This window comes from Monodelphis domestica, chromosome 1 (assembly GCF_027887165.1).
Source record: "Monodelphis domestica isolate mMonDom1 chromosome 1, mMonDom1.pri, whole genome shotgun sequence".
In the NCBI taxonomy this organism is placed as follows: Eukaryota; Metazoa; Chordata; class Mammalia; order Didelphimorphia; family Didelphidae; genus Monodelphis; species Monodelphis domestica.
This window is the reverse complement of record NC_077227.1, coordinates 143,957,933-144,246,290: the sequence shown is the minus strand read 5'-3', so window position 1 is coordinate 144,246,290 and position 288,358 is coordinate 143,957,933. Positions and strand designations below refer to the sequence as shown.

Sequence of the window (288,358 nt, the reverse complement as noted above, 5' to 3'; positions counted from 1 at the left end):
TGATTATCCCTGGTTGGTTGCTTGAAATTCAGCTTGACCATAAAAGGAAACAGGGGCCAGGCCAGACAGTGGGTAGGAGCTAAAGGCTTTGGCTCTGTTCAACTACTCGATCATCTTCTAAAACACTATTAACACACTGCCATTTGGTTTCTTGGGCGTTTCACATTCAGGAGAAGGGATTGCCTGTGGTTATTAAATGAAACCTTTTCTCTTGTTCCTGTGGTTGGCTTGGCACCACGGGACCTTCCTAGACGCTAGATGTATAGGGTTTTGTTTCTTTAATTAATTTTTTATCTGGTTTCTTACTGAAGCACTGCCACACTTCTTCAGCTTGCTAAGCTGGGGGGGTGGGGTGGGGGGTGGACCCAGGTAAGGAGATGACAGTTTTATTTAGAGAGAAACCTATTGCCTGTGACTACAGAATCCTAGTTTGGAGCCTTTACTGTCTACTTTTTCCTCTCAATTTTAATGGTTACATAGAAGCATAATTCTAGAACTGGTGGGGAACTCCGGTGATGATGATGATGATGATGATGATGATGATGATAAATTTATATAATCTTATAAGGCTTGTACCTTGTAGTTAGGTAGTATAATGGTTTGGTATGCTAGATTTGGAAGCTGGAAGACCTGAATTCAAATCCAGCCTCAGATATTTCCTAGTTGTATGACCCTGGGCAAGTCACTTAACATCTCTACCAGCTTCAGTTCCCTCTTTTGTAAAATGAGGATAATAATATCTACCACAACAGGTTGTTGAGAAGATAAAATGAGATAACTCTCATACAGTGCTTTGCAAACCTTAAAGCACTATCTATTATTATTATTATTATTATTATTATTATTATTATATTACTTCATTTGTTCTTCCCCAAAGCCCCATAAAGAAAGGGCTATTTTTTATTTTATAAATGGGAAAACTGAGGCTGGGAGAGGACTCATAGGACCATACAGCCAGTAACTTAGGCAGGATTTAAATTCTGGTCTTCCTAACTCTAAAGCCTTCTTAGTTCAGCCTCCTCACTTTATGACTAAGGAAACAGGGCCAGAGAAGTTTAGTCCAAGATTGTCAATGTTGAGATACCAAGCTAAGATTATACCTAGGATTTAGGACCCCAAATCTAGCATTCTTTTCATTGCTCTATTTGTATTGTCTTGAGGTCATCATGATTGAGATGAAGTAGATCCCAAAGGAAGGGAGACATCTAAATGCAATAATTTTCAGCCCACAAGGACTCCTATAATTTGTTGTTCAGTTGTTTTCAGGCGTGTATGACTCTTTATGACCCTATTTAGATTTTCTTGGCTATTCTCTGAAATAGTAACTAAAAGAATACAGAGAAGTCTCTTTTTCTCAGAAATCTGTATAATAGGAAGGCTGGAGATTGTTTATCAGTAATCCCAGGAAACCCAAAAGTTTTGACCATCTCACTTTTAAACGGAACCATAAGACATAGAACTTCTGGGAAGAGAAAATGTGGAATTATAGAAAGAGACCTGGAAATGGAGATGATCTATGTTAGAATCCTCATATTCTTCATGTGATCTTGAGCAAAATGCTTTATAAATGGTAATTTCCTCATCTGAAAAAAAGAAAGAAAAATATTTGCCAGGATATCTTAAAGATGGTTTGGCCTTTGTTTCTGGGAATTACAATTTTCTGAAAATAATCCAGTCTATTCTTCAGTTTCTGTATAATTCTAAGTCTTCCTCATTAAGCATTTTTTAATCTAAATTAGGGAGATAGATGGGCAGGCACAGATATCCTGATGGGATAGGTTATCCATCCCATTGTATGTCATAATATGGACAATCAACATTCTTAATCCATTTGGTAATTCATAAATGGATGATTGGATCAAACTCTTTTGATTTGTTATTTATCTCTTTCAGAAGATGCTATAATATTCTGGAACTTGATGCAAACAAGAACATCTAGTTGTTGCTTTTTTAAGAATACCTTACCATTCAGAGGGACTCTGTCTTCAACTTGGACTCCATGATAGATTTTCTTCATGACACTGGTGAATACTTTTAGTAATCTGATGTCTTCCTGTTTTATGGCTTGCTTTGTATTTATACTCAGATAGTCATTGAATCCTCTCTGTTCTTATATCTTCCAAGGAATTTTGAATAATTGTGAAGGATGGATAGGAGACACTTTGTTGGAAGATAGCCTAAAAAGGTTTTATTCTACCAAATCAAATTAATAAAGAATAAGCAGTGAGATTTATATTCTTAGCATCTTTCATTTAGTCTTATAATGCTAAAGATGTCAGTCATATAATATATTAAACATTTATTAATTAAATCAATTAAAATTTTAAATTAAATTTAAAGTTAGTTAAAAATAAATATTAAACACTTATTGAGCATTTGCTATGCGCTAGGTACTGTTAAGGACTAGAAATACAAGACAAAGGCAAAAATAGCCCTTTTCTAATGGCAGGGAGCAACTATATAATAACTGGGTAGATTTCAGAAGGGAAGGCATCTGTAGCTCTAGTCTGCTCTGAAATACTATTTGTGAAAGCCTGTTCTCTACTGTACCATTATTAAGAATAACCTCAATTCTTGCGTAGATTATTCTCATAAGAATTTTATAGAACTAGGGAAAGGATGTGACTTAATTAACATAGGGAACTTCTGAGTAAGAATATTCTCTCTCTACTTATGTAGGTCAGTATCTTCTCTGCATCTTGAAAGCCCTTAGAAAGCACACCTGTATGAAGTATTATAATTGGTGTGTATGTTCTTTTTTCTGCCCAGTTTTATTCCAGTTTTAATTATCAATAATTTATATTGAATGGAATTATTTTAATTTCTAAACATACACACATATATTCTAATTTTTCTTCTTTCTTATGGTTCTATGCTCATCCTGATCTTTGTTCTAACAAATTAGTGATCTAATCATTCATGGATAGGAGATTCAGGAATTATGCCCACATCAGTTAAAAAGTTGTTTCCTATACGTTAAAATGCAATCTTTTCTTTTCTTTTGACGTGTCATTTTATTTGATATTTGCCAATTCCTGATGGTTCATTTCTCCAAAATTGTATTTATAATATAAAGCCATAAGACTTCTGAATAATCTCCATGTGTTCATTCATCCCTAATTCCTGATCTATATTTTTCATTATATTTCTCATCATACTTCTCTATTTCAACCTTTGTATTAAAGTTACAGTCTCAAACTATATATTGATTTAAATTGGAAGAGCTTATCGAGTTCTTTGAAGAATTTATGTAATTCACAGGCCTCTATGACAGATGTTGGTTCATAGGTCTTTTTTAATATAGAGCTGTAAATATTTATCACATATAGCTTGGATTTTATAAAGCATATATTAAATTTAATATGGTAGTACCAACATTACTCTGCTTGGATGAGTCCTCTTTTGAATTTTCTCTTGTCCTTCCAGTATATTTTTTAAATGCTTCACTATATTCATTTCTTTCTTCTTTCTTTACATCTCTATTACAATTCCTTTGGACATTTCTTATGACAATAATATTCCATTATGTTCATTTACTACCTTCAGCTATTCTTCAATTCATGAATACCCACTTTGTTTACAGTTCTTTGTTACAAAATATTTTTAATATACAGAAATATGAATATATTTGTACATATGGGTCTTTTCCCTTTTTCTTTGATCTCTTTAGGGTTTAGATCTAGGTGGTATTTTTTGGCCAAAGGTTATGCACAATTTCATTACTTGGTGAGATATAGTTCCAAATTGCTTTCCAAAACCTCTGGGCTAGTCCCTGGCTTCATTAATAGTGCGTTAGTGTTGCTGTCATTCCAGATTCCCTCTAACAATGATCATTTTCCATTTTTTTGTCATCTTTGTTAATTTGTAGGATATGAAGTAGATTTTCAGAGTTGTTTTAATTTGAAATTTTACAACTAATGTTTGGAATATTTTTATGTGGTTGTTGATATACTGGATTGCTTCAACCATTCATCTATTCATGGAATAGCTTTTGTTCTAATATATTGGTATTAATTTCTAACATATCTTGGATGTGTCTGAAAAACATGAAGTTATTTTATTCTAGTTTTCTAATTACCTTCTAAATTCTTCCTTCATTGTGTTTGTTTATGCAAAAGAATGTTTCAATTTTATGTAATCAAAATGATCCATTTATATTATGTAGTCCTCTCTATCCCATATTTCAAGAGTTCTCTCCCTATCCATCGCTGTGGAAAGCATCAATATTCTCTTCTTTCCTAATTTATTTATGATATAAATTACATTTAGGCCATGTGTTAATTTGGAGTTTCCCCTGGTATGATAATAAGATGTTAAGCTAAACCTGATTTCTGACAGATGGCTTTCTAGTTTTCCCAACATTAAAAAGAGTGAAATAATGGGTCCTTTCCCCATTAGTTTGTGATCTGTGAGGTTATTGACCAGTATGTTACTGTGTTCTCCATTTTATAAACCTCATCAGTTCCACTGATTAACTTTCTGTGGTTTTTTTTTCAGCTAATACCAAATAGTTTTTATTTCTATTCCTGTATGGTATAGTTTGAGATCACATATTGCTAAGCCTCATTTTTTTCACACTTTTTTTTCATTATGTCTTGAGGTTCTTAAATTTTTTTTCTTATAGATGAATTTCATTATCATTTTTATTAGTTCTATAAATAGCTCTGGTAATTTAATTGATATGGCATTAAATTTGTAAATTAATTTAGATAATATTATGTTTTGTTATATTGATAGCAAAGGCAATTAACATTTCTCCCAATTAGTTTTCATTTTTGTAAAAAGTGCTTTGAAATTATATTCATATAATTCCAATGTGTCTTGGTGGGTGGTCTCCCAGATATTTTATATATTCCATAAGTATTTTGAATGGAATTTCCATTTTGTCCCTTGGTTCAGGTTTTGTTGATAATATACAAAAAGATTGATGATTTGGTTTTTTTTTACTTTATATGCAGCTATTCTACTGAGGTTATTAATATTTCAAGTAATTTCTAATGAATGTGGCAATCTCTATGTAAATATCTACAAAGTAATAATTTAATTTTTCAATGTAAATATTTATTAGATCAGTTTCTTTTTCTTGTCCAATTGAACATTCTTGCCTTAACCTTGTTTTTATCAGAAAAGTCTTTAATATTTTCTCATTAAAGATAATGTTATCTCTTGATTTTAAATAGATACTATTTACATTACTAAGAAAAAGTTCATTTATTCATACCCTTTTAAATGTTAACATAAATAAATGTTATATTTACCAAAAGTTTTTCTGCATCTCCTGATATAATTATGTAATTTTATATTTTATATATATTTATATACTTAAATTTTAATTATCTTGTTATTAATATGATTTTTCTGGTTATAGTTAATGATAATATTAAACCAATCCTGCATTCCTGATATAAATTTAACTTGGTCTTAGTGTAGAATCTTTTTAATATGTTCCTATAGACTTCACTAACATTTTATTCATTTTAAAAAAAGTGTTATTTATTAAAAATTTTGTCATATATTTTTTTCCTCTGCTTTACCTTTCTCTGGTTTAGGTATAAGGAATATATTTGCCTCATAAAAGGAGTTTTATAAGATCCCTTATTTCCCTATTTTTGAAAACAATTTAATATTTGAATTAATTGTTCTTTTATATATTCACTTATAAATTCATTTGGTCCTGGAGTATTTTTCCCCTTTAGGAGTTCTTTTATTAGATTTCTTTTTCTGAGATTACATTATTTAAATTCTGTTTAATGTTCTATTAGGCTGAATGTTATACTTTTGTACATGTTAATACATTTTCTAGAAATATATAAAGTTCTATGTGTCCAAAAGAGAATTTATTATCTTTCTCTCCAATCCCTTCCTTTTACTCAACCAGCTCTTATTTTTCAATCAATTCTATTGCTTTCAATTATTTGTTTTCAGAATTTTCATTTTTTGTGTTTAGTCTGGATTTTCTGTTTCTTGTTTTAGTTTTTTTGAGTACTGTGACAGAGGCTGGCACATAAGAAAAGTGCCAGGCTGAAGAGTGTGTGAAATTGATCACCTCAACAGGGGAGGGGCCCCAAGAGTTTGGAATCTTGAGGAGGAAAAGACTCTGGCTGGTAGAGAGTTGGTCTCTCTCTGTCTTGAGAAGTCAAAGGGAAAGGGTGAAAAAAAGACTTTCTCCTGAGGGTTACCCACTTTTCCTGCTGGTGACTGGAAATCTTTCCCACCAACATTTCCCAATTGAAGGGCCTTTCTGAAGAGAAACCTGAGCAGACTTTACCTCCGCTCCTGTTGCCCAGGGGTGACTCAACCTGACTTTCTCTCAGGGGGCTCAGGCTGCCAAGGCCCAAGTTCCCCCCAAACTCAAGGAGGGAGGAAAAGGATTTAGATAGAGACAGGGACCCCTTTTTCCCACATTCCTTTCCCATTCTTCCCTGACTGTTATTCCTTTTGTATTACCTGATTGAGTTGAAATTAAAAATTATCTGTTCCCCAAGCTGAGTGAGTGAACAGATCAAGGGGAGACCCTTTGGTCTCAAGTAGTGGAGGGGGGACAAGAGGGACAACAGTGAATTGGGGAGAGCAGCTTTAGCTAAGGAGGGAAGGCAGAAGGGGAAAAATCTTCAAACCCCCTCTCCTCTCTCTGAGCCAATCTTAAACATCAGCTATCTCCCCTGAACCCCATTTTGAGAAGGGAGGTTCTCTCCTCTCTTCCCCCTCTCTATACTGAAAGTCTGAACCCCTTGATTACAAATTAACCATCCCTTTATAATACAGAACCAGAAAGAACCTATTTTAGTTCCCTATAAACAGAGTTTAGAGAGGCATTTCCCCCTTAAAGACTTCTTTAGCTGAATCCAAAAAGTTTTGGTCTGTTGTCTCATTGTTGTCATTTTCCTTGGTGAGATTTTCTATTACTCCTATGATGTGTTTTTTTTTTCTTTCCCAAACCCTTACTTTCCATATTAGAATCAAGCAGAAGAATGGTAAGGGCTAGGCAAAGGTGTTTAACTGATTTGCCCAGGGGTCAAACAACTAGGAAATGTCTGAGACCACCTTTGAACCTAGGACCTCCTATTTCCAGGCTTGGCTTTCAATCCACTGAGTCACTTAGCTGCCCTCTATTACTTGTTTTTTAACCAACACTTTCTTTAGAATTAAATTACATAGACTCTATTTAAGTTTGAATTCTTTCTTCAAATACATGCTAATGATTATACTTTTTATTGCTTTGTTGGGATATATATATATATATATATATGTATATATATATATATTCAATATTTCTACATTCTTCTGTGTCAGAAGTTTTTGTAAAGGCGCCATGTACATACTACCTTTGATTTTCATTCAAGAAATTACCAGAGATCTATCATATCTTTCATTCAAGAAATTACCAGAGATCTATCATATCAAACTTTTCTAAAGTTCTATTCAGACTCTTAATTTTTTTCTTGTTTATCTTTACATTAGATCTGTCCAAGTCTGAAAGAGAAAATTGAATTGTTTTTAGAATGGATTTTTAATTCATTGTTGTCATTTTTTTGAGTACCCCAACCAATTTATTGATCTAGTCTTTCTCTTTATTGTTGATGACAGTGTTTAGAGATATACATTTTCTCCTAAGGATTGCTTTAGTTGGATCCCAAAAGTTTTTGTTTGTTGTTTCACTGTTGTCCTTTTCTTTGGTGAAATTTTCCATTATTTCTATGATTTGTTTTTTAACCTACTCACCTCTTTTCTTTAGCTAGCCTAGACCCCAATGAATGGTTCTTCTGCTTTTTTTTAATTCCCTGCTTCATGATCCATTTTCTAAATTTGAAGTTTGTTTTGCTTGTGACTATCTTTTTAAACTCTACACTAACTTTTTTTAAACTCTTATTTTCTGTCTTCAAATTGATACTAAATATCAGTTCCGGGGCAGAAGAATGGAAATAACTGGGCAATTGGAATTAAAGTGATTTGCCCAGGGTTACAGAGGTAGGAAGTGACTAAAGCTAAATTTGAATCCAAGACCTCCCATATCCAAGCCCGGCTCTCTACAATCTCTTTTAACCCTACCTCTTTTCTCTTGTTCCAATTTCCTGATAGAATTTAATGTATTTATACACTGAACATTTTGTATATGTATTCCACTATCCTTTTGCAGTTCAGATAAAATGAAGGTTCATAATATGCATGGATGACCCCAGTTCCTTCATATTTTCTTATTTTTCTTACTCATTCCAAATACAGAACAGAATAAGCTCTTCCTCTCTTCTTCCTCATTTTTCCTGCAATATAATCTGTTTTCCTTCCCTATTCTTTCCTTTTAAAAACCAACAAAAGAAAATCATCCCCAGATTCTAGGTTTGTTTTCCTTACTTCTTTATGGGAACCTTGAAGACAGTGAGATTCAGAAGAAACATTTCCCTTAATTAGAAAGTAAGGACTTCATTATCATTTAGACCCTTTCAATTGCTGAAATTCATTCATTTATTTATTTATTTTTGGTTTCTCATGTATCTTCTCTTTGTGTTTGAAAGATTCTAAACATCTCTCATGTTTTCATCAGTAATACTTGAAAACCCTCTTCTATTAAAGATCCATTTTACTCCTGAAGAACTGGAACAAGTTTTGCAGGACAAGTTATTCTTGGTTGTAAACATTTACCTTTTGGAATACCATATCCAACATTTTCACTTCTTCAAGTAGTTGTAGCTTAGTCTTGTGTGACCTTGACTGTGGTTACTTGGTAACTGACCTCTTTTTGATTACAGTATTTTTTCTTTGACTGGGTCTTTAGAGTTTCTTTTAGAAGATAACCCATGCCTTCTTTCTTTCTTTCCTTCTTTCTTTCCTTCTTTCTTTCTTTCTTTCTTTCTTTCTTTCTTTCTTTCTTTCTTTCTTTCTTTCTTTCTTTCTTTCTTTCTTTCTTTCTTTCTTTCTTTCTTTCTTTCTTTCTTTCTTTCTTTCTTTCTTTCTTTCTTTCTTTCTTTCCTTCCTTCCTTCTTTCTTTCTTTCCTTTCTTTCTTTCTTTCTTTCTTTCTTTCTTTCTTTCTTTCTTTCTTTCTTTCTTTCTTTCTTTCTTTCTTTCTTTCTTTCTTTCTTTCTTTCTTTCTTTCTTTCTTTCTTTCTTTCTTTCTTTCTTTCTTTCTTTCTTTCTTTCTTTCTTTCTATTTTGCCATTTCATTATATACAACAAGATAGTTTTCTTTTATATTTCTCAAAATCTGATGTCGAAGTTTCTAATTTGTTCATAGCTTTCAGGAAATTTGATCTTTCTTAAATCCTTTCTTTTTGACATGGCAACAAGTAGGTTGTTTTTCTCATAGTAGATACCATTTACATGTTTTTTATTTTAAATTCTTTTGACTTTGCTCTAATAATTCGTATTTTTACATGGAATCATTTAACTATATTTTTTTAGGAAGTCAACTATTTGGGTAAGATTTTCTACCTTCTACGCTAAGCTCTTTATTTATTTCTGATTTCTTCCCTAGGAATCCTAATTTCAATTTTAATTTCCTTTTCTTATTAAACCTTTTGTTTTATTAGAGTCCTTGTGGTATTGTCTTGGAAGCTGTGCTTTTAGGGTGGTTTGTTTTTTCTTTTGATTTAATTATTTGGATTTCTTTTAAGCCAAAGTATTTCTTCATTTTGATTAGCAATGGAAAGGGAGCAGAGAGGAAAACAAATTTGAAGAATAGGAATGGTTGTGAAGGAGAAATCATAAATCACTACTGCCAAATTCAGAAGTGTGTTTTGTTTGTTTTGTTTTTTAATTCAGGGCAGATTGATATATCAAGAGCACAAGCCTAGAAATCAGGAAAGCTAGATTTTACTCTTGGTTCTGTCCTTCTCTGATTGTGTGATCTCTGGCAATGGCATAACATTCAACCTCTCTGGACTCTTTTTCCTTATCTGTAAAATGATAAGATTGGAATCAATGATTAGTTAATTCTACAAACCTTTGTTAAATTCCTTGTCAGGCATTGTGGTAGGTAGCTTAAGAAGCTTACATTCTCTTGGGATACACATACTCACACACACATACATATGTTTAAGTAAACACAAAATATATAGGAAGTAATCTGAGGTACCACTAGCAAATGAGGATCCAGGAATCAAGAAACACCTCAAATAGGAGATGGTACTTGAGCTGAGATTAGAAGAAAGCCAAGGACTCCAAGAGGCAAAGGTGAGAAGGTAATGTATAAGGATAATTTAGGGTTGTGACCTAATCTAAATTTGATTTTTGGTCACCAGGGGATATCCCAAATAAAATACCCAAGTCAGTTTGGAAATATATGGTGGTTTAATCAATATATAGGGAAAAAATCAAGGAGAAGAGAGAGGGAAAAGGTATAGGATTTCTCCCACCTGACCTGTGCCAGGTAAGTTCAAAGTCCTCCCCCACGAGGTCCTTGAAGATTAGAGGCTTTCTCTAAGAGGATAGTATTTGGAAGGTAAAGGAGAGAAAAATCAGCCTAAACTCTCCGAGAGATCTCAGAGAAGAGCCTCACTGAACTACGTTACTAGGCTTTCTCCAATATAGTATCAAGGAAAATTCACCGCTAAACCCAGACAATAGCAGCCACCACGCCAAGATGCCAACACGCTAAGCAAGCTACCACCAGTCATCTCTCCGCCATCAAAGAGGATGGAGAGAGCATGTGACGCTAAATATATAGATGGTTTTACATCACTTTCCTGCATCTCACATGTACCAATGATATCTTAGGCTTGACTTAGGACAGCTCAGGAGTCTGTCAGTTGTTTCTGATTTGTCATTTGCTAGCACATGTCTGTCATAGGCCATCCTCCTAAATACTTAATCCTTAAGTATGGTTGTAGACATTCCTGATTTTGTTAGACTAAGTAGGGTGGAGTAATCTAAAGTTCACAAATGCATTCTAGGGATGAGGGATAATCTTTGTAAAGCCATGGAGATGGCCTAAGGAATATTATGTACAAGGAAGAACAAGTGAGTTATTTTGGCTAAAATGTATGGTTTTTGCTGGTATATGTATAGTGCATGAAGGAGAATAATATGTGATAAGCTAGAAAAGTGGTTTGGAGCCAGGTAATGGAAGGGCTTTAAATACCAAACAGAGGAATTTGTATTTTATCCTATATGCAATAGATAGCCACTGGAGCTTTGTGAGTAGAAAAGACATATAGTTAGAATTGAGTTTTAGGAAATACTCTAAAGTCCCTTCCACTTAGTTCTTATGATTTTATGGATTTAATTTACTATCCTAATTTTAAGTACTTTAAAATTATATTTGTGAAGGCAAAATTAACCTTTTTGGAGTACTTTCTCTAATTTACTTTTGAGCTCTATTATTTTATAATTCTAGCCCCATTGGAAAGTACTCTCAAAAGTACGTCCTTAAGAAGTTTATGATCTGATAATACATATATGAGATCAAATTGCTTGCTGGGTCTGGGAGGGGAGAGGGAAGGGAGAGAGGGAGACAATTTAGATCATATAACTTTGGAAAACTTCTGTGGAATACCTTTAAATAATATAATACCTTTATAATAATAAAAGGAGTTTATGATCAATTTTGAGATGTAAGAAATAAATGCAACAATTGAGAAACAATAAATTTATTTTATGTTATGGGTATTTTGGTACTAAACAAAAGTGCAATATAAGAGTGAAAAGAAGACTGAATTTGGAGTCATCGGACCTGGGTTCAAAGTCATTTAACCTTTGTGCACCCAGGCTCCTCTATAGGTAATATGAGGAGGTTGAATCAGATAGCCTGGGAGGTCCCTTCTATCTCTAAATCTATGATCCTATCAATCTGTAATTCTCTACTGCAGCAAATTGCACTCTTCTGCACCTTAGAATGAAATGTTCATGAGTTGGTACAGCTGAAAAATTCATCTTGTGGTGACCCAGCTTCTGGTGATGGGCCTCTCTCCAAATATGCAGAGCATTTGTCACAACTGTAATGGAAACCTTTCTAGCTTCGGAGTGCCTGCTGGACCTTGAGCTCCACTGGCTTTGCCTTTGAGAAGCCAGGGTCCCCTCCAGGCCCTAAGGAGTCACTGAAGGACTTTAGTAGAGGCTAAACAATAGCATGAAACAATAATACAATAGCTGCCACAAGGTAGCACATTAATTTTAAATTATTTTTTTGGTTCAAATTTAGTAACTATTGGCAAAAATAAACACTGAAATGAATGAACTAGAATTATTTTGTATTGCATTGAATTGAAGCAACATTTATGAAATGACAGGCACTATGCTAAACGCTGAGGGTACAAACAAAAAAATACAATCCCCATCCATAAGGAGCTTACAATATAATGGGGGAAAGACAACACACAAAGAAGTTGGAAAGGGGGAAAGGGAAGACACTAGAGGGTACTTGGGGGAAGACTGGGCTCTTTCATAGAATGGAAACCAAGCAGAGCAGGAGACACAAAAGGGAGTGAGTTGGAAGTCCAAGATCTGTCCTTATAAAAGGAAGATTTGGGAGAAATTTAATATTCTAGCTTATAGCCCTTTAATCAGAGGAGAGAAGGGCCTGAGGGAAATCATGTCCAAGACTTGTATTTGCAGCATGGTGGTGAGATCAGAAGTAATGAACTTATACTGAGGGGAGCATCTTGTTCCATGGCGCTGAAACCAGGCAGAGGTGCAAAATGGATAAAACCAGAGACTCCAAATTATTTACCATTTGCTTAAAAGGCACATATCAAGAAAAATGGCCTATTCTGTTTGATTTTGTATACTAGCCAAAGGAATGTCCATAGATAAGAGTCCAGTGTAGGGAGAAATCACTGTGGACAGGCATGGTCTGGGAAGGCTCCAAGAAGGAGGAAGCCCACCACTGAAGTGGGCCTCAAGGGATGGAAAGACAGATGGACAAAGCAGAAATTATTTCAAGTGGGAGTGATAGTGTGAGCAAAGGCATAAATTTGGAAAGCATATGCTATCTTTAGCAAATTATGACTTATCCCATTTTTTGGAGAAGAATTTTTGGTATTCATAAGATTATATTTTGGTCTATATTGTATAAACTGAATATGATAATAATAAAAGTTTGCATTTTTATAGATTTTTATAGTTTATAAAGAAATGAAAGAGACATTTGTGGTTCAATGGTGCTCTGAATTGGCCCTGACAGAGGCCAGTCTCCTGATAGTTTATGTTTAGTTTTAGAACAAAATGAGACACTCCTAGGTCATTCAACATAAACAAAGTTTACTTAGCCATAGCAGGAGAAGGATATTCAGCAAGAATGTGCATTGAGAGCCCCTTGAGTTGATTCAGCTGAAGAAATCTCCCTTGCCTAAGTTGGCCATCATCCGCTGCCAGCCAAGCATAAGAAAGTACATGTTGCTTCTTGGCACTTTTTATACTTAAGCAGGAAACAATCCCCATAGCCTGAACCTTTAGTCCCCTTTAGAACCTGAGATAATTAAGTCTCAAGGATGAGTTTGATGTCATTTAAGGAAAAAAACAAATCAACCCATACGTCATAGCTGAGATTTCATGTTTTATTCTGTACCCCTGGTTTATAATCTCAAGGTAGAGGCATGCTTCCTCATTAGCCTTCTTTTTAAATTATTCATCTACGATTGTTTGTTCAGCTATTCTCTAATTGGTGGGCATCCACTTGTTAAAGTTCTTTGCTACAACAAAAAATAATGCTATAATAATCTTATGAACATGGACCCTTCCCTTCTGTCCTTATGCCCTTGCATTGAACTATGTCCTAGTACTTAACATAGGACTTTGATAAATGTTTGATGATGATGATGATGTTCCCTGGATGATCCAGGGGATAAAGGAGACTGTGACCCAAAGTTCTGAGTAGATATAGACCCACAGAGTGCCCTTAAATTGGGGTCATACTTTTAGGGGCCCCACATATAAGAGGAGTGTTCTAGGGGCTCTGGATCAGTTTTGTTCTTTATATCCCAATTATTTCCCAATATAGTACCATCTTCTACCTCTCCTCCTCTCCATTTTTGCCCCTCATTGAACTCTTCCTTGTAATAAGGAAAAAGTGTTAAGTAACACAGGCTGACTCCAATTTGATAGCCCAAGAAACATTCTGTACCCATCGTCCCCATACATCTCTATCAAGAGAAGAATTTCTTTAGTGGAGAAGAGGAACATCAGGTAGAAAAGTTAGGCTGGAGCCAGGTCAAGGAGGGTCCTGAATTCCAGGCTAAAGAATCCAGATTAGTACTGCTGACAGTGGGGAGCAAAAATATAAAACATAAAATGAAAACATTCTACATGCTATAGATATGGACCTCTAAAAAATGTAGTGGGAGTGCCACCTTACTATTACGTGAACCCTTAGTCTAAAGATCACAATCTTGACCACCATCAAAACTAGCATTCCTTGCAAATACTAATAATATGGAAAAAGATCTTGATCAATGACACATGTAAAACCCAGTGGAGTTGCTCGTTGGCTACAGAAGGGGGTTTGGGAAGAGGGGAGGGAAAGAACATGAATTATGTAACCATGGAAAAATATTCTAAATCAATTAATTAAATTAAAAATTTCAAATAAAAAACCTAGCACTCCTATTGCATTTTCCGTTTTGCAAAGCATTATACCAATATTCTCTTATTTTATTCTCACAACCCTGGTAAGTAGATTTTATAGATAAGGAAACTGAGACAGGCAGAAGTTAAGTGAGTTGCCCAGGGTCATACAGTTAGTAAGAGACTCCTAAGATCATAGTTGAACTCTAATCTTCCTGATCCTAGGTCTAGCATTCTATCCATTGTGCTACCTCACTGCCTGGAAGATGGCAAATGCCAATTGGGCAGATTGGACAATGGAAGGCTATAATCTTATTTTCCAGTGTATCTAGGGGGTACATCCTTGTGTGTTGGGGATGAGGTGGGTAGAGTGAACACTCAGAGGGAATGGGAAAGGTACAAAGATTATCCCTCTTTCAGCAATACTCAGTCAACTTAATCCAAGGGCCTCCTCAAAAAACTATTATGGGAAATGAGAAGGGGAACAGCTGTTAGCCTGGACCTGGGAGACTTTCTAACACTTATCCTTTTCCAGGATGTTATTCCCCCTCTAATAGCTATAGGGAGGAGCATGAGACTTTCAAGCTGTTTCTTGACCGCCTGGACTCTTGTTAAACTATCCTGTGCTACATGCTTCTGAAGATAAGCTGACGACCTGAGATGGGACAGCAGGGCCATTGATACTATTGAATCACAAAGTCTTTGTTCTTGTCTGCCCCTCCACCTGTTTAGAACAGACTCCTACAAAATTGAGGCACTATAAAAATCTGCATTGAAAGGTCCATGTCATGAAATATGCATGAGATAATTTAGAAACAATAATTCAGGAGCTCTTAGGTGGCAAGGGAATAGGTAGGGGAAATCGCTCAAAAACAGTTCTCTGGTTTGGGAAGATATCTTGATATGGGATAGATTATTTTTATTGACTAAAATTTCTTTGGAAATTATTGGAATTTCCAGCTTAACCCTCCCACCATAATCCAAAGAATAAATAACCCTCTAAAACATCATTATTACTAGCATCACTATTGAAATGTAATCATTAATCTTTTATTTGAAGGGTGATGCTTTGACTGTATTGATATACAGAATTCTTTGCTGTGGAAGCTCTTTTTTAGGGATAGAGATCATCTATAATTTAGAGCCTCAAAACCCTGCACAAGCCACAGAGATTTTAAGTAACTTGTCCACGATCACAAAGCTAGTATGTATCCCTGGTAGGACTGGAAGCCCTCTCTTCCTAACTGCAAAGCTGGTGCCCTGTTTGCTATCCACGAGGCTTCCTTTTATTATTACTAGCAATAATCAACATTTCGTTGGATTTTGAAAATGGATGCTTTTGCTTCTGATTGGTAGGGCCAAAGTTGCCAGTGTGTTCTGAACTCTCCTTTCATGATTTCCTTCAAGCAATTTGTTCCAAGAACAAGACATAGATTCCTAGAAAAGATTTTGTCAATAGTTAGCTTTGTCGCAAACAGGCTGCTGGCTAAATAAATAGAAATCTATTTCTATGAGTGAGTGTTCCTTTTTTGGTGACTCAACAAATATGTGATTCAATAAATGCCTTTCTTTGCTTCCTTGGCTGATAAGGGCCTTTCCTACTCCAGCATTTCATGATTAATGGAAAGAAGCGGCCGTGTGTATTACCTCGGAGTGATTTATTTGGAACATTAGACTACATTATATGATAATAGAATAGAGAGAGTCAGCATGGCCTACCTAGGAAGACCTGGTTTCAAGTACCAGCATTGCCACAAAATGATTGGGACTCTAAGCAAGACTTTTAACCCCCTCATTGCTTTATCCAGTTCTGTCAACTCAAATAGAAACAGATCCCAGTAGTCTGCATATTGACTTTGAGACCCTCAGATTAACATTTTCTATGTCTTATTGTTGTTTTTATTTAGTCAAATATTTCCCAATTACTTTTTTTTTAAGTTGTTTACCCACCTGAGAATTTTACAGGTTATAGATAGCCTTTGTGTTTCAGTTTGATACCTCTAGGGGTAATTTTCTTTTTTCTTTATTAATTCTTTTTATTTTGTTAAGTATTTCTGAAATACATATAAAACATTTTAAAGCAATTACTTTATAAGGTTTGGATTCTAAATTCTCTCTCTTGAGCCCCTTCCCTCTTCTTAAGAAAACTACATATGGGCCAACATTTCATGCCACAATCCAAGCTAAGGTCAAAATGGATAAATGATTTAAAGACATATTTAGTCATAAATAAATCAGGGGAGCATGGAAAAATGTACTCATCATCTATGGACAAGGGAAGGTTTTATGACCAAACAAGAGAAATAGGAGATTACAAAAAGTAAAACAGATAACTTTGATTATATGAAATTTTTAAAAATCTTTGCACAAATTAGAAGAAAAATAGGAAAATATAAATAAATTTTTATTTATAAATATAGGAAAATATAAATAAAAATAGGAAAATATAAATAAATATTTATTTATAAATATAAATAAATAAATTTATCTGATAAAGGTTTCATTTCTCAAATATAGAGAGAACTGAGTCAAATTTATAAAAATAAGAGCCATTCCTCAGCTGATAGATGAAGGATATGAATAGACAATTTTCAGAAGGAATCAAAGTTATCAATATTCACATGGAAAAAGGATATGAATCACTACTGATTAGAGAAATACAAATCAAAACAACTCTGAGATATCACCTCATACCTATCAGATTGACTACTATGACAAAAAATGAAAATGACAAATGCTGGAGGGAATATGGGTAAATAGGGACACTAATGCACTATTGATAGAGTTATGAACTAATCGAACAATTGGAAATTATGCCCAAAAGGGTTATAAAATGTGCATGACTTTGACCTTTCAATATTAGTACTCTAGGTCTGCATTCCAAAGATATCAAAGAAAAGGGAAAAGAACCTATTTGTCCAAAAATATTGAAAGCATCTCTTTTTGTGGTGGTAAAAGATAGGAAATTGAAGGGATGCCTACCAACTGCAGAATGACTAAGTTGGGGTATATAATTGTGATGGTATATTATTATGCTATAAGAAATAATGATAAAGATGGTTTCAGAAAAACCTGGGAAGATTTCTATGAATCAGTGCAAAACGAAGTGAACAGAACCAGAACATCTTACACAGTACCAGCCATATTGTAAGAATGAGCAACTATGAAAGACTTTACTTTGATCAAGACAGTGACCCAAAGGATCCATGATGAAAAATGCTATACATCTTCTGAGAGAGAACTGATAAACTCTGATTAAGACATACTTTTTTTTACTCCTTATTTCTATTGTTTTATTTTGCTTGTGCTTTCTTTTGCAATGTGGCTCATATGGAAATATGTTTTGCCTGACCTCATGTGTATTATTGAAATCAAATTGTTGTGGGCAACTTTCTAAAACTATAAGTTGCAAAGAAGATTCTGACCTACATTGAAAAATGGAGTTTCTACACCTGAGAGCTCTGATGAACCAAAGCAAGGGCCCTGAGCTGGCTGCTTCTAGGTCAGACAATAAGGTGATACACTGTCCATAGTGAATTTAATAGCAATAATGAAACTATCGAAAAGTCATTATTATTGTGTGCTTGCAATTAAAAAAAATTTTTTTAAACCCTTACCACCTTCCATCTTGGAGTCAATACTGTATATTGGCTCCAAGGCAGAAGAGTGGTCACTCAGCTGAGAAGTGTCTGAGGTCACATTTGAACCTAGGACCTCCCATCTCTAGAGCTGACTCTCAATCCACTGAGCCACCCAGCTGCCCCCATGTGTGCTTGCAGTTTTAAAGACTATCAGTGATAAAATCATCCTGCTCAGAGAAATATTTTGTTGGTATAAGTTTCTTCAGAACTTGCTTTAATTCATTTCTCTCCAAACACTGTGGTATTATCTAGTCATTTGTTTAAATAGCATTTATGAATTAAACAATGTTAAAACAGTGATCGTAAAGACAAAGAAATAGAGCTTGAGTTATTTCAAATCTGTCATTCTATGAGACCATTGGAGTTTTTATTTGCATTTAAAATTTAAAACATGGAAACAGTAAGAATCAAGAGGTGTAATGTTTTTGTCTAAGGGCAAATTTTCTTTCTCATATGAAATATTTTTCTGAATTTGAATAATCTTTTTGAATATGGAAATGTATTCTCCTTTGTTTGAAAACTAAAGAATGCACCAAGAATACAAAATATATCAATGGTACGATTTAGTAGTTGCCATAATTGTACTTTTGCAGATGTTTTGTTTTCAATTCCCTTATAAAACAGTATTTTTAATGATTCTGTTCCAAAGTTACCCTCATATTTAAGACTTTTCCTGATTATTTGTATATTTGTTGCTTCCTACAAAAGAAACTAAAAAATTAAAATGAATAAAAACCTATATCAACTACAAAGATAGATGCATGTGATCCATTAAACAGAACTATGAGAAGATCAGTTTTGATGGTCATTGAGAAGTTTGCAAAAATTAGGACTCTAAAACGAAATGTTATTCATTACTCTGACAAATGAATATGGAGGTATGATTTTCCCTTTTTAAAACATTAACATTATTAAAATATTAATCTATTACTTTTTCCTTTTTTATACTGTAATATTTATATTATTTTATTTTCACATTTTCAAACTGGCATGATTATATATGTGAATTTCAAGAGAAGAAAAATTTCACTCTGCATTTCCTTTCTATTATTATTAGTTTCATTTAATCACAAGTATTGAAAATAATTTTCTTATCTAGAGGAGGGAGGATATTAAAAAATGATCTGCTATTAGGTGTCAAATATGGTGGGTAGAACACTTTCTGAGAGTTTCCTAGTTCAGTGAAATTACAGTATGTTGTACTTAATTAGGTTTGGTCAGACTGGCCTTTAACCTTGGGGTGGGTTTGATTTTGAGGTTACTTGGTAGTTTTTAGTGACCCCAGATTATATTGTTATTGTCATTCAGGCCTTTTAGTCATGTCTTACTCTTCATGATCCCATTTGGAGTTTTCTTGGCAAAATACCAGAATGGTTTGCAATTTCCTTCCCAAGCTCATTGTTCAAATAAGAAACTGAGTCAAACAGGGTTGAGTGATTTGCCCAGGGTCAAACAGCTAGTAAGTATCTGAGGCCAGATTTGAAATCAGGAATGTGATTCTAGCTGCTCCCACCCTATATTTCTCCTCAACTTTGCTGCTGCCTGAGATTCCTTTAACAAAGTTTTTCATTCTATTAGGCTTAAAATACAATATTTCTGATATTTAATGCATTTACTTAAATTCATTCACTCAGGTTCTCATCTTCAGATTCATCTTTCACTCTCCTCTACATCACTCAACTCTCCCCCTACCAGTCAGTTGCCAAAGCTCATTGATTTTATTTCCTTTTGTTCTACTTAGCTATATATTTTTATTATAAGGGTTTTGTTTTTCTTTTTTTTTAGATGGAAGAGGGAAAGAAAACAGATTTTTGTTCATTTAAAAAATTGCATTAAAAAAAGATTATGTCTCTACAGTATTTCTTCCCTATCCCTTTCTCTCCATTCAGTTACCAACTTATTTCAGTTCTCTTTGTATTTCTCCTACACTATTTAATTGTGTCTAATTAGTCTCTTAGCTTATATTCTCTCTCTATCTTCAACCTATCCTCTAAATAGATGCCCAAATAATTTTTCTGAAGGCATAGATCTGATCAAATCACTCTCTTGCTCAAAAGTCTTCAGTGGTGCCCTATTTCCTCTACAATAAAATACAAATTCCTCATCCTGGTATTTAAGGCCCTCCATAATCTAACTCTTGCAGTCATAATTCACATTACTCTTCTTTGAACAATATAATGCAGCCAAATGGGTCTACTACTGGTTTCCTGAACCTGGCATTATTACATTTCCTCTCTCTTCTGTCAACTAGAAAAAACACAGAACTATTAAATAGTCAAAATCACTCTTTAATCAAGGGAAAAGGGGTTAGCGCTGCTACTACGACAACAGAGCTGATTTCCAAGACTGCACCGGAGTCAAGACGCTCTGGTCACCAGCCCCTGGGAGTGCCACCGACTCAGGATGGACTCCAGGAACAAAAGAACTTGGGGAACCTATGTACCACTCTAGATGACCTGGGGGCTTTAGGATTAGAGGGACAGTTGATTGACTTTACAATGGTGAGAAAGGAAAATGAAGAGTTCCAGACAGGAATAATAGTGAGGGGCTGGGGCCCCACAATGGACACAAAAGGGAAAGACTCAGCCTAGGGCTGGGTCACCTTGGTCGTGGACTTTAGCCTAGGGGGAAGAAACCATTGGGACAAAAGGGATGTTTAACATTGGATGGGATTTGCTGTTCCCACCCAAACTACCAGGAAGTTCACTGTCTGGTGAAGAGGGACCTTCCCTCAGGGGGAAACTCTCCTGTGAGAAAGTCAAAACCTGGGATTTCTATACTCCAACTAAATAAACTGGGGATCTCTAGATTTCCATGTTGACACTTCATAGATGCATAAGCCAATCTTCATGCCTGGAATGTATTTCCTCCTTATCTCTCTTGGATCCTTTGTCCTTCACTTTGAAGCTTAGCTGCCAATTCTTCATTCCCTTCCCTTATCCCCCAAGAGTTAATGTTCATTCTTTCCTCAAATGTTAGGATTAGGACTAGGTTGTTTGTCTTTATACCCTCAGCACCTACATAATGCCTTGTATATAATAGTTTCATTCATCTATCCTTCTATTTGTTTGTTTGTGTGTCTATTTATTTATTTGTGTGTTTGTTTGTTTGGGGAAGCCCAGTCTCCCTGTCCTACCTGGGCTAGAAGAGCAATGGCCATTGATGGCCAATCCCAATGCTGATGGAGAAGGGAAGAGAAGGGTAAAAGTACCTATTGAACTTCTACTTTGTCCACTCCTAGATGACTACCTTGTTATGGCAAAGGAGCTTGTGGCTCAATGAGACTAGATTACCCAAAACAGACAGAGCTCTGACAAAAGGTGACCCACCAGAGAAGAACATGGCAACCACTCTAGTATCTTTGCCAAGAAAATCCCACAGACAGCATGAAAATGCTAAAATATAACATTGGAAGATGTGCCCCTTGGGTTGGAAAATGTCCAACAAATGGGCTTGGTATGTGTGTGAAGGAAACTATTGAGGGGACTTTGATCAAGAGGATAGAATGGAAACTCTTATGATCCCCTTTAATACACAGTGTGCTATGAAGAGTCAAACACTACAGAATGGCTGAACAACAGCAATTTGCCAGGCACTGTACTAAGAGCTTTACAAAATATCTCATTTGATCCTCACAACAACTCTGGGAGGTAAGTCTATTATGATCTCCATTTTTACAGTTGAGGAAACAGAGGCAGACAGAGATTAAGTCACTTACCCAAGGTAAATATCTGAGGCTAAATTTAAATTTGGGCCTTCTTGACTTTAGGTCAAACAGTAGCCATTGCAATACCTAGCTGTGTAGAAGCTCTAACTTGGTCCTATTGGTCCTTCCTTAATCAGCCTAGTGACCCTCCAATGGGGGGTTGGGGCAAGTTGCCAGAATTGGTACAAATTCTCTATTGGATTTAACTCTGTTGTTGCTCAGGACTCTTGAGCTCAAGCAATCCACTAACTTTAGCCTTCCCCTTGTAATAAGGATTATAATCTATAAGCAGAGGTATAGTGATAAGTGTTTAATCTGGGGGGCAGGGTGGGGAATATGTATATACACTTTTCAGCTTCTGAATTATTAACCTTTTCTTCAATTTTGACAATCAATGAAACAACAAATCAAGACCTGACTTGTAGCAATTGAGAGTTTTGTGAGATGTGCACACTCAGTCAGAAAATTTAACAATTGTCTTTCCTTTAGAGTTGGCTCCAGCACACCCCTGAGTGGAAACCTAATTAATTAACAATTATTGAATTAAATTTACACTAAGATAAAAGTGACTAATATCGGATACTTTACTGAGAAATTGTATCCATGGTAATGGGTGAGACATGAAGGTGGAAGGGAATAGGGGGAAAAAGGGAAGGGAACAAGTCTAGTATGTGTTGAGTACTGTACTAGGTATTTGACAAATTTTATCTCAGTTGAACCTCACAACAAGCTGAGAGGTAGGTGCTATTATCATCTCTATTTTATAATTGACGAAACTGAGGCAGACAGAGCTTAAGTGACTTGTCTAGGGTCACACAACTAGTGTTTGGGGCTAGATTTGAACTCAAGTTTTCCAAACTCCTTGCCTATATCCAAAGAACCCTAGATGACAGGGTGAGGTCACAGAAAGAAGAGCCTTAGAGAATTTGAAGACAAATTCCATCTATTGCACAAGCCTGCCTCATGTTACCCCCTACTGGAAATTCATACTTGAAATTTCTTTGCTTTTGCTGGGTTCTCTGAGCAGTGGATGGATGACATAGCAGCATACTTGTGGTTAGGGAAAAGTCAGTTGGAATTTAAGATATGAAGTGGACAGCCCACCAAATAGATCGGCCATATGGAGAGTTGAGAATTGAGTCTACCTAGGCCTTCTTAAGGACTTCAGTAGGGCCCCGTAAGCCTTGAATTACCGAAATAGTGGAGGTTTCCTGTTTTTCATAGGTATTAACGTGACTATATTAGGGGAGTTCTGGGAACTTTTATTAAATTCTGATAGATTCTAGCATCATCTCCATAAAGCTGGGGTATTTGGGGAGGGAATGGGGAAGAAGGAGCAGATCCAGTTCTCAGAGGACAGAGAGTGCCTTGTCTTTCCACCTCTGTCTTAGGGTTTCAAACCAAACCAGATACCTTTGGGGCAGGTGGGTGACTCAATGGATTGAGAGTCAGACCTAGAGATGGGAGGTCCTGGGTTCAAAATAGGCCAGATGCTTCCTAACTGGGTGACCCTGAACAAGTCACTGAACTCCTATTGTCTAGCCCTTATAGCTCTTTTGCCTTAGAAACAACATATATTATTCATTCTAAGACAGAAAGCAAAGGTTAAAAAAAAAACAAAAACAAAAACAGATGCCCTGAGGCTGCACCATCAGTTTTTATTGCATTGAAGTGAAGATACACCAGAGATCTAACTAAAAGTAGGAAATCTCTTCCTGTCAGCAGTATGTCCTACATCCTTAGCTTAAACACTCAGATCTTTCTCTGAGTGCCAGGAGATTTTGCTTGCAAAATAGATTAGATTTGAACATTTAAAAAAAAAAAAGGATTTCTGGGTGTCAGATGCAGACAGGTCAAGGCTTCACACACTTCCATGTACGACACACACAGCTTTATCTTCAAAGCGTTTGATTTTCAGATTCCCAGAGGTGACACCTTAGATGTTCTGTGTTGCCCCCCCAAATTCTTTGTGTTTGTGTTTATGTGTATGAAAGGATCACAGAGCTCTAGAAATGATCATATTCCCATGGGGGAAGAGCTGAAGAGTTCAGCTGTTAGGACAGATTCTAGAGTCACCTTGAATAAGTACATGGTTATCTTCTGCTTTAGACAGAAGGATAAAATGATAGGGCTAGCCTCAGGCTACCCTCAAGAGATTAGAGACATGGGAGCTCAAGGATGGAAGAGAGGAATAGGAAAGCAGCCCATCCCTCCTCCAACACTGGGTTTTGGCACATCTCATTGACAGGGTTCCTTAGAAAACCGTGCAATTAATTCCTCCTTAGGTGATTTTAAGAGAGACAGAAAAGAAGTAGGCGGTAGAGAAGGGAAAGGAGAACAGGGTATCTATATATATAGTCTACTCCCTGGGGCAGGAGCTCTTTATAGATAACAAACTCTTAAGTGGAAAGGAGCTGTTTTATGAACATACTTTGCCTCTTGGCTTTGGGCCATGAGAACATGACAGTAGGCAAAATGGCTAGGGATAGAGGGGAGGTCAGGGTGTACAGGGGTATTGAGATCAGTCTACAAGCCCTGTTCTATGCCAGGCCCTGACCTAGGTGCTAAGGGTACAAAAACCAGAAAAAATGAGACAGTCCCCGTCCTCAAGGTGCTTACCTTCTCTGGGGGGAACAACACATATACTTATAAGCAAATACCATACAAAGCCATCTATGGGGAGGGGACTCACTAGCATTTGGGTGATCAGGAGAGGAGGTCTCAGGAAGGACTTTGCAATTGAAGCTTTATAGGAAAGCTAGGGATTCTGAGAGGGAGAGGGAAAGAGGGAGTGTATTCCAGGTATGGAACAGTAGGCAAAAATCTCAGAACTGGGTGTGAACTGTCTCCAAGCAATCCTGATATTCCACCTAGCCAGAGAAGCTAAAAGATGGGTGACATTGGTGTTCGTGGACAGCAGTGACCCGATGTGGGTCCTTTGTTAAGTTTATCTTTATTTCTTTTATTATTATGTTATTTTCTCTTGTATTTATTTATTTATTATTTTTATCATATCTTGTATTTATTTCTTTTATTATGTTATTTTATCTTGTGTTTATTTTATTATTTTATCTTGTGTTTATTTCTTTTATTATGTTATTTATCTAGTGATTTAAGGTTTTCAAAGCTTTTTACCTGTATTTTGTGATCTGATAAGAGGTTTTTAAAAAGAAGATAACTGATGGCTAACTAGCCTATGCCCAGGAGAACAGCTAGCAGGGACAGCACTTTCAAGGAAATATTATTTCTACAAGAATTATGTTATGGATATATGGAATATATACATACATAGAATAAATATATATTTAGATAGAATAAAGCTTTTACTTAAGGATTATGTGAAAATTGGATTTGTCTCTCCCCTGATTGTAACAATGTAATTTATAACAATTGTAACTTAGCTTAGCCAAGTACCTTCATTGTTACAATCTGGGGAGAGCCAAATCCAATCTTCACAATTACAATGTGCAAAATACAGTGCTAATTACTGGGAATAACAACAGAGAAGTACCATTGTCCCTGTACTCAGGGACTTCACATTCTTTTGAGGGAGACTACATGGAAAAGGTTTTAATTTCAAGTCAAATGGTAAAGCCCGGAGGTCCTTAGGGTGCCTCAGCAAAGGGGATGGTAATGCTTCTTCTTTTAAAGTCATTTCCCCTGATAAAATCTTTTCCATTTCTAATGTGGTAACATTAAGGACTTTGGTGGCAAGAACTTCCGTTCCTGGGCCTTTGGTTGCTCTAGCTGTGGCATCTGCAGAAGTTGCCAGGCTGTATCTCCACCGAGGTTGTTTCCCAGGTTGATGGGCTGGAAGCATTGCTACTTCTAATGCTCTTGGCTTCAGGGTCCCGGGCTGCCTACACAGGGCTCTGAGGAGAGATGGCAGTCAAGGTGCCAGTGGAGGCCTGACTTTGCTACCTCTTTTTTCTTCCCAGGGTGCTCGCTACTTCAGCTCTGCTGGCTTGCATGCATTGTGGGTGGCAGTTGGCTGGCAGTTGGTGGGGATGACGGGTCCCTTTTCCACAGGACTTGCCTACGTGGAAGATGGCTATGAGAGCTGGTCTGGGCACAGGACCAGTGATCTGGGGAGGGCTTTCACCCCCAGGGCTCCTGTGCTTATCAGTTATGAAGAGGACAACCAGTGACTTAAGTTGTAGGCAACGTTATGTGAGGTATGCTTGATTTTTATATGTTGTAGTAGGAGAACCCCTTCACTTTACAGATGATGAACTCGAGACTTCTGGAGAGTAAGTGACTTGCTCAAGTTCACAGTGTAAGAGGCAGAATTCAAACCCAGATTTTCTGACTCCAGAGACTCATTCCATGATACTACCATTCATAGCAGAAAAGTCTTTTCCATATGATCATCAGAGGTTCAACTTTCCAAGTCTGGAGTATTCTTTCTTTTACCTTTCCCTTAGCTAACACAAAAATCTCTTTTGCTTAACCAAAGGGCAAATGTCTCCTTTTGAAAACCCCTTCATTTGATTCTACTGCCTTCCTAGCTACTTTCTTATTTCTTTCCTTCATTTTTTCAATCAAAATTTTAGAATAAATGATCTATACTTTCTTCTCTGACCTCCTCACTACCAATTTTCTTTTCAGTCTTCTGTAACCTGCTTTGGGCCCCTTTCACTTTATAGAGTGCTAAACCTAATGACTTTTCAAAATCTTCATCCTTTGATCTCCTTCAAGATTTGCTTGACATTGTTGTTACACAATCGATTCTTGAAACTACTGTCTCTCTCATGGTTTAGCAATGCCCAGTTATTTCTGCTTCTCATTCTAATTGACCTCTTATTCAGTCTCTTTTGATAGATCATCTTCATTCTTCTCTCAAAGCTCCCTTTGTGGCCCCACTTCCACCACTGTAGGGATTTCACAAGTCTTGGTCCTTAAGTCCTCTGCTCTTTCCTTTCTCAAACTCTTTCTTTACTTAGTGATCTCATTAGAGTTTCCCAAGCTTTCCCTCCACCTTCTCACCTTTTCCCAAACTCTTTATAGTTTTGGTGGGCATATATTAGGTACTCAATAAATATTTTTTTAATTGATCAACTCACAGCTGATTGACAGTTTCCCAGAACCTCAGACCCTGTGTTTTTTATCTTCTAGAAAACTGGATTTCCTGCCTCTTTCTGCTCAATACCCTGAACCAGAACAATGAATCAACTGCAGAGTGTCCACTAAGCCTCTCTATATTGGTCGATATTGCAGAAGTTCTTCCTTTCAGTCTTTAGGCTTGTTTTTTTTTCTTTTTAGATTCAGAGTCTTTGCTATCTTTTAGGCATTATGCTATTTGTTGGTATAAAAATACAAGCAGCAAAAAAATAAAGGCCCTGCCTTCAAGGAGTTTACATTCTAATGGTAGAAGACAATGGTTGTCCTTCATATTTAAAAAGGACCAAAATGATATAACTGGTGATCACATCTTTTGACTCATGTATAAATTGAATTTAAGTGAGGCAAATTTGCACAAATTTGTCAGCCTCACACTCTCTTGTAGAGTTATCAAAGCCCATTGGCAAAGCAGAAGTCAAGCCAATTAATGATGGCTTAGATTTAGCAGATAACCTTGACCTCTGATAACTAACCAAATTCTAAGTGCTCCATAGTACCCACTTCCACAGTCTTCAATGGCAATTGGAACAAATTGTTCTCCACCCATTTTGCCAGGGAAGTCTTCACATGCCTAAGATAGACACTCCCCTAAGTCACCAATGGGTTTGAGGTCTCTCTAAACCTGGTTTAGTCAATTTTTGAGATGGTCTACTGGGATGTGGCCACTGTGTGTGCTACAGCGTCTTGAAGCCATAGGTGAGACTTAGGTGGCAGGTGGACACCATAAGAGGAAAGCAGACCTGAAATAGGTTTGGTGAACTCTCACACCAGTGGTGTTAGTCTTCCCTGAACACCCCATAGAGCCCAGTGGTAGAAGACAATACTCCAAAGAGAGTTGAAAAGAGGTGAGAGGTACCAAAAAGGAGGCTTAGTGAAATTTCTCCAAAATGGAAGCCCTAGAAAGACCAGGCTGCTAAGGGGATCCATGACTTAGAGATGGTTAAGAACTTCTGCTTTTAAATAAAACTACTAGAAAGAAATAGACCCGTGAACATATCTAACATTGTATCTCATTTGGACTTCCAGCAAGAGTGTAGGGAGGATCCTTACCTCCTTTTCCCACCCCTCCTCTCAGCCCATCAAGCATATTATATAAAATACAGATGCTTCATCAAGGGACCAAACCAAATGTTCACAAAAAAGAGCTAATGCGTTTGCCTAATTCCATGAGAGGTACTCCAGTTCAGCAGATCAAAGGCACTCCCCTGTTACCAGTTAAGATGGTGAAAGATGGAGCTCCGATAGTGGAATTAATGACATCATCTATTAATGGGGAAGAGGGATTTTCAGGAGTATTGGACCTGACGGGCCTCAAAAGCACATTGGGATTTTTTGTGGTATGTCATAAAAGACTGGCTCTGACTGAAACCTCTCCAAGGTTCTTGTTCCTAATGGTCATGCCCAGATGTTGGTCACCAAAACATTTATGACTCATGATTTCCAAATAGTCCCACATCTCCCTGAGATGCTTAGTTTCTGTTAGTATTCCTTTTTTGAGATTGGACGAATTCTCAGCCTATAGGTTTCTTTATATCATGGTATCATGTTGGAATTCCTATTTAGGAAATGATTTGGGGGGAAATGGATGAGGTATGGAGAGGGGTGTATCTTTCCTTATTTCTTCTGTTTATTATGCGGTTCGATGATCAGATGGCTGGTCTTTGCAAGAAGTATTCCTATTGACTGCTTTCTTTTATTTCTCAGTCACTTTGAAAGCTGGGTAAAGGAATAAATATCTCAGAAGGCATCCCATTTGTTAAATTCAGTCTCCTAGAACTTGAACTGGGAATGGTGTTTATATCTCACTGGCATGGTAGCTGTTCTCTGTGCTACAGTCCTATTCTAGGAAAAGAATATGAGAGATAAGAAGTAGATCTTAGGTCACAGTTTGGGCAGAGAATCCAAGGTCCAATGTTTCTAGCTTTTCTTTCTGTTTAAGATGGGCAGAGTTCTGGCATCCCAGGTATATTTTAATCTTAAAAGTATTATTGATGTATTAATATTGCAACCTATGTGTGCATGTACCAGACTCATGGGCATATTATTTCTTGATCATTTTATTTAATTGGTACTCTAGTAATTCTGACCACTCTCCAAAACTACAGTCCAAAAGTCAAGGGAATTCCTGGACAGGGCATTAGCTACCACAGGGTCCTAGCTCCTACCTTGACAGACCAGATTCCTTAATTAACCTCCTCCTCTTTGATCTTGTGGTTGTCAGTTGAGCCAGTGTCCTCAGTTCATTAGCTACCTCCCATTCCCCATTCCTTAATTCTCCAATACAAGATTGGGGACACATGTAGCTCACTCTCTCTTTTCCACCATCAGAGGAGCATGCACGCTGGAGCCCATGTTGTTGAATCTCTCTCTCTCTCTCTCTCTCTCTCTCTCTCTCTCTCTCTCTCTCTCTCTCTCTCTCTCTCTCTCTCTCTCTCTCTCTTCCCTTCACCTATTATCTCTCAGTTTCTAACTTCCCTTCTCAGGTGTCCACCCATGAAAATATTAATCTGTGGCTACAGGCAGTCACAAGAGTGATCCACCTAAGGGGTCAGCACCCTGGGCCAGAAGTATGTGAAAGGCAATAGGAGAAACTCAATCGAGAACAGATGAAAATTAGAGAAATAAGATCCATAATTGAGGGGCATAGACAGAGCAAAGTTTAGTTTGCACCACTATATCTCCAGGCTTGCTCTGCTTTGCCTCTTGGTGACCTCCCCAGGAATGTGGGTAGGGTACTAGTACTATTGCTGGAGGGAAGTTGCTGGGATGCCTGGATGATTGTATTCACATTCCCTAAACTGAGACAGCCCAAGGCTTTCTACTCTCTCTTCCCCTTTTGTTCTTGTCCCCTTTGCTCTCCTTTTCCTTCCATCTCTGGAAGCACAACTTGAATGCCACTTTGGCTACCTGTACTGCTTCTTTGAAGGGAAGGGAAGTTGACTGTTGCATTAACCAAAGTAGATCAAAGACCCATCTCAGTAGAAATTGCTATTGGACAATAAATCAAGCTCCTATACTTTGGAGGGCACATTTTCCTAAATCCTTGAGCTGGTGACTATAAAGAAGATGGGGAGTCGTGTTTTTATGTTTTTCCTTTAGAAATTCTTGTCTTTTGATCTGCCAGTACTGTGGAGGACCCTGTTGCATTTTAACTCTTGGACCTGAATCACTCAATTCTCTTACTCTAGGCTTGATCCAGAGTAATGGGCCTCCATCCTGGCACCATCCCATTATGATATACAATTTTATCTAGAATTATGTTTACTTCTTGGGCCAGCTAGGTGGTACAGGGAAGAGTATTCGGTTTGGAATCAGGAAGGCTCATTTTCATGAATTCAAATCTGGCCTCGGACACTTACCAATTGTGTAACCCCAGACAAGTCATTTATCTCTGTTTGTCTCAGTTTCCTCATCTGTAAAATGAACTAGAGAACAAAATAGCAAACCATTCTAGTATCTTTGCAAGAAAATCCCAAAACTGGGACACAAAGAGTTAGGCAGAACTGAAATGACTCAATAACAACATATTTACTTCTTATGGGCTTACAGATTTAGAACTGGAGGGAACGTAGCAGCCGTTAACTCCAAGTTCTCATTTTACAGAGGAGGGAAACTGAGACACCAGAGAGGTTACGTGACTAAAGGTAACATAGCTAGAACACGTCTAAGGATTTCTCTTCAGGGTTTCTTGACTCCAAGTCTGTTGTTCTATATACTTCAGGCAGTCAGGTAGAGTATTTATAGATGAGCTCCAGCTTGGTCTCATCACATCTGGGACACATTAATTATATGCCTCTTGCTTCATGGATCATATATGTTAGAAAGAACTGTGGCTTAGTCATTAGGAGATCTGGGTTCTCCAGCCTCTGCCTCTTATTGCTGGCCTTTTGACTTTAAACAATGGTTCACTCTTTACCTTTGACCCTTGGTATCCTCATCAGTAAAAAAAAGAAACAATATTTGCTTTACAGGATGGCTTTCAGGATCAACTCAAGGATTAGACCTGAGATTTCCTTGGCATAGGGAGCTTCCAGATAAGAAAAGTCTTTCTGCCAATGTAGGTTGGTATCTTCTCTGGACCTTCGGACTCATCACTTCTCTAAAATTTAACTAAGATAATGAATGGGAAAACACTTCATAGCTGTCTGGTGCTATACAAATGTAAGATAATATTATATTCCAGGTTGGTTTTTAGTTTGCTCCTGCATAAACTTCAGTCTCAAAGCTTGTGAAATTGCTTTCTGGCAATGAGTCTTTTTTTATATTTTTGGAAATTTTTTATTAAATTAATTAATTTAGAAGATTTTTCCATGGTGTAATAGTTACACAGATTTCCATTTCTATTACAATGGTTACAAGATTCACGTTCTTTTCCTCCCCTCCTCCCACCCCCTTCTGTAGCTGACATGCAATTCCACTGGGTTTTACATCATTGATCAAGACCTATTTCCATATTATTGATATTTGGCAATGAGTCTTATAGCACAGGTAGTATGAGTGGCACAAGCCTTCCATTTGGATTCTGAACAGAAAAAAGTGAAGACAACTTTGTAGGACTGCCCCAGCTCTAATAGAAGCCTGTGAGTATCTAGGAGGGTCTAATTAAGTGGTTATCATTAGTGAGCTTCACTCAACAAATAACACGTTTTAAAAAATGTTCTTTGCGAGGAGGAGTCATTCCCCCAAGCCTCTTAGGGTTCTGATGACTCTACCACTACTTTGGAGCCTGCTTCTAGCTCTCAAAGGATTTCATATTTTATATGCCATGGTAAATCCTAAGTAGTCCCTCAAAGTGACAGGGTGATAAGGATTAAGTCAGTGAAAAGAGCAGACAGCTTCCTGCTTGGCCTCTTGGCAGCGATTCTCCTGTGAGGCAAATAGTTTACTCTTTGCTATGACCTGCCATGCAGAGGGGGGAAGGGCTGGGGATTACTCTGTCCCTTTCTCACTGCCCTTTCCATGTAAAACTTGGACGAAAGGAGCCCTGGGCCCCTGACAGCCTTTTCTGATTTGTGTTTTTCTGCCCTGATTAGATGTTGATATTCCATTCCCAAGGTGGACGTGTCTGCATTTGGAAGTGACCTGTTGAGTTCTAGAGGTTCTGAAGTCAGGGGTCCAGTGAGAGGAAATAGTTTTGGCAAAGGCAAGGAGAAGAGTGGAGGAAGTATGGCTACGAACAAAAGGACTGGCTCAAATCTGGCTATTTTCCAGCCCACATGCTTGGATAATCCTGGGCCAAGGTGAAATGTAAAATGCTTCATTAGAAGTGCTGCTAACGACTTGATGTTCTAATGAATTTTAAGTGTCTGTTTCCTAGCAAATTGAAAGAAATAATTATAAGTTAAGTCACTGAGTCCCGTTTAAGTGTATTTTTGTTAGTCATGCTGGTGAGGATCCTGGGCTTAACATTCCTTTTGTGTGTAGGAGTAAGTTTACCTGTCAGCCTGCACTTGGAATATCTTGTTTACTCCTTCTGGGGAAGGCCCTGGAGCCAACAATAAAGTCTTCCCTGAGGGATGATTTTACTTTACTCATTTGGGGTACTGACAGCCAGAGAGTATAAGCAGGAGCCCAGCTTCCCTCATTAACTTAGCCATGAAGATGGTGTCCACTTTAAAACGGATTTTTCGAGATTTGGACCTGGACAAACTGCATGCCTGGGTTCAGAACAGGGGGCAGCATGGGTGTCCCAGCCTTATGGTGACCCAACATTGGTTTTTCAAGCTTAAATTGTTCTCTTATGAACTTAATCATTAACAAACACAAATATTTCAGTGTACATACACAGAGAAGAAGAAAAATAAACCATGAGCTTACATATACTTTGGTATTTTTTAAGGTATATATTAAATTTAACAAGGTAATAAAAATTGTCCAATTCGTGCCCCTGCCTGAACTTTTTAAAGCTTTTTTTTGAGTATATTAAAATATTTTATTAATGCTCTTTTCTTTTTTTTTTGGCATTTTAATTACTAGTCACTAATTCACACCCCCTCAGAACTCTGCCTATATAACGCATTTGGTCAAGCAAAACAAAAGAACACATTGGCCATGTCTGAAAATATATATAGCAGACTTTTCATTTCTAGATCATCCTCTCTCTGCTGGGAGGTGGGGTTTGCTTCATCATTAGTTTCTTAAGGTCATGAGTTATATTGCATAGATCAGAGTTCTGAAGCCATTCAAATTTTTCCTTTATACCACTCTGGTCAGTGTCTAAATTGTTTTCCTGTCAAGTACTGTTTTTGGTTTTTTTTTTTAACCCTTATCTTCCATTTTTAGAATCAATGTTGTGTATTGGTTTTAAGACAGAAGAGCAGTAAGGGCTAGGCAATGGGGTTAAGTGACTTGCCCAGGGTCACATAGCAAGACGTGTCTGAGGTCAGATTTGAACCCAGGACCTCCCATCTCTGGGCCTGGCTCTCTATCCATTAAGCCACCTAGCAGCCCCCACTGTCAAGTATTTTTAAGCACTGATTACATTGCAGGCTACTGTCCTCTTGTCTTCCTATGATACCAGAACTTGCAAATTCATTCATTTCCTGGGGTTGTATCTAGAGAAGATTAAGAAGAGTACAATGATAAAAATAAAAAAGTTTAATAAAAGAATAACAATAGCAATACCTAGCATTTATGTAGTATGCTGCTTTGAGGTTTGTAAAGTTGGCAAATATTATCTCATTTGATCCTCATGACAACCCCAGGAGGCAGGTGCTCTTATTATCTGCATTTTACAGATAAAGATAAAGCAACCACATTAAATGACTTGTCTGGGATCCTATGACTAAATGGCAGAGGTTGGATTTGAACTCAGGTCTTCCTGGCTCCCACAATTTTGTATCCATTTATATCATCTAGAAGAGAGAAAGAAAAAAAGAGAGACCATAAAGCTGAGCTGCCTCAATTAAGGAGTATTTAAATTAGAAACCCAGATCATCTTTGACTGATCAACCTGAAACTAAGTTTTGATAGAAGATGTCACTGCATGGGATGCAAACTGAAGAGAAAACAGATAGCTTTTGTCTCAGGGATAGGGGAAGAGCAGGGGCTAGCGAGGGAGATGTCTGGCTTGCTGTAACATGCTAGGGAAATCTCAGTGGCACATGGGCACACCCCATCACCCCCAATGTGAAGAAAACACCAAATTAGATCATCACTGTCAGCACTGAGCGCTGCCAAGGGATGGGATTAGAGCCCTGGAAGCTTTAGAGCTTAATAAGTACTGGAGTTTGGAAACATTAGAACTTATTACACTGTTAAAAAAATACACACACCTTTAAAACCACAGATTTTGGGATCTTCCCCAAGGGAAAAAAAGTTACTCAACAGCATCAGTTACTATAAACAATGGACTTAGAAATCAAACCTACCAACCTCTTTTCATTCTCTACCTCTGAGTCCACTCAGCTCCGGTCACTGTCTCTCTCCGGTGGGGACTCCCATGATGTGACATCAGCTTGTTAGCAGCCTCACACTTCATTAACAATTGGAAACCACCAACGAGAAGGGAAATGTATTAATTCATTCTTTGGAAAGTGCTATTGGGGTTGCAGGTGGGTGGTCGCTCCCAATCTGTCATTCTGCCTTGGAGAATCCCACTATTAGGCAAGAATAACCTTATTGAAATGATTGTAGAGTCTTTTGCTGCTTTTCCTGGGACCTCCTGGGGCAGCGGGGGGTGGAGGGGAATAACATATCCTATCCCCTAGACAAGAATAGAAATGTGATGGAGAGCAGAGAAGTAAGAAGATCTCCCAAGGAGGAAGCCCTATGCCTAGACCTTGATTTGGACAAATCCCAGCCATGTCACTCTGTTGGAAAGCTCAGTCATTACTAACCCAGTTTTCTTGGGGAGCAGAAAATAGCTAGCCAAGCCTTGAGTCCTAGAGCAAATCTTCTGGACTGGAGCTGAGATTGACTCAACCACTGGAGATGGATTGACTTAGGGAAGATCTGTACTGGAATCTCACACACCAAGTAGATTCTTCATCCATAAAGCCATCTTATTAATAATCATGGCTTCTCCACATTTCCTTTTCCTCATCTGTAAAACAGGCAATAATACCTATAGGACCCACCTTCTGGAGTTGCTTATTTGTTCTGAAATTTTTTTGGCCATTGGGCATGGACTTATAATTTCATCAGTAAAGGGAATTTCCAGTGTGAAAACAACTTCTTTTGGTGTATGCCAGTCTAGACGATAAATGCTCTTAGGATGTTGCTCAGGACTCTGAGAAGTTAAATAACTTACCCATGTTCCCATAGCTGGTATAGATGAGAAACAGGACTTGAAACCCAAGACTTTCTTTCATCATGGTTGGCCCTTTATCTACAATGCCAGGCTACTTTTCTGTGAGTAGTTGTGGGGTACAAATGATTTAATGCATATAAAGTACTTGGCTAAATGGAAAGAACCATATAAATGTGAGTTATAAGTCTTATTTTCCTGAATATTTTCAATTAAGTTTTGTTATAAACTCATGGAAAAGTATATTCTTTTCTAATTAATATTCTGTACATCATTTCACAGATGGATGAAATAATTCATTATTATCATTTCTCCATCAGATTGTAAGCCCCTTGAGAGCAGAGAACTTTTTTTGCATCCCCTGCCTTTAGCACAGGGCATGGCACATAGTAATAAATGTTTATTGATGGACATTATTTTCAATTTTTTTGCAATGGGATTTAGATGGAAATGGGCCTGAGAAAAAGCACTATCCTGTGGGTGTTTTTTTCTATTTAATGTTCTCTAGATGTTGTTCATCCTTCATTTTTCAAGAGGACTAATGACATCACTGGATAGTATCTTGACTTGAGAGTGAATGGATTTAACTGAGTCAGAGTTGAACAATGTCATCAGCCTCACTTTCCCTTCTAGAGTCATTGAAGTCCAGTGGTAAGACAGGAGTGGAGAGGATTGGTGACAGCACAGGACATAGGGGATGACCATGGATTTGTTGGATATCTGACTAAATCTCTAAGCACTCCATAGCATCTGTTTCATTCACTTTCATGGCCAACAGAACAGGTTATTCTCATTCACCCATTCCACCAAGGGAAGCATCTAGACACATGCTTGGGATAGACATCCCTATTTAGCTCACTGATGGGTCTGAGACCTGTCAGTTACCCTCAAATTGCTTTAGCCCATCTGCAGAGACAATTTTACCGATGTGGCTGCTGCACATACTACTTCTTCTTGGAGCCACTAGCAAGTGTTGAGTGGCTGATCAAAGGTGGATAACTAGCCCTGAAAAGAGCTCAGCCTCATAAAAGAGGTGTTAGTCCTCCCTAAATATCCCATCTACCCCCATTCTATAGACATTAAAGTGGATAAAATAACTTTTTTGTAGTTGGACAGAAAGATATAAACTCATCTTCTTTAGGTTCACAGAAAATATCTTCAGCATAATTCTAGTTGCATGCAGGATAGATTGCCTCATTGGTTCCCACGGAATCTTGGTCTTAGCTTAGCTAGGTTTGCAATAGCTGCTTTGGGGTTGGGATATGAATTGATTAAAGAGAAGCAGAATGATAGCCTTATGACAATGATAGTGAATTGATGAGGGAAGTGTAGAATGATGACATTGTGGCTGTATAGTTAGAAATTCCTGAACCCCTAAAACTACATTACCCAAAATTTCTTTTTGTATTACCCAGCATTCCTTTTCCTGCACCTCCACATTTGCAGGGCCACACTATTGTTTTATAAGTTCTGTAGCTCCTCCCCCTCATGCTCTTCTCTCACAACTGGCCTGGGTTTAGGTAGTTCTTATGCTTTAATTATTATTAATAAAACTTTTCAAAATATACCAGTCTATTGGATATTAATTTTACTCTTTTCATGGCAGTTAACATTAGATAACATATGGAAGATGAGAGTGCTAATTGAAAAAATCCATCTTCCCACCCCACTTAAACTAGGTGATTACAATCATAGGTTTTATTTCCATCCACTAATGAATAAGTCAGTCATAAGCTTTATACTAAGTGACCAAAATCCTCAGGACTGAAGTGATGCATAGGAATTGTGTTCTGATTTGGCTGAGGAAACTTGGTCACCTCCTAACAGACATCTAGGGCAGAAAGGTCAAACACATGGCCCTCAGATCACATGCTACCCACAATCCTCCCAAGTATGGCCCAAACAATATGAAAAAGTAGTTCTTCTATGATTTAAAAGTACTATGTATTAATAAAAAAACAAGAAACCTAAATATGTGTGATTTTCTAAGTCAATATGTAGCCTGCAAGGATTCTCATGGGTGAGTGGCCCCCATTTCAATTTGAGTTGGACTCTACTGAAAAAAATGAGAATTTAAGTACCTTCAATGTTCCAGAAACTATGCTAAACACTTTATAAATATCACCTACTATCTTGGTTTTCATAACAATCCTGGGAGGTAGTTGCTATTATTATCCATATTTTACAGTTAAAGAAATTGAGGTGGACAGAAGTTAAGGATCACACAGCCAGTAGGAGTCTAACGACTAATTTGAACTCAAGTCTTTCTGCCTCCAGGCCCAGAGCTTTATCCACTATACAACCTAACTATCTTATTTATAAAATATAAAGAAGCTAGTTCAGAACTGGACTGGAGAGAAAGGCCAAGTATCTCTCCATCCTCTCACAACTTTGGCTAGAGGTAGACCTTGTTAGCCTTAAAGGACCTGAAGGATTTGAGACTTTTCATATTCCATCAGTAGGAGCATCGAGGTAGCTCAGTGGATAAAGCACTGGACCTGGAGTCAGGAAGACCTGAGTTCAAATTCAGTATCAGACTCTTACTAGCTGTGTGACTCTGGCCAAGTCATTACATCTCTATTTGCCTTAATTCACTAGAGAAAGAAATGGCAAACTACTCCAATATCTTTGCCAAAAAAATCCCATGGACAGTATGTTTCACGGGTCACAGAGTCAGACATGACTGAACTACCACAAGTTCTATCAGTATCATTGCAGTGTCCAGAGCAGCTGACAGCAGTATCTACATTAAGAGTCAAGGAGAAATTAGACACAGATGCACTGCTCTATAAGGGACTCCCCAAAGAATCATGCCTAACAGGAACTTCTTGAGCATCCCACAAATGAGAAAAAAACACCTTATAGCTATCAGAAACTATAAATGATCCCTTTATATATATTCTCTAAGTTTGAGCCCACTTTCCCCGAAAGGCTATATGTACCAGCAGAAGAGACTCAGAGACTTTTCAGAGACATATTCTGTAAGAACCATTCTTACTCTAGAACCTTAATAAATACTCCTTTCCAAAAAAGCTACTTATTGACAATTTATTCTCAGTGGGTAATCCTGGAAGGAAGTACACTCAGAGGGGCTTGTGAGTTACTGTGTTAGGAAGATAACCCCCATACTCCAGGAGTACCTCTAAAAACCCAAGGAGCGCTAATAGCCAAGTTCTGGGGACCTGACTCTCTGTGGGAATTGGAGTTGGGAATCAAGGTACCAGAGCATGCTATACATAACTTTGTAGTGAACCCCATCAGTCCAGTTTTTATGATTTCCTCTGACTCCATTTAGCACAGTGTGCATGAGAATGAAGGAGGCAAATGGGATTAATTTATGGTTTGGATTTGGCAAGGCATGATTATCAACAGGACAAGAGATTGAAAAGAGATGATAAAGAAATCATGAAGGTAAAGTGCAATTTATTTGTTGAATTCTCAGTTCTTATTGTTGAATGTTTGGGGACTTATATGGATAGTATGGGAATTTTTTGTTGCTTATTTCATAAAGGAGAGCAATCTTTTGGTATATGGTTCTAAGCACATGATACTCTGCAAATGTTGAAATTTTGCAATTCCCTATAATGTTATTATCCCCATCATTTGTTTATAATTACTTAGATCCAAATTAACTCCCTCAGAATTGCTCTGTGTCATTGAGTCTATAATGTCCTCTATCTTCATTTTCTCTGATGAAAGGTGGAGCTCCCATTTTCAGGTTAATATATTTGGCTTTTAGAAATGAATTAATGTATGTAAAATACTTAGCAAACCTCAAAATTCTACATAAATGTCAGCTATTTTTATTACTGATGAAGACAACTAGTCTGGGAAAAGGCCTTGAATTGAGGGAACTGAGGATATTTAGACTGATACCTCAGGGAAACCTCAGTATCTTGTGAAATCAAATAGCACTGATATTCACACTTCTTCAATACCTACCCTCTCATCCTCTGACTGGAGGATGGTGATGAGCTCCAAAACCTCCATTTGAGGAAAGGATCGAAGCCAGCCCTCTTTTCTTTTCCTACCTGAATGCACTCCTTTGACTCAATTTCTCCCTCATGCCCCCAACCTGGATATTTTCTCCCTCCCCTACCCCCTTTTCAGTTCTCTCTTGTGTATTGTTTTCCCCATGACTTCACTGGCTCCTTAAGGACCATCTTTTTTTGTATTTGTGTCTCCAGCCTTTATTCAGTGCCTGGCTTAATAAATGCTTATTGAAGACTCAGGGAGAACTTGACAGCTTGAACTACTTTACAGATTTTCATGAGGAAGCAGGTAGATTTGTTCTTCTTGGAACTGCAGGGAAGAACTTGGAACAAGAAACAACAACAACAATAACAAAAAAAGGAACAAAAAACTACCTAGCATTTAGAACTATCCAAAAGTGCTTTAGGCTGCTGCTGGAAGCAGTGGGTTCCCCATCAGAGGAAATTTTTAAAATGAAGGCTGGATGACCAGCTGGGTATAGTAGAATGGGAATTCCTTTCAGGTAAGACTTGGGCTAGATAGCTGCCAAGATCTCTTCCAGCTTTGAATTCTGTGATTCTTTGATTGTTTGAACAGGGAACCCTTTCCACAATGGGATGTGGAAGTAAAGTTACCCTTAATGTGCAATTGATTGAACATTCTTCTTATGATTCCATTTATGTGTCATACTTTGATGAAGGCTCAAACTTTCCTTCAGTGTTAGCAAAAAAATCAATATTCTAGTTAATGTTGAAAGCAAAGTAGAAAGCTGTTTCCAAGTAAAGATTTCCAGTTCCAGGCACGTTTGGCCTATAAGGGAAAAAATCATGGCTTTTTCCATGCCAAAACCTCTTTTGGAAGGCAATGAAAATGAAGGCTTAAGATTTACCAGAGCATCTTTAAAATGTGCAGACCCAGCTTGTGAGGCAAAGGGACGCTGAAGCATATTGGAATGTCTCCCTCTGTGTTCGGCTGGCTTGGACATTTCTTGGATTTCATGGCTTTGATATGGGTCTTGACAGGCAGCATAACATAGTAAATACAGGACTTGGAGATGCATCTTTGGAGTCAGGAAGGCCTGGCTTCAAGTTCTTCTTCTGATAGCTATATGCCCTTCAATATTAATCTTAACCTCCCAATACACCAGACCCCCAGTCTATAACTTGCAAGGGTTGGGTAGTTTCCACATTGAGTTCCCCCACAGATTACAATCCAGAAAAAATTATAAAAAATAAAATATACAAGCAGAATCTAGAATAAAGAGCTTTTACACATGGTATGGGGACACCTTGTTTAGGGGTGTGTAATACTATTCCTGGAGTCAGAGAAACCTGAATTTAAATATGACCTCAGACACATACTAGTTGTTTGACCTCGGGCAAGACCCTCAACCCTGTTGCCTCAGTTTCCCTATCTGTGAAATGAGCTCAAGAAAGATATGGCAGACTACTCTGGTATCTTAGCTCAGAAAACCCTAAATGAGGTTAGAGAGTAGGATATGACTGAACAGCAAACAACAATACTACTCTCTCTGGGCTCTTTCTACCCAAAACTTGCAAGGAGGGTGGGTGGGAAGGTGGTGGGAGGGAAAGGTATGGGGGAGTTGGGGGTAGAACACAACTAATTCAGATTCAGAATCATCTGCTCCCCGTGACTTTGGTCATAGTCTCTGCAGATTCCAGCTTGATGCAGCTCTGTAGAAGTCATTGTCCAGGATACTGTTATGCTTCAAGCGAAAGCAGACATCCTTCCCCTAGGACCAGCAAAAGCCAGCCTGTACCGCCACCTCCCCCTTCCTTTGGTTTCCTCAGAATTTTGGCCCAGAGGCTTCTCATATCCTGAGCAGGAGATTCCTAGTCCCAGGTGCCAAGCCTTTTAAAACAAAGAGAGGGGCTGTCCCAACAGACAATTTCCCTCCTGCTCAGATTGATTTTTCTACCCCCCTTTCTGGTATAGAGATCTCACTACAACTCACCAATGGTGTCTACCCTACATCCTTCCTAAATTTGCATCTCTGAGGGCCAAACAATGCTTATTTTCCCCATAATCATCAAACAGTTCCAGTATTCCTGGATCTTCCCTTCTTTTTTTGACCAGGTATGTGAGTAAGCGAGGGAAAAGGGAGATGGGGAACACCCCCCACACACACACACCTTAGGAGACAAGCTCACTCAAGACAAGCTCAGTTAACTGTTCAGAGAAATTCCTGACCTTTCTGTGTACCTGTACTGCCACTAAGTATGAAAGGGCCAAGTCTGAAAGGGGCTTCCCCTTCCCCTTTCCTCTCCCCTCTACCCCATTCCTTTCTGGGCCTATCCACAATCTTTATCCTAGACTGACCTTAGTGAACATGGCAGCCATTTCTTGTAATATATTTTCTTAAGGGTGGAATCATCAGTGAGATGAAATATTTATTGATCAAGACAGCAAAGTGACTTTATTGCTTCTTGAAACTGCTTGGTGGAGTTTCTTTCCCTTTTTCACTGATGTATTCTTGGGGTACCCAAAGGGACTTCCCCCCACTCAATAAATTCCATTGCCTCTCTTTTGCCTCCAAGGTAAAATATGAAATTACTTATATGGCATTCAAAGCCCTTCATATTCTAGTGTCCTCCTACCTTTCCAGTCTTACACTATTTGCCATTTGGGTCATTTCAGTTGTGTCTATCTCTTTGGGATCCTATTTGGTATATTCTTGGCAAAGATACTAAAGTGTTTTGCCATTTTCTTCTCCAGATCATTTTATAGATGAAGAAACTGAGGCAATCAGGGTTAAGTGACTTGCCCAGGGTTACACAGCTAGGAAGCATCTGTGGCCAGATTTGTACTCCCGTCTTCCTAACTCCAGGCTTGGTGCCACATCATATACTCTTCGAACTAGTGCCTGGCATCCTGGCTCTTCCATAAACAAGATACTCTCAGCTACAGTGATTTTCTCTGGCTATGCCCCAAACCTAGAATGTGCTCCCTCCTCCCCTTTGACTATTGACCTCTCTGGCTTCCTTTAAGTCCCAACTAAAACAGTACCCCCAATACCTCTGAATCCCACTTCCCTCTATTAATTATTTACTATTTGTCCTGGAAATACCTTGCTTGGTATAGATTTATCTCCATAGTATCTCTCCCATTACATTGTAAGTTTCTTGTGGGCAGGAACTGTTTTTTGCCTCTTTTTGTATAAGCAGAGCTTAGCACAGTGCCTAGCACATAGTAGGCACCTAATAAATGTTTATTGATTGATAGCATCTTTGCTAATGTTGCTTCAATCACATTGACATAGATATAACAGAGTAGGAAAGTTGATGATGTTGCAGACTGGGTCTGGGTCATCCTGAGGCTCAGTAAGAATACTCGCAATCTCATTTGTCAGGCAAAAAATTTAGTAAAAACTAAGGCAGCTCTGGCTTACCCATTCACCTCTGGAGCTTCCACCTTGCTGTTTTGTCTTGCCGTTTTCATTGGCTCACTTGTCCAATTCCAGACAAAGCTCATTCTAACCCTACTTCCCAGATGCCTCATTACAGGTCCCCTTCCTCCTTCTCAGTTCTAGTGTCAAATATCTAATGAAATCAGCCTTGCCATTGCCCCTGGGAGGAGCCCTAAGGTGCCCTCACCATTCCAGTAATTTCCCAAAACAAGATACCTCTTGTTGGCCTCCATTCACTTAGTCTTACTTGTCTCTATCTGATAATTAGGTTATATCCTCACTTAATATATATTTTTTCATTCCTTCAAGAATTTGAATGTTGTTATTTTTTGGTCATGAGTCAATTTGGGGTTTTCTTGGCAGAGATCTTAGAGTAGTTTGCCATTTCCTTACCTAGGTTATTCTACAGATGGAGAAATAGAGGCAGAGTTAAGTGACTTGCCCAGGGTCACATAGCTAGTAGATATCTGAGGCTGGATTTGAACGCAGGTCTTCATGTTTCCAAGTCTAGTACTTTAGCCACTGTCCCACCTACCTGCCTAGAAGTGCTTAAATAGCAGATTTTTAGCTGAAAGAGATCTATAAAGCATCATGAGGGCGTAGTGACTTGCCCACAGTCATATAGCTAGGGACAGACAGAATAGGGATTCAAACTCAGTTCTGCCAACATTAAGTCCAATACTGATTCCACTAGAACACACTACCAGGCACACATAATGGATGATATAATCATACAACATTGACCTTTTTTTCCTTTCTTATTTCTGCTAGAATTTCATGTCCTTGAGGGTACAGACTGTTATGTTTTTTTATTTTGTTATTGTCGGTCTAGCATAATGTTGGCACATAGTAGATGACTAACAAGAGCTTTCTGAATTAAATTTAATTGAAACTGTCGTCATTCTTTCCACCTCTTTCTCTATCAGTCCACCACCATTGTTAAATCCTCATCCTGTAAACTGAAAGGATGAACTGACTTAACACTCTGTATTGTCTTCCTCTTCTTCTTTGAGACCAGATTTGAACCCAGGCCCTCCTGACTCTAGGTCTGGAGCTCTATCCATTGATCCACTTAATTACTAATTTTCTTCTAAAGCTTTGTCAGAGTATACATGCTCTGGAGGAGGATCCCAGCACTTTAACCAAAATCCTGCCTTAGCATGAACAGGGGTTTCCTAGACAACTTGAAGTTGGGATAGCTTCTTGTTTGACCTTCCTTGTCTTTCCCCTTTACATATTCTTTCCCCTCTTTTGGGGTGGCCCCTTCACGAGCTTGTCTTCTGGTTTTCTCTCTCTCCTTCCTACTCTGAAAAGAACTCAATTCTGCTGATGAAAGCACTAAACTGGCACTCAGGACAAGAGAGTTCTAGTCCTGTTCCTTCTATTAACCAACTATGCATTCTTGGGCAAACCACTTGATCAAGAATTTAAATAGACTTTTCTTTTCTTTTCTTTTTTCTTCTTTTCTTTTCCTTTTCCTTTTTAGTTTTTACAAAGAATTATTTGCTTAGAAGGAGCCAAGGTACAACACTTTCTGAAAATGGATGGCCACTGTCTTGGTCTTTGGAGAGAATGGAATTAAAGTGGCTGACAATAAAACATTCCCCACAAGCAAATTCACTCCTGATTTTGGGAAGAGGGATCTTCTGAGGGTCCCTGAATCATACTATGCATGCTATAATGCCTCATATTATGACCCTTTGCCTAATATTAAGGCTGGCCCTGAGCTTCAGCACTGGGCAAAGGAAGAATCATTTTATTTTCTGGAAAGTATTTTGATTTGTCAAATATAGAAAGAGTAACACCAAGCTTATATCATGGAGCTATCTTAGTGGACACAGGGTGCTCTGCCATTGTTCCTAGGCTATGCCCTACATATGAGATTTTCCTTTTAAGGATCAAGAACTTTCATTTCCAATAGGAAATGCAATGGAATGAAAGAATAAGTTTCTACCTCTACAAATACCTCTGGAGCCCTTTTTAGGTCACTTACAGTCAGTTAGACCTCCCACTGTTCTTTCTTACCAGTGTGACCAATTAGTCCTAATGCCAAATAAGCATCTACAACCAGCAACCCCAGGTGGGGTGAAGAGTGGATAAGGAACAAATCCATATTCTCAGCTGCCAAACTGCCTGATGAGAGGCAATCTGAGCAGCAGAAAAACCTGTGGTTTTAATTTTCACATAAGCTGTCTTTATATACATCTTTATATAACTAGGGCCTGGCATGACGGCCACCAAGAGAATCCAATTGTCCTTCTTTAACAATCGAGTCAAATTATGTTCGTTCAGGTGCTTCACTGAGATACAGTGAGAGATGTGTCTTGTCCCTCTCTAACCACTAGTTTGGGTTCTCCTGCTTATTCTGCAGGGAATATAAAGTGGTGTAAGACTCCCTCCTTCAAGAAACTGCCATTCAGATTGGAAAGGCAAAAACAAATCAATATAAAGCCTCTTGGCACTTACTCGCTACACTGTTCAGTGTTTGCTGATTATATGTGCCATGGGAATTCAGCAAGTGAAAGATCTGTGTGGAATGGTATAAGGAAAGAGGGTTTTGGTCCTTGCCTCCCAGCTCAAACCATGAGAACAGTCACAGGATATTAACATAGATGATGAGGTGTTATTGTGTTAACAAGGTCTTCATCCCCCTTTATCCCTTTATGTAGTGAGAACATCTCTCTGCCTGAGTAAGTTGGGAGGAAGAAATATCACTGGTTGGACAATGCTCAGACATGTGCCAATGGTGACTCTTAAAAGACAGTCAGGCTGTTTGAGTCACCTGGGATTTTGGGATCACTCTGTGGAATACAATCTTTGCTGAGGAAGAGGAGACCAAAGAAGGGAGCCAGTTATGGCCTTAAGAGAGAATTAGACCCAGATATCAGAAGTCCTGCTTCTGCCAGGAACTGGTCAGCCTGAGAACTCTCTCTCTGTATATATATTTAAGATCCCTCAGTTGTGCATCTATATAATGCCCAAGCATCATTTTACTCTAAATTTGTGTCCACTTTTTCTGTGTATATTGTGTGTATTTATGTGAGAGTATGTCCTAGGCTTACGAGGGCGATATTTTGTAGCTACTCTTTTTACTGTGCTATTTTAATAAATGCTTTTCTTTTTAAGTGATTCTAATGGAAGATAGTTAAAGAGACACATACCAGTTGGGAGTTTATAAACACCCAGAGAAATTCTTTCCTCTCAAGTAATGAATTATGAACTTGTTTTAGTAGTGCAGACTTGCCCATAGGGAAATCCTTAGATTAGCTACCCCCTGGAGACTCCATATACAAAACTCTACCAAATTGGGGTAGGACCTCCAAAGGAGGATTGAGTACCTGGCTTAAGGCCAGGAAAACACATCTTCCTGAGTTCAAATCTAGCCTCAGACCCTTAATAGCTATGTAATCCTGGGGAAATCACTTAACCCTGTTTGCCTCAGTTTCCCCATTTATAAAATGAGCTAGAGAAGGAAATGGCAAACCACTCCAGTATCTCTGCCAAGATATCCCAAATTGGATCCTAAAGAGTTTGCTGTGGGGTGGGCCAACCTCCCACAGGGGATGGGGTCTTGGAGGTGGGACAGTGTCAGTGAAATGATGGATGGGACACAGCTTTCACATTCAATCCACAGTACAGGTTTCACAGGATAAACTACTCCACCTTGGCTTAGGCCTGGCTTTATTTTATACCCTTATGATCACACATCTACTTGGCACACAGTTTCATTCTCAACATACATATTTCCATGGAACCTAACAACAGACAGGAAGCCTAGGGAGATAGTCAATGAAACATTGTTGCTAAGTGCAGGATCAGAGGGTATAATCAACATGACACAGATATAGGTTAGGGAATTCAGAGCACAGGTTTGCCAGAAGTTTTTATGCCTAGACAAGAGGGTCCTATCTAAGTGGGCATATAAGAATCCTTAGGTTTAATTTTGTAAGTGTGCTTTCTTGGTAATATCCTAGGGGGACAGAGTGGGACATCTGTATTAACCCTGCAAGCATGTTGCTCTCATCTATTTTTCCTGGGACTAAGTAAGAATAATAATCATAGCAATTCCAATAATAAGAGGATGTTAATAATGAAAGCCACTTAGGGGGATTTCAGTGGGTGTTTCCATCCTTCTTGGGGGCTGCTTTGCAATCCACTGTTTCCCTGTGGACCATGTAAAACAACATGGTCTTTGATGGCTCCCAGCAAGAGTTGGACATGACTGAACGACTGAGCTGGAAACACCCAAAATTAGGAGCTATATTGGTATAAGTTGAGAAGACAGGGCTTAAGCTTGGTATGATGGTAAGATGAAAAATAAGGGAAAGGGATAAGCAAAGTAGGAAAGAAAAACTGGGGGAATGAGAAAGGGTATATGAAAGGAAAGAGGGTTAGAGAAATAGAGAAAGTGGGAAGGAGTATGGAACTGAAGAAAAATTAGACACTAATTGCTGCTGATATTTTCCAATGCAGCCAAGTATCCAGGTTTGAATCAATAAAAATTTTTTAAATGTTCATATCTAATGGTGAGAGCTCAGGGCAATTTTATTAAGTGGTGACACCCTTGGTTGAATTGAGATCATTTTGCTCAGTTAACTCAAATTTCTTTCTTTCTTTCTTTCTTTCTTTCTTTCTTTCTTTCTTTCTTTCTTTCTTTCTTTCTTTCTTTCTTTCTTTCTTTCTTTCTTTCTTTCTTTCTTTCTTTCTTTCTTTCTTTCTTTCTTTCTTTCTTTCTTTCTTTCTTTCTTTCTTTCTTTCTTTCTTTCTCTCTTTCTTTCTCTCTTTCTTTCTCTCTTTCTTTCTTTCTCCCTTTCTTTCTCTCTTTCTTTCTTTCTTTCTCTCTTTCTTTCTCTCTCTTTCTTTCTTCCTGGAACATTTGAATTTGCTTCATCATCTTTCCTGTTAGTAGGAAAGTGTGTACAAGCCCAGTTGGACTATTGCCGCTTCAGCCGTCTGAGGCGACTACAGTCCTATTTCGGTAAAGATGTTGGATCATGATGTGAAATCACCCCACAGCTCTGAGAGATCCTAAATCTGCAGAGCAGAGGAAATACGGTGTCTGCATCAACAGTCCAGGAGCCAATATTAGGCCTTTCACTTCAACCCTCAAAAAAAAAATAAAAAAGGAAGAAAGAAAATGCAGTAGCTGTTAGAAATGCACAGATGTTGGAGGGAAAGGGCTTAATCCTTTCCTCTCAAGTAATGCATTGTGAACTGGTTTGCTCTCTTTCCTCATAATCTGGTTAGTACAGCAGGAGCTAGACCAATCCATTTCTTAGGACTTTCTCCCTTGCTCCTTCTGCTCCTTAACTCCTTAGCTGATGTCTCCTTCTGCAGACAGAATAAAGGCGGCTGTGTTTGCTGCAGTTCCCAGGGCCTCCTGCCTGGGAATGGATTGTATGGTTGCTGATAAACGCAGCTGCTAACAGCCACTCAGATCCTTTCTTCCCATCTGGGCCCCAGTGAAAAGGGCAAGCTCTCTCTCTATTTGCACTTCCAACTTTTACATGTAAAGAACATTGGTCCAGCAGCTTCAAGGTCTGGAAGATTCAATTCTCCATTTTCTCTGGGTCACATGGAACCACTGACCTGTTTGCACCTGTGACCTTCCTGCACCCACCCAGGACTTAGACATTGTGTCAGAAACAATTAGGGGAGGAGAATAGTTGGGTGAGTAGTCAAGTCATAACCTCCAAGGCTGCCACTGTATTTTCGGACCCTCCCTGGGGAAGTCTTCTACTCTGAGCACTTCCTCTTTCCTGGCCTGCTTGCCCACTGGAGTGCCTAAAGGCAGAGATCAACTTGACAAATCTAGCTTTGGACTTTGGCCAGAATTATAGTGTTCCCCTCTGAAGACCTCTCTTCTCTTGTTTCCCCAGAATGAACACTGATTTTTGCCTTGGAATGTTCCACCAGGTAGTTTTCTCTCTAATGAGAATATAAAGGCTTTAAGTGATTGGCAGTAAACCCTTTTTGGCTACGGAGGCAGAACTAATGTTACTTTCTGCTTTGTTAGTCACTAAATTAGGGGAAAAATACACTGCCATTTAAAAGTAACCATCACCTGCTCAGGTTTGAAGGCCCACTCCCACCCCTACCCTGGGGAAAATAAAAAAGGGGATGGAGAGAGGGCCAATAAGGTTCAGAGTGCTTCTTTGGACCCTCTCTTCTTGCCTCACCAATGGCACCCCAGAAACAATTATCAGATCCATGGAGAGGCCGTGGAAGTGTACAGTGAAAACAGGTCAAATTTTAGAGCCAGAAAATCTGAGGATTCCAGTACTTAGTAACCATGTTACCTGAGACAAGTTACAACCTTTCTAAACTTTGGCTTCCTTGTCTGCAAAATAGGAGATAATGTTTGCATCAGAAAGATGTATGTGTCAGAAAAAGAAGATTGGTCTTGTAGACAGAGATACTCTTTGGAGAGTGTCTAAACTTTATTGGGATGCAGACAATGGCCAGGTGAAGATTCTGAGCCCAAGAAGTAAGTCCTCTAGAGAAAATTTGGAGAAGGAAAGATAGATAAGATTTGTGCAGGAGAATAAGTTGTAGGATTGTAGTCGTCTGCCATTGCAAGGATATATAGATGAGAGTCAGATTTAGAACTAAGGTGAGGCTTTGTCCCAGGACACTGGCATGGGCTTTCTTCTTTTTTTCTTTTTCTGAATGTCCTAAGATACAAGATCTCTAGATGTGACCTTTCTCAAAAGAATTTGCTCCAGTATTCCATGTAGCATGAATGAAATGGAGGATCTGTTTACTTCTACTACTTCAGAATTTGGGTGAATAAAGTCATTTGTAAACAATGAGTATGTACACATGAGTTATTACCATTAAAATATGGGAAACAGACTTCTGATAAGGTCAAGGCATCCCTAAATGGAGCAATGTCCCAAATGCTTCATTGTAGTTCTAAGTCTCATCTTCCCCCACCAGTGGAGACAGATCAACAAACCCTATTTTTGCACCTACTTTCTCTGTAGCCCAGCTGTGCATCCAGACTTCTATTGCAAGAATTTACTTTTGGAACAAATAAGACTTCTATGATTGTGATGGATCAACCCTTCCAGCCTCTGACAAATACAGACTATGTAACCCTGGACAAGTAACTTCAACTCTCCAATGTTCTACACAAATCTTTATTTTTTTTTATACTTTCAAACATTATTTTTATTTGGTTAATTTCAAACATTATTCATTAGATACAGAAATCATTTTCTTTTCCTCCCTCCCCTCCCGCCAACCCTCCCATAGCCTACACGTGATTCCACTATCACATGTGTTCTTGATCTGAACCCATTTCCATGTTGTTGGTATTTGCACTAGATGTTCATTTAGAGTCAGTTCCCAATCATATCCCCTCAGCCCCTGTTGTCAGGCAGTTGCCTTTCCTTGGTGTTTTTACTCCCACAGTTTGTCCTCTGCTTGTGGATAGTGTTTTTTCTCATAGATCCCTGAAGATTGTTCAGGGACATTGCATTGACACTAATGGAGAAGTCCATTACGTTGGATTGTACCACAGTGTATCAGTCTCTGTGTACAGTGTTCTCCTGGTTCTGTTCCTTTCGCTCTGCATCACTTCCTGGAGGTTGTTACAGTCCCCGTGGGATCCCTCTACTTTATTATTCCTTTGAGCACAATAATATTCCATCACCAACATATACCACAATTTGTTCAGCCATTCCCCAATTGAAGGGCATTCCCTCATTTTCCAGTTTTTTTTTTTTGCTACCACAAAGAGTGCAGCTATAAATATTCTTGAACAAGTCTTTTTCCTTATTATCTCTTTGGGGTACAAACCCAGCAATGCTATGGCTGGGTCAAAAGGTAGACATTCTTTTATCGCCCTTTGGGCATAGTTCCAAATTGCCCTCCAGAATGGTTGGATCAATTCACAACTCCACCAGCAATGCATTAATGTCCCAACTTTGCCACATCCCCTCCAGCATTCATTACTTTCTATAGCTGTCATGTTAGCCAATCTGCTAGGTGTGAGGTGATACTTCAGAGTTGTTTTGATTTGCATTTCTCTGATTAACAGAGATTTAGAACACTTTTTCATGTGTTTATTAATAGTTTTGATTTCTTTAACTGAAAACTGCCTATTTATGTCCCTTGCCCATTTATCAATTGGAGAATGGCTTGGTTTTTTTGTACAATTGATTTAGCTCTTTGTAAATTTGAGTAATTAGACCTTTGCCAGAGGTTTTTGTTATGAAGATTGTTTCTCAATTTGTTGCTTCCCTTCTGATTTTAGTTACATTGGTTTTTTTTTTTTGTACAAAAACTTTTAAATTTGATATACACAAATCTTTAAGAGGACAATTAGAGGGAATTTCCTCTTCTGAGAGTTTGCTCTATCAGTGAAATCACTGGTCCTGGCCTTGGGCTCATCCTTTTTGAGGTCAGAAGAATGGTTAAGTTGTGAATAGGAGAATCTCATTTCTCTGTTCTCACCCTACTTCCTTCTCACTAGAGCTCTCTCTATATTTTTAGCAGGTTTTTGCATGCCTCACCTGAGACCTTTTAATGTCTCTTAATTAAAGTTTAGTTGAAGTTCTTCCTGAAAAAAGGACTATATACATGAGAAATAAGTTGACTAGTAGTGGCTCTGAGTCTCCCCTGGGCTGGGCTGATGCCCGAGGTGCTGATGGGAATATCAAGGGCAAGTTCTAACCCCCATGGAACCCTGGGAAATTTCTCCAACACAGTCTAGTTTCTCAGCAGTGGATTGACCCATCAAACAAGGTCTCCCCTCTACAATCCAGGCTGCTTGGAAGGCAGTCAGAAAGTGGAGTTCACTCATCAGAACCCTTGGTTTAGGTTGGGAAAGTTACCACAGGCTGAGGGGCCTGGCTGAGAGCCCTTGTCAAAGGCACAGTTCCTGTGTTCTGTGAAGATAAAGAAAAGCTAGAGATTAGTTGGTTTGTTGTTATTTCTTTAACTCTTAAAGGAGAATGGGAATCTAGGAGGTTATGAAATCTCTAGGTAAAAAAAAAGTCATGAAAAGCAGACAGAATGCTCAGGGCCCCTAGCAGTGAGAAAAGGGGACAGGATGTGTAAGACCTGTGTGTGGTTTTCTGAAGCTCCTTTTAGTCAGAAAAATTCCCCCTCTCCAGATTTGGGGGATCGTGGGTTCTGTTTAAAAAACAATAACAAACACATTTTTGAAGCATGGATGGACTTTCAGCAACCTTGAAATACCTGGGGAGCAGGTAGCAAGGACCCTGGGTCTGTGAATTAATTTCCGAGTTGATTTAAGGGGAAACACTAAAATTCAAAACAAAACAGGGCAAGCCACTGCACTGGCTGAGAAGTAAACTCTTGGAACTCTCTAAGGGGTGACTTAAATGGCTCCAGAGGGAGGCTAGGAGAGGAAGAAGGGGAGGGGGTGGAGAGGGGCTCTTCTCAGCCCCTACCCCACAAATGGGGTGTGCGAATGTGCCTAAGTCACCTGAGCTGCATAGTCCAGCACTAATGGTTCATAGGAGAGATGTATGAGCCAGCTGGGTGAGTTCCTAAAGCTTAGGGAACCCTCCCTTGTTCCCTCCCTGCCTGCCCCCATGCCTGGCTTCTTAAAAAAGCAGGAGCTCTCCCTAGCACAGTGAGACAGGAAAAGAAGGCTCCAGAAAGAAAGCCATGTCTAGAACCCAGTCATTAGGCAGCTCTCTCTCCATTGAAACTGGGAGACCTCTCTCAGAGACTACTGGAGAAGTCTCTCCAGAGACTTCCAGATCCTTGACTCATTTAAAATGAAGGAAGGAAGCCACTGCCTCACAGAGAAAGAGAAGGGATGGGGTGGGGTGGAGATGAGGTGGAAAAAATGTTGGATGAGTGAGAAGAATGCTAAATTTAGATTCAGAAGACCCAAGTTCTAATCCCAACTATGCCACTTACTGTGTAACCTCTGACAAGTCACTTATTTGGGGGGGAGCCTTAGTGGGATTTTTTCCCTTCTTTTTTTTTTTTGTCTGTAAGAGAAGTTGGACTAAGTCCCCTTGAGGGCCCCCTTCTAATTCTAAATCGATGATCCAATAAGCATAGATATGACAATAGAGATCAAGCTAAAAATTGATCGGCAACAAGTATTTATTAAATACACATATTTAAACATAAAAATGTATTTATTTAAAGTATTTCTATATCAGGCTCTGAGATCAGGAAATGATTCCCACTTTATGGGTCTGTGCTCAAAAGAAGTGCTCTAGCACTGAACTGACCCTTGCAACAGAGAAGTCAAACCCTTCCTGAAATGCTTTTCCTTTTCAACTTGGCCTACTAACTTTCCAAGTTTTCTTTTAAGTTCAAGACATTTAAAATCCCTCTTAATTCTAGTACCTTTGCTCTGCTGATTACTTCCTCTTTATTCTGTAAATAGATCATGCTTTGTATCTATTTTGTTCTGTAATAGGTAATATTGAGGGGGTATATTTGATGGGTACTTGACAACTAATAGATCAGGCAGCTATCTTTCTTTTGTCTTACCCACCTCCCTCTTCCAATCTCTCTTCCTCCCCTCTGCTACCCTTCCCCCCTTCTTCTGCTTACTAAATTACTCAGGGTGAGTTTGTGCTGTCTCAAATGAAAATACTTTCTATCTTCTTTGATCTCAAGTAAGGGTTTATTTGGGGAAGACAGGAAACGATGGAGGATGGAGGCAAGAGGGTTGGTGTTTTCCCTATTATCTACAGTGAGTCTTAGGTTGGAGGATATTGAGAGAAATGGCAATTCAGACACTACCATGAATCAGAGCAAGTCAGAGAGAGATATAGGGACTATTGTCCTTTTCCTTCTTCTGCCTTCAAATCAGCCAGCCACCTCCAACTTGATTATCCCAAGTCCCAGAGATAAACCCAGCTTCTTCCTTCAAAGGCACCACCATTAGCCAAGAAGCCCAGAAATCAGTCAGCAGTTGGCTCTTGCCTTCAACTGCTTCCCAGTAGCATTCCAAATGGAATCTTCCTTTGATTGACAGCTGATCAGCCTCCAGCCATTTCTTCTTGTCTTGCTGCATGCCTTATAATTTCTCTCTTTCACAGTTCACATATTGTCTCCCTAGTTAGATTTTCTGATTCTTGAGGGCAGGGATTGTGTTTTTTGTCTCTTTATAGCCCCAGCCCTTAGCACAAGGCCTGGTGCATAATAGGTGATTAATAGATAGATGTTAATTGATTAATTGATAGCATCAAGTGCACTGGAATCAAATCAATTAAGTGGTGAATGTTTGATGAAATTTAAAAAAAAATAGAGTAAGACAGGTAATACCATGTTTATATATATATACATACATATATATATATATATTATGTTATATAAATATTTAAACTCTTGCTTTCTGTCTTAGATCAATAATGTGTATTGGTTCCAAGGCAGAAGAGCAGTAGGGGTTAGGCAATGGGGGTTAAGTGAAATGACTTGCCCAGGGTCACAAATCTAGCAAGTATCTGAGGTCTGATTTGAACCCATGACCTCCCATCTCTAGACCTGGCTCTCAATCCACTAATCCACTCAGTTGCCCTCAATATTACATTTGAAAACTAAGTCAATAGGCCACTAACAGCAGAGATCTTTATGTATGGATCATTCTGCTAATTCTATTTGAGTCTGACACCATTACTTCAGAAATAATTGGTAAAAGGAGAGGCAAGTAGGTGGTTTGGGTTCAAATTTATCCTTAATTTCCTAGTTGTCTGAACCTGGGCAAATCACTCAGCCCCCACTGCCTAGCCCTTACCACTTTTCTGCCTTGGAACCAATATACAATATTGATTCTAAGATGAAAGGTAAGGATTTTTTTTAAAAGAAGTAATTGGGGGGGGGATATTTTAAAAATATGGTCATCTGAAGCTAGGTCAGTCACCGAATTTAGAATAAGGACATTTCATTTCTTCTTGATTTGCCCTTTATTGAACAGTCTGTTCTGCTAACATCTTTCTGAAGACTTGGAGGCAGGAAAAAGGGTCCATCCTTAGTACAAGTGTCTAGCCAGGGTGGACCTTCCACAGTTTTTATTGAGGATCAGTCAACAAAATGCCTACCATGTGCTAGGCATTAGGGATAGTCAAAAGTGAAATAACCCCTGACTGCGAGGAGTTTATATTCTATCAGGGAAGTACCAGGAAATAAGGGCTAAGGGAAAGGCAAGGAGGTGGGAGATGAAATTTCCTATGAAAGCCACAGTAAGGACAGTCAGATAGCTTAATGGATATAGTGTTGGACCCGGAATGGGGAAGACTTATTTCCCTGAGTTCAGATCTGTTCTCAGACCCTCACTGGCTGTGTAACCCTGGGCGATTCACTCCAATCTGTTTCCCTCGGTTCCCTCATCTTTGAAATGAGCTTTGGAAGTGTAAAGGATAATTTTAGCAATGTGACCTAAACTATATTAATTATTTGGTCACCATGGATATCCCAAATATTAAAAAAAAAAAACCATACCCAAGTCCGCTGGAAATTTATGGTGATTTAATTGATATAGTGGAAAGAAATTAAGAAGGAAGAAGGAAAGGGTGTAGGATTTCTCCTGCCTGGCTTGTGCCAGGAGGAAGACCAGAGGCTCTAGTAAGGTTTTGGAGAGTAAAGGAGGAAGGAATCAGCCTGAACTCCAAGAGGGCTCAGCCAAGATGCCTGAACCTGAATTAGCTCAAGGGCAAACTCATCACCAAAACCCAGACAAATAGCTGCCACCACGCCAAGATGTCAGAATGCTTAGCACGCTGCCAGCCAGAGGTGCCTCTATGAGAAAAGAGGGCAAAGAGAGGAAGTGATGTGCCCTATGTAGATGGTTTTACGTCACTTTCCTGAGTCTCATCTGTACCAATGTAAGCTTAGCTTGACTTAGGACAACCCAGGGGTCTGTCAGCTGTTTCTGCACATGTCTGTTGAAGGCCATCTTCATAGATACTTAATCCTTGAGTATGGGTGCCGACATTCCTGACCTTGTTAAACTAAGTAGGGTGGAACAATGTAGAGTTCCCAAGACCTGATTCTGTTAGACCAAGTATCTCCATTGTTACAAATCAGGAAATAGCTAAATCAAATCTTCTAAAGTATGGTCTGAGTAGGGTACAGTAGTTTTAAAATTCACAGAAGGAAATGACAAGCTACTCTGGCATCTTTGAATGAGAGAGGAGTTTGTCCTTGATCTTAGAGATTTTAGAGGGTTATTGGAGTTTAATGAAAAGAGGGATGACAGGGTTAGATCTATAATTTAGGAAGGTCACTTTGGTAGCTGTATGTATAAAAATGGATTGGAAAGACTTGAGGCAATGAGGCAAGTTAGGAAGTTATTTAGTGCAATAATCTAGCCATTCACATACTCTCTGGGCACATACATCACCTAGTGTGGAAGGGATGGGAATAAACATGTCTGTTATGTGTCAGGTACTTTAAAATCATTATTTCATTTGATCCTCACAAGTCTGTGAAATAGGTGCTATTATCATCCCTATTTTAATTTATAGTTGGAGAAACTGAGGCAAAGAGGATAAGGTTCACATTGCTACCAAGTGTCTGAAAAAATGGATTTGAACTTTGACTCCAAGTCCAGAACTCTATCCACTGTGTCATCAAGCTGCCTAGGTACAAAATAAATGCTTCTTCACTAACTAGCACAAGGATGGTTCTGAAGGGAAGAAAGAGAATTATCTCTTTAAAAATTTTGTTTTACGTTAAGAAGTGTTTTGGGGGCTGCTAGGTGGCTCAGTGAATAGAGCCAGGCCTGGAGATGGGAGTTTCTGGATTTAAATTTGATTTCAGACACTTCCTAGCTGTATGACCCTGGGCAAGTCACTTAATACCAACTGCATAGCTGTTAACCATTCTTCTGCTTTGTAACCAATACTTAGTATGGATTCTGAGACACAAAGTAAAGGATTAAAAAAAAAGCATTTTCTGTTTTTCAGCCCCCCCCCATTAAGACCAAAAAGGAAAAAAAAATCCTCATAACAGATATGCATAGTTGAGCAAAACAAATTATGCCATTATGCATGTCTAAAAATATATGTCTCATTCTGTAGCTTGAATGTCTGAGATGAAGTGGGTGGCATTAGTCATCATATAATCGTGACTATTCATTGCAATGATCAGAGTCCTTAAGTCTTTCAAAATTGTTTGTTTTTATAATGTTGTTATTTTTAAAATCGATTCTTCTGCTTCCATTCACATTTCATGCAAGTGTTCCCAGATTTCTTTAAAAATGTCCTTTAAGTAATTTCAAATGGCACAATCATATTCCATGATGTTCATATGCAATAATTTGTTCAGCCGTACCCAATTGATGGTCATCCCCATTGTTTTTGGTTCTTTGATTTCTTTGTGGCATAGGCTAGTATTTTTGTTTCGTCATGTCTAACTCTTCATGACCTTGTTTAGGGTTTTCTTGACAAAGATATTAGAATGATTTGCCATTTCCTTTTCCAGATCATTTTACAGGTGAAGAAATTGAGGCCAACAGAATTAAGTGACTTGAGCAGGGTCACACAGCTAGTAAATGTCTGAGGCCAGATTGAACTTGTCTTCCTGACTCTAGATCAGGTTCTCTATCCACTGTGCTATCTAGATGACTAGGAATAGTATATCTACCTCTTAATTCAATAAGTACTTATTATGTGCCTATTGTAGAGATGGCCCCAAATGAAGATACATCCCTGCCTTTGTAAAGATTATGGTTTAATAGAATAAGACAGACAGAAACACATACATACACATGCAGGCATGCACACACAAATATATCTGACTGATATAAAATATAAAATAGTAGCTAATAGGCACCATTCTTTAAAATTTATTCACTATTTGGTTTGCAATCTTCATTGATGAAAAATGCATGATACCACCATCTCAGAAGAATCAGAATTGTAGATAGCAATAGTCTGAATTATATTGGTAAGAATTACTTACTCAGGAAAATGTAAAGTATGACATGTTTCTTTTTTTTTTACATTTTATTTAATCATTTTAGAATATTTTTCCTTGGTTACAAGAGTCATGTTCTTTTCCTCCTCTCTCCCAAGCCCCTCCCATAGCTGGTGCACAATTCCACTGGGTTTTACATGTGTCCTTGATCAAGACTTAGTTCCATATTGTTATGTTTGCACTAGGATGTTCATGTAGAGTCTACATCCCCAATCATATCCCCATCAATCCCCGTGATCAAGAAGTTTTTTTTCTTCTGAGTTTCTACTCCCACAGTTCTTTCTCTGGATGTGGATAGCTTTCTTTCTCATAAGTCCCTCAGAATTGTCCTGGATCATTGCATTGCTGCTAGTAGAGAAGTCTACTACATTCCATTGTGCCACAGTGTATCAGTCTCTGTGTACAATGTTCTCCTGGTTCTGCTCCTTTCGCAATTCCTGGAGGTCATTCTAGTTCATATGGAATTCCTCCAGTTCATTATTCCTTTGAGCACAATAGTATTCCATCACCAACATATGCCACAATTTGTTCAGCCATTCCCCAATTGAAGGGGAATTTTCCCTCATTTTCCAATTTTTTGCCACTACAAAGAGCGCAGCTATGAATATTATTGTACAAGTCTTTTTCCTTGTTATCTCTTTGGGGTACAAACCCAGCAGTGCTATGGCTGGATCAAAGGGCAGACAGTCTTTTAGCGCCCTTTGGGCACTAAAGATATAATGATATAAGTTTCTTAAGGGCAGGGACTTTTCCCCCCTCACCTGAGAATCGAGATGGTGTAATGAATAGATTAATGGGAGTGGAATCTGGTTAGTGGCATTTGTTAGCTTTGTGATCCTGAGCAAGTCACTTAACTTCTGTCTCCCACAGTTTCTTCAATTGTAAAATGGGGTTTATAATAATACCTACATGGATAGAATACCAGGCCTGGAGTTGGGAGGAGCTGGGTCAAATCTGGCCTCAGATACTTCTTAGCTGTGTGACTCTGGTCAAGTCACTTAAGCCCTTGACCTTCTATCTTAGAATTATTCCTAAAAAGTATGGGTTTTAAAAAGTAATAATACCTATATCCCAGAGCTACTGTGAGTATCAAATGACATATTTGTAAAGTGTATAGCACAGTGCCCAACAGAGTAGGTACTTGAAAAATACTTGTTTCTTTCTTTTTTTCCTTTCCCTGGGCCTAACAGGTGCCTAATGTTTTCAGTAAGAAGTAGCATGAAAGGCAACACTGAGGACTAGATAAGAAGATAACTGGTCAGTTGTGAGAGTGAGCAGTAACAGGTGGCCAATCTGAATGCTATCCTGGGGTCCCTAAATATACCAGAGGAAGACTTCCTGGGCAGTAGTCAGATGCCTGGATTAGGGTCCCACAAGATGAGATGGCAGAGACGGTTGCAATCTGCACCAGTGGAGGGAGGACTCCCAAGGATGAGATTGCACATCCATCAAAGTAGGCACAGCATAAATCAAGAGATGAACAATACTGCCTTGCATTGCCCAGGGCTCTGTCAAACAGATCTTATTTCTGCCCAAATTACTCATAATTACTTCATGTCTCTGTTAAACTGTGCCAGGGGACAAAGATGCCACTACAAACTGACATTTATATAGCTTGATTCAAGGTTTGCAAAGCACTTTAAGCCCATGGTATATGACAAGCAACTCTTCTAAGCATCAAGGTCACAGATACAAGCATGCAATTTGGTATAGCAAGAGGAGCTTTGGTTTTGGGGTCAGCAAGCCTGAGTTCAAATCCCACATTTGGCAGTTACTACTTGTGTGATCTTCGGCAACTCACTGAATTCCTCTGGGTCTCAGTTTTGCCACCTATAAATGGAAGGAGTTGGGTTAGATGATCTCTTAGGCTCCTCCTAGCTCCACAGCTAAGATTTTATTAAACAAAACTGCCCTAAAGGAGCTCTCCTTAATAGCAGAACACACAGAGAGGAGTAGTGGTCAGAGAAGAAATGCTGAAATGGTGTTTGAGGTCAGAGATCAACTGACCAATACATCCATTTCAGGGATGATGGTGTTGGTGTTGATTCAATTATGGCTATGGTTGTCAGAATTAGTTATAAAATTGGGTGGGTGGGGGAAAGAATACATGAAGCAAATGAAGAAGCCAGGAAGTAGCAGCATAGATCTAGGATCAGCTTTGGTGAAGAAGTGGCACTTGTGCAGAACCAGCACTCAAGGAGCTACTCTGTTCTCCCTCTTCCCAGCCTTAAGACATTTTTTGTATGCCCAGCCCCTCTGTCCAGCAGCCCAAAGTAAACACTTTCTCCCTCAATTCTCTCCTGTAATCTCACAGACAGCTTGAATTTACCCTCTGGGCACTCAAACTCAGAAAAGGTTAGCCAAGGAGGAAGCCTAGGTCCTGACAAGCAGGTGAGTCAAGTCATTAACCCAAAGCTCAGGGTTCCAGAGTAGAAGTTAAATTCAGGGTCCATAGTGGAGTCTAGAGTGTTTGGACCATATGAACTTAAAGAGATGCTCATTTGAGGTTCTAACCAGTTCTGGGGATGTGGGGTGGAAGGGTCTACAGGGTTTTTTTTTGTTGTTTGTTTGTTTTTTAATCTCCTGAATCTCAGACATTTAACCTACCTAGTAAGGATTGGAAGCAAGATTGGAACCCAGAACTTCCTGACTTTAAATCCAGCTTCTCATCTACTTTATCTAGAAGTATGTAATTAATTTGCAATTTTGATTGAATGGTTGGTACAAAACTCTATCTGAACACCAGAAAATGAACTAGAACAACTTATTGGTCACAGGGCCATTTTATATTCTTATTGCCAAAGAAATTTAATTTATGTGGATTATATCTATCAGTATTTGCCAGATTAGGAATTATAAGATTTTAGTATTATAATCATTTTGACCTCATAGATCCCTTGAAAGTCTTGGGAACTCTCAGGGTAAAATCCTTTCTAATTTTATTGTTCAGTCATGTTTAACTCTTTGTGACCCCATGGCAAAGATACCAGAGTGGTTTGCCATTTCCTTCTCCAGCTCATTTTGCATATGAGGAAATGGAGGCAAAGGAGATTAAGTGACTTGCCTAGGGTCACACGTTTAGTAAGTGTCAGAGGCCAGATCTGAATTCAGAAAGATGAGGTCTGACACTATATCCACTGCACCACCTAAACAACAATATATTCAGTCATTTAAAACAAGTATGTCCTCTCTACCTCAGTGCTTTCCAAATGAGACATTATTAAGCAACTGAAAAAAAAAAGAATACCAAGGCAATTCATTAAAATTAAGAACAGACTTGCTTTTGGCATAGTTAACAGGCTAGGATTATAGGAAAGGATTTTAGAGTTCATCTAGTTCAACTATCCCATTTTATAGGTGAGAAAACTGAGACCCAGATGCCATGTAACTTTGCCAGGATGAGAGTGGCAAGGGCCAAGATTCAAATTCTCTGATAAACTTATCACTCTTCTCACTATGTCACATTGCCATTCTTGTCCAACTTCCTGAAGCAGACAGTTAGAATCACACAGAAGACTGGTTCCAGAGTGATCAAGTTGATGCCTGTAAGTATGGCCCTGTGGAAAGGGATGTAGGTAGTAGGTGTGATTGTCAGCTGACTTAAAAACCCCGGCTATTTTCATTGCTGCAATTACTAAAGTTTTCAAAGCAATCAAAGCCTGAATTTCTCCTTGAAGAATAAGGAAAACCAAATGCTGGCCAGAAAAATTCTGTTTGCTTGGGTTGCATTTGTACCATGAATGGGCAAAATTGGGGAGAAAAGTAAAAAAAAAACCTAAGTGGTTCACTTATGAAAGGACCAGCTTTGAGTCTGGAGTCTTTTGTTCACCCTAAAGGACATCTGATAAAAGGATCAGATTGTGAAAAGAAATCCTGTAATTCCTGTTTCACACACTTTTGGGGGGAATAGCTATTAAGTGAGTGGGACAGAGATTGGGGAGATATCATGTGTCACCCAGGCACCCCTCCATCCTATATCCAATATGTTATCAAAGCCTGTCTATTTCACCTTTGTAATGTCTCCCCAACTGGCAACCTTCTCCCCTCTGACACTGCCACCCCTCTAGTGCAGACCCTCATCTCCATGCCTGGTTTATTGCAAAAGCTGCTGGTTGGTCTATTTGCCTTGTCTTTTCCCTTTCCAATCCACTCTCCTTTCAGCCACTAAAGTGATTTTTCAAAAGCATAGATCTGTCCGTGTCACCTCCTCCCACTGCCTCCCCTCACCTCAATAAACTCCAATGACTTCTCATGACCTCCAGGATCAAATACAAACATCCTTTGTTTGACAACCAAAGCCCTTCACAACCTAGCTGCCTCCTACCTTTCCAGTCTTCTTATATATTACTCCCCGACAAGTACTCTTTGATCCAGTGACACTGGCCTCCTCCGTTCCATAAACAAGACACTCCATCTCCCTGCTCCAGGCATTTTCTCTGGCTGTCCCTTTTGCCTGGAATGCTTCCCTTTTTCATCCCCACCTACTGACTCCTCTGCTTTCCTTTAAGTAGCACCTAAAATTATATCTTTTATAGGAAGCTTTCCCCAACCCATCATAATTCTAGGACCTTCCCTCTGGTGATTATTTTCCATCTAGTTTGTATATAGCTTGCTTTGTATTTATTTGTTTGCATGATGTCTCCCATACTAGATTGTGAGTTCTTTGAGAGATAGCGACTGTCTTTTGCCTCTTTTTGTATCCCCAGAGCTTAGCACAGTGCCTGACACATAGCAGGTATTATTAAATAATAATAATAATAAATAATATTGATGGATTGATTAATGTCAACAAACATTTATTAAATACCTACTGGGTGCAACACCTAATTAAATTACTTTGACCACAAGAGACTATGAAATAGAAAATTCCCAAAGGTTTTTGGGATAGCAAAGGAAGGAATCATGGACTTGCTCATTTTTATAACACTAGTTTTGCACATAGTTGGAGTTCAGTTGATAGTATAATGAAAAAGAGCACTGGTTATAGTCAGAGGACCTAGGTTCATGACCTCCCTCTTATCATTATCTGTGTCATCTTGGGCAAATAATATTACCCCTCTGGTCTTTAGTTTCTATATCTATAAAACAAAGAAGATGACCTATGATGACCCTCCTAGGTCTAAATGTATGATGTAGTTATCCAAACAATGTTTTTGAGGATGGGAAAAAAAGGTTTTTTCTCTATTTGTACAGAATGCCAGGAATGTGCAGATGCAGTGGACCAATAGCTGCTTTGATTGCGAACTCTCTAAGTTTCTACTAGCCTTGGTGCCTATTTCTTGTACCAGTTTTTTTTCATATCATGTGGAATATTTTGTGTTCTACCAAATATTTACACTTTATTTAGTACTTGTAACTTTGTATGGAAAAATGATGGGAGAGTTAGCAAATATTGTAGAGCTCTCTAGCCCTGGGGGCTCTTGGATCTTTGAGCTGTTTCTACAAGGATTCTAGTACTCTTCCAAAACAAAAGCAAAGATCTAGGAGATACTGTATGGTTTTTGAATTGGTCTATATAATTAAATCTCCCTTCAGTAATTTGTAGAGATTATAGTCCTTGCTGAAAAAGGTCATCTGCTCAATTTATACTAAATTTATGTAAAGGTTATTGTGTTTTCAAGGGGCAAGACAGTGGAAATACCAAATCAGATGGTTTTTAAAACAAGGAGTTACTGTGATTGCTAATTCTCAAATTCCAGGGGCGAAGAAGTACATTACTATCTATCTTCTAAAGGAGACCAACCCATGATTGCACCTCAGAACCTGTACTGATAAGTCTTCTTTCTCTTAAGGTCCCCTTTTGCCTCTGTGTGTTGTCTCCTGGCAGTCAAATTGTTTTGTTCCCTTCCCAATTTGGAACACTGGTTCCATTTTAGAAATGAAAACAGGATACACATAAACACCCTAGTATTGCCAATGAATCCACCCCCTCACTGCTTAAAGCTATTTTCTAATCAAAACTCATTCAAGATGAATCCACCAGCAGTTGTGGGTCATGAAATCTCAATTCCTGTAGTGGGCAGAGCCTGAGAGCTAAAAGTCTCTTTGGATTCCAGACCCAAGTTGTTGATGGAGTCAACTAGTGAAGATGCATTTATTTAAATGCATAGTCTGTGGCAGGCTCTGTATTAAGCATCTTGATTTTAAGAAAAGCAAAAACATAAAAACTCCAAAAAAAATACCCTCCAAAACCCTACTCTTGAGCTTACAGTCTATGAAACCACAGGCAAACAGTTAAGTGCAAACAAGAATACAATTAAAATAATCAACAAAAGGAAGGCACTAGCATTAAGGGGAATTGGAAAAAGTTTCTTATAGGTAGAATTTTAGTTGGAATTTGAAGGAATTCAGGAAATGGAGATGAGTAAGCAGAGTATTCCAGGTACAGAGGACAGCAAGAGAAAATGTGTAGAACTAGGAGACAGGGAATAGCATGGACACAAGCATTGTTACTGGACTAAAGTAAGTGGAAGAGAGTAAGGTGTAAGACTGAAAAGGTAGGAAAGCAGCCAGGCAGGCTATAAAGGGGTTTTACAAGGTAGATGATTTTATATTTGATCCTAAAAGGTGATAGGGAGCCCCTGGAGTTTATCGAATGACATGGTCAGACTTCACTTTAAGATGGAGAATGGACTAGAGTGGAGGCAGAGAGAGCAGCACCTTGAAGACAAAGAGCCATGAAGATGTGTAACATGATGGTGATAACACTGTAGCATTCCTTAGAAGGAGGAAAGATACTAGAATTACAATAGAAATCACAGATGCTTTACTCCTTCCACATCTAGATCTCAGAGGAAATGTCCATCTGCTCTTCTCTTCCCAGGCAGGAGAATTTCAGTGTTCCATACCCCATTCCCTAACTTAAACTGCTGGGCTGAGTCACTCTACTAAATTTAGTTCTTCAAAGCTGATCCCTTTGCTTCTCTGCTGAGATAAACAGCCTGCTCTTCCTCAACTAAGGCCTCTTGGGCATCTATCACAGGAATTCCCAACTAGAACCATGGAGAAAAGCCTAGGCTATGCTAAGGTAGAATTATGGGTTAGAACTTTTGCCAATGGATACCAAACCCTTTATTTAGGGGAACAGAAAAATATGGGTAGGGTCCATTAGCAGACAGAGAATAAATAGCAAAGTTAGAAGATCCTCCTTAAATTTGCAGGCACAAACCAGTGTCCTTCAAAATATCCAGATTTCAAGTTACAGCAGTTTCTACCAAGTAAGAAAGGCTTTCAGTCCAATCCCAGGAAAGGACTAAAATATAGACCCATTCTAGATATGTGTGAAGAGGTTCCATATCAGCAAATTGATAACTAATTGATGAATTCATTCCTTATGATTACTTCTTTCATAACTTAAATTAGATACCTTTAAAAGTACTGTTATTTAAAAAAAATTTTTTTTAAACCCTTATCTTCCATTTTAGAATCAATACTGTGTATTGGTTCCAAGGCAGAAGAGCAGTGGGATTAAGTGACTTGCCCAGGCTCACACAACTAGGAAGTGTCTGAAGCCAGATTTGAACCTAGGACCTCTGATCTCTAAGTATGGCTCTCAATCCACTGAGCCACCCAGCTACTCCCATTACTGTTATTTTTTTTTAAGATGAGACTTGTGACTTTATTGAGGTCTGCAATGTCCTGCTCTGTAACAAAGTCTGACGAGAACTTTCCCTGGTGTCACTAAGAGGTACAATGACTTGCTCAAGGTTATATACTAATGTGTCAGAGGCAGGACTTGAATTCCAGTCTCCAACTTGTGAAGTAAGCTCTCTATCCACTATACCACATTTTACTGCTTAAAAACTCAAGTTACAACTACAATTGCTAAACCCCTTGAATGGAAGAAATGTATGGAAAAGGGTACTAGCATTTTTAACTACACTCTTTCTTTCTAGGTAGAACCAAATTTGATCTGAGGCAAGTTTAAGAGAATATTTCAAGACACAGTCTAACAGCATTGGGATTAGTGGGCTTTAGACTAAGAACAGCAGGGATCATCCTAGAGTGGATGTTAAGTCAGAATCTGGGATGACCAACAGATTTGGCCCCCTTTGTTTTAACAGGGTTGAATCTTTTTTATTCAAAATGGATGCATCATTTTAGAGGAATATCCAACAATTTTACTCTGATTTGGTTTCTTGGCTTTGTTAATATTCTTTATGACTCTGTTAATAAACTAAGGAGGCAAAGGGAGAGCTAGACAGACAATAAAATCATTTTGTACCTTTGTTCATTTCAGAGGTTGCCATGGCCAAAAGTACTCATTTGTCTGCTAGCCAAACATCTGGTGATAAGCTACATATATGTATATGTGTGTGTATATATATACACACACACACACATACATTTATACAAATATGTATTTAAAAAAAAAAACCCTTACCTTCCATCTTGGAGTCAATACTGTGTATTGGTTCCAAGGCAGAAGAGTGTTGGTTAGGACTAGGCAATGAGGGTCAAGTGACTTGCCCAGGGTCACACAACTGAGGAGTGTCTGAGGCCAGATTTGGGCCTAGGACCTCCCATCTCTAGGCCTGACTCTCAATCCACTGAGATACCCAGCTGCCCCCTGTGTTTTTTGTTAATTAGATGCAAAAACAATTTTTAACATTCACTTTCTAAAATTTTTGAGTTCCAAATTCTCTTTCTCCTTCCTTTCCCTCTTCCCTCACTGAGATGGTAAGCAATATGATCTAGGTTAAACATGTGTGAGTTAATAAACTTTTCCATACTAGTTAGGCTGATCCTTGATCCCTGTCCCTGGGCCCATGCATAAAGCCTTTATAGCGTAGCCCTGCCTCTCTCTGGCTTATTTCCCTAATTCTCATTTGCAATGGTGGGGCTATGGACTCAAAAGATGATTATTTCTCCCATCAGGATTCTATGAGTAACCATGAAGAATTGGGAGTTTTAGTCATGGAGTTTAGGAGCCCCCATGCAGTGTGTTCCCCAACAATTATCAGCCAGAGTTCATTGTTGTAGGAACATTTTCCCATATTGGAGGCACACTTTTCCTTGTGTATACAAGATCTCTGGGGAGAATAAGCTCCAAATTCAGAGAGCTCTTGTGACTAAAGGGTAAACTTACAACTCCTGATCACTAGAATGAAATTCCCTTAAGGCATAACTCTCTGCTGGGCTCTGACAGTCCTAAAGCTTCATTTCCTTAGTGTGTCTAGGCTGTCCTCAGTACCCCTCTCTGCTCCTGATGCAGATGCTATTGTCAGCTACTGCTGCTCTGTTGACATTCCTCTAAGCTCTAGCTGCTAGTGGAATTTATCTAATAGCACTGATGGATAATTCTTCTGAGCTCACACAGTTGCCTGTTGGGAGAAGGTTTCTGTCTTCTCTAAAGCCTCATGTAGTCTGACAGATAATCTTCAATTTATCACAAAATATTCCCTAGATGGCATCATCTACTTTCATCCAAAGACCTTTCTATCTCTCAAAATAATTTAGAACTTATTTTATAATGTTGATTGATTCAATCAACCCATGGTTGGGTTTTGATTATTAATGTGTTTAAATTCACTGGGGTGAGAGTTTCTATCCTCATCCTTGTGTCATTAAAGACACAATTTGTAAACAAAGTAAAGGTACTTTAAAAACAAAGCCTTGGAGAACCTTGGGGACACCTTCATGTCATGATGAAGCATAAAAGCAAAACTACTATGGGAGAAAATGAAGAGAGTCAAAGGTTGATAGGTGGCTCAGATGCCTCTTTTCTATAAATCATTCATCTTTTTTTTTTTCACAAGAAAAAAGTTGGAGAGTACATAGCAAAATTCAAATGACAGAGTAAAAACAAATTTGACTACATTTTAACAGACAGGAAATGACTGTTTATAGACATAGTAGTCATTTCAGATTATACTGTCTGTACTGTCAGATCATTGACTGGTTAGAGCAAGGTCAGAGTAAATATCAAATTAGCAGAAAGGATAAATCTGACATAAAGACATGGCATGCAATTACAGCAGCCCTATCCTGATTTGTTCAAACAAGCTGTGACCTCGGAAAATGGAAAAATATACAAAAGTAAAATGTGATTATCACCATTTCTTGGAGGTTTAACCAAAACAAAAATAACAAAAAGTTATTACAATGAGAAGGCTGAAATAGACCTGAAACAATTTTAGCCAGCAAACACTTAAACTCTTTGCTATAAAGACAAGAAAACCACAAGCAATTGAGGGCAACATCAGTTTTGAGTACAAGCTCATTTGTTAAACACATTGTGAAGGATGCTGAAGGAGTGCAAATGGCAATGCAACAAAAAAACTGAATAACAGTTGAAATGAAAAGTGAGAGAGCTTCATGTGAGATCTATCTAAGTCAGATTCTCTAGAGCATCTGTAGATAAAAGCAAGAAAACAACAAATAGATGTGAAATGGATTGTTTTCTAGTGTTGTTGTTTTTTACAGCAATTTGTCTCCATGAGGACAATAATGGAACCACCACCACAGGACTCTGCCATCACAGAACCCACAAGAGAACACAAGGAAATAAAAGCTAAACCAGCACTTGTTGGATTTGTTATGATGTGTATAGACTGGACAAGATGGCCCTTGAGTTCTCCTGTTCAAACATTTTTTGTTGCGTCTTTACTCCTTGTGACCCTATTTGGGGTTTTCTTGACAGAGATACTAGAGAGATTTGCCATTTCCTTCTGCATCTCATTTTACAGATGAGGAAACTAAAGCCAACAGGGTTCACAATAGGGTTGCTTAGGGTCACACAGCTAGTGTCTGAGGCCAGATTTGAACTCCAGTCTGCTTTTCTCTTGGCCTGGTGTGGTATCCATAGCACCGCCTAAGCACCCTATTGATGTCTCTAACATTGAAAATCTGTGAATCTGTGAAGTTAGTGGTCAAATGCACACAGAATTCCATGCTGAAACTGCTACAACTTTTTGAGACATTAAAACTGTTTTTCAAGATATCTCAAGTGAGAAAGTTGCAAAAAAAAAAATCTCTCAATGTTTCTACCAAAGTTGAAACATTTTTCAGTGATACAAGGTGTCAGATAGGGTCTGACCAGAACAGAGTATAATAGCAGGATTATCACCCCCAGTGTACTGGACACTGGGATGTTGAGTGAAGAAGTGAAGACTTTGGGTGGATGGGTATCTGTATGTGTGTGGGCCCACGGTACTGAAAAGATGCCATATGGAAGAATTCTATTCTTATCCCTGGATAGCAGATTTAGGATCCATGTAAGAAAATCTTTTCTAACAGAGCTACTCAAAAGTAGAATGGACTGCTTTGGGAGATGGCGAATTTCTCTTCATTGGAAGCCTTTAACTGAAGTCCAGATGTCTCCTTTCTGGGGATGTTTTGAAGGAGTTTTGCTCAGTTATGTTCAGGTTGGATTAGGTGTTCTCTGAAGTCCTTTCCAACTCAGAAATTCTGTAACCTGCTTTTCTATGATCATGCTGAGTGAACACCGCTTGCCTTTCTAAATGCTCACAAACCCTCCCTTTAATAAGATGCCATAATTTTATATGAACAGAATTTATGCTAATAAGCTTAATGTTTGCCTTCTTCTCATTTCTAGAACTGGAACATTTATGCTTTTCCAGGATTATGACACCTTTTCCAATAGCTACAGTCTTTCAGAAATCAGTAATGGCTACTTAATAATCACAGTTCGCAATTCCCAGGAACGGAGTCATTTGACACTGAGCTCACCAAGAGCTAGTTTCTATTTTGCTATTTTCCTATTTATCTTGGCTCTCACTCAACTTTTTGTTTACCATTTTGTTCTACTATTTCCTACCTGGAAATCATTCTTCTTGATAAAGAAAACAAATGTAAGTTGAGGGTGAGGCATTCCATTCCCCCATATCTATTAATGTAAATACAGAAGGATGAAACACCTGAATTGAAGCAGATAATCAATCAATGGGTCCAAAATGTTACTTTTCTGTAACTCCTGCACAATTTGTGAGCTGGTCCTTTAGCAAGTTTTGGTCACTGGATAAAGATAAATAATACTACAAAAAACATCTTGTGATTGGTTGAGAGAATTATACTCTATAGCCTTATTTATAGAAACAGCAAGTCAAGCATCCACTAATCTAGTGCCAAAATAGTTTCAGTTTGGAATTTGTCAGATTGAGAGTTGGGGTTAATGGAAGGGGGAAAAGGCAATGAATTGCTCTGGGAGCACGGTTGGAGAGGGGTGAGGAATGGTCTCAGAATCTTTCTTCATTTCCTGGCTTCCTCTCCATATTACTGATTATGTTACTAGGGAGTCTGGGCCAGTAAGAAACAACACATCCAGGTGGGAGGAGATAGATACACTAAAGGCAGACAAATTCAAAGATAGTCACCTGAAAGTGGTGGTGGGTCAAAGAAGGAATGTGATTATTTCTAGCAGAAAAATATTGATGGACTCAAGAAAGGACTTCCAGTTCCAGGAATTATTAATTACTGCTCCTGACATGTGTGCCTCATTGCCACTGTATTCTAAGTTTGGGCTCATTCTTTCCATGGATGCTCTATTTGTGGGAGAGTGTGCCCCAGATTTTAGAAAGAAATTATTTCTACCAACTGTTCTTGGTTCTTAATGGGAAGCATTCTAGTAGGGGCTTATAAGACATAGTGTTTGAAATGCCATCCCATAGCTTACCTCTAGGACTCTTATCAGCTGTACTTTGGGGGATCCAACCTTTGGATCTGAATACAAATTGGAGGAGGCAGTACATAAGCAAAATGAGTCGAGTGGTTCTTTCTTCTATCATTGGTTTTATTCCATCTTTCCCAAGCTTAGGTCCTATTCCTTTCTTTTCTTGTCCCCAAAATAGTAATAACACCACCACCACCACAAACCAACAAGGTCACAACAAACACAGGCTATTTTGTTGCCTTTGGCATTCATCAACAATCTCAGTTCAATCTGAGCTTTAAAGTTTCAGATACTTTTCTTACAATAGTGCCACGTTTTATAGTCCTCCTTTGCCATTCCTTGATCCCCTATCATTCATATCTTTTGGTAGCTTCCTTTTCCTTCCTCATTGGATTTTTGTTTGTTTGCTTTTGCCCCAGAACACCATAAAATTTTTTCTAATGAAATTCGTTTCAATGTAAATAAAAACAATGTGAACCAAACCCAACAACCACCACCAATCCTATGGTCCAGACTGTGATGTACAGCTGGACACGAATTTCATTGAGCTCATTAATCATAATATTTGCCTTAGACAGGTGCTGCAGATGGAAAAGAACTCAAACCTAGAACTGATTAGTGGAAGAAGATTGGTCTGCATCACATTTGGGAAACTACAGTGTTTTCAGTCATTCCGAACTTCTAGATGCCACAAAAGTCCATTTCTTGATCACCAGTATGTTACTAATGATGATATATGGCTACGAATCACAAAATCACAATTTTGGAAAAATAAGGTCTAAGTATTTTGAAGGGCATTGAACTGTGGAAGCCTCAAGACTCCTCCCCTTTTTTATATTTTGACAATGGCCTTCTTGAGGTAATATTCCTGATTTTTCTTTTTAAAAATGGGACTTGGAAGAGTAAGTTTAAAGATAGGAATTTCAGGAAAGGAAATAAGAGAAGAAGGCAATATGACACACCAATAAGAGAAATATTTTAGAATAAGCAGAGGCTAATTGTCCTATTGAGACCATACCACCTACACAGAGCTAGCTTTGAAGATCAGGAACTGAAGATGGAAGAGGTACATTTCAGTGACATAAACAAACAAGGACTGTGTGCAGAATGTGATATAATTATCCCAAGCTGTCAACAAGAGATTAAAAGTCATTACCTCATTTTTAAGTAGTCTGTTTATTTTCAAATAAATGAAATTGTCCCATGTCAAATCTTATTTTATTTTTTAAAAAAGTCAACAGTTGAACCAAAGTGTAATTCTCCCATTTCACTTTCTGGTTCTGTGTCAAGCAGCCTTGAATGATGAAACTGAGTTTATATATATATACACTTATGTATATGTATATATATATATATATATATATATATATATACACACACACATATATATATATGCATATATATGTATTTCCCACATTAAAAAAGTTATATAATATACACACAAATTCTCTGTGAACTAATTTACTTTTTACACTCTACTGTACATGCATGCAGCATCTTAATGTTTATGTAGTATTGTGCAACCCAGAAAGATGAGAATTCATACCCAAAGGGCTAAGAGAGATATTAATTTTTTAAAATAACAAACAGGATTATGTACATACAGAGCTTTTATATTCCAGCTGTGTTCAAATTTGCTTTTAAAAAATATAAACACACAGGCCTATTTTGAAATGCCACTGATCATTACTTCTTCCTTTTGTCAACTGGAAAGGCATCAGGAACCTTGCAAATGCGGAAATCATTTGTCCTCTGGATGACACTTCCTCTTTGCTTCTTAGCCACAAGATTTAAAGGCATTCTTTCATACCCTAGGATTGTGCAATGTTGGTCACCACAGTACATCTGGGGGTTTATCACAGTGATACTTTCTACATTAGGGAAGATTTTTATTTAGTCTTAGGTATATCAGTGACTTTGGCCAACCCTAGGAACCTGCCTTTGGGGATGGCAAAAATCTTGGATCAGGTTGCAAGCCTGGTAAGTAAGCATAGAAGGAAAGGTCATTCTCTATCATGCCCAGGCTAGCCCTCTTAGCTGAGAAGGCATAGTGTAATTGTAACAATGATTTAGGGCATGGGAAGAAATATAAAATGGGAGCAGGGAAAGGATGCTGCTCCATTATCATTGGGAAAGTCCAAGAACTCTTGTTCAGAATCTGCATATCCTCTTCTTTGTGTAGATTGAGAAGGGAAAAGGAGAAAGAAATCTAAGGGACTGATTAGAGTATGAACAAGTTCTCACCAGGCTTTCTTGTTGGAGAATGAGGAAGGAAAAGGAGAAAAAAAGGATATCCAAATGACTTGCATTTGAGAAAAACAAATCCTTCCCTCCCTTCCCCAAACACACTGCACAGCAGATAACTTTTCAGTAGTTCTTAGCAGCAAAATGTGAAGAAAGAAAGAAAAGTCCTCCTTCCTGGTACATGGAGCTTTCCAGATGACAACACCAAAGGGTGTCAGTTGATATTCCTTGGTCTGTTCATCCCTCAGACTCAAGTTCCATAAGAATTACCTTCTTTTTCGCATACCGGCTTCAAGCCTTCCTAGCTCTTCATAGGACTGGTAGAAAGTGTCAAACTCTCTGGCCCCCCAGCCTCTCCAGACAGCCAGGCACCATTCCATGTTTTCCTGTTCAAAGCAGCACACAACCGTGTCCTTTGCTACAACAGCGGCTTCAACCAGCGTCCTGGGGAATCAAAGGACAGACCTTGAGAATGGAGGTAGAACTCGTCTAAGAAAACACATGGCATCACGAGAGGAGGATGCAGACAGAAGGTTCATTTTACAGTATTTTCTGTAGATTTTTAGAGTGAAATACTGAAAAGGTGAACAGTTGCAGCATTATAACCTTCCATGACTAATATATTTGAAATGTATATAAATATATGCACAAATATCTTGTGTATTTATATATACACACATATAAATTATGGCATATATACATAATTCAAACTAACTCTTAGTTAGCTCCTTAAATGGGTGTATATGCACACACATATTTTCCTACATATATTATAAAAATAATATATAATATTGTCTCTCTCTCTATATATATGGGTAGCTGGTAAAAAGGAAGATTCCTCTTTCTGAGCTCAAATCTGGCCTCAGACACTTACTAGCTTTGTGACCCTGGGCAAGTCACTTAACCCTGTTTACCTCAGTTCCTCATCTACAAAATGAACTGGAGAGGAAAATGGCAAAGTGTTCTGGCATCTTTATCAAGAAAATTCCAAATAGGGTCATAAAGATTAGGACATGACTGAAATGACTAAAGAGTAAAAACAAAATATATACATATATAACTATATACATACAAACTACACACACGTGTGTATATGTATATATGTATATTATATGGCCATAATGCCTTGTAACAGTATAAAATAGGGGTCAAGAGAGACAATCTAGGGCATGGTTTTTATTCTTTTTTTTTAAAACCCATACCTTCTGCCTTGGAACCAACACTATGACTGAAAGTCCAAGAACTTTTGTTCAGAGTCTGGGTATTTTCTTCTTTATGTAGATAGAGAAGGGAAAAGGAGAAAGAAATCTAAGGGACTGATGAGAGTATGAACAAGTTCTCACCAGGCTTCCCTATTGGAAAATGAGGAAGGAAAAATATTATGCATTGGTTCCAAGGCAGAAGAGCAGTAAGGGCTAGAAATGGGGGTTGACTTGCCTTGGGTCATCCAGCTAGGAAGTGTATGAGGCCACATTTGAACCCAGGACCTCCTATCTCTAAGTCTGGCTCTCAATCCACTGAGCAAGCCAGCTGCCCCCCCCCTTGGTTTTTATTCTTAATGAACTGAATTATGATAATTTTAGACATGTGAGTTAGAAAAGGCATTTTCCTTAAGCCAATCAAGACCCCTAAAATAATGGGACAATACCATCAAATTTCTGATTCTCTGTTTAAGGATTAGCAATTTTCAAATCTCAAGTTGACTCCATGCTGCCAGGAAAAACACTTTTAGATATCTTACCTTTGTCCTCAGGGATGGAAGCATATTGTATAAGTGCATATTTCTATGTCATTTAAGTTATACAGAAATATATGATACACTTATTGTATGCTAAGTTGCACAGTGGATGAAGTGCAGTGCTAGAATCAGGAAGACTCAAGTTCAAATATGACCTCAGACACTTATTAGTCATATGACCCTGTGGAGGTCGCTTAAGCCGTTGGGTCTTAGTTTCCCAATTTGTAAAATGAGTTGGAGAAGGAAATGGCAAACCACTCCAGTATCTTTGCCAAGAAAATCTCAAATGAGTTCACAGAGTTGAACATGACCAAAATGACTGAATATATAACACAAACATACACATGTATATGGTGTGTATGCACATGCATATGTATGTATATAAATATACCTATATGGGCATACCTTTTTTCTATTGCACTTTGCAGACATTGAGGGTTTTTTTAGTTGAAAGTTTGTGGCAATCCTGAGTTGAGTAAGTCTATCAGTGCCATTTTTCCAACAGCATGTGGTCACACTGTGTCTCTGTGACACATTTCTGTAATTCTTGCAATATTTCAGACTTTGTCATTATTGTTATATCAGTTATGGTGATCTGTGATGAGTGATCTTTAATATTACTACCGTAATTTTCTCAGGTACCATGGACCACACCAATATAAGATGGAAAATGTAATGGATACTTTGTGTGTGCTCTGATTGCTCCACCAACTGGCCATTCCCTGTCCCTCTTCTTCTCCTATTCCTTGAGATCCACCAATATTGAAATCAGCTCTTTTAATAACCTTATAATGGCCGCTAAGTGTTCAAGTGAAAGGAAGAGTCAATCAGTCTTGCAAACTTCAACGTCACCTTATTTTAAGAGATGATCACAGCCATCCCAACCCTCAGGAAACACCAACCTGATTAGTCAGCATCCATTAGCATCAAGGCAAGACCCTCCTCCAACAAAATTATTACAAGGCTTAGATTAGATGATGGTCAGCATTTCCAAGCAATAAAATATTTTAAAAATTAAGGTATGTACATTGTTTTCATAGAGATACTACTATAGCACACTTAATAGACTACACCATAATGTAAATATAATTTTTATACGCACTGGGGAAAGAATTTGTGTGACTCGCTTTACTGCAATATTTAATTTATTGGGGTGGTCTGGAATCAAACCCATGATAACTCTGAGGGATGCCAGGATATATTAAAATATACATACTGGACTATATTCTATGATTTCATCTGTATATGGAGCTTCAGGTGAGGAAACCCCCTTGATCAAAGTTGACAGGCACATTATTCACTGCACTTTTGGTCTCAGAGAGTTGCCCTAGGCATTGTGAAGTTAAATGTCTTATTCAGAATCTTAGAGGCAGAAACAAAATTTGATCTCAAAATTTCATAATTCAGAGGTCAGCTCTGTATCCATTGCTTTATTAATGCTTCTCGAAAGGCTATATTAAGGCTTGCCTATGCCACATACAATTAGGCAGATAAAATCCACTACAAAAATTATGATGCAGCTTGGAACTAAATGTAAATGACGTTGGGATTCTGCCTAGTTTTGGTCCATTGTGCAGCTGACTGTCAGAGAAGAAGCATGGTCCAATGAAAAGAGCATTGAACCTGGGAGTCAAGAAAAATGGGTTTGAGTCTTTTGATTACTTACTAGCTATCTGACTTTGAGCCTCAGTTTCCTCATTTAAAAAATGAAAAGGTCAGACAAGAAAACTTTTAAAGCCCTTTCTAGTTCTAAATAATGATGATCTTTCTCTGAGAATGGTGTCAGGAGGGTTAAAACTCATAATGAACTGAGGCTATTGAGGAAATACAAAATGACAAATACTGTTTGTTATCAGGGAAAGAAGTGGCTCAAGGATGACAGAAGATGAAATGCTGTTTGAGATAAATATCAACTGATGTCAGGGAGAAGGCAGACCTGCTCAGTTTATTTTGCTTTTGCATTTTCTGATGAGTAAAATTATTTTTGTCCAGGAAAGACAGATAAGTGAGGAGATAGTAAGAGAACAACTAGCTATCACTCACTGGAGAGTCCAAGTCACCAGGAACAGGTGAACTAGCTCCTAGGATATACCAAAAAACTGGCAGATGTAGTTACTGGGACACTGTCTGTAATCCTCTGAAGGACTATGAAAATGAAAGTGGCATCACAAACTTCAAGAAGGCCAAATATCCTAAAGAACTGGAGAGAACAAGACCTATAAACTATAGGCCCGTGAATCTGATTTAATTATTGACAAAATTCTAGAATAGATTATTTAAAGGATGCTATAATAACACCTAGAAGAGGAGGCAGAGATCACAGAGCTAGCATATCTGCATCAAAAACAGATCATATAGTGGGGCAGCTAAGTGGTTCACTGGATTGTGAGACAGTAAATCCTAAAGATTGGAGGTCCCAGGTTCAAAACTGGCCTCAGATCCTTCCCTAGCTGTGTGACCCTGTGCAAGTCATTTAACCCCCATCGTCTAGCCTTTACCACTCTTCTGCCTTGGATCCAATATATAGTATTGATTCTAAGATGGAAAATAGGGGTTTAAAACAAAGACAAATTATCTCATGGTAATCAATTTGATCTGTATTATAACTGCATTATCATGTAAAACATACTTCCATATTGATCATTATTATAAAAGCACAGCCATATAAAACCAACCCCCCCAATAAAATCATAAATAAACTAATGTGAAAAATAGTATTCTTTGATCTGCGTCAAGACCCCAACAGTTCTGACTTTGGAGGCAGATAGCTTTCTTTATCATAAGTCTTTCAAAATTGTCCCAGATCATTGTATTGCTGAGAGTAACTAAGTCTTTCTTAATTGATCATTATACAATATTGCTTTTGTTGTGTACAATGTTCTCCTGGTTCTGCTTATTTCACTCTGCATCAGCTCATGGAAATATTTCCAGCTTTTTCTGAAATCATCCTGCTTACCATTTCTTATAGCACAATAGTGTTCCATCACCAACATATACCACAATTTGTTCAGCCATTCCCCAATCGAGGGACATCCCCTCAATTTCCAAATCTTTGCTACCACAAAAAGAGGTGCTACAAATATTTTTGTACGAGTAGGTCCTTTCCCCATTTGTATAATCTCTTTGGTATACAGACCCATTAGTGATGTTACAGGCTCAAAGGGCATGTAATTTTACCACTTTTTGGGCATTATTCCAAATTGCCCTTCAGAATGGTTAGATCAGTTCACAACTCTACCAACAATGCATTAGTGTCCCAATTTTGCCACATCCCCCTCCAACATTTTCTCACTTTCCTTTACTGTCATTTTGGCCAATCTGATAACTGATCTCAGAGTTGTTTCAGTTTATACTTCTCTGATCAAGAGCTGATTTAGAACATTTTTTTCATATGATTATTGATAGTTTTGATTTCTTCAACTGAAAATCATGTGTTCATATCTTTTGACCATTTGCCAAATTGGGACTAACTTGTATTATTATGAATTTGGTTTAGTTCTCAAATTTGAGAAATAAAACCTTATTCCGAGAAATTTATTATAATTTCCCCCAGTTGTTGTTTTCCCTTTAATAACTTATAGCCTTAAAGAGTTTTCTGGTGTACTTAGGATTGGGGAAAAACAAACAAACAAACAAAAAAGCTTTACACCAACTATCTCTGATAGAGCTCTGATATCTGAGATATATAAAAACATAAGAATAAGAGTCATTTCCCAATAAAAAAAGTAAAACTATTTGAACAAACAGTTCTCAAGAGGTGAATTTAAGACTATTTACAAATAGGATTTAGACTCACGGCATGAGTGGGAGAAAGAGCAAGCTTTGACAAGTGAGTATGTGAGGTGAGTAAGGAAGAGAGGATAACATTATGGTTCTGAACCTGAGAGCCTTGAAGAATTGTTAAGATGCCTTAACAAATAGAGAAGTGTGAAAGAGATGGGTTTGGGGGGAAAGACAACAAATTCTGTTTTGGATGTATTGGTTTTGAGATGTCTCCATGACATTTAACTTAAAAATTTCCAATAACTGGCAAAGAATGATGTGGAGTTGAAGCTCAGAGTTAAGATGAAAATTTCATGCATAGGAGCTTCTGAAGTCACCAATAGTGAGTGTAGAGAGTAGAGGGACCTCTGATAAAACCCTGGTAATCCCAAAGGTTAGAGGGCATGATCTCAATGATAAACGAGGAAAGAAGACAGCAGAGAGGTTAGACAGGCAGAAAGAGAACCAAAGAAGAGAAGCATCATAAAAGCCCAGAGAGAAGAGAGTGGTCAAAAGCAGCAAATATATGGAGGATAAATCCTAAAAACCCTGTACTAGATTTGGTAATTAAGAGGACATATGGATTGAGGAAAGAAAGCAGAAAAGGTGACAAGTGAGCATATATATACTTTTATTTAAATATTAAAAACCCTTACCTTCCATCTTGGAATCAATACTATGCATTGGTTCCAAGGTAGAAGAGTGGAAAGGGCTAGGCGATGGGGGTTAAGTGACTTGCCCAGGGTCACGCAGCTGGGAAAGGTCTGAGACCAGATTTGAACCTAGGACCTCCCATCTCTAGGCCTGGCTCTCAATCCACTGAACCATCCAGCTGTTCCCTATATATAGCTTTAATATAGTATATATAGTTTAGTTGAGAAAGGAAGAATAGAGAATTAGAAAAATAATGAGGTATTGGTAGGGTCAAGTGAAAGTTTTTAAGGATGAGATAAAGATGAGATAAACCTGAGTATGTTTGAAGGCACAGGGAAGAAGATAGCAGTTGAAGATAAAGAAATAGAGATGGGGTGAATGAGGGTGCAATCTTCTGGTGAAGATAGGAGGGAATATGATCAAGGGCACATATAGAGGATTCATCTTGGCAAGGAAGAGAGAGGGGCAGCTCATTGTCAGATGCTAAGGAAAAAGAAGAAAGTAGAGGATAATGTCAAAGGATCTTGAGATGGAGGGAAGGAGAGAAGAGGGAGCTCAAGTCAAATGGTTTGGTTTTCTCAAGGAAGTATGAAATGAAATCCTCATCTGAGAGAGAATAGGGAAGGGGACATATGGAAGGCTTAAGGAGATAATATAAGGTTTGAAAAATGTTTTTTGGGGAGGATGATAGGGAATAAATTAGGGAAAACAAGAAGATTGCCTTATGACAGAGAAGCCTCAGTTATAGAGACCAAAGTTACAATTCTTGGTTTGAATATGGATTCTTAAACCACTTGTAATAACTATGCCTTCCAGAATTTCTGTGGCCTATAGGTTAGGAACCACTATGCTAGGTAATTATTTTTATTAGAGATCCAGGGATCTGTTCTCTATTAGAACTCATCTAAAAGGGCTAAATTCAAGGCAACTCTAATATAGGAGAATAAAATTGGAAACTTGATGGACTCAGGAGCACGTCTCTTATTTCTAAAATATAATCATTTACAAAACAAGGGTCATTAGCTAAAAAAGTGACTCATCTTGGAAAGCTCCATGGTGACGAGTGCCAGAGGTTGATTCACTGCAGACATTTCCTTTGTCATCATTCTGCTCTTAGGGAAAAAAGTGAAATGGGATTTTCCCCTACTCTTGCGCTTTAGGAAATACCAAAGCCAATAGACTCTCCAGAAGAATCAAATTAATGTAATGTGGAAGTGACCCAAAATATATACAAAGTAGAATTTGGGGACTTTTCATACAAATAATTTATTACCGGAGACTCGGTAGCTGAAGTGAAGAGATGTAAACATTCCAGGGTGTTTGAGTACACCAGGAGTTGCAGCCCAGACCATAATTAGTCATGTTCTGCCTCAGCCTATACATTTCTCCAGCTTTGTATATAATGTCCTGGACAAACTGTTCTTGCTCCTACTTTATTCTCACAGTGAAGCTGTGCATTTCTAGTGAAAACAGCTGGCATCAGAAGTGGAAGTCACAGAAGGATGCCAGAAAGGGGCAGCAAACCTTGCTGCAGTAACCGGGTACTTTTGTAGGCAGCAGTAAGTCCTAGGATGATAGATTAAGAACTGGAAGGGACGTGAGAGACTGTCAAGAACCATAAGCACTGCTCTTTGCAGATGAGTCTTCTGAGGCTACCTGGCCCAGGCACAAACTCCATGTCTCCACTATTATATCAAGCATATAACTGAAGGACTCTGGGCTGCAGCAGGGTTTCTGGGTGGGGGAAGGAAGGAGGCAAAAATGAAAAGGCTGCTTGAACCACATGGATAATTGCTTCAGCTCCCAGCTTAATGAACGCTGGCTCCAGTGTGTTTTTCACTATGACCTTCACTGGTCACATGGAAAATGGGATGCACTAACAACTGAGTCACACATTAAGTGATTGCAGGATGGCTAGGAGCTTCTTAGCACTGTCTTATGCTATGGCTGAGTTGCTCCTTTTCGGGGATATCAGGAGATAATTTCTTTTAAAAATCCATCACATGTTGCAAGCTGATAGATGATGATGATGGAAGGGTTGAAATGAGCTTTTTATCAAATGTCTACAATGTGCCAGCTAAGTGCTTTACAAATATCTCCTTAGATCCTCATAACAATCCTGGGAGGAGGAAGCTATTATGATTCCCATTTTAAAGTTGAGGAAATTGAGGCAGACACAGATGAAGGTCACAAAGCTAGTAAGTATCTGAGGTAGATTTGAACTTGGGTCTTCTTGCTTCTGGACCCAGTGTTCTATTCATTGCATTGCCCAGATGTCTCATGATGCTTATTTACAGAATAAAAAATATTTTCTGAATCCTAAGATTCTTGTAAGTGGAAGGGACCACTGAAACCAATTCCCTCACTGTACAGAGGAAAAACTTAAAAAATGATTTATTCATGGTCATACCAGGAATAAGTAGGAGAGTCAGTCTTGAACTTGGGCCCTCTGACTATAAGTCTAGTTAAAGAGAAACATCAATAAACCAAAATGCCTGCATTATAAGAATGCCTTGGATTCCTTTTGTATATTTTAAGGCTCAAGAGGAGTTTCTAATTCAACCTTACCCATATGGGGCCAGTTCTCTAGCCTTTAATACAGCTATTACTCTACCCCGCTGGGTACCAGATTCCTTCTCCAGTCCAATGACGATAACATCTCCACCTTGCCTAAGAAACAGAAAGTGGGAAGAATTTTACTCACATTAGTAATCTCCAGGGTAAATTGATACAGTCAGCGGAAAAGCATTTGCAACACATATATAGTTTCAGCTAATGTATTAAATTACTGAGATGGCATGACAGAGAAATGGTAGAACAGAACTTCCCCAAAAGGAAATTTAATCACAATGAAATCACCTCCTTTACTGCATTGTATCTGATAGGGGGACCAGGCTTAGTGCTGTTATTATTAGATTTTCCAGAGAGAAGAAAAAAAGACTTAGAAGCAAAAAATACTCGTTAACAGAGCTATTCTCTTCATCTTTCAATGAGAGTAGTTATAAAAACTTGTCCTTAACTGTAGCCCTAAATGGGATAAAACCAAAAATAAAGACATTAGAGGATATGATATCCCACCCCCCCAAGAAGTCAATAGGAGATTCCTCTTTTTGGGGGTTGGGGGTGAGATGTATACCATGTAAACCTATTTAATAGAAGACTTTACCTGGGGATCCAAATGAGGTCTTTTACTGAGAGGATTTTGACTGCTTGTAGGTGTGTAGATGCTTCGCTGTTCAAAAGAGGCCCATCCTTTTCAGATCCATCAGAGCAAAAATTGGGCTCATGAAATTTGTCAGAGTCTTCATAGTCAGTGGGAAAAGGAACAGTAGAGGAGCTCATGGGTAAATTTGGCAGACTCGAGAAAGACCTATTGATTCTGTTGGAAGGGGAAGATGAATATGAGGACATGGAGCAATAATCTGTAAGAGAATTTTGGTGGTTTAATATCTGAGTCCCAAGTTCTTCGCTAAAGATTATGCTCACGTCGGCTATACAGTCCCCCACAGGATGCTTCTGGCTGGCCATATCAGCAGTGGAGAGTCCCAATATGGGCTGCTCAACTGGAAATGTATCTCTGAGTGGGCTGCAGTCTCCACAAAAGTACCGTGCACATAACTGATAGGTGGCAGAAAAGAACATCACGACAGAGTTGTCTTTGTCATCCAGGCACCAGACCACTTCTTCACCATGGCACTCCGAGTTGACCACCATTGATGTTATCATGGAAGGAGGAGAATAGGGATCTAATCGTCTATTTATTTCCAGTGTGGCACAGTCTATAATTAGGATGCCAGGACCATTGCTGTACCAGACCTCGGATCCACTGTTAGCTATTTCCATGGTTCTTACAGGATAAGGATTTTGTCGGGGATCATCATCGGTGATGTTGAATTTGGATCTGTTTGCAGTATGTGAACATAGATAGGAGCAGTTTTTATCTGGAATACCCTGGATCACAGGAAACACTGCCACAAGTCCATCAGACATACCAGCCAAAACGAGGTAGGAATTCTGCTTAAGGAGAAACAAATCCATTCTCAGTGTAAACTACGAAATTCTTCTTTTTCCTTAAAATATTTATTTATTTAAATTAAAAAATATTTTTTATTTATTGCCAATTACATATTATAACAATTTTCCATACAAGTTTTCCAAAGTTATATGATTTAACTTTTCTCCTTCCTTTTCCCATCCTGTGTGCTGGCAGTCAATTCAATCTGGGTTATACAGGTATTATTATGCAAAACATATTTCCATATTTGAACTTTAAAATTCTTACCAGTTTAGTTTCACAACTTTTCATAAAAAGCCTGCAGTATTATTTACTTATCTTAAGGACAGATCTTAATGGCCATCTAGGCTCTCCTCCCTCCCTCACAGCCCAAGCAAAGGGTCATTTTCAGGGCCATAGACTTCTAAATTGGTTCCCTCTGTACATCCCTCTTAATGAAGTAGTACATCATGCTGATCAAAAGGAACTTCCTTCCTGAAAAACTAATTCCTAGAGATAATTTCAATGTGTCAGATCAGGCAGGCGGCATTGTCTCTGTTTCTATTCCATTTTCCCAAAAGACGGAACCCTTCCTGATGTAAGTAGGATGTGAGCTGACTTCTTAACTCATATGAATGCCTTCTGGGAAGGGCAAGAATTTTCACAGGGAGCTGACTTCACGGGTGGCACGATAAATACAGGTGAATGGCATCATTCCATTCTTTTCAACTCTTGTTCCCAATTCGATGCAACTTTTTAATCAAAGGATTAGTTAGATACACACCCATGTATTTTATAGGGGTCTATATTTGTAAGCTACTAGGACTGAGAGGGTTATTTCCCTTTAGCTATGAAAGCAATTTAGGTTTTAGGTCACTAGGTATAGACCAGAAGAACAATGCCAGTGTCAGGTGCTTATCTTTAGAATTTGGCTCTCAAACTGTTCATCTCTTTAGGTTTGGCACAGACCCTCTGAGCCCCCAAACTGGGATGCTGAATTCATCTTTCCTTAACAAACAAACAAACAAATAATCAAAGATGACCAGCTCAGGTTGAAAAACCCAAGACAAAGCAGAGGCAGAAAGCCACGTCCTTGCGCCAGTGAGGATGAAAGAACAGAAAGCCACCTCTCAACTGGGTGTTAGAAGCTCTAAGGAGGTTTGACTCAAACTGTCAAAGTTAAAACAGTGACCTGACCTACAGCTCAACAGCAAAGTCAATAAGCCCTTAGTAACTTTCTCAGAATTCATTTTCAGTATTTTAAAGAAAACAGCCAAGGAAAACATGAAAATAAAACTGCATTTGAAAGCCCCAGGCTGTCAGCACTCCAGCTGTGGCAGCAATCACTGGCTTCCAATGGGAATGCGTGCTGGGCAATCCATACTAGAGTTCCACTCTGAGACATTCTGCTCTCTCCAGCTACAGGACAGGACAACGTCTACCGAGGAGAGGCATTCATCAGGTCCAGGTAAGCCAACAACACAGACTATGCTTTATTACCTTGCCCCCATTCTGGAGGCTGCTCACTTGGCACAGAAGGGAGGGCTTTTGACTGGCAGAAAACTTTAAATAACTCTTTGTTTCATGTTTTCTAGGTCTCTGATGAAGACTGTGTCCTGACTGCTCAAATACTTATCTCCTTTATTTCTTTGGGGGGCAAAGTTGGACCTGAAACTTAAAGCTAAGCTGAAGATTCCCTGCCTCCCCTAATGCTCTTATCAAAGACAGAGTCATCAATGTGGCAATTAACATTTTCAGAGTTAAAAAGAGCAAATCAGGTCCACTCTTATTTGGACAAGATGCCTCAGTTCTAATAAAATCTGTATATTCAATGAAAAAAGAAAGTATTGGAAAACTGGAAAAGGACATAGCACAGTGCCTGGCACCTAGTAGGTACTTAATAAATACTGACTGATACTAAGCACAATTTAGCTTTCCAACCTGAAAAAAACCCAAAACAATTCACAAAGCACACATATTTAAGTTTGCTTTGTGAAAAGCAGACTTTCTATATTGCCTTTAGTTTTGTTATCAGTCCCTTTACTAAAAAGGCAGAATAGCTGGTGACTTTTCTTTGAAATTTCTTCATTTTTTTCTTTCTTACCTTTTTCATAACAGGTACTGCCAGGAAGCAAGTGACAACAGCTGGGGTGTCTAATGCGTTTTGGGGGGCATTTAATGGGCACATACCCTTTAAGCTGTATATGTAGATCTTCTGATCCTGTGGACAAATATGAAAGTGGTGAAATTTGTAGCAATAAATTTAAATTTTGTGTGGGTGGGCAAATCAATTAAATGGCTTTAGGTAAAGAGTAATGTGAAGAATTTGATATTTCCCATTTTTTTACTCTTACATCTTCAAGGTTACTGTTTTCCAAACAAGTTCTCTTTAGTGCGTGGCAGATTTTACAATAGCAAATGATGTAATGCATCATCTGAATTTCAGTCTCCTTTGTATTACACAGATTTCATTTCCTTGCCTTGTATTCTTGTCTTTTATCACCACCTTCTACTTCACTGATAATTACAGATAAATGGTAACCTCCAGATACACATTGGGGTGGTGAGGTAAAGATGGAGTATCACTAGCCAGCTACCATCCCAGATCCTGGTGGTTTTAATTTCCAGCTTTAACAAGTAAGCCATGAGCCTGGGAACAGGTGTCTCTATCCTTCGGCTAAGTAATAGGCTGTGGAACCAATGTACCAGCGAGAAGGCAAATGTAGCATTTGATTGACCTTTCTACAAATCTGCCGCAAGTCTGCTCTTAGCCCTCCCAGGCCTAATTGACTATGCTGATGACTAGTTTTATGATGCACATGAACAAGAGAGCTGTGAAGCGACCATCAGCCAGGGCGTTGGTGATGGTGGGCAACAGTAATTACCTCAGTGGCGGTCCACAGTGCACTCTGAATTTTTAATTGACAGCTCAGCTTCATTCCCAGGCAGCTCATTCTCTGTACTTCTATAAGTCCTTTCTCAGTGTTTACCACTGTATAGTTCCTAAAATCAACAAGCAAAATTCTGCTGAAAGCAGCTTTGAAAAAGAATATACATTGAGGGTCAATCAATAAAACATGTATTAACTACCTACTATGTGTCAGGCACTCTGCTAAGTGCTGACATACAAAAAGAGGCGAAAGACAATCTCTGCCTTCAAGGAGCTTAATCTAATATATTTCAAGCCTCTCGTTTTCATTTAAGAAACTGAATGAAGTTTGCTCACATTTAATGATGCCAAGTCCTATCTCCCTAAGCCAGGAGTTCTTGACTGTTTTTGGTGTCATGGACCTTTTTTTTTAAACAGTCTGGTGATACCTCTGGACCCCCTTCTCAGAATATCTTTAAAGGCATAAAATAAAATACAAATTATTATGATGGAAACCAAATATTTATTTATGAAAACCCCAACCTTCTGTCTTAGTTTTAAGTCTAAGAGAGAAGAGTGGCAAGGATATAGGGTAAATGCCTTGCATAAATACGGTTACATAGCTAGGAAGTATCTGAGGCTAGATTTGACCTCAGGTTCCTCTCACAGCTCCAAGCCTGGCACTCTCTCCACTGTGATATCTAGCTGCCCCTGAAACAAAATATATTGAAATATAGTTATAAGAAATTTTTTTAAAAGTTCACAGATTTCAGGTTAAGAATCTCTGGCATAAACATTGGGACACTAATGCATTGTCGGTGGAGTTGTGAACTGATCTAACCATTCTGGAAGGCAATTTGAAACTATGCCCAAAGGACTATAAAAGAATGTATACCCTTTGATACAGTAATATCACTACTAGGTCTGTATCCCAAAAGAGATTTAAAAAATGGAAAAGGACCCGTTTGTACAAAAATATTTATAGCTGCTCTCTTTGTAGTGGAAAATAATTGTAAATTAAAGGGAAGTCCCTCAACTGGGGAACGGCTGAATAAATTGTGGTATATGATGGTGATGGAATACTATTATGCTATAAGGAATGATGAACAGGATGATTTCAGAAAGAGCTGGAAAGACCTAGGTGAACTGATAAAGAAAGTGAAACAAGCAGGACCAGGAGATCATTATCCACAGTAACTACAATATTATGGAATGATCAAATGTGATAGACTTTAATACTAACAGCAATACAATGATCCAAGACAATTGAGGGACTTATTAAAAATAATGCTCTCCACCTCCAGAGAAAGAATCATTGGAGAAGAAATGAAAATGGAAACATAATTTATCACTTGTTTATTTGGGTTTATGTTTTGGGGTTTTGGTTCTATAAATTATTCACTTATAAAAATGGATAATATGGAAATTAAAAAAAAGAATCCCTGGCATAAGATAAGCCCACCCTCTCCTGCAGAAGGAAGAAATGAATGCCTACTATGTGTCAAGCACTGTGTTAAATGATTTACAAATCTTATCTCATTATATCCTCACAACAAATCTAAGGAAACTCAAGCAAAGGTTAAGTTACTTACCCAGTCATAGTTAGTAAATATCTGAGGCCAGACTTGAACTCAAATTATCTTCCTGAACTGACTGACTGCAGGTCATAGTGCTCTAATCACTGTACCATCTAACTGGACACGTGGAAAGCCAAAATAAGCAGAATCATTGTAGACTATAGTAAAAGTGGAGCTTTGCTTTTTTAATGGTATATGGGTTTTTTTTTTTTTTTGTGGGAAACAGGGCTAGAATGACTAATTTTCCAACTAATCATAAGCATTCTCAACATCTATCAAGTTGGATATATTCAATTTCTCTAAAGGTACAAATCTGATAAAAGAAGCCATAAAAGGAGGCAGCAGAATCAATTAAATTTGACTTAAGTCTGCTGCCCTATTTCTTTTAGAATATATTTCAGTGTTGGCTAATCTGTATCCCAATTATGCCAGTTAAAACAGTTTTCATGCTATGAAAATACTCTCAGCCTTTCCCCTCCCCACTAAAGATTATCATATGAATTATATGGGACAGAAGGCATACATCAAATGGAGAAGAAACACTTAAAGAAACATGCAAGTAGTTCTGGAATAAAAATTCAGGATCCACAATTTTAAGGTTGAGCAGTTAATTAAAAGAAAACCTCTTGGGGATTTGGTAGAACCAGCAGAGTAGTTTCCATTGCAGGAGAAAACTCCCATTCCATAGGAAAATATTTATAATTTTGTAATGCTAATTGGATACTCATCAAAGTCTTAGGGAGCACAGCTCATTATGCTTTACTGCTAATATTTTTATTAATTGAAATAGCTTTCTATAATGTTGCAATCTGTCTTCCTGAAGTTCCTATGTAAGTGTAATTCTGTGGCAGGAGAAAGGGTTAAAAAATTCTTTCAGATAATACTCTCTGATTTAGTTTCTTCCCCCAACTCAAACTCTTTTCCTCTCTGGGTTTTCTGATTTATTAATTTTTTAAAACCCTTATCTTCCTTTTAGAATGAATATTTTGTATTGGTTCCAAGATAGGAGAACGGTAAGGGTTAGGCAATGGGGGTTAAGTGACTTGCCCAGGGTCACACAGCTAAGAAGTGTCTGAGGCCACATTTGAATCCAGGATCCCCCATCTCTATGTCTGGCTCTCAATCCACTGAGTCAACTAGCTGCCCCTTCTTATTTATTTTTATATTCTTTATAGACTCTTCTAGATGCCTCTCAGTATCCACCACATTGAAATTTCTAAAAACTACTGACCTGTTTTCCTCTATGATGATTTCCCTTGGGTCAAAGGACATGAATTCTAATTCCGTATTTTCTTTTGCCACCTGTGTGGCTGTGGGCAAATCACTTACTGTCCTCTATCTCTTCATTTTAAAATACAGGGGCTGGGTTACAGTCTTCAGAAGAATCAAGTTCTAGATCCATGGTTCTCAGTTCTAAGCTTCTTTCCAGAATAACACTAATTTTTCTTACAAATAAATGTTTGGATTTTCAGTAAAATTTCATGTTTCATGTCAAATAAAATCTTTCTTCAGATAAAAATATTCTCTCAGATGTCTACCAATATCTGTTAAGTCTAAATTGGCCCTTCAGTGCCTTAATTTTTAAAATTTGTTGGTATGTGAGGTTGTAGAGCAGGGTGCCCAAACTATGGCCCATGGGCCACATGTGGCCCCCACGGCACCTACAGAAGGGGCACCTCTTTTCATTGGTGGTCTCTTTTTTTTTTAACATTTCTCTCAATTATGAATGTAGGTAATAAACAAAGCATGGCATTGCTCAAAATACAGTACTACTTCTGGTGACATAATCCTTTGCATGGCGCCTTGTTCTGAGAGTAACTGAAAGAGAACAAGGTGCTGTGCAAAGGATTATGTGGCTGCACAATGGAAGACCTCAGCATGGTGAGCTGCAATCTGGGGGAGGGAATTCTGCACTGTGTATACTGCTGCCTGGTTAGGGTTAGAGTTAGGTTTTTATAGTCTGGCCCTCTAGTAGTCTAAGGGACAGTGAACTGGCCCTCTGTGTAAAAAGTTTGGGGACCCCTGCTGTAGAGTATAGGGGAGAATTCAGGCTCTAGAGTCAGAAAGGTATATGCTAAAATGCTGGTTCTGTGAATTTGAGGAGGTGACTACCTCTCTAGCCCTCAGTTTCTTCATCTTTGGGAGAGCATTGGTTTACATCATTTTTAAAGTCTCTTCCAGTTATTAAAGTAGCTTCCTGGCAGCCTCTTCCAATTTATAAAATGTCCTTCACATTGGCTTTAACAGCAAGAATAGGAGGACCTTTGTGTTTCCTCTATTTCTGCGGCTACTTCTTTACAACTAGCCTTGGTTCCTTTTCCCACTGAATTCTAAGTGAGCTGCTTTTTTTCTGATCCTACTCAGTTAATGGTGACCTTGGATGCCTCCTCTGCACTTTTAATACTTCAATAAATCTGAACCCTTCACTGCCTGGATGTGCCCTCCAGTGATGAAGAATGAAACCCATCCCTGCTTGCTGTTGATCCTTTGCAATTTCTGTCCAAACTTCCCTCATTTCTAGGACATCAATATGCCAAAGAACCATCCCATCTAGAGGAGTCTTCCTCTGGATTCCTCTAACATTTCATGGATGTGTCACTAGTCTCTCATTTTTTTTTTGTGATTGACCCATATTTATTTCCCCATGCATAGATTCCTGTAGAGCAGCTAGGTGATTTGTTAGATAAAATGGCAGACTTGGAATCATGAAGACCTGAGTTCAAATCAGGCATCAAGACTAGCTGGGTGACTCTGGTTAAGTTGCTTAACTCTGTTGGCCTCAGTTTCTTCATATGTAAAATGAGCTTTAGAAGGATATGGCAAAGCCCTCCAGTATCTGTGCCAAGAAAATCCCACATGGGATCACTAAGTCAGGCACAAATGACTGAACAACATATTCTTCTAATGACATCCTTTCCAGAGTCACTCTTCTCATTTGTAATGCTTTGTGGTTTTCTTGTCCCCATCATATTCCTCTAGACTGTTTCTGTGGGACCCACATTTGCAATTCTTTAGGGATGGTATTATTCCATGATTCACAGTCATACAGTATTCCTGAAGAGAAGACGGGTCTTTGTTTTAAGGAGAAGTAAAAGGACTTCTGTCTCTCAAAGACCACCTAGCCCTCTTTCCTCTTGTACAATATAGGGCTGAGCTCTATGTCCATCTGTCATGCTGTCCCAGGAATACATACTGATGAATAAGTTAGACTTGTCTGTCCAGTTGCATAGCATGGTCTAAAACAGATGCTCTCCACAGAGAGCTTGAATGAGGAAGGAACTTTACATCTTTTTTTTTTTAACATTTCTCTCAATTATGAATGTAGATAATAAACATGATTCTGAAAAGGGGGTCCACAGGCTTCATCAGACCCCCAAAAAGGAAAAAGCCCCAAGACCAGACAATGTATATTTTTTAGTCATTTAGCTTTACCAGTGTGAAAAGATAGGTAGAACTCTACCTTCTGTGTGCACTGTCTGCTTATAGTCCAGGAGTCTTTTTATGTTCCTCTTTGTGCATACAATGACTTTTTGGGGCCCTGTTCAAGGTATAATAGAATCATAGAATGTTAAATTTGGAAAGAATCTTAAAGATCATCTAACCAATTAATAAGATTTATTAAACACTTCCTACACGGCAGGCACTGTGCTAGGTGATGGGGATACAAAGGTAGAAAATGAGACAATCTCATTCAATTCTCTCATTACAGAGATAAAGAAAGTGTTTGGAAGATCACTGTAGAGTGTAAAGGTTCAAACTGTGTCTTTTCAGGGGTCTGTGAGCTTTGCACACCTCTGGGTAATTAAAAAAGCAGCAAATGAGGGTTACCTGGATTCCTCTTTTCCATCCCAGAACACGACAGTATATTCTTGTCCCGGGGATGAGAAAAAAGAAGTCTGCTTCCCACAGTGCAGCATGTACATGAAAGTTGCAAAGGTGGGGTCCTTCATCTGGCTAACTACGGAAACAGCCAAAGGTCGCTGAGAGAAAAGACATCCATCCAATTGTGTGAAGAAGGGTTTATGGCTCATTAATACCAAAGATCAATGTCAGTTAGCAAAATATTACATGTGAAATTAGCTTTCATAAAACCCAGGGAAGATGCTTTGTCGTCAGATTTCCTTGTTCAATATCATAGCTTTGGCCACATTTTAGAAAAATCAGGCAAGAGGATAAAGAGACTTTGAACATGGAAGGCAAACCTTGGGGTTTTTCCAGATTAGTGTAGAACCAACTTAAAACTATTTTAGTCACGGTCAATTTAGCATTAAACTGCTCATATTGACCTAAATTCCAAATGTTCCAACTTTCATATTCAGGGCCATCCAGTCTTCTTGAGACTCTTTCTTAGACTTCATTTGGCTTCCTACCACATTCTAATATTTCAATCTAATTTTAAAATAGCCCAAATTTAACCCCGGAACCATTGCACCCTCTCAGGAAGGTTATTTTCAGAAATTATAATATGATCCACATTCCTCATGAGAAAACAGAATTGTTTTTCTTCCTAACATCTGAAAAGAGGTCCTTGCCTCTTTTTTTCCTCCAGAAAAATCAGAATTAACTTTATTGCTATGAGAGCAACTGCATTTTTTTTCTGGCTATATAATTACAGAACTAAGATTTTTCATTCTTTAATTTTTAAAAAGGGAACCTAATTTCTTTAAGGCAATAATAAAGATAATAAATGAGAGATTAAAAATTAGGAGAAATGAATGAAGGAATTAAAAAACATTTATTAAGCACTTTACTTCCTATGGGCCATACACATACTAAATATCCCATTCTATGACAGATGACAAAAGGTACATCAAATATGATGACGTTGGCCAAAAAATTGGGTTCTCCATGGTTGACTGGATGAGTATATATAGTCTTATATATACATATAATGGAAAGCTTTAACTAACACTGGGGAAGTCAGGATGCCTGAACCTTTCCTTTCCCCTTCCCACTTCCACTAATACCCTTTGTCATACTATTCCTCCTCCCAGGTACCTTTTCAGGTTTGGTGTCCCAACACTCCGTCATGAGTGCCTGTAGTCTATGGAACTGTACTTCTTCTGGCTGCCCCAGCACTGGACGAATGCCCTTGGATAGCTTCTTGGCAATCTGAAGTTGATGATGACCAAGCACAGGTCGCTGACCTGAGAGCAATTCATAGAGCACCATTCCATAAGAAAACATGTCCACCTGAGGAGAAAAGTCAAATCTCTTCAAATGTAGCCAATCACATTGAGTAAAGAGCTACAGGTTACCTGGTATGATGACTGATGTTGGGGGGAGGACATAAAAGGAGCAGAAGACATAGTCCTTGCTTTAAAACTACTTACAATTGAGCACACAAACTATTTTTACTTAAAAATTGTTAACTGTCACAAATCGTACTTCATAAATAACAGGCATCATCAAAACCTTATAATATTTATATATAATTTAGTTGCTATTGGAAAAACTTATAACAAGTGGTTAAGAAATGGCATCTTCAGCAAGGAAATGGATATGGGGTGTAATATGGAGGGATCCCCATGGCTGTGAAAGCCTCTGTCGTTTTGAAGATGGATGAGAAAGAATAGAGAATTTTTATAGGTAGGAAGGCATAATCATATAATGTTCCCTTCTTTAAACATCATCTATTTTAAAATACGATGAACCTATATGGCTACTTAGAATTTCACATTTCAGTTTCCACTCCTAAAGTCTTATCCTATCTTGGGCAATTTCACAGAAACTTAGAATTTCAGACCAAAAGTCCAAGAAAGGACTTTGGAGATCATAGATTTATCATCTGGTATATGAGCATTTAGGAAAACTATTTTTCTTATTCATAACACAATTTGTCAGAGACCCATCTACTAGGGTCACAAAATAATAAGCTGTCACTGTGACCAGTACTATGCAAGGTGCTATTTCTATGCTGAATAATAAATTACTACATAAGGAGATTTAGGAAAGCTACAAAGGCTATGTTTTTGTCCTTTTCTGTGCAAGATAATTTCTAGTTGTCTTGTGTCTCTGTAAAATGAAACTGGCAAACACATATCCAAATCGATTTGGCCGTCTCCCTGTTTAGGGTGAAAGAAGCCAAGAGGGAAGATAAATATTTAACTATAATCAGAGACTGAAGCTGGCCTGCATGTGAGCTGATGGCTAACTGCCTGAACTTAAGCTTTGTTTCCCTTGGAATTCTCTTTCCTCAATCTTCTTGGCTTAGGAGAGCTACTTCACAGGTGGTTAATACACAAGAATTTCCTGAAGGAGTAGAGGCTATCATTTGCCAAATCAAAGTCTAATTGCTTGAGCCTTCTTATCTTCAAGGTATTTATCTTAGAAGCCACTATAGCTAACTCAGTCTTTTTGTTACCAGAAAGCTACAGGATGGACTGTGGGAAAAATAAAAACAAAACATTTAAACTTTCATTTTGGCGTGAAAAAAAGTACTTAATACTCCCTGCTGATAATCTACTAAGATTGAAATGGGAAAATAAAAAACATCCAGGGAAATTTAGGCAACTTCTAAAAATACTTCTAAAGTCAAATCACTTTATTATTGACAAATATAAATAATATAATTAATAAATAATAGATTAATAATGTAATCTATGTTATTCATTATATAGTTGGCAATAATTATTATAATCACATATGTATATGTAAAATCAAGTTATATATTAATGGATTGTCAATACTGAGAATAAAAATAAAAATATCTATAGCATTTTAAGGTTTACAAAGTGCATTATCCATAAATACCCTGTCAAGAAAATAAGTAATACAATAATAATTATTATTCTCATTTTGTGGTTGTAGAAGCCACAATCAGGAGAGCCTATATGATTTGTACGTAGGGTCCTATCACTTATGACAGACTTGGAATCTGAACCCAGGTCTTCTGCCTCCAAAGTCCTATGTACTTTTTACTATATGACTTTGGATAAATAAAACCTCAGCTCTTCAGAACTATCTAGTCAGTCTTGGACTAGAATTCAAGCCTTTCACAGATAGGAATGTTGAAATTCCAAAAAGAAGAACTGACACCAGGCTCTTTCTACTGATCTATAAAATAAAGGTTTGCCTTGGAACAGCATCAGTTACCTTTTCATCATATACAATTCGAGGCCTGATCTCGGGGGCCTGGTAGCCAGGGGTCCCCTCTACTCCAAGAGCTCCTTCGTGAAATGACTGCCGAGAGATTCCGTAATCAGAGAGTTTGATGTTCATGTGTTCTTTGACATCAAGGGACCAAACTAAAATGTTGTCCGATTTTAAGTCGCAGAATATGATGTTCTTTTTATGCAGGTAGGCCAGGCCTGAGACAATCTGATAGGCTATTTTCTGTGTAAGCATGTGCCCCAGGGGCATAAAGGAAGAACCTTTTCAAAGAAAGGAAAAAAGTCAAATTCATTATAGCAAATATCTCTTTGCCCACCCCTCACCCACTCTAGTAATTTATAGATTACTAATACAATAATACCGACTGTTTGGTAATGAAAGCCCTTTGTCACTTGACCTCAACTTCTCTCTCCATCATTACTCCATTTCCTGCATTCTGAAGTCCAGTCAAACGGATCTTCTTACTGATCTTCACATGGGCTCTCCCATGTCTGGGCCATCTCCAGCTGTCATCCATCCCTGGAATGCACACCTACCGTACCTCTCAGAATCCCTGGTTTACTCTTAGAATTCTTGAAAGCCAATTTTCATCTACATGAAGCCATGCCTCGGCACCTATTAGCGCCCTCCCCATCCAAACTGCTTTGTGTTTATTTTGTGGGCATTTTCTATATATCCTTATGTATACCTAGTGTCTTCCCTAGTAGAATGTAAACTCCTTGAGGATGGGCTGTTTGATTTTTGCTTTTGTATCCCCAGACTCCTAGAATAGGCATTTAATAAATCCTTGCTGACTTACTCATATAACTACCTCCTTAGTGTCCTCCCAAATATCTGACCTCAATGTCCCACAAGTCAGAAGACTCCAAAACATCTCACTGAAATGTTACTTAGCACTGAATTTTTTGGTTATTAGCATTTCATTTATGAGATATGATACCTCTATAATATCAATAAGTCACAATTTCTACAGATTAACCAACCTCAAAGGCTGTATCTTGCCATACTGTAAACATTCTGTTGGTATATTTATGGATTTTCATCAAAACAACTTTAGGTGAAAAATCAATTTGCATGCTACTTTCTACACTTCAAAATACAAAGAACACTTTCTCAGCTAGTTTTAAGTTTAGAGTTCTCTGTTTCTTAGGATGGACTAGTGATTTTAGGGTTATAATTAACCACTAACAAAATCACTAACTAAAAAATAAACCTACAAAGCATACTTCAAATGAAAGAAGTATCTCCTCAGTTATGTTTACTTCACATTACAAGAAAGATGGAGAGGGAGAGGGGAGGGGAGAGAGAGTAACAGAGAAAAACAAAGAAGTGGGAGAGAGAGTAGGGGAGGAAGGGAAAGGGAGGAGAGAAGAGGGGGAGAGAAAAGGGGGGGGGAGAGAGAGAGAGAGAGAGAGAGAGAGAGAGAGAGAGAGAGAGAGAGAGAGAGAGAGAGAGAGAGAGAGAGAGAGAGAGAGAGAGAGAGAGAGAGAGAGTGTGAATGTGAGAGTGCTGGCCTCTAAGCCAAGAAGATCTCAGTTCTCAGTTCAAATCCCACGTTTGGCAGTCTGGCACATACTGACTATGAGTGCTGGGCAAATTTCAATACTTAAATGCTCTAAAAGCTCTCTAAGATGAAGTTGCAGAGAAGGTACCGATCTGCATTGGTAGAAGGAATTCTATCATATGGAAGTTCTCTGAACTGAAAAAATCACGAGTCTGGTCCCTACCTATGTCTTGATGCCTATTTTAGTCCATAGGACTCTTAGCTCTTTATAACTAGAGGATGTCATCCCATCTGGGACTTTTCTGAGGGGCTTACTTTCTCTTTCCTGTTCCCTCTTAGGAGACTAATGTATTTTGCTAGGTTAAAGATGCAGCCTATGGCCATGGAAGAGTAACAATACTGCCTGATTCTCACTGGCCTGACTGAATACTTTAGCGCTTCCCTCTCCAAGTCAGTGTATTTCTTAAAGGTGAAGATACTTGGCTGAGTAAAAGCAATTAAATTATTACATACATTGTACTGAAGGAAAGGAGAGACTCTTGGATGTTACCTTTGGACTTTTCAGAAAGCACAGTGGTAAGACTACCCAAGGGGGCGAGTTCTAAGGCAAAGCAAAGAGGATGGATGCTAATCCCAATCAAAGAAACAATACACGGATGTTGTAAGGAATGGAGCATGCTGGCTTCTTGCCGGAATTCTGAGAAATTCTTCATGGCATCCATGGCTCGTAGATGCTTCAGCATGGTATCTGACACAGACAAGGTGAAAGTCTGCTTTCAGTTAAGCAAAAGACAAGAGAATAGTACCAAAATGCCAAAAATATCCACAAAAGTCCAATGACCATATAAATAACAATATTGTTCAAAATAAGTGATGCTTACATTGGATTATGTTACAAAATAAGTGATGCTTACATTACATTCTGAAATAATGGTTTAGCACAGCGTTTTCCAAAATTATACTGAGGGATGACTTTAAGGGGTTTGTAGCTTGACCTCCAATGGTAGCGACCAAATTAATGACTGTGGAAAGATGGGTCACCTCCTACTTCATATCCATAGCCAATGTGGGCATACTGTCAACACAACTACATCATGCCTTCAACATTCTCTCATTGTTTCCTCCTAAGGTTATCCTCTTCCCTCTACTGCACTGGTTTTGGCCCCTCAGAATAATTAAAACAATCCAGATACCCAAAGCAGCTGAACAGTCCAATTTCTCTTGGCCATTCCCACTCTTACAATGTCCATATCCTATCTTCGGGATCATTGCAACAGCTGGTTCTGCATTTAGGACAGTGGTCAGTAATGTCCACCCCTTTTGTACACACATTTATTTGTCACTGGGAAAGAGAAGCACAGGATTCGCTGATACACTGCCCTTCTCCCTAAACCTATACTTTTTCCAGAATGTCTATTTTTGATGAGGACTTCACCACTCTTGCTGTCTCTCAGGTCCTCATCTCCTTGACTCCTCATTTGTTAAACTGACATTGCTTTCTTCAAAGATAACAATCACCTCTTAATTACCAAATAGGATATCCATTCTTCAATTTTAAGTTTTCTTGACTTCCCTGTAGCATTTGATACTGTTGGCATTACCCTTCTCCTAGATATTTACTGTCTTCTCTGAATTATCAGTCTGTCGCTCTCTCATTCATAATCTCAGCATTATCCTTGGCTCCCCGTTCTTCCTTACTTCCATTTCTGACTCCATAAAATCTCTTGCATGAGTCCCCTTCTCTAGTAACATAGCCACCAGCCTATTTCAGAGTCCTATTACTTCTCAATGATCTATTGCAATAGCCTCCTGATTGGTTTCTCCACTTTTTCCAATTCACATTCTATAGGGCTACCAAAGTGATTTTCCTGAAAAGTAGATCTGACAATGCCACTGCCCTATTCAATAAACTCCAGTGACTACCTATTAACTCCAAAATCAAATATTATTTCATCTTTATCTTATCCTTTTTCATTTCTAAGTTTTACAATGTACATACTTGTTACTACAATAGATTATAGTAACATAGCAGACAGAGCACCAAGTCTGGAGTTAAGAAGTTCAAATCAAGCCTCAGGCACTTACTAGTTGTGTGACCTGGGGTAAGTGACTTAATCCCATTTGCCTCAGTTTCCTTATCTGTCAAATAAGCTGGAGAAGGAAATGGAAAACCACTCAAGTATTTTTGCCAAGAAAACCCCAAACAGGGTTAGAAAGAGTCTCATAGACCTGAAATGACTCAATAACTACAAGTTTATACATGTAATTTACAAACAAGTAAATTATGAATAATGGTGGGGAGTTTGCAATTTAAAAAATGGGTTATATAATCAAAAAGGTTTGAAGACTAATGGCTTAGAGGCCTAGAATTAAATTTTAAATCCATTTTTGATATTTTGTGTAGTTTTAGTAATTGCGGGTTATCTATATGATGGTACTAAATGATATTCCATAGAAACTTAACTTAGTGGTTTTGTTTTTTCCTTACTGTTGCTACCATGGCACTGAATCTTTTATTTCTTTCCTTTTTTCAGGTTGTGAATTTGAGGATGTTCATAAATTCATTCACCTTTTCTCAACACTTATTGAGCACCCACTAAAGTAAAAGGCAAGATTTTAGGTACTACATTGAGAGACATGGAAACTGAGTGACTTGGGTTCTGCAGCACTGAAAGATTATTTAATCTCCCAGGATTCTCAGTTTTCTCATCTGTAAGAGAGGAACAATACTACCTTATCTCTTTTAGGGTAGTTATAGAATCAAATAATGTCTATAAAACATTTTGCAACTTTTAAAGTGCTTAAGAAAATCTCCCATTATAAGCCTTGTCCTAAAAGAGTTAATGAAACAAACAAATTAATTAATAAAAAAAAAACCTACAAGGTCTCTCTAGTGGCAATAGGGTTGTGCTTTATTTGAATCTTGGACTTGCTAATTATCTCTGTAAAGTTGGGCAAGTCTACTTAATATGTCTGGGTTTCAGCTTCCTTAACTGAAACAATGAAGGGTGGGTCTCTAAGGCTCACTTCAGCTTTAAACCTATAATCTCAAAAAGAAGAAAGGACCTAGTTGGACAAAAATATTGATAGCTGTTCTTTTTGTGGTGAAAAAGAATTGGAAATTGAGGGAATGTCCATCATTTGGGGAAAGACTGAACAAGTTGTGGTATATGATGGTGATGGAACACTACTGTGCTGTGAGAAATGATGAACAAGATGATTTCAGACAAAGCTGGAAAGAACTTCATGAACTGATGCAGAGTGAAATAAGCAGAACCAGGAGAACATTGTACACAGTAACAGCAATATTGGGGAATGATCAAATGTGAAAGACTTAACTACTCTCAGCGATACAATGAGCTGGGACAATTCTGGGGGACTTATGACAAAGAATGCTATCTACCTTCAGAGAAAGAACTATTGGAGTTGGAATACAGATCAAAGCATATTATCTTTCACATTAGTTTAACTACATTTTTATTTTGGGGTTTTGGTTTTATATAATTATTCTGTTACAAAAATGAACACTATGGAAATATATTCTGCATGATAATACATGTATAATCCAAATTGAATTTTCTTGCCAACTCCAGAAGGGATGGGAGAGAGGGAGATAATTCAGATCATATAACTTCAGAAAACTTCTGTAGAAATTTGTTATTTTATATAATTGATAAAATAACTTTACAAGAGATCTTATGAATTAAGGGATTTTATATTTTGATAACTGATTTAACAGTGGGAAAATCCACATATAATAAATATCCTCCAGTGTAGCTAGAGGCCTTGGGACACTATACCTCAGATAAAATAGAATCCTGTATTTTTTCACAAATATTTGTCCCTAAAGTGATGAGAGATTAATTAAAAAAAGTAATAGAGAAAATATGTTTTGATTGATACACTACAGAAATGAGAGCCTAGACTTCAGATTTGTCTCAAAGGAAGCTATTTAGAACTGCAATTTGATCTTTCCAGTAAATATTCACTGTCTTTTGTAAGAATTACATTTTGTGACATCAGTCTGTGGTCAAATTTTTAGACTAAGGTTAAAGAGCTGAAAAACCTTTGGTTCTGAGCATTCTTCAAACAGCACTAAGGAGTATGTCGGCTTTGATTTTGAGTCACATTTCCCCAATGGAATGTAAACTCCTTAAAAGGAAAGATTGTTTCTTTTCTTATGTTTGAATGCCCTTTTCCTAGCATGGTGCCTGATATATAGCACTGCTGTCCTTACCTGATTGATTGGCTAAAGGCTAAGGCATAGTTCAGCTCCTTCCCGGACCTTCTGTTGACTACACTTAACAATAGAGACAACTGCTATTTTAATTATTTTCTATATGGACTACTGTCCACTACTGTATATTCCTTGGCAATCATTTTCTATGATTAGTGGTCAGCCATGAATTCAGACCAAAAGAGTTAAAAACTTTGAACTGATTCCCTCAATGAGCTAATTCCTATATGTACAAAATTCTGGCAGAGATAATTAATGAAAATCAGCTTTGTAAAGATGATATAAGCTGACTTGGGAGATATAAGAGATGAGAAATCATACTCTTAAAATGGAAATAAAAATACTTCTTGGAAGGCTACATTCCTCCCACTGGATCCTAAAGAGTAAGACATCCCTGGGGTGTGAAGTAAAAATTTCCATTTGAAGAATGCCATTTAAATGCAAATTTCCTGTGGGTGAGAAGAATATTATTTGTATTCAAAGGGAGAAGAAAAATCTATACTCTTTTCCATACCTAAGCTCAGATCTGGGACATTTACGACATCAGTCTGTGGTCAGATTTTTAGACTAGGGCCAAAGAGCTGAAACCTTTGCTTCTGATTCTTCAAAGAGCATCAAGGAATCTGGCTGCTCTAATTTCTATGGTTTTAAAAGGCTCTAAGCTCAGATTTGTGATGTAGAGTAAGTCATTTTTCATCTGTAACCTCAGTTTCCTCATCTGTAAAATGAAAGAAGTCAAGTTTATATGATCTCTAAAGGTACTTCCCAAGGCTAACATTCAATGACTAACCTACTTATCATTCTATATTCTGAAGGGGAGAAATCAGAGATTGCTTCTTTCCCTAGGCTGCTGTGTCTCTTTAATTTGTGTGGTACAGAAGATGGTGTTGAAGCAGTGGATGGGGAAAGGGGAAGACCTTGGCTTTTAGTTCCCACTTCTGATCCATTAACTTCTCAGTGCTCTGGGCAACTGTCTAAGAATATAAGTTTCAGAGCAAGTGCTGAGGTTTTCTCACCTTAGAACTTTTTATACCAAAGAACTTGCTATAAGAAGTCCAATCCCTGTTACCTTTTCTATGTAAGTGCTGGCTGAGAAAGAGGTAAATAATTCAAACTCTGAGAATGAAATATTCACATTTGTTTTGAAAATCCTGTTGACTAGTCAGTCCAGCCTCAGACCAACTTCTTAAACTTAGATCCACAGGGAAGGGAACTGAGGCACAGAGAAATGAACTTGCTGTGAGCTCAGAGTTAGACCATCAACTGGGGGGTCACAATCAGACTCCCTCAACATTTTAGTGTTTACTGTCCAGGATCCCACATCCAGTTGCTCAGCAACAGAACCCCAGGCCACAATCTAATAGCACATTTACCATTCCTACAGGCTATCTTGAATCCATTGTGTATAAAGAAAGCGTCCCCCTTCACCTTCATATACTCTCCTCTCCCTCTCCCCCCCCCCTCACACACACACACACACACACACACACACACACACACACACACACACAGTCTGCCCATTTTTGACTATTTATACAGCTGCAGGCACTGCTTTAAGGAAAGGAGATGATTTGTGGTATACACTGTTCTCTAAGGGGAACAGATATTTGAAAGAAAAGGATACTGAACCAAGATCCCTTTTTACCTGCTGTGGCATTAGCAAAGTTCTTGAATTTTTTGAGCTGAAATCTCTTCACGGCCACTGGTTTCCCGTGGTACTGAGCCTGGTATATAATGGTTCCACTTCCACCTTGGCCCAGAACATTGTTTTCATTTTCACTGCATTCTAACTTGCTATTTTCCAGAAATAGCCTGCCATGAACATAACACAAATGATTAGTCTGGGAGGAATTACACTTTAAACATTTCTCTGTACCGCCTCCTCAGGGCTCCCTATATTTGGAAGATAACCTGCATAAAGTGTGAAGTATACTGGATGTGTTATGCCCACGGCTTAATGACATAACTCTAACATTTCATGGAGCCAAGTGAGTTAAATTCAAAAATTAATTATTCATGTCAGGGACCCTGCTAGATATGGAAGATACAAAGACAGAGACACAACAGATCTTGCCCTCAAGGAACTCCACTCCTTCAACTTGTATTCTGATCATCTAGGGAATAAAGCTATTAGGTGATTAATGAGTATCCATCCAGAAGGGGCAGGAAGAAATCTTCTAGAATAATGGATATTATATGTGAGTTATTTCAAAGTGATCAAGAAAAAAAAAAACAATTGGTCTTTCTTTTGCTGGGTCCTTCCTTGGGGCATTCTTAAATGGCTAAGTTCTATCCTTAAGGTTATAGATAGGGTAGAAGAAGGATAGAGGAACAGTACAGAATTTCATTCTATTTCATTTTATTGTAGACAAATTCTGAGGACTCTGACTCTCTTGCATCTACCACCAGGCTTGCAGTGCCAGTACCATTTCTCCAAGTCCTTCCTTTAGGTTCTCTTATATGTTATTTTGCATTAGAATGTCAGCTCCTGGAGGGCAGGGGCTGCCTTTCTTTTTCTTTGTATTTGTATCCCTAGTGCTCAGCACTTTAATAACTGTTAGTTGTGGAAGTTAGGTGGCCCATTGGATAGATAGAATGCCAGGCTTGGAGTTAGGAAGACTCATCTTCCTTTATTCAAATCCAGCCTTAGACACTGGCTGTGTGACTCTGAGGGAGTCACTTAACCCTATTTACCTTAGTTTCCTCATTTGAAAGATGAGCTGGAGTAGAAAATGGCAAACCACTATAGTATCTATGCCAAGAAAACCCCAAATAGGGTTACAAAAAGTCAGACACGACTGAATAACAAAAAAATGTCTGTTGACATGAATACTCTCCTCAGTTCTTCCAATTTCCTGCCCAACACTGATTCATTCTCCTTCCTTTCTTTCTTCTGGAAGGTTGGTAGGTAGAAGAAGAGAACCATTTAAAATCCCTTTTCCTCCCTCCCTCAAGTCTCATTGACAATATAGCATATACCTACATGTTTTAAAAGGCTTTATATTTGCTGCCTTTTCCAGATTGCCTCACCATCAAACCAATATTGTATAATTCATGGAAAAGCCATGCTTTAATTTCTGACTTTTCCTTCTTGATGCAACTGAACCAACCTGCTGTTACTTATGATGCAATCCATCATTTTCCATTATTTTCCTGAGACAGGTCTTACAGCTGCTCAGACTTCAAATAGCTCAACTACACTATGCACCGGTCAAATAAAACTAACAAATTACCTCCCTTCCTCAGATTCTCAGGCAGACATGCTGGGGCTGTTATCCTAAATGCTTACTAATAACTACCTGGATGAGAAAGATACAGATTATTAAAGGGTCTGATGTAGCTAGCAGGCAGAGTTATGGAAATACTAGCAATTTACACTGAGGATTTTTGAAATGTAGCTTTCTGTCATGACTTTACAGAGCCTGGAAAGTGCTCTCGGAGGAAATATCCCCAGAGATTTACATAAAGCACTCACACATGGAAAAATGTTGCTTGACAAAGTTCAGGCATGATGGTTTGGTGGATGCCAGCATCTTAGAGGCACATGGTTTCAAACCTTAACACTGGGCTGACAGCTCTGGACTATCAAAGTCATCAGTTGACTGGTTGTTAATGTTTTCAACCAGTTTATGTGATACAATATTTCCTGTGGGGTTATTAATTTTGTTTGTATCATTATGGCTTTTAAAAAACTCCCTATCAAGTAATTTTGACTTTCTTTCATCTGGGAGGGCGTCAGGAAGAACACATTGGAAAAAAGGAATCATTTAAATTCCCCTCTTCATTTCAAGCCCAATTCATACTGCAGTATATGCTTGCTGAGGTTTCACATTTGTTTTCTGATCTATGATGCCTGACTCACAAACCAGAGTTGCCTGATTTTTGGAAAAGCTGAACTTCTTTATGGAACTGACCCAAATTATTGACTTGGGACTAGGCTTGAGTCAGCAGTGACAAGCTTTTCTCCTCCTATTAAATTAGATAAACTGAGTTTCATGCAAGGTAGGCTTTTTCAGATGAGATTTGAACCATGATAAAATTGCAGTCTTGAAATGAAAATGTACCCCAAATGAGTTCTTGCCCATTTAAAGATGTTTGAGACCAGACCTCAAAATATGGAGGCCAGATGATTTTTAAAGAACAATGGTGATTCAACTAAAGAAGAATTGGGGGAGAGGGAGTGCTACATGGCTCAGTGGATTAAGAGCCAGGCCTAAGATGGGAGGTTCTGGGATCAAATCTAGTCTCAGGCACTTTTTAGCTGTGACACTCTGGGTAGGTCACTTAATCCCTATTGACTATGCTTTTTTGATTTGGAACCAATACATAGTATTGATTCTAATATGGAAGGTAAAGGTTAAAAGAAATTAATTTAGGGACAAAACACTGTATAGCATATATCATTCTACAATACCTTGCTTCTGAGATCTTAAACATATTCTCTCTACAATCTACTATTTTAGAATTTAATCATTCTTATCTGTGAGGCCTTTTGAGATATTCCATGAATAACAGAAACCTGAAAAAAATTTTCTAATATTTTCTAAATGTCTTTGCTGATTCTACTGATGATGAATCTGGTAAGTTGAAAAGACTTATAAAAAAGACTTGCTCAAAAGCCTGAAATTCTTCTCTAAGTGGAAAACTTAGAACCATGGATTTTGAACCATGGTTTTGCAACACCCAAGCATATCCCCTAACTATTTGGGTGTGATGGAGACAGATCCTGAAGAGTAGTCAAGTTTTCAAAAAACATGAGAAGGTATCAAGCACTATTATGATTCAAAATGAGAAAGAAAATAGGTACAGTACATGCTTTCAAGGAGATTACAATCTTTAGTGGAAATGAGATGTAGATATATACATTCTAATTTATGTCAGAATGAGACAAGTTCTTAGAAAAAGTCAGTAAGAGTGATATAAAGATTCTGAGGAAGAATGAATCAGCTCTAGCTGAGAGATCAGGGAAAGCCTCAAAGGGTTATTGGGAAATCAAATAAGAATGTCACAATTCAAAAATTGCTGGAAACTAATGAGCAAGGCCAAGTCATCAAGAAATTATTTTTATTGACCACTTTTTTCTGGATGATCTGACAAAACGTTTTATACGGTCTTCAAAAGCTTATTTCCAGTATTATTATCTTAAGGTAATAACAGACACAATTACCTTAAAGACTTAAGAAACTGAAATATTCAATCTTGAGGTAGCAGTTATAAAAGTGATGTTTGAGAAAAGGAAAATGAAATCAGATTGTTTGGAACCTTTCCGATTCAGATATCTGCTGGAGACCCATTCTAATTTATCTTCTGTTTGTTGAGCAAGCAGCAGTGTAGAAACTGGGACTGAGAGCAAGCTCAGCAGAAATATAGTTTCAGCTTATTTATCAGAAAGAAAATAGAATACACCCAGGATACTGACGGTTTGACTTTCAAAGGTGATCATTTTTCCTCTGGCTTTTTCAGTAGCTTTCCTTCTCCAAGAAATGAAAACAAAATAAAAATCACTTGCTTCCTTTGAGAGAGGAGATATTGGGCTAAAAATGTGGAGGGCCATCAGGGGTCTGATTTCAATGCTGATTAGGATGAAACCTTGAACTTGCTCCATTTTTCTGACTTGGGCTGGTTTACCCTTCTTTAGCCAGCCTGGTGGCCCTCTGCTCTCAGAGTTTTGCCAGGGGTAGACTTTCTGTGGACATCTGGCCACCAGTTAAAAACTCATGAACTTAAGCAATCAAACAAGAAGCTGAGAAGCTCAAGAAGAATTTACTGAATGATGATCAAGAGAACCTATTGGTATGACTACTGCAAAACATAATTTACAGTGTTGTTAGAATAATCTGGTTTGGTTAAGACATGGCCAGAGGTGATACAGGTTAAGCATTAGCAGAAGAGTCAGATTGGTATCTACTTTGTAAAAGAATTTGCTGAGAAGGTAGATAACATATCTGATTAAATGCTGCCTATTTACATTACCTTGCTGGAAAATCAGTCATAAATAACTCTGGGACCAGCTCTTGCAAAGGAACAGGAATATCTGAATGACTGGGACATGTAATAAAGTCTTGCTCGATTGCAGTCAGGACACAGTCCTCCATATCAAAGTATTGCACATCTTCTATTTTCTCATTCAAGTCATTTTGTAGAGTTCTTGAAGACTCACAGATGGGGCATGGGACATATTGCTCCATGAGCAAGGTACCATCACTCTCAGTAGCTGTAAGGGCTGGGAAGAAACAGATATTGGTTAACAGAGAAGTGGTGTTTAGGGTTGTCAACTGGCTAGACATTTTATCACAGAAGTCTGTTCCTCATAGTTTCTTTTTAGAATATCAGTAACCACAGTTGCATAATACAATCTGTGATGTCTGACCCAAAGACACCCACAGTAGTCAGGTCTACACTGCATTCCTAGTAGATCAGATAAATTCAGGTTTTGACCCACAGGGCAATGTGTTCTTTCTCAGTATGCTACGGAGCCACTCATGTATGTTACTAGTCAAGATATGGGCCACTGGTCATTATTTTAGGAGCTTTAAAAAGATTTATACTCATGCATACACTCTCTTGTACAATCCACTTTGGGGATCATAAGTCTGGGGGGTCTTGGGGAAGGGATGTCTGTAGAAGACACAGTATGTGACTATATAGGGAGTAAATTCAGACCTCATTAGCACTTCATACTAACTGCTCATCCAGAATCTCAACAATTTATTCTATAACAACTTTATAAAAACAAATGACTTTGAAAAATTGAAGATTTCTGATCAATGCAATGACCAACTACAAACACAGAGGACAGATGATTAGAGCATGCTATTCAGCTGTCTAGCAGAGGTGATGGATGCAAGATGAAGAACGGGACACATATTTTTGGATTTGGGCCAAATTTGGAAATTTTCTTTTCTTGATTATGCATATCTGTTACAAGGGTTTTCTTTTTCTTTCTTTTGAGGGAGAGGAGGAAGAGAAAAGAATACTTAATGAAGAAAATTTTAATTTTTTTAAAAAAGAAACTGTCCATGACAAATTTGTGCTGGTCCACAAAACTCTGACTACTAATTCAATTCAACTAGAATTTATGTTAGTATCATGTGCAGAGTCTCCAAAAGGCCTAGATTAATAAGGGGGGACCCCCTAATCTAGCCTTCTTTTTTAGTCCTTCTCTTCTCAATCTGAAATGCTTCTTTCAGCATAGAGCCTTGCTCTGCCCATGAGCTTTAGTAAGGTTCTATACCTGAGGTTACAGAGTTAGATGGTCTAAAGTAGAGAATTTAGATAATTTTTTAAACCCCAGTATAATTTGGGTTAATGAAACTCTTATTTTAAAACAATAAATACTTAGGAATCTTTGGGTGGAAAGAAAGTCTTATTTATCTACACCTATTTTTGTGTGTGGCAATTTGGCATGCTTTAGTAAGGGAAGGAATCTGAAATAGGTTAGAAGCCAGAAATCATATGAGCATATTCCTACCATATTCCCCTTTGGGTGACTTGTCATTAAATTTGCAGGCTTCTGCTGCTCAAATTGAATGAGATTCTTTTTTCCCTTTCCATTAATCAGGCAGTCATTGTCTTACTCTACTAAATGATTCCATATTCATTACTGAGCTAATTCACTTAAAGCATCAGTCAGCCAGGCAGTCAACAATGTCTCACAAGCACAGGACCACAGTGTGTATGTAGACCATTGTACTAGCTGCTGGCAATAGTTACACCGTACCTGGAAATAGAGATGCAAGAGGAAGGAAAGCAATGGATTCTAGCAGTTGACATAAATGAAAATATCTGCCTCTCAAGGACAACTCACCACTACAAAAAGCCCCTGCATCATCCATGTTGTAGACACCCCCCACCCCTTTTCTGGTTATTCACCATGACCTTCGAGTAGGGCAGGGAGCCATATAATGAATGACATCTACAGATTCCAACTGGAAAAAAAAAACATCCTGACTCATTTCCACTAAATCATCAAATAATGGCATTCATTGTTCACAACAGCCTTTTGGAAAGCCTATAAAACACAGATTTCCTGGGACAGTCATAGGATTATAAGATCACAGATAAAAGGGCTGAAAGCAGCCTCAAAGCATATATATCAAGTCCAACCCCCTCATTTTGCAGAGAAGAGAGCTAAGTGTTGGGCAGTGATTTACCCAAAGTGGTAAGATGTAAGAAGGTAGTAATAATGGGTAGTGTCAGAGGTGGGATTTAAACCAAGGGCATCCAACTCCAATCTTTTCCCTTCTCTACACATCACTTCCCTGTTCATGGATTTCAACACCACAGGGATCTAGAGTTGGAACAGACCTTAGAAATCTACCCTGGTTCCTCACTTTAGAGAAAGCCCGATTCCATATTTTTTTAGTGAAAATTTATAAAAAGAACATTGTTTTACCAGACCACATATACTTACATGGGCTCAGACACTATGGCCACCATAATAGAATCTTTCAGTCCTGCTCTTTATATCAACTCTTCCAACATTCCCATCATTTTTAAAAAAAATTTTTGTTTTTTAAAACCCTTACCTTCAACCTAATATCAATTCTAGGACAGAGGAGTGGCAAGGGCTAGACAATCAGGGTTATGTGACTTGTCAAGAGTCACACAGCTAGGAAATATCTAAGAACACATTTGAATTCAGGTCCTCCAACCATCTTACTATCTAGCTGTTTTAAAACTATCAGTTTTATCTGGATCAAATTGCTTGCCAGTTCTGGGAAGGGGAAGGGAAGAAGACAATTTGGATCATCTAACTTCAACTTCAGAAAACTTTTATGGAAATTTGTTATTACATGTAATTGGTAAAATAAAGTATCTTTATAATAAAAAAAAACTATCAGTTTTAAAACTCTTCCAGCTACCTTATGGATTCCCAATGGTTGTACCAAAACCAAGGCAACACTATAAATGCTTGACTTCAGGATGTTGTTTTTTTTGGGATGAAATCGTACAAAATAATGATAATGATAATAACTAGCATTTATATAGTACCTACTATGTGCCAGGCATTGAGCTAAGAGCTATACAAATGGGGATAATAATAGCACCTACCTCCTAGGGCTACTGGGGAGCTCAAATAAGGTAACTTTTGTAAAGGGCTTAGCACAGTACCTGGTAGATAATAGGCACCATATAAGTGTTAGGTATTATTATTAATTGTCTCATTTGATCCTCATAATAATCATTCAAGGTAGGTGCTATTATCCCCATTTTACAGATGACAAAACTGAAGCAAATAAAGGTTAAATGACTTAATCAAGGCTACCCAACTACTAAGAGTCTTGAAGTCAAGTAAATGATGTTTACAATGAAAAGATTCCAAAGCAAACCTTATAAGTCAGAATGCACACCATGGAAGGATAAAGTAGTGTTTGGTGGTGGTGGGGGGGGCAGAGGAAAGTAGTGTGAAAAAGTCCCAAATTAATTCAGTTTTGGGGCTGGAAGAAAACTGAGAGATCAGCTAGACCCACCTATCCATTTTACAAAGAAGGTCATGGAAGATTAGAGAGATTAAATGTTTGTTGACTGAATAAATGTTAAAAATTAGCAATTTGATAATGACCTCATCAAAGACTATTTCAGTACTCTAATTACTGAAGGGGTGTAGCAAAGAACTAACAAAAGGTGGGTGTCTTCTCACTGCTTGGGATGCCAGGCCAAATGGATCCCAGTGAAGAGGTGAAGTCAATTGCAAACATGAGCATTGGGCAGACCTCTCTATCTATTGAAACTTTCTTCTCCATTTGGACTCTGCTGGAAATCTTCCATGGCAAAGGCAAACCCTTCTGGGGAGCATACATCTCTCTCTCTCTCTCTCTTTTTTTGTCTTGCTTTATATTAATATCAGAAGGTTGCTGAATAAAATTATCTGTTGTTTTGGCCTTTAGAAATCATGTAGGATTTAAAAATAAGCAAGGGAGATTTCTTGGTGGAAAAAACCTTTAAATAAAGGCAGCTCTTTGCTTTATCAAACAAGTCACCCTAAAATCAAATAAATACATTTTTGCAGTTACTCTTCTCTATAAATTTTAGCCCTTTCCATCAGGACTGTATAAATAAATCAAGTTTTAAAGGCTTATAGACATCTTCCTTTTATTACATTGAGATTAAAATGTCCGCTTTTCACGAACAACACATATAGGACATTCACATGGAAACCCCAAATCCCACATCGATTTTCCCTCCTTTCCTTTGGCTTCAGCAGGCCTTCCCTCAATGAACTATTGGAGGCTGGGTTCTCATGTAGTCAGAACTTCCACCAAATGGTCCTTGCAATGGTCTCCCCTGATCTTTTATGCTACCTGAATGGAGTCCAGAGAGAGTTCTTGAGATGGTGCAATGGAAGAGACACTGGACTAGAGTCAGGAAGACCAGATTTCAAATCTGGCCTCAGATACTTACTAGCTCTATGACTGTGAACAAGCCACTTCACTTGTTTGCCTAATACTTTCATCTGTAAAATGGGGATAATAAAGGTACCTACCTCACAGGGTTGTTGTAAGGACAAATAACCTTTGTAAAACACTTAACCAAACTTATAAGTGCTATCTGTAAAAATGATAGTTATTTTCATTTCATTTCATTTTACTGGAAGGAGGGAAACGAGCATTTATCAAGGAGTCTTATATATCAGGTATTGGGCTAATTTTATAAATTTATAAGTTTTATAGTAAATTTATTATCATTATTAAATATTATTAATTGTTGCAATATAACCATATAACATAATAATCATTAAATATTAAATTAATAAAATTTATAACTATTATCTAATTTGATTCTCATAACAGCTCTGAGAGGTAGGTGTCATTATTATTCCCATTTTATAGCTGAGGAAACTGAGGCAGGTAGAGGTCAAATGACTTGCCTGGGGTTACATAGCTAGTAAATGTATGAGGCTAGAGTTTAAAACACCAATCTTCCTAACTCTAGTATCACCTAATCGCCTCTCAATGGATTTGTGAAGTTGCTAATATGGATACTCCTTCCATCAGTGCAGCTCATAATCTGCCCTTAAAGGGCAGTGAGATGTAGAGGAAAGAGTCTGAACATGCATTCAAATTCTACCTTTGTCTATCATTTACTATTTGTGTGTCCTCCTTATCTAAGGGGCTTTCACCTAATCCCTTGAAATGAGGGGATCTTTTGTCAGCAGTCCCTCTAGGGATTGGATTAGGTAACATTTTAGGTTTCTTCTAAATCTAAATCACAGATCTTATGCTTTCTGCCTTTTGAACCTTTGAGAATCTTATCCCTGTTCTCTAGCAAATCATCCAAGAATTTTAAAAAATCACTCCATAGCAAAAATAAATAATATGGAAATAGGTATCAAGTGATAACATTTGTACAACCCAGTGGAATTGCTTGTTGGCTCTGGGAGAGGGGAGAGAAAGAAAATCAATCATGTAAACATGGGAAAATATTTTAAAATAAAAATTAAAAAATACATCCAAGAGTATCTACCCATTGTTTAGAGGCCTTCTATTTGGTATTTTTCCATCTCAGTGGCACTAATGCGGAATTCAGGCTGCCCACAAGCTGTTCCTCACTCTTAATGTATGACTGGTCCTTTTTATGATCATACCTTTTCTTCATGTTATTCCATATTCCACCTCTTATTTATAGGTTATTTTTAGAACCATGCTGCTGTCTATTTGAAACTCTTCCATTGGCATTTAGGTCACCCACAATCTTCTTTCTTTGGAGGCTGTGGTATGCCAAGATTCAAAACCCTATAGCATCTTTGGGAGGGCATCTGTGCTAAAATGATCAGTTTTTGTGCCAGGGAGCAGTTCTTGATTGACTGTTAAAAGGACTTCGTAAGAGGACTTATAATTTTCTAAATGAAATACACCCTACTTTCTTCTTTCTGGTCAGCTCTGGACCCAACTCACTGTCTATCTGCAATGTAGGTCTCTGAATTATGCACTGATGGTTTGACTCGAGAAAATGACAGCCCTACTTCATGTCACTGTCTAGACAAGTCATTTTTCATCCACTTGGTTTTTCCTGTGTGGATTATTAGCCTGACTTCTGAATAAATATGGATTTCATTGTGGAGTTTCATAATATCCTTGGACATGAGTTTTATTTTTTTTTTTAAGGACTGGATTTCTCCATCTTGCCCAAGCTAAGAAGTACAGGGGCCACTTATGGGCCCAATCCCATCATTGATTAAGTATAGAAGCTTTGGCTTGCTCCATTTCTAGCCTGGGCTGGTTTGCCCTTTTTAGGGGACACTGGGACCCCTATTCCCAGAGGCTCAGGGTATTAATATAGAACTTAGTCTAGACACCCTATTAGAATACCCCACTACATTTCAGTACTCCTATGCACAAGAGATCCAGCAGCCTCAGACTACATAGTAGAAGAGATTATAGACATGGGCTTGAGTTTTAGTCCAATAGGAATTCTTTCTAAATAAGGCTCATTAAGATAAAATTATGACATAATTCAGTAATGACTTCTTACCAGGAAACCACTGGTCTATCAAGGAATTGATATGATCAGTGATAAAAGCCATGGCTGAGAAATCTCTCACTTCTGATTGACAAATTATTTTTATTCCTCCACTTTTTTTCTTCTTCCAGTTGACATCGGAGGATTCTACACTACAATTGAGAAATGAAAAGAACCATGTTATCCCTTGCAGTTTTATTTATATTCATATATAGATGCCTTTCCATGTTGCTAGATTTCTAACTGTCTACCCCTCTATTCTTTATCCTCTCAATATTCTTCAAATATCTCTTTCCCTTTTCTATTCCTTAGTTATCATATTAAATTAAAATGTTTAAAATGTACAAACAAATCTTACTTTCAATGAATGCAATAGATATTTTAAATGTAAGTTTAAAATTTTTAAGTCAGATGAATTTAACTTTTTAAGTTTTTCACTTAAAAACCTTTTATTAAACCTCTTTCACCCACCCCATCTCCCCAAACCCAAATTATATATAAAGTTATTTTCTTTTTTCTGAAGTGTGTTGTAATGGAAAGAGCACTGGACCAGAAGTGTTGATGAATAGTAAGGAGTCTTAGTTCTTCTAAGGCCTAGATTTATGAACCTGAACAAGTCATTTAATCTCTATTCCTCAGTTTCTCCAAATGAGGAAAAGTAGAGGAATGTGGACCAGAAGATTTCTAAGATCACTGTTGACTCTAAAATTAAATGAGACCAAAAATTACATGCTCCCCCCCACTCTGTGCCATGGGTCAGTGGTCTTCTTCAATAGCTCCTACTTCTTACTGGAGTGAGGGGGTCCTTTATACCTGGTTATCTATTAACCAGGAGAGATCCAAAATGACTTAAGCAAAGATTTTGTTCCCCTTCACACAGACCAAATCCAGGCACATTCATTTGCCCATTTTGAACTAGAACCCTAAAACCACCCCCCCAAAAAACCAAGACAAAGAAAAACATTTTCCCTGGATCCCAAAAATATTTTTCAAAAGTGAGAAGCCCATACTCATAAGAGAATTGGCAAAACACACCTACTGCCCTTGAAGACCAGTTGTTTACTGGTGATTAGTCCCTAAAGGGGGCTATCTGCCTTTGTTAATTATATCTGAAGTTTTGTTTTTAGCTCACAATTTAAGGACATTGATAAGCTTAGAGAACATCCAGAGGAGGGTCAACAGAATGGTTAAAGGCCTTGAGCTTATGTTATAGGAGGATGGGTTGAAGGAATTGAGATGTTTAAGCCTGAAGAAGAGAAGCCTCATGGAATACGGCCATCTCTGAGGATTTGAAGAACTCTTGCTGTCATGCAAAAAAAGGATTGGATTTATTCTGTTGGGTCTCAGAAGGTAGAATAAGGAACAATGGTTGGCAAATATGGATTTTATGTCAGAAAAAAGTCTTTTCTGTGTGATAAAAAAATGCATCAATGACCATCTTTTCTTCTTTTTGGGGGGGGAAGAATCTTCTCTCTAAATCCATCTCCTTCCAATCTCCCCTTAAAATTAGAACTAATCAATAGTAGGATGGGAAGCTTTCAATGTTGCTCATTAAAAGTCTTCAAGCCCAGGCCAGATTGCCACTTGCCAGTTGTATTATAGTAGGGAGTTCTATTGGGTATGGGGTAGATGAGATGGATGGTCTTTGGGGTCCCTTCCAACTCTCAAATTCTAACCTTGGGTTTGAGTATGGCAAGCATCCTTAAATGGCACAAATGAAGAGAGAAGCACAGAAAAAAATTTACCATGTTTCTCTGATTTAAGCCATTTTTCTTTTTCTAATATATTGCTCCTCCCCTTCCCCATTACTCTGGTTAATGAACCTCTATTAGAGAAGTCTACTATGGGGCAGGGTGGGTGGAAGTCTTCTAAATATTTTAGGTGAGTGCTCTCAAATTTCTATTTGGCTAGTAAAACTTACCTTTCAAAACAGAAGAACTTGGGACTTAAGGTTAGTGACTACAATCTCAGAACAAAGATGTTTAATATTTCACCCACATTGTTTACTCTCATAATACCACCTAACCTGAGGGAAATATATTGAGTTAAATTAAAATATATTACCTGAGGTAGCCCCCATCAAATGTGACCAGGAGACCTTCTTGCCAGTATATGGTCTGGTTTCTTTTTACTCTAAATGTGCTGCAACGGTTTCTCTGGCTGCCCATAAAACTGTAAATGGTCACTTTTCTATTCCTGTTCTTGGTATTCTTCTTGTTTTCAAAAAGCTGAAAAAGATAGAAAATGACACACTTATGTAATTCTATCTCTAAGTTACAAATAGAACTTTTTGTCTTAAATTGGTAATGGCATTCACTTTCATATTAGGTCATTTTGGCATTGTTGATGGTTGTCAATAAACACTGGCTGAACTTTTGATGAAGGTCTGTCACTAACTTGATGCACTAGGTTCAACTTTCTCCAGGGGAAAAAAGGGTCTGTGTACCACAAAAATGTATCTTTGTTTTATAACTGTTTCTAGATGTGTTTTTGGTCATTGACCAATGTAGCTCCATATTTAGTCAAATTAAATGAAATAAAAATGTATTAGATAACCACTATTAAGAGTTGGAAAGAAGTGAAAAGCACCTAGTACGATTCACATGTAAAGAAGAATTCTCTTATGACCAACAAGGGCTAATCTAACTTTTATTTTAAGAATACCAATAAGAGAGAACCTGCTACTTCCCAAGGGACATATGATTTTTTAAAATATTTTTTTTTGGTTATTTTTAAATATGTTTTCAGTTGTTAGGAAGTTTTTCACTAACATCAAGATGAAAATTTCCTCTTTGTATCTTACATGTATCACCCTTAGTTCTGCAATCTGGGGCCACAGATAATAAGTCTAATTCTTCTTCAACATTATTGTCTTTTTAATATTTGAAGACATTAATCATGGCTCCCGAGTTTGGTCTTCTCCAGCTCAAACATCCCCAGTTCCTTCACCTTATCTTTACATGGCATGAACCTGAAGCCCTTGACCATTCCTAGTTAATCCAACTGATTGCTTTGGGTAAAGACTAAATCAGATATAATTCATGCTATTGTAGAGACTATAACATAAATACTCAAGAGTGGGACAGGGAATATGGAATAAGAAGTTGGGAATTGGGTCAGGTTATTTAAAAATCTTTGCCTATCTAAAAAAGCTTGGAGAGATGAGTTCTATCACATTGAGTTCTTTTAATCAGTCTACCTCCTTGACATTAAAAATGGATCCTTTCTCCTGTTAAAGTACATGTTAAAATTTATGATTTTCAAAGTTAGCTCTTGTACTCATTTTCTTCATGCTTCAGCAATCCTAGTAGATCACAAAGCATTTTTCTTTCACTGATTAGGTTCAAAATACAGGAGAAGGAAATATATCTTGGTTTTCTTATTGAAGGAGGGGAGAAAGAAAAACCTTTTCAGGACAGAATGGTGGGCTGGTGGGTGGGATATTGAAGCGACCCCAATATGAGAACTCTACCAAGATAATACAATTTAACAGTATAGTTATACTTGGAAGTAAAATTCTAATGGTAGTGTGAATTACTCAACAACTAGTGTTGCATGGAGAAATTATGTAATGACTATTATCTCTCATCAAATTAACTTAAATGGACAACTATCATTCTTTTTAATAGCACTAAATATGCCCACAACAATTCTTGATGACCACAAATAGCATCTGTCCCTTAATAGACCTACTCCTGGATTCTGAATGAACCATTTAGATTTAAGGAATGACAAAAGGCAGTTGATTTGGGATTTATGGAAGTCATCCAAATGAACCACACTAGTAGAAAAGTAAAATAGCCACCATCCCAAGCCACCTGGTTCACATCAGCAAAGGCAGTCTTTATCAAGTCAGAAAGGGACATTTTCAAGACAGGAAGTAAAAACCAAGTCCCATCAACATCAATGAAACAATGTCTTGCCATATGTTCAGTTGTATATGGACACTAACTTACCTGGAGATCCATTTCTGCCAAACTAATTAACATCCGAGCTATAAACCTTTGCCAGAAGCCAACAGGAACGAAACTCATTTTAAACACCCTTTGAATTGTGTTTGCAGCCTGGTGCCGCAAGCCATGGGTATCTAAACCTGGCTTGGCCGGAAGAAGATGTGGTAAGAGGTAACTGAAACAAATCAAATGTGATAAGTCAAATTTTTATCCCAGTCTTCGCAGAAGCCCTAAATCTAGATAACAGCCTGGTTTGCAAGAGTAAGCTGTACTTCAGACATTTAAGTTTTGGGTAAGTTCAAAAGACATCTATCACAAAAACTTTAGAATTTTATTATTTGTAATAAAGCCTGACCTGCTGAAAAGAGAGCTACATTTCTTATTTTTAGTTGCAAGTGAAAAGAAATGATTTTATTGTATAAATTCATCACGTAAGAGTAATGTAAAGTGAAGAAAATGGATTCTAAAAGCATTATGGCTAGAAAAGCATGATCAGACACAACATGAAGATTGATTAGAGACCCAAGGGTTTTTTAATGTTAATGAAGGTATAATAGTAGTAGTAGAGTTTGGGGGTACACTACTAGAAATAGCATTGATTTGGAACTAGAAGACCCAGGTTAAAATCCTGTCTTTGACGCTTACATCTTGTCTGACCCTGGGAAAATCACTTCTTGGATTTTGGTTTTCCTCTTTGTAAAATGAAGAAGTTGGATTAAATTACCTTGAAGGCCATTTTCATTTCTAAAGTCTTGGAGGGTTTGAAATGAATACAGCGGGGCAGTTAAGTGGCACAGTAGGTAGAAGGCCAGGGTTGGAGTCAAGAGGACCTGGGGTCAAACCTGTCCTGAAATGCTTCTTACATGTATGACCTTGGCTAATTCATTTAATCTTGTTTACCCAGCTCTTCCCTTCTGTCTTGAGAGTTGTTACTAAGACAGAAAGTAGAGGTTTAGAAAAGGAAAGAAATACAGCTTTGAAAGTCTGAGAAAAATATAAAAATCACGTAGGGTAGACTCTCAGTAGCAGTTAATAGTTTATTCTTTAATATAGTTTATTGTTTTAGTCACCTGGGACAAATTTATGTGTCCTAACAGCAAGATTAGGTCCGTAAAAGGTTTTGATTTTTTTTTTAACTTAAGAAAATACACGCTTCCAATAAGAACATTGCAATGATGTATCATTTCATCTTCATCATTTTATGATGATCACAGTTGAGAACTGTTTTTTCTAAAGACCCTCTGCTGAAAAGATACCATTTTTTAATATATCTGTGCGTGAGACTACATTATAAAAGGCTAAGGAGGGATAAGATGCCTTCTAGGAGGTTACAATGGAAAGATAACAATACATCTTTGGGATGTTTAGTTAATAGCAATTTAATAAAAAGTTGGAATTCTGCTCTCCTGTAGGGGAAAATAATGAATTCTTAAGAAAAAACCTCTAAGGTTTAATATGATTAAAGTTCAAGAAGTTCAATTTAAACATCATACCTATCATGAGGTTATAGAACCTTTTATGAGATATCCCTGAAAGCATTTTACAAGGTAAATTAGCCCTGTCTAAAACCACCTTTGATGTGTAAAGCCCTGCCAAGCAGAAAAACCTCAAGTTTTCAAACACATTATGTAAGCCAAGATGATATCAAACTCTATTCATTGGAGGCCGTTTGAGCTCTAAAATCTTGGGACATAACAGTAAGCAGCAATATAGCAATTTCGTGTCATAAAACTAATGGACAACCTGTTGGACAGCTAATAAATTAGCCTTGGAAGATCTCTAAAAACACCATTCCAGAACTGTAGGTAACTTGAAGGTCAATGAAATATGATGGACAACGATGTCTGTTGGGAAGATAATAGAATTTAGAGCTGAAAGAGACAGTAGGGAAGATCTTTGTCCTCTCCCTCACTTCTGCCCTCCACATCTAATCAATTGCCAAGTCCTATTGATTCTTTGTTTGCAATGTTGCAATGCCTTTCATATCCATATTTCTTCCTTTCTAGTTCCACAATTACCACCCTAGGGGATCAGAGCTGGAAATGGCTTTAGAGTTCATCTATTTCTTTCCCCTCCATTTTATGGATGAGGAAACATGAGACCCAGACTGGCAAACTAACCCGCCTGAGGTTACACAAGGCTGAATTTAAACCCACATCTTCTGATTCCAATTAAGGTGGCCTTTTAATTCCACAGAATCATGGAATCTCAGAGGACGCTCAGTTAAGCTGATATCTGAACAGGGATTCCTTCAGTAATACATCCAACAAATGTTCATGCAGCCTTCACTGGCAGATCTCCAGAGAGAGGAAATTCACTACCTCTTCAGTCTATTCCATTCATTTTTGGATTGCTCTAGTAATGAAAAAAGTCATTCTTTATATCAACCCTGAATCATCTTCTCTGCTTCTTTTTTTTTGCCCTTACTTTTGCTCTTGAGAGCCAGGCAGAACAAGCCTAATCCTTCATCATATAGCAACATCTCAAACACTTAAAGAGAGTGATCAATAACACTGAGAGATAACTGTCTCTCTTGTTCTGACCCCCATCATGCCAAGCCTCTATGACTGAATTATCTGATTAGTTTTCCTACCTTCCCATTTCCTCTTCCCTAATCTATGAGGGCATACCATAAATAATCAGGTCTGCATTTTTATCAATAGCATGGAGAAAGGTGTTCATGAATTGGAAGATGCCACAAATCTGGGGGAGAGAGCTGTAGCATGGTAGATGACAGTCAGTATCCAAACAGATCTTGGCAGGCTAAAATATTATATCTAATCTAAACAGATAAAGTTTTAGAAAGATAAATGAAAGGTACTGCACTAGAGTTTTAAAAAAATCCATTTCACAAGTACAGGGTATGAGAAGTGTGTTTGGGCAATATCTCAAATGAAAAAGATCTGGGAATCAGGGTATATTCAATAGGAATCAACAGTGACACACGACAGCCAAGTGATGAATATTATTCTCTGTAGCATTAAGAGAGATTTTGTGTCTAGAACATAGGAGAGATAAGGCCTGTATTCCCTACTCCATTCTGTTGGAACACAAGCATTATGTTCAGTTTTGGCCACTAAATTTTAGGAAGAAGGTCTACAAAACTGGAGTGACCAGAAAAGAACAATCTGGAAAGTAGTCAGCTAGATGGTGCAGTGGAAAGTGTTAAATCTGTAATCAAGAAAAATGGAGTTCAATTCCTGCCCTATATGCTACTAGTTATGTTACCCTGGGTAAGCCACTTACCCTTTGTTTGCCTCAGTTTCTTCATCTGTAAAGTAATTATATATAAATAATTATAAAATAATTATACTTAGCTCCAAGTGTTGTTGTAAGAATAATTTGCAAAGTTAAGTTTTGAAAGAGAAAAAAGATGATTACAAGAATTTGGACCTGAATGTTTGGTGGAACCACTAAAAGAAATCAGGAAGAGGACAGATAGGTAGCTCATTGGATTGGGAGCCAGGCCTAGAGTTAGGAGGTTCTGGGTTCAATTGTCACCTGGGATACTTCCTAGCTGTGTAAACCTAGGCAAGTCACTTGACCCCCATTGCTTAGTCCTTATTACTCTTCTGCCTTAGTTAAGGTTTTTTTTTTAAAAGGAAGTTGAAAGGAAGGATTTTGCAAACCTTATAATGATATATTAATGCTAGTTATTATTATTATTATTATAAATCACTGTTAAAATACCTGTGACTTCTCCCCACTCCCTACCCCTAACCACAGTTCTAATTATTCTTTCTTACCATCCTAGTTAGTAATATCCAAATTTACCAAATCAACTTACCTGTCATTAGCAACTGGCAAGGCAATTTCAAATTTGGCTAGAAACTGAAAATACTGTTCTTCTGTTTGTTCAGTGAAGCCTGTTCCAACTAGCAGCATCCTGAGATCCTCTGCTCTAATCACTCCATTCTTGGCCACTGACTTGGAGCTCTTAATGTTAAAAATCCTCTGCAGACATTCTGATAACCAGATTGGATCAAGGAAGTAGAGGTTTCTAAGTCCATGGCTAGTGTCCGGGAAATGTAAGAGGGTTCCTGTTTCAATGAGGAAGCTGATAGCTAGAGAGAGAGAGAGAGAGAAAGAGAGAAATTGAGGGGGGGCACCCAAATAACAATATAAGAGGAATTATAGTAATATGGGATCTAGGAAAAAGCTTTCTAGAAGCATCTCCATTGACTCTTTCCCTGCTGTCTTCCCCCCCCCAACCAATCCTTCCCTTGATACTCTCCCATCAAGTCCTTGGCTTTATCACCTCCTCTTCACTGGGAAGTTAGCTGACTGTGAGACCTCAATTCCTCTACATCCACCAAATGTCTTAGGTGTGGCTTCTGTTTCTACTGAAACTGCTTTCTTTCAAATCTCCAATGATCCTCTATTTGCCAAGTCCAATGACTTTATCTTAATCCCAATTCTCCTTGACCTCTCAGTACCTTGACTCTGTTGACCATTCCCTCCTTTCTGTATGCTTTTTCATTGGTTGTAGAGATGGCTATGAGGATAGTCTCTCCTTATTGCTCTATTATCTATATATAATCACTCTTCCATCTAGATCCTTGGTTTGGGAACTTCCTTTTGGCTCCAAGTATGGGTGTCTTTCAAGGTTTACCTTCAGTAGAATGTAAGCTCTTTTAGGGGAAGGATGGTTTTGGTTTTGCCTTTATGTACAAAATGTCTGGTATATAGTATGTACTTAATAAATGGATGCTAAATGAATAAATGAAGCTCTTTTCTCTCAACAATCTCTACTTTGGTGATTTCATTCATTCTCCCAACTTTGATGGGTAATGACTAAAATTGATATCCAATAGACTAAGGATTATATTTTTTAAAGTTTTAGTAATAACTAAAGTAAAATAAACTACCTAAACCACCCATCTCAGGTTGTGAAAAAAGAGAGTGAGAGGGCAAAGCTACAGAATTTCTAAAACAACAACTTGACCACGCAAATGTGGAGGCACAGGAAAAGGGAAAAGGATTCTAGGTAAAGGATTTTTGGGTAATGTAGTTTTAGGGGGTTCAAGAATTTCCAACTATACAGATGACTATTAAAATAGTTCTCACATCAATATATACACAACCTCAATTACCATCCATCCATCCCCTGAACTCAAAGTACATATGCCCAAATGCTAGATGGATATTTCCATTTGGATTTACCTCTGTCCCCTAAAACTTAACATCTCCAAGAATGATTCATCATTTTTCTCCCTATATCTGCCTTTCCTTTCAACTTCCTCATTTCTTTTGATTGTATCACCATCATTAAGGCTCAAATCCCTGGAGTCATCTTTCAAAAACCCACATTTAACCATTTTCCTGGTGCCAAATAATCAACCTCTTTAAGGGAATCACACCTTCTTCTACTATTCTAGTGCAGACAGCCTCCTACTAATCTATATGACTCTAGCCTCTCCCTTCTACAATTTATTCTTTACACAAATGCAAAAATAATTCTCCTACTGCACAGGTCTTGCCATATTGGTTCTTTACTCAAAAACCTATAGTTTCTCTCCATTATCTAATAAGCCAAAATAAAATGCCCATAACCTGGTATTTATGATCTTCCATAATAGGGTTTCCAACTACCTTTCCCATCTAATTTTACACTACCTTCCTACTTTATGCTCCAGTCAAACTGGCCTACTAGCTACAACCTCATCCTGTACCTTCCTCACTAACTTCATAGATTTACCTTTATACCTTGAATACAGCCTATCCAAAGACTTTTCCTTTTTTAAGGCTGAGCTCAAACTGTTTCTTGGAAAAAAAACAAACAACTTTCTGGGTTCCTCTACCTGAAAATTATTTTCTTCTACACATTTCCCCAGAATTCTTTGTCTCACTCTTTCTTCTGTCCTACTACAGTCTATCTAGTATTAGACAGACACACACACACACAGAGGAATATTTTCATTAGCCTTTAAGTTGATAAAGGATAGAGATTGCTTTACGCTCATCTTTGTATTATCCAAACCTCCACATGATTTGTTGTTGTTGTTGTTGTTTTTGGTGGGGGAGAAGAGACAGATCTATGATTTCATTGGTATAGAGAATGAATTCCCAGGGAGGAAATTCTTTCTACTCTAGGTACACACCTTGTATGCAATTTAAGACTCTTAGGGAATTATCTAGGCCACTGAGAGATGAAATCTTGTTCAGGAACTCAGACTCTGTATTCGTCCGAGGCAGAACTGGAACTTATATTTTCCTAATATCACTGCCCACTTTTGATCCATTATGCCATGTTGCCTCTCATGTGCTTTGCACACTAAGGGCTTAATGAGTATCTTTTGAATTGAATGATGCCCACAAGAAGATGCAAAAATAATAAATTTGTAATAAAAATGAACACTTCAAAAACTAATAGACTGAAGTGTCATCTCTTAACATTAATCTATAGCCCTCTTACTATGATGCCTTTTTCATAGTGTTTCATAGAGGCAGGTACATGGTGTAATGGATAAATCCCTGGACTTGGATTCAGGAAGACAATTCAAATTGGGCCTCAGATATTTACTAGCTGCATGACCCTAGGCAATTCACTTAATTTGTCTGCCTCAGTTTCCTCATCTATAAAATGAGGATAATAAAGATTGTCGAGAGGATAAAGTGAGGTATTTGTAAAAAGCTTTGCATGTCTTAAAGAGGTATATAAACACTGGTTATTATTACTATTTTATCACCTCCCTCAGGCTACAGTGGGTTTTTAATTAGATTATCAGACAGTACTATTGGCTCACTTAAAAAAATTCTCCATTCCTACTGAAGGGCAAACTCTAATTCCCCAAGATCACTCCATTTCTCTGAAGTGCAATAACAGGAGGTCAGACTTTCTTCGTAGGACGCCCCCTTCTATCATAGCCTCACAGTTTCCTTCCTGCCTCTCCTCCTTCCCCAGTCTGAGCATCCATCAGTTAGTTCTTTCCTCTAAGATTTTAGGACAAAATTCCAAAGCATACCCGACTGTAAGTCTTCATAGTCGTTGATGTCATTTCCTGGTGTCTGTTCTATGATTTGCTCTATTTGTTTATCTGTGAGATACTGGACATCATCTGCCTGATTTCGTCTCTGCTGCTCAGCTATGACCGCTTCTTGGAGACTGAGGTAACTCCTTGGTATCTGTGAATTAGGTCAGACAAAGGCCTTGCCAAGTTACTGTGGGAAACATACCATTTCCAATTAATTAGCTGTGACCTAAATCTGCTGCATACTGACTGTGACCTTGGAAAAATCGCAGATTCTATGGGGCTCCCTCATCTCCCCAGCCTCTCTTGATTCTAATGCCTTCTCATGCTTTCTTCTGGTGCCTATTCATTTTTTCCCAATTATTTCATATATATTTGTTTGAATGTTGTCTCCCCCATTAGAATAGAAGGTCCTTGAGGGCAGGGTCTGTCTTTTTGTTTATCCCCAATATTTAGCACAGTGCCTAGAAAGAATTAGACACTTAATAAATGTTGAGGGCAGCTAGCACTGCAGTGGATAGAGCACCGGCGTGGAGTCAATTTGGCCACAGACACTTACTAGCTGTGTGACCCTGGGAAAGTCATTTCATCCTGTTTACCTTAGTTTTCTCATCTGTAAAATGAGCTGGAGAAGGAAATGTCAAACCACTCTCCTATCTTTGCTAAGGACACTCCAAATGGGCTCACAAAGAGTCAGACACAATTGAAGTACAAGAAGAATAAATGTTGATTGCTTGATTATTCTATCCATTTTCTTTATTTTTTATTCTGAACTTAGCAGACAGTAAACAAAATGAGCATTTCCACATATACTGCAGAACAGAAGGCCAGGACTATAAATGAAACCAGGACTCTCTACCATGTAGACTCTGCTTTTCTTTTTAGATATATAACAAATTCAAGATGCAACTATTTCTGCCCATTTTATTTTTTTCCAGTGTAAACTTAACAAACCCCAAATAAAAGGGGCATTTCCTCATAGACTAAAGAACAGATTGCCTCCTTTATCAGATGGGTTGGTGGTGGTGGTGATAAAAACAATATTCCCTCTCTGAAGAGAGGAAACTGGAATTGATGAAGTCTTGACATCCTTCCCAGTTTTAACATTTATGACTTTATAAAAGGTCTATTTGACAATGATCCAGTACCATTCTGAAGGACTTAGGACAAAGAATGCTACTCACCTCCAGAAAAAGAACTGTTGGAGTGGGAATGCAGATGAAAGCATATGCTTTTTCACTTGTTTATTTAGGTTTATGTTTTGGGGTTTGGGTTTTATGAAATTACTCACTTAAAAAATGAACAATATGGAAATGTCTTGAATGATAATATGTCTATAACCCAGATCAAATCGCATGCCAGCACCAGAAAGGGGAAGGGAAGGAAGATAAGTTCGATCATATAACTTAGGAAAATTCATGTGGAAATTTGTTATTTCATATAATTGTTTTTTTTTTAAAGGGGGGGGGGGGGGAGAAAAACTCCATGAGGTCAGTAAATTTTCCCTCTTCCCCTCTCCAATCCCCCATGGAACTAACAGAGATATAAGCTAAGTGTCATGCTACACATTACTTTCTAGCCAAGAAAATCTAAATGTTCAAATCTCCAAACAATGGGAACCAGGCAGGATAAGATATTTTTTATGAGATGAGAAATATACACACCAGTCTCCCTGCAAGTTTCTGAGAGCCGATTGTGCTGCCAGTATCCTTCATGTTACACGTAACGTGAAAAATCAGCTGGCGGAGCCCTTCTTGGCCTTCCAGACTTTTACAAGAGAGTTCACTGCAAATGGAAAAGGGAAGAAAAAAGGAGTAACATTTACTCATAAGTAAGACTAAACTCCTCAGTGCATTACTATTTCCATTCCTTTGTTCCTTAAGCAGGCACTGGATAGTCTAGATTACTTGACCTTGAGGGAACTTTTCCCTACGTGGGAAGAGAAGGTGGGGGAGGAGGGAAGGAAAGAGAGAAGGAGGTGGCTGGCGGCAGGGGGTGGGGACAGATGACCCATCAAAACCAGAGTCCATATTCTCTATCCAGTCAACGTGTACTGCAAGAAAATGGAACTCAATTCCATAGTAGGAAAATCTACAGCAGGGAATCAGGGAGCGTGCCAAGAATGTGGTACAGTCTAAGCAGGGATCGTCATTAGGGAGAGGTGGAAGCGGCTGCCAGTACTTCTCTGGCCAACACAGAATCTATTTTATCCTAGGAGACAGGGGCCTGGGATTTCCTGAAGGGGGCCCAAGTCATCCTCCTCCCCCAAAAGGAGGCTGTCACCTCCTGGTATTATTATTGTGAAAGGAATCCAAACTTGCAGAAAGGGATCTGCTTGCCAAGGAGCCTTTGTTTACCTTAATGTTTAACTGATTTTTAGTTTAGGGTTGTGTGTGTGTGTGTGTGTGTGTGTGTGTGTGTGTGTTTGGTAAGGGTGGGGGGAGAAGTGACTTGATTTTTAAAAAGGCACTAATCCTGTTTCTCTGACTCTTCTCATGTGACTCAGGGGTTTAGATGAAATGGACTTTTGTTCTCTTTGACTCCAAGAAAAACTTATAGCCTTTACAAGTCAAGAAATGTTTCCATGTGGGAAAAGAAAAAAAAAAGAAAAGTAACCCCAGACATTCAGGAAGAACCTGCTTGCTCCAAATAAGGCATACCCACCCAACTGCCTTTTCTGCACAATGCAATTTTAATAGTTTGTTTCACTAAAATTGGGCTGTACAACCTCTGTACCACAAAGATTCATTCTCACTAAATCCTTTTCCCCTTAGGGAAAAAAAAGTGTGGGGAGGGGGAAAGCAGAGGGTGGTGGGAAGAGAAAGTTTAAGAAGTCTGATTTGCATCAGCAGCCTAGGGTCAAACCTGCTTTAATCAGTGGGCAGTGGAAAGAGCCTCAGGTATCAGCTGTGATAAGGGACTTTTTGTATTACTCCACAAAGATTCCCAAACAAGACAGGGCAATTGTTCACCATGCTGTGGCAGTCCTGGATTTCCATTCAGTGAAGTGGGGTTCCTGAAAGCTCTAGGAGGATTGTGGTAAATGTGTATCATTAGCCTGATCATCCATGGATTTTGCAACAGCCATTGCCCCTGCTGACAAATTCATAGAATGTAGCCCTCTCCATCTCTGCAATCTTTCCCTCCCTCCCTAAGGGCAGAGACATTGGAGAGATTCTCTACCCTTAAAAAATGGGTTCCTAACCAGGGGTCTGTGGGTCAATTTCAGGGAGTCTGTGAACTTGGATGGGAAGAAAATGACATCTTTATTTTCAGTAACCTTCAGAGTCCTTTATTTAATGTCTTTTAAAAAAATTATTCTGCAAAGAGGATAGTTTTTATCAGGCTGCCAAAGGGCTCCAAGATACAAAAAAGGCTAAGAATTCCTAATCTGCAAAGTCCTGTGGGAAGATAAATTAGCACATGGAAAAAAGGACAAAAAGCTAGGCAGAACCCCAGTGAATTGTTGGATGAAGAGTAGGGCCAGTGAATAAGATTTGCACCCAGGAGAGGGCCAGTGAGTGAGTACCTGCTTTCACTCACAACCCAGGGCCATGACAGAGAGATGGACACTGAACAAGAGAGGGGACACTCACTGTAAGTGTTTAAATGTGATATCTGGAAAACCAGTGGCTCTCGAACCTGAGGGAGATCGACAAAGTGCCAGCACATATGCTCTCAGTGTAGCAATCCTTTCAACACGAAATTTAGTCTCGATTAAGTCCAGGTGTGTTCCCACCACCAGCACTACTGAGTTTGGGGCCTTTGCCTGCAAGGGAAAAACCAAGGATGTACATCACCTTTTATGTCCTCAAATGTAAAACAAAACAAAACAAAAATTTAAGAGATGATAAATGGAGGAAATAAAGGGCTAAATTCCTTGGGAGCTCCCATAATTCCCAGAATCTGTGACTTGTTTATAAATTCTCAATTGTGAAGACCTCTGGTTTAAAACATTTCTTTTTTTTCATCCTGATTTAATATCTGAAAGTAGAGTTTTTTCCTATACTTGTTAGCAGAAAGGGATGTTTAAGAATGTTCAGCCAACTAACGGCGAAAGTATAAGGGGTAGAAAACATCTTGCCCTATGCAGGTACCTTAGAAAACTTATAGCAAGGCAGCTCTGTGCCTACTCTCTTACTTTGTTTTTATTTTTTTTCTTATTGATAAACTTTCTTTATATTACCTTTCACTCCATTATATTACCTTTCATCCCTCTACCCTGTCCTTACACCTATTCCATAAAGCAAGGATCAAAGGGGGAAATGGCAGTTAGAAAAATCAATGGAGTCTGACAGTATATGTAATATTCCACTTCCATAGTTCCTTACCTCTGCATAACAGGGAGGGATAGTCTTGTTTTTAGAGTTGTAATGGAGCTCCTTAATTGTCTTTTATTGTATGATCCCAGGCATTCTCTATATCTAGATGCTGCTTTGCCCAGGTCTGTTTCCCATATTTAGGACCTTTTCTGACTTTCTCCCTCATCAAAATTTATCTCTTTATTTATTTATTGAGCCTCTTCCTCCTCTCCCCACACTAGAAAAAGCAACAACCAGCAAAATATATAGATTATACTCTTGTTTCCATTTCTCAGTTCATTCTCTGGAGGTAAATGTTCACAAGTTTTTCTTTAAATATTAAATCTATAACTATATAAAGTTCTCTTGTGATATTTTTAAAGTAGTTAATATAGAGTCTGGCACATTGTAGGGGCTTAATAAATGTTTTGTTTCCAATGGATACATGAAAGCTACAGAAATGAATAATGGTAGAACTTAATTGTTATATTTCTGAGACTTTTCATCCAGAGCATCTCAAAATCAAACTGTCTTTTGGAGTAAACAAACATACGCTTAAGAGAAACGGTACAGTCCCATCTTCTATTCTTGGATTCCTAAGAAAGAAAATGGTAGTCACTTCTTACCTCAATATTCAACAGCCAGAACTGAAGATTTGCAACTGCCTCTTCCCCTAGCGCTAAGTTCCAAACCACCACATACAAGGCTTTGTCCGTGAAGAAACACTGATTGACTGTGGACATGCTGGCTGGGCCACCGATATCCCAAACATTGAACTCCACAGAATCAACCTACTTGAACAACAACAACAACAACAATAAAACATTTTTACAAACTAGAAATTTTACACACTGAAAAACTGTTTCAGTAAATTGCAACAAGATCATGGTGAACTTATTACCAAAGACTTGGGTGTTTGGGGGGGGGGGGAAGACATTTAAAAAGTTACAATGTTCCCTTTGTTCCTCTTGGAAATCAGTCATCAGTGGGGGACGGGGGGAGAGGGCCCAAACACTCATCCTGGTGATGAGAAAGCTGGGATGTCTGATGGTGGGATTCCAGCAATAATTTCTCATCCCAAGGATGGAGGGTCTCTGCCATGACCAACACCAGCTTCCTCCGTGGGACAGTGGGAGTTTTTATTGATCTTGGTCTGAGAGGTCTGTTCAATCTGGTTCTCTACTAAAAATGGTTCTGAGAAATTTAGCTGGAGGAAATCCCACTGTTTAGCACTCAGTCATCAAAGTTTTCCCTGGAGGGAAGCAAGCTCCTAGGAGCCTCTGGCCAGTGAACACCATCTTCAGGGGATTCCTTAAACCTCTGCTGACATGAGGAAGGTAGAAGCAAGATGGAATGATGGATTTTCCTAGGACAATAATAGGCAAATGGGTTAGGTCCACACATGAAAACTGAATTGCATTGAGAGGGTTCAGCTTGAGTTTCAGAGGCCAAATCTACGTATCTGGTCCCTGATTCAAGAAAGAGGTCATTTCTTACAATTCTCCCACCCCATCTCAGAGACACAGTTTGAGTTTCTACCTTTATATAATCAACTAAGAGGCCATCCTGTTCCAAAGGTCAATGTCATGCCAAGCACAGCTTTATAAGAAACAAGCTGTTCAGTTTATTCAAGCATTCATGATTTTTCCTCTAATTAAACGGGAGGAGGCTTCATTTTGGTGACAGAAAAGGGCAGGGAAAACTCTAAATGAGAGTAACCCAGTAATGGGCCCTCAAGACCAATAAATCTTAATCACAGTTAAGGGAATAATAATGGCATTAAGTAATTGTTAATGACTGAATCCCAAATGTGGTTACATTAGGAAAAAAACAACTTCTTTCATCAGAAAACTGCAAAGTCCTTTTCTGATACTAATTAGCTAAAGCTTATGCCTTGGCTACTCTGGGGGGCAGGCTCAGTATTAATTAGCAGGGGAAAAATGTTTTGACTGTTTTGACCCTCAATGATAGAACTCTGTTCTTGGGAGGATTAGACTCTGTGTCCTTGTCAGGACTTAAATCCAGTTTAAATGCCTAATTGCTTGAACTAGATTTCCTCAATTCCAAAAGTGATTCTATGCAAAGGACTCAGCAAAAAGAAAGGCTTCTTTCTGCCATTGAATGATTCATTGGAGAATGTTCTGGGGAGGATGACTATTGGGAAATTCCAACAAGATCTGTACATTAAGACACTCGAAATTTTCCACAAAGAAGCTACCATAGAGTGCCCTGTGGGTACAAAAAGGTGACAATACCCAGGACTGTGTATGAAGAAATTATTTTCATTTCTGGCATGTTAGCACTGGGACTGGATGACATGGTTCGATGTGGCCTCTGGCACTTGCTAGCTGTGGGACCCTGGGCAAGTGACTTTAGTCTGTTTGCCTCAGTTTCCTCAATTATAAAATGGGGAAAATAATAGCACTTAACCCCTAAGTTGCGGTAAGAAATCAAATTAAATAATCATTGTAAAGCACTAAGCATAATGCCTAGCATATAGAAAGCACTATATAAATGTTAGCTACCATTATTATTATTGTTGTTGTTATTACTACTTCTCAATTAGCCTTATAGGAGAAACTTAAATTCCCTGTATGGATATTCTAAGGACAAAAATTTTTCTATTACTCTTTAGAGTAGCAAACATACATATGTATATTCACATACCTATATAATACATATGGAACTTTTGGTATTGAAAAAAACTCTTTTAAACTTCATTATTTTGAAACTGCAAAGAGAACATAATTACTAACATATACTCTCAAGGTCAAGCCTTAAACAGAGTCTGAAAAATTATAATTCAGGGTCAGCTAGGTCGTATAGTGGAAAGAGTACCAGTGCTGGAGTTGGGAGGACCTGTGTTCGAATCTGACCTCAGACATTCTCTAGCTACGTGACCCAGAGTCAGTTACTAAACCCTGATTGCCTAGCCCTGGCTACTCTTTTGTCTTAGAGTTGATACTAAGACAGAAGGTAAATGTTATTAAAAAAAGAAAGAAAAATGATAACGCAGGCAGATACTTGCCAATTTCACTGCCTAAATTTCAGCTTCACCTGGAGTGAGAGACAGTGAAGGGACACTAAGAAGTTTATTAGTTTTGAGAACAATTTCATTTGATCAAAGCATATAATGAAATGGGTATTATGGGAGACACACCTTGGCAATGTCTAATTCTATGTTTAAGGATAAATCTGCTGTGTTGGAGAAGAGAACCAAATGAGAAATTCCTTTCCACCCAAATGAACTTTTAACTCTAACCATCATTGACCTTTGCTTTCGATCCAGGTGGTTTTTGTAGCTCCCATTTGGAGGTCCTGATAGTGGCATCACTGTGCATCATCTGTGGCGGTCTCCCAGTCTGTAAAATCTCTAAGAGAGTTGACTTGCCCTGTCTTGGAGGACCCACAATAATCATTTTCATTAGCTTGCATTTTTCTGCTTTCCGTAGTTGAGCTCTCAAGTAAGCTAATATAGTTTTGGGGCCTAAACAAACAAACAAAAAAAATCATAAGAAGGAGGAAATCAGTATACCAGATGGTTAACAAATAAATATATTCAGAGACACCCAAATAGTACTTCCAATTTTTACTGCAGAAGAGGGGGGAAAAAGCCAAAACAATAAAACTTCACAAAAATTTTTTTTCCCAGAATTCAAACATGGAAATGATACTCATTGAGAAAAGGAATTAAGGTTGAGTTGGAGGAAAGGAACACCACTGATGACCTGTATGAGTCTTCAATGAGTTATAAGCAAAAAGAAACAAATTTTTTTAAATTATGAATAAAATATTTTTATATTTTATAGTTTATATTTATGGGAAATTATTTTGGTTTCAAAAAAGAAGAAATGATTCTTAAATCATTTTATTTTTGTAAATGATTTCTGTAAGTAACCAAAGCAGAGTTTGTTTTTAACTACTGAATACATGAAATTGAGAAAGTTATCGCATGAATGATGAGTAAATTTTTGTTAGTAGACTCAGAGGATGACATAGATAAAAAAGGCACAGAAGACAGATAGGCATAGATATGGATGGCCACATAACTGGAGGAAGCAATTCTGCTGATGAGATCAGAGCTCCAATAGAATACTGAATATACTGAATCATTTTAAGTTGGGGAATAATTTTTTTTCCAACAAGGAAATCTAGTCAAAACATGGGCAGTAAATGGTCTACCTTCTTTCTGGATCTCTGCAGGAACATTGCTGATATTCAGTTCTTCTATATCTAGCTGCCAAAGATTAGCCAGCTGACCAAGTTCTGGAGGAAGCTCTCGGAGACCTGGATTACTGAAACACACACACACACACACACACACACACACACACACACACACACACACACACACACATATGCAGAGACATCAATGCTGGGGTGACTACTGGATAAAGACTATCTTAATTCACTACCATTTAAAGTTTCCAGTTACCAAAATAAGCACTGAATCTTTGTTCTATTTTTCTAGTGTTCCATTGCTTATTTTAAAGTCTTTTCCTTTGGAAAAACCAATGAGAGAGAGAGAGAGAGATGGAAATTCTTTCCTTTAGGAACCTTGGGTCTCAGAACTATGTTCCTCTAAGTTTCCTTCTCTTCTAATTCTATTACCATGAAAGATTACAGTTGGAAGATGATGAACAGTGAACACATTTTTATTTTTATTAATCATACTTAAGTTATGTTGGCTCCTTTTTTATGGCTTTAAGGAAGAAAGGATAACAAGATTCTACATTTTAGCTTTTTGTTCCCCATTTGAAGGTGTTGGGGATTATTATTAGTCATTAAAAGAAAGTTTGCAAAATTCTTTGCACTCCAAATATAGATGCAGTAACTTTAAAGTGCCAAGTATACTTTGGAGTGTGAAAAATTTTACAAATTCATATGATGGCTAATAATCCTCATAAAACTTTCAGATGGAGGAGAAAGGCCTAAAATTTACAAAATGATATCTTTTCCAAAAAGACAAAATTCCTCTCAAACAATCCAATTAATTTTTAAAAATTCATCACTATTTCAGGTGATGGAGCTGCTTTTATTTTTTATTTCTGCACTCATAAGACACCACAAAGTGGGGGAAGTTTGTTAATTCAGGCAACAATAATATCATTGATCATACAGTCTTTCTTTGAGTGTACTTACTTTCCTAAGTAGAGTTCTGATAAGCCTTTCAGTAGGCAGACAGATTGTGGGATCATGTCAATTTGATTGTCATTCAGACATAAAACTTCTAAGGATTCACTAAGAAAAGCTGGAAATTCCAGCCCAGAACCTAAAAGATAATAGTCAAGATGATTAAAAAATTAAAACAACATGCCAAAATGTTACCCCAAGGAGACATAAGAGGAAAAAGTTAGCTTATATCTTAGGAAGTAGAAGACTCAGCACCAGGAAGTTTGAGTTCACATCTAGCCTCTGATACTTAGTGGCTATGTGACCCTGGGCAAGTCACTTAATTTCTTTGTTGTAGGCAATTCTGGGACTCTAAATTGGAGAGCAGGTGATAATGTTCTTGGGTAGAGGAAGTTTCCTTAGAAAGAGCTCTCTATAGGTTAAAAAATTGATATTTCAGTGATACCATCAATTACAGAGCAGTATGACATAATGAATAGTGCTAGGCTTAAGAGTCAAGAAACACTGGATTTCAAAGTCACCTCTGATTTTTACCAGCTGAATGATGCTAGGCAAGTCACTTAATATCTTTGTGTATCAGGTCACCACAAGACTTATTACTAAGTCACAGATTGGATATGTTTTGGGGAAGGAGATTTTCAAACAGCATATTCCAATGTTAAACATAATATCACCAATTGGGATTACTGTGTAGCCACCATCAAAAAAAAGTGTCATGTGGTCATTTAACTTTATTTTAACATTATTTTAGAGGGGATGTAGTACATCTCACAGCTTTTAGCTTTTAGTTCTTATACCCAGAATTAGGAGAATCACAGGCTTGAATTTCTGGAGACATTGAATCAATCTGTCTTTATCCTCCCAAGGTAGGAAAAAAAATAAGGACTCCTTGAGATTCCTTTCAGCTCAATGAGTCCATGATAAACAGACTGCTATGTCATTCCCTTACTTGTATCCCTCCAGGTATGGCCCTTCAAGATAAGCCAGCATTTTCTCTTAAAACTTTGAAGCAATTCTCTTTTTCTCCTTAGGGACAGTTTCCTATCAGCAGTAATGTGGTACCTTTGCCTCAGAGAATGTTCTATGAGAAAAGGTAAAGGAATACCAAAAATTCACTCACTTCTTTGAAATTCAGGTTGAGTTGCATTAGGAATAAGACTCTTCCTAAGAGCTCCTGCTTCAGTAATAAAGAATGCTACCTTTAAAGCTACTTTTGCAAAAGGAAATGCTCAGTAAGTGCTTTTAACAACAGATGAAAGGGATGAAATTCTTTATTCAGCTGCAGGAATTCACTTTTTCTAGAAAAGAGCCTTTAGATTCTTCTTTCAAGAAAAAGTCAGTCCTCTCTTAGCACATCATAGTCTAACTTTCCCATTTCAAAGTTTCATTGTAGTGCTGAATACCTATTGAATAAGTATAGAAAGAATACTCAATAATCAACTAATGCAGTCCAGAAGCTACTATGGCAAATTTGCATCAGCTACATCCATCAGACATTTATCCCAACACAGAAAAAATGTCTGTTGTGTAGAACACAGCTCAAGGTATTTATGAACTGTAATTATTTATTCATAAGTTATTTATGACTCTGCTGGCTTGAATTTTACCGTAAAAACAGCCATCCAAAATTATTTTTGGAAGACTCCACTGCACAAATATGACCACTTGTATGCGCATAAAATTACCCTGGATTTTATTACCCATCTGCACACAAGTTATCTTTGGTAAATCATCCCTTATCCAGGGATAAATAGTTTGGGATAACAACTACCCGAAGCAGTAGCTTTTCTAGGCACTAGTCATCTTCTTCCCACAATTGGTAAGTCTACATTTTTCTACACATAATAAAATAATTTTTGTCCAGTCCTGTGATTTCATGGGTGTAGAGAATTCTTCATGAGAAAACTCCTTCCACTGGCGTAAATCAACAATTTATCAGTTGCTTATAGTTTTAAAGAGTTGTCTGGGGAGGCACTAGGAGGTTAAGTTCCTTTCAAAACTGATAGGTATCAAAGGTTTTCTTGACCCCAAAGTCAGCCCTCTATTCACTTGATCATACTGCTAGTTGATAATAATTTTTTAAAAATAATTTAGATCCAGGGGCCTCTTGGTTACCAGTTATAACTTAAAATTATCAGTCTACATATCCTCCAAAGAATTCTTCCAATGAAACTGGGCCATGTTTTTCCTTTGTCCATTTAAACAAATACCAGTTGGACTCAGTTTATTTTCTAGGATATTTTCCCAAACTTTTCTACTGATCTTATTTGTATTTGAGTGATTTATTCACAAGCGATCCCTTCTTTCTTCTTCTCACAATCGACCTTTGGGGGAGACTCCAACGTTTATTAGCAAGAAAGATATTTTTGCTCCTAAGAGCAAAGGTAGCGTCTCATTTCTGAATTATAACCCTACCTTCTCATTCTTATCACATGCTGAAATGGATATCTATACTATCAAATAATGGGGTAGATTCAACACATGAACAATGGACAAGTAGGAGAAAATATAGTTATCTCTTTTTTCTATAATCAATTATAATAATAATCACAATTTCTTCAAGGTTAACAATGAGAATATTCTATGTTTACGCACTCCAGTGTGCTACACTATTCTAGGTACTTTCAGGATCATAGCATCAGAATGAGAAGGGGCCTTTTAAATTCATCAAGTTTGAGCCCTTCTTTTTAACAGATGTGAAAACTGAGCCCCCCCCCAAATTAAGTGATTTGCTTATGTCCTACAAATAGTGGGACATCTGGCAACTTACGTTCTGTGACTTCAAATTGAGCGGGTCCAAGTCAGTCCTGGGATCTTAATCTGGGTCCAATGAAGTTTTAAAAGTTTTTTTTAAAAAAAACCCTGTATTTCAATACTTTGTAATCCACTATTTCCTTATTTAAAAACAAAACAAAACATTCTTTTTTCCCAACAAAGGATCTAAAGGCAGTCCCACTGACTGTCAAAAGGGTCCATGACTCAAAAAAAGCTTTTTCCCAAGAATGGCTACGATGAGACTACTATATGACCTGACTTCTTTAATATCCCAAATACCTTACCATAAAATATTCTGGAACCTTGAAATTATGAGTATCCTTCCAATTTCATCTGATAATGAACATTATGGGGGGAAAGTACTGGCTCTAGGGTCAAAGATCCTTGATCCAAACTCAGTTTTTTTGATGTTTACTACTTTTATGATGTCAGACAAGTCATTTAATGCCTCAAGGATTCAGTTTCCTCAATTGTAAAATGAGAGAGTTGGGCTAGATAATAATCATTTTAGCTCTAGACAGTGATTAGAAATACTACTGAATGTGAAAAGTTCAAATAGAAAATTCATCAAATACAGGATTTATTACACAAAATGTTAAAGTGTAACAGACAGAAATGTTTCATTCAAAAGACAACCAAATCCTATGTCTTTTATTCATATTTCCATTATGTGTCCACAATCTACAAATCATCATATTATGAGCTTTTCTATAAAGACTGATGGAACTCTCATGTTTTCTAACAGGTGTTACTGTCATGGATTATTGGCTGGACTCTTACATTTAACCCTAAATCCATTTAAAGTTGGTTTCTGGAAAAATGCCATCCATCTTACAATCTGGATTGCAGTTGCCCTGGTTGAGGCATGTAGAAGATACCTACAGCATTGTCCTTTTGCTTTCTATCAGTCTACATAGCCATTGGAGTATAACTGATGACCCTCTGAGCAGGGGAGTGGAACTCTGTCCCAAACAGGATGCTGGCTTCACCTAAAAAGGTTTTAAAATACTGTGAAGGAAACATTAATACCATCCTATTAGCCTTCCTTTCCCCTTCCAACTGTGAGGCTCCACATTCCTCAGGAGAGCTCCACCCAAGAATTTTTCAGCTAATAATTTTTGTTGGTGTCACTTTTTAAAAAGTTCAGATAAATTTGGGGCTAATTATTTGCTTTATAAAAGCATTCTCAGAAAAGTGATGTAGCAAGGTGACCCTTCAAAAGGCAAACTTTCTGTATTTGAAATAGAATGCAATTTTTGAAAATCAAGATTTAAAGAAAACTTTGTAAGAACATACCAACTTTATATCCTGTGGTGTATACAGGTGCAAATAAACCAAGGATGAAACTACTAGAGAAAAATGAGATGACTTACCAAATCCTATTATATTCCATTTTAGTTCATACAGAACCCCAAATCATGTACCCTTGTAAGCTTCTTAAAAAAATAACAATGAAGATGAAAGTAATGATCTCTACTGGAAACAGGAAGATAGTCATAGTCAAAGAAATTTTGATCTGACCTTATAGATTGGCTATAGCCAGGAGTTTTTAATCTTTTTTTTTTATCATGGACCCTTCTGGAAGACTGATGAAGACTACTGAACACCCTTCTCATGTTTTTAAATGTCTAAAATAAGATAAATAAGACTAGAAAGAAAACCAATTATATTGAAATAGGTATCAAAATATTTTTTAAAAATCTTTTTTAAAACTTCACAGTCCCTAGGTTAAGAAACTCTGATCTAGTCCAATTCCCCCCATATGCTCTTTGGTCTCTGTGGGATTTTATTTACACTAATCCAAATAATTTCCATTATAAGCTATTCAAAGCTAAGCAAAACAGATCTTTCAAGTCTAGCCAGAAAGTTGTATTGCCTTCAGGAGGACTTAATTATTGGTTAGTTGTCACAGAACAGTCTCCCAAAGGATACATTTTGGAGATCAGCTGACTTTATAAACTCTTCAGCTTTCAGGACAAAATGAGATGTTAGTGAGTTTAAAGGCAGGAGCAGATTCTATTAGTTCCCCAGTATTTTCTAGGAATTTGTTAGCCATCTCTTTCTTATTTAATCACTGTGAAAACTATTGAAAACTATACATCTAACTGATAAACTTTCAGGAAGATCTATATTTCCTTCTCGATTAGAGTTTAATGAAGGCAATCTGCTAGGCTTGGATTCTGTGGCTCTGGAAATATCTGCTTTGGGAGATAGTAAAGCAAATCGTGGTGATGGAGTTGGGTTACCCCATCCCAAGGAAGGAGGCACTAGGGACAAAATAAGTCTGGTTTATCTTAAATAGACTGATTTACTCAGAAATGTGACATCAGGAATCATGTGTTACAAAAATAAAAGACAATCTACTTCCAGATACTTCATCCCAATTTGACACTGCTCTTTGATGGCATTTTTAGCCCCTTTAGACCATAAAGGCATTTTCAGCCCCTTTAGACAATAAAAGCCCCTTTAGACCAAAAAAAAAAATGGGAAAATTCCATAAGTCCAGGGCCTGGCAAGCTTACACGCCCCATACAGTTCCCAGTTTTTTTGTTTTGTTTTAGGATGAGCTCTGACCAAGCAAACATACTTGACTCTGTACATGAACGCTGTCTATTCTTGGTGTTGAAGAAGGAAATCCTCCTTGTTTTAAGTCCATCTTCATTTCTGTGGGGTAAAAAATAAATGAAGAAAGCATGATGGAGATATGACCAGTTTGGTTTGCCAAAATGTCTGACCAGAAAGCAAAACATTCACTCAGTCTTTTGGAAGCTTTCTTGTAGGCAGGAGCAACGTTTGCCTACTATTTACCAATAGCAATGTTTCAGGGGGAAATTGCCACACGTGTTTTAAATAATTGATTAAATTTCTGTTTGATAGCTTATTCTGATTTTAAAAAATAAAGATGTTCTTTGCGTTAGTTTATGTCCTCCAATATTTTTTAGAAAATGCACAAGAACATTTCCTTTGCTTGAGACAGTGTGGACATGTATGAAATGACAGCTGTACAGACAGAAATTATATTTTTAGGTTGTTTATTATGATTAGTCTTTTGAGAAATTCATTATCCAATTAGGTATAGATTATGCCTAGATGCTATTTAGGTAGTGCCCTGTAAATAAATGAGTCTTTTTATTTCCAGAAGGGCATATTTGCTGCATCTTATTAACACCATTTCCATTTTGTTAGGAAAGCTTTGGATTTTGTTTTATCTATTCTCTTTGCCCTCTTACTTGGGTCTTAAATTATAATATGCAAAGAAGAGTCACCATTTAGGTTGAACTTAGAAATAACAATCAGAAGGGGCAGGCTGAGAAGGTATGAAAAGAACAGTGCTAGTAACTTTTCATTACAGTTAAATTTAGGAAAAATATTCCTAATTGATGAAATAGGGAGAAAGATCTTATGTGATTAAATTGAGCATGCTCAAAGCTTAAGCTCTTATAGCTTAAAACTGCACCAAGACCTTTGGGGCACCCTGTAATGAAAGATGATTATAATATAAAGAATAGCTGCTTACTTTCCAAGTTGATTTTTAGAAAGATCCAAATATTTAAGTTGCTTGCAGGTCCATTTATCTTGAGAGGGAAGGGAAATTAGTTGGTTCCCTAATAATTTCAAGGACATCAAAGTCTGGAAGAGAAAGCTGAGTCTAAAAGGTCATCAAACATACACACACATATGCAAAATAGGAGAAACAACTTGAACTAAGAAATTAATATTGCAAAAAAAAAAGAGAGAAATCAAAGATGTGTGAATCAATAAAGTTGTTTAGTTTAATACACACATGTGTATATACATATGTATATATGCACACATACATATACAGAGACAGGTATATTTTATACATTGAGATCTCATCCTAAAACTACTTTTTAAGCTTTTTAATCCCAAGTTCAATCTGTCTTGACTATACAACACCACCTTTCTATCTGGGTCTTCTGAACATAGGACTTAAAGAGATGAAGCAACCTACCTTGGAATGCTACACTCCCATACCCTCATTATTACAAAATTGCCTATTGCCATGTCTATGATGGAAAGGTAACAGTTGCATTAGGAAACTATCATTTTTGCTATTTGGGACAAGGCTAGGCTACTGGAATATGTGGCTGCACTTACTCCTCTTCCAACTCCCCTGGGCAGAGAGAATTCTGAAGGGGGTACTGTCAAGGCCAGTGACAAGGGAGGAAATAAGGTGTGACTGGTCCCGGCCAATAACTCCCACATTCCAAAAGTAGGGGCCAGAGAAAGGAAAGGAGTATTTTTTGTTACTTTGCTACCCAATCCATCTCTTTCACGCTTTGTTTTTAACAAAAGTTACAGAAGAATGCTATTCCTTGTCATAAAATTATTTCTAAGGGCAATAAAAGGAACATGTTCTGTACAAAGATCACATTTCATAAGTGTGAATTCTTTTTCTTTCAGGATATAAAATAAAGCATACCAGTTGATTTAGCCTTCAGTCTTTATTTTATAATTTATTTTAGGTGACATTATTTAGTTAATAGGGCAGTCACCAAAATAAAGAAATCTCAAAATCTGAATTTAATGATCCTTTTTAGAAAAATTAAAATGAATGAGAAAAAAGCCCATGTACACATCTGCCTGAAATGTTTCCTCTAAGAAAATGAAATTACTATTTTGATCAAATGATGCTATAGGAAGAGCTAGCATGGCCTGGTGGTTAGAGCAATAGTCAGAATAGTTTGAATAAGAGGATGGTAATTTGATAATAAAAATTGGATGATAGTTTTTCTTAGAATTAGAGGAGACTGTGGAGGCTATCTACTTCCATATCCTTATTTTTTTTAAACCCTTACCTTCTGTCTTGGAGTCAATACTGTGTATTGGCTCCCAGGCAGAAGAGTGGTAAGGGCTAGGCAAAGGGGGTCAAGTGACTTGCCCAGGGTCACACAGCTGGGAAGTGTCTGAGGCCAGATTTGAACCTAGGACCTCTAGGCCTGGCTCTCAATCCACTGAGTCACTCAGCTGCCCCCTCCATATCCTTATTTTACAAATATGGAAACTGAGGTTCTAGGGAAGTGGCATGACTTATCCAATGTTACACACTTAGTAAGTAGAGCTGAGATTTTTACATCTAAGTTTTCTCATTTCAAATCCAGTGATCTTTCCTTTCATGGAACCAAGGCTCCAATACTTTTTAGCTTTCTGATATTGGTTGAATCACAATCTCCCTAGTCTCAGCCTCAGTTTCTATATCTGTAAAATAGAACAAAACAAATTAAAACTGTACTATCTAACTCACTGGGTGGCTGTGATAAAAAGAGCTGATTTAAGTAAACTGCTTTGAAATGACAAAAGGCTACATAAACATAATCTATCATTTTAATTAATTATTACTATTGTTATTTCATGCCTAAGCCTAAGACATGATTTTCAAAATACAGAAAAGAAAAAATCATCTAAGAAGATGAAGTACACTCTAAAAAGAGGAAACAGCAAAATTAGATGCTAGGGTAAAATACAGACAAATATTTTATACTTTCACATTTCAGGCTAAGCTACTGGTAAGAGTTTAAGCAAGCAAAGGTCGTAGAGCTATAACCTATTCTTTACTAGGGCAAACATCAAAACATGCTAGATGCTAAATGTCCTCCAAGCCCAGCAGAACAGTGTGCAGCTTGTGCCATCTGGTGATCAAAGATGAACACAGCAGCCCCTTCAGGCAGTGCTGATCAGAAAAATAACAATGGTATGAATTCTGATGGGGTGGATAATTCCTCTCAAACAGGGCTGCAAATGAAGACTGAACTATTTACATTACATGCATAGACTTTCTGAGGGAGAAAGTATAACACACACAACAGAGGACTGAAGGCTTAATTTTGAAGATTGTCAGAGTAGTTGAAGAACAAGAGCATCATGAGACAAGGATAGGGGTGTATGTGCAGGGAAGTTGGGTCTTCTTAGCACCCCCAAAATCACGCCATGCTGGCAAGTGACTTTGCCTAACCTGAGGTTGGCACTGAAATTGATATCTGTATTTGTTCTCCTTAGCTCTACTCTTTTACTTTGGGCTCCTTCCTCTGTCAATTAATTTATTAGAGCTAGAAGGATCTAAAACTAGTTCCAAGCACTGTGTTAAATGGCAGGGATAAAAAGATAGGGAAACCATCCCTAACTTTAAGGAACTTACATAATGTGGGAGGGGAGAAGAAGGGAAAGGGAAGATGACGACAATATGTATGCATTTGTACATATAAATACTGTATAAAAATTTTATTTTTATAAATATTTATGTCTGTGTGTATATATATGCACATATACATATATACATATAGATATACCTATTCACATCTTATGTGTGTTTGTGTATGTGATGTGACTATATACATAAAATATATATTTATATAAAATGTTTTAGATGAATTTCCATATACATCTAAAACATACTTATATAAAAGACATTTTATATAAAAGTTTATATACAAATATAAACCACATCAGGCACATACACACATAGGTGTGACTTATATGATCATATACACACCTATACATAGAGAGATAGAATTTATAAGGTTAGACACTAGTTAATGAAAGGGATCAGCAAAGGCTTTAGATAGGAGATGCCCTTTGAGAGGAGCTTAGAAAGAAATCAGGGATTATAATTGGCAGCTGTAAGGAGAGAATACATTCTATACATAGGCAAAGGATGGAGAGCAGAGATGGAGATGGGAGTGCTGTCTGTAAAGAACAACAAGAAAGGCATTTTGGGCTGGATTGAACAATGTGTGAAGATGTGGTTGTTCAGTCATGTCTGACACTCTGTAAACCCACGTGGGGTTTTCTTGGCAAAGATACTAGAGTGATTTGCCATTTCCTTCTTTCATTTTACATATGAAGGAACTGTGGCAAAGAGGGTTAAATGACTTATTGGGGTCACATAGCAAATAAGTGACTGTGGCCAAATTTGAACTGAGGTATGAGTCTTCCTGACACCAAGCCCAGTATCCTACTCATGTCCTCACCCAGCTGCTGGTATGAAGAAAAGTAATGTGTATAATAAGGATGGAAAGAGAGGTTGATGTCAGGTTACAGAGACTTAAATGTCAAACAGAAGGGTCTGTAATTGGTCCTAGAGGTAATAATAGGGAGCCATTGCAGTTTACCAAACAGTCAAGTGACATGGTCAGACTTTGGCAGTGGTATGACATATAGCTTGGAAAGGCAGAGACTTCTGGCAAAGAAAACATTTAAAAGGTTTAGTCCAGCCCCTTCATTTTACAGAAGAAGAAATTAGCTTGCCCAGGTGACTTACCAAGTAGTAAGTAGAATGAGGATGAGGACCTACGCCCCTTGTCTCCCAATCCAGCCCTTTTTCACTAACCCCAAACTGACTTTATGTTGATAAAGAAATACATTCCTCTCCTAGTTCAGAATGGGAACCATTTACTCTTCTGGCACATCTCCTAAGGCTGTAAAACTATCTAGTCATATACCTTCCAGCTAGAAAAAGTAATGAAACTCCTACTTGTAGAATTATTTGACACAACTATAGACATGAAAAAATAAGAAATCGTCAAGAGGTATCCTTGGCAATTAGTTGGCATTTATACTTCAATTCTATAAAAGCTAGAGATTAGAAACAAAGTGCTTTTAGGCTTACATCAAGCTGGAAGAGTCCCAAGGGAACATCTTTGAGTGCATTTTCTGAAAAATCCAGTTCTTTAAGGTGATTTTTCCAAAAAACAGCGATTTTGTCTGGCAGATACTCCAGTAAGTTTTTGGCAGCTTTACAACATTTCTAAACATTCAAGGAGACAAAAGAGAGAGAGAGAGAAAGAAAGAAAGAAAGAGAGAGAGAGAGAGAGAGAGAGAGAGAGAGAGAGAGAGAGAGAGAGAGAGAGAGAGAGAGAGAGAGATGTTAACTAGTTCTCTAACACAGCAAACCTTGTTGTACAAGGTAGTTTCAAAGTATTAGAAGTTATAATTTATATAATTATACTATTATGATTAAATGATTTTATAAGTACGATCTAGTGCTTAGTAAAAAAAAAGCAGAAATACCCTTTTGAGCATGGGAGGGTCTTCCCTTTTCCTACTCTCCTTATTGAGTATTCACTGCCTACAGAAGTGTTTTATTAGCTTATATCTGGTTTTCTCACTTCCTTTTAGAATCAGCTCAGAAACTACTTTCTACACAAAGGCTTTTCTAATCCCCCAAATGTCAGTATTCTTCCCTAACTATTTTGTATTTATTCTGTAGAAAACAAATAATAGAATTGAAAAAGTTATCTGAGAACAGGGATTCTATCTTTCTTTTTCCTTTGGTCTTTGTATCCCTAGCACTCAGTGCTGGGCCAAGCATAGAATAGGTGCTTATTAAATACTTCCTGATTGATTTTCTCTCCAGACTTCTGTGTATCTCCTTCTACCACCATATTTCCAACATAAGGAATCTTAAATATTTCTCTTTAATGTAACCTAATTTCTTCTTAAGTTGCAAATATTTATTTTAGCTTCAGATTCTATACTTACCAAGGGGCAAGCCCAGGGATCAGGAAAAATCTTCAGTTTATTTCTGGAGACATTCAGGCAATTTAGTGATTTGAATGAGTGAAGGAATACAGTAGGTAATTCTGTCAATTTATTGTCAGATAGATCAAGTTCCTGAAGCTTCCTTAATCCAATCCAATTAGTTGCTAAAAGAAAAAAGAAGAACCCTTTCGTTCTCTCCTGGGATCCATCAGTTCTCATAGATTCAACTATCACCTCTAAATAGATGATTTCCAGACCTACATATTCAGCCCATTTCTCTCTCCTTAGCACTGATCCTATATCACCAACTACCTTCTGGACAACTTGAACTGAATGCTCCACTGGAAGTTCCCCAAACTCAGCATGTTAAACACGGGGCTCATTTTAATTCTCCAGACATCAACCCTTCTGCCCAACTTTCTTAATACTATTGAAGACACCACTATTCCCCTAAATCACCCAGATTCATAAACTTGGTGTCATGCTCTACTCCTCAACTCTCACTCACCTTACATATTAAATCTGTCTGTCATCTAGTCTTTTTGTTTTTTCCTTAAACAGATGCATCCTTTTCTCTCCATTCATGCACACACCATGCTTGTGTAGGTCTTTATCACTCCCTACTGCAACAACCTTCTAAGTGGGTCTCCTGGCCAAAAGTCTCTCCCTACTCCAGTCCATCCTTCTCTCAGCTTCCAAAAACACAAAAACACTGACCCTGTCATCTTCCTACTCAGTAAACTCCCAACTATGACTTCTCCCTGACTGTCTCCTTTGTCTATTGCTGTGGCATCCTTTAAGAATCAGCTCAAATCCAAACTTCTGCAGGTCTTTCCTAGTCTCTCCTACCATCAGAACACTCCCTTTCATATTGTCTTATATGGAAATAATTGTTGCCTGATGCTTCCTCCATTAAAATGTGAGCTCTTTGAGTCAGACTATTTCTGCCATTATCTGTAGCCCCAGGACTTAGCGCAGTGCCTCTGGAACATGATAAATAATTAACAGGGCTTGTTGACTGACTAACCTTGCTATTTGATGTGAACTCTCTTTTAGAAGGAAAAAAAATTCCATCAGACTACCAAAGGTAAACATACCATTTTCTTCTTCAAATAATTTTTCTAAGTAATTTTTTGTAGCTGTCAGCTTTTGAAGTTTTGAGAGGTGTAAAAATCCAGGAGGAAGATGTAATAACTTGTTGCTGGATATATCAATTTCAAGTAACCTGTAATTAAGAGAAATAAAATCACCAAGGCAGCTTTTATTATTGCTCTGAAAACTATGATATCATAGCTTTCATGCCTGTATAAGGGGCTACATGATGTGGTGCACAAAATATTATACTTAAGAGGCAGGGAAACCTGGTTTCAAATCTCAACCCAGATACTATATGGGTGATCTTTGGGAAGCCATTTAACTGGCTTGAGCCTCAGTTTCCCTATCTATAAAATGAGCATAAAAATATAAAACAATGGGTATAAAATCTATTTCACATAAAGTTATTGTGAAGACCAAATAAGGCAATATATTTATGTATTTTTTAATCCCAAAGTACTATATATTAGCTATTACTATCTAAAAAAAAACAAAAAACCTTTACCTTTTGTCTTAGAATCAAGACCATTGGCTCCAAGGCAGAAGAGAAGTAAGAACCAGGCAACTGGGATTAAGTGACTTACCCTGGATCACATGATTAGGAAGTATATAAGGCCAAATTTGAATCCAGGACCTTCAGTTTCTAGGCCAGGCTCTCTATCCACTGAGTCACCTAGATGTCCTTAGTTATTACTATTTTAACATTTTTTACCCTAGAAAGGTTTACAGGGAAAAAATCTCCAATGTCCCTATCTTATTCAAAGGACAATGGTCAAAACATTATAATTAAACAAAATAGCCTGACATGAATTTTTGTTGAGTGGAGTAGAATTTGAGTAAAATTGTCATCATGCTTTATGATGAATGAAACGTCTATTCAAACACTAAAAAGATTAAAACAGACAACTGTATTTGTTATACTTCCAGAAGCAGAGAGGTAGTGCCTGGAATAAGACCTAAATTCAAAAGCAGTCTCAGACATTCCGGGCTGTATAACCACTGGTCAGTCAGTTAACTTCTATCTGACTCAGTTTCTTCAAATGTAAAATGGGGTAATAACAGCACCTACCTACTAGGATTGTTATGAGGATTAAATAAAATTAAATTTGTAAAATTTTCTGTAAAATATATAATTTTCCTTGCAGGAATTCAATGAGTCCTTAAATGAGACTGTTTTCAAAGAAAAACTTTTACACAAAGTTAGTATTTTACAAAACACTGACCCATTTGGGGAGAGAATGAGTATTTCACCTAAATGCAGGAAGATGGCAAAACTTAGAATGGTCAATTAGCCTGGCTAAATAGAAAGAGTTCAACATTTGGAGCCTGGGTGAGGACATGGTTCTAAATTATGATTGTGATATTTACTTGTTATATGGTACTATACAAGTCATATCCTCTTCCAAGGCCTGAATTTCCTCATTTGTCAAGTTAAGGGATAGTTTTGCACTTTTAAAGATCACTTTAGTGCTAAAACGTCTGATCCTAAGCATACACTTCTTCTTTCTCCCCCTAATAATATCACCCATCTTACTGCCCCTTTTCCTCTTCTAAGCTTGGACTAAGGTCCAGGTACACTGTAGAATCTCCTGAGGGATCTTTCTTCTCCCATACCTCTGAATCAAAAGCTTTTGATCATGACCTTCCCCATCCCATCCATTATGGAGTCTGAGAACTTTTGGATCTCAGATCTTGGAGACTTTTTCCTGCACAGGAGGAACATAAAATAGATGAGTCTCTCTTACTTGCTCTTCTCTAATCTTTACTCGAACACTCTTAGGGCATCACCTAACTAAACTTAATTGCTAAATTTGGAAACTCTACCATTCTCAGGAGAACAATTTATACAATAACAATAGACAAAACAAGTGTGAGAAATTTAGGAGCTCTAAACATAATATCAACCATAAATCCAGAAGTCTCCAAAGAGAAAGGACTGAGGATGAAGATTGAAACACACACACATATACTCCTCTCTCTCTCTCTCTCTCTCTCTCTCCCTCTCTCTCTCTCTCTCTCTCTCTCTCTCTCTCTCTCTCTCTCTCTCTCTCTCTCTCTCTCTTGATATGGCCAATGCAGGAATTTGTTTTGCTTGACTATACATGTTTGTAACAGGGTTTTGGTTTACTTGCTTTCATAGTGGGGAGGGGGAAGGTGAGGAGGCAAGGAAATATGCAGATCTGAAAAATAAAATAAAATTTAATTTAAAGATGAAAAAGAATCTGTTATTCCATGTGCTTTTACTCTCACATGCTTTTCTGCTGTATGAGCTCTATCAAATGCCCAGTAGTCTCCTCCATGCTCAGGGATAATGAGAAAGGAAAGGAAAGTTTGAAGGGAGATCCCTGGGTGAGTCAGCCAGTGTATGTAAGCTTCAGAGATCTGCCAACTGATTAAATAATCCTCCATGTCCAGGACAACCAGCATGGGTTCCTTCAGCCTGGGTGTCAACTAGTGGAAAGCTGCTGTTGCTTCTACTGTGGCTGGGGACACCACTGAAGTATGAACTGAGATTGTGGTCTGAAGAATGGAATACACACATTCGGGTTTTAGATCAATAGAGCCAGGCAACCACTGTTTTGCCCCAGTCATCACATCAAGAATAATTAGTTTAAAACAGGAAGCTATCAAATAACAGACTGAGGTGGAATCTGCTCCTCTGGAGACTTCTCCAGCAATGACTTTGCTCTGACGTCCTGGATTGTCTCCATCCTTAGCTGAGATCTCTTCATATCAACAGACCCAGGGTGGTTTGTGGTACTTGTCCCAGTCACATAAATTCCCAATTGCTCTGTATGTGAGCCACACTTTGGGGGAAAGTATAGCTTATATTCAGACCAAAAAGAGTATTTGTTCAGGCATGTCACATTAGCATGTCAGCCAAGATAGCCCACCAATTATCTTGGGTGACATTTAGTGCTGGGCCAGCTGGCCAATTAGTTAAACATCAAAATGTAGGCAAGGTTGAAGGGACCTCAGTAATAATTTTTGTATCTTAGGATAACACCACAATCTTATGGGGTTAGTCAGGGATAGTAGTGCATTTAAGAGAATGAAGTAGAGATAGAGTAGCAGAGGAAATGGATTTATTCCTGCTGGAAATTGATTTATAAGAGGGAAGGAACTTCCTGCTCAAATTTCCAAGAGGAAATTGTGTTTGAAGACATAAAATAAAATGATGGAAAATTGGCAAGAAGAGAAGTGTAGCTCTGTCCCTGGAGAATGAACTATTCCTTTCACACTCACTCTTCCATGACTTGGGACTACAGCCCACCTGGTACAGATGATTTCATCGGAGGATTGTACGCTGGGTAGCTCTACCAGCTGGTTGTCAGAGAGATTCAATTTTCGAAGGTTTATCAGTCCCCAGGGAATGACGGATGGGAGGGATGTCAGGCAGTTGGCAGAAAGGTCTAACTCTGTGATCTGACATGAAATATCGATTAGCCAGTCTAGATCCACCCACGGCAACTTCAGATGGGACCATTTTACATGGAGAGCCTAATGTGAGGGGTAGAAGAAGGAGGAGAAAGGAAAACCATACATTAATATACATTCAATCAGTGAGGAGCCAATATAGAATATGGTATAAACCTATTCATTTTTTAAAAGGTGAACCCATGTACACAAAATGAAGACTTGGAGTCATTAAACCCCCTGGGTTCAAATTCTAGCTCTACTTCTTACTATTTCTATGACTTCAGACCACTACAGGTGAACTGGCCTTATTCTCATATGTAAAATGAAGGAATTAGACTAGATTATCTCTAAGACCCCTTCTAGCAATGAATCTATAATTGAATAACATTATTTGTTATGTTCCTTTTAGAAACTGGTAGAAGGAGATAGTTACAAAATGATCATACCCATTAACTAAGTTTGTTCTTCCCTGGGCTAGAAAGGTTGGCAGTTTGCTTGTGGTGGAGAAAAGGATATAGTTAACGGCTGGAACACATAATCTGGTTATTTTTCTTATATCTTGATTACTAACGAACTTGAAGCCCAATTAGGTTTCTGAGGAAGGAAATCTGGTTTTGGGGTCTGTTTCACCAAAGTAACTGGAAATCCATATCGGAAAAAAAATTAGAAAAGCAGGAATATAAACAAAAATTAGTGCTTTGTAAATGGAAAAATGTTAATAACCCAATGAAGTCTGAATGGAAAAATATCAAAAAAAAAAATGGTTTGGAAACTATTTAGCCAAATATTTTTGCTTTCAAAGTTGGCATTTGTTGAGGGAATTTCCTTCAATGGACACTAGATGGTGGCATTTTACCTATGTTTCATTTAAGCATTCATTCCATCATGAGTAAAAGTAACTGGGATAGAGCCTTAGATTCATAGAATCTAGAGGAAGAAGGGACCTGAGACCATCCACCTATTCCAACCATCATCTGAATTAAAATCCAGGCCTCTTTCCACTTTTTTACTATTCTACAGTCCTAAGTTATTACAAGAAAGGTCTTTTCCTTTGTGCATGAATGTGATTTCCAATAGAATCAGAAGTGCCAATACATAATCGTAACTTTAGAGCTCAGCCTTTGACAATCATCTAATTCCACCCCTCTTCCTTCCTCATTTTAAAGATAAGGGCCTGGAGGCCCAGAGAGTTGAAGTCCTTTCACTAGTGACAGAAGCAGAACTATGAATTCTGGTTGAACTTCTGCTATACCACTAGCACCCACTAGGGGGTCAGGTGCTTGGCTAGGAATGTTATTGAAGAGTAATATAGAAAAAAAGTCATGTATTTATTTTTCAGTTACATGTAGAAATGAATTTTGATCATTATTTTCTAACAATTTAAGATTCAGATTTTCTCTTTTCCTCCCTGAGGTAGTATTCTGATATAGGTTAAACCAGCATTTTCATGCTGTACTTATTTCCATATTTGCATAGTATTTTGACTATATAACTCCAAAGAAGGCATAATTCCAACGGAATTCTTGATTATCTGCTCTTACCAGGCTAATCCTAAAATCACCCACAATCATAGTGTCAGAAAATAAAGGATGATGAGAAAAACAAAGTTATTTAGATGATTCTTCACCAGCTAGGTCACCCAGCTAGGAGCACTGAAACTCTGCAGCACTTTCCCTTATTCTACCAACTCAGAATAGAAGGGAAGGAGAATGCAGGTAAATTAATTGACTTAAAAAGTAAATGTGTGATATTAACAAGTCAAATGAAATCAGGCATCTTAAGTGCTATCTATTGTATAGTACACCTACCAGTGTTGTGGTTAGGAAAGCCCTTTGTAAAACATAAAGCTTTGTATGAATGTGTTGCCTTTATCACTGTTTCAAATTTTATGGATGAGGGTTTATACAAATACTTGAAACTACCACAAGATACAAGTCTGTACACTAGGAAACAAAGAGGTTTAATGAACCTCTTGAACTTGGTTCTCAGCACAGGTTAATGTAACCTGTTCTGAACTGTAACCAGTTCAACCCTAAAAATGGATGTCTATTTAACTTATACTTGTAGCATGGTCTAATAGACTAATAGTTAAAATCTCTTGGATACAGTTCTGGCTCTGTCACCAAATTTAACTGTATGAATTTAGACACTTAATTTCTATGGCCCTCAGTTTCCCTACCCCTAAAAGAGGAATGAACTAAATTATTTCCAAGATTTCTTTCTAGGACTAAATTCTATCACTCTAAGATATTAGCCTCTATGACAGTGATGGTGAACCTATGGCACAGGTGCCAAAGATGACACACAGAGTACTCTCTGTGGGCATGCAACAACCGTCTCCAACCAACCCCCTCCCAGAGTTTGATACTAGAAAGGCAGAGGGACTTGGGAGGAATTGATCCCTACCCCCTCTCCACTACTCCTGTGTACTCAAGTGGATGAGGTGGGGGACTCACAGGTGGCAGAGCTGGAAGGGAGTGGAGTGCTTGAGCCAATTGAAGTCTATTATCAGCAATACAACATTCCAGGACAATTCTGAAGAACTTATGATAAAGAATACTATCCACCTCCAGAGAAATAATTGTTGAAGTCATAATGCAGATGAAAGCATATGATTTTTCAATTGCTTATTTGGGTTTATGTTTCAGGTTTTGGTTTTATAAGATTACTAACTTACAAAAATGAACAATATGAAAATATGTTTTGCATGAGAGAGAAGGGGAGGGAGGGAGATAAGTTCAATCATATAACTTGTGTGGAAATTTGTTAATATATGCAATTGTTAATATTTAAAAGATTCAGTTGAAGTGTCATGAAGCCTTTCCTGGTACTCCCCAGCTACTAATGACTTCTCTTCCAAGGTAAACTTGTACATTTTTCTATAATTTACATGGGTTTACACTGATTTCCCTTTTTAGAGGAAATTCTAAAACTCCTTTATGACAAGAACTGAGATCTTTAATATACACTTGTTAATTGATTTCAGTCCTTACTCTCCTCGATCCTCCTGCAGTATCTGACACTATTGTCCACCTTGTCATTTCCCACCTCTCTTTTCTTTGATTTTGTGACACCATTCTCTCCTGATTCTCTTTCTGACACTAGTGGTCTTTCTTCCACCCCTTTGCTGGGTTCTCTTCCTCCCATGACCCTGTCCTAAGCCTTTTTCTCTTCTAGTTAATATATTTATTCCCATAGGTTCTATTATCAACTATATTCAGATGAACTTTAAAATCTATATCTTTGGTCTTAATTTCTCCCCTGACTTTTAGATTGCAGTTTTCAGCTCTCTGTTCTTTATCTCCACCTAAATGTCCTGACATAGCTGTCAAAACTAAAATGGAACTCATCATCATCTCCTCCTAACTTGACTATTTCTGCTGACATCACTATCTCCCAATATCCCTGCCACAAGCCCTCTGAATATATATTTTAAAAAATTTCCCCCTTCCTTTACCCTCCATAGCCAAATCCTATGGATTCTGGACAACAGTTATTAAGACTTATTGATTCTACTATAGAAACATCTCTTATATCACATTCCTTTCCATTTTAACTGTTACCCCTTCTCTCAACTATTATAATACTTTTCAAACTGATCTTTCTGTCTTCAGTCTCTTGAATTTTCAATTTGTCCTTTACATTCCTGCCAAAGAAATCTTCTTAATGCGCCGGTCTGATCACACCATGACCTTGCTTAAAATCTTCAATGTCTCTCTATTCCAAAATACAAATTCTTTAGCTTGGCACTTAAGACCCTCCAAAATATAGGTTCCAAACTTTCTTTCTGACCTGAACACATACTAATCATTTTTATAGTAACTAGGCAGCAAGGTTGTGTAATGGAATGAGACAGTCAGGAAGACTTAAGTTCAAATTCTGTCTTAGACACTACCTGGATAGATCCAGGGCAAGTCACTTAGCCTTTCTCTGCTTCAGTTTCCTCAGCTGTAAAATGAGGATAATAATAGAACCTACCTCAGAGCATTCTCATGAGAATCAAATGAGATATTAGCACAGTGCCTGGCACAAATTGAGCACTTATGAAATGCTTGTTCTTCCTTCTTTCAATAGCTTACAGTCTAATAGGGGAGGAAAAGCATACACAAATAACTACAATATAAAGGGAAATGCAGACTTATAGACCCAGCTCTGTCATGATTTGTGACACACTGGCCAAGGTAGTTAATCTCTTTAGCCTGTGCTTTCTCATCTGTAAAATGTAAAGGTTGGTTCCGTTTACCTGTGAGGTCTGGTACGTGAGGATAATGGAATATTACCATCCCATAAGAAACAAAAAATATGACATTTTTTAAGCACTTGCTATGTGCCCGGTATTGTGCTAATAGCCGAGGATACAAATTTGCTCCTTTTCACAAGGAGCTAATACTGTACTTGGAGAGACCAAAAGGACATATATCCATACATATGCTGAATGACTATAAAGATAACCACAACATAGCTGAAAACAAGGTAGAGAAAGAGGGAAGACACTAGTAGGCAAACAGGGTCAGGAGCTTGAGCTGTGTCTTAGAAAAAGAAAAGGATCATATGAGGCAATGGGGAGAAAGGTATCACAGGCATAAGGTCAGTTCAAAGTAAAGGCATGGCAATGAGAAACAGCAAAGAAGGCCAGTTTGTCCAGACTGGAAAGTCGTGTATCATGAAGCAAGAAATTCAGGTTTGGATCAGGTTATTATTATTTAATTTATTATTTTTAAAAATACAATGTTTTTATTTTTTAATCATATTTTTAGTTTTGATTTAATTTATTTCTTTAATATTTAATTTTATTTAATTAATTTAGAATATTTTTCTATGGTTACAAGATTCATGTTCTTTCCCTCCTCTCCTCTAACCCCCTTCCTGTACCCAATGCATGATTCCACTGGGTTTTGCATGTCATTGATCAAGACCTATTTCCATATTATTGATATTTACACTAGGATGATCATTTAGAGTCTACATCCCCAATTATATTCCCATCAAATCATGTGATCAATCATATGCTTTTCTTCTTCATTTCTACTTTCACAGTTCTTCCTCTGGATATGGATAGTGTTCTTTCTCATAAGTCTCTCAGAATTGTCCTGGATCATTGCATTGCTGCTACTAGAGAAGTCTATTACATTTGATTGTACCACAATGTTTCAGTCTCTGTGTACAATGTTCTCCTGGTTCTTCTCCTTTCACTCTGCATCAATTCCTGGAGGTCCTTCCAGTAGGTTATTATTATTTAAAAGTCAAACAGAAGGGTTTTACCTTAGAGACAAATAGAATTACCCTGAAGTTTACAGAGTTGGAGAGTCCTTGAACATATTTGTGATCTAAGGAAAATCACTTTAGCAGACGGATGTATGAAGGGAGGCAGGGAGAGCATAAGATGTAACAAGGGCTTGAACTAAGGATGATGGTGTTTGTAGAAAAGGGAATGGATAAGAAAAGTTGTGGAGGTAGGAACAGCAAGATAGTAACTATTGGATATGTAAAGTGAGGAAGAGCTAAGACTCAAGGATTCTTTTGAGATTATTTACTTAGAAGACTCAGAAGAATCAACTCTTTCCATTCTATGGTCTAATGTGTTATTTCTCTAACATATTCTCCCATAATGACCCAGAACAATTCTGAGGGAGGGACTTAGGACAAAGAATGTTATTACCTCCAGAGAAAGAAAGAACTGTAGGAGTTGGAATGCAGATCAAAGCATATGATTTTTCACTTTAGTCTATTTCCAGTTTTATTTTGGGGTTTTGGTTTTATATGGTTATTCTCTTACAAAAATGAACAATATGGAAATATGTTTTACATGATAATACATGTATAACCCATATCAAATTACTTGCCTGGTCTGGGAAGGGGAAGGGAAAGAGACAATTTGGATCACATAACTTTGGAAAACTTATGTGGCTATTTGTTATTATATATAATTGGTAAAAAAAATAAAGTATCTTTATAATAAAAAAATTCTCTCTACCCACAGTGCTTACACAGCCTACACTTAATACATAAGGCAGCACTTAATGAGTATTTGATGGTTCACATATTTTCAACTGTAATCAAGATGTTTAATTTATGGACAGACAGTGCTATATTATTCATCAGTCCTTTGGAGGGACAATGATCATGACAGGGACTGGTGTGATTTCACTGGCATAAAGAACTTACAGGTGAAGAAAAGCTCTCGACAAACACAGGCAGGCAACTTTCAGAAATTTATACAGAGTTTTAGAGATTGACTGGGAATCTTGGATTGTTGGGCCTGAAGTGAAGAAGACCTGAGTTCAAATCTGACCCTAGCTATATACTATCTGTATGACCCTGGGTAAGCCACTCAACTCTACATCAGTTTCCTCATCTATAAAATAAGCTGGAGAAGGAAATGGGTAAACCACTCTAGTATATTTGCCAAGAAGACCCCAAATGGGCTCAAAAAAAGTCGAAAACAACTGAGAACAACTAAACAACAAGAAGATAGTTAACTAGAGTAATGAGAAAGTAAGTGTCCAGGGTGATAAAATCAGTAAATGTAAGTGGCAATACATGAATTCCAGGTCTTTCTGGTTTTCTTTGACATTTTATTCACTAAATCCACTCTAGTTTTACACATATACACATATATTTGTACATACAAATGATATATTTATGTATACGTACATATATAAACATACAAATATATTTATATAAATATACATAGATAAAGAAGGAAGAAGAAAGAATGGGGGGAGAAGAAGGAAAGGGGGGGGGAAAGGGAAGGGTGAGAAGGAGTGGGAGGAGGAAGAATTGTGGTACAACCTTTAATGTTTTTCTTTCTGGCCAGAGTTACTTTTCAGAGAATGAATGGATAAATCCAGAAGATCTCTACCCCCCCCCCAATACTTATTTATGGCATTTCTTTTGGTGGCTGCAAAGAACTAGAAATACAAGTAGGTGACCAATGATCGGGGAATGGCTAAAATAATTCTGGTATATGAAGGTAATAAAATATTGCTGTCCCATAAGAACAAAAAATTAGAAAAATATAAAGAAGTATGGAACAACTTACATGAGCTGATACAAAGTGAAGTAAATGGATACCAGAAAACAATGTCCATAACTGTGAATGCAAAGAACTACCACTAATTTTTACAAAATTAAGAAGAACAAGCTTTATACCGAAGATAAATCCCTATACTCATTTGCCAAGATGGGAAGGTCTGTCCTAGGTGTGGAACATTGCATATAATGTCACATCTTTTTTCTATGTATTGATTGGTTTTGATTTTTCTCATCTAAAGAAAGGAAAAGAAAAGAAACTAGGATGAGGGATAGCTTTCTCAGAGAAGAGATAAAATGGGAAATCTACAGGAAGCAAAACCAAAATATTTCAATAATGTTTGCCTCTTAAAACCTAAAACATCTCAAATTGTAGTCACTTTTTGAGAAGTGGTTTGTTATTTGCAACAAAGTTTTCTAGGCATGAGGAAGAAGAAAAAAAGAGGAAAAGGAAGTTCCTAAAATTAAGCCCATGTCATTTACATATGCCCTTTTAGGGCTCACATTATTAGGGTAATGATGTTATGCCCAGAATAATATAATAATGATGATAGATAACTGACATTTAAATAAAGCTTTAAGACATGCAAAATGCTTTATAAATATCAGGTATATGCATATAATATATATGATGATGTTAGGAGAACTATCAGTTAATTTGGAGCTGAACCTATTATAGAAATTTTGACTATAACAAAGGAAATGACTTTTTGATAAAGATTATAGGCTGCCCAAATTTTTATCCAGAGAAAGAAAGAAGAAAAAAATCCAAGCAATTAAAAAGGCCTCACATCTAGTATTGTTGAAGTCTAAATCAACCATAGTAAATCTCAAAGCCCTCATTTTTGCCTGTGTTTAGTCCAGAAAGCCTCACAATAAACAAGATTCTTAGGGAGAAAGGCCAACAATGGCATGATTAAATTCATGAACATCTTAGAGCAAAATCAAAAACAGAATGTCGCTGAGACCTTACTAACACAGTAGAGTATAAAGGGATGCCAACTTTCAGTACAAATACAGACACAGTGAATGTGTCTCTGGGAAGTGGGAGGGCCAAGAGAAACTCTAGGTCAAGAGCTGTACCCCCTCAATAGCTAGTTTGAGAACAAACTGAAGGAAGTAGCAATTTAATGAGCCATGGTTTCTTCATTGTGGATAATTCTTACCAAGACCAGCTGCAAACTTACAATGGTCTTTGAGAGTTTCCAGGGACATAAAATCATCCTTCTTGCATCTATCTAGCCCCTGTGGAAAGCCACTTCAATTTGGCGAGGCTGTTCCTTAGATTAGAAACCAGTCATTCTATATTCAAAATGGAACCATACTCAAAACCCTTCTAACTTGCGAGGGTCTTCCAAAGCTTAGACTTTGCTGGCATTAGCTATTAGAGATAAGGGCTCTACATAGTAGTTTCGGACTTAATGAACAAATAAGGGCCTAGAATATAAAGTCCTCAGAACTTACAAAAAACACAAGTAAAAGAACAGACACAATTTTAGAAGGGCTGAAAGAGAACTTGATGGCATTGTTTTGTTTTGTTTTTTAAACTCTTACCTTCTGCCCTAAAATAGCTAATGAGAATTAGTTCCAAGGCTAGGCAATTGGGGTGAAGTGATTTACCTAGGAAGTATCTGAGGCCAGATTTGAACCCAAGACCTCCTATTTCCAGGTCTGGCTCTCTATCTCCTGAGCCACCTAGCTCCCCTTTGATGGTCTCTCTAGGCACAATGGGACTACACAATGCCTACTAAAGGTACAGTAGCAAGCCCAGAGCAGGGAGAAGAAAACTAAAAGAAGAAAGAGAGAGGAATGAAGAAGGAAGAGACAGAAGAAAGAAGTGAGTACAAGAAAAGAAAAAGGTATACATGGTAAATTCCAGCAGAATAAATATATGTATGATAGATTAAACAGTCTTTTCCCTTTTAACTCTTACCTTTTGTTCTAGTAACAATTCTAAGATGGAAGAATGGCAAGGGCTAGAAAATTGGGGTTAAGTAATTTGTCCAGAGTCACATAGCTAGGAAGTGTCTGAGGCCAGGTTTGAATCCAGGTCCTCCCAACTCCAGGTCTGACATTCTATCCAATGTGTTACCTTAGTCACAGGTCTTTAAAGAAGATATTCCTGGCCTCTTGTGATTGATAGATTTCTTTCCTCCAAGAGAAGGTATGGGTTACTATGAAAAAGGACAAAAGGACTTCACCAAATATTTCTCAAGTACCAGTATAAGAGAAAGAACACTGGGTTGAAACACTAGTAGATAAAGAGTCAGACATGGAGTCAAAAAGACCTGAGTTTGAATGTCACCTCAGAGTCACACTAGCTGTGTGACCCTGGAGAAGTCCCTTAACTTCTGTTTCAATTTCCTGATCTGTAATGTAACAGGGTTATGGTTAGGATCAAATGAAAGCATATATGTAAAGTGCTTTGAAAACCTAAAAAGTATCATAATATTTCATATCATCATTATTTTCTTTTTAAGAAGGCTCAATCCACCTAAATAGAATGAAAAAGGAAAAGCCAAAATAAAACATAAGTGTCTTCAGTTCCTGCAATCTGGCCACTTGAGAGAACACTGCTAACAATTTCAAATAAATTCAAGAAACATGTATTGAACACCTATATCACTTTCAAGGGACTGGACCATGCACTAAAGAGTCAAAGATAAATAAGACATCAGTTCCCTACCATCAAAGAGTTTACAATTCACTGGGAATTGGTGTAGGAAATAAGCCATGCAGGCAAACAATTATGGCCATATAAAGGAGAGATTCAAAAAGAATTTCATGAGAAATCTGAACAGGAAGAGATCATTTCCTAATTTGGAGGGGTGGATAAGGGTAGGAAGATTATCCCAGGAAAAGCATCATAAAGGAGATGATACCTGTTCAAATGTAAGCTCCCTGAGGGCAGAGACCATTTTCACTTTTACTTCAGTATCCCTGGTACTGAGCACAGAGCCCAGTACATAACAGATGTTTAATAAATATCGATTGAATATAATTTCATTAATTCATTAGAATTTAATTGACTAAAGGAAAGAAGGATTTCAGCAGAGATGGAGGATCTATTTCACATATGGGAGATGATGAAAAATGAGAAATGAGAAAAGCCAAAGAGATGAAATATAAAAGGATAATAATATGAGTTTGGGCTCAAAAATCATTTTTGCTGGAACCTAGAGTGCATCAAGTACAAGAGTTTGACATATGGTTAAATTAATAGGTTGAAACAAGATTGTAGGAGACTTTAAAATGCCAGGCTAAGAAGTATGTTCTTTACTTAGTAAACAATGGGGAACCATGGAAAGCTTTTGAGTAGAGAAGTAAAATGATGCGAGAGATTTCCCTCTGAAAATTACTTTGATAGGAATATGAAGGCTGCATTAGAAAATGGAGAAAAATGGAGGTAGAGAGACCCATTAGGAGACTATTTCAATATAATAAAATGCCTAGACTAGAGTCATAATGGGGATGGAAAGGGAAAGACGATTGGAGAGATTACTTGACTTTTCTGAACCTCATTTTCCACATCTTCAAGATGGGGTTGGAAGGTTGGACTTTATAGCTTCCAAAATCTTGGGACCAGAAATTATAGACTGGATGAAATTTGTGGAGTATCTTATAGTATGACAGCTTTGTGTATTAGCTGGATTAAATAGTCACTGAGGTTCCCTTGCAATTCTCAAATCCTGTGATTCTGTGAAACCCTTGTTCACCAGACAGCATGGGCTCCTTCACTTTCCTCCAGTACTGGAAAGGCATCCATACCAGATATTGCCCAAGACCCCCAGACTTATGAAGCTGTAGCTCTCTTAGCATGATTTCTTAACCTGAGGTCCATGGATTCCCTAGGAGCCTAAGAATAGATGTCACAGAGGGTTTGCAAATGTGGAATTTTTATATTTTGGTAATTATGTTTCAATATAATTGGTTTCCTTTTTAGTCCTACTCATTTTATTTCATGAATAAAAAAACATTATCCTGAGGAGGGGCCTATAGGTTTTACCAGGTTTCCAAAAGGGTTCATAACACACACAAAAAATAAGGACCTCAGCTCAATAAGCCACGAGAAGATTAACCACAGTAGCCTTGGTTTCTACATGGAGGAAGCTTAGAGAGGCATGTGAACAGTTTGGCCCAAAGTATACAATGATTCATCTGGTAGGTCACTATGAATTTAAAAACGCTAAATGTGCCAATTTACTAGCATACATTTGTACAAAAAGGCAGTAAGAATGGTTGCTTTCTTTAACTTAGCTGTCAGATTTTGGATTATTAGGTGTTTTTAAAAAAGAAACAAATAATTTTCTAAGTAAATATCAAAACTAATTTAAGTTTCAGTTATTTTTGCTATGGTGAAAACCAAACCAAAGAAGGCCCAATCCAACGTTCAAAACCACTGAGCAGGGAGAAGCAGCACCATGATTCCAGGACCTAATTAGCTCTTTCCTGGCATTTACTTCAACTTTCAAAATGTTTTTCTGCTCTTGCTAGGGTATGACAATGCCAAACCATTAAAGTCACTTTTCACAGAAATAAAGTCAACTATCTTCAGGATGCTCACAATGAAAATAATCCATTTCATTAAACTTTAAAGCAATGATAATGCAAAAAAATACTCAACTAAATGTTACTTTATTTTTTCTTCTTTTAAAAGATGAAAATTGTCTTGTAAAAATTTCCTTTTAGGCAGCTGGGATTACATATGTGGCTTCACCCTCTTTCTGCTTCATTTGCAAGCAAATGCAAGGAAAGAAGTTCATTTGTGAAGCAAAAAGATTGTTTTGTCCTCTGAATTTTTGTTGTACAATTTCTACTCTTCATTGGTCATATACTATTTTAGAGGGGTTTTTTTTTTTGGGGGGGGTCAGACCTACTATTCTATAGGCATAAGTAACTGCCAATGAAGAAACTCTCTTTAACATTGTAGGTCAGCCCTCTCTCTCTGAAACTTCCAGTGTTAGATGGCTAGAATAGAGGTATCAAAACCACTGCCTACCAGCCACCTGAACCAGATTAAAATGTAACTGGGAAATGCTGAACCAAATAAATAAGAATACAAGACATTATGGTTATCTAAGTCAATAATGTTACTGAAGGATCCTTTCTACTTGAGAAAATGATACCACTCATACCACTGATCCAGAACACTGAAAGATGAAATAATTTGCCCAAGGTCTCATGGCTAGGATGTTTCTGATTCAAAGGTCAGCTCTCTATCCACTATGCCTTTAGAATGTCCTTAGTCAATAGGGTAATCCTAGATCTCTGAATCAATCAGTATATTATGTTTTACTATTAAATTAAAATAACAAATATTTATAGAACATATTCTGTATACTGTGCACTATTGATAACTTCTACCTGTAAGGAATTTATGGTCTGGGGTGGGGGAGACAATCCAAATGATGAAAAATTAAATAATGACCCAAGAAAATGTCACAAGGCAGCCCAGTATTGATAAGTGAGAAGCATAGGCAGTAAATGCTACATTTTGGGAGGGGCTTGACATAAAGGTCATTAACAAGAAGTCCATCTTTTTAAGGATACTGATGTCAGTCAATGAAATCTTTAGAACCTATATATACCCAACCACACATATGTCTGTATTTGAGCTTATGTCGAATCTGGGTCTTGTGGAGGGGCTTCCAGGTGGGGAAGCTCTTCTGCCCTCAGGGAGCTAAAAGATTAAGTGATCTACTCCTAATTGCATTGCTATAATGTGTCAAGAGGCAAAATGCAAACCCATATCCTCCAAGGCTGCTTCTCTATCTACTATGCAACACTTGCCTCTACTATTAGTGCCTGACACACTAGCTGTTGAATAAATGCATATATGTCCACCTAAACCTACACGGACATACTGTACACATTGACACTTATACCAGGAAAGTTCCTTTCTAATATTAACACTTTTTGTAAAGATGTTAAAAATCTGAGAAACAGGATTAAGAGGGAATATAAGCCAAAGTTGTTTGAAATATAACAAATCAATTGACACTAATGAAATAGCTTATTATTTTGTTGCTTGTTGACCTTCAAAAACACAAAATCAGGGCAGCTAGGGGGTTCAGGGGATAGAGTCAGGCCTATAGATGTAAAGACCTGGGTTCAAATCTGCTCTCAGACTTTCTAGCTGTGTGACCCTGAGCAAGTCACTTCACCACAACTGCCTAGCCTTCACTGCTCTTCTCCCTAGAACCAACACTTGTATCAGTTCTAAGACAATAGGTAAGGGTTTAAAAGGAAAAAAAATACCCAAAATCATGAGGACAGACAAGGACAATAAAACTATATAATATCAAACACTACAAACACTCAATACTCAAATTAAGTATTAACATTAAGTGGTACAAATACACATCTGTTGCAACCCAATTAAGTATGCATGGCTAAGAGTTTTCTGAACCCAAATTGAAGGCATGGACAAGAGAAGACAGAAAGAGAGAGACAGCAGAGAAGGCAAATTCAGGTTTTAGATAGTACTTACCTCTGGTTCACAGGACATTATTTTCCCAGAATTCTAAATCTCAATGCTCCATAGCTCTTACTAAAACCTCAAAAGCACCACTGCTAAATGAAGTGATTATAGAAAATACAAACACACCTACTTTAAGGTACTTGCCATTGGAATTCACATGAATTTTTTTTAAAAAGCACATGTGCTTCAAGAACCTGGAAGAGATTTTATGAGTCACATTTTTATTGGTTTTGTTTTCTCTTTGACTCTTACCCCCCAAGAAAGGTCTCAGTATGGTATGCAAGCATATAATCTTTGGAATTTTCTTTACTGAACAAACATATTGCATGAACGACTGCAAACTCAGAAACCTGGATCAGGTACAAAGATGCAACATAACCATGCCTACTCCATACCAAGAAAAGCCAAGGATGCTCGGAAATCTTTGTGGGCTATACAATGGCTTTATTTACAAAATATCTTTTGTAGATCTGGAAGGTAGTATGACCTTAAAAGCAAGAAGCTCTGGGTGTAAGACCTGCCTAGGACACATACTGGCTAGAGGAACCTAAGCTTCTAGCTGCTTTTAGAAACTCTCTAAAACTAGATTTTGAAGAGAAAGTGCTGAGCCACATTGGAGGGAGAGCCTCTTCACTGGATAATTTCCTATTCTTATGAAATCACAGGTCCATCTCTCTATGCCTTTCTCTATTGGGATCATAAAATGCTCATTCACAGCTAAAATAATATCAGACATTTTCTGTTTCCTATCTAGTCAGTCACGATAGGGATGGCCAGTTACAGAAGAAAAGTAGTAAATGCAGTATATGAAATACAAGGTGTCTCAAAAGTCTTAGTGCAGTCTCCACTTGTACTAGGGAACAAACCCTGGGCCTGGAGTGAGGAAGATCAGAGTTCAAAGCCAGTCAGAGACACTAGCTTTGGGCAAGTCACTTAAATGTCATTTGCCTCAATTTCCACATCTGCAAAACTGGGATAATAATAGCACCTACCTGCCAGGGTTGTTGTGAGGATCAAATGAAATATTTGTATAGTGTTCATTTGGTACAGTGCCTGCCATATAGTAAGCACCATTTAAATTCTAATTATTAATAGTAATGGCTCCAAACTGCATTAAGCCTTTTTTGGGGGAGGTCCTGTCTAGTCTTGGTAGATGAACCCACACTTCAGATCTGTAGCTTGGAGGCAATTAGTTACTTACTGCTTTTGTTGGAGAACCAGTTCTTGATACGCTCGCCTCTATGAAATATTTCCTAAGGAGATGTTTACTTAGATCAGGGCTATCCATCAGAATGTATGAACAAAAGAAGGCCCCATGACGAATCAGAAATATAGCAATATCTTCATTCCCTAAAGAAGTTAATAAAATAACGTTAAGAGAGTTGAGTTCTTTTTTTTTTAATTCCGAGTTGTTTTTTTTTTTTTAAGAAACTAGAAGGAACTGGTCATTACCAACCTGGGTGGGGGATTAGGGGATGCAACATGTGAAAGAGGAACTTAGAAAAGCCTTGCCTTGGTTTAACGTTTCTCTGTATATTACTTCCCCTGAAATGCCAAGATCCTGTTAGTGACAGAATTTTGTGGGATTTTGTCTTCTTGGGTACCCTGTTAAAATGTTCCTTTTTGAAAATGCTTATTCAGGTTTCTGAATTTCCCCAAGGCCAATAAGGGGTAGGGGGAGGGAAATTCAGAAGTTCAGATGGGGCAGGAGAGTAGAGAAGGGGGAGAGGAGATGGAAAAAGAGAGAAAGGAGGAGGAAGGGGAAGAAGGGAAGGAATGGAGAGAGAGGGAGAGAAGTAGAGGAGGAAAGAGAGAAAATTAATATATGCATCGGGAAATACAATAATATACTTGTAAACAGCAGGAGGGAAAACTGGTTATAGAAATGCCTCCATCTAGAGGAAGCTCTGAGAGCTCAGGAGATTGTGGTTTCTTTATGGACAAGGTTCCACATCCACTAATGACTGTAATTGCTGTGAACTACTTATAAGAAACACAGGCCCAGATCCTTAAGGCTTAGTAAAGACTTCAGTAGGTGCAATTACGTACCTGACTTGATAGCTGCATAAAGTGGTAACCTTATAATGACTGGAAATTCATTCTTTCTTACTGCATAGCTCTCTGGGTCAGCACTATAAGTAAGGACTAAGAGTTTAACTACATCTAGGTGTCCTTGTTGGCAGGCAATGGCTAACATCCAATTTAGCAGTCGTTGGTAGCTGCATGGACCTAGCAAGGCAATTCAGAAAAACAAAAACACACTGAATAGTCCCATTCAATTTTACCACCATTAGCCTTTCATTTTGGCTCCTGATAAATACAAACCCCAATTTAATTGGAAGATACTTGCATCAAGTTGATAACATTTGGCAGGGGCGGGGAGGAAATGAAAGGTTCTTTTAAGTACCATGATACTTTCTAAATTCTCTGTAATTATAACTGATGCCCAGAGATCTTTAGGAGTGATTCCCTGAAATAACCATCATTGCCCACTTTATTTCATCATGAAATGCTATTTAACAAGCACACTGAATGAACACAGTCTGCGTGGGTTGCAGTGCTGCAATATCTTCAAGTTCAAATTAGCACAACAGCTTTTTTTTGGGTCCAATCTCCATGGAAATTACCTCATTCTTTGCATGCACCCCTAGCAACCTTCATCATAACATCATCTCATTTCCAAAGCCTCAAGGAAAAAAAAAGCCTAGAAATCCATGGTTACAAAAGAGTTCCAAAACCTTACCAGAACAAACCCTCCTCTTAAAAAATAAGATATTTACCTGAAAACTGGTAAGGCTTGAAAAGTGAATTGTATGATATATGATGTATATCACATGATATAAGAAAGTGGGCAAACAATATTTCTTATGGGCTACCTAACTGCTAACTAAACTCCACAGTTTCAAGTTAGCCATGTTCAGGCTGGATAGAAGAGAAGTCACTTGAGAATGGCTGGGGCGAATTTTAGCACAGAAGATAGCCTATTAGTTTGGATGCATTCTCTGTCTTCCCACTCTTCAGATAATCTCTACTCAGTGACTGAGAGTGAAAATTATAGAGTTCTGTAACTCAGCAAAGTAATCATCAATGAGAGAAGCTGATTCACCAGACAATGGGGAAAAAGTAGCTCCAGAAAATTATTTTGAGTTATATCAACATTCTTTGCTAGCCTACCAGTGGTCTAGCAGAGAGGTAAAGAAAGGAATCTTGCCAGGATTCTCCCTCCAAAGCCTGGCCAAGAGAGATACCGGTAGAATTAACCCGCAATGTGGTGGTCATTAGCAGCTCTAAGGCACAGCCAAAGAGTTGTCGTTCAGCCATGACATGGTTTTGGAGTTTTCTCGGCAATGATACTGGACTGGTTTACCATTTCCTTCTCCAGCTCAAGACTGCAAATGAGGGAACTGAGGCAAACAGGTTTAAGTGACTTGACCAGGATCACACAGCTAGTACATATCTGAGGTCAGATCTGAACTCAGGAAGGGGAATCTTCCTGACCCAGTGAAGAGAGATCAGAATAAGACAGTAGTATACGTAGTAGACATAAATGATAATCATTTGTTGACCTGAATTTATATTATACCCAGGTATGTTATATCATTATACACCCAGATACACTAATCATTGCCCCAGATGAGTAATTAAGCTTGTAGTTCTTCCAAGGGGTTTTATGGGGTCTGGATAAGTACTGATATGAAAGACTCTTCAAAGTTAAGAAGCAAGGATAAATCCAATCCAACACAACAAACATTTATTAAGCACCTACTAAAGTGCAGGGCTTTTAGACCTGAAAAACAAAACAAAATGGAAAGCAGTTATAGGGCTCCTTTAGGATTTGCTTAAGGGATTCCCAAGAGGTCATGGTTTGGCTCAGTCTTCTTTGAGGTGATCCCAACCTCATGAGATGCTTAAACTAATCTGTCCTCCATTCCTTACTCAGAAGTCTTCAGACAAATGGGATTATTCTACAATAAGGAACAACTGCAAATCTCAAAGGAGATTTGGGATTGGGTTCCAGTATAGAGCCCAAGACACAGGTCTTCAGTCCAAAGGGAAAGCATCTATTCCAGCAGATACACACATATAGGCATAAAGTATACAAAGTTGATACTTTATCACTTTAAATTGTTTGGACAATGGAAATAACTCTTGAATGAAGTAGGGGGTTGCAGGAAGTGAGTCTCTCCCACTTTTTTTGCTGGCCCCATTTTGGCTACAAAGGAAAAATCACTCCTAGCAATTAGGTGGCATAGTGGATAGGACTATGCCTGGAAAAAGGAAGATCAAAGTTCAAATCTCACTTCATGCAATTAATAGCTGTGTGAACCTGGGTAAATCACCTAAGAAATCTCAGACTCTATTTACTTATTTGTAAAATGGGAATCATAAAAGCACCTATCTCCCAGGATTATTGTGAAACATCAAACAAAATGACATATAAATGACATGTAATGCTTTACAAATGTTAAAAGCATCATATAAATGTTAGTGATTCTTTTTACTATGAAAATAACAGTTGTGGCAATAACACTGTAAAAATGAATAGCTCTAAAAGACACAAGAATTCTTATCAGTGAAATGACCAGCTGTGATTCCAAAGTTCCAGTGATGAAAAAATGATACTCCTCTCCTGACAGAGAAAATGGGGCTGGTCTAAATGTAAGGAATAATTTTATTTAGACATGATCAATGTGAGAATTTGTTTTGTATGCTTGTTATAAGGTAGCCGTTTTATTTTTTAATCAGGAGGGAAAGAAGTGGGAAGAAGAGAAAAAAATTGTTAACTGAAAAAAATCTAATTTGAAAAAGAGTAGTTGTGGTAAGCAGCATTCAAGAAAAAAAAAAACAAGCAATATTTGAGCTATGATTCCAAATGTGGCTTTCCATCATCATTAAATAGTTTATGGCAGTGATGGGGACCCTTTTAGAGACAAAGTGCCCAAACTGCAACCTTCAGGCCACATGTGAGCCCCCTGCCTTACCCCAGACAGGGGAGGGAGGAAGCACTCCCATTGGGCTTCTGGACAGAGGGGTGAGTCAGGTGAGAAATGTCTTTAGGTGCACATGCAGTGGGGGAAGGGAGCAGCTGACACTTGTGCCTTGGTTTACCAACACAGGCTTAGAGCTTTGTATAGCATTTTACAGTTATAAAGTGCTTTATACAAATAGTTCCTGACCATTAGGTTTCACTAAGAATAATGCTAACATCATTTACACATTTCAGTCATGTCTGTCCCTTTGCAACTTCATTTGGGATTTTCTCAGCAAAGATACTAGACTGGCTTATCATTTCCTTATTCAGCTCATTTTATTTATTTTTTTTGAAAATTTTATTCAATTAATCAATTTAGAACAATATTTTTCCTTGATTATAGGAATCATGTTCTTTCCATCCCCTCCCCCTCCCCCTTCCCATAGCCAACATGCAATCCCACTGGGTTTACATATGCCCTTAATCAAAACCTATTTCTATATTGTTGATGTTTACATTAGGATGATCATTTAGAGTCTACATCCCCAATCATATCTCTTATTGACCCAACATGATCAAGCAGTTTGTTTTTCTTGCAGTTGTTTCTCTTCTGTGTTTCTGCTCCCACAGTTTTTCCTCTGACTGCGTAGTGTTCTTTCTCATGAATCCCTCCAAATTATTCTGGATCATTGCATTGCTACTACTAGAGAAGTCCATTACATTCAATTGTACCACAGTGTATCAGTCTCTGTATATAATATTCTCCTGGTTCTGCTCCTTTCACTCTGAATCAATTCCTGGAGGTCATTCCAGTCCCCATGGAATTCCTCCAATTCATTATTCCTTTGGGAACAATAGTATTCCATTACCAACATATACCACAGTTTGTTCAGCCATTCCCCAATTGAAGGGCATCCTCTTGTTTTCCAATTTTTTGCCACCACAAAGAGCACAGCTATGAATATTCTTCTACATGTCTTTTTCCTTATTATCTCTTTGGGATATAAACCCAGCAGTGCTATAGCTGGATCAAAGGGGAGACAGTCTTTTAGTGCCCTTTGGGCATACTTCCAAATTGTCCTGCAGAATGTTTGGATCAATTCAAAACTCCACCAGCAATGCATTAATGTCCCAATTTTGCCACATCCCCTCCAATATTCATTACTTTCCTTTGCTGTCATGTTAGCCAATTTGCTAGGTATGAGGTGATACCTCAGAGTTGTTTTGATTTGCATCTCTCTCTGATTATAAGAGATTTAGAGCACTTTTTCATGTGCTTATTAATAGTTTTGATTTCATTAACTGAAAATTGCCCATTCATGTCCCTTTCCCATTTATCAATTGGGGAATGGCTTCATTTTTTTGTATAATTGATTTAACTCTTTATAAATTTGAGTAATTGGACCTTTGTCAGAGGTTGAAAGTTTTTCCCCAATTTCTTACTTCCCTTCTAATTTTGGTTGCACTGGTTTTGTTTGTACAAAATGTTTTTAATTTAATGTAATCAAAATTATTTATTTTACATTTTGTGATTTTTTTCTAACTCTTGCTTTGTCTTAAAAATCTTTCCTTTCCCAAAGATCTGACATGTATACTATTCTGTGTTCACCTAATTTACTTATAGTTTTCTTTATATTCAAGTCATTCAACCATTCTGAGTTTATCTTGGTGTAGGGTGTGAGATATCGATCTAAACCTAATCTCTCCCATACAGTCTTCCAATTTTCCCAGCAGTTTTTGTCAAATAGTGGATTTTTGTCTCAGAAGCTGGGATCTTTGGGTTTATCATAGACTGTCTTGCTGAGGTCACTTACCCCAAGTCTATTCCACTGATCCTCCTTTCTGTCTCCTAGCCAGTACTATATTGTTTTGATGACCAGTGCTTTATAGTATAGTTTGAGATCTGGTATTGCTAGGCCCCTTCCTTCACATTTTTTCATTATTTCCCTTGATATTCTTGATCTTTTGTTGTTCTAAATGAACTTTGTTGTGGTTTTTATCTAATTCAGTAAGAAAGGTTTTTTGGTATTTCAATAGGTATGGCACTGAATAAGTAAATTATCTTGGTTACGATTGTCATTTTTATTATGTTAGCTTGTCCTACCTATGAGCAATTAATGTTTTCTCAATTATTTAGATCAAGTTTTAATTGTGAGGAGAGCGTTTTGTAGTTGTGTTCAAATAGTTCCCATTCTTGTCTTGGCATATAGATTCCTAAGTATTTTATATCGTCTATGGTGATCTTAAAGGGAATTTCTCTAACTCTTGCTGCTGGGATGAGTTGGAAATATATAGAAATGCTGATGACTTATGTGGGTTTATTTTGTATCCTGCAACTTTGCTCAAGTTTTTGATTATTTCCACTAGCTTTTTAGTTGATTCTCTAGGATTCTTTAAGTAGACAATCATATCATCTGCAAAGAGTGATAGCTTGGTCTCCTCATTGCCTATTTTAATACCTTCAATTTCTCCAGCTCATTTTAAAAGATGAGGAAACTGAGGTAAACAGGGTTAAGTGAGTTGTCCAGTATCACAAAGATAGTGTCTGAGGCTGGATTTGAACTCAGGATTTCTTGAGTCCAGGTCTGGAATTCTATTCATTATATCATCTAGGTGCCATCGTCGTCGTCGTCATCATCATCATCATCATCTCAACATTTACTGTGTCAGGCATTGTGCTAACACATAACAATTATGATCTCATTTAGCATCTAAATAGTTTACTCCTTGATTTTTGAAAATTAATACCAGAAAGTTACCTAAGCTCACTTTTTTTTTCCTGAGGGGAGTTTTTACAAACAAGCTTTTTTTGCTAAGGGGTTGGATACTCTGAAACTTTCTAATCTTGGTTGCAGCTAGGGGGCTTAGAAGATTAAGAGCCAAGGCTAGAGACAGAAGGTCCTGGGTTCAAATGTGACCTCAGATACTTCCTAGCTGTGACCTATGTAATCTAGGCAAGTCACTTAACCTCCATTGCCTTACCTTTACCATTCTTCTGCCTTGGAACCAATACACAGTATTGATTCTAAGAAGGAAGGTAAGGATGAAAAAAAAAAGACTACCTAACAATCTTTGAATCTTGTTTGTCAATGATAATATCAATAACCACTTATAATCATCCTGTAAGGTTAGTTCCAATTATTGACATCATTATTTACAAATAAGGAAATGGAAATGGACTAGTCACAGTCTGGATTTGAATTCAAGTCTCTCCTAATTCTAAGTCCAACATTCTCTCCATTATGTCACTTTGAATGTTCACACCAGTCCCTGGAAAGTTTGCCAGTACATTGAAATTAAAAGCCATAGTATGTTTGGGAAATAGCTCCTGACCAATAACTTACCCAGTAAGGAATCTAGTAATTCTTTTACAACATCCATGTGTCCAAAATAAGCAGCCACCACAGCTGGATTATCATCATTTGGCTCCGTGGGTAACTCAACAAATTTTTCTTTGAGAAGGTACCTCACTGCTTCTAGATCTCCGTAGGCTGCTGTGATGCTCAAAAGTTGGCACTAGGGAGAACATAAAACGACCCAAGCATAAATTTCCTTCTTAAAATGCTGAGGTTATTTAAAAACCATCTCATAAACTGAATAATCATGATCACTGATAAATAGGTGGGTTACAGTGGGTCAAAGACTCAGCAAGTTTTTGAGGAAAATATTGTGTGACTAGAGTACTATCCATCTAGAGAAGATCTATCTCCTGATGTGACCTTAGAGATCCAGCCCAATCTCATTTTGCAGATTAATAAACTAAAGGGATTGAGAGCCATGCCCAGAGATGGGAGGTCCTGGGTTCAAATGTGAACTCAGATACTTCCCAGTTGTGTGACCCTAGACCTTACTGAACCTTCTCTGTCTAGCTCATATATATATGAAACTACAGAAATGATATGGACTCGGTTCAAGGTCACAAAAGAAATAAAACAGAATCAAGACTAAAATCCAGTATGCTCTCCCACTGCAAGAAGGATCAGGAATTTGAGCACATGGGTTTACAATGGGGGTTTCAGTTTCTTCACTTGAGGTTCTATTTCTAAATCCTATTATCTTGATTTTGTAACCCAAGGAAAATCAGCTGTCAACTTTAATTTTTGCATTACCTGAAATATTCTGTTATCATATTATTTAATTTGATTCACTTCCATATATGTTTACCTACTGTATGAAGAACAGTGCTAGGTGGTAATTTAGAAACTAAAGACTAGATAAGATTAAGTTTCTGCCCTCATGGAACTTAAAATCTATTTAACAATTGTAATATATTCAATGGATCTGAACCTGGGCCGCACTAAAAGCTGAAAGCCCTGCATTTGGTCTTTTCCTTAGTTACAGAGCTAAGTTCTAAAAACTCACTGAACTAAGTCACCACATCACAAGGATACTGAGTTCAATCAATCACAAATGCATCCATAGCAGTTTTATTCAGTATAAGTATCTCTGAAGTAAGCAAATTATTGATCACTCACTTTCTCTTCATTTACTCTCACCTAAATCTATTCTAAATCTCATCTAAATTTATTCCTGAAAGGTAGATGACAGTAGTATTTACGGACTGCTTCCTCTTTCTTTTCCTAAGGAGAACACAGAGCAGAAATCAAAATTCCCCTTCTGTGGGTCTTAAGATAATGGAATTTCCCTCAGTCTAGACAGTTAGGTTATTGGTCTAGAATGAGTCTAACAATTTATGTTAGTTAAAAGTTTGATCTTATGTATATAGACTAGATGTCCTTTTTTGGTCTCATTTGGGGTATGCTGGGAAGAATATTTATCTTAGTTTTTGAAAAGTCCCTCACACTAATCATTATTGTCTGAAAAGTCACTATTAAAGATTTTAATCATTTATTTTTCTACTCTTTTAAAATACAAATACTACTAAAAGGAGGTTTACACATTAAATTTTCCAATTTTTTTTTACACTTTAGGAATAATGAAGTTATAAGACTGAGTCCTCAACACAGATTATGAAAGGTTTGAGAACTTGGAGTCCAGGATGTGGAGGAGAGAAGAAAAATGAAAGTAGAGGTGTAATGATGCTCATACTTCTTTACCTTTTTCTGGAGATCACCCTCTTCTCATTGATAACCTCTTCTCTTTAGGTGTCCATGACATTACTCTATCCTAGTTTTCTTCTTACCCATCTGATTTCTCAGTTTCTTTTGTTGGATCCAGGTCATGCATACTTAAGGTGGATGTCATTCAGGGCTCATTCCTGGACCCTCTTCTCCAATCTTATTTCATTTCATGATCTCATCAGCTTTCATGATTTCAATTATAATCTGTGCTAATGATTCTCAGATGTACTTATCCAGTTCTAATCTCCATTCACATATCTCCAACTACTTATTAGATACTCAAGCTGAACATCCTATAAACATTTTAAACTCAGTATGTCCAAAACTGAGTTAATTATCTTTCCTCCTAAATTCTTCCCCCCTTCCAAACTTCCCTACTACTGTCCAGGGCATCACCATTCTCCCAGTCTCTTAGACTTAAAACCTAGGTATTGACTTTGAATCTTTACTCTGTCTCACCTCCCGAATCTAATCTGTTGCCAAGATCCATCTTTTTTTTTTTTACTTTCAAAAATCTCTCATGTGTCCTTTCCTCTGACATTGCCACCATCCTCATACAAGTCCTCACCCCCTCTCATTTGGACTATTTCAATAGTCTATTGGTTGGTCACCTGCCTCAAGTTTCTCCCCATTCTAGTCTATACTTCACTTAATTGACAGGTTAATCTTCTTATAAAATTCATGCTTGTCCATGTCACTTTCCATTTCCAATGGTTCTCTTCCATCTCCAGGATCAAATACAAAATGTTATGCTTATCATTCAAAGTCCTTCACAACCTAGTCCCCATCAACCTTACCAGTCTTCTTATACCTTATTCCCTAACACCTAACTTTTCAATCCAGTGACACTGACCCCTTGCTATTCTTCAAATTAGAAGACACTCCATTTCTTGTCCGTGGGCATTTTTACTGGCTGTTCCTTATGCTTGGGATATTCTCCCTCCTCATTCTCTGGCTCATGGCTTCTTCCAAGTTCTAGCTAAAATTCTCTCTTTTATTAGAAGTCTTTCCTGATCCCCCTTAATGTTATTACCTTCCTAGTATTGATTATCTTGAATCTATCCAGGGTATACCTTCTTTGTGTATAGTTGATTTCTTGTTGCCCCTCTCCATTGGACTTTGAATTCCTTAAGAGCAGCAAATTTCTTGTTTTTCTTTTTTTCTTTCTTTCTTAAACCCTTACCCTCCATCTTAGAATCAGAATTGTGTATTAGGTCCAAGGCAGAAGAATATAAGGGACAGGGAATGGGGGTTAAGTGATTTCCCCATGATCATACAGCTGGGAAGTGTCTGAGGCCAGATTTGAACCAGGACCTTCCATCTCTAGTCCTGTCTCTCAATGCCCTGAGCCACCCTGCTTGCCCCCTTTTGTTTCTTTTTGTATCCCCAGTGCTCAACACAGTGCCTGACATATAGGAGGTGCTTGGCTGGCTGATTGGCAAAGTTGAAGACTCACAAATCTTGATTCTCTGTGATTCAATGAAGATATGAAAGAGAGCTGGATTTGGAGTCAAGAGGAGCTGGACTCTGATCTCTGGATGACTTTGTGGGCAAGCCATTTAACCAAGTCTGGGTCTGTTTCCTTATCTATAAAATGAGGAGGCTGTTTCAGAAAACCTCTAAGGGTCCTTCTCAGTCTATATGGCTGATGTGATGATTCTAAATCTCAGCACATTCCCAAACACATTGGATGTTCTTTATACCGTTTTTTTTTTTTCTGAATCTCTATACTGGGCAAAAAAGCTATATAGTTTTCAAAGCTGCTCCAAAATTAGAGAGGATATGTTTTAATTATCTCTGAAGAGCTCAGCAAATTTTACAACTTCAATTTCTAAATAGAGACTAGGTCAGTCAAACAGTGGAAATTTCTTCATCTGTTCTATTTTCCACTGGGCTGATTAGCATGGTTACTTCTTATAACTGTCTTTTACTGAGGGCAAGAGTGTATAGAACAGTTAAGTTTAGTACAGCTAAATAGCATCAAATGGTGGCTGTTTGCCACTTGCCTACAGATAGAGAATTAGAAACAAAATAAAAAATGTTTCATAGGGTGTGGAGTAGGAAATGAAATCTCTAAATCTTAGTAACAGAAATAACCATGTTTATCCCAAGTGATAGATTAACGTAATTATCAAAACAACATAATGTGCATTCTGTCTAATGCAGGGCCCAATAGTCCTGTAATCCATAACCCATATTCCAGGAAAGCACTTGCATTAGCTGAGATGCTATTGTAATTCATTAAATGGTTCACCACATGCAACAACCAGCAGTCTAGACCACAGATGATTCAATGTTTAAAATCTTGATTCTCTAAAGGTGGTAAGTAACATCATAATAGATAATGAAGTTAGGAGAAAGCTAGAAGAGTATTTGAGCCATAGGTTCAGGAGGAGCCTGAGTGTCAGTCTGAGAAATTTCTAGAGATCTCAAGCCTGGAATGGGCAGTCTTGAAACTTAAGTCTTTTACAGTCACATGGAATTATATTTGTCTTCATGTTCTAGTGGCAAATTTTACTTCCAAAATGAGTAATTTTTTTTAAGTCAGCACAGGGAAGACTTCCAAATGAATCAGGCAGATTTTGTGCCTTCTTTTTCTTTGTCTAGAAATCTTTGTTAGATAAACATTTAAATAGCAGCCAGAAGTCAAAACCAAAGTCACTGCACTGATGACCTTATATTGAGACCACAGATGATATTCCTCCATAATCTAACTCCAGCTTTCCTTTCTAAACTAATTTTTGCCATTTCCCTTCACATTCCCTATGGTCTCTATAGTCAAATGATATCAAAATGATAGCTTTTGCCAAACTCAACATTCCATCATCTCCTATGTCTGTGACTTTATACAACCTAACCCGTATGCCTGTAAAGTACTCCCTCCTTACATCAACCTCTTAGAATTCTTATTTTTCTTCAGTGCTCAGTAGAGATGCCACCTCCTAGACAAGTCCTTTCCTAATCTTCCCAATAGTTAATATATTCTTTTCCACCTCAAATAACTTGGTATTTATACAGTAGGGCCCTCATTCCCTCCACTTTCACCCACCCACATTCATGGCATGAATCTGCAGTGATGGCTGACACCATACTCAATATTTTAGAGAGACTGTGTGAGAGATTACCCTCAACACTGTAGCTCCTGAGTCCCTCCCTACTAGTATGCTTCGCATTAACAGATCAGCCAGATGATTCAATTAACTCTTAACAAAGCCCTGAACAAAAGGCAAAAGCAAGAATAACAACAAAACATATGATTCTACTTAAAACCTAGGGGATGTCCTTTCCCAGATGCACAGAGAATCCATGGAGAGAAGGGACAAATTTAAGGTTTCATAGTAGAAAAGTACACCTGTAGGAAATACATGTGGTCAATAGCAACTCATAACTCCAGAACGATGGTTTTTGATGTTCTTTTTTTGTTAGGGCTGTCTTCACAAAATTCACTAATAAATGTGGAATCTGTGTTAATTGGCTGGCTCCTCTGTTAAGACAAGCTGCACTGCTTTGCTCTTTTTGGGGGGAAGAGAAGGGGTGGTAGTGCTGCCCCCTTCAAAAAGGGCAAACATCTCTAATCTAGGATCTGCAGAAGTTATCCTAATTCAGCTTCATTTGCCTTTCAATTCTCAGGTAACAGAAAAGTTTAGCTTCTCTTTTCTTCCACACAGCCCTGAAGTCTTTTCTTTGATTAACCTTCCTGATTCAGATCTGGATTCTATCTGAGAAAGGCTTCATTCTGACTTAAGATGCACAACCAGTATATTTAACAAATCCCCATCTCTGCAGACTAGATCATAATCAGGCAACAGATGTTTGCCCAATAATCACAAAATGGCACTGGAATTCAGAATTCTCCAGTTTTTAACTCTAGATTTCTCTTGTTGGTCTTACACAAATGAGCAGCTAATGAATGTGACCTTGAAGCAGCTTTTGCCCTAGGCAAGGGCAATGGTTCTTTTTTAAATCCAAGTCTTATATTTATCTTTGTATGTGTTCCTTTAAATCAGCAAAACTACCAAAGTCTGAAAATTGACATACCAGAAAGAAATTGAGAAGTCACCTAGTCCTCACCTGGTCCAACCTCTCCCTGAAGAAGAATCACCATGACGACGACGACAACAACAATTACTACTGCTGCTGCTGCTGCTGCTGCTGCTGCTGCTACTACTACTACTACTACTACTACTACTACTACCACATCATCATTGCTATCATTTAAATAGCATCTACTATTTGTGAGGCATAGTACTTAGCGCTTTACAAATATCCCATTTTATCTCATTAGAGAGATGATAATCTGAATTTTCTGTGCATGACTCTAGTGATGTGCAACTCTCCCAAATCAAGCCATTCCATTTAGGGATCACTCTAGATAGGATGCTTTTGTTTGCTCAAGCCTAAAATTGCATCTTTTCTATTTCTATTCATTGTACTTATTTTTGTCCTTTAGGGCCAAGAAGAAAAAGGCTATTCCTTCTTCCACATGGCACTCTCCAAATAGTTGGCAGCTATTATTGACCACCACTATCATCACCTTGACTTTTCCCAAGTAGTCCCTTTTCCAGGTTAAACTCTTTCAGTTTCTTCAACTGATCCACTAATTCTATACTCTGAAGACTTGAGCTTAAATCATATTTCTGATAATGCACTTTCTTCTTTTTAAAAAATGTTACATTGAATTTTAATTTATCTTGATCTTTAAACATTTCCCAGTTATATTTTTAAACATTCATTTTTTTGCATTTTAAACTTTCCCTCTCTTTACCCCCTTGCCCCCCACCAATTAAGAAGATAAGCAATATCATAGCCTGATAATGCACTTTCTGTGTCACCTTGGATAGGTCGACTTCTTCCCTTTTCAGAAATGGAGTCTATATCAGTTCCTTTTCCCAAACCTGCAATATTTCTCCAGTTCTCCATCATCTTTCAAAGATCCATGACAGCAGCTCAGCAATGATATCTGTAAATTCTTTTAATACTCAAGAATGTAAAAGTCATCTCGGCCAAGTAACTTGAACTCAAAGGCAGCTAGGTGCTCACTTGAAATCTTCCTACTTCTCTTAGATACTAACTCCCTCTTAACCATTTTAGCTATGTCCTTTGAATCCAAATATCATTTGCTATGTCAGAGAAAACAGAAGCAAAGTCAAGATTTGAACAGTTCTGCCTTTTCATAAATCTATCATCATCCCATTCTCTGGCTAAGCAAGAGATCTATCCTTAACTTTGATCCTCTTGTTCCCTGAAATATAATTCATCAAGCATTCCTCCTTTTTTGCTCCTTTTTGATATCCCTATTTTATGTCATTCTTTTTTATTCCTGCTTCAGATCACTGTAAGATAGAGCCATCATGGCCTTATCCTTAGAGGCTTGCCCTATTACTTCACCTTGTTCCCATCTTTTTTACCTTCTAAAAATCTAGATTTATTGGTAGCTTTTGTGCATAAACCTTGGTTTCTTTAGACTAATTCTCTTTTTCTTCCTCAGACTTATATCTCCTTGATCTTTCAAATTCCAGTTGGGCTGGCACAGAGTAGACACTTAATAAATGTTTATTGATTGAATGATTCTTCCTACAAAATTTTAGGTCATAGATTGACTCTACTTAAACTTTCTTTTCTTAAACCCTTTGAAATCTTCTTTTCCAAAATCTAAGATACATGAAAGTCTCTTCCCAGCTTTTTTTCCTCCTCTATCACAGACAGATGGAGTATCACTTCCCCCTTCAAGGTTCCCACTTCTAAATCAGCAATGATTCTTCCTCATTAGTGATAATTGGTTCTAAAATAATTTTTCTCTTTGTTTTACCACAGTTTGAAAAACAACATTATACATAAAACAAGTCAAGAAAGTATAAGTGGGTACGCTTTTGGCAAAGGGAATTTCAGCAGATATCCAAATAATTTGAAGATCCTCATCACTTATATTACTGGTTCTTTTATATACTTGTGATTGGTTTCTACAAATCCTCATCTATTTCTTCTCTTTATAGAATCTACTGATGATAACATTACTTCTGGGTCTGTCTCAGCTGAGCTTTATTCACTATGCTAATCCCTTTTGGTTACTGAATATGGCTTCTTTTAACCTACAATACTACTGAGGCCGATATTTTACTAGCCTGGTATTGTTTTTTTTTTTAAGAAGATTTATATTTTCAGAGCTCTCTTTCACTTGTGAATCTCATTCCATTAAGCCTCTAATATTAATAAGCTGAAATCTGCTCTTTTGTATTAGGATCTCCAACTCATTTTTGTTATCTTGGTGCATTTATACAGAGGTATCTAAAGCCCTGAGTTTTACTGTTGGATTTTTTATCTTTCTCCTAGGAATTTTTTTGGGTATGGGTACTGCTATTTTTCTTTCTATATTACAGCTACTTTCTTGGTGGTTAACTAACTATAGGTAGTTTTCTCCCTCCACTATCCTTTTGAATTGAAATTCCTTTCAACTTCACTTATAAGACACTAAACAAATAGATTTTTTTTTTACCATTCCTTGTTATACATGCTCCAAACCAAGCAAAAAGCTTGTCATTACTTTGTTTTAATCTTTGATCTCAAAATCCAAGTCCTGTTCTAGGGTACCATGCTATTAACCAACTATTACTTTCTAACTCTTTTGAATCTTTAGTTTTTAGGAATAGCTGTGATAAAACACCACCTTCTAGTCAAAAAAGCTTCAGTTTCTTGCCCAAAAGTTCATAATTTTACGGAATGCTTTCTATGTTCCTTCTGGTATTTAGGTGTCAGGTTAATTAGAGCCCTGGACCTAGAGTCAGGGATACTTGAATTCAAACCCTACCTCCAACACTTATTAGCTGTGCTACCTTGAGCAAATCACTTTGTTTCAATTTCTTTATCTTTAAATTTGGGTTAAAAGTATCATCTACTCCCTATCCTAATATTGTTGGAAGAATAAAATTAGATAATTTTTGTAAAGTGCTTTGTAAGCTGTAACATATTATATAATTAACTATTTTCATAGTTATTTGTGCCTACATTGATCATTGTAAGAGGTTAGTCATCATTTTTAACATGTCTTGGGAGAATATTTGTTAAATACTGGGTATATATGCACAGGAAGACAGAAAACCTTTTTAGCATTATCAGATCAATCATTAACATGCTTCAGCACCCCTTAGCAGGGAGGTCCCAGGTACTACACGCATCCCTTCTTCCTCTGATCCTGATTGGATGCTTTTTCATCTGACAGCCCCTCTGGATAGACATTACCACTTGGAGGACACAGCCCCATCCTCTTTCACAAAGACTTTCTTTAAGTTACTTAGCTTCAAGTGTTTGATGCTCCTTTGTCCCCTTGTTTCCTCCATGTGTCATTCTTTCTCCCTTCAACTTCCTAACACTTCTAGGATTTCCCTATCCATTTCTCACTAAATTTTCACTCTGAAATTATTCCTCACCATGGAAAATCACTTTGATTCTGTGTTCCCAAGGAATCTATATGCTCCACGAGGCCAGGAAATCTGATTTATTCATCTTTTAATCCCTGGTACCTACTAGAGTGCCTGGTACAAGATAGGTACTTAATAAATAAATGCTCGCTGTTTATGATCACAATGTTAATGATAATAGTCATAAAGTAAATGTAAGTGAGCATGATCTAGAAACTTAGGAGAGAAAATAGGAAATTTTTTCTTCTATCCTTAAATTCCTTTCTCTTTTTTTTGATCTCTAATTCTATCTTTCCCATAAACTACTCCTGGATTGCCTTCTGCTGTCTATCCAGTTTCCTTCTCCCTAATTTGTTCTATAACTAAGCCTTTTTAAAAAGTGAATTGGGTGAGCTGGCCTGTCATTGCCTTGGAGTTTGTAAGAGTTGGGCTGAAGTAGAATCTAACATACTGGCTATATGATCCCAGACAAGTCACTTAATCTTTCAATCCCCCAAGCAACGTTCTAAGATTATAAGTTACAGAGAAGGTATTGGTATGCATGAGTAAAGAGGGTTTCCTTACTCGGAGTTCCCTACACCAATGAAATCAAGAGATATCTAACGAAATACAAATGAATCAAACTTCCCTTCAACCCAAGAGTCATCCAAATAAAATGTGTTGGATTACTTAAATAAGCCACCAGAACAAATTACAAAATGACCACTTTTTTGCCTTTCTCATAAAAATATTCATTTATTGCCTCCAAAAAGACTTTTGAAAATTAATTTAGTGAATACTAAAAGAAACAGGAAAAGTTATTTCATACAGCTCATTTTTTATACCTTGAATATGAAATACCCATTAGTATAAGGAGAGAATCTGATTGTAACCTATTTTGTGGAACAGCACATGCATAATGGATGTGGCTACCAAGGTGAGTGAGATCCCCATTAAAATTTTTCCCAAGGGATAATGACTTCTCAAGACTGTGCCAAAACAGTAGTATTTAAACTCCATCCAACTTCCTTTTTATATGAAAGAATGAATTGTTCCTCAAGATATTTGTCATGCATTTTCAACTTAAAGCATGCTCTTTTAAAGCAGGGGCATCAAACTCAAAATAGAAACGGATCCTTGGAGGAAGCTAGGTGGCTCAGTGGAGTAAGAGCAAGGTTTGGAGAAGTCCTGGGTTCAAATCTGATCTCAGATATTTCCTAGTTATATGCTGCATAAGCCTGGACAAGTCACTTAATCCCATGGGCCTGGCCTTCACCACTCTTCTGTCTTGGAACCAAGACACACTACTGATTCTAAGATGGAAGATAAGGGTTTAATTTTTTAAAAAGGAAAGAAACATATCCCTTCAGGCTCACATACTGACTTAGAAATCCACAAGTTAACATTGCCTATATTGTACTGTATTTTTATTCATTTTGTTAAATACCAGTTACATTTTAACCTGGTTCTGGGTTATTAGGAAGTTTTGTACTTTTGCACTAAAATCTGATATTTGATCACTCTGGACTCCCAGAAGAACACATTTATTTTGAGCATTAAATTGCAAGTTCAAGAACAAAGTTACTTAAGTAATGAGACTGATGCTTTCACTCTTGAAAGCATATTGTAAAATCAGGAAGCTTAAAATTAACTCAAGTACAAAAAAGGCAGCATATGAAGAGGCTTCCAGGGTATAATCAATGGTTCAGTATTTTGTGAGGACCTACATTTTGTTTAGAAGCATATCATCCTGCTCATAAACCAGACAAAAGAACAAGACTGAACATTTAGTCATGTTGCAAGCTTTTCCCATAAACTCTCTCCCCACATCCCACAAAATCATTATGATAGCCAATAGTTTCTTTTTTAAGTTTATTTTATGTCAAACAATGAATTCCCCAAATTTGAGAACATGTAGTATTCACCCTACCTTTTCCAGATGTGACACGCTCTCTTCAAATACTTTAACCAGCTCTTGGACCTTACTGGCTTTTCCTTTTTTGTATGCTGCCTGAATGCTTTCTATCATAGGGGACTGATCTATGGAGACATTGCCCAGCGTGGACTGTTTGCTGCCCATGTCCACGGAACCTGTGATAAAAAAAGAACAAAAAAACATTCATCATCACTGCAGATACTCTGCACTTCTGAATCATAGCAAAGGAAAAGCGAAGAGACAATCTTATGTAATTTTTTGGGTGCATTAAAAATTAAAAGATGGAGCAATCTTAATTGCTTCTGTCATCAAGGTATTACACATGGAACCAATTACTTTTTTGAAGGGACTTTAAACTATTTCTATAGGATGATGACTTCCTTCCTCTCCACCAGAGGTGATTTCCAAAGGGAGGTTCCTTGGTAACTAAAGGACCAGAAGATGCTGCAGCTGAATTCTGATTCACTGAAGGCATTTGGCAGCGGAATGCAGCTCTGTGAATATACAGGCAAGAATGCCACCTGGAGTAATTCAGAGGAAATGAGTGTGCACCTTGTTGACAAAAAAATCAGTTTAGAATTAACGTTCTGACCTGGCTTTTAAGACTCATCATTTGACAGAAGAACATGAAAGCACTGTCACAGGAGGTTCCCCCCCCACACACACACCCACCCCAGTCTCTCTTTAAAGTTGATGCCCAGAAGAGTCAGGTCTTGGAATGTAAGCACTTAGATAGTTTCCTAAGGACCCTTCTGCAACAGAAACATCCATCTAACATAGTGAATGGGAAGAACATAGAATTGGGAGTCAGGGCACCACTGTAATCCCCATTTAACAAATCACTTAATCTTTGAGACTCATTTTCTTTACATTGAAATTAAAGAGGTTAGAAACTAGATGAGCTCTCTCTTTCTCCCAAATCCCTGAGATTCTCTAAAATTTGGCTTTGCTTTTAGGAGTAGTTTAATGTCCCATTCCCATCTTAACTGCCAAAGTGGTCTTAATATGTGTCAGACATGTGCAGAAGTTCATTGGAGCCAGTTCTAACAGACAAATTGAGTATTTAATTTTCAATGTGAGCATTTATGTTCCAGAAATTGTTCTATAAATCAGGGCTTGATTCATTGTTTTGTTGATTGTCTAGTCTTAAGCAAGTATTAATAATGTGAGTTAAACTTAAAAATATTCCTGCACAACTTGCAGGGATCCAGGAGAAAAAAACACCATTCATAAGCAAAGGATAAACTGTGGGAGTGGAAACACCGAGGAAAAGCAACTGCCTGAATACAGAGGTTGAGGGGACATGACAGAGGAGAGACTCTAAATGAACACTCTAATGCAAATACTATCAACAAAGCAATGGGTTCAAATCAAGAAAACATCTAATGCCCAGTGGACTTACGCGTCGGCTATGGGGGGTGGGGGGGAGGAAAAGAAAATGATCTATGTCTTTAACGAATAATGCTTGGAAATGATCAAATAAAATATATTAAAAAAATATTCCTGCATACATTTCCAGAACCCAGAATGTTAAGCATTTACTAGTATACCCCAGTATTGATCTATAAACATTGCTTGAGCTCATCACTGGTACAGTAGACGTCTTAGAGAATGAAATCATCACCAGATGGGAGATTTGCTGGCTGTAGGTTAACAGCAACAACAATAATAATGTAAACAGTAATGATGTTGTTAACGGATACTTATACTATGGGCTTTAAGGTTTGCAAAGTGGCTTATACCCATTATTTCACACAAGCATCACAGATGCTCCTAGATAGTTGTTGACTTCCTAGATTTAGGCTTCCATAGAAGTTTCAAAATATGCAAATTTAGCAATAAGAGCAAACTGTAGCAAACAATTATGGGACAAGTGGACAAGTCTATGGGAGTGAATGCCAACATTAGTTCTGTTAGAAGACAATGAAAAAGATAGCAGAGTACATCTGTAAAGATTATTCACTTGGAAGACCTAGGTTTGGATCCTAACTTATTGTAAGTTAAGTGACCTCAGGAGAGTTGTCTCATATCTGGGCTTTATTTTCTTTATCTGCAAAACAGGGATGATATTTGGACAATCCAACTTACAGGATTGTTGGGTGAGGATCAAATGAGAATTGTATGTAAAGCACTTTGTAATTATAAATTGCTGGATAAATATGATCTATTATGAGTATTTAGAATTGGAATGGACCCTAAAAACATCAATGTAACATTTCCTTTTCCAGATTAGAATACTGAGGTCTGGAGAAATTACATGACCAACTAGACAGATTGTGAGCTCCATGTCACCAGGGACCATATTTGTCTCTTCTACCACAGAATTTTGAACATAATAGACAGCTAATAAATGCTTGTTGAAGTCTGAAGTTATAAAGCAGTATAAAGTTATTAAAAATATAAAGCACTATGAAAATCTTTGAGTGTAACAAGTTACAATAAATTAGTGATTATTAAGGGTATACAGCCGAAAACAACATCTAGAATTTATTTGGTGCTTTAAGATTTCCATTTTATATATATATATATAACTTGATCCTTACAACCCTGTGAGGAAGATGCTGTTATTTCCATTTTGCAGATAAGGAAACTGAAGTTAAAGAGGTTAAATAACTTGCCCAGAGTCACCCAGATAATTAGAATGTGCCTGCCCCAGGACTTGACCTCAGGTCTTCCTGGCTCAAAGTCCAGTCCTCTATTCACTTTATCATTTAGCTGGTTAATGGCAAAGTCTTAACCAGAGAATTCTAGTCTTCTGACTTAAGTCTATATTCTTTCTTGCACACTATGCCAGAACTTCCATATTTAAAGAGACCAACTCTATTTTTCCCAACCATCAAAAATTATATGGTTACAAGGATAAATGTGTGATATAGCATGATGACACCATCTAAAAGCCAACCATTTTACGTACTGAATACAAATTTGACAAAAAAAGAATAAAAGCACTCAATATACTTCAGGGATTTGACAATTCAAACACTAACAATTCTGTCCTTTTAAAACTTTCTACTCTAGAAATCCTTATAATAGTTGCATCCCTTATTATTACTATTATTGAAATGTTAAGGTGAGGCCATTCTTTGCTTATGCAAAATTCTTTTCTTTCCTCAGTAGCAGTTTTTGGGGGAACAGAAATAAGATTAGGTTGAGATTAATATGTAAGTAGCTGTAAATTTAAATAATGCAGTTTCAATTACCAACACACATGGAATAGTCCTCATTAATTATTTACTCCCTCTGAAGATACAGAGATATCTGAGACAGCTCCAGAGATTCCATACCATCAATATGAGCTTGCATCCTTGAATCTGTGCATATTTCCTGATGATGGAAGGCAATTAGCCAGAATAAAGAAAAAAATTCACTTTCAATCAAAACAATGGTCGTCATTAGGCTGTATTTCTTAGTATAGATTAATAGGGTGCAATTTTCTTTTTGAATACATATCTCTTCTATCCATATTTTATTAATATGACATGAAAATCAGATGCAGAGTGAAAAAAGTACATACTATATCTATATATCTATAGATATATCTATAAGAACTTACTGTTGCTTTTACAGTAATTTAATTTGAGGACATAAAACTTATGTTACAAATCAAATTATACAGGGAATGCATCAAATGCAAAGATGGGAAAATCAAATTCAGGGGTCCTATACTTATTGAGATATTTAACTATGAAAATCTCTTTTCTCTGTCCCCTCCCTTCAGTTTCTCTTTGCTGTATTGCTTGCCAGTTAGAATCATTTCTATTAAATCAGTGTCTTGTTTTTCAAATAAAATTTGATATCTACAAAACACGTTGTTACTGAGGGTTATAGAAATGCTTCCTTATTACTAAAAAATTAAAGCTTTTTTTTGTTCTTTCATCTTTTTTAGATGTTAATGCAGATGCATTCCCAGAATGTCTGCTGAATTTAGTCTAATCCAATTTTACAAAGCAGCAAACATTAATGAAAAATATCAATGAAAACATTCATTTCCTATCTGAGTATATTAATTATCCAACTTCATTTGAGTCCTTTAAACCATAAATATAGTCGAGTTTGCACATATTTCAGTTCTAGATTTAAAGACGGGTACATTGTGGTTGAAACATAAGATTAGGGAGAACTATGTGTGTTATTTGTAATTATTTAAGTAGTTATAGTTCTAATAATTAACAACATTATGGGAATAAGAGCATTATGCAAAAATAGGAAAGCAACTTAAACTCTCAAAAATCTAAAAACTGTAATGCCATCCAGCACCCTCTCTCATAAGCATCATTCACAGCTGAAAGTGAGAATTTTTCCTGTGAAAACAGGGGCAAAAATGACTCAGAGAAGCCACAAGAGCCAACCCCTTTTAGCTATAAATGCTAAAATTAAATTTAAAACAAATTAGATCAGGCTTCCAAATGCATTCATAAAATTCTACTTAGTTTCTTAATTTTTCAAAATGCTGAAAGAAAAGGATAGCCTATTTGTTGGAGTTTATATGATTAAAACCTTTTTTCTACCTAAAGCACTAACTGGGAAAACAGTATTTAGAGAATGTGCTCTTTAAGTGATAGTAAAAAAAATATTTGAAGATGCTGAAAATTCAAGGGAATATTATCATAACACAAGTGATTAATGACATCTGAATCTTAGGCCTGTTTTTCTGAGATGGCACAGTAGTGTCTTTTATGATGAAGATTTAAATGACATAATAATCCATCTAGCACGTTGCTGATGTTTGGGAAATTTCAATACTACCATATATATATATATATATATATATATATATATATATATATATATATATATATATATAAAAGTGCTTATTAATTATTAAATTCTTTCCCCATTGTTTAGAACAAATTGATTTTCCATATCCTTAAATATCTTATATGTGCAAGGATGGATTCTTAACTGACTATTCATTGTAATATTATCCCTTCCTCCAAGTCCTTCATAATCTCTTCCTTTTAGAATCAAGAAGAAAACAAATCTTAAATGCTTCAACGTGGAATTATGGAGCAAAGAATTTGTCAGCAACTATAATTTCACAAGGTTGCAAATAATGACCATAATCTAATTAAACATCTACATATAAGTTGAAGAACTCTCACATAAAGGAAAATACTTACATAACTAAAATACTACATCAATGTAAGAAATGTTATGTTGTCTATAAACTAGCTAAGATACAAATTATTTCTAATACCTTGTATTTATTTCAATTTTTCTGTATTAGTTAAAAAATTAAAACAGCTATTTGTGTTACAATGGATATTGAACAAACCAAACTATATTTTAACCTGTTACTAACCTGATCATAATTCTTAATGGTAGTTTTTAAGTTGTCCTCCAGAAAGTGTCTGCATTTAGAAGGGTTGTGAGGGTTGCTGCAGAAGAGGTGGCACAAGCATCATGAAAACCCTTTATTGTAGTTAGAGCTCCCTCTCCATCATTATTGCAGTCCTCATATCTAACATCCCTCAGCTGGAAGAGTATCTCTTTCTTTGTCTGAAGTGACTACAGACTGAGTTTTTAGCTTTGGCAAGCAATTTTCATTTCCATGTCCCATTAGGGCGATATCTAACCCTTTAGTTCTTCAAGGAAGATTTACTCTGAGGTTGGAGAGGGAGAGGGGGTGGGGGCACAATAACTGCTCCAGGGTGACCTCAGATAATAATTCCTCAACAGCACCAGATGGTGGGCACTCAGCTTCTTCAGATTAACCTCTGGCCATTTAGACTTAAAATGAGCATCACAAAATGAGATAAGTGTGGTAAAAAAAGAAAAAATATATTCTAAATGGGTCCATTTCAAAATATTTAAAATGATTCAGTAAAAGCAGATTCCAAACAATTTTTTTTAATAAACAGAAAAGTTTCACAACACGCATTCATAAATTTTTATGTGTATGAGTCATCACAGAATCACTGAGAAGATATTTCTTATTTGGATTTAAAAAAAGAAAAAAGCAATGTATTTCAAAATGCACCCAGGAAGAAAGAAAACATCCTTCTCTGGGTCAAAAGGCATAAAGAACTGCTTCTTGTTGAAAGACAATGGAATACAGGTGGCCTTGTAGAAGAAAAAAATCCTGGATACATCAACATCTGCAATTTCTAGATGGGGGCCATGTACAGAGAGCAAGAGTCTAAATCTCAAAAATAGTGGAGTGGGCACAAATGTTCCATATATAAACAAAAAGGAAGATACCTATATGCTACCATTTAGCACATTTATAAAGTTAATACTTATTAGCTATAAGATAGTATATCTTTTTTATTATAATTACAAATTATAAAAGATATTAATTATAAGTATGTGATCAACATCACTAAGACTTTTGGGACACACTTTACTTAAACAGTAAAACAATATGTTGTTCACATTAAAAAACTGAGCAGTAAATTTTCTGAGTATTTTCTAAAGCAAATAGGATAAGGTCATACTTCTCAAAATTCTTACTTCCAACTTCAATTAACTTTACATCATTAAAACATCATGTCCTTGTTTTATCTCTTTTTTAATTCCTCTACCAGATACCATGTTTGTTATCCTGTAAATAGAAGACTTGGGATGAAAGGAAGGAAAAAATAAAAGGAAAGAGGGAAAGAAAAAGGGGGGGAAAGAAAAGAAGAACAAAAGAGGAAAAGAAAGACTATGCTATAATAATGATTCCTTTTTCCAATATTCCCTAAATGTACTCCCACATCAAATGGTCCACTAGGAAACAGTTTCAATTCCTAATCTCTGGAAATGGAATTGTGGTTCCACAACCCTAATTGTGAATAAATCCAACTTGTTGCAATATACTCAGCAAGGAAAAGCTGACATAATCTAAGAAGTAGTCAACATTTGTAAGAATAAAATTTGCATTTATACAACTAATATACAGGGACAAACTAGATTCTGACATGAATGAAACAACCCAAAAAACAAACAAAAGATTCTAAGTAAAAAAAGAAAGTTTGACTACTTAGAATATGACTGAGATCTGGTGGAATTGGGGGTTATAACTAGCTCATGATGCTAGAAGGATGAACTTTATTATTCAAAAGAAGTAACAAGGTGGTTGGAGCTTCTCATTTTTTTAAACCCTTCCCTTCCATCTTGGAATCAATACTGTTTATTGGTTTCAAGGCAGAAGACTGGTAAGGGCTAGGCAATGAGGGTGAAATGACTTGCCCAGTCACACAGCTGGGAAGTGTCTGAGGCCAGATTTGAACCCAGGACTTCCCATCTCTAGACGTGACTCTCAATCCACTGAGCTACCCAGTTGCCCCTGGAGCTCCTCATATTTTAAGAAGATATACTTATGTGAAAAAAAATCCAGGACTAGTAGAGGAGATGCTTGGTGGAGAGCATTTGGGTAAAGACTAAAGTAGATAAAAACAGAAATGATACTGCCATCTGAGTATACTATAGATGACCTGAGCAATCAAACAAAATAAGACATAGATGAGTAGTTTGGGAAATATCACAAGGTTGTTACTGAGTCATAAAATAGTAATAACAGAAAGTGTCAAGTGTTTTATGTTCATATAATTTCTGAATTTCTTTTTGGAAGATATACTCCTAGCTATTTCATTCTATATATGGTTAATTTAAATGGGTTATCTTTTACTATCTCTTTTTCTTAAACCCTTACCTTCTGTCTTGGAATGAATACTGTGTTTTGGTTCCAAGGCAGAAGAGCAGTAAGGGCAAGGCAATGGGGTTTAAGTGACTTGTCTAGGGTCACACAGATAGGAAGTATCCAAAGTCAGATTTGAAGCAAGCAATCTCCCTTCTCTTGGTCTGGCTCTCAATCCACTGAGTTACCTAGCTATCCTCTTACTATCTCTTCTTGCAGGACACTGTTAGTGATATATAGAAATGTTGATGATTTCTGTGGATTTATTTTTTTCTGCTACAGTGCTAAAATTGATGGTTTCAATTAATTTTTAGTTGAATATTTAGGATTTTCTATTATACATATTTCATCATATCATATAAGAAGATAGATTTATTTCTTTTCCAATTCTGAAATTTCTTCAAATGTTTTCTTCCCTTATTGCTATTACTAGGATTTCTAGTACAATATTAAATAATATTGGTGGATAGTGGACACCTTGTTTACTCCTAATCTTACAGGGAAGTCTTCTAACTTATCCCCATTACAGATAATGTTTGCTGATGGTTTTCAATACATACTTCATATTAATCTAAGGGAAAATCCACTTAGAACTATATTTTCAAGTGTCAATAGGAATGAGTATTGTATTTTGGCCAGTTTTTCTGCATCTATTAATAATCATATGATTTTTGTTACTTTTTTGTTGATGTCATAAATTATATTAATAGCTTTTCTTATATTAAATTTTCCCTACATGTAAGATATAAATCCTGTTTTGTCATAATGTTTCTGATATTTGTTATAGTCTCCTGGCTATATTTTATTTAGAATTTTTGCATAGGTATTCTTTAATGAAATTGGCTTCTAATTTTCTTTCTCTGTTTTTGCTCTTCCTAATTTAGGTATCATCTCCTTATCTGTTTCATAAAAGGAGTTTGGTAGGATTCTTTCTTTACCAATTGCTTTAAATAATTTATTTAATATTAGAATTAGATCATCTTTAAATATTTGGTAAAATTCACTGGTAAATCCATCTTGTCCAGATACTTTTTAAAAAGGAAATTCTTTTATAACCTGTTCAATTCCTTTTTCTAAAATAGGTTTATTTGAATATTCTGTTTCTTCCTTTGTTAATCTAAACAATTTATATTTTTGTAATTATTCATCCATTTTACTTAAATTCTTAAATCTCTCATGGCAAAATAACTCCTAACTGTTTTGATTTTATCTTCGTTAGTAGTAAATTTACACTTTTCATTTTTGATGTCAGTGATTTGGTTTTCTTTGCACTTTTAAAAATCATATCAACCAATGGTTTATCTATTTTGTTGGTTTTTTAAAGTAAAATCAACTTAAGTTTATTTATTAAATAGTTTTCTTACATATAATTTTATTAATATCACTTTTTTGTTTTTTTTTTGTATTATTGTGAATAAAAATTAGGCTTGGAGACATACTAAATTTATAAGTATTTATTTGTAAAGAGATATAAAGAGAGAAATAAGGCTTCCAGCCTTTCTAACTTAAAATAATTCCCTAGGCAAATTAACTCTTCTCAATCAGGTCCTAGTTTTTCCATGGGCCCTGGCCCATTTCACAAGCAGAGGCCAAGGGGCCCAACTACCCACATAGTTGGATTAGACAAATTAAAGTCAGCCAAGGATTGTTGGGCTTGAGTTCAGGAAGGCACTGGAGTCCAAGAAACTGAGACTAGCCCCTTCTTGCCTTTCTATCCATCTTATACTTCTCCACACACTCTATGATCCAACAATATTGGCCTCCTTGATTCCTTTAACAAGATACCTAATTTCCAGTCTTTGCTGTTTTGCATTGGCCATTTCCTACAAAAGGAATGCTCCATGCCCTCCCCTGTTTTTTAATTTGCTTGATTCCTTCAAGCAAATTCCACTTATCATAGGAAGATTTTCCCAGCCCCTCAACTGCTAATGCCTTTCCTTTTTTGATTGCCTCTCCTTTTCTCAGAAAACATTTTATATGTACCTAGTTATCAACATGCTATCTCTCTTATTAGAACGTAAACTCTTTGAAGCCAGGGTCCATTTTTGTCTTTCTTTGTATCTATGTTTTAGCACAATGTCTCACACATAGTATGAATTACATAAAGGCTTGTTAGTCAATCAACATTTATTAAACACTTACTTTGCACCAGACAGAACTTCTACTAGTTGAGCCCAACTAAGAGAATAATACAAGTTGATATAACAATATTATTAACACTGAACACACCCAAACTGCATCATAAGGACAGTTTAGTGTTTTACATCCCCCTTTTAAAACTGACAAGAAAGCTACCATCTTCAGAATTATCCTTAGATACCAATTAGTTAACTTTTTGTTACCTGGTTAAAGCAGCAGCTCTCGGTTTCATTTTTCACTAACAGGTTCTTGTTAGAAAATAAAGGAAAAAGTCACAGAGAGCTCCCAATTAAAGAGAAAGCTTTAGAGCTAGTATGGGTTAAAATCCCAGAAACAAAATGTGGAGTCAATTTTACAGAAACTGCTCTAAAGTCCCTGATGGAGACAGTTACAGTAACATAAGCTGGAGGTAACTAAACAGCCTGACAAGCAATTCACAGTCTTCTCCAAGGTTAAATGACAGGAGTAGTATTCCTAAAACAGTAAAGTGATAGCCCTGGAGTGGAGCTAGTCACTGAAAGACAGGCTATGCTAGGATTGCACTAAGATGTTTTTCCAGTATAGGAAAGAAAAAACAAACAAACAAACTTAAATGTCATTTCTCAAACAGAAAAGAGCAAGACTTGGTCAAAAGCAGTCCTGCCTCTTTTACATTTAATATCAGAATTCATTAGGACAACTTTTCTCAATTTCAGGATTGGTTGTAAGAAAAAGGCATGTGAGAGCTGAATTTTAGATTTCTGAAAGAATTCCTTAGGGAGACCTAAGTTATCTCATACTGGCTCCATTACTAGTCACAATAACAGTTTATATTTACTTAGAGTTATAAAGTGCAACACTTCTTGATGCTTGCTTGATGTTTACAATTCCAAGGGAGTAGAAGTATTATTATATCCATTTTACAGTTGAGAATACTGAGGCTCAGAAAAGTGAAAAGGTCTGTCCCTAGTCTCTTTTCCTCCTCCCTCTTGTCTCCTTTTATCCTCCCCTCCTCTTTTATTTCTTCCTCCCTCCCATCCCCTTTCCCCCCAATGAGAAATCTCATTCATTTTTCACAGCTTCAACTACCATTTTTATGCAGATGGCTCCCAAATGCATCTTCAAAACCAACTTCACTTTTGAGTTCCAAAAATATTTTCTCCAACTGCCTTCAGAACATCATTAAAACTGCTTACAGTTTCAAGAGATAGGACAACAACCTAATACACGAAGCTACCATTTTAAAAAGTCATTTGTAGGGGGCAGCTTTGTGGCTCAATGGAAAAAAGATGGCTTGGTGATGGGATGACTTGGGTTCAAACCTGTGTGACCCTGGGCAAGTCATTTAAATCCCATTGTCGAGCCTGTACCACTTTTCTGCCTCAGAACCAATATACAGTATTGATTCTAAGAAAGAAGGTAAAAGTTTTTTTTAAACCCCATTACAGGATGCCAACCATCCAAGGATGAAATCAGAGATGTAAACCCTAGAAAACGTGATGGTGATAGGTGCAATCTTGTTCAGTTTCCTCATCTATGAAATAAGCTGGAGAAAGAAATGGCAAACTTTTCCAAGAATTCCAAGAATTCCAAGTCTTTGCCAAGAAAACTCCAAATTGAGTTACAAAGAATTGGATATGACTGAACAACATCACTCAAGTTAATTTGACACAATTTCTTGCCCTTCAATATAGGACAAAGATCTATATAGCAATCAAAGGCTGGATGAGAACCATATATACCACATCATACTAATCCATCACCATTCTTCTTGCCAATGAGGCTCCCAACCAAGGTGCTATCATTAACTCCTTACTCACACTTTACCCACATATCCAATATGTTGCTAAATCCTATGATTTCTACCTTAGTATCTTTCATATATGTCTTCTTTGTCACATCTGCTAACATAGTATAGACTCAACACCTCATGCATGACCTATTTCAACAGTCTGCTGGGTGGTATCCTAACCTCAAGTCTCTCCCCACTCAAGTGTCAAAGTGATCTTCCTAAAAGTACAGGTCTGATTATTTTATTCCTCTACTCAACAAACTCTCAAGAGTTCCATTTTAACTACAAGATATTAGATCCCTTATTTGGCATTGTAAACTTACAAATTAATACATATTAACTCTGAGTATTATATTTAATAAAAATTTATTAATAATAACAAAAAAAGTTAAAAGGGAGATAACAGCCATGAGAGAGAGCTAGGGCCGAGTTATAGAACTATATACACATGTAACAAATGCAAGCGTGGGGATAAAGAGGAAAGGGATGCAGGGAGATGTAGTTCAAGGGTACAAAATTTTCTAATTACACAGCATTTAAAGTTCTTTACAGCCTAGCCTGTTTCTCTCTCCCATTCTTCTTACACTTTACCCCCTTCTCTCTCCATATATTCTACAATTTAGTATCACTGATCTTGCTGCTACTTACATAATTACTCCCCATTTGCATTGTAAATATTGGTACCTACATAGTAGTTTGCATATAGTTTCCTCTATTTGAACAGGAGTTCTTTACAGGTAAGGATAGTTTTTTACTTTCTTTGTATCATCCCCAGTGCTTAGCACAGTGCCCCAAACATAATAAGTTCTTGATTAATCTGAATTGATCTTGAATAATCTTGAATAACTGAATATCCTTTAAAGGCAGATATCTTGCTTGGCATGTACACATGCATGCATATGCATACACACACATACACAAACAGAAGTGGTTGTATCATCTTTGGTTAAGTAATTTTATGGTCCTTTGCCCACATAGTATCATGCACCCCATGTACAAAATAAGATTCAATCTCCTGTACCTGCTATTGTGAGAGCATAAATTTGGTTATTGGGTCACAGAATATGTCACAGAATTTACAAATACACACAGAAGAACACATGTACACAAACACACAAAAGACAAATGTAGCTTTGTAGTTAGGCTGAAAATACAATTATAGTGGTAGGAACAACAAAAAAAAAACTTGAATGCTACAGGAGCCTGAAGACATAGAGAGGGAAAGTATTCTAGGGTATTTTCGGTTACATTGCTCAGAGTCCACTAGGGAGTGTTTTTTTACAAACTTGGCAGTCCTAGAAGTCAAAGAGAGAACAAGAGATATCAAGGGAATATTGGGGAATCTCCATCCCTGGTAATATTTTAAACTCAAAGAGACAACCATTTATTTGACATGGTTTGGGGGTTTTCTGTTGTAAGATTTAAATCAATAGCCATAACTCCAAGTATTATATTTTATAAGTGTACTAATAATCACTTGAAGTAGAAAGAAAAAAACTAAAAGAAATAGAAGTTCAAACCTAATTATCTAACAAAAAGTAAACCCACGTGTGTAGATTCTCCTGCCTGGCATAAAGCCTGCTTTCCCAGCCAAAATCAGGGGAAAAGAGGGAGAGGCAGGGCCACACAAAACTTATATCCTCCCTATGTTGGCACATAATGTGAGAAGAAACATGGCAAGCTGAGAAAAAGACTTTCTGGGGAGCAAATTCTAATTATACACTGTCCTAAGGCAGAGAAGCTAGTCAATAATGACCTCTTGACCCTGACAATCTCTGAGATTTTTTTACTATTTGTGGAGTGAAAAATGAGTCTAGTCTGAGAGTTAAGACAAGTAAATGTGCTTTCCCCTCCATCCTCTTAAAATTTTTTTTACTGGAAAATATATCTACTAATGAGGTATATTGGGGAGCTTATCGTGCCCTCGTAGGGCAGCTCTCCAGCCTCTGACCCTTACCTGACACCCAGCTCTCACTTGTGGCTCCCAGTAGCTGCTAGCATGCGGCAGCGGCCACACCCCGGGCAACGGCTTCGACAGTCCGGCTAAACCTTGTGAGGGTAGCCATTGGGTCATCAACCCCTGGTGAACCAGGGCTTTGCTCACCCAGCATGTGAAGACTGTTTCGGCAGAACAGGCAGAAGAAACCAACAAGAAGGTTCAATGGCTCAGATGGCGACGCAGCAAGGCACTGTGGAGTGCTTAGGGCATGTTGGAGCACAAAAGACAACACGACCAACCAATGCAGCTGAGGAAGTCTCCAGGTGTAACGACTTTTCGTGCCACTGGACCCAGGCTTCCAACGCCGAGAGAGTGGGACTGTCTCTGTGCATTGGCTTTTCCACTTAAATCTTCATGCACCAGTGTCTTTGTGCACAAAAACGCACAAAGACAATCGTCATCCTTGGTTACCGAGAGACTACTACTACTACTACTACTACTACTACTACTACTACTACTACTACTACTACTACTACTACTACTAATGAGTACTCAAAGTATTATTTCAAAGCAACTTCCATACTGATGGGGTATAAGAAAGGTGAACCCAAGGCAGAGTAGGGTTAGATGGAGCAGATTCCCTAAAGAATCAGGACTTCTGAGATCTTGGGAATGCAGAAGGGAATAAAGGTGCCCACCACCTTTTTAAGATCCAGGACTGGTGTCTTCCCTATACTGTTGATGCCAAATACAGGAATATCTGTTGCTTTTGGTTTTATGGTCAACAAGACAGCCTGAGAAAGCTCCCAATCATGACACCAACCTCAGGAAGGCAGACAACTAACTACAAGGCACTTTAGGGTAGTACAGTGGAAAACACAAGGGTTTTGGAATGAAAGGATATAGGCTCAAATACTTTCTCTGATAATCATGGGCCATGTGACCTTGGGACAAGTCACTTGACCAACCTGGGTCTCAATCTCTTTATATATATGTGTGTGTACACACACACACACACACACACACACACACACACACACACACACACACACACACACACATATATATATATTTGACCTAGATGTCTTTTGAGATCCCTCAAACTCTAGATTGAGGGATAAGGCCAAGAGGGCAGCTTAGTAGCAATGAAAACTGGAACTGATCCAAGAATCCTCTCAAATCATACTTAAGATAGAACCTCAGAATGACTGGAGTCACAGAATCAAGGAGATGGAGTAAGTGGGCTCTCATACAGAAAAAAAGAAAACTTGAAAGGTAGGCAGAGAGGGTTGATTTTCATAGGATAAGGGGGAACCAGAAGCAAAACTGCACACAGAGGAATATGGGCCAACCACTTCCAACCTATTGTGCCAGGTTCCAAGCCTGGGCATAGGTCAATTTTGGAATCCCAGGACCCTACCTAAGCCAACAGAAGGGCACACCACACCCACCCCTTGAAGTCCCAAGTCCTGGCACCAGTCTGCAGTGGGACACTGAAGTCCATAGCACTTTGTCCACAAAGCTCACAGTGATGAGTCCTACAAGCCATCAGCAGAGGAGATAGAATTAGTAGTTTTTAGAACTTCCATCCCATAGGGGTAAAAAGGGCTTGAGAAAATGAATATATGGCAAAAGAAATACCTAACCATAGAAAAAATTCTACAGTGACAAAGAGCAAAGGCACAAATTTGGTAGGGGGCAGTGAGACCAAAACAAACACATGCAAAACTTTTTTAAAAATGGGAATTAGTCTCAGCTGCTGGAAAAATTAAAAAAGGAATTAAAAAACCAAATAGAAGAAGTGGAAGAAAAATGGGGGGGATGAAAGTGATGCAAAAAGAAAATAACAGCTTAAAAAGCAAAATTAGTCAAGTGGGAAAAAGAGGTAAAAAAATCTAATGAAGAAGAGAATTCCATGAAAAGCAGAATGAAAAGCAAATGAAAAAAGGAGGATAAAAAGGTCACGGAAAAAATTCAGTCTTTAAAAATTAGAATTGGCCAAATAGAAGCTAAAGACTTCATTATACATCAGGAAACAATAAAACAAAATGAAAAGAATGAAAAAAATAGAAGAAAATATGAACTATCTCATTGAAAAAACAACTGAGATGGAAAACAGATCCAGAATTATTGAACTACCTGAAGGTCATGATTAAAAAAAAAAAGCCTATACATCACATTACAAGAAATTATCAAGGAAAATTGCCCTGAAATTCTTGAACAAGAGGATATAATAGAAATATAAAGAACCTATAGATCACCTCCAGCAAGAAATTCCCAAATGGCAACTCCAAGGAATGTTATAGCCAAGTTCAAGAGCTCCCAGGCCAAGAAGAAAATACAGCCAGAAAGAAACAATTCAAATAGCATAGAGCCCCCATCAGGAGTACACAGGATCTGGCAGCTTCTACATTGAAGAATTGGAAAGCATAGAATTTCCAGAAGGCAAGGGAAGTGGAATTATAATAAAAAATCACCTACCCATCAAAACTGACTATATTCTTTTATAAGAAAATATGATCACTTAATAAAAGAGAAAAGTTCCAAACATTCCTGAAGAAAAGATCTAAATAAACTCTATATTAATTTCCCCAAACTATAAAACGCAGATAATAATGCCCTTCTCCTACCTGATCTTTATCTATTTATCTATTTGAGAGAATGTCTAATAAAACCCTTTGAAGCTTTAACAAGTGCTACAAAAATGTAAGAGGCATTTTTAAAATCTAACCAAGGAAGAGAGAGATTATATTCTAGTTGTAATGCATAGCCTTTCTAAAATATGCTCAGAACAGATAACTTCCACATACAGAAAGCACCAGTTTTGCCAGCTATAACTATAAGTATCACCTATAAAATGGGAGATTCGACTAGATGAGTGCTAAAGACTCCTTCCAACTCCAAAAATCTACAATTAAGTCTAAAATCAGGTTCCATTGTTCCACTCTTATAAAATTTCTCAGGCAAATTGGGAAAAATAATGTTCATGATCTTTATATGAGAAGATGATATTAATGATTACATCATCAGTAGGATATGAGATATAAATTGTTTTTTTTTTTTCAGGAAAAGAAATAGCTTGTCACCAACCAGTTAACATACATGTGTATCCTGAGACTCTGGAACCATGAAAAGCTAACTAGATCTTCTGAGAATCAAACTTACAGCTCATCATAGTCACTCAGTCAGAATAGTCCTAATCTGTGTGGAACATCAGTGATTCTCAGCTTTTTTCTTCTTATCAATTTCTTTGTGATTCAAAAAATATTTCTTTACTTACTACTATTTAAAAAAGTTCACCAGATAAATGTAAAGAATATTTGCCTTTGGAAAGTTACCAATAAAAAGGTTTTTTTTTAAATAAATAATTCATGCCTTAAAAATTATGATAAATGTTATACAATTCATTACGGAAAACAACTGATTAAGATTCTACAATGTGCCAGGTACTGCCACAGACACTGGCAATAATGTATAGACAAAAACCAAAACAGTTTCTGACTCAAAAGAGTTTATATTTTATTATGAGGATATAATAGGTACACAGATAAATATATGTAAGATGATTAGAAGAGAGTATTAACAACTAAGGGGTTCTGGGGGCAATCTCAGAGAAAGTACCCACTAAATTAAGCACTGAAGGAAGGTAGGAATTAAGAAAGTCAAAGATAAGGGATAGGATTGGTAGGTGGTACAGTGGATAGAATGCTGGGTCTGGAGTCAGGAATACTCCTCAGTTCAAATTTGGCCTCAGAAACTTACTAGTTATGTAATCCTAGAAAAATTACTTAAACACGCTTGCCTCAGTTTCTCCATCCAAAATAAACTGGAGAAGGAAATGGCAAACTGCTCCAATCTCTGGCCAAGAAAACCTCAAATGAGTCACAAAGTCAGAGACGACTGAAAAACAACTAAACAACAACAAAAAAATAAGGAAAATTTTAATTTCAAGTAAAGAGATAACTGGGACAAAAGCATAGGGACATTTTGAATTTGGGGAAAACAGAGTGTGTGAAAAAAGGATGGAGCTAGACTATAGGAGACCTTTTAACTCTTGGGTGAGAAGTTTGTATTTTTTTCTAATGGCAGTAGGAAGAAACTGACAGTTTTTTGATAAAGGTTCTGGCAAGGAAAAAAGAATCTCAGAGAGGTAAAGATCTAAGAGATTTCCCAGAGAGTCAAGCATATTGACAGTATTGGGACTCAAGTACATTAATGCTTATAAAAGACTCTTTCTATCTTTAATTTAATAAAGCAACCAGTTACCAGAACATCTAGAAAGATCTTGTATATCTCTGACACCTAATTTGGGTATCAACCAATCAGTTAAGTATTTACTAAGTGTCTATAATTTCTTTACATTGTGTACAATGATGTGAGAATACCAAAAACAAAAAAAACAAAAAAACAATTCAGTATATAGTCCTTGACTTAAAAGAGCTCAAGATATAGCTGGAAAGAAGCCCAAAATACACAAATTAATTAGAAAAGAGTACAAGCTTTTATAAATGTGATACTGTCTATAAGTGCTTTTAGTATTTAAGGAGAGGGAAAAGAAAAATGTAGGAGGTAGCATTTGAATTGGGACTCAAATAATAAGAACATTGTTGTTATTTATTCTTTGTTTCTGAAGAAGACTGATGACATCACAGAGTGATGTCTTGACTTTTGAATGAAGTAGACTTAAGTGAGGCAGAGTAACACAAAGTAGTTGGCCTAACTTTCTCTTCCAAAATCACCCAAGTCCAGTAGCATGAAGAGAGGGGGGTCGGTTGCCTTTACAAGCTTGGCATGCCCATAACTCACTGATGGGTTTCAGACTTGTCTTGTTACCCTTAACCCCATTTAACCTAGTAGCCAAGATGGTTCTACTAGGGTTGTGGCCACTGGACAAACTATAACTTCTTGGAACCCCAGATGAGAGTTGAGTGAGAGTCGGGCACCAAAGGTGGATGAGTGGCCCTTAAAAGGGCTTGGTAACACAACCTAGGGAGAAGGGTAAAGAGGGAAAGAAAGCAAAGGAGAAAACTTGAATTAGATAATCTTTCTAACTCTTTAATATGCAGTAGCAACAGCTCCAACAGCCTGAGACCAAGCCTGAGCACTATGCCCCTCAGACTTGATCTCTGCTTGCAACTTGGCCCTGGACTTAAAGTGGGGGATCATGTAGGTGGCAGGTGGAGGAGCAGCAGAGACTGGGGAAGATCAAGAACCACAGGCACCAAGGAGCAGCCTTACGACTCAGTAGCCCCTAAGAGACCCCAGAGACCTTTCCCCTGCCTGGATGACACCCTTCCCTCTTTAGCCCTCACCCCTTATCCCTTGCATGGCCATGAAGGTCCAGTGTTGGCATCACTTTGCTCAGAGCATGTGATGAGGCTGCAGGAGGGGCAGGAAGAGGTGGTCACTGGGTGCCAAGAAGAGATTCAACATTCATTGAAGAGTGTAACTATGAGTTTCTTTGAGAAAGACTCAGCACAATGCCTCATTTTTAAAAAATGTTCTGATCATATTATAGTACCTTTTGGTCTACTTGCCTTCATTCTGGGAAACTAACTTAGGATCAATGAAGTCACAGTTTTCCTTGGAAACAACTAGCTTTGCAAATGCTCAGTAAAGCAGGTCTATACTACAAAGTATACTATAAACAAACAAGTATAGTAGAACATAGACTATAGAACAATGCTTGGAAAACACTGGATGATTTTTGAATGAATTTTGGATAAAATTTGAATCTAGAATTCACAAGTCTTAAAGAGAATATGAGATGCAGCAGGAGATATTTTTATATAAAGGAAGACACTAAAAACTGAAGTTAAAGAAAAGCACAAAACTGCTCATGGACTCATTCAAAATAAGAAAATTTGTATGTTTCTGAAGCAGATTTTGTAGATGAACTCAAATCCAAAAACACTTCCCAGTAAGAAGTAACTATGGGTTAGACTTGATGAACTAGAAAGACATGATCATCTTTTGGGTGAATGCCATAGACAATCAGATACTTTGTTTACAAATAGAGAAGATATAACATCTTCTGAAGAGAAAGAAGAGCAAAAGACAGATATTTCTGTGAAATAGTAACAGAATCTCTTAGAGCAGTTTTCAGTATCTCCCCCCACCCTGTTTTCTTTATGTGATATGAATTATACCATTTTACTTCTCTCTTCCCATTCCTCTTAGAACAATTCTTTTTCACTCCTGGCTTTTTTTTTTTTAACATATTATCCTAAACAGCTAATTACCACATCCTCTATGTATACTTCTTCTAAATACTATGATAATTATAATTTTTAAGAGTTATAGATGTCATCTTTCCATACAGAAATAGAAATAATTTTATCTTATTGAAGCCCTTAATTTTTTTTCTTTCTTATTTATCTTTTTATGCTCCTTTTGAATTTTGTATTTGGACATCATATTTTTTAAGTCTGGTCTTTTCTTCAGAAATGCTTGGAAATCTTACATTTTATTAAACTACCATATTTTCCTCTGAAAGAATATTTTTGTTGAGTTTTGTTGAGTAGGTGATTCTTGGTTGTAAACCCAGTTTCCTTGCCTTCTGGAAAATCATAATCCAAGCCTTTTAATCCTTCAATGTAGAAACTGCCAGATCTTGTGTAATCCTGACTGGGGCTCCATGATATTTGAATTGTTTCTTTATGACTGCTCATAGTGTTTTCTCCTTAGCCTGGGAGCTCTTGAATTTGGCTATAACATTCCTGGGAGTTGTCATTTGGGGATTTCTTGCAGGAGATGGTCTGTGGATTCTTTTTATTTTCATTTTACCTTCTTGTTCAAGAATTTCAGGGCAGTTTTCCTTAATAATTTCTTGTAATAAGATGTATAGATATTGTTTTAAAAATCATGGCCTTCAGGTAGTCCAATAATTCTTATATTGTCTCTCCTGGATCTGTTTTCCATGTCAGTTGTTTTTTTTTTTAATGAGATATTTCATATTTTCTTTTTTTTTTCATTCTTTTCATTTTTTTATTGTTTCTTGATATATAATGAAGTCAGTGTCATTTGGCCAGTTCTCATTTTTAAAGACTGAAATTTTTCCATGACTTTTTAATCCTCTTTTTCCATTTGGTCCATTCAACTTCTTATGGAATTTTTTTCTTCATTGGATTTTTGTACTTCTTTTTTCAGTTGACAAGTTTTGCTTTTTAAGCTATTTTCTTTTTGTATTACTTTAATTTCTTTCCCCCATTTTCTTCAGCTTGTCTTATTTGATCTTTTGCATACTTTTTAAAATTCTTCCAGAGCTTGTGAGAACCGCCCCCCCGCCTTTTTAAGTTTTACATATGGTTGCTTAGATAACATCATCTCATGTTGATTCTGTTCTTTGCTCTTTGTCCCTGTAGAAATTTTCAAGGGTTAACTGTTTCTTCTGCTGTTTGCTCATTTTCCCAGTCTTTTTTTTTTTGCCTGGGAATTATGAAAGCCACTTGTTATTTCTGTCTCCTCTACTGGCTTGCAGGATTAGGTACTGTGAACTTTTTTGCTTTGGGGTTAAGTCTTTACTGCATCAGTGGAGGTGGAAGCTTGAAGGGGTCCAGCACTATGGATTTTCAGACCTCACAGCAGTCTGGTGCCAGGGTCTGGGACTTCAAGGGGGTGGGTCTGAGGTGCTCTCTTGTTTATGTAGTTCAGGCCCCAAGATCCCAAAGTTGACCTATGCTTAGACTTGGAACATGGAGCAGCAGATGGTGGGGTGGTTAAAAAGCACTCCTTGGTGTGAAGTTTTACTTCTGGTTCCCCCTTATCCCATTAAAATAAACTCTCTCTGCCTATCTTTCAAGTTATATTGAGTGAGAGAGTCTTGCTGTTTGATTTTGACTCTTGGGATTTTGAAGTGCTTTTTAAAGATTGGTTTGGAAGGAGAGTAATAGTGGTTTTGGCTTTTGCTACTACTAAGCTACCATCTTGGCTCCACCCCTTCAGAGCAGTTTTCAAAAGCACATTAAAAAGGGTAATAACATGACTCAGTGGATAGAAAGTCAGATCTGGAGGCAAAAGTTCCTGGGTTCAAATACAGCCTCAGACACTTCTGGCTGTGTAAACATAGGCAAGTCACTTAAAGCCCATTGTCTAGCCCTTGCTTCTCTTCTGTCTTACATTTGATTCTTAGTATTGATTCTAAGACAGGAAGTAAGGGTTTAAGAAATTAAATTAAGAAAAAATTTTAAGGACAATGCAAATTCAAAGTTTCTCAATGGTCAAGCGAATGGTTTTTCTCACATTGTTGAAGGTACAAATAAATCCTGGGGAGAAAAATACTTTAAAATTCAATGAAAAGAAAGTAACAGAGGAATAACAGTGGCAACAGTAGTCATTCTGTTCCAAGACTACCCAATATTAAAATTCCTGCTGATATTTACCATCTTTATTCATGTGAATGGGAAATACATTCCATATAAATAAATTCTGAAGCCTCAGGGCAGAGAGAATACTATGTACAGTGATACTAAAAGAAAGTAGCTCTGCTGAGTTAGGGGACCAGTGAGGAAGGATGAGGAGCCTCAATCACAAGGAAGCTGCCTGCAGTAAAGTAGGGAAAGGCATTCTGTAAAAAGACGAGAATGAGCAAGAAAAACAGAACAAACTGTTACCAGATCTTAAAATGTACTATAAAGCAGTGATCATCAAAACAATATGATACTGGCTAAGAGACAGATAGGTGGATCAATGGAATAGACTAGGGGTAAATGACCTCAGCAAGCTAGTGTTCAATAAACTCAAAGATCCCAGCGTTGGGGACAAGAACCTACTATTTGACAAAAACTGCTGGGAAAACAGGAAAACAGTATGGGAAAAATTAGGTGTAGATCAACATCTCACTCCCTATAACAAGATAAATTCAAACTGGGAAAATGACTTAAACATAAAGAGTGAAATCATAAATAAATTAGGTGAACATAGAATAGTGTACCTCTTAGATCTGTGGGAAAGGAAGGAATTTAAGACCAAGCAAGAGAAAGAGAACACTGCAAATGTGAAATGAATGACTGATTATATCAAATTAAGAAGGTTTTGTACAAACAAAACCAATGCAACCAAAAATAGAAGGAAAGCAACAAACTGGGAGAACATTTTTATAACAAAACTCTATGACAAAGGTTTAATCTCCCAAATATATAAGGAACTAAGTAAATTGTACAAAAAGTCAAGTCATTCTCTAATTGATGAATGGACAAGGGACATGAATAGGCAGTTTTCAGATAAAGAAATCAAAGCTTTCAAATCAAAGCATGTGGTAAAGTGTTCTAAATCTCTCATAATTAGAGAAATGCAAATCAAAACAATACTGAGTTACCACCTCACACCTAGTAGATTGGCTAATATGACAGCAAAGGAAAGTAATAAATGTTGCAGGGGATGTGGCAAAATTGGGACACTAATGCATTGCTGGTGGAGTTGTGAATTGATCCAACCATTCTGGAGGGCAATTTAGGACTATACCCAAAGGGCTTTAAAAGACTGCCTACCCCTTGATACAGCCATACCACTGCTGGGTTTGTATCCCAAAGAGATAATAAGGAAATAAGCGTACAAAAATATTTATCCATACTCTTTGTAATGGCAAAAAAACTGGATTCCTTAATCAAATTGTGGTATCTGATGGTGATGGAATACTATTGTTCCCAAAGGAATAATGAACTAGAGGAATTCCACATGAACTGGAAAGACCTCTAGGAATGAAGCAGAGCAAAAGGAGCAGAACCAGGAGAACATTGTATGTAGAAACTGATACACTGTGGCATAATCAAATGTAATAGACTTTTACACTAGCAGCAATGCAATGACTCAGGAAAATCCAAAGGAATTTATGAGGAATAATGCTATCCACATCCAGAGAAAGAACTGTGGAAATAGAAACACAGAAGAAAAGCATATGATCGATCACGTGATTCAATGGGGATATGATTAGGGTTTTGACATTACAAGATCACTACTGCAAATATGAATAACATGGAAATAGGTTTTGAACAATGATACACGTAGAACCCAGTGGAATTGCTTGTCAGTTCTTGGAGGGGGGAGAGAAGAAGGGTGGGAAAATCATGAACCATGGAATCATGGGAAAATATTCTAAATAAAAAAAGAATCACAAATAAAATGAAACATGACTGCAGCTTTTCCAGGAAAAGGCAAAACAAACAAACAAATAAACAAATAAAGAGAAAGGAAGAGGATTCAATATAAACAAAAATATTAGAGTAGGCTTTTTTATAGCAGAAAAAAGAGCTAAAAAAAACTAAGGAACTCCCATCAGTTGTGGAAAGACTGAACAAGAAGATATTGGGATAAGTACTATTTTTTTAAACCCTTACTTTCCATCTTAGAATCAGCACTGTATATTGGTTCCAAGACAGAAGAGTGGCAAGGGCTAGCCAATGGGGGTTAAGTGACTTGTCTCACAGATAGGAAGTATCTGAGGTCAGATTTTAACCCAGGGCCTCCCATCTCTAGACCTGGCTCTCAATCCATTGAGACATCCAGCTGCCTCATAGGATAAATAGTATTGTGATATAAGACATAATGAAAAAGATGGCTGAGTCCAAGGCAACCTGGAAAGACAACTGACAGAGCGAACTGAGAAGAATCAGTAGTATAATATATAAAATAACAATTTTATAAAGGAAAATAACTTTGAAAGGCTTAAGAACTCTGATCAATACAATGACCAACGATGATTCCAAAGGACCCATGATGACCAGATAGAGACTTGGTAAGGAATTCAAGATACAGAATATGTGTGTGTATATACACACAAATACTTACAAATGACATGGACAATGTAGAAATTTGTTTTACTTGACTTCATAAATCAGAATCTGAAGTTTCTATATATTTTTTTACTTTTAACTAGGGGTAGGAGAGAAAAAGCAAATACCTGTTAATTGAAAAATAAAACAAAATAAAATAAAAACCAAGTGTTTGCTACAAAATATCCAAGAAGAAAGAATGTTAAAAAATTAGTCAATCCTACTGAGACCCTTTGTAGCCTCACATATCCCTCTCCCTGCTATAATATAATACATTAAATACATGGAATTTGAATGAATGGATGACAGTGTTGCTTCTGAAACATTAAAATGGATCCTATCCCTTAGTATAAGATGTGTTCCAATGCAGAAGTGAAAGTTTGCTTTAATGCTCTCTCAAATTTTTTGATCCTCTGGAAAAACTGGTTCTTTGGTGATTATCAGCATTCCCAGCAACTTTTGCTCTTCAGAGACAGAGTAGTGTATGATTGAGAACAGGATCCAAGTTGGGTCAAACCCAGTTAATGTTGTTTTTAAAATGTACAGTGATCTGACCTGCAGCTAAAGTTCTCTCTTAAGCAAAATAAGTTTCTCCAAAGTTTTCATAATAACTTGGACTACTTAAAACTGTATAAAAAAAGAAAGAATAAAAAAAAGGAAGAATGCTATTCTGATGATTTCAACAGACATTATGGACATACCAAGAATACTTGGGCTAAATTTATCAGGATTTCCTTTGCTCCCCCAAACCTGAATCACTGCCGTTCTTCACTGTTTTTCCATGACTTGCCTAAAATAAATGTGGAATTGAATTTTCAAAGACATTGCATGATTTTTTGTGAGCACTTGCAACCAAATGTTTATGAAAAAAAGAAAAAATGAGGCTTCTGATTTTTTTTTGGAATGGCAAAAAAATAAAAGGAGGAATGTTTAATAGATTATTTCCAAAAGGAAATTTAGTAAGAACATCAAAAGTTTTTATTTTTAATCTGTATTTGCAACTCTAGAAGACATCACTTATGTCAATTTCTGACAAATATTCTGTCTATTTATGCTCAATCACTCCTTCATTTGTTTATCATGTAATAAACTTAAAATTAACCATCAATACAATCAAAAGCTTTCTTTGAACCCACTTACATTTTTAAAAACTGAATTTAAGTCATAAAAAGTCCTAATTTTCCAGTCAACCCTCCAAATCTCCCTCAGGATTCTTTATCCATTCACTTTTCCCTTTTACTGTCATAATTAGCTTTTCATCTGGTTCTGTTTTTTTCCCACTCTACACTGTTTTCCTCACTCTAACATAGTGCCTTCATGGTCCCAAAATTTAATAAATGCTTATTAAGACCTTCATATGTACCAGGAACTTGGGATAAAAGACAAAAAGGAAGTGCCTAGCCTTGAGGAGTTTAAGTTCTTGGTTCAAGGGGAAGAAGGGAAAAGAAGAGGGTAGAAGATAATTTGAAAAAGGTGAAAATACTAACCAGGAGGACCAATAAAGCTTTCTATAAGAGAAGGTAGTTAAACTGAAATTTGCAAGTAGGATGGGAAGTATTCTAAGAGGTAGCAGTGAGGAAGGAGTGCATGCCGGGCACGGGAAGACAGCCCATGCCAAGATACGCAGTTGGCCAGTTAGATGCAATTCATAGTGTATCCAAAGAGAGTAACTGAAATAAGTCTAAAAAGATAGGTTGGAGTCAGATTCTGAAGTACTTTAAATATCAAGTTGAAGAATTTCTATTTTATCCTACAGGCCCTGAATTTTATGGAAGGGAGTGTCAAGGTCAGGCTTGTAGTCTAAGGAAGATAAAACAGGCAGTTGTGTATATGTGGTAAAGGTTTGGGTAGTGTCCTGAAACAATTGCAACTATGAGGACAATTATCCTGCCTGTTAGAACAGATTAGCTAGGTGGGTAGCTAGATGGTGAAGTGGATAAAATGCCAGTCCAGGAATCAGGAAGAACTGAGTTTAAAACTAACCCCAGACACTTATAAGTTGTATATTATTATTAGCTACGTGAACTGGGCAACTCACTTGCCTGTTTCCTGATCTGTAAAATAAGCTGGAAAAGAAAATGGTAATTACTCTAGTGTCTTTGCCAAGAAAACCCTAAATGGGGTCAAGAAGAGCTGGACATAACTGAAGAACAAAAGGAATTTTATTCATCTGGTGGCTTGAACTATAAGAGGATTAGCCTCAAGGCAGGGATGGTTGGATAGTCATTTCCAAAAGTTTGTGGTTGTTTTGTTATTTGGTTCTTCCACACCCCATTGACAATAGCATGCCAGGCTCTTCTATCCTCCACTATATCTAGAAGTTTGTTTAACTTCATGCTCCTCATTTCCATGACACTATCTATCCACCTCATCTGCCAACTCCTTTTCCTTTTGCTCTCAATCTTTCCCAACATCAGAATCTTTTCTAATGAATTCTGTCTCCTCATTATGTGGCCAAAGTACTCAGACTTCAACTTCAGTCTCAGATCTTCCAATGAACAGTTTGAATCAATTTCTTTAAGCATTGACTAATTTGACCTCCTTACTATCCAAGGGATTCCATGTCTTCTCCAGCACCACAATTAGAAGGCATCAATTCTGTGGTGCTCAGCTTTCCTTATAGTTCAGCTCTCATAGCCATACACTGCTACTGGAAAAACTAGCTTTGGCTATGAGGACCTTTATCAGGAAGGTGATATTTCTGTTTTTTAGTGTACTGGCCAGATTTTCTATAACTTTCCTTCCAAGGAACAAGTCTTTTAATTTCATGACTGCACTTACCATCTACAGTGATTTTTGAACCCAAGAATATATTTTTTCTCCTTTTCTTTGCCAGGTTACATGATGGGACTATTTGCCAAAATTTTAAGTTTTTTCAATATCCAGAACTTTAAGGACCAAACCAAGGAAGGAAGTTGTAGTTTGTTGAGAGTTGAAGTTTTTTATTTTGTGTTGTTAATGTTTAATTGCTGAACTAGTTTTTAATTGGGTTTACAGTTCCCAAGTATTTACTGAATTAAAAAAAATAGCTTTAAGTCCATTGGTCCAAGGCAATTTAAGCTTAGCCCATGCTTTTAAAATTTATGAGCAGAGGTGTGTAGTGGTTTTGATTTTTTTTTTAAACATTTGTTTTCATTTTTGCAATGACATCATGGTTAAATTCCTTTTTTAAATGGGGAGAAAGTATGGTGGAAAGAAGGTTGACTGGGATGGGCTATTTAGGAAAAAAAGGCTTTTATCCCAAGAGACAAGTCTTGTTTTTAGAATATGGAGAACTTCCTTTTTGATAGAGGAGGCAGATCCTATTGAACCTAAACCTGATTAACCTAAGTATTAGGACATGTATCAGAGGCAGCAGAATGCTAGAAGCACTGTTTGGTTCTGACTTTCATCCCTGGAAAACCTGCACTGCCCAATCAAGAACACAAGTTAGTTTTAAGGATTAAAAAATTAAAAGAAAAAGGTAATATAGTTTTTAATTTTTTTAAAAGTGCACTTAAGTTAGAAGACTGCCTAATAGGTTGGTTGACTATTCTAGGAGAAGAGGGAAATGTTAATGCAGGATGAGAATAAACTAAAGGTGGAAAATATGATTTCTGATCAAGAGGTTTCTCCAGAGAATGCCCCTCAATTGAACTGAGAGCTACAAAACTGGAAACATCAGAAATCATTACTGGGATTAAGAGTAAGTGATAAAGAAGCCTCAAGCTTATCTTCTTATTACCTGACCCTCTTCCTTCTCCATCAATATTTTTAAGAGAGTGGCTTTTAGCAATGGGAGTTAGAATGGGTGGGCTTTTAAATTAAGGTTCTTGGTCAGTTGCAACAGAAATTTAAACAAGTCATTGAAAGTTAAAAATACTGGCAAATAAGGGTCTATTCTAATGGGGAAACTTAGATTATTTGTAAACTACAAAATTTTATTGGCTAGCAGTTACTTAATAAGGAAAATTATTTGCTCTTCCAAAATCAGTAGAATCAATTGGAGGTCCTTTAAAGTGTTACTTTTATTCCTTTCCAGGGGATATAAAGTGAGGAATTTTGCATACATGGTAGCCCTATTAAGTTGAAGCTGGAGATAAAAGTTAAGAGATGGATTTGGTGGATTTGATTTATGACCAGCCTGCAATGCGTGCAATTCACATTCATGCAATTTTGGATGGACTCCCTCTGAATGGAATTAAACCTCAGATATGGGTCTTTAGTCTCAGACTGTCATACAGGCTAGGAAAAGAAACTGGTAAAGTTTAATTGAGAGAATGGAGCAGTACCAATAGCTGTTTCAGAAAACAGGGCTAGCCACACAAATAAAACTGCCTGGAGGTCAAGGAGATAAAGGGAATAGCCAGGATACTTATCTACTCCATGTTAGGTAGATAAAATGATGACATTTTCTTTAGGAAGGAATATTGGGCATGGCTTTTAAAATGTGGGGTGGAAAAGATGATTGATCATCAGCCCTTGGGGGTGTTAGGAAAAATATAGAGAGATATCTAGGGCCAGGGTAGCCAGGGTACTTCTGCCCCACTAACATTTAGGGCATGTTGGAAAGCCCCTTCTTGGTGGGTATAAGGACACATACATCTTTGTACCAAGATTTGAAGAACTGCTTTATTGAGTCCCCCTCAGGTGAAGCCTGAGGTCCTCCTCTGAGCTCAGAGTAATTTAAAACTGTTGGACCCTTTGGAGATTAGAGGCCATATGCCTGAGTCACTGTGGGTTAAAAGGGGATGGGTAGGGGTTAAAAGACAACAGTAGCAATGGGTTATTATTATACCAAGGGTCCCTCAGGGGCTCTATGGATACCGTAGCATAGAAAAAAATTCTTTACTAAGACCACCTAGAAAATTTTTTTAAAATTAAATTAAATCTAAACATTTTTCCTTAGGCTTAAAAATGTTCAGAATTACCCCAAGCCTTTGAAAATCTAACATGATCCATGCCAGAGTTATGATTTACAATATTCTTAAACAATAGATAAAATTGTACATCAAGATAAAAAGAAATTATAGAACTTGGGTCAAAGTTCAGATGACAGTTATCTTCTAGTCACCTGTGTTATATTTTGAATATGGAAATGTTCATTTTGGGGGGAAGGGGAGATTTAATATAAAGTTCAGAATAAAAGTTAAATTTCAAAAAATGCAACAGAACAACCAGACAGACCATTTTGAAAATGACCTATTGAATTATTATACTTAAAAAAAAAAACCAATAAGTATGTCTTCTAAATATTTTCACTATTTTATATCTTTTTGTGTTCTACTTAGTATATGGAAACACTTTTTGTTTTTGGTGCTTAAGTCTGGAATAAAAAAAACTAAGCAGAGAAATAGCAATGAAAGTTGACAAGATTTTCTTTAAATTAGTCTGAAAAAATTTTCATATTTCTAGAATGGAAAAAAATGTCATGTTTCTAAAAGGGATAGGTCTAAGAGTTTTTTACCCTAGTTCTCTTTTGGGGATAAACTAAAGGAAAGTTCCTCTTTTAGGGGCCTCATTTATGGGGATTAGAGAGAGTGTATTGTGGGCATACAAATTAAGCTCTTGGGAGTCCTTACCTGTCTGAATGCTGACAATAACTTCTATGGCAGTTATTGTGGACATGGGTAAGTAGAAACCCTCAGTGATATCTGAAATATCTCAAATTCATAATATTAAAAAATAGGGAGTGTGTATATGTGTAAAAAGACATTTACTTCTTAGGATGGGCGATACGGGGCAGCTAGGTAGCATAGTAAATAGAGTTCTGAACCTGAGTCAGGAAGACTCATTTTCTTGAGTTAAAATCTGGCCTCAGACACTTCCCAGCTGTGTAATGCTGGGCAAGTCACAGCATCCTGTTTGCCTCGGTTTCCACCTCTGTAAAATAATATATAGAAGGAAATTGCAAGCCACTCCAATATCACTGCCAATAAAACCCCAAATGAAGTCACAAAAGAGTGAGACATAACTGAATAATCACAAGGGAGATGAAGAAAGCTAGAATACGGAGTAGTACCCAGTAACTTTTCTTCAGCAGGCTATAGGCAACAGATCAGAAAAAGCCTGACAACCTTCCTGACATCTTCAACCCTCCAATGACCCCCCATCCTTTCATAGTTCAAACCACAAGATAGAGAAAGAATTTAGAGGAGGGAGGAAAGGGAGAGAACACTAGGAGCCCACTAAACTCCTGTTATAGTAAATGAGATGAGGAGAAAGGGGAACCTGGAAGCCAGCTGGCTAATTAGGAAGGTGATGCCATAGGAAAGAAGGAGTGGGGACCATCTGACTACAGAAAAGTGACAGGTGTCATGGATACTTAGGTGACAAGATTTGGCATCTGATGTGCTAGGAGGGGAGTTACTGGAAAGAAATAAGACTTTTACTAAAGTTGTAAACCTGGATGATTGGCAGGATGCTAGTTCTTCCAACAGTAATAGTTGAAGATGGGTGAGAATACTTTTCCATCTGTATAAGAATAAAAAAGCTAAAAAATCATATATTTCTCTTCACCATCCCCATATTCACAAATGAACTGTCACTTCACTTTTTACATATTTTTCTACATCAGAAACAGCCTTTGACAATTTGGCAAAGGGACAACTTTCACCTTAGTTGAAAATCTAATGATTACAAGAGAAAGCATCCCATTTCAGCAAGTCTAATGTTTTGAAAGCTTATATCACAGACATGTGACTTGTGCTCATCAGAGATGTTTAGTAAAATGCAAAGTAAGTATATCTTCATGCTTCAAAATAATGTGACTCACTATCAATAGAAAATGTACTGAAACTGGTTTTTATATATCCTTGCAAAAGCATTCTAATGAGGATGATTTTGCAAGGATAGATGCATTTTGTGAAAGGTAGTGTTGCATAGTGGACAGAGAGCTGACCTTTTAAGTCAAGAATACCTAGGTTCTGTCATACTTTCAGTGCCCCCCCCAGGGAACTCTAGGGTTATAAGATGCAGTAAAAACAGGTTATCAACTTACATTGTGGAGAGTCCTACACTGGGGAATTTTTTAGAACAAATGAAATCAGATTTGGTTTTTAAAAAATAGCTTACATCTATTGACTTGCCTGACATCTGCCAGGGTTAGAAGTCCATGAAACTTGGCCAAAAGCTGGCACCCACATTAGGGAAAAAGCCAAGGATCTGGGGTTTGCTAGCATAGAGTTCTCCCCTGTACATGAACCGTAAAGGATTTATTAAATCTGTTGGAGAAGATTCTTTTCTGAATTACCAATAAACTCAGGCAGTGGGACCACTGTGGACACAAATTTGAAACTCATAAGAAAATGAAATGTGAAAGCCAGTGCTTGCAAAGCAATGTTAATCAATTCATTTAACACAGACTTAATTGATCACATATCAACCTCCAAGGCCACTTACACAACACAGGGTGAATGCTAATAGGAGAATTCCTATTTCTTGATTTTTATGTATTAAAATTTTAATCTCAAATTTGAATTACCATGAGGTTTTCTATTTAAAATATCAGTCCAGGAGTACAGATGTAACTTTTTCCTAGCTCTTATAGATGTGAACCTTTGGGAAAAGTGACATGATATGTACTTGAAAAACTGGAGATAACTGACACAGAGAAAGGCCTGGAATGAAAGGGCAAAGAAAGATTTCTTATAGAAGGTGAGATTTTAACTGAGACTTGAAGCCAAGTGGCAGAGAAGAGGAAGAATATTCCAGGTGAGGGGGAACAGCCAAAAAAAATGCCCACTCTGTGGATGGTGTCTCCTCTAAGAAAGCATTAAAGAAGCTGATGTCAATAGATTGCAGAGTATGTGGGAGGGAAGGTGTAGAAAGAATGGAGATAGAAGAGCATTGAGTTATTTAAGGACTTTTGAATGCCAAATTGCAGATTTTCTATTTGGCCCTGGAGGAAAGACAGGGAACTACTGGAGTTGACTGAATAGTGGGAGTGACTTGGGCAGATGTGGGTTTTTTCCATTTTATTTTATTTTCATTTTTTATCATTTATTTATTTATTTAGAATATTTTTCCATGGTTACATGATTCATATTCTTTCCCTCCCTTCCTCCTACCCCCCTCCCATAGCCAACAAACAATTCCACTGGGTTTTACATGTGTCAGATGTGTTTTAATAGGATTAATTTGAAACTGAGTGGAAGATGGACTGGAGTGGGAAGAGACCAGAATACAGGTTATTACCCCAAATAAATGCATTGCCATATTTAAAAAAAAATAATGCTTCTGAGAATGATGCAGAGTTCTCACATTCTGCTTTTCCACATAAAAAGCATTTAATAAGTGTTTTCAAAAGTTTAGACAAACTCAAGTAATAAACCCAACATCAGCAAAAATATTAACAATCAACATAAAAATCACCTTCAAATTGAAAATGCTATGAATAAAGACTTAATTAATTGCTCTTACAATAAATCATACTGAGATATGAGGATCATAAGTTTACTATTGTAAGGTGAGAGAGAGGTTATGTCATGGCCATGGGAATGATGGCAAATAAGTGGTAGAAGTGGGATTTGAACCTAGGGATTCTTCTCTGATCTCAAATCCAATGGTCTTGGGCAGTTAGGTAGAACAGTAGATAAAAGCACCAGGCCAGGAGTTGGGAAAGATCTGGGTTCAAATCTGGTTTCAGACACTTCATAGCTTTGTAACCCTGCACAAGTCACTTTATATTGATTGCCTTGCCCTTGTAGCTCTTCTGTCTTAAAACTGATACTGAGATAGAAGGAAAGAGATTTTTAAAAAATCCAGTGGTCTTTCTACTCTAGTATGTATATATTTTTAAAATTTTATTTAATTGATTAATTAAGAACATTTTTCCATGGTTACATGATTCTTCCCCCTCCCAGAGCCAACATGCTATTCCACTGGGTTTTACATGTGTCAGTGGTTAAGACCTATTTCCCTATTATTAGTATTTGCACCAGGGTGATCGCTTAGTCTACATCCCCAATCATATCCCCATTGAGCCATGTGATGAAGCAGTTGTTTTTCTTCTCTGTTTCTACTCCCATAGATCTTTTTCTAGCAGGTATATTTAATGAATAAACATTGGTCCTATTATGTGACATTGTGCCTAGTTTGAGGCAGACAGCAAGCACTTATTTTTGTTCAAAGACAAAAATGAGACCTTGCCTTCAAAGAGCTTATAATCTAACAAGAGTGATAATATGTATGAGTGTGAGTATACACAAATTAAATACAAGATGTCTTAGACTACTAGCAGTTTGGGGTTTAAGAAAGGCTTTCTCTATGATGGTGCTTGAGTCAAATTTTGAAGGAAGCTAGGGTTTCAAAGAGGTAGAGATTATTATTTAGTAATAGTAATAACTCATATTTCCACTGTGTTTGGAGGTCAATGAAAGGTTTTTGTCATAACTATTCCAGGATATAAATAGTACAAATATTAAAATTTCCATTTTATAGATGAAAAAAAACTGAGGCTTAGAAGGAAAAGGAGTTATCCAAAGTCACACAGTTGGTGGATAGCTGAACCAGGTTTTGGATCCCAGTCTAAGTATTCTTTCTACCATAACACACTACTCGTTTAGTCTAATGTCTCTCTTTTTCAGATAAGGATACTGAAACTCAGAGAGGACAATAAAAATAGCTAGTATTTCTATAGTGCTGTAACATATGCAACTCATTGAGTCTCATGACCATCCTGGGAGGCAGGTGCTATTATTATTCCCATTTCAAAGAGGAGACAACTGAGGTACAGAGCTTGAGTGACTATTGGTGTCTAAGGCTAGGTCTAAACTCAGGGTCCAGCATGCTACTAGATGCCTTGGGTCACACAGTCACATGGTCACCCAGACAGTTACATGCACTTTGAGTTCATTCTCTGTCATCTATCGACATTCAGTTCCTCTTTTAACAAATGACAATCTGTGGTCATAAAAAGAACTAAATGCCCCATACCCACATAAGGCTGAAATAACTTTAGCAAAAATGTTCTCTCCAGTTGAGTTAACCATCCACAGTTTCTTGTTGTTTTTTAAACTTGATAAAATACTATTTTAAAAAATCTATTATATGATACACTTCCTAGCTAAGTGGCCATGAGCAAGTCATTTAAGCCTGCTTGCCTCAGTTTCCTCAGCTGTCAAATGGTCTGGAGAAGAAAATGGCAAACCACGTCAATATTTCTGCCAAGAAAACCCCAAATAGGGTCATGTTCAGCTATGACTGAACAACAAATGGGATACACTAGAAGGAACACTCACTCTGGAGTCAGAAGACTTATTGCCAATAGAAGACTATTACCTGTAAGATCATGGGCAACTCACTACCCTCCTCTGAAGTCTCTTCTAGTTCTAGACCTGTGATGTGTCTGTGCCAGCACTGTACTAGGTGCCGAGTGACCTATAAATTCTATAAAAACAATAGAGGCTAGAGGGGAAAAACACCCTTAACCAGGGTGCTGTCAGTGATATGGCCCCAGGACAGGAAGTGAATTATCTAGTCCTCTTCCCTTCCTTTCAGGACAACAAAATTAAACCTGGCCATTTTCATAATTGAAAGAGCATCATCATAAAAAACACAAGTTAAAAGATAAGATCTGTAACTTAAAGCAACAATCATAGATGAGGCTCCATACTTATTAGGAAAAATCTTAAAACACAGACACACACACATGCATTCAGACATCCAGTCACACACGCAGACACACATGTACACACACACACACACACACACACACACACACACACACACACACCCTGTGTTACCAGCTAATAACAAGATTACCTCTACTTATTTTAGTCTATTGTTTTCTATTTCTATTTCAGGAAGTCAGAAGCTCACTATTAACAGCTCAAACTACTTCAGTTTGTGATAAATTGCCCATGAGCACTTGCATTTTAAAGAGCAAAAATGCACAATTTTTAAAAGTAGATATTTAGAGATTTGGAGTACTCTGGATGAGATATTTCTCTTCCATTTATATTTCTGCTTTTGAAGCCATGCTTTATATAGAATTTACATTTTGGTAGCCTATAACATGACAGTATTTTTTTTTTAGGCCATCAGCATAAATTTTAGCAACACTCAATACAAGGCTGAGGTTCTTTACCTTTTTGCATTATGGACCTTTGGGCAGTCTGACAAAGCCTAAGGACCTCTTCTCAGAGAAATATTTGCAAATGCATAAAATAAAATATATAGGATTACAAAGGAAGCCAATTATATCGAAACACAGTTATTAAATTTTTTTAAAGAAGTTCATAGAATCAAGTCTAATCTCTGTTTTAAGGGCTAGAAGTCGTGCTGATATAAGGAAATGTGAGAAAAAGAGAATTCAGTCAATTATTTGGAGTACCAAGAGTCAAAGGGCAGCTAAGAGGCACAGTGGATGTAGTACCAGGGCTAGAGTCAGAAAGACTCCTCTTCCTAAATTCAAATTCAATCTCAGACACTTAATAGCTATGTGACCTTGGGCAAGTCATTTAATCCTGCTTGCTTCTGTTTTCTTATCTGTAAAATGAACTGGAGAAAGAAATGGCAAACCACTCTAGGATCTTTGCAAAAAAACAAAAACAAAAACAAATTGGGTCATAAGGAGTCAAGATATGACTGAAACAATAAGAGAGTCAAAGAATCTCAGAACTTGAAAAAGCCAACTCAGATCATCCAGATGACCCTTATTTTACAAATAAGGAAACTAAGGCCTTGAGAGTTTATGTGACTTTCCCAAAGTCACAGGTCTGGTTGATGGTAGAGCTGAGCCAAGAATTCTGTCTTTTGGTTATCTGCTTAGTCTTTCCTCAACACCACAACCATAAGGTACCCTGACTTATCTGCCTCAATCTGTGTGATGGAGCAGTTAAGATGTTTCTCTGGTTAGTCATTTGGATAATTGTCTCATTTCTTTTCGTGACTTTGTATAGGTAATCACAGTTGGAGAGACAGGTTTTTCTAAAACTGACTGGTGGTTCACTCAATCAAAAATGCTTCATTCTCCTAATAATACGTTTGTCTAAGAAGATTTCTTATTCCCATTATCAACATTTCATTTACCCTAATTTCACATTTATAATAATATGTGTCATCTAACACACACCCTAGTTTCAAAGGGTTCTTATTTTCAAATATAATCATAAAAGCCTGAGAAATGTTTTTCTTTCCTATGGCATATATACACATTTGCTGACTCATCTAATAGATGATGCTAATAATGAAGGTGAAGTTGTGGGCTTGGTCTTAAGATGGAGGTAGTTTTTATTATATGTATTATATATGTAGTATTATATGTGTATATATATATATGTAGTATTTATTAAAAAATGTAAAATGAGCAAACCACTGGGATAAATACTGAGGGAAATAACATTTAGGTTCTGCCTCCTGTAGCTTAAAGTCTGGTAGAGGGTTAGGATTCATCAACTTTTAAATTCTTAGATGGGTTTATTATTTCAGTGCATCTGGTACTCCCTCCACTTGGTTCAGATGACAACTTTCTCAGAGTCAGAATCTCTAGTTCATTTGATAGCACCTATTACATCCATATATTTGCAGATATTTTGGTCCCACCAGGGGAACTAGAGATTCTGATTGTATGACTGTCCCACTTCCCTTTCCAGGCAGATTTATTCTTGAGGTCATATTTATGTTACTTCTTGTGTATAATACATCATTGCTAACATGCCACAATTGGTATGTACCACCATGCCCATGGTTATCTTACCAATAATTCTGATTCTTCAGAAAGCATCGTACTCCATGAGTTGCCAAATTATTGAAATAATATAAATTGAAGAAATGGGCCTTCAAAGCAATGAGAGCATTATGCAATTTCCCAAATGTGAGCCAGTCTGAGCTCGTATTCAATTTTGGACTCAACTCATTCATTTGGGAAATATGTATTTTTTTAGTACATTTTAGTTTTTCTATATTGGATGGTTAAACCAATTCTTTGAATTTTAATGGATTTCATTAAGAAGATTTATATAGCATTCTAGGGCTCAGAATTCTGTGAAGGATAGATTAAAGGGGAAAAGAGTGGAAGCATCCTAATAAGATGCTATTGCAATAGCCAGGTGTTCAGTAATGAGGGTCTGCACTAATATACAGCTGATGGGAATAGAGAGAAGATGGCAAATAGGAGATACACTACAAAGATAAAATCCATAGGATTTAGCCAGTTGGACATGAGAACTGAAAAATGGAGGAGTCAAAGATAAAATGGTAATCTTGGGAAATGGTAATCTCCATTTAAAACTGTGAAGTCAGTAAAGAGCACAGATTTTATATGCTAGTAAGTTTTGGATTTGGTGAGTTTGAGGTTCCAGTGAGACATATGGATCAAGCAGTTGTAAAAACAATAAAAAGGCAAGTCTGTAACTCGGGGGAGAGGTTGGTTTGTTCTGGAGAGTAAGTTTTGGAAGATACAAGGATAGGCAATAGTTGAAGGCATGGGTCTGAGTAAGACCATTAAAGAAAGGAGTCTAGAGAAGAGAAGAGAGAACTCTCTCTTCTCTAGAGAACAGAAAAGAAGAGAGAAGAAGATAAGAACAGAACCTTACAGAATACATCCCTTATGGCCAGGTAGAAAAACCAAAGAGAACTGAGGAGTGGATAAAGATATAACCAGGAAAATATGTTGTCCCTGAAACCAAAGCAAACAACATGTCAGTAATAAACCAATAAACCAAGAGGGGACAGTTTTTGATAATTTGCCTGTCCTTGCCATTAACCTCTTTCATCCTAGTGTGGTAGGAGGTAAGGTGGTAACAATGGTGATGGAGAATGTATTTTACTCGTCTTTAGCCATATTTATGTGCAATTCTTTAAATTAAGTCAGATGATTTTTTTTTTTAGCATGTGGTTCTCTATTAGAAAAACAACTAAAATACAGAAAAATCTCTTTTCCTCCTGGGCCAGTAATGCTGACCAATTGATTAATTGAATAGCAAGTCAGATAACTATCAAATTAAAAAAAATAACACTTGCCCCTCTCTACATCAAAGAGTTATTGTGTGGGGGTAAAAAATGATATCAGTGAAAGCACACAAAACAAGTTAAGAGTACTATATACAAAACCGTTATGTTTCTGTTTTGTTCTGTACCAATACTATATAATCAACTAATACAGAAAAAAATTTACAGTAAGAAAACTTTAAAAAAGATGTATATTGCAAACATTGGGACAACTGACTCTGGGACATGTTTTCCACTTTTCATAATTTGTGCTGAAGTAGGAGTTGACACTTGAAAATTGGCTCACATATTCCTTTGCCATTAGCAGGAATCTTACCAAAGCATACTTTTGTGATGAAAAATAATCTCGTCTCACCCAATCTCACTTCCACTGGTTTAGAAAAAAACAAATTAAAAGCATGGCATAGTATAAAACATTAGTCTTGAAATGCAAATACCTGGGTTCAAATCCTGGCTCCCATACATATTAGATATATGATTGAATAAGTAGCAAGAACCTAAAGCTCAATTTCCTCATATAAAAATGGCAATATAATGCTTAATCTATTAGCCTCATGAGGTAGTTAGGAAGAAGTCCACTTTAAAAATGTTGAACAAATTATATAAATGTGCAGAATTATTTTCTACCACTCACACTTCTGATAATGTAACAAGTTTATTAACTTTACATGTAAGTCTGTTGATGTATTGTCCGAAACCAAAAAGACTTACCATCTTGGCCATGGTCCATGATGTGGTCTTGGCCTACAGCAGATGCCTCAGTACCTACACACCAGTACATTCTGGGTTGCAGTTGTAAAACTCCAGTAATCCAGTTTCTGTAGCAGCCCAGTCAAAGATCACCATCTGCACAGCTCAGAATGCAGGTTACAATATGGAAGCAAGAAGACATCATGGTTGAGAAGAGATCTTGTTTGCTTTATTGGAGGAGGGAAAAAAGAGCTTTTAAATGATCAAATCTTTCTCTATTCTTGCAAAATTTTTAAATTCAAAGATGTTTTATTTTCCCAATTATGTGTAATAATGATTTTCAACACATTCTTGTAAATCTTTAAAATAATTATTTCTCTATATGGCTCCCCCTTTCTTTCAATGACCTTCACATGCTACTCCATCTAAGCCCAGGAATTGGACAAAAACAGGCAATTTCCCTGAAATTGCTCAATCAACAGCCACCACCATCTGCATTTACTTATGTACAAAGAAACTATGAAAATTTTGATCAACACCATGGCCTACCACAATTCAAGAGGACTCAAGATGAAATATAATACATATTTCCTGATACAGGTGATACCTCCAGAGTACAAACTGAATTTTTTTGGGGGGAAAGGGGATATAGTTAATGTGGGAATTTGTTTTGACTGTAACAGGTTTGTAACAGGGGGTTTATTTTTCTTTTTTAACAGATCAAATGAGATAATACTTATAAAGCATTTAAACACAGTGCCTGGCAAATTATATGCCTTTAATAAATACTTGTTCTCCTCTTCTCCCATTCCCCTTATAGGGCTGGAGGAGATGGGAGAGGTGAATTTTTTTTAAAACCCTTATCTTCTGTCTTGGAATCAATTCTGTTCCAATCAACACAGTAAGAGCTAAGCAATGAGGACTGGGTGACTTGCCCACAGTCACCCAGTTGGAAGGTGTCTGAGGTCAAATTTGAACCTAGGACATCCCATATCTAAGCCTGCTGTGAATTTTTATTTGAAAATAAAGTTTAGTTTAGAAAAAATGTATTTTATAGGCATATGGAGAGGAGAGTTTATAGATTTGCCACCAGCAGGGTCTTCTACCCCTTTTCTAATTAGCAAGCTACTTTAAAATTTAACTCTCCAAGGTGGAGATCGTATTTATTTATGACATATGTCAGAGAATAGTAGGAATGACCAGGGTTTGAATGGTCATTTGAACATTGATTTAATTTCTCAACGCTTCAGGAAACTCTCCAAAATTTACAGAGGAGCTAGATCTGTGTTGGTAGAAGGAGTTCCCTACAATTAATAAAATTATAGACCCAGACTATCTATTTATATCTGATAAAGAAGTGGTCCTCCTTGCCAAGGACAACACTTTTTGATTCCATCCCCACTACTCTTCTTCAAAAAGCCCCCACTATCATCCCCTCTTATCTTCAGTTTTTCTCATTGCACTAACCCTTTTCCTGCTGACCCTATAAACATGCTCCATTCCCCTCTCTCTGCCTAGTTCTTTAAGATATTATCCTATAATCTCCTCTTTCTTCACTTCTCTTTTCACTCCCTTATCATTTGATGGTAAACTCCTTGAAGGCAGAAACTTATCTTTTGCCTCTTTTTTTGTATTCCCACCATGTACAGTGCCAAGGACATGGTAGATATTTAATAAATGCTTACTGATTTTCAATCCTCTGCAATCTGGCCTCTTTACCTCATATCCCTCTAAAGTTACCAATGAAAGATCTGTTAACCATTGAAGCTGATGGTCTTTCCTCAAATTATAGCCTTCTTGACCCCTCTGAAGCATGACATGATTGACCACCTTCTTCTCTAAAATATTCCCTTTTGTGAGTTTTCCTGACACTGCACTCTCCCAGTTCTCTATTTACCTGTTGGGTCACTTCTTAGATCACATTTCTAATTTATTATCCATTTCACGACCCCAATTTTCAGCTGAATTTCTAAGGTTCTGCCCTGAGTGCTCTTCTCTATAAACTCTCACTTCTATTTATTTTGTATATACTTATGAGTACATACTTGGCCTCCTACCAATAGAATGTAAGATTTTGTTCTTTTTAAAAAAAATTCTCCCATATCATAAATTTTAATAAAGGCTTGGTAATCAGCTGATACTGGTTCTGTACTACACCTAGTATATTTTGCCTATCCAACAATTATTAAATAACACAGCCAAAAATGTTGAGACAGATTTCGAGATTTAGTCATTAAAAATCATTACAAATCAAATAGTACTTTCCTAAGCACTCAGATATCCCCATATTATGTATATTATCTACCACTGCATTCCTTGAAACTCTTTGAAAATATGAGTTGTTTGATGGGGCACACTCAGAACAAAATCCACAGATATGGTGTTAACTATTATGATTTGGCAGGATTTCAAAAAGGAGAAAATACTTGACCATGCCACAGGAATGTTAGCTAATATTCTGGAGCCTAAGAAGTATGAGGAGTGGAGGTGAGTGGTGATAGTAGGATCCTTTTGAGATTTAACTAAGAGGTGTTAACTACAGAAACTAATCCAAAGAAAAATTAACTCATAGGGGTTGGGTTTAAGAAAGAGATATAGAATGGGACTAAAACTACTATAAGTAATTGTTTCAAACATAATGAGTAATGAAATATTTATGTTATGCACCCAACAGTAAAAGGAAAATAAAGCAAGGCAACAGTCTAAAAATCTTTAAAGTTTGTGACCTGAATAATGTTTTTCACATTTTTACTTTTTTTACTAGCTTGTAATTTCAGCTTCTGCTAAAAGCCTCCAACACACATTGTTCCCCTTTTTGCTTTCAGTTTCTCTATGAAAATAAATTTTACCAACATAACATTTTTTGCCACCAGAGCAGCTTTCTGGTCAAAATTTTGACCATTTTCTAAATAGAAGTTACAAGGTGTAGCAACTCAAGCTTTACTCAATATCTACCTTCAAACTTTGCTTCCTCATAGGTTCCCCTATCTTTAGGTTCCTGGCATAATCAAATTTCAAAATTGGAAAATTATCTTATATTAGAGGTGGCAAATAGTGTACATTTTTCCTTCTCACCCACATTTTGCCTTAAAATCTTAACTTCCTTAAAGCTCCCCTCATCTTTAGTTAGGTTCCTGGTTCAATCAAATTTCTAAATTATGAAATTATCTTAGAGGAGGCAAATAGTGCAAATTCTCCCTTCTGAGCCAAAGGGTGGTTTCCAAGCCTTTCCCACTTATATTAAGGTATAAAGGTTCCAAGATTTTTCCAAAATAAAAGAGCGTATGCTTTATCTGTATTCCATTGCATCTTATTTTACAATGATTCAAAAGGCTCAGTCTAAATTCAAAATTCTCTTTGTGACCTCATAACTCCCACAAAAATAGGGATATAATGATAGCGATTTACTTCAAAGGCATGTGTCAAGACACATGTAGTAAAACCATAAATTTCTAATGATTGCCTATTGTGGCCTGGAGGTGATTTGGTTAAGGAAATCTTTGTCAATGGGTTTAAAAAAAAAAAAGCTCTGGCTCATTCTACTTGGCAAAGTGCTACAGGTTAGTCCTGATGATGGAACACGAGTCTTGTGCTGTGCAAGAACTGGCCTAAATTGAGAGAAACTCATCAGCAACAGATTAGCAACAGGATGCTGACCTTTTTTTGGGGGGGGGGGCAACATCAATTCTGCAGCATGCAGAAGTATTTCTATTCCTATTCTGATGCAAAGCAGAATGTGATTACAATAAAGATTCAGGACAGAAAATTTGAAGAGAAAGAAAGCTATCACCTTAACTGGTACCTGGGGATGGTGGATAAGGGAATATGGAAGAAGTAGCACCTGGAATGAGCCTTTAAAGATTTCAGTAATTCAAGAGATTTCTTTTGCTGACTTTTTATTAAACCCAATAGGAGGAGATAGAGATGGGGTCCAGGACTTCTGGTATGTCAAGTTTAGAAAATAGGTTTTATATTCCTATCCTAAATCTAGGCTTGAAAGGTGTTTGTTCCCTGTCCTCTGCCTCCCGCTGCCGCCCCTCCCCCCCCATGCCTCTACAAGAACAATCCCCCCCACCATGGCCTGCAAATCACGTTTAGCAGATCTATTCTTTGTTCACCTGCTAAAGTCAAATCTTTATATACACATTTATACTTTATATACACTTTGTAATACATCATATACACATACACTTTATATATACACATGTATTTAGTGTATAAACTTTTAACTTTGGTCAACAACAACAAAAAAAAACCCCTCAGGTATCACAGAAGTAAATGGTATTCTCATTAATCTTCCCTACAATCCCTACGGGAGAAATCCGGTTACAGAAACTCAACTTTTCTAAAAGTTTAACTGAAGTGGAAGGACAGGAACGTTTATTTTACTTAAATAAATTCCTAACAACCAGACAATACTATGCTTTAAAGTAATATTTGGTAAAATTAAAATCCAAACACCAGGATTTGTGCCATAAGTGCCATTTTAATAAACCCATGTGCAAGAAAGAAAACCGTCCCTGAATTAAGACTTGGATTTTGAGCTGCAGACCTGTAAAACTCCCATAACCTGGCATTTAAAATGGCACAAGCTAATACAAAAGGCTAAAGCCAAGTACTTTGCCCCAAGGCAAAAAAGTTACTTCTTTAATCCTTCCTTTCTTTTTCCTAGTGGTTCCATACAATGCTGTTTAATTACAAAGGCCTCATTTAGGATCTAACCGGAACGTCAGAGCAAATCAATGCCCGTTTAGGTCCAGCATAGATTCAGAAGTTTCATTTGAAAACCTAGTTAGGCAGAAGTACCACAACCAATTTGTTTTGTTTTTCTAAGAAGTAACTCTTCCCCCCTCCCCCCCAACTCCCCCACCAAGCAGGTCCTGACAAATACTGAAAAGACAAATCAAAGATCTTACACAGATACCTCTTAGCAAAGTGCTTTTGCTTCTGGGCATCTCAGTTTAGGGTCCAAAAGAGTCTCTGGGGAGCAAATAACCCGTATCCATTGCCGTAAACAAATCCTTTAAGACTTGCAAACAGGCACCGCGAACTTAATATTGGCTAGGATCGATCGATCGATCAATAAACACTTATTAGGTGTCTACTAGGTGACAGGCAACTGAGCCAAACGTTGGACTGCGAACGGAAAGGATTTGCCTCCAAGGATAGGAAGTTGGTGTTAATCTACAGGAGGAAATCGGTTGGCGACTTCGGATTTCTTCCCTCCTCCACCTCCTCCTCCTCCTGCCCTCCCTCCAATGCCTCAGTCTTGCTTCATCCCCAATGCCCAGGTTCCGATACCCAAGCCCCTCCCTCTCCCCACCCCCACTCGGTCCCAGATTCCCAGTCCCCGCTGCAAGCAGCTCTGAGGGGATGTGAGTCACTGCAGGGAAAATCCCGGCAGCAGAAAGAAAGTTTGGGTTTCGGAGAACCTCTCCTTCAAGCTGCAGGCACCTCGCTCACTCTCGAGCTGGGGCCAAGGTGAGCAGCACCTGGGGAAAGGTGTTTCCCCCACCCCCGTCCCCCGCCATCCCGCCCCCGCTTTCCCCCCAGCCCAAGTCCACGTCCTTCTGGGCTCCGAAGGCAACAAGGGCCGTCCGCTAAGGAGGTGGCAGAGCAGAGGAAGCAAGCCTGTGGCGTGGCCTCGCCCTCTCTGCAGGCACAGTGAGTTCAAGGACCCGGACCCAGCCCCCTCCCAACCCCCAACCCCAAGCTCGCCACCCCACCTCACTCGAAAACTGTGTGGAATGCATCCCGGAGGAGCAGAAAGCCAAGATAGGGAGGAGTCCGAGGAGAAGCTTACCTGGTGCCCTGGGAGGGGTCCACGGGGCCCCCGCGCTGCAAGGTGGAATCGGGGTACAGGGCGACTGCCGCTCCCTCCGTGGGGAGGGGAGGGAAGCGGGAGACGTGGGCGGGAGTCCCCCGGGGAGGGCGGGGCCCGAGCGGAGCAGTGCCCCCCTTCCTCCCTCCCTGCCTCCTGCCTCCTCCCTCCTCCCTCCCCCGGCTCCTGCTCTGCGCCCCGGGGCCGCGCGCACTGCCAAGGCCACGGTCATAGTCGTGGTTATGGTCTTGGCCATGACTACGGCGCCCGCAGTCCCAAAGGAAGGTCTTTTGAGGGTACGGGGCGGGGGAGGGGAAAATAAGCAGTTATTCAGGGGGTGAACCCTGCAAATGCTCCCCAGGACTCGGAGGAGTAAGGTGCTGGGGGGGGAGGGTGTTCCTGGAGAAGTCGTTTGGAACTTCGGGCTCTGGTAGGAAATCCAGTGGTGGCGGGAGGAGTCAGAAGAATCCAGAGTGATCAGATAATTGGACCTTGGCATTAGGGCAGATTTCAGAGCCTATGGAGTAGTTTAAGGATGTGGAAACCGAGGACCACTGAAATTAAGGCCATTATATTGTGATCATAAGAACCTCCTCCTTATTTTATAGATATGAAAGCCAACCCCAGAGAAACTTGGATCAGAATCCTTGGAACTTCGACGTTATTTTACATGATAAAGAAACTGAGACCCAGAGAGATAAATGGACTGGAATGATGATCCCCCAAAAAGAAACGGACCCAGAGCTTGAATTTTAATCATAAGGTTTCTAAACCTAGTTTTACAGATGTGGAAATAGAGGCCCAGAAATCATGAGACTTGAGTTAGGATTCTAGGAGCCTGTCCCCTTCTTTTTACAGGTGAGAAAACTGAGGTTCAGGAAGTTATTCACTCTCTCAAATTCACATGGTATGTATCTGACAGGATTTGAACCCAGGTTTTTCTCACTCCAAATCCTATACTCTACTATGCAAACCTGCCTCATCCTTTTGCCATATATTTTATATTTCTTCACATACATATAATTTGCAGCCACCACTTGTCCATATTTTGTTCATTGAAGCAGAAATTAATATGAAAATTGGATTTGTCAAGTAAGGTCTTTCCCCCAATCTGACTCTAGCTTATTTTTTTCAGGCTAAATTTATGACTTCCTCTTCCATTATTGCTCTACTCTAGCCAGATTGGACTACTAAAGCCTTCAAAATATTTCGATTCTTTTAGGAAGTCTGTGACTACTTAGCTCTTAGTAGCAGTCTGGGTTTGTAGTCAGAAAGACCCAAGTTTGAATCTGGTTTGATACTGGATCAGAAAGGGCATAAGCATTTATAAAGCTGTGCTAAATGCCTTATAAATATCTTATTGATCCTTGAAATAACCCTATGAGGCAGTTACTTTTATTATTCACATTTTATAATTGAGGAAACTGAGGCAAACAGGTTGAGTGACTTGCCCATGGTTAAATAGCTATTGTTTCAGGAATAACCTGACCCAGCTCCCTATCTTCTGTACCCCCTTTTAGACTGAGAAAATAATTTAACCTCTTTATTTCCCAGTATCTTCATCTATAAAATGGGTCTAATAATAATTACTAGCCTCAGGCATAGTATTTCATGAGATTGTCATTAGGAAAATGTTTTGTACATCTTTTAAGTGTGAGCTATCACAGTGATAAGCACTTATTCCTGTCGTTCATAAATCTTTCTCATCCCATGTCCTGAACTCAATTATTACTTATCTCTTTTCTGGGCCTAGAGTCTGAACTTCTAGCTGTGAAGCCTTGCCCTGAGGCAAAGCTATAGTTGGAGATCTTACAAGACTAGTCAAATCAGTGTAAAGCTCTTTTCATAACTGGAAAGTAACTCATAACACAGACCCTGATAATAGCAAGAGGGCAGTGTGTAATGTCCAGATGTGATGTTTGTCTGTTAGGATTAAAGAAAAAAAAAAAGAATGAAGATATCAAACAAGTCCATCCCTCAGTGCAGATGGGATTTTATTATACTTCTCCCTCAGAACTTTTCTTTATATTCCTCCATAACTCTATTATATGCCACCTAGTGACTTCTTTAGGAAGTGCATGATAGGGAATGTAATAAGATTGGGCAAGGATGAAAATTCAGAACTTTTTTTTTTTTTCATTTTGAGAGAATGGAATGGGCCTGGGGTGGAGGTTGGAGAATGACTTTGAAAGGACTACATTGACAAAAGCCTCATAGCTGAACAGGAGGACCCTGGAAATTACAGCTACCCTATTTTATTTGGATTTGGTCAAATGATAGCAGGCCACTGAACACATTTATTTAAAAGTAATCTCAAATGTTTTCTTAATTAAATTCTCTTCATCTAACACATGGGGGGAAAAAAATCTTAAGAGTTTTTAATTCCTAATTCTTAAACAAAGGAAAACTAACCACTTCTCTGCCTCTGGGGTACAGCAGAAAAGGTACCATGATAATAAAATTTTGAGTCATGTCCTCTCTCTCTCTCATCTTGTGTCTGATCTGTAAAAGGAAACATTTGACATCTAAGGTCCCAGTCCCAATCCAGACTCTTTGATGATGTTAACCTTTTTCTCTTTTAAAGAACTGTCATTTTACTGAAAGATAGGCAGAAGCATTTAAAACTTCAAATCCATTCAAGGTATTAGATCAACCTTAAAATGTTCATTTCTACTTAGTCCCAGTGATGCTCTTATTCCAGCTTTGACTTTCATCTCTCAACTATAAGCAAGTTGCTGGAGTTTCAAAATCAGATATAAAGTTGAGAAAATCTAGATGCCAACATCCAGATAAAGAAGTAGCACGGCTTATGTTGACTATTAGAACTCTAGTTTAAGGCTATAAATCTGGACAAATGTAAACTTAATCTCTCAAACCAGCAAATAGGATTTCTTCATTTGGATTAAGGTACTTCATTTGTCTACCAGGTAGAAGAAGAAAGAGTATCCATATTTGATGAATATGACTTTTTGTTGATAAGGAAAACAAATGATTCTGTTTTGTCTCAAAAGTTTATTCTGTTTTAAAAGTGTTGTTGCATTACTTTAAAGGTAATCTGTGGGAATTAGAATTCACAGGATTATAGAAGGGTGGGGTTTTAAACCACATCATGGAAAAGTAAATCTTTAAAGAATTGAAAACCTAATATTACATAGATTTCCATTTCTAAATACAGTATATACAAGAAGTTTAAACATACCATTTCCATGTACTTTCAGCTATAAAAAATAGGGTAATTAACTGTATACTAATTATAAATATTTAAACAATTTAAGTAGCATTTCATATGAAAAGCATAACTGTGCAATGAAAGAAGAACATTCTGAGGGATTATTTTAGTGTCTAAAGTTATGTAAGATAAAATTCAGAAAGTTCAGTGTGTAAAGTCAAACCCTGATTTAACAAAATAAGACAATATATTGAGTCTTAACTGATAGGGAAAAAAACAGTGAATTACATATGGCATTATTTTCTAAAAGGATAGCAGTTCTGTATCACATATATGATTTTCCATATACACATGATAGTTTTTATTTTTGTAGTTTTGTGCCACTCCTTTCTCCCAATTTCAAATATAATCATCATTTTTCACATCTAGGAAAAAAATTCCAGTTAGTTGATGCTAAGTGTTTCTGAAAATTTTTTTAAAATAAGCTTTGATATTTCAGTGCCAAATAGGGAAATTTATAGCATTCCCCAAGGTGGGACTGATAGAACATCATACGTTTTTATTATATAAAAAGGAGAAGAAAATTCACAACTTTCTTAAAAAAAAAGGAACAGTCCTAAACTACTCAGGTACAGCAGGAGACCTCTTGCCTCCACTCAGTCCATATTGTTATTTGCAAAATCAATTAAAATTAATATGAGTAACAGACTTCTAAAGTAAGGTTAGGTGACACCTATTTTTCCAGTAGTATTTAAGTCTTACTAAGCAAGATGGATCAATAAGCAGCGTGACCTAATGGGAAAAGCCTTGGGACCAGAAGTTGGAAAAAATTTGGATTTGAGTTCATGCTCCCTCCTAGCTGTATGACTGTGGGCAATTCACTGGAACTTGGTGAGCCTCAGTTACCTTACCTGAGAAATGTGGAATAATGATAGTTATATGCTGCTTACTTCATAGGGCATTAAAGAGTGCACTTTAAGGCACTATTAAAAACAAACAACAGATGAGATCTGCTATTTATGATCAGTACTCCAGAGGGGAGAAAGAGCAACAGGTGTTGGGGATAACCACAGCATTACTACCTGCTGCAGAATTGCAGTTTGGGGTGGGGGGGGTGTTCTTATTTTAAGTAGCTTGTCATGAGTCCTAGCACTTAGCACAGTACCTAGCATAAAACAGGCTCTTAATAAATGTTGATTGATTGATGAATGTTCTGACTCTACTATCCTAGGGATAGATATATAGGGCTCTCAGTGAAACTATCTCATGTTATATAAAAAGTTAAACACATGCCAAGCTGCAGAATTTTATAAGATAGAGGAAATCTTTGTGGTGAATGCTGTGCAAAGGTCTCTTCTCCCCTCCCCCCAAAAGAAAGTGCTTGGAGATATATACTTATATATATATCCACACATATGCTGTATGTAGTATGTCCTTGGGGCTTCTGAATTAGAGATATTTCAGGGACTTTTTATTAACTTTAAACTAAGTAATAATGTATACTACAGTATGATTAAAGATGACTGCTTGCCAAAATGATCACCATTCAACCTGTTCTCTAATATTATGAATATCTTTTTTATGAAGGAACTTGACACAAGATTATCATCTTCAAATCAAAGTAGTTTCCATTTTTCATGCCATTCAACACATGTATTTTCTACCTAACCTTCCTGTTACTGAATGGCAATATCCAGTTGCTCTTACTATCAAGGCTGGAATGAACCATAGACTTAAGGAGGGCTGGTCTTTGGTAAGACCCATCATTATAAATTATACAGTTTCTCCTCTCCAGGTTTAGGGAAAACTTTTTTCCCCAAGTTCTTAACAGACAAAAGAAATTCGGCCAAGTGCTTTTCAAGCACAGGTCAGACACCATTGTTTTTGGAAACTTTTTTTTTAACAATGTCCTGAGCTTCTTCACTGTCCCCAGTGACCAGGTCTAAAGGGGCAAAACTAAAAATAAGTGATGACTTGATTACCATAAAATATGACAAAATTCACAGATGGCTAATGGAGCCCTCCAGAGTTTGAATGAGTGAAGGTGGATGTGAATGAGAAAAAAAACTTCTTTCAAAATCTGAGAAATATAAAAGTCTTAGAAGAAATAAAGTAGTAGTAGTAGTTGTTTTTTAAAAGAAGTGCTGTGTTCTACAAAATTTCTCTGCCACATTCAGAACGTCAGATGCTTAAAGAAGGATATATCCCATTCAATGGTTCTTCTCATTGAGTTTAATAGTAACTGTTTTCACTTCTGTGTATTCTGCCAAAGCATATTCGCCTCTGTAATGAGAAAAACAATTTTAAAATCACATTCTCCAGATTCCTTATGTAATGTGTGTGTATTTTAAATTGCTTTGCCCATATAATTGCCAAATCACTTTGAATTCTGGCTACTTGACTGATTATCCACTGGAAGAGATCATTGGAAAGTAGATTAGGAAATTGGACATGTTAATGAAGGTGAGGACACCTGGAGAGAGGTTTGCCTAACATATTTTAATTGGGATGATGGCCTTTAAATATTCAGAATTCACTGGCAAGAAGAGAGCTCATCCACCCAGGGTAAAAGACTCTAGAAAGACCTAACTGGACTTGATAAGTTGGCATTACTCAAATCCTTCTTAAAGTGCAGTTATGAGTCCTTCAGAGGGGATAGGAAAAGAATGTGTGGAGGCTGGAGTTTCTGAAGGCAAGAGAGAGAGAGCCACTAAAAAAGAATTGGGGCATTTAGTAGTCAGAGTGGGGTTTCTGGATGCAGGAGAGAGCTATTTAGTGATCAGAGAAATCTTCCCTTCCTACAAAAACAAACAAAACCCCCTCTGTTTTATTTAAAGCAATGACATCGTTTTTGTTAAACTTTTAATTTTTATTTTTAGTTCCAAATTCTTTTCCTGCCTCTGCCCTCTTTCTCACACATTCAAAAGGCAAAAACATACAATATCCATTATATCTATGAAGTCATGAAAAACATTTTCATAGCCATGTTTCAAAAAAAGCAAGAAGAATAAAAGTGAAAAAATTAAAGCAGTGGCATCTTAATTTTTTTAAGCCCTATATTTCATTGAGAGAGAGACAGATGGGCATAATGGATAAAAGACTAGTCTGGGAATCAAGAAGATCTATTTGTGAAACTGAATGGACAGATGTCTTCATTTCTCAGTGTCTCAAGCAACTATGAGCTTCTGGGAAAGTTTTTATAGAGCCATTCCCTAAAATAATGAAATGTCTACTCTCTACACCCCTCCCCCCAATCAAAAACAGGGGAAAGGGGCAAAAGCCTCTGAAAACCCCTGTACCTTTATATACAAAGCCCTGTGCTAGATACCTGAGTAGGGGCAAAATGAACAAAACAAAGGCTCTGCCCTCAATGAGTTTACAGTCTTATAAGGCAAATAATCTGTAAACATATAGAGAAATACTGAAAAAAAAAAAGAATCTCTAGTTAGTGAATAAAATAGTATGGTTTTTTCTAACTAAATATGATTTTAACTGATGGCAGAGTTACTAAATACATCTATAAGACTAAAATGCAATTGGGAAGTATTTAATGAGGTAAATAAAAATAGAATAAAACAATGTCAATAAATGGTTTTCTAAGGCAATATGTGTCCAAAGTGATCCTGAAATTGGCCCCATTTCTATTTGAAACCTGGTAGTCTAGAGAAATCTAGGGGAAGCTAGGGGATACAGTAGATAAGTCAAGAAGACTGGAATTCAAATATGGCCTTAGACCCTTATTAGCTGTGTGACCCTGGGCAAGTCACTTAACCCTGTTTGCCTTAGTTTCCTCGTGTGTCAAATAAACTAGAGAAGGAAATGGAAAACCACTCCAGAATCTTTGCTAAGAAGACCTTAAATCTGGAGTCATGAAGAGACAAACTTGATTAAAATGATGGGGTTGAGGCAACAAGAGAAATCCTAGTGAAAAAATGCCCTCTACCACTGTGGGTCAGCAGCTGCTTTTGCAATCTATATAGTCTTAGAGAATATTGAACTGTTAAAGTGAAATATCTCTTTTTTTTTAAAGAGAGAAATGCTTCATTGATCCATTTTCACAAAATTTACATACATCCATTATGGTGGAATCCACTGGCATTTGTGTTTCATTCTACAAATGATCCCCAGGTGTCTTTTTCTAGAATAACAGCTTTGTACAGATAGTGATCTATGAATGGACACACAGTCTTTGCCCTTTCTGCTGGTTTCCTCTGGCCCTGGCCTGTCTACCATAGGAGCCAGTCTTGCCTCTGGGATTTATAGCTTGCTCATTGAAGTGAGAGCAAGCACTGGGGCAGAGGTCGAGATGCAGAGATCTGGGTCTATGTCTCCATCTAAAAACCATCTTCCGTAAGTCTTCAGAGCCCTTTCCACAGTATCCGGAGCCCAACAGCCAGGAGGAGAAAGGACAGCAGCAATACTTGAAAAATGCTAGAGTTCCAGGGTCATCTGCTCTACATTCTCCCCAAGAAGCAGTCAATAGTAATAGCCTCACCTTACCCCAGCCTTGAGGATGCACACTGAATTCCTGCCTTTCCTGGCCTGACAATGAAGAAGGTGAGCACCTGTCCAAACACATCCTGATTTGAAACAGACATCATGGGGAAGGTAGAGATTGGTGGTGGTTGCCAAGGGAGGAACAAGTCTTAGTTTATGATCTGCCTTCAGTGCAGAGAGGGAGGTCTGGTCTAAGGAGACCAACTAGAACTGTCTTCTTTCCAGATTTTCAGGTTTTTCTCCACTCCAGCACTGAAACAGGAAACAGGATGTTGAACGATCTATGAAGAAGCACCTTTGACCAGCCATCATGGGGATGGGGCCAGAGGTAGTTTCTGACACAGATGGGCTGAATCCATGTTCTACTATCCTTTGAGGGTCTTACATGGACAATTCAGCCTGAGTTCTGGTGGAGATGGTAGAGGGGCAGCCCCTTTGGCCCCAAATTATGACTTCTTTATTCTTCCCTTTAATGCTACTCCAGGGTCCTCGTGTCCTCCTTCCCTGATATCAGACTGCCATTGTTATTCCAAAATGCTTCTACTGGTTCATTTTCATAAAATAATCATTAGATTATTGAATCTACTGGCATTTATGATTACAGAGGTAGATCTTATTTCCCAAGTGAACTGGAATGCCAAGGGCTTTCTCAGCTACCAGGCAGCCCTGAGGAGCCCCCACTTCTGTCATGGGAGGTGTTATCAGATCCTAGGAGGGAGAGGGGGAAGTAGACAGAAGAACAGTCCATCTTGCCTTTCATTTCCTGACTGTCCTTCTGAAGCTCTCCGGGTTCAGGCCACAGTGTCTGGAGCACAGTGATAACCAGAAAATTCAAGTACACATGGTTTCAAACCTTGCCTCAGAGGCTAATTTACTTTATGACTGGGCAAAGTTTAGCATTCTTATCTGTAAAATGGGGGAAATAACAGCACTTGCTTCCCAGGGATTTTATGAGGACTAAATGAGCATATGTATAATATGTAAAAGAACTTTACAAAACTTAAAGCATTATATAAATATTAGCTTTTTATTGTTCCTAAGGGTCAAGGGTCACATGTTCTCTTTCCCCTGCCCAGGCTGGACTCAGTGGGGGAAGCCTTTCTTGGGACCTGACCCTACTTCGAGCATCCATTTGGGCAGCTTCTCTTTATCTTGACTCAGAACTGAATGGGGAGTGAGACCAGTCTAGAATCCCATGTCTTTAAAGCAGATGAAGTGGAGATTACAGCCCAGGTCCCAGGCTCCAGGTTAGTAGCAGCCACTTCCCCACCATTGTTCTTTAAGGGACTTTGCAAAATCCATTGATTCTGAACTTCAAAGTAGAGACTGGGAAGAAGGGGCAGTTCTGACTTCAGATTGTGGTCTTCTACTCCTGCTCCTCATGCTTCCAATTGCTTCTTCAAAGAATCTGGGTCTTTGGATCATCCACGATACCCTCCATCCTATTCCTGAGAATTATGGCTGCTACTAATTAGTCAGGAATGCTTTACTTTGGAGATGCCAAATGCTCAGTGAACTGCAATGCAAATTAAGTGATTTATCCAGGGCCATTATCCATGGTCAAGATGTAGTAGAAGCAGAACTTGAAGCTAGCTTCTCCTGACACTGAGCCGCACTCTATTCTCTACACCATGTTGTCTGTCAAAGTGGCATTTATTTTGGGCCACTATACTGACTCATCAGTTGAGTTTGCAGAACACTCAAAACTATAGTCCTTCAAACAAACAGCTGTTTAACCATACCTCTTTTATCTAGTATTTATAAAGTTAGTCTTTTGAATCCAAGTTCAAGATTTATAAGTAAATGTAAAATATATCATATACATATATATAATATGTTTTATATAAAATATATTATATAAATTCAGAGTAATTTTGGGGGGAAGACCACTAACATTTGAGGGGATCAGGAAAGCCTCTTGTAGAAGGTGGCAACTGAGCCATCTTAAAGGAACTAGGGATAATTACAAAAGCATACATCAAAACCCTTTGAGGTTAGTTAATCCACCCCTACATTTTGCAATTGAGAAAACTGAAGTCCAGAGTCCAAATGAACTGCCCACTGGTAGACATGTAGTAAGTGGAAGGGACAGGATTTGAACCCATTTCCTCTAACTGCAAATCCCATTCTCCTTTCTACTATATTGTCAGAGACAGAGTAAACATTTATTAAGTGCCTACTATGTGCCAGTCATTGTATTAACAAAGCACTGGGGATTCATTGATAGTTGAGGTTTTGTTTCTCTTAATCCTTATTAAGGCTATATCATGATTTATCTGGAAAAGCTAACACACACATTTATATATATTTGCTTAAACATTTTTAGAATAAAATAATGGATTAGTATATAAAGTGGTTTGTCTACTCTTCTAAGTTATCCTCATATAAATTAAATCTAAATATTGTGCCTATGCTACCTAAAGAAGGCACTAACAATCACCTACTAGCAACTACCTGAGGTGCAGGTATAATTCCTGGGAAAAACTAAAAAAGCCTTTTTAAGTTTTAACCTATAGTTCCAACACTTTTATTGGTTGAAGTGGATTATTATTTATTTTTTATCTTTTTAATTTTTATTTTAAATTGAGTATACAATTATTTTTATTTAATTTAAAATATTAAAATAAATATTATTTAATAAATATACTCTTAACTGGTATATAAGGAATTAGTTTGGCCCAATACTTCTGTTAATGGAGAACCACATTGGAGTCCTTTATTCTTGTCAGTCATGCTTCCTTCTAAATGGTCTCCTGGACTGAAGTTTTAGCTTCTCCACTCAACTGCCAAAGGTATCTTCCTAAAGAGCAGTTCTGCCCATGTTACCCAGGAGTATGCTGGAGTCAGTTCCTATCAGCTGGATTGTTAAATTTCAGTGTGCACATTTACACTTCATGAATTTGTAGTAAATGCTACAAATCAAGGCTTGATTCATTGTTTTGGTGATTTCTAGGTTTAAGAAAGCGATAGAGAAAATGTTGATAATGCAAATTAAGTGTAAGTGTGTCATGAGTACTTTTTTTTTGAGAATCTATTGATAATGTTTACTAGCATGTTCCTTCTGTCACCCCAATAAACTCCAGGGTTTCCTATTGACTCCAAGATCAAATATAAAGCCTTCTCTTGGGCTTTTACATATCTCTCTCAGTTTTTAAAAATTATTTACACATTTCTAGAACCTGGTTATACTGACCTCTTCACTGTTCCTCAAACACAACATTCCATTTCCAACTCTGTGACTTTGTACTGGTTGCCGGGAATGTTCCCCTTCTTAATCACTGCTTAATATCCCTGGCTTTCCTCAAGACTCAGTTCAAATCCCAACTTCAAAAGGAGGCTCCCCCTGGTTCCCTACTCATCAGCTGATAATGCTTTCCTTCAAAGCCTGCCTTCCATCGCACATGTGTGCATGTTTATTATCTATGTGTATTTATTATGTCTCTCTCTCTCTGTCTCTCTGTCTCTCCCTCTCCCTCTCTCTCTCTCTCTATATGTAAAGAAATATATATCATATATATATACTTATTTAAACACTGTCTTCCTTAAAGACAGGGACCATATTTTCCCCTTTTCTTTTATTCCCAGAACTTAGCATAGTTCCTGGCAAATAGTGAATCCTTAAAAAATACATACTGGCTATGTTATCATGAACTGTCATAGAACCTTCTACCCTTTCAGTTTCTCATAAGCAGTGATTTTACATATTATCAAAATTGCTTAATTGATTATAGCAGTGACACATCACCCTCCTAATTTTACTTGGGCATTCAATAACATGAGTTTTGAATCTTAACTTTGGCATGACTATAAAAGAGATTTATAAAAGGACTAGTTATTTTGTTTTTTTTTTTTAGTGTTTTAGTATTAATGTTGTCTTTTTCTTAACCACTGAGGTTTTGAAAGCCTGACCTCAGAATTTCCAGGTTGATCAAAATGCTTCGCTCCCACTCTGTATCCCCTTATGACCTACCCTTAAGCTCCTTAGGAACTGGAAGAGCTGAGATAAACTCTTCTTAGAACCAATGGAAACTGGATCCTTGTCTTGGCTCTTACTCAAATCATTGGCCCAAATGATTTCCCTACATGAGAGTACTTCATATGACTCATTTTTGCCACCTGCTTTAGAATTACAAATAAAAAATAATCTTTCCTATTGTATATATAAAGTGGGGGAGGCAAAATGGTATAATGGAAAGAGCTTGGTTTTAAGTGAGAAGAATCAAGATCACAGTTAAACTCTGATACTTGTTATTTGTTTATATTTATATCTCTGTAAGACTCAATTTTCCCATCTGCCAAATAGGGATAACAATAGTCACAGTATCTACATCACTGGACTTTTGTGGGGGTCCAAGGATGATTGAAAGGGTTCCTCAATTCTAAAGTCTATACAAAATTAAGTTAAGCTAAACTGAATTTACTTATCATGCAAGATAGAGTGGGGTAAGCTCTAAAAGATGGGAAAAGATACAAAGTTAAGTCAGGTAGTAACAGTGGGTAAATTTAATGACCTATACCCAGACTGTCAGAATGCTTCATTGGGAAGAAAAATGGACATAAGACAAAAGCACTTCTGTTCAGAGCAGATAATTTAATGGCTCATGAAAATATAATAGAAAATCTGGACTCGGAGGCAGGTTCAAAATCTACCTTGTAGACTGATTACCTGCATGATCTTAGGAAAGTCACTTAGCTACTCGAGGTTAGTTTCCTCGCCTTTAATATGAGAGGGATAATTAGATGGCCACTAAGGTTCCTTTCAGCTTTAGATCTAGGATACTCTGATCTTAAGTACTGACTTAATCCTAGTTATTGAAAACAACCTTGGACATAAAACAAGAGCTGACAACAACATAATTAAGTTCTATATCCTGATAAGAGAGAGGAAGCCCAAGAAATCAATATTGGAAAATATAATTATAACAAAATAATAACATTAAATAACACCTAAAGGATAGTCTTATAAAATTAATCTATAGGAACAATGTGGATTGAAGATGCTTCAGAACTAAAAATTAAATGCAAAGAAAAGGGAAACCCCCAAATCGTAACAGGTATATAAAAAAGAAGTCAAAAAAGTTTGAGTTTCATTTTATAAAGAACTCCAAAAGCCAAAGCAAACCAAAATTGTGTGTGTGTGTGTGTGGGGGCAACTAGGTGGCACAATGGATAAAAGACTAGGCTTTGAATCAGGAAAAGTCATCATCCTGAGTTCAAATCAAGCCTCAGAAACTTAATTCTGCCTTGTTTCTTCACCTGTAAAATGAGTTGAGGAAAGAAATGGCAAACTACTCCAGTGTCTGTGCCCAAAAACACTCCTCAAAATGGAGTCACAAAGAGTTGGATGCAACTGGAACAAATCAACAAAATACATATACAATACGAATATAACAAATACAATATATGCTCACAATACGTAATACACACATCTATATACATGAACTTTATATTCTCTTTATAGAACCAAAGGACCCCTTGATGACAGTGAAGCAAAGGCTATGTTTAGGATTTAAAAGGAGATGGTCAGTGAATTCAATGTACTGATTTGATATGGTAATAGTTTTAATGATGCCATGGTATGAACAAATGAGACTGGTGACCAGGATCTACCAACACTGACTGTGCTTCTCGCTTCTCTCTACTCCTCTCCACCCTTCTAGGCAGCAGCTTGTCTTTGAGGACAGAACACAGCAAGCTGCACAAGGATGCCTTTTCTACTTCTGCATACACTCAAGTTTTCATCCATGGAAGAGACATAAAATCAGTGACTAGAACCTGCAAATAAACGTCACTTGTAATCTAGCATCATGATCCTCTGTTACAGAAGATTTTCTGGATTTGAGGAAGGATCCTTGATAGATGAAGAAATTTGCTAAAGTTCCTTTCAAATAACATTATTAGTATCTTTATGCTTTCTGCCCACTTGGCTACTCAACCAGTCATCTCCTTGGCCAGTTTTCTTACTCTGATTAGCCAGCTGCTTCAACTAGGCCTTGACCTAGAAGGCCACACCAGAAGAGACTGTTGATCCTCTGGCATTTTATTGCCTAGAAAAGCAATGATTCGTGGCACACATTGCCCAGGTGCACGAAGCATACGATGAGTTGAGAACTGAAACAACTGAAACTGGATTGGTTTCAACTGAGAAACATATGAAGTAGAAAAATGCTTCTCCTCAAACTGTCCTCTGATGAGGCAAGTTCAAATACTCAGAAAATTCAAGTTAAATTTACAAAAGAAGACACCCAGATCAGAGGGCATATACATGAGGGTTCTGAAGGTACTCCAGGATGAAATTTGAGAGTTATTTGTCAAAAATGAATCATTTACTACCCAGTGGAATTGCCTGTGGGCTATGGGAAGGGTGGGGTTAGGGGAGGGAGGGATAGAATACAATTCTTATAACCAAGGAATAATATTCTAAATTGACGAAATAAAATAAAAAATAAAAATGAATAATTTAAGAGATTATACATTAGAGCCCTTCCATGGTGCAGAGTATTTCAAGTGGGGTTAGGAAGTAGGAAATAGAATTATCAAAGACTCAGACATAGAAATGAGCATGATGGTCTAAGGAACAATGAACTTATTAGCCAAATGTCATTAATGGTTTAAGCTGATAATTATGAAAGAAAAGATTGGACAATTAAAGTGGAACCCAAACATGCTATTATATTCTTGAAAATGTAGTTCATTTTGTTGTTGTTCACTTGGGGGCTTAATGAAAAAGGAGTGACAGAATGTTGTTCTACAAAGGGCGCTAGACATAGCTGAATTGAAGTCGAACTAGAAAGAACTGGGTAGAAGCCTTGTTTTGCTATTTATTAGTTGTGAAACATTGGGCTTCTCTGGGTATCCGCTTCCCTGTCACAAAATGTAATACTAATACCTGACCTGTCTACCTCACAGTGTAGATCAGCAACCTTAGATAATATATGTTAAAATACTTTGGAAACTATGCAATACAATAAAAATGTATAAGATATTATTATTAAAATTATTATTATTGTTAACAAAACTTACAGTTCTCTGCCATTTCCCGACATTTTAAAGCCACCAAATGGAGCCTGTGCATATATGGCATTGTAGCAGTTGATCCTGTAGGAAGAATTTTAAAAATACAATTACATGAAGAATAGACATTGGTAAACAATCAAGTTCATTGATAGCTTCCTTCCTTTGGATCTCATCTCTTCCCTTCTCATCCTTTTCTGAGGGACTAAATATTTCAAAGCATATGGCTTCCAGTTGGGAAAGGTTCTAAGAAATAATGGAGTGGGTAGAAATGAAGGAAGGAAGAAATGAAGGAAGGAAAAAGAAAGGAAGAATAAAGAAAGGAAGGAAGGAGGAAAATTGGGAGAAAAGCGTAAAGTTGGAATTTCTCTTTTTTAATTGTAATACCTGAAGATGTTTCATTATTTGCCATTCTATAAATCATAACTAGATATCTATGCTGTTTACCATAGGTGATATTTTATTGTTATTTGCCATTAATAAGGATGATAACCCTCATCCACTTCAATTAGTCAAAATATATGGCTGATCTAATTAATCCAGGAACAACTGAACTAACATGGTAATATCACTTCACGTGTGTGTCCATAATGGGGGCAGAAACTCAGAATTAAAAGTTTGTGAACAAAGGAAAAATGAGGAGGAGTAGAAAGTGAACTAAGGAAGAGAAGGGACAAATGAATACAGAGAAATAAAAAGTAGGAGGAAAAAGAGAGAGTGAAGACAATTGCTGAGCAGAGAAAAAAAAGAACATTTTAAATCATCTCTGCCATTAACTAGACAGGATTTTTTAAAAATCATGACACCTAGTGTTCATGTCTGAATTGCAGCCTATTCTGAGGTTGCTCAGCTTCATTTATTTATTTGTTTATTTATTTTACTTTTGAAAATATCTAAAAGGTAGGAAGGAGGAAGGCTCTCCAGGCATTCAAAAGCCTGGTAGAAACAGTAGACACTATATACTTACCAAACCGTTCCAGATTCTAATGCAGAAGCCAGTTTCAATGCTTTATCAAGATTTTTTGTGAATACTGCTGCAGTGAGTCCATACTCGATACTATTTGCTCTTTTTATGACTTCTTCTATATTTTTGAACTTCATTATTGGTTGTACAGGCCCAAATATCTGCAATGAAGTAATGATAATGGCAGAAAGGGGCAAGTTTCAACTGAAATCCCATGACCTCAGAAAGAATTTACTCACTTTATATGTTTTTGTCCAAACATGCAAAATGATCACACTTGGAGTGTGGGTGAGCTAGAAAGACCACTGAATCTGGAAACTATGGATCTGTGTTCAAATCCTGATTCTGCCTCTTTTACTGCCTTTCCTTTGTGGTTTCAGGTAATCTTTAGACTTATAATGTAAAAAGCCTCAAGGGCTTTTTATTAAAAAAAAAAGTAATTTGACTTTCTAGAAATCTTAGAAGCATCAAATTAAAATTGTTTTCACTGGTAAGGTTAAAGTTGTTCTAGGAGAATCCCTTTCCCTAACTCCTCAGAGCAATAGGCATGGAAATGTTGCAGAGAGCAACTTAACAAGCATGTATGAAAACTGGAATGATGGAATCTTTTATGTAATATTGTTAAAACACCAGCGGAGATATAGTTCTATGATTATGCCCTGCAACCCACAGAGTGCCACATTTGCCACAAATGGAGGAACTTCAAAACAACGAAGGGACTTCCTGTCCTCAGCAGATTCTGGTAAGCATTGGAAGGGATATGGCAAGTTTTTACCAAAATTGAGTGTGAGCAAAAGGATGGAAAAAAAAAACTAGTGCTATAAATCTAAAGTTGAAAATGTAAAAGGTGGCTTTTGAAGGCAACTCATTACTGGACTCGTTGTCCAAATTTATTTTTAGATCTAACATTATGTCTAGGCTGAGGAAATAGTTTCCCAGGTTCCTTAGAAACTGCATGTCACAGGACAGTTAAAAAGCTGAGTTGTATGCCATCAGTATACAGTAAGTAACCCATAAAAATCTCAAGACTAAAGTCTATAAAATTTTGCTGCCAGAAAGCCTTTGGCAGTAATTTACTCTTTTATGTCTCCCAATGGACACATTAAACAAAAAGGCAAAACATCCTGGGGTCTAATCATATGGGGCCAGATTCTCATCCTACATGAACTCTATAGGAATTGTTACAGGGATACAAACTTGGCCCATGGTAACCAGATGCCATCTTGTTTGATATTAGAAACACAGTGTTAGATTTATGTCTTTGTGGGGTTCTCTTGCCTTTCCATCATTTCAAAATGGTGACCAGAAGGGAAAACTTCAATAAGTGTTTTACAAGGAATGCATTCATTAAATAAACATCCCTTATAGGAATTTGGTTGGAGAGGATTCAAAGTGGCAAGGGACTGTCTTATTCCAGGGATCTTGACTTGACAAAATCCTAAAGCAACCACTTTTTCTCTGCTGTTGGGATCATTTCCAACCTATAAGTATCAGGGAAGTTCCCAGGACCTGTTTTCTAATAGTAGGGGCTTTTGTTGAACAAGTGTAAGTTTCATTTTAAGAACTATGTTAATATGAACCTTCTGCATTGATATTTATTTCAAAAATCCAATGAAATTTAAATAAAAATTTCCCTGTATAGAGAATCAAAGCACTATATACTATACGGATAAATGAATAAAAATAAGCACAGGTGAAAGGCAAGAAAAGCAGTGTACAAATGAATCAATCAACCATTTAAAATGAATTTTTGGTGGTGGGGGGAAAGGACATAGTTCTTTTGTTTTGGATTTACTTTGATGAAGGAGAGAAGGGAGAAGAAAACTCCAGCCTTCCTCCTAGCTATACAGACCTGAATTTTTTTAGAGGTACCAGCATTAAAAAATAATGAACTAGAAAGACAAAAAGATTTAGATCCTGGCCATGAACAAGGAAAAAGTCATCTGATTTTCCATAAGAACTAACCTGAACAGGTTCTAAAATTACATGGAGAGTAGTTTCAACTCTAACTTAATAGCTTCTTTTGGAAACAAACAAAGAAGTCAAAATCTAGAATATGGGGGAGGGAGAAGTGGGAGAGAAATTAACCTCCTCATCTAATTCTTCTTCCTTCTATCCTAACCAGAAGTAGTGTCATTTCCACATGGAGTTTAACTGCTGAAAAGTTTAAATGGCAGAGAAAGTGATTTATGCAGTGTTTGAAATTGTTGAATTAGTAACAGATTCATGTAGTCTACCTTCTCCCTTTTTCTTGGATATTTAGAAGCATATCCCTTGGGAAACACAAATCTGTCAGATGTCAATAAAACATGATGGCCCCAAACTGAGGTGGCAATGTGGTATTGTGGAGAAAGGGCTGATTTGGAGAAAGAGGATTTAAGATTAAAAGCTAGCTTTGTTGTTTGCTAGCTGTGTGAACTTAGGCAAGTCACTACCTCTTCAGGCTTTATCTATAAAAAAGAAATTGGGACTACATTAACATGAAAGCCCTTCTAGTGCTGTCTTGGTCTTTCTGAAGTACTCTTTGCCTTCTCTTTTAGAATCAATACTAATATCAGTTCTAAAAGAGCAGCAAGAACCTAGGGTCACATAGTCAGGAAGTGCCTGAGGTCACATTTGAACCCAGGATCACTTGTACCCAAACCTGGCTTTTTATACACTGAGCCACCTAGCTTCCCCTTGAAATATATATATATATATATATATATATATATATATATATATATTTTTTTTTTTAAGATGGCAGGAAAGAGAAGGCTACCAAATTTACTTGTTCTATAACAAAGAAAAAGCAAAAAGTTATCCCTGAGACCCTTTGGACTCAAGGAAACATGCTCCCAGAGCATGTACAATTTCAAAGGTTCAAATCTCCAAGTTCATTGAGCAACCAGAACACTATTTCTGTTTTCCCATTAACATTTGTGGTAACACACCTCCTCTTTGGCAATCCGCATGTTGTCTGTGACTTCTGAGAACACCGTGGGCTTTATGAATAGCCCCCTGTCTTCCATGGCTGAGCCCCCATATTCCAGTTTAGCACCTTCTTTCTTCCCACTCTCTATCAGGTCCAGAATTTTGTCAAACTGCTTTTGATCAATCTATAAAACAGAGAAAATAAATAATTAGAATAGAATCCAGGTTTTGCTCAAGACCAACATGGATATGATGGTTGTGGTTTTGTTTGTTTGTTTGTACCTTCAAAATAAGACATTATCATGCCTCCAAATATTCCTGCAAAGGCAGGGATGTTACATTTTTGCAAAGTAAGAAACTGAGTCGTTTGCTGTGTATCTCAGTATTTATTAAGCATCTGCTAAGAGCACAGCAATGTACAAGTCACTGGGGAGAGGAAATGAATGCAAAGAAATAGACCACCCTGAGTCCACCATCCAGGTCATTTTTGTCCATAGTATTTAGAGTTAGAAACAATCTTACATGTCCTCAAATTCCACCCCATAGTTTATAATCTAGTAATAAATTTGAGACCCTTCCTCAAGGTGGTCCAGTGTAACCATGCTAGAAATGGAATCAGAACTCATGACCTCCTCAGAAAAGGATGCTGATTGCCAGGATGCCTAACTTTCATATAGAACAAATCTGGGTCCTTTTTTCAAAATAAAGGTTTTGGTCTTTGGAGTTCATGCTTCACTTCCCAGCTGACCAACCACCCTGATTTTATCTTCCCCATTTGCCTTGCTACTGGATTTCCCAGCACCTTCCCTAAGTGACTTAACTTTGTTTTGGAACCACAAGGCTATGCTGTCTTGATTGATGAATCGTCCAGCACAAAAATTGTGAATTTGCATATGACTATATAATATACATACACATATGTATAGAATACGTAACATTGACTGTGTCATGTATATGTATGTTATAGCAGCCCCAAATTCAGACCATTGTTCAGTCTCTCATTTCACCTAGTAGAAAAAATATGATTATAATAGTTCTTTTTGTTCCTGGACCTCTACTTTCTACCTCTCTCTGGTAACAAAAATCAAACAATACCACCAGTGCTTCTGCAAAAGCCATTTCAGTATCTTTGTCAAGAGAACTTCATGGACAGTATTAAAAATGCTTGTGACAGTCAATGGCCCTGTGGCTCCCCTTACCATCCTGTCCCTGTGATTTCTCCAAACTTTCCTTGCCACCATCAAATGCTGCTCCAAGAAAGTAAACCAGCTGCTGAAAGAGATTATTTGGCTTTGTATTTGTATCCCATCACTTAGCATAGTTCTTGCCATATAGCAAGCACTTAATAAATGCATTTTACTCATTCACAGTTCTTGTACATGTGAACCAAATGACTTAGAGATGGGAGCAATCTTGTAATCAATCTGGTGAATTTGCAACTGAATTATCCAGCTTTTGGATGGTCAATGATCAAAGACTTGTTTGAATTTTGTTGGAAATGGGCTATTTTCCTTTTCACTTTGGCTCTGGAGACATAACTCTAGTATGTATTTGTTGGTCCCAATACTTTATGATTTTAGACAGAGTAATGAATTTTACTTGAAATATGTTAAAGATGAAAAATAAAAAGCAAACTCGGTTGGCCTCTCTGCATTCTTTTCTTTCTGCCACAGGAGAGCATATGATTCAATAATTGGGGGCATATGCCTCAAACCTCTGCTCTTCATAGATAGCCTCATTAAAAACAGATTTAGTATTAATCTCTAATTGAATAGGTTCTCTATTTGCATTCCAATCCCAATCTCTGGACAAAATAAGTATGATTCATGGTTTAAACACAAGAGGTAGTCATGGTGTAGCAGAAAGGATATGGATCCTGAGTCAGAAGCCAAAGGTTGAGTCCTTATCCTCTCCATAATAGCCTATGTGTCACGTAATTCCCTTTACCTCAGTTTCTTTATCTGTGAAATGAGAATATGCCTATCCCATTCCTTTTAGAGTTGTGAAGCTCAAATCAGATAATTCATGAATTCTTCTTCCATCTATGATGCTTTTTGTAAATGTCAATTTTCCACTGACTTTTAAAGATCAGTTTTTAATATCAGTTATTTTCATATATATATATATTTATAATATCAGTTGTTTTCAAAAGTTATTGCTGACCTTACCAAAATACAGTTTTTGCTAAACTGGAAAAGAAAATGGCAAACCATTTCAATATCTTTGCCAAGGAAACTCCATGGATAGTATTAAAAATATTAAAAACAATATATTAGAAGACAAGCCCCTCAGGTCTGAAGGGGTTGGTATGCTATGGTCTAAGGCCATGAAGAGTCAGACAGGACTGAGAAACAACAACAAAAGTTTTGCTAAATGTAAGTAACATCTTCAGGGCCTTTGCAATCTGGCTCTGTTTTTATCAATTCATCTTCATCTGAATCCAAGGCACCATAGTATAATCCCAAGCTCCAACTACACTTCCAGGAATGATATACAACCTCCCATTTGGATGCCTTTCCTTTCCTGATCCCTTCATCCTGGATCATTCCACCTTTCTCCCATTTCCCCCTTGATTCATAATTCTTGGCTTGCACTTTTCACATGCATTTATTGCATAGACAGTTTTGTACAATACTTCTTTTTCCATTATGGTCTCTCCTTAGTCGCTGCTTGATCTCATGAAGGCAAGAACCTTGTCTTACTTAATAGTTTATTTCCTCCAGCAACTCAACATGGTTTTAAAAAAATACAGGTGATATGTGTAATTGTTGACTGTCTACCTAATTCACCCCAGTAAAATCCATCTGTTTTTCAAATAGTATGCTCCTTAACGGACATCCTACCCACCAAAAATGAAGTTTCTTGGTGATAGTGGATGAGCCTATTGTTTTAAGTCTGAGAGCTCTCTGGTAAATATCAATTTAAGCTAAATACTGCAGGAGAAGGTACAAAAATATGAGACCCCAAGGTATTAGATGAAAAGGCCACTATCAGCTCAAGATGGGGAGTATGCTGGATCCCAGACAGGCCAGGTGGTTTGCACATTGTTTATCTGCCTCGTTGCTTAGTTGCCAAATAAACTTGAATAATTTTTAAGAATTTGAGTGACTGCTCTGCTTCGGGTGGACACTGAACTGGATCAGTTAGCCTCTTTACGTTACTGAGCCTGGAATATTTAGACAGCTGGAACTTCTTGCAAAGCAAAATCTTATTACCATAGATGAAAAGACATATGAGAGAAAAATCCAGTGGTCTCCTAGAATAATATTCTACGGCTGGACTACTTAAATGGGCTTTGAAAAACTGAATTTAGCAACACCATCAGACAAGCTCATGAAATCAATACCAACTTTCTGGGGCTTTGTTCTTCCAGAAGACACAATTAGGCCAAGGATTTCTGTCGTCTCCCCTACACTAAAAGACCAAATATTTTGGAGAGGAAGACTTTTAAAACATAATCAGGTATAAGATTTTCCTTAGCACAAGGGATCAATTCACATCTTTTTTGCAGGAAGGTTGATTATCCTTAATGTGGGAGTTGATTCAGTAATCACTTGTGGTTATGTTTCCATCTAGTTTGGAAATTAAATTCCTGCAGCTTGTTTAATGGCCTATGGTTTACTAACAGCTGTGCTTCATAGGGGCCAAATGAATACAGGCTGTACGTAGTAACCTGGCCCACAGGAACTATCTGGTAATAATGCCACAACCTTGTTGGCCTAGGGGTAAGGGACTGGTGCTGAGAGCAGAATCACAATATTCTTCTTTTCGAAGGCTTTCTTTTTATCCCTCCAGCCAGAAGGAAGTATTTCTGTGAATCTATTCAAGATGACTAATAGGCCTTCATTTAGTCATTCAATAAACATTTATTAAATGTCTAGTATTTGCTGTGCATTGGAGTAGGTACTGAAGGGTTCCCATCATTCATATGATAGCTCATTATAAGATAACAGATCTACAAATACAATGCCTTTCCCCCCAAAACACACCACTTCTAAACTACCCCAGTCAAGAGCACTTCCCTATTTCCTGTTGCCTGAGTTCCTGACCAGAATGTCATACTTACTCTTGCTTGCCTCACATATCCAGTTAGTTGCCAAATCTTACCATTTCTTTCTCTGCAATGTTTCTTTGGATGCTTCTCTCTTTCTGCCTTCCCATTGCCAAAGTTCAAGCTTTGATCAGGTCTCACCTGCCTCATTATTGGTCTCCTTAACTATAGTCTCTTTCCCCTCCAATCAGTCCTTCACACTGCTTCCAAACTGATATTCCTAAAACATCTGCTCACATCGCCTACCTACTTCCAAACTTTCATAGCCCCCTATGGTCACTAGGATAAATTACAAAGATCTCAGCTTATTAATGTTCATTACAAAATGGCTCCTGCCTATCTTTTCATTTTTATTTAATATTCCTTCCCCTCACACATTCGCCATCCTAGTTAAATGGATTTGTTAAGTACTTATTATCTCCTGCCTCCTTCCCTTTCTAAAAGTGGTCCCCCACCTTTGGAATATACTCATCTTTCCTTCCACCTCAAAGAATTTCTCCCTCTATGAGACTTTTCTTGATTTCTCATTATTAGGACTCTCTCCCTCTTAGAATTATTTTGTAATCCTTTATAAATATTTTGTATTTATTTTCTTGTTTGGATATTGTATCCTCCAATAGATGATAAATCCCTTGAGGGCAAGGGCTATTTTGTTTCAACAGAACATAGCACACCACTTATGTAGAAGACAATAAATTTTGAACATAACTGAATCGAAAAAGACTTAAGGGGAAGGATTATCATGTGGAAAGGGAACAACCAGATGGTACAGTATATAGAATGCTGGGCCTAGAGTCGGGAACACTCATCTTTCTGAGCTAAAATCTGATGTTAGACACTTACTATGTGAACCTGGGCAAGTCTCTTAACCCTGTTTGCCTCAGTTTCCTCATCTGTGAAATGAGCTGAAGGTAAGGGTATACTATTCCAGTATCTTTGCCAAGAAAACCCCAAATGAGGTTATAAAGATTTGGACACAATTGAAACCACTGAACAGCAACATATGGAAAATGGATCAGACTTATTCTGCTTGGTCCCAGAGAGTCAAGCCTAGGATAGGAGGTGGAAGTTACTCAGGACTAGATCTTGACTGGATATAAAGGAAAACTTCCTAATAATCCAAGCTATCACAAAGTGGAATGAGTTGCCTCAAGAGGTAATAAAGATGTCCCTACTGGAATTCTTCAACAAGAGACTGGGTGTAGACTAGCTAGTCTCCAGTTTTATCCCAGAGAAATTTCTTATTCAGGTGTGCATTGGACTAGTTGGCCTCTAAGATCCTTTCTAATTTTGACTTTCTTTGATTTTGTAATTAGGTTATTAAGTTTGGTACTTGCTTTCTCATCTTCACGCCTTTACACTGAATGCCCCCCATGCCTGAAATGCATCTTCTTCCTTTCCTCTGCCTCTGGGAGTCCTTAGCTTTTTTTAAGACTCAACTCAAACATGTACTACATACATGGAGCCTTCCTTAATCTTTCCAGCTACTCCAGCTACTGGCATCTTCTTCAAATAACCTTGTACCTTTTTTTTTCATATATACATTATCCCTCCCAACAGAACACAGGCTTCTTGAGAGCAGGAATAAACTCTTTTTAAAACTTGGTATCCTGAGTACTTAGTACAGTTCCTGGCACATACCAGGTGTTTAAAAATGCTGGCTAACTGAATGATAGAGTTATCCAAAAGAGGAAGGGGTTGTTTCAGAAAGGAGTGGCTCCACCCTCACTTCTAGTCTTCAAGTAAGGATTGATCACTTTTGGAGGATATTCTAGAAAGGATTCTGGTTTAGGACTACAAGATTTCTTTCAATTTTGAGATTCTATGAATAGATTTTTATTCGCATTGACAGCAAGGTGGCACAGGGTAGAGAATACTGGACTTGAAGTCAAATCCAGCCTCAGATACTTCCTAGCTGCAGGAACCTGGACAAGCCATTTAACCTCTACCTGCCCCAGTTCCCATAGCTGTAGAATGGGGCCAATAATAGCACCTACCTTGCAGGGCGAGGATAAAAGAGATGAATCTTTGTAAAGTGCTTATTGGTTCTTATTATCTCAGTTCTGGACTGGAGGATTACTTAAGAGACTCTGATCCTTGGACTTTTAAATTTTATTTGTTAGAGAAGCTCCAAAGAACTGTTTATAAGGCTGGTGAAGCCCCACTTTTGTTTGGACATGGCCTGCTTCTAATAAACATTTACCCATAATTTGTCACTCCACAGTTGGTGGTTAGAGGCTGAACAAAAGATAAATCAGGTTGTTGTTGGTAAGGTCAGTACCATCTCAATAATGCATGGAAGAGCCAGTTCTGATATCTCTTAAATATTTATTTGTCTACTCTGCTTTATAATAGCAAGAAAGTAAGACAGGATACAGACCAGGGAAGAGCTTATTAAACCCTGTAGTTAGTCATCTCCTCCTCTTGCCCTGTAAATAAAGCCTTCAGAGGCATGTTCACTAATGAGTCTTCCTGCTCATCAGGGAACATTTGGAACAATGGGGAAGCCCTCAGACATTGAACTTATAGTTTCACATATTCACTGTGCATCCCGACAATTCATCATGGCTCAAATTACTTTCTGCTCTCTGGTGACACTCTCTGTCTTGGACTGGCTGTTGCTGCCGCTGCTATCTCCTACTGAAGGACAAGGAAGGAGGAGACAACTCTTCTTTCAAAAAAAAATGGAGATTATCAGCCCTCTTTGGTTGGAGACAGTCAAACACCATAGAGTATGTTAAAGAGAGAGGAACACCTAGTTGAGGTGTAATTTGTAATGTAATCTGGAAAACAGTCTTAAAAAGTCTTAAAAAGGAGAGAATTTTAGAGAAGCTAGTATTTAAGCAACATCAGAACTCTATGAGGATCTCCCCTTCCATTGATGCTTTGTGGTGATATAATGAAACTATTCTCAAAACCTATTTGTTTGTGGAGGACAAGGGCTCTTCACTTATTTTTGTGCAACGGCCCAATAATGTTTTTAAATTAACAAAATGAAGCAAACAGGGTTACAAAGGAAACATATTAAGATAGGTATCTATCTATATATACACACACATGTGTATAAATTTTAAAAACCACAATTCATGAAAACACTCAGTTAAAAACTTCTTGTGTAGACAATATAGGTGATTGGATTCTTGATAGAAGTCAGAGCCTCATTTCAAGTAATCTCTTTTAAATAGTCTTCACCCACTGAAAAAGAAAGCAGACACAAACATTCACATGAAAGTACCTGTGGCCCTTGTTCAGTCTTGACATCAAATGGGTCTCCAACGAGTCTCTTCTTGGCATACTCCACGCTCCGCTTGACAAATTCAGGGTAGATCTGCTCTTCTACAAACACTCGGGAGGCAGCTGTGCAGCACTGGCCTTGGTTAAAGAACACTCCCTGATGGGCACACTCTACTGCCAAATCCACTGAAAAAAAGGCCCCCAAAATAAGGAGGGGGGAGGGAGGGAAAGGAGAGATCCTTCCTGTGAACTAGGACTCAAGCAAACCATTGTCTCAATAATAAACTCCATGACAGCAGAGACTTTATCCAAACATCACATCTCCCTAAATGACAGCAAACTGCTTTCCATACATTAGACCCTTCATTAATGTTTATTCTATTGAACTGCCTGGGAAAGTTCTTTAGAGAACTTGCTTTAGTAGATAATAACAAGAATTGGCATATTATTTGTATGTAATTGGATACTTCTAATGTATTTGAAAATAGTTTAAATAAATGTTCCCCTTAATCTTTGTTTTAAAACACAATTATTTTGCTTAGTAAAGTCTTCAATGGTACAATGCCAAAGAAAGTAGGACAGATAATTTCCTGGTTTCCCAATGGAGAAATGGGACCAGATGTTCTGAGGACCTACTTCCTCTCTAGTCAGAAGTACAGAGTCAGCCCTCACTAACTTGGAAAAATGAAGCTCAAAAAATTTCCATTAAGTAGCACAGCTCCAGAATTTAATTTAGGAGCCTCTGACCATGGAAGTAGTACCCTTTTACAGGCCTCTGCCTTAAGACAACTTGAAATGCCCCCCCCCCTTCCACTGTAATAAATTCATCTTTTGTGCTATTCATAGAGGCTGGAGTGAAGATGAGGGGTGAAGGAGGAGATGGGGTTAGTTAACTCTGGTCATTTTTTAGTTTATATCAATGGTGGCGAACCTTTTAGAGAGAGAGTCCCAGGTTCTGCACCCAACCCACCCCCATACTGAGTGCCATGCCCACCCCTCACCCAAGAGTTCACACCATGCCCCTCCCTTCTTCTGAATGCTGACATGCCCCCCTCCTTTATCCCACACAGGGGAGGGAGAAAGCACTCCCATTGGGCTTCTGGGAAGAGGATTGAATGAAGTGAGTAATGTCCTCAGGGTGTGTAGAGAGGGGGAGAGAAGTGGCACCAGCACCCTTCCCTCCAGCTATACTACTTGTGAGCTGCCCACCTTATCCTCTGTGTACTCCATTGAGGTGCTGAGCAGAGAGGTGGGGGATGTGAGGGAGGGGAGTAGCTCCACCCAAGTCTCTCTGCCTTTCTAGTAAGGAAACTCCAGGGGGGGGGGTGGAGGGGAGGGAAGCCCTGTGCTCACAGAGAGTGTTCTGCATGCCATCTTTGGCACTCATGATATAGGTTTGCCATCACTGGCTTATATCATCCCTGAGATTCCAATTTTGTCAGGGATTTATTACATGGAATTTCACAGTCAAAAGATTTCACAGAGTCAACACATTTATGACTGCTTTCCTCTCTCCCACCATTTTTTTGGGGGGTGGAGGGACAGAAGGTCTATATGTTAAATTTAATTTAAAAAAAAAGGAAAAGCTGAGATCCCAAGGACCCAAAGAAAGAGTCCTGCTGAATTTCACTTCTATATTCCAACTTTTGAGCTACAGTACAAGTTGATGGCTGCCCAAGACAGATATAGAAACATTAGCAACAATGGCTACTATTATAAGAGGCAGGGTTGTGGCCAGGTAAAATTTCTCTCTGTTCCTCCTAGCTTCCCGCTTCTTAACCTTCTTTTGTCTCCCTTAGTGCCTCCTTCCCTTCACCTACCAAATGTCCTTCCTTCTACCAAAATCTGCTCTCTGAAAAGCATTTGATATCAGGCAGTTACACAACACTGAGTCAGAAGTCGGTGTGATAATTCTCCCAAGGATATTTGTATTTCCAACCTTATCTCTAATCATGGAAGGAAAGCCTTTCTCCTGGTAGAGTAATTTCTGGCATCGGTAAACATAGGGAGTAGGTTCTGGGAAGCAGATAGACTTTCCCCTTCTGTTCTCCTAAAGCCATATTATGTACATCGTGGATACTCTATTGACTTTACAAAGAATTATAAAAGCTCCATGGTGCCTTTCTAGTTTCCCTTTTGGATTCCAGTTCTGATATGTGTTGAGTTGCAGCCAACAAGGCATTCTTTTTTAGCATTTGGGGGTGTGGCACCAGACAAACAGATCTCTCTCATGGAACTAAAGTGACAATGTGACAAAGTAGAGAGTATTGGCTCTGGTTCAAATCCTGCTTAAGATATCTTACCAGCTGTGTGAACACAGGCAAGATACTCTCATCTGTTTCCGCATCTGGCATATTTGCTCTACCAACCTCTCTGGGTTATTGGATATCAGGAAGGAAGTTCTTCACAAACCATAAAATATTGTATAAATGAATGATTACTACAAGAATGGCTCACCTAACAGTTGTAGAAAGACAACTGGGGATGAGGCCAAGCTTACTGCCCAGGAACTGGGTGTGCTGTCATTCATCTAATAAATCTAAAGGGTTGGAGTGACTTGGAAATGCTCAATTTGAGGTTTGACTTAACAGGTATAAAAGAAAAAACAACCTATCTTTCCTTAAGAGAAAATAAAAACACCATTGAGAAAAACATAAAGACTTTGGAGCTAAAAGATACTTACAATCAGCATCAGCACAAACGATACATGGATTTTTCCCGCCAAGCTCTAGAGTTACTCTTTTTAGATTACTTTTAGAAGCAGCTTCTTTAATGAGCTTTCCAACCTGAAAGTAAAAAAGACAAGTTTAGACCAATCTCAGAATTATGAGAGGAATGGAGGAAATAGGAGGTTTTAGTAGAACAACATGAATTAATGATGTGATATAGCAGCCCCCCCAAAGCTGGTGGTGATTCAGGGGATAGAGCACTAGGTGTGGAGTCAGGAAAACCTAAATTCAAATCTGGCCACAGATATTTCCTAGCTGTGTGATCCTGGGCAAGTCACTTACCCCCAATTCTCTAGTCCTTAGCACTCTTCTGCCTTGGAATTGATACTTAGTATTTATTCTAAGATATAAGGTAAGGGTTTTTAAACAAACAAATAAAATGAATAGAAGGAAATGGTAAACCACTCCAGTATCTTTCCCAAGAAAATCCCAAAAAAGAGGTTGTTAAGAATCAGACACAACTGAAAAACAACTTAACAGCAATGACAAAAGTTAATTTGATTGTAGGCTGAAATAAGAGAGGAAGCAGAGTAAAAAGAGTGAAGTGATACAGAGCTGAAATTAATCAGGAAGACCTGAGTTCAAACCTTAGACACGAGCTGAGCTGTGTGACCCCGGATAAGGCATTTAACCTCTAGCAGTCTCAGTTTTTCTCATGTGTAAAATGAAGACGATAGCAGCAGTTATCTCACAAGGTCCTCATGAGAATCAATATGTAAAGCTCTTTGCCAATTTTATAGTGCTATATGCCTCAACATCATAACAATACATACTAGGTACTCACATTGCCCTTCTGGCAGTCCAGGATTCATCCCTGTTCTGTTCCAAGCTTGAGAATAATTTTCAAATACTTCTCACTCACCCCTCCATCAAAAATTTGCCTGTTCTATCTATCTCCTTGGACAGATAAGTGGCACATTGGAGAGAGCACAGTGCCTGTAGTCAGATTGGGCTCAGATATTTACCTTATCGTGTGACCCTGTACATGTCACTTAGTCCTGTTGGACTCAATTTCCTCATCTTTCAAATGGACAAGAGAAGGAAATGACAAACCATTCAGATACCTTTGCCAAGAAAACCCCAAAAGGGGTAATGAAGAATGAGAACAACTCAAATCTATCCTCTTTCCTCAGGACCTTGTTCTCTAACCATTAAACTGTTAATCAGAACCAATGCTTCAATCCTCCTACATTTACATTAGAAACCAATCTATCAGGAAGATAATGCATTAATCCAATAGAAAAAGTCAGGTTTTGTTTGTTTGGTTTGTTTGTTTATGTTTTGAAAACAATTTTTAACATCCATTTAAAATTTTTGGGTTCCAAATTCTCTCTTCTTCCATACCTTCCCCCACAATGAAAAGGCAAACAATCTTATATAGGTTATATCTGTGTGATTATGGAAACATATTTTCTTATGTCATATTATAAAAGAAAACACAGGCAAAAAACCCCCAGGAAAAATAAAGTAAGAAAAAGTCTGTTTCTATCTGCATTCAAATTCCATTAATCATTTCTGTGGAGGTAGATAGCATTTTTTATCATTTGTCTTTCAGAATTGTCTTAGATCATTGTATTGATCAGAGTAGCCAAGTCATCCACAGGTGATAATCATACAATATTGTTGTTACTGCATTTCAAAATTCTCTTGAATTCTGCTCTCTTCATTTTGCATCAGTTTGAGTAAGTCTTCTCGGGTTGTTTTGAAACAATCTCACTCATCATTTCTCATAGTAGTACAGTATTCCATCATAATCATATACCATGACTTGTTCAGCCAGACATTCCCCATTTTAAGGGAAATCTCAATTTCCAATTCTTTGCTACTACAAAAGAGGTACTGTAAATATTTTTGTATATATAGATCCTTTTCCTTTTTTTTTATCAGATGAGTCACAAAGGACTGTCTTGATGAAAAAAAAAGAGTAGGCTTATTTTGTTTGACCCCAGAGTGCAGAACTGGGAGTCCAGTGGAATAGCAGAAGTTAGAGAGAGGTAAATCTGAGCTTGATGAAAGCAAGAAAATTCTAGCACTGGAGCTATCCAAAATTAAATGGCCTTTCTCTAGGGTGGTAGATTCCTCTTATGGGCAGTCTACAGGTAGATTGATATATATATATATATATATGAATATATATATATATTATAAAGGAAATTTATGAAGGATGAAGGCATCTGAACATAAGAACAAAAATATAGAATAAAGTGGTTTTTAAAAAAGAAAGAAAAAGGGCAAAAACCATGTTATAACCCTCTCCAAGATAAATGACTTAGTTAGATTATTCAGCTCTCATATCCTGTTTATATTTGAGCATATTTTCAAGAAAAGGGGTTTTTAATTCACCATGTTAAATAGAAAATACAGACTAAACATTTAGGAACAGAGGAACTGGTTGTCTTAAGCTCTCCAAATAGTAAGATTCTTGAGAATATGGGTTTTTTATTTTTTTAAATATTTTGGCACACAAGAGGTATTTGATAAATGCTTGTTGACTGATTATCTTAGAAGAGGTCATTCTAAGTAGATGCTTTTCAGGTTATATAACACTTAGCAGTAAGGTGTGATCTCCTAAACATAACAGAAAGTCATTTAACCCAACCAGTTTCTTCAGCAGAAAGGCATAAAACTTAAAATAAAATTCAAAGTGGTAGGTTTGCACACAAGTAGATCATATTTGTATTTGTCTTTTGTCAAGAAGAAAGGTTTAGTATCATATTTGGAACAGTATAATCACATTTTAAGCACAAGCATGCCCATGGGTCATGGAGATCGGGAATAGTTCTCAGGTGAGGAGGTTTCTACCTAAGGAAAGTAGTGAAAGAAAAACAAACCATTCATAAGCGAGTTATTTATAGGGTGTTTAGGTACATTCTTATGGTGGAAGGTAGTTAAGTTCACATAAGACAGAAAAAAAAAATCACAGAGAAACCAAAGTTTGCTTCTGGAGATAAACCAATTCAAACGGAATTTATCCTTTAATCTTAAAATAGTAATAGTAGAAGTAAATTTGCATATCATCATCTAGCACACTGGATAAAAATGGGTATGTTTCTCCTTCTGTAATCATTTGGATATTTCTCTTTCTTTCAGTCTCTAGTCCTACAACTAATAGTCTTCAGTGGTGGAATTGTATTTAAAGCCTTTTCCAAACTGACTGCAGCCTGTTTAGTCTGTCCAACTCTTCCTGACTCCATTTGGGGTTTTCTTGGAAAAGATACTGGAGTGGTTTGTCATTTCTTTTCTCCAGCTCATAACAGATGAGGAAACAGAGGCAGGCAAACAGGGTTAAATGACTTGCCCAGAATCAAACAGCTACTAAGTGGTTAAGCCAGCTTAACTCAAGAAGATGAAGCTCGCTGACTCCAGGCCTGTGCTCTACCCCCTGTGCCAATTGGCTGCCCTGACTTCCCATACTTATTTCGAATTACTCTTTTTCATGCACTCTACATACCAGCCAAAGTGGGCTCCTTGCTGTTCCTCAAACCTGGTGTTCTATCGCCTTCCTTCATGCCTTTGTATAGACTGTCCCCCAGTCATAGAATACTCATTTCTTGCCTCCACCTGTTGGAATTCATTGCTTCCTACAAGACTTGGCTTAGGCATTACCTCCTACACAAGACTTTCCTCATCCCCCTAGCTGATCTATCTGCCCTCAAGTTATCGGGTGTTTACTTATGTGTATACTTGTAATCCCTGAATGCAATGTAAACTATTAGAAGGTAGGGATTATTTTTTCTGTTTGGTCTTTGAACCTTCAGGCCCATAAGAAACTGTCTGTTATGGTAGCTAGGAAACTGGCCTTGAAGCCAGAAAGACATGAATGTCTGTGTGACCCAGGGCAAATCACTTGATCACTCAATTCTCTGAGCAACTAAGACCCTGAATTTCAGAACAGGTGCTGACCTGCACTGACAAAGTGAGTTCCCTCACATGGGAGTTCTCTCTTCCAGGGAAATCACAAGTCCTTATCTCCATCTTTATTTCCTTATTTCCAGTCCTAGCAGGGTGTCCTTAATATGCTCAATGATTGTTAAGCTATTCGATATTAGCCCCAGAGAGAAGATTATTACAGATAGTTTGAAGTGATTTTGTGCTTTTGAAAAAAGGAGTAAATTTAAAGAATTAATAAATAAAACAGCCTAAAAAATTCCAAGGAAGAAACTGTAGAACTATTACAGTTTTGTAACAAAGTAGAAATGAGTCTGGATGAAAGAGGACCTAAAAAAGCACATTTCCATTTGTATAATGAAAGACATTATAAAGTACTCTCTTATTCAGACTGGAGGATCACAGTATCATAGGGTTAGAACTGGAAAGACCTTAGATGTCAACTAGCCTTACCTTCTCTTTTTACAGATTAAGTAAATTGAGCCCAGAGAAATCAAGTAAGTTGGCCAAAGTCATAAAGCTAGTGAATGGCAAAGTTGGAATTCAAATCTAGGTCCCTTATTCCAAGTTCAGTATTCTTTCTCCCTAACATGCTAACTCCATTGAAATAAAAAGGAAGAGGGAGTTCCTTGGTTGAACTAAATTAGATTTTTTTAAAAATGAAGAGTATGTTTTAGATTTGTATTTAGCTTGGAGACACATCAGGAACTTTTTAACTACTAGAAAAAATTCACAATAACATGGAAAATAAGCTATTCTCCCAATCATTCAGAACATACAGATCCTTCTTTATTACATTTTTGACAAACACCAGTTTTGGGAGGCAAGGCAGGGATACCTCTGTTGATCCAGTGAAGGCTATTTTGTCGATCTTAGGGTGTGAAGAAATAGCTGCTCCTGCTGTTGGCCCATAGCCTGGAACTATGTTCACTACTCCTGGAGGGAATCCCACCTAGAAAGAAACAAAGATGGCATTACAAAGAACCACACAGAACCCAGGTGGGACTGTAGTAACCAACCAACCCAAGGATACAAAGGAGACTGGCTAGCATTGCAATGTTTTGTATAGTTTTGCCAAGAAGGCTTACATTTTAGAAGACAAGGAATAAACCAATTTATGTCATCTTTTAGGCAAGCTATAAGTTAATTCATGTCATCTCTTGAAAAATGAATTGTGATGTGTAAGGGAACACATCAAACACAGATGATATGCTCATATCCCGTGGAAGTGGGCTCTATTCTAGTTTCTAGAGCCCTAAACATCTTTTATAGGAGTCTCTTTCCCTGTTTTGCACATTCATTCATCTAGGAAGGGGTTAAAATCATTTTGAGATCTACTTGACTTAGATTTGAAAAAAAGTATCAAAAAAAGGAAGAGCCATGTCATGTTGCTTAACATTTTTCAAACAGCCCATTAAGTGTGAAGAGCCTTAGCCAATGGTGTAAGATAACCATTACTTTAATAATAGCTAGCATTTATAGGTGCTATCTAGCATTTTACATAGCTTATATAGCATTTGCGAAGCTTTATTATCTCATTTTAACCTCACAACAACATTGGAAGGTAGGTACTATTATTATCCTCATTTTTATAGACGAGAAAATTAAGGCTAAGAAGCTATGTGACTGGGTCAGAGTTTAGCGACAGACCAAATTTTAACTCAGATTTTCCTCATTGCAGGGCTAGTATATGACCTAGTTACCTTACCTTTACCTTAATTAACCCTAGAAAAAAAATTTGAAGTATGTGCTTACAGAAATGCCAAATTCCATATTCCTCATTACTTTTTCTCTAGTTCATCCTATGGAATTTTATTTGTTAAATGTCTATTCAACAGTCTGATAGACATTTAGGACTATACTTTAGCAATGTGACCCTGTGCAAGTCATTTAACTCTGTTTCCCTCAATTCTTTATTTGTAAAGTGAGCTGGAGAAGGAAATAACAAGCCATTCCAGTATCCTAGCCAAGAAAATCACAAACAGGGTCATGAAGACTAGGACATGATGGAAATGACTCAACGGCAGCAACAAAGAGCTATACCCTGCTCTATTTAAGGTCTAACTTCTTATATAAGGCCTTTCCTGATCTCTAGTCCTCAGGGAGTCCTACTTTCTTCCTCTTAACATTACCTATTATTTTGGATATGCTTTACCTACATACATATATGCACATATATACAGTATACTAAAATGTGAGCTCTTCGAAGGCAGGAACCATTTCTTTTTTTGCCATTATATCTCTAGCACCTAGCATAATGCCTAGTACATAATAAATACTGAATAGATGTTTCTTGAATTGATTTTTCATTTTTTCAACTCTTAGTTTATACTTCCCAGGGGCGTTTTAATGAATAAAGAAAAGGGAAGGTTTATTCCTTTTGTATTTATTTTATTTTCATTCAGTATCTACTATGAGCCAGGTATTATGTTAAGTGCTTTACAAATTTTATCTTACTTGATCCTTGCAACAACCTTGCAAGGGTAGTATTACAATGCCCATTTTACAGTTGAAGAAAGTGAGGCAGAGGGTAGTTAAATGACTTGCCCAGGGTCACACAGCTTGATTTGAACTCTGGTCTTCCTGACTCCAGGACCAGTGTTCTATACATTGAATCACCCAGTTACTTCAATCAATCAATAGAAGCTTATAAATACATACTATGTATATTACAGAGACACTATGCTAAGTGCTAGAGATATAAAGACAAAAACAAAATGGTTCCTGCCCTCTAATATTAAATTTTAAAGAGGGGAGACAAGGTGCATACACATACACTCACAAAGTGCATGTATACATAAAACACAAATCATGTATGTATACACAATGGATACAAGGTAAGCTTGAGAGGGAAGGCACCGGTAATCAGAAGAATGATAAATGAGGAAAGGTCTCAGACAGACAACAGCATTTGAGTTAAAGCCTGAAGGAATCCAGGGAGCCTATGAGTCTGAGATGAGAAGACAGAGCAGAGCATTCCAGGCAAAGGGACCATCAACATAAGGCACAGAGAAGGGAGATGGAACATCATCTGTGGGGAAAGCTAAATAGGCCAGTATGGACGGGCTCTAGAATAGATCAATGAAGGAAAGAAGACTGGAAAGAAGGGACCATGTTCCTTAAATGCCAAGCAGAGGTATTTTTGATCCTAAAGATGTGAGGGCTAATGAAGTAGAGGGATGCCATGGTTAGACCTGCACTTTTCGGGAAATCATTCTGGTGCTAGTGCTGGAGGATGGATTGGAATGGAAAGAGACTGGAGGGAGGAAAAGCAATTAGGAGACATCTCAAGATGTCAGGAGATTAGGAGACAGTTCAGAATTCTAGCATAGTGCCAGGACATAACAGGTACTTAATAAATAAATAAAAATAAATGTTTGTGGAATTTGCTGTTGTCATTTTCCAAATGGTGGCAGAAGACAAAACTGGATGAATTGTTCTTGATTGTTCAGTGTGATTGTGTTTTATATATGTATATATATCTAATTGTATAATATGATAATATATATACACACAATCTAATTGTAATACATTTACAATTACATGTATTATAATTAGATTGTGCCTTCTTCTCAGTGTCACCATGGTGTCTCCACTAAGGATAGGTACTCAATTACGGACACTTCTTGCTTTGTGTAAATTAGCATTGGGCAAGTTCAACTTTCCATAAAGAATTCTGAAAGAAATCCACATTTCCCCCAAACACCTTTGTTAACATAGTACTAGTCTCTCTCTGCTTCTGCCCCTCATCTGGGTGTTCAGCAGATTTCCACTCCCTGCTTCCACCAAAAAAAAAACTAAAAAAATGAAAGTAGAAGAAAGGAGGGTCAGAGAAACTGATATCACTGTTAGATCAGGAGGCTTGATCAGCAATTCTACCCTTTTCAGTCCTTGACTTATACATGTCCTCGAACCTTGTGCTGCCCCTGCCTCCTCCCTCCCTCCTATGTCCATGGGAAAATTTGCATTATGTAAAAATGGTTTTCTGTAGAGGCCTGTGGAATGGTTTACTTGTGTAAAGTGAGAACTGTCTGTAGGATCAAGTGAAACCATATACCACGTTGGGATGATGACAGCTATCTGTTCCCAATGAGTTACATATGTTGCCACAGAAATTAATGTATTTAGGATGACCACATTTGGGGGATATAACAAGCATATCTTTTTTACTTCCTCCAGAGAGAAGTTCTTAAAACAGAATTTGGATGGTTTGGAAGGCACAAGCTAAACAAACGTGAATTAAGTCTTCAAACATTAGTACAAGGCCAAGTGAGAATCTGGTGAATTGTGGATCATTTTAACCTACTATGTTTTCAGTAATGTTGGCATGTCAAATGTAATAGCAAAGCTGAAAACCAAAGATAGGTCCCCAATCCCTTGCCCAAGAAAGGAAGGAAGGAAATAAACAATTGCATAATTTGCCAGACACTGGGTTAAGCGTATTATAAGAACAAAGCTAGTTTCTTCTCTCAATTCCTGATACAAATAAAGTTAGTAGCAAGTTCCCAGCTAGGTAGCACAGCGGGTAGAATGCTGGGCATAGAGTCAGGCATACCTGAGTTAAAACCCATCCTCAAATACTTACTAGCTGTATGGCCCTGGGAAAGTCACTTAAAGCCTGATTGCCTCAGTTTCCTCATCTGTCAAATGAGTTACAGAAAAGAATGGCAAACTACTCCAGTATCTTTGCCAAGAAAAACTCAAATAGGGTCATGAAGAGTCAGACCCAACTGAACCACAAACCCAAAAATATGTTGTAGGGTTTTTCCTTGAGGATGTGTTTACTTCTCTGTTCTAGAAAGACATAGCTATTATTGACTTTAGAGAATTTGAGTTGGAAGGGACCACTTAGAGCAACATATTACACATCTCTCATTATGAGTGAGGAAACAAAGGCCCAGAGCAAAGTGACTTTGCTGTTGTACAGAGCTAATAGGGGCTAGAGGTAAAGAGAGGAAGGATCGAGTCCTGTGACCAGTGAGTGCTTTCCTCCACTATATTACTTACCATCTTTTCCCTACTTCCCAACAAAAATAAAATAAAATAAAACCCAAACCCAAATTACTTCAACTGAATATCAATTATTTTTCATGTCAAGACTTTGGTCTACTGGGCTTGCTCTTATGTATTGTGACTTCAGCCAGAATAAGCAAGATTAAGTTAAATCATCCCTTCCAGATAGCTTTTCATCCCACAATTGAGAGGCCTGATGAACTTCCTGCATATTCTGTTCTTTTTCTGATAACCTTCCTCAGCATTCATTCTTTTGTAAATTCACTAAGCAAAACAGTTGGCTCTAAATTATTACATTGAACCCATAATAAAAGTTAAATGCCCTCATTAGCCTGACTGGAAGGAATAGAGTTACTTCTAATTCAGCAACCATGAGCAATGGAAAAAAAATTAGATTGCCAAGCAAAATTTAGGGAGTGATATCCTGCCCACTCAACTGTAAATAAGTTTGCAACACTAGGCTAGGTAAATCTTGATTGGAGCAATTTTATCTTGCTCCATGGCTCGGTTCCTAGGAGTGGGTATGCTGTCAAGGACACAAAATATTTTCTTTTAGACATCCTACCTCTTTGATCAAAGATCCAAGATAAAGTGATGTTAGGGGTGTCTGCTCAGCTGGCTTAATAACGATGGTATTCCCACAGCAGAGGGCTGGTGCCATCTTCCAAATAAGCATCATCAATGGGAAGTTCCACTGAAACAAAGCAGACATTGTCTTGATGTTGGCTTTGGAGATAAATGGTCTACACATCACCCCTTTCCCTTCAGTGACATCTACTGGCTAAGAAGGAAACAGTGAAAAAAGAGTTGGTTGTTCTGGGAGGGGGGAATCTTTGGAAAATGGAATCATCATTTATATACCTGGGTAATCATAGAGCCATTATTAGGGTAGACTAATTACCACCATGGTGACCGTTTTCAACCCCAATTGGAAACACTCACCTCTTTTAGCCTAATAGCACTTACCTTACAGGTGTGTGGTGAGGATCAAATGAGATATAGGCAATATGTACTTTGCCAGCCTTAAAACATTACATAAATATAAGCTATTATGATGATGATGTTTGCCTATAAGGTTAAAAGTTCTATTATCTGGTTCCTTTTTTTTTCTCTTCATAAGATCCATAGTTCTAAAGCAAGGATTCTTAACCTGAGGTTATCTAATTTTTTTAAGTTTGATAACTATTTCAATATCATTGATTTCCTTAGTAAAGATAGATACACACACACACACACACACACACACACACACACACACACATATATATATAATTTATGTATCTAAAACCATTATTCTAAAAAGAGATCAGAGACTTCTTCAAACTACCAAAGTGGTCAGTGGTACCTACACAAAGGTTTAGAACCTCTGTTCTAAATCTGAAAAGGGCTTCAGAGACCAGAAGTGATTGTGTGGCTCCTGGTGAGACAGAAAGAAATCAAACATTGCAAAGAGCTAGAGAGAAGAAAGGGCCTTAGAGATCACCTCACCCAAATCTTTAATTATATAGATGAGAAAACAGGCTTTGAAAAGCAGAATGACTTGCCCAAGGTCACACAGTAAATGTCAGGGTACATCTTCAAACCTAACTCTGGACTTATGATTTAGGACAAATCCAATTTCAACATTCTTTCCCTTATATGATGTGGCATCTGAACAAAGCTATTTAATTTCTATCTTCTCTGCCCATGCCTCTCCTTTTCAACTTCCCTTCTCCCAACCAACCAGCCAAACTGAGCAAAATGCATTTATTAGGAACTAAAACTGTACTAAGCACTTGGCTTATAAAAACAAAAGTCAAAGCCCTTAAGAAGCTTACTACATTTACACAATATGGGTATTTATAAAACACTTACAAAGCAGATACAAGGTCCTCTTACAGGGGCAGCTAGAGCAAACAGGAAAATTATCATAAAGAAGGGATCTCTTAAGCCAAGTCATGAAGAAAATGGAGGATCTTATGAGGCAGAGATTAAGAGGGAGAACATTCCAGGCATGGGGAACAGCCACTTAAAAGGCATATATAAAGATGGGACATAGAGCATCATGCACAAGGAGCAAAAAGAAGGAAAGATTGGTTGGAATGTAGAGTCCAGGGAAAGAAGGTTAAAAATGTAGGAAGGGGCCAAGTTGTTACTTTCATACAGTTTCTATGGGATCCTAGAAGAAATCAGGAGCCACTGGAGTTTATTGAGTAGATTTGTGCTTTAGAAAAAAATCTCAGGTGGAGGATGATAGTTTGGAGTGGGGAGGGGCTTGAGGCAGGAAGACCAATCAGGAGGCTATTATAATAATCTAAACAAGAAGTAAAAAGTCGGAATGAGGCTGTGAGGGAAGAGAAAGGGATATATGTAAGAAATATTAAGGTAGAAATGACAAGATTTGGCAATTGCTTGCATAGGTGGGGTGAGAGGGAATGACAAGTCAGAGGATACTAAGGTTGCAACTATGGATGCCTGGAAGGATGGTGGTATCCCTGATAATACTATGTTACTTATTTGATCTTCACAACCTATGAATTAGTTGCTGATACTTTCTCCATATTACATTTGAGGGTCTAAGGCTGAAAGATCAAATGACCAGCTATGAGTCATACAGATATTGGGTCTAAGTAGGATTAGAATTCAGAACTCCCTGATATTAAGTCCATCACTATCTGTTCACTAACTTTTGGGCCAACTACTTCCCTCTAGTAGAGAATTGCTGAAGAGGGTTTTGAGAAAAGATAATGAATTATATAATGGATATGTTTAATTTGTGAAACCACAGGACATCCACTTGAAATTTGCTATAGGTAGCTGGTACTGGGAGATAAAGCAGAGAGACATTTTATAAATATAAAAACTTGGGAGTCATCCAAATAGAGATGATAATTTAACTCACAGATGCTGATGAGTTCCCCAAGTGAGAGAATATGGAGAAAAAAAGTCCAATAGAATGATGGGAGTTGCCCACATATAGGGGAATGTGGGAGAGATAGGTCATGGATAAAAAGCTAGCAGAAGAGAGTGAGGACCTTGGATAGCAGAAGAGAGTGAGGAGGAGAACTAAGAGACAGCAGCTCACAAAAACCCAGAGCAGAGACCATATGGGGAGGATAAGATATGACCTGGAGTATCCAATGATACCGAGAAATCAAGAAGAGGAACTGAGGAAAAGACAATCAAATTTGACAATTAGGTAGTTTCAGTTGAGTGAAACCAAATGAGTTTCCCAAAATAGAACCCCATTTGACCACCATCAAGGGATAGGCTTCTTTAAGTCCCAGAGAGGCAAAGGAAGAAATAATGAGCATACCAACACCTTCTTCTAACAGATCCCCAAAGGGCTGGAGATTAGGTGGCCACCTGTGTGGCCTGATCTGTAGTTATCACAAGGCCCTACCCACTCATAAATCACTCCTCCACCTACTTGTCACAGCCTAAAATTCCCACCACCAGTCACTAATGGATTAAACAACAAAAGAAAGGTATTGTCCCCAAGGGGGTCATGGTTAAAATGCCATTAGAAGGGATCAGTTTATCAGATTAGCTAATTAATACCTTGAGAAGGTGGTAGAATAAGAGAGATCTATTTTGATATCTGGGAGGAAGCATGGCAGCCTCAGGGGCAGAAACCAGTGTGAGGGACCTGGCTAAGAGAGGTAAGCTCTCCGAGGAATTGATCCAGATCAAACAGAACAACCAAGGGAAAGGGTAGGTAGAGGTGAGGGTGGTAAAAGAAATAAGAGAAAATAGAGTCAGCTGTGAATATTGAAATCTCCTTGTAAATACCATTCCTTCACATACGAACTAGTAGCCATTTGGACATTTATGTGCAGGTCTCCTAGCAGAGAGCACATGTGGTTCCCATATGAAGTGGGAAATCATGTTTATATTTATGCATAGCTTTAACTGGACCTGCCAGTGTTTCTGATCCCATTAATATTCAGTGTGAAACTATTTGTTGATTATTTTTAAACCCTTACTTTCTGTCTTAGAGTCAATACTGGGTATTGGTTCCAAGGCAGAAGAGTGGTAAGGGCTAGACAAGGGGGGTAAGTGATTTGCTCAGGGTCACAAAGCTAGAAAGTGTCTGAGGTCAGATTTGAACCCCCAGGACCTCCTGTCTCCAGGCCTGGCTCTTCCTCTGTTTATTGATTTTAAATAATGCTGTCTCAAGCTACGATGGCTCAAAGTTATGCTGTGATTAACCGCAATAGGCTTTGGAGATCATTTAGTTCCACCTCCTTATTTTATAGACAAGCTATCTAAGGCCTCAAGAGATAAAGTAAGTAGGCCAGGTAGTGGTGGCACGAGGCCTAGATTCTAAATCTACCTAATCTCGGGCTTGTGCCCTACAATAACCTGGCAGTCTTCCATCAAGCTATGGCTTACACCTTCATACAAGAGGCTAAACACTTCTCATTGATTAGACCAGGCTGGGAATAGGGACTGGAGCTGTGATTTCATAATTATAGAGAACTTCTGAGGGAACTCCCTCTTCCAAAGCAGGCTAGCACCTTCTGCAGAGAGTTTATCAGAGCAATGAGAGGTTAGGTGCTCTGCCCAGTCACACATCCAGGATGTGCCAAAGGCATGACTTGAATGTAAATCTTCCTAACTTTGAGGCTGACTCTCCGTCCTCTAAAGCATGGCACCTCTTATTGATGAGAATTTACTCTAATTCATAAACTCTATAGAATTCCATTTAAGGCAGTAGCCTGTCTCAAATTATTCTGAATAAACAGGAGATCATTCCAATTGAACCAATGTCCTTATATATTTTTTTATTTAAAAAATTTTTTAATTGAATAATTTTATTTAATTGATTAACTTAGAATATTTCCTCATGGTTACATAATTCATGTTCTTTCTTTCCCCTCCTCCCACCCCCCTCCCATAGCCAATAAGCAATTCCACTGGGTTTTACATGTGTCATTGATCAAGACCTATTTCCATATTTTTGATATTTGCACTAGAGTAATCATTTAGTCTACATCCCCAATCATATCCCCATCGACCCATGTGATCAAGCAGTTGTTTTTGTTCTGTGTTTCCATTCCCACAGTTCTTCTGAATGTGGGTAGTGTTCTTTCTCATAGATCCCTCAGAATTGTCCTGGATCATGGACCAATGTACTTATGTTGCCAGAAAAGAATTATAGTTTATTCCTAACTTTTAGCCTTCAAGAAACCAGTTAGGTTCCACCATGCTATGGAGTTGGAAAATTAAACTTATTCAACTCAGTAGAATCCTTCACTTCCTTCCACATGCAGCTCAGAAATTACATGTAGCCTTTCCTGATTCTCCAATTGCTACTGCCCTCCCTCCCCAATTCCCTTTTATTTATTGGTAAATGCTCCTTGTCCTCATTCTGCATGTATCTCTCTAGATTGTTATTGTCTCTCAAAATCAGAATGTAAGTTTCCTTGAGAGTATTTTAATTTTTGTGTCCCCTGTGCCTACTTCAGTGCTCACTAAATGCTTAATTGACTGAAGAAGAGAAGTCAAAGAGTGGCTTGCTTTGGTCAATTAAATGTAGTTCAACAATTTATATCTAGATAGCAATTTATAGTCTACAAAATACTTTCAAGGCATCAATCCACTTGAACAAAGCAAAATTGCTGGACATTGGTTCAAAGCACTTGACATACAACATCTTTGGAAAAAGCTAGTATACTCACAGGAATAATTGCTCCACAGACACCTATTGGTTCATGCCTGGTAAAACACACAACATTTTCATCTGTAAGAGAAATGAAGGTGGGGAGAGGAAACACACACACACACATACACATATATTTATATTAACCTGGGATAATAATTACAGGCATTAAGCAGTGTCTTTAGGGGATTTGTGTGAACTATGAAAAGCAATTCTTGGCTAAGCATGGTGGTGAACACCTGTAATCCCTGCTGCTCGGGGAGGCTGGATCACTTGTGTTCAGGTATTTTGAGCTGCAGTAGGCTAAAAGCCAATCATATATCTACACTAAATTGAGTACCTATATGGTGACCACTGGAGAGCTGGGGGCTACCAGGTTGACTAAAGATGAATAAACTGGTCAGAAACAGGGTAATTCAAAGCTTTTAAGATCAACAGTAGGAGCCACCCATGAATAGCCTCTGTCCTTACAGCCTGGGAAAGATAGAGAGACCCAGGATCCAAAACAAAACAAGACAAAAACAAAAAAAAGATAATTTTTAGTTCAAAGTTACTTCAAAGCCTCCCCAAAACAAAAGCTGGATCTCAACTGAATGCTGTTTCCCTTTGTCTAGTGGTAATAGAGCAGATTCTCTGCCTCAGAAGCCTCAACCACATGAGAAATTCAGAAGTGAACTTTTGATCTTGCTCTAGCTTACCTGCTGGAATCGTTCTGCCATGTATCTTGTCTGCCCACCCTGCGTAGTATCTGAGTGTTTTGATGCAGCCCTCCAGGTCAATGAAAAAGGCATGAAGAAAAGGTTTTCCTGTGTCCATAGTTTCCAGAGTCTGTACCAAGAATAAAATGGCATATCAATCAATACCTGCCAGTTCTTGGTTTGTGAAATCTACATAGGAAAGAGGAGAATACAGTGTGGTCCTAGGCTTTTATTGTCCAGGACCACATTCATAGATGCACCTTCTTTAAAAAAAATAATAAAGTTACTTGAAAATAGTAAATTTTGACCAAAGTTGGCATGTGCTGCTTTTATTTCATAACACCTAAGAGTTGGGCCACTAGCCAGGCAAGGGGGATGAGTTATATGCATCTCGGTGGGACCACCCGGATTCAAAGCTAATTTGAAGCATCACTGGAAAGAAATAAAGTTTTACATTTGATCTTCCATCTAAAGCCAAATGAGTCAGCCCACAGAACAGCTTTAGTTGTTTAACCTTGTCATGTGGGCCTGTTCGTTCACAAGAATCATTTTCAATATTGAGGCTGGCTTCAGTGTTTCTGATAAAATAGCCAGCCACTTTGTCCAGTGGCAGCTTTGGAAAGTGAAGGGCAATGAAAGAAAAAGGGGGTGGGGGAAGATCTGGGCTTACTTAAAATAATGCTTTTTCCCCTCACACAGGCTGGCTTCCGTCACTGCAGAGTAACTGACGTTCTTCTGGAAAGAACATCTCTGCACACAAGAGAAGCGCTATCCCCTGGTAGAATTAAATGTCTAAACAAAGATGAAATCATTCTCTGCTGGTGTTCAAATACTTTAGCTCTCAATAGAAGCTGAATAGGCTTTTCCTCCATGATAAGGGCGATTATTATCTACTGAGGCTGCTGTAGCTACTAAATGACAGGGGTTATTTTCTATTTTCAGCAACGTTTTAAGAGAACCCTTTTTGTTCAACAGACAAGCCCTCCCAGTTCAAGCTTTTCTAAAGCTCTACCATTGAAACTTTCAGTTGTCCCTAAATACAGGAAGTTGCCACACTGCCACATAGCCCAAGGCTCAACTTCTGGACAACCAGTAAATGGACTGAGACGCAATACCTGGGCTTCTTCAAAGTCTGAGTCTCCATGTCTGTAAATGGTAAGATACTAGTAGAGTCACGACATTAAACACCTGACACTTACTAATGATCATCTCTCACGTTTACAGAATGCTTCGCAGTTTACAAAGCACTTTTATGAAAACAACCCTGTGATATAGGCAGTATAAGTATTATTCATTCCATTTAATAGGGGGGTTAAACTAAGGCTGGCTCAGGGAGATTAAAGTGATTTTCTCACAGTCATTCAACTAGAAGGTAGAAGATCTGGGACTCAAATGTAGCCCTCCGAATTCCAAGTCCTGTGCTCCTTCCAGGATTCTACACTTTTCTTTCTTTCTTTTTTTTTAACACCCCTTCTCCCCCACCTTAGGGAGACAACACTCCACAGGTCAAAGCCAATAATTCTTAAACTACCTCTTTGACAACTAGGTAGGTTTTTGTCAATAGATGAGAAGACTGAGGCAAAAGAGAGGGAGCCTGCCTGCTGAGAGTTACAAAATAAGTCAGGGTTGCAGCTGGGACTCATCCTCCAATGTTCTGTTTCTAATTCTAAAGTGCCATGTACTAGGCTACATTGAGGCCTCACACTGATGCAAATTTTGTTTGAAATGTGTGCTTTTTCAAGGTGAACCTCAGGAATGATAGCTCCTGCCTACCTTTCCAGACACATTTCCTATTACTGCCCTTCATGTACTATAAATTCCTGGCTCCTCTCTGAACTCGGTGTTCATCTCCTGTTTCCTTGTCTTTGCATGGGCTGTTCCCAAGGTTTGAAATCTACTCCCTATTAAAATCCAAGTCTTAGCATTTTCTAGTTACCTTCAAGGCCCCACACAGGTGCCACCTCTTCCAGCTGAAGCCAAATGAGTCAGCCCACAGAACGATTCAATATTGGAGCTGGCTTTAGTGTTTCTAATAAAATAACCAATCACTCTGTCCAGAGACAGCTTTTTTGTGTCCCATGGCACAAACTTTTCATGATCTCCCCAGTTGTTTATGCTTATTTTCTCTCTCTATCTCTGTCTCTCTCTCTTCCTCTTTCCTTCCTTCTCTCCCCCTCTCTGCTCCTCCCTTCCTCCCCCTCTAATGTGCATTTATCTCATATCTGGTCCATATCCCACCAAACCCCCAAAATAGAACATAAACTCCTTGAAGGCAAGGACTGTTTGATTAGTGCTTGAAATGCTTATTAACAATAACAATCACAGCTTGCATTTATATGGTACCCACTATGTGCCAGGCACTATGCTAAGCATTTTACATATATTCTCTTATTTGATCCTCCCAATAACCCTTGGAAGTGGGTATTATTATTATTCCTTTTTTAAAATTGAGGACACTGAAGCAGCCAGAGGTTAAATGAGTTGTCCAAGGTCACTTAATTAGTAAGAGTCTGTGATAGGATTTAAATATAGGGCTTCCTGACTCCAGACTTACCATTCCATCTTTTGTGCCACCTGTTGCTTCTATTAAATTAATAAATATTGATTGAATTTGGATAGCTAAAAATAGTCACTAGAAATATAGGTCTAGGGGAAAGCTAGGTGGCTCAGTGGATAGAGAGCCAGACCTAGAAACAGAATGTCCTGGGTTCAAATCTGGACTCAGACACTTCCTAGCTGTGTGACCCTGGGCAAGTCATTAAAACCCATTGCCTAACCCTTACTGCTCTTCTGCCTTGGAACTAATACACAGTGTTGATTCTAAGATGGAAGGTAAGGGTTGTATTTTTTTTTTAATAATATAGACTTACTCTAGAAGGCAGAGGGGCATATGTTAGATGTCCTGTAAGTTATCCTATATTTTCTCTTTTTCCAGAGTGGATCTTAGAATACAGGAGTCTATTAACCCCTGGAAATTCCATTAGGCTAGCATCTAAGTTTGCCCAGTTTGTTTTGTCCACATGGACTTGGATAGCATAATACCCTAATTCCCAACCTGGAAAAAAATGGCATAAACAGTGAAGCCCAACACCGCAGGTTTTGCGCACAGTTGTATCGCTGCTGTATTGATAGGTCATAAATTAACCCCAAATGTGTCTGAGTTTTTACCCCTTAAGATTTTAGTTAAACAAACCTACCTTCTAAATAACTAGAATCCAAACTTGTGGCACACAAAATGAATTGTTTTAAAGACTAGGAGAAAACTGTTGACATCATCAACTTTGCCACATGACTTGTTACAGGGGAGACCTCACATGGGTGAGGTCCAGAGATGGAACAGCAGGTTGAAAAGGAGATTTTTAAAAGGCAGCTCTGAGGGAGGACCCAGAAGTGTAACCGCAAAAAGCTACACTCTGTGATTAAAGCACATCAGTAATGGAGAGAATTCCAGGGACACCAGATGCACCCACATCTGTTTCTGAACATTTTACACCAGAAATGGGTAAACAGCTCTGTCAAAACCACTAAAACCGAAATGCTAACAAGACTAAAAGAAGCACTTCACTGTGTGAAAATGCTGCCGTCAGAAAAACCATATCAAGGTAGAGTTTGATAGGCACTTCCCTATGATGTGGTTTTTACCCTACTTGCCAGTAATTCTCTTGTCCCCTTTCATGTCATGGCAAATGGAGAGCTCTTATTTCTTGTGGGCAATATGACCCTAATGGCAAAGTAACTCTCTTCCTTCTGGTTGTGAGTTTCTCCGACGTTTCTTTTATTATCAAAATACAGTTTTGTGAGAACAACAGAAAGGGTGGAAAGTGAAGGTTATCTTTACGCTGCTCTTCTCGCGGGAGATGTTTACATTATCGCTTGGGTGGGGGGGTACCTACGGTAGAGTCTATAACCAAGTTATTAGCCCACGTCGAGATGTCAGATGGATGAGATCATCTTGGTTAAAAGAGAGATGTTTTAAAAAGCCAGTTTGGCAGCTTAAGAGTTGAAACTGGCCTTCTTTGCAGGAAGAAACCAGAGTCCTAATGGCAAGAAATGCTTACTTTGGTAGGGCACTTACCCTCACTCCCACTCGGGATGAACTTGCCAGATGAACAAATTCAGAAGTAAGTGAAAGATTCCAGTTTCTGCAGGGACATTTATTCTGTTGCTTTCCTGATAGCAAAACTCCCAGTAAAATGCCCACAAGTTAGATGTGAAGAGCTTTTTGTTTTTATCCTTAGAACACTACCCTAAAGGAACAAAGGTTGGGCAGTTATGTGGCTCGGTGATTAGAGAGCCTGACCTGGAGAGCAGAGGTCCCGAGTTCAAATATGGCCTCAGATACTTCCTAGTTGTGTGACCTTGAGAAAGTCACTAAATCCCAATTGCCTAGTCCTTTCCATTAATTTTTATTTCTATTATTTCTTTCTATTAATTCATCTTGGAATTAATACTTAGCATCAATTCTAAGAAAGAAAGAGTTTTAGAAGGTGAAAAAAGAAACAAATGTTAAGGAAGAAAATAGTTTTATTGTCTTTGTGGATGCTGCTCAAATTTCTTGAAAATGATATGTAGTCTACCCCTTACTCCCATGGATAGGATCAAACCAAGGAGAGGAGATCCAATTTTTCAACTCAATGGCAAGAAGGGAGACAATCTTATGAGGTATCTTACCACGTAATTTGTGGCTAAAATAATTTAGGAGTAACTATTCAAAATGGAAGTCAACTAGATGATTCAGGAGATAGCTTGCTTGTCCTAGAGTGAGAAAGACTTTTCTTCCTGAGTTCAAATCTGCCCTAAGATACTAACTGTGTGACCCCAGACAAGTCACTTAACCCTGATTGCGTTAGTTTCCTCATCTGTGAAATGAGCTGGAGAAAGAAATGGCAAACCATTCCAGTCTCTTTGCCAAGAAAATTCCAAATGGAGTCACAGAGTCAGACACGACTGAAAAATGATTGAACAACAAAATTCAAAATAAGTCTCAGTTGGCACAGTTGCCCGTGTGTTTAATAGTGCCTAGCACATAGTAAGCAGCATTTGATAAAACTTGTTGACTATATGACTGACAACATAATGGATATTGAGATAAAGGTAGCTCTAGCATTTCTTGGAGCCACTTGGATAATCTCTTTATCGAAGCAGGTTTATAGAAAACTATGTCATATTTGTTTAGCATTTTTAACATATACAAGGGTTTTCTTCACAATTACTCTATGAGGCATATAGTCAGGCTATTTTAAAGATGATGAAACCAAGGTCCTAAGAGGGAGAGTGCTTTGTCTAGGATAACTTAGCTAATAGAGGTCTAAGGTGGGCTTCAAATCCAGACCTTCCAATTTGAGACCAAGTGCCCTTTCCTACTTGACCATCCTGTATTGGAAAAGCCTAAGAATGGGCTTAAGAATTTATTTACTGTTTGAACTACCCTTTAATGTTTTTGTAGTTAAGGAGTTGAATTTTTTAAAAATCAGAGAAAAATATCTGATAAAAAAATAAAACCTATAGAAACTGAGATCTGCCTACAGCCAAGCAGTCATCAAAAACCTGAAAGAGCTGAAAATAGTCTCCATTTTTCTTTTCTTGATATGCTAAATGGCTGGAGAGAATGAAATAATCAGTCAACTCTTTGCAGTTTTATTATTGTTCATTGTACGATTTACTTACTGCCAAAATGATTCTGTCCCTCTCCATGAGGTCAGCCAGTTTGTGAAGGAGCCGGCCTCTGCTCAGGGCATCCATTTGTCTCCATAGAGATCCTCTCTGGAATGCTGCTTTTGCGGCCTCCACTGCCTTATCTATATCAGGCTAAGTGACCAAAACAACATCTTCAGGTTACAGAGAAAATTTTAAAACACACACACACACACACACACACACACACACACACACACACACGACTCTAAAAACATTTGCACAAAGAATTATGAACTTAATTTTTGTGCCTTTTCCAATGTTTCTAAACAGAGCAATAGCCAAGCAATTACTAAAGAACTGTCCAAATTATATTTTATGACTATGATAGGATATAGAATATAGAACCATGAAAAAACAGGGCAGTGATGGCAGAAGAGAGCGGGATGAGGGTAGAAGACAAGGTTGATTTTTTTAATCACCTTCCATCCATATTTTTCCCTGCTGTGACCAAAGTGTGAAAATATTTCATTTGCTCAGAGTGGCACATTTAAAAAACCATCACAGGCCTAGATCACAGTTTTATAGACACCACCAAGAAAAAAAAAACCCTCAACTCTACATGGTTTACAAACCTACATGGAAAAAGAATATTAAAATATTGTCCTGGCAAAGAAATGTATTCTAACACCAAAGACAGGAGAAATGATACTCTTATTAAAACCCAGAACTAGCCATTTTGGAAAATTCAGTATCCTATGAAAAGAGTGGGGGTGAAAAGTGGGGAAGAAATGCCCACTAAAATAAGACACATTTTAAAATGATCATCTTTTCTCAAAAAAATTAAGATTATAGAAAATAATATTACCCATATTTATGTTTCATAAACTTTATCTCCATTTCCCCAACATATTTCTATAATACTCTATTCCTTAACAGGCAGCTCAAAAATGTTGGCCCAGTATAGCCCGAGTCTCCTTTCTTTCAGCTAAAGATATGACTGATAGCCACCTTAAAGACTGACCACACTTCCGAACAGCTTGGGTCCAGAAAAGGAGAGGTTTTCCTGATTTCAATCTTACCAAAAAATGGCACATTTTGATCAGGAAGGTCAAAAAAAGGGGGACTGAACATCCCCAAAAATCTGCCATGAGCTGCTCTACCAGAATTTTCTTTCTTTTTCTTACTTTTCTTGGGGGAGGGAAGGCAAGGATGGGGGAAAATGTGGAAACCAACATTAGGAAAAGGAAACAACTAGGAACAGATGAACCCCAAGCTCTGCAGTTTGAATACAGCTTAAGTAGTTACAAGTGTGGCCAGCAATGGAGATGCTGGAAAAGCTACCCAAGGGCGGAGAGCTGAGGACTTATGAAGGGACTGAGCCTTTTACTCAAATGAATTCAAAGTGGCTTAGCTGGCAGAAGAAGAGATAAACTGAACACGATGCAGTGCAAAGATCTAGCTCTTTTCTCCTTCTTCTCCTCATTGCTGCACCCTAAAATCTGATCCTGTTATAAATTATAAGCTTATGGAGGTGGTAATTTCATCTCTTTGGTACACACCTGATCTACAGTTGACATTCAGTAACACATTATTAATAAGGCCAGAATGTTACAGTTTTCCTTGGGGCTAAGTGTATATGGTTTCCCACTCTTAGCTAGCTAGCATTTCCTTCTTAAGTGAATCAGAATGATTCCTCATTCTCCTTGGCAAATAAATACATGCAAAATGCATTTTTGTAGCTTTGAAATATCCATCAGTTTTATAACACATAGGTCCAAAAGCCATTTAATTTCTACAGAATCATAAACTATCATGCAAGACACCATATCATATGGGAGAATAATAGTGTCCAAACCCTTTTGTTTATAGGTGAGAAAAATGAAGCCTAATAAACAACTAGTAAGTAGCAAAGGTGGGGATTCAAACTCAGGTCTCTTGACTACAAATCCAGTATTCATCCATCCTTCCTTCCTTCCTCCCTCCCTTTCTTCCTCCTTTACTTTCTGTCATAGGATCAATTTCAAGACAGAAGAGTAGCAGGGGGCAGGCAATTGAGGTTAAGTGACTTGCCCAAAGTCACACTGTCAGGAAGTGCCTGATCCTCTTATCCACTGTGCTACCTAACTGCCTTAAAACAAACAAACAAAAAAAAAACAACTCTTACTTTCTGTCTTAGTATTAATTCTAAGAAAGAAGAGCCCAGCACTCTTTTCATACACCCCAAATTAACACCCCATGACCCTGTGAGTTAACACAGGGGTTATTGTTTTCATCTTAAAAATGAAAATAAAAAGGTTAAAATTGGTTGCATTCATGGTAACACAAATAATAATTGTTAGAGACAAGATTTGAACCCAAATATAACATGCTTTCCCCTATTAATCTACCTCTGTGCATAATAAATGAATTATATCCAACTACCTAGACTTCCCCTTCCCCCTATGCATCCATATTTTAATAGAAATGAAGGGTATTCAATTAAAAATAAAATTGTGAAATACATGTCACCTGACTATTAATAATTCTTTTTTCTGACAAGCATATACTTTAAAATGTCAAGAATTTTGGGTAGTTATATAGCTGAGTGGATACAGTGCCAGGCATGGAGATGAGAGGTCCTGGGTTCAAGTCTGGCCATATACTTCCTACCTGTGTGTTCTTGGGTAAGTCATTTAACCTTAATTGCCTTGCCATTATTGCTCTTCTCCCTTGGAATTGATACTTAGTATTAATTTTAAGACAAAAAGCAAAGGTTAAAAAATGTCCAAAATTTGTGATTTCACGTGCATAAATATTCCCTCCACAAATGCAGATTGCAAGCCCTTCAACCTTAGAAAACGTTCTTTATGACTCACTATTCTTATTTTTAAAGAATTGTCACCTAAAGATTGGTTCTTATATGGTCCATTGCCTGAGCTATTCTTGAAGCTTTTTTCAGTCTGGTAAAACCTGCTGGCCTTTGTGGCACAGGCTCTGATAGAGCTTTTGAGAACTCAGGGACACCTTTACGGTCCGAGGAGTTAACAAACGAGGACACCAGAAGATCCAACATACCACACATCTGGAGAGATGTCATTTATTTGGGAGGGGCTCAACCTCTGATTTCATCCATAGCAGGAGACCTCAGTGAGGGAATTTCTCCCATCAGTACAGATCAAAAACTCCTCGGCACCTTATAGTTTTAGAGAGTTGCCAGGGCCATTGAAAAGCTATAATTTGCTCCGGAGCACCCCATCAGAATGTGTCAGAGGCAGGCTCTTTTTACATAGCACCATACAATCTCTCGCTTATACATACACACACATTGTGTGTATGAGTATCATATGTCCACTATGGCTAGTTCTGGGCTCCAATAAATATTTATTTCTTCTGCCTTTGGTGTTAGAATACATTCCTTTGCCAGGATAATACTTCAATATTCTTTTTCCAAGTAGTTTTGTAAACTTTCTAGAATTATTGGGAATGGGGGGAGTGTCGTGGCTTTTAAATCAGTCAAGAAACATTTATTAAGCACTTGCTATGTGCCAGTCCCTGGGCTGAGGACTCAAAGAAAAGCAAAAACACAGCCTTTGTCCTCATGGAGCTCACATCCTAACGGAGGAAAAAACATTCCAATAGCTACATGCATATAAGATAGAAACAGGCTAAAGGGGAGCTAATCTCAAAGAGAAGATAGCAGCAATGATGGGACCTGGGATCTGATAGTTTTTAAATGTGCAAATGGGCAAATGTGACACTTTGCTTACAGGGACTACGTTTTTGGTTACGATTTTATGAATACATGATGTGTATATGCATATACACATTTACTCTATATATTCTACTTTGTTGCTTCAATAAATTGCTATGGAATAGATTTGTATCTCGAATATATATGTATATACACAAAGACATGCATACACATATGATCTAGTCTACCTTGTTGCTTCAAGTATGCTATAGAATACATGTGTGAATATATGTATATGTACATGTATTTAGACGTACATACACATAGTGCACAATATGTGTGTATGTATTCTGTATGAGCATAACCTATATAAATCCCACAAGTGTATAGAAGCATATGTGTGTATACATATTATATATATATTCCACAGCATATTAGAAGCAACAAAATCGAATACATCTGAGAACTCCTAAATCTGGTTAGGGCCATTTTTAGTTTTTTACACACACATATATACCTTATGTATGTATATATGTATACATATATGTATAAATTTTGGAAAGAGAAAAAAGAGAAAGAAGGATACTGTGTGTCATAATGGAATATAGAGTCAGCTCCAGAGTCATGAATACCATTAAATCCTGCCTCTAACACATACTGACTCTGCCTGGACAATTAATAACATTTCAGGGTCCCAAGAAATTCAACATTGCAATTTGTAGAGAAGGTAATAAATTGCATAGGTTACGTTCCATCCTGGATGCTTCCTGCACTGATTTATGAATGAATGAATGAATAATGATTAATGTCAGAGGTCTGTATATGAATATATATAAAAACACATATACCTTTTCATATTCAGTACATACATATATATTAAATACACACATATATATATATATATATATTAAAAGTAAGTGTTAATTTCTGGACCTCTAAATTTTATATAAAGCTAGTTAGTATAGTATAGTGCTGGACTTGGAGTCAGGAAGACTTATTTCAGTTAATATTCTGCCTCAGAAACTTAGTAGTTATGTGACGCTAGGTAAGTCACTTTTACTCAGTCTCAGTTTCATCTCTAAAATTAGGATAATAATAGAATCTACCTCATAGGGTTTTTGTGAAGATTAAATGAAACAACATATGTCAAGTGCTTTGTCCAACCTTAAAGCACTATATAAAAACTAGCTATTATTATTATTTTTTATAGTTATGTTATGAAACTTACCAGCAACAGTAACACTTTACTTACTCAAATAGTATTTTGTTTAGGGATTATATTTTTAAATATTTTCCATTTCAAATAATTGATGAGAAACTGTTCTATCCGTGGTAAAAAGAGTATTGCCTTCCACACACACACACACATATATATATATATACACACCCATCTTTTCAGAGGAGTTACCATAATTGATCTCATTCTCTGTAATCTTCTTAAACAAGCACACCAACATGTTGAACTATCACAGACCTTAAATCCATGTTTGGGCCAGTTGTACTTTGTAAGAGACTTCTTCATTATTCTCTTACTCAGAAAAAAAAAGGAGAAAAAAATTCCAATAACCCACCTTGTCTCCTTCTTCCACTTCACATATTTTCTCTACAGTTGAAGGATTATATGTTGGAAACTTTTTTCCACTCTTGGATTCATGCCACTCATTGTTGATAAATATCTAACCAGGAAAAAAATGTTACAAGCATTATGGTTAAACTAGATTTTTAATTTTTGTTATAAACTTTAAGGAACTAGTTCCCTTCCCTCCTTCCCCACTTTCAGCCCTTATTCTCTTGATCAGATAAAAGGTAAAATCTAGGGGACAGCTGGGTGGCTCAATGGATTGAGAGCCAGACATTGAGATGGGAGGTCCTAGGTTCAAATTTGACTTTGGATGCTTCCTAGCTGTGTAATCCTGGTCAAGTCACTTAACCCCCATTACCTAGCCCTTACTGCTCTTCTGCCTTGCAACTAATATACACGATTGATTCTAAGATGGAAGGTAAGGGTTAAAAAAAGGCAAAGTCTTCTATGAAATATAGAGGGGCATGTGTGTATGTGTGTGCGTGTGTGTACAAAATAAATCATCTCATACTCCAAATGCAGTTAAATAAATCTGAATTTTTCAAAGAGGACTTATTTAAATAGGGCATACTAGTAAAAGGCAACAATTGGATAATGAGAATAAATGTTCATGCTCTAAACTTCCTAGGTCTCAAAGCAGACAAAATGGATATTAGAAAGTTCATATATAAATGATCAAACATTTTACTCATAGATAGTTTTCTTTCCAGTTTCCAACTCAGAAACTACTCACTCTTCTTTTACATACAATTCTAGCATATTTAGATATCATAGCATAAAATCTTCCCATTGTAGAGAATCTCAGAGATCCTGTCCATTGACATGCATATTAGGAATAGCAAAGTAGAATTGGTCTGAGAGAGGAAAGCATTCTGCAGCAACAGGAAGTAAGAGCTGACAGCATGAGAGAGGACAGAAAAAAAATACCCATGAACACCAAAAGCAGGTTAAGGTCATTTAGTGTCAGGGCAAGCAGTCCTACACACAAAATAGCCCTTAAACAGTTAATATTTATAATAATGACCCTGAGTTACAAAGGCATAATTAAATTATATTTTGTAAACTTTGTCTAGAAAGTATGAAATATTAGAAATGCTTTTCAAAATGTTTACATTTTAAAAAAATGTTTTATTCCCCAGTAGAAGCAAGCTTTCAGTTATCTAGAAAACTCGCTGATGTAGAATACTACAATTTCCAAGGAGGTCATATAAATTAGATAAGCATATAATTAAATCTGGAATATAAGAAGTACCTTTGCTCTATTAACACCATAAAAGTTTGGTAAGAACATGACACTAAAGAGTCATTCTATGGTAATATAGAATCTACTATCTACCACATCACCTTTCCAGTGCCATCATTCTCTAACATTCTTCAATTTCTTGGGCACAGGTCAAAAACAGAAAATCTCAAAGGATCCTACAAACAACCGTGTTTTAGTGAGAAGCCAAACCCCAAAATGGAGGAAGAGGACAAAAACAAGTTTATCTTCTTTCCTCTAGGGTATGTCCATGTGTTCTGATGCACAATATATATTCCACAGTTACAGGGAGAAATAAGGATAGAAAAATGCTGCGTTGCATGCACATCCTCTAAAAAGAAGGCCATGTGAAGGCTGGATAGTCACCTCCTGAGGGATTTGGGAGGGGGAGTTCATGGCCCATCACAAGATAAGCTTGATTGACATCTAAAGTTGTTGTGGAGATTTTGTGATTCTACTTAAATGACTCCAAGGTCGTTTATAGGTTCAATAGTTTAAGACTCAAGAATATGAAATTATACTTGTAATGACATTAGATTAAAAGTGTTAATGAAAATGACTGTAATCATTCATTGTTTTTATTCTAAATGAGAGAAAAAGAAAAGTCAGCACAAGGAATTCCGAATGTGTTGTAAAAATAAGCAGCAAAGACTAGATGTCTACAGACTTCACTTCTGTGTTTTTATGCCCTCCTCCCTCCACAAAGGTACCATTCATCACATGACATTTAATCCTTATCATTTCTCAATAACTTGAGAGCAACCTGGGAACAGGAGCAAAAGTTAGCTGCCTGGAGATTTATGTTTTTATGTTTTTATTTCATTATTTTTAGATAGAATGAAGTAACTTTCTTTATGTAACACTAACAATTCAATTCAACAAACTTTTATTAAATTTCTAAGGATGAGGCATTGAGTGAAGCACTGGGGACATAAAGACAAAAAAAGGGGAAAGTCCCTGTCCTCAAGGGGTTTACAATCTCTTAAATCCTACAAAGGATTTTGAGTGCATTCTTACACTTTAAAATGTGGGAAAGGAAGAGTAAAGACTGCTAATCCCTAACCAACATTTAGGGTCAGATTGTTACTATACTAGTAGAGCCATTGGATCTACAATTTCACTACTACCGGTCAGTAATATATTTAATTTTTTTTTTGAAAATTTTATTTAGTCAATTTGGAACATAGTACTGTATTTAAAAAAAAACAATACTTGGTGGACATAGAGTTCAAAGATTTCTTAGACATCATCTAGTCCTATAATCTTTATTTAACAAATGATGAAACTGGGCCCAGAGAGGTTAAGTGATTTGTTCTTAGCCACACAGGCAGTAAGAGAGCCAATATTTGAATTCAACTTCTCTGACTTCAAATAAAACGCTCTCTTCACAGCATCCTACTGTCCTCCCTAAAACCAGGAAAACTCACCTAAAACACATTCCATGATTCTTTTTTTTAAGCAAGTTATAACCCTGTAGAAGTGCTTCACATAAGAGAGAGCTGAGGAAATTGTATCTTTTTAAAAAGTAGATAAAATTGGCATATTAATGAGCCATGAAATCATAAATATTATCTTCGCTGCCGGGAGGGAAATGTTAATGGGGGAAATGGACCCGAAAAGTGAAGGGCTGCTCCTTCTGGGATCTGGAAAGGAATCTATTTAAACAACTCAGAATCATAAAGTATGTATGAACTACTAGGAGGTAAAAGTTAAAACTTTAAAAGAAATGAACGGATAACAAATTTTTCTTCTCTGAGATATGTGATTCTATGAATTGGTAAAAATCAATTCCATTCTAGATCAAAGTCCATAAATCTTATGCTCTTAAGCAGTTAATCAATGTAATTTCATTGAGATCTACCCTTACAGTACTAAGCATTAAAAATATAGTATTAACATGTGTAAAATGGTTTGTATTTAGCCACTCAAATCATATTGAGCTCCTCTTTCACATATCTTCCCATCTCGGCATTTCATTTAAAATTATTTTTGGTGTTCTGTACTTGGTTCCTTCCTAGTTCTCTTTCTTCCATTTCCTCTATCCCCAAGGAATAAGCTCATAACTTGATTGCTTTCTTTCCTTTATATAGTTCTTTTGTGAGAAAATAGTATCCATGCTCATATACTGAGGCCAGCTCACCCTGCTGCCACATCAATATTAATTCCCCACCTGTTCTGAAAGAAAAATTTCAATAGCCCCCTTCAAAGATAGGTTCCTTTGTAAACTGAAATGGGAACAAAATAAAGGGGGGAAAAGAATGAAATATCTCACACACACACACGCAAAATAATGAAGGCGAAGTACGGGAAATTGGGAAGATCTATTTCATGTAGAAAAGTTTCATTTCAAGCAGTATTTAAGGTTTGGACTTGTCCATCTATAATCCTTAAAGTATTTTTACCATATATTATTTTAGATAGTACAAAAATAGTACATTAATAAGGTTTACTTGTAAAAAATACCATTTATTATGCTTTACTCACCTACATATATTCCCAGATTTCTTAATGGAGATTACTCTATTTAGGCTTTTCAAAGGGTCACTAAGAACTATGGGGAAATTATCCTTAATTAAGAATTGGCTTTAGAAGGAACCTTAGGAGTCAACTACCCTTTGATTTAAGAGTTCGTTTCAAAACATCCTTGACAGTGGCCATCCAGCTTCTTCTTGAAATCCTTCCATGATAGCTATATTAGTATCTAGCTTGATTATTTTGAAAATATTTTAAAACTAAAGTAATGTTTCAGCAACATTAGCCTTCTGGCTTCTGCATTGCATAAATACATATATGCGCACAAATATGAATATTTACACTATGCACTAAATATTTGCACAATATGCACTAAAAGCATATGTTGATCTCTCTATACAAGCACATATATATATGTACTAAAAATCCTAAAAGAGAAGAAATGGCATATTTGTCTCATTACCTAGAAATTTTGGGGTTTTCTTATGAAATTTAAGATATTTGACAAATACTATTTGTGTAGTTTGAAATGGCCTTTTGATTTTTATAAATATTCATCTCTCTTGGTTATGAGGCCTTTGAACATAACATTAAATTAAATGTCAAACACAGAAATATACAACAGACATCAAGAAATACGTACGAGAGAATAAATAAAATAATGGTCTTATTAAATAGTCTGCAAGGTTCTTTGTTCAGTAGAAAATACTTGAGAAGACAGGAATGGCTACTTTCAAAAGTAGAATCGGCAGAGGGAAATGTACAAGCACTATATCTGCAGTACTTGATATATATATATGAATAAAGTAATATCTATGTATATCTATGGAACAATAATAAATAATGAAGTTGGGGTGGGGAAGAAGACATGATCAAAACAAGAACTTTAAAACAATTCCGACTTAATCAACAAGAAATGATTTTCTAAATGCTTGTACCCTTCAAATCCATGTAAGACCTCTTCACAACATGACAAACATGGAAATATGTATTGCATGATAGCACATGTATACCTATATCAAATTGCGTACCATCTCAGGAAAGAAGGAGGAAAGGAAAGGAGAGAGGCAATTTGGAACTTAAAATATGAGGAAAAATTGTTTCTACATGTAGATTGGAAAAATAAAATATTACAAAAATTAAAAAACACATTAGACTTGTGCTAATGCTATAACACTATCCACTATAATGTGAAATTCAATATAAGATTGGTCTCTCATGGGTCTTATGAATTCAGACGCTTTTGATAAGAAAGTCAAAGGTTTCTTCTTTTCAAACCCCACTTTCTTAATGAAAATGCCAAAAAGACCTCACTCTGTGGTTTTACATTTAATATAAGTCATCCACAGCATCAACCAAGCACAGACTCTTTGCAAGAAGTGTCCCTAGGCCCAACTTGACGTAATACCTTTTTAGAAGAGAATGAAACAAAATCACATGGGTCTCATAGTTTCCAATACTTCATGAAAATCAGAAGTTCTTAATTTGGGGTCTGAGAACTCATTTTTTAATAAAAGACTTTGATAGTATATCAATAGAATTATTTTCCCTTGTAATCTTATATATTTTAAAATACATCTTAAAATATTATTTTGAAAACTATACATAGACTTCTTATCACTATCAATGGGGTCCACGACACAAAAAAGGTTAAAAACTCCTCATGTAAATCATCCTTGTAGAGCTCACAATTATAACTTCTGAGCTTACAGTCTTACAAAGGAAAGCCCATTGTCTTACTAAAAATGGATTCCCTTTGGCGAAAGAACAAGTGGAGTTTTACTAGGGTCTCAAGAAAGTCTGCTCTGTCTTTTGACTCTCTTATACTCAGCTTATACCAGCTGCTATTTTCAAGGGGCTGAGATACAATGCTTTAAAAAAATTATAATTGAATTTAAAATGTAATACTTATGTGGTCTATGGAAGGACAGATGAGGAAACATACTATTTACCAATAAGATATGATTCTTAAATTTTTTTATTAAAATATAGTTCTTTAGGAATTTTAATAGTTAAATTCTGCATAAATCAAATACAAACGTTTCCTTCTTTGTTTCCCCATTTCTCATAAACAGTATGTTTCCGGGAGACAAAGAATTATTTAGATTTCAAATACTATCAGTTCTTTAAGAACTGGTACTTATGTGTTCCCTAAGTAGCCCAATAAACCTCACTAAGCCTGGTTTTGTTTAACATACAAAAACATAACCCCGGTTCCATGTAAGAGCGAGCTTAAAAAGAACTTTTAAACACACACCACAAGATCCATAAGATTTAACAGAGCTTCTGAATCACAGCCGACCAGACAATGTCTGCTATTAGTTAAAAGCGGCAAGTAGGCGATAAACTACATAAAGACAGATCATGCAGCCACGGGAAGTGCAACAACACGTCGAAGACCAGAAAAGGTCTTCTAATTGACAGACAGAATCATTAGCTTGCAAACTGCCCTGGGAGGGAGAAGGACGTCTCCCTGTCTACCTGCCTATCCAGAAAGGGACTGGCTACCTGTGGGATGTTGGGAACATCCCTTAGCTTTTTATGTTAATGAGAAGCTGGAGACTTCCACCACCTCCAGCGCAAGGTCCCTCTTTTTCATATCTGGTTTGAAATGTTCACCCCCTCAGCCAAACTGCTGAGAGAGAGTGTTTGCTTTTGGTGACACCCCTGGGAAGCTGTTAATACGTTTTCAGAAACTGCCCAAGTTTCTTGTAGAGAGTTTGGGGTGCCTTGGGAATACAGAGTTGGTTTCACCTATTAGGTAACACCCACCAAGGTTCAACAACCATCCCTTCCATAGAGAGACGAAAGGATTCTGGGGGGACCCGGTGTAGAAAGGGTGGTGAGAGCCTGTCACATGTGATCAGAGAATTCAGAAGGCACAGCAGAGAGCCTCATAGGAGGACTCCGAGTTTTCTTTTTCCTCCAGATACTTACTTGCTGTTCCCGCCCAGTAAGGGGCTTCCCGGTGCCCACTGGCCTCTCTCAGCCGACAAGCAGAGACCGCAGGACTCACCTTCGTGTGCTTGACCTCCAAATTCCTAATGGGATGCGGCAAGGGAGGCATCTTCTTGTCCGGCTGCCCGTTCTCCAAGGTTCCATTGGTGGTGGCCATGACCCTGTCTCTTTCTCGCCTTCCAGTCTTTCTTTTCTGCTCGTGTCTGCAGCGTCCCAGCCCGGGGACAGATGGATGCGCCTCGGAGGGTGACAGCTCCCAGCGCCTGTTTTATGAGGGACTCCACGCCTCTTGGCTAGAGGGGGCTGCTCTAATTGGTTTCCGGAGGAGACCCCGCCCCACTACACCACCCCCGCCATCCCTTTCTGGAACTTGAGTCCCCCTCCCTCCTCTCGTTTCTCTTCTGGGGCAGCCCAATGCAGGCTGCTGCTTGAGCGGAGTGGTGTAATCCGCCTCTGGGACGGGCAACGCAGCCGGGCCGGACTCGGGGAGAGCTCCAGTCCCATTTCCAAGTATCGGAGAAGCTGGTCCTACTCCTTCTCGCAAGGGTAAAGTGCCCACGGACCAAATCCCCTCCACCTCTGCCTTAGGGAAAAAAACAAACAAAAAAAAACCCCAAACCTTTTCTTTCCTTCCTTCTCCGGAAGCCCCTCAGTTTTGAGAGCTGGGATGTTGTCTCCAGACGAGGGGAGGGAACAGACTACAGTGCCAGTGGTTCCGTTTCTCCAGGAGGAATGATCCTTCTGGGAAAAAGCAAGCTGATCTCAAAGTCCGTAAAGCACCTGTTCTCCCCCCACCCCCAGATTTCTTGGTCCTCACATTTAATGGGCTAGTCTAAGAGGGGACCTAAAGGCGCACAGTGACTATTCAAAGTAGTCTTAACTCCGGGACTGGGAGGCAGTGATGCAAATGGGGAATACGCGTGTTA

The 288,358-nt window shown here is 37.6% G+C and overlaps 2 protein-coding genes and 1 long non-coding RNA gene across 8 annotated transcripts; 1 reads left to right on the top strand and 2 right to left on the bottom strand.

Annotated features, from left to right (window-relative positions):
• Positions 1-71,316: 71,316 nt before the first annotated feature.
• On the bottom strand, positions 71,317-226,174 carry LRRK1 (leucine rich repeat kinase 1). Of its 4 annotated transcripts, none has more exons than XM_016424661.2 (34): positions 226,021-226,174; positions 220,239-220,444; positions 181,351-181,511; positions 170,290-170,461; positions 164,023-164,202; positions 163,175-163,323; positions 148,315-148,541; positions 145,043-145,170; positions 143,946-144,109; positions 143,074-143,211; positions 138,964-139,076; positions 138,034-138,110; positions 132,681-132,810; positions 131,721-131,833; positions 130,811-131,025; positions 128,165-128,329; positions 126,834-127,006; positions 124,902-125,022; positions 123,232-123,391; positions 120,054-120,330; positions 116,270-116,441; positions 114,378-114,541; positions 112,326-112,465; positions 105,825-106,074; positions 101,497-101,663; positions 96,165-96,362; positions 94,093-94,370; positions 91,996-92,190; positions 90,826-90,977; positions 85,437-85,554; positions 84,656-84,772; positions 81,724-82,574; positions 81,126-81,227; positions 71,317-72,847 (listed from the first exon to the last, which is right to left on the bottom strand). In XM_016424661.2, the coding sequence occupies exons 2-34, from the start codon at positions 220,306-220,308 to the stop codon at positions 72,670-72,672; spliced, it is 6,015 nt and encodes a 2,004-aa protein (XP_016280147.1). In that variant the 5' UTR covers positions 220,309-220,444; positions 226,021-226,174; the 3' UTR covers positions 71,317-72,669. The 4 variants fall into 4 exon arrangements, with proteins under 4 accessions (XP_016280147.1, XP_056663481.1, XP_007479530.1 ...); XM_056807503.1 differs by having other exon boundaries at positions 81,724-82,571; XM_007479468.3 differs by lacking the exon at positions 226,021-226,174 and adding an exon at positions 225,142-225,433.
• LOC103099082 (uncharacterized) lies at positions 225,563-240,739 on the top strand. Its single transcript, XR_008914027.1, has 4 exons — positions 225,563-225,698; positions 226,647-233,764; positions 233,930-234,951; positions 239,365-240,739. It is a non-coding gene; the product is annotated as an uncharacterized LOC103099082 (long non-coding RNA).
• ALDH1A3 (aldehyde dehydrogenase 1 family member A3) lies at positions 229,031-287,698 on the bottom strand. Of its 3 annotated transcripts, none has more exons than XM_016424670.2 (13): positions 287,491-287,698; positions 280,731-280,835; positions 275,520-275,660; positions 269,853-269,982; positions 269,174-269,235; positions 264,076-264,204; positions 259,336-259,449; positions 254,564-254,666; positions 251,882-252,054; positions 244,616-244,780; positions 241,686-241,843; positions 240,728-240,802; positions 229,031-231,490 (listed from the first exon to the last, which is right to left on the bottom strand). In XM_016424670.2, the coding sequence occupies exons 1-13, from the start codon at positions 287,587-287,589 to the stop codon at positions 231,418-231,420; spliced, it is 1,527 nt and encodes a 508-aa protein (XP_016280156.1). In that variant the 5' UTR covers positions 287,590-287,698; the 3' UTR covers positions 229,031-231,417. The 3 variants fall into 3 exon arrangements, with proteins under 3 accessions (XP_016280156.1, XP_003340034.1, XP_007479533.1); XM_003339986.3 differs by having other exon boundaries at positions 251,882-252,066; positions 287,491-287,697; XM_007479471.3 differs by lacking the exon at positions 229,031-231,490 and adding an exon at positions 234,951-235,220 and having other exon boundaries at positions 251,882-252,066.
• Positions 287,699-288,358: the final 660 nt, after the last annotated feature.

Excerpts from the sequence above, each read along its gene's own strand:
- ALDH1A3 (XM_003339986.3), bottom strand. The coding sequence starts at position 287,589 with ATGGCCACCACCAATGGAACCTTGGAGAACGGGCAGCCGGACAAGAAG. Across the intron at positions 280,836-287,490 it reads TGGAGGTCAAGCACACGAAG|ATATTTATCAACAATGAGTG; the intron begins GTGAGTCCTGCG and ends TTTCCTGGTTAG. Across the intron at positions 269,236-269,852 it reads TGGCAGAACGATTCCAGCAG|ATGAAAATGTTGTGTGTTTT; the intron begins GTAAGCTAGAGC and ends TTTCTCTTACAG.
- LRRK1 (XM_016424661.2), bottom strand. The coding sequence starts at position 220,308 with ATGTACTGGTGTGTAGGTACTGAGGCATCTGCTGTAGGCCAAGACCAC. Across the intron at positions 125,023-126,833 it reads ATCACATTTAAACACTTACA|TGAACTCTCTTGTAAAAGTC; the intron begins GTGAGTGTCCCC and ends TTCCATTTGCAG. Across the intron at positions 106,075-112,325 it reads GATAGACCAGTGGTTTCCTG|CCCTTACAGCTACTGAGAGT; the intron begins GTAAGAAGTCAT and ends GTTTCTTCCCAG.